Source organism: Thamnophis sirtalis, unplaced genomic scaffold (genome assembly GCF_051295495.1).
Source record: "Thamnophis sirtalis isolate CommonGarterSnake01/CBP01778 unplaced genomic scaffold, rThaSir2_p1.2 scaffold_2, whole genome shotgun sequence".
Lineage (NCBI taxonomy): Eukaryota > Metazoa > Chordata > Lepidosauria > Squamata > Natricidae > Thamnophis > Thamnophis sirtalis.
Genome location: NW_028261382.1, coordinates 129,824,401 through 130,112,758, shown reverse-complemented (window position 1 = coordinate 130,112,758; position 288,358 = coordinate 129,824,401). Strand labels below are relative to the sequence as shown.

The following is a 288,358-nucleotide window of genomic DNA, read 5'->3' as shown; positions in this document are numbered from 1 at the left end:
GACACTACCATGCCTTCTGAATACACTTTCCAGAAATGTATAGATTGCCTTATGCAAGGGAAGATGGGAGGGGTGTATCCTTGCCCTCTTTCCCATCACCCTTGTGCCCCTGTACCCATTCATCTGGCAGAAAGGCCGAAAGGGCAAGTAGGCATTGGCTGCTTTGGAATCGAGATCAAAATTTGTACTATCTTAATGGTGTGGCTGGTGGAGGAAGGATGAGGGAGTAACTTGGATGCTGTTTGAGGGGGGAGGGATCAGCAGTCAACAGCTGAAGTCTCTTTCTTCCTGGATGGAGGGGCCACTTGGGGACCCATCAACATAGGGAAGAGGGGCACAGTTTTTCTTGCGGTCCACAGCTTTCTTGGTTGCCTCTCCCTCCAGCAAACTAGCATGCTGTTCTGAGGGTCAGCAAAGGAAGAGAGGAGTTTGCTTCACTGTGATTCTCCTGAGGGAGATGAGATGCTCAAGCCTATATTACATGTGGAAAGAAGAATGACTCAACTGATCACAGATTGTCTAGTTATGCATGTCTCCACTTGCTTTGCATGCCGAGATTACAGATAATAGTACGAATACTAGAATTAGATCAAATGATCACTCCTTATTTCTGCAATTTAAAAATTATTATGAGGAATTGTTAGAATTACACTTATGTGTAAGGGAAGTAAAGGACTTAAGAAGTCACCTGGCAGGATTTTGTGTTAAAACAGATGGCTAGGAGCTTGGATTAGTATACTGAATAATTAATGGTTCTTTAGAAGGAGATTGAAGAGTGGAATATACCTATTAGGTATATTTATATCTATAAATGCCTGTTTGTTATTGGATGGTTTCCTGAAACCTAAATTCATTTCAGTAGATAGGTGGATTCATGCTTAGAATAACACTTGTCCCTTTATTCTAAGAATGTTATTTCTGGATGAGTTAGAAAGAACTGAAGTAAGCTACAAAGTGGTTTGATCATGAATGCATGCTAATTGAAAAGAAATACAGATAATTAAGCAGTTAAAGGCAGAGAAGGCACCTGGTACAGATGGCTTCACATGCGGCTTACTATAAAAATCTACAATTAGAAATGGTAGAACCTCTTAAGGAATTATTTAATAAGATTCAAACGGAAGGTAAGGTACCCCCATCTTGGAAGACAGCTTTTATATCCCTGGTACCCAAAGAAGACCAAGATATTACCCAACCAAAAAACTATAGACCTATCTCACTACTTATTGTAGATTATAACATTTTTACTAAAATACTAGCAAATAGGTTAATGTTGGTTATTCAACAATTGATTCATAATGATCAAACAGGTTTTATTCAAGGAAGACAAATGAGAAGTAACGTAAGATTAATTGTTAATGCACTAGAATATTTGGGAAAGAATAACCAAATTCCTGCCGCGTTCATATTTCTGGATGCTGAGAAAACCTTTGATCGAGTTAATTGGCAATTCCTGTTGAAAACACTGCAAAAAATGCAAATAGGAGAACGTTTCTTACAATAAATTAAAGCAATATATCAACAGCAAACGGCTCAAATTATAGTTAATGAAAGTTTAGCAGACTCTTTTCAAATTGAAAAAGGTACAAGACAGGGTTGTCCCTTGTCTCCATTACTGTTTATTATAACTTTGGAAATATTGATGAACAAAATACGGGGCTTGGAGGGCCTAAAGGGAATTAAGATTAGGCAGCACGAATATAGAGTGTGTGCTTTTGTGGATGATTTGGTTATAATATTAACCCAACCGCAGGAATCTACTATGATCTTAATGAATATGATTAACCAATATGGTCAAGTGTCAGGATTTAAAATAAATCTAGGGAAAACAAAAATACCAGCTATAAATATGAATACTAAACAAAAGGAAGAACTAGAAGGAATGATAAGATGTGAAATAGTTAAGAAGGTCAAATATTTAGGGGTTCATATTTCAACCTCAAATGGGAAATTATATAAGTATAATTATGAACCACTTTGGCATAGTATACAGACAGAGATTAAAAATGGGACAAGTTACAGTTATCTTTGCTGGGAAGAATAGCAGCAGTGAAAATGAATATTTTACCTAAATTTTTATTTCTTTTCCAAATGCTACCTATACTTTAAAAAGTTGTGAACCTGTTAGAATGGCAGAAGGGTATTAATAAATTTGTATGGGCAGGAAAGAAGCCGAGAGTAAAACTAAAAATAATGCAAGATGTGCGTGAGAAGGGAGGTTTGAAATTACCCAACCTAAAATTATATTATGATGCAGTAGCATTATCTGTAATTAGTGATTGGATTGATTTAACAAATGATAGGATACTTAATATCGAGGGGTATGATCTGGTATATGGCTGGCATGCTTACCTGTTATATAACAAAAAAGTGGACAAGAATTTTAAAAGTCATATCTTAAGGAATGCTTTACTGCGGGTTTGGAAAAAATATCAATATAAATTAAATGATAAGATACCCATGTGGGCAATTCCTAGACATGCAATAGAAAATATGAACATAGCACAAAAACAGGATATAATTACTTACAGACAGCTTCTTACCCTAGAAAGGGGTGTATTACAACTAAAATCCTTAGATGTATTAAAAGAGAAAAAGGTAATTCAAACATGGTTCCAGTATGGACAGCTATAGGCCAGGTGGAAAACAGATAAAAAAATTGGTTTCATGCAAGTCGAGGATAACTTATTTAAACAAATAAGAGATCAAAGTTTAATGCATATAAAGAGAATATACAATGTATTAGTACAGATGGATTCCGAAACAGAATTAGTTAAAGACTGTATGATAAAGTGGGCTCAAAATATTGAAGAACCAATAATGTTGGATACATGGGAAAGAATTTGGGTAAGAAATATAAAATTTACACAAGCCCAAAACTTGAGAGAAAACTTTTATAAGATGTTTTATAGATGGCATTTGGATCCTAAAATGTTGGCTTCTATGTATCCGAATTTACAACCCAAATGTTGGAGATGTGATTCTCTCGACGCTACATATTTTCATATATGGTGGACTTGCAAAAAGGTTAAGGCATTTTGGATAAAAATATGGTGGATTATGCGAAATGTTCTTAAAAAAAGGATAAAGTTTACTCCTCAGTTATTTTTGTTAGGTATAATTACTGATTGTAGAGATTAATTTGATTTTGCACTTAATAACTGCAGCTAGATTGTTGGTGGCGCAATACTGGAAGAAGGAAGACTTGCCTACAATTCAAGAATGGACATTGAAAGTCACAAATTTAGCTGAGATGGCTAAAATATCTGCATATCTTAAGCATCACTCAAACGAGAGATATAAACGAGACTGGAAAAAATGGATTGATTATATACGAAATAATTACGGGACTAAGAAATTCCAGATAGCTTATGATTAAGATCAGGAATGATATAAATTGTTTAAAGCTAGCTTAGCAAGGAGGAGCTAAGTCCAACGTAAAGATGTTATCAATTTTCTATTCTTTTTTCCAATATATTTTAGACTGTTTTTGTTAAAGATTTATACCGTGTATGAGTTCTGGGAAGTCGGGGGAGGGAAGGCTGGGGGGGGCGTTGGGGGGGAGGGTTGGGGGGAAGGGGGGAGGTTTGATGAGAGGTGTTAGATTTTAATGTAATTTGATTCCACATGTATACTGTCTTCTCTTACTTTTTCTTTAAAACTAGGATATGTTAAGTATATTGATATGGAAGCGGAAATACACCAAGGAGAGGAAGAGTGGGAAACAGAAGGGAGAAGAAAGATGGGAAGAGAGGGATAGGAGAGAGGGTAAGGGGGGAAGATGAGGAGGATAAAGAGGAGTGGAATGTAGAGAGAGGAGAAGAAGAAAGGAAGGGGAAGTAGAGTAGGAAAGGATGATGGAGGGAAGATAGGAGGTAGGAGAGAGGTAGAAGAAAGAGGTGTATGGAGAGCAGAGGAGCTAATAATGGGTTTTTATTTTTTGGGGCGTTGATGACAAGAGGAATTGATGTAATTACTATTTAATACTATAGGATACTGGCTATGTATAGTATACATGTGATTGTATGTTATGAAAACGGAAAATAAAAAACTATACAAAAAAAGAAAGAAAAGAAATACAGATTTGGGTACAAAATGAGCAGAACATTATCCCTCATCATCTTGTGCAAAGCTATATTCAGAAAATGAAATATTTCCTGAATATGGGCATTTTAGATTTTAAACCCATTTTTAATTCAATACCTAGAATTGTTCTCGGAAAAAACTTAAAACACATTTATGGTATTGATCTTCCTTACTGCAGAATTTATATTCAAGCGTATGTCTAAAAGTTAGATGTTATTCACTTAAGTTAACTCACTCTGGGATGTGTGCATTAGGGATGTATTTTACCTCCAACTTTGTTTAATATATATGTTATCGCTATATCAATATTTGATATAATCTTGATTTTCACATTGCATATGTATCTGGTATAAGATCCCCATGTTTTATAAAGACAATGCTGCTGTTATATTACATACTGGGCTTAAAAGAGCAATAAAAGCCATATTTCACATAGCAAGCAGAACTATCTGGTAAATAGTTTTCGAAAAAATATTTTTAAAAAAATGCTTTTTGCCAGGAGAAAAGCTGAATAAAGAGGAGACTGGGAATTAATCTGGTCAAAATTTTAAAATATCTTGGAAAGCTTTTCCACTCCAAAGCGACTTGGAGCACACACTGTGACTAAATACAGTAGTATGTGAAGCCTCAAGTTAGTCAACTATTTAATGTGTTTTCTTTACTAATGTGATCGGTTAATATCAGCCGCATCAAAGCTTTTTGAAGCCACATTTTTGGCCTAAATCCTGGGTGGTAAAAAGGTGGGAATTTATGCCAAGAAGGATGGTTGTCCCCAAAACTGGGCTCTTGCTTGGTGTCAAAGCCGATAAGTCACCGGACACAAGGTGTGATATAGAATTGTACTTTTATTTTGGTACCAAGATATAAGGACCCTGGTTTGAAAAGCTAACGAAGGGCAGAGAGTAGAATCTCACAGCAGTTTTTATAGTCAAGGGATGGTCGCGTTCAACCCTTTGCCCTTCCCCTAATAATGCATGCATAACAGATAATATTGATTGGTTATTTGGATTTCACGTCATTTGTTTTTCACCCCAAGTCACGGATATCTTGCAAAGTGTGCCACTTCTATGTGGCTTTTGCGGTTTTTCTTATAAACAGCTATTCTTGTTCCTAATATCCTGGCTAGTGGTTTTAACTAGCTAACTTTTGTCTTGCTGTTAATGTGTAGCCCTCCCTCCTTCCTATTGCAGAGCAGAATAAAAGAACAAACAGTTTTTTCTGAGGCAGTTCCCCCCCCCCCCACAACCGCCCTCCCTCTTTAGTGAGAGACAGGAAAGGAACAAAGTTCTTAATTGTCAAGGCAAAGAAATGAAGACAGAGAAAATGTTTTATCAGCATTCATATTCCTCACTCTTATGTCCATTCCATCTACAGCTGGGTCTTATCACCACATATGACCCCTTCCTCTGATCCCCAGGGCCTCATCTGGACATACATTCCATCATTTGATCCTTCAGGATGAACTGGAGTAGGTGAAAACAAAATTATTGAGAGCCGAGTTTGCTGATCCTAAAAGGACAGCCAATATCCAGCTTAGATAGATTTCTGTTCTGGAGACAGAAATGCCTAAAATTATGGTAAAAAGAAGGCTGAAAGCTGATGGTTTATTATTGACTGAAAATCCAACACTTCCCAAAAGTTTTCTGCCTTTAGGTTTTGCTGATGACTTTGCCTCAAACTGGAAATTGGTGGAAGAACAGAAGCTGACATCATTTGGGCTTTTGGCACAATTTTTATTGACATTAAGATACAATCAGGCTAAGCAAACACTTAAGACAATGAACGATATGGAACATCAGACTGAGGTAAATAGATTGTCCCAGAACAATAGAATTTGGGCTGTTAAGAGTATATTAGATCTAGCAAATTGTTTACATCCTGTCTCTTTTCCCAACCCATGCTGAGAAAAACTTTTTATAACATCATTCCTTCTGCTTTGCTGCAAGACGGGTATGCTAAAATTCCATTAATTGAGCATACCTGCCCAGGGCCTTGAAGGGCAGGAGGCAAAACCAATACCAACAGTGAAGTCAGATAAAAGGGGGTTGAGTTCGAAGCAAGAATGTAACATGAGTAAATGATTCAGACAAACCACTTCCTGGTCTGGTTTACCTTTAAGGGTTGGTGTGTGCTAATAAGATAGAAACAATCACTCTTGTACAGGAAGTCCTTGGTTAAGAATAGTACTTGGGACTGAGAACTCTGCCACTAAGTCACATGGTCATAAATTGTGATGTCACATGGCTGCATCAAATTATGACAACAGTCCTAGTTACAGTTGTGGTTATTAAGTGAATCCCTTGAGGTTAAGCGCAACTTCACATATTGCCATTTGCAACCTCCTGCTGACTTTCCCATTGACTTTACTTGTTGGAAGCCGGCACTGAAGATACAAATGGTGAACATGTGATTTCAGGAAGCTGCAACTGTCCTAATTGCAGGCCACTTGCTATATGCCCAAATTGTGGCCATCTGACCAATAATTGCAACTTCAACTGTATTTTTTTTCTTTTCAGTACTGTTGTAACTTTCAACAACCAATGTTTGTTACCCTATCTGTATTACTAAACTTCTTGTAAGACTAATACATTAATAAGCTACTACTACTATGTAATTGTTACAGGGTTATTCAGACCAATCTTATTTTACCCCTCTTATGCCAATGTGATGGAAGATTGAACACACTCCTTGTGAAGTTCCTCTGAGAAGTTTTGATCCTTCCACTACTGACCCAGTAGCTAAGTTTCGTGTTGCTGCAATGAAAATGCCATAAGGCAATATCTGGTACAGGGATAATTCCAAGTCAATATAAAATAAATGATATACAATAAAAAAAATCTAGAAGATACTATAGTGAAGCTAAGCTTAGCTACTGTATTGTTGTCTCTGGACCATTGAATGAAATTAGAACCATACTATTTTAATATTATACTTGCTTGATAGGTACAATTTCTTTATTTCTTTGAATCAGTTTCAGATATCAAAGATTTGGGAGAAAATAACATAGGATAACCTGACCAAAAATATTTGCAAACTTCATAACTAGGACTGGGTGCTCAGATTTCTCAATTCTCAAGCTGCTTTGAAATCTATCTTGCCTCATAAGATTTTTTTTTATTTCTGTGGCTTTAAATGCATTGTCTCTTTAAATCACATCTATTGGATGAACTGAGCTTTCATGCATATTTATTCAGGAAGGAGTCCTACTGAGTTCTATGAAACTCCTTAGAATTGTGTATTTAGAACTGCAACCAAATTCAACAAATACCATTTAATGGGATCGAAAACTGAGCGCATATTTTCTCAGTAACGTCTAATATTTTGGAATGCAGCTGTGTAAACTTCTTTCTAGATTGGGAAAACAACATGTAATTAGGACATTCAAGTTTAATATTCTGAAGATGCCTTGGTAAAAAATGGGCCAAATAATAGAGGTTAATCAAAAGACACATCAAAGTTTTTATTGCTTTAATCAGGAGGACCACCTACAATGTATGGTTTGTTCCTCTTCCTTGCATTCTTTTTAAGTTAGGTCCACAAATGAATAGGCAATGAATGAATGTTTAATAAAAGGGAAGTAGGAACTTTTCAGATCTCTGGCCACCTATTTGCCCTGCTTGAGTCCAAGTATGAACTGGTAAGTGACTATGCACATGAAACTTCTCATTGTTCCTCTTTTAAGTTTGAATGTCTCTTGAATACATGTTAATGTAACATTCCTTTTCACATTCCTTTAACAAGTCCCTACAGTTTTCCTGGCGAGATTTTGGAAGTGGTTTGCCATTGCCTGTTTCCTAAAGCTGAGGAAGAGTGACTGGCTCAAGGTCATCCAGTTCGCTTTGTGCCTAAGGCAGGACTAGAATTCACTGCCTCCCAATGTCTAGTTTGATGCCTTAACTATACCACCAAAACTGGCTTATCAATATATTTCTTCAATCAGATATAAAAATATACCAACGCACCAAGTTAATATAATAGCAATACTTTAGATGCAGGACATATGTACAGACATACTGTATGACAGTAAGAGGGACAACAATATTTCATAATTCCCATGCAAAGATTAGTGATTTTATCCACTATTACATATTAAGAGACATGGAAGTGTTTATAGATCTTTCTATGTCTTTGCAGAGTTTACATGGTTTCATGTAAGCAAAAAGCAAAATATTTTCTTTTTTTAACAGTTTAAAATACATAGATTAACATATTTGGTTTTACAATATAAAATGTTACCTACTTATAGACAGATACAGACAGACAAACACCCTATATTGGTTAAAAACAAAAAAATATTTCCAAACTAAAAAATCTCATTAAAAAAATGAATAAGCATAGTGGTGCATTGTTTAATCATTTTTTTCAGTCAGTCTGCTGAATAAATTGCACCATTAGGATTACTAAAATAAACCCTGGTAACCCCAATGAATTAGTAAGTATTTTAGGAAAAGAGAAATAGTAATTTTTAAAAAATCTGGTGGGTTTTAAACCATTTATACTCATATCTAAGTTATAATTATAATGAATGTCATGTTGCAGGGCTACTGGTCAAGGTTGTTTTTTTTATTACAGATAGTTCTCGGTTTACATTTATTCATTCAGAGATTGTTCAAAGTTTTGCCAGCTCTAAAACAAAAACAATGAAGTTCTGATTGGTCCCCAAAGTTCTAACTGTCCCAGCATCCCCACAGTCATGTGACTATGATCCAAGCATTTGGATTCTTGGCAGGTGATTATGACATCACAGCAAGCCATGTCACATGATTGCCATTGGCAATCTTCCTAGACAACTTCCTACACGTGAAGTCAATGGGAAGCTGGCAGGGAAGGTTGTATGTTGGCCTTTTAAGTCGCTTCCATCACTTTTTCTCCCAAGGAGTCTCCTGCAAAGTATCTAGCAGCTCTTCTAGGTGCACTCCATGGTGTGTCCCCATCCACAGCAGGGGTGGGTTTCAACCGGTTCGTGGCGGTCCCTGCGAACCGGTTGGTCGGCGAACCCAGAAGTAAGTAACTTCCGGGAACGGCGAACGGCCCGCCCGCCCGCGGTCCTTACCTGGTTTTGACGAGTTCTGCGCTTCCACGCATGCGCAGGATGCATACAGCGCCTGCGTGATCCTCCAGGAGCAGCTGGAGTGTCGCGCAGACGTTAGTATGCATGCGTGCACCACGCGCGTGCACGAGGACGCCGCCGGCCCCGTTCCTACCGAACCGGTTGGAATGGGGCAAGAAACCCACCCCTGATCACAGGTCACTCCTGTCTCCTCTGCTGCCCCTCCAAGGGCTTTACCGCCTCTCTCACAGTTTCTTTAGCCTCCATCAGCCCTCTTGCACTTCCTAGTACTTGTCTGTGGCACACCCTTCTCCTACAGCACCCATGCAAAATCCACCTGGTTCCTTACCTGGGATTTCTGCCTCTTCCCAACCCATGTGCCATGGAGTTAAGTATAAGTATAATCTTTATTGTCATTGTACTTAAATAAAACAAAATTGGTTTTAACCTCACTGGTGCAAAATTATAACAGAAACGAAAAAAGAAAGAAAAAGAAAAAAACTAGCCTGTGCATGGAGTGATTATAGTTGCATTTAAAAGTCTCACAGCCCAAGGATTGAAACTATCTTTAAACCTGTTTGTTCGGCTGGCTATACTTTGATGTCTTCTGCCTGATGGTAAAAGTGCAAAGAGACACTGACCAGGGTGTGAGTATATTCTTTATTCTGCTAAAGCAGCGAGATCTGGCGATGTCATCCAGTGGTGTCAGAGGGCAACCAATGGTTTCTTGTGGCAAATTGATCATTCTCTGTAGTGCCTTCCTATCCGCAGCTGTTAAACCAGCATACCATACTGTAATGCAATATGTGAGGACACTTTCTATGGTGGACCGATAGAAAGAGGTCATCAGCCATTATTCCACCTGATTTTTTCACAGGATTCTAAGGAAATGAAGTCTCTGTTGAGCCTTTCCAATCACCAGAGACGTGTTGTTTTTCCAGGTGAAATCTTGACTAATAAGCACTCCTAAGTTACTGCTGGGATTGCCATTGCTAAGTGATGCAGTCACCTGATATCATCCTTTACAACTGTATTACTTAGCGACAACAATCTCAGTCCCTATTGCTGTCATCATAACTTGAGGACTACCTATAGACACCATGTTACCCATAGACTCAATTGATGATGTATTCCAGCACCTGCAAAGTAGCCAGTCAAGGTACCTTAGAAGAAAGAAATGTGCTGCAGGCAAAATGAACATCACTTTGGGTGACAGAAGTAGGAACATAACATTTTGAATAGCACTTTAGGAGTGGGAAAATGTTCCTGATGGTTGCTCTCATTGTGGTTGAAGGGAATTTAGAGGTGATGCTGCTCGTTCCTGCATTAGCAAAAATGTCCATTGGTCTGTAACTAGATATAGGGCAACCTGATAATGTGGATGCATAAATAAGTGGTCTATCCATTAGGCTTCATAAAAAAAATCAAACAATGGCATGTGGTACAAGTTCACGCAAAAACTAAAGTTGAGAAAGAAATGGATGAATTGGACAGGATGTGGTGGACTGTTCAGGTAGAAATATTATTTCTTGCACTTTATGTAATGGGGTTATTTGAACATCTGCCTTATTGACTATTCTTTCATATTAGTTGAAGAGCAATTACTGCTGTAGTTCTAATGACAAGTTATAAGAGGGTTGTAATGTACTGGCAGGTATAACTCAGCTGCACACCTTGCATCATCAGGTTCCCTTTCTAAATATTGGTCAGTTGCACCACCAGACAGGAACCTTTAATCTGTAATTTAAAAAATGCAGATACATCAAAAAATGAAATCCTTAATCAGCAAATTGAAAACTGATTCACCAGTCAAACATGATGTTAAGCTATTATGTTTAGTATACTTTTGTGAATCTAAAACATAGTTTTCCAATGTCATCACTGACATTAGTCTAGGATAGTAACAACAACAACAAAAAAATAACCACTGCTGGCCATTGTCTTAGTTTCTCTAATTAATCCTGAGTCAAATGCACAAAGTATCATCTGTCCTCCAAAGACAATTGCAAGCCATTGTAATTAAAATCAATTATGAGTTGTTTTTCCAATAGCAGCTGTTTTATCTGAATTGTGTCTCAACTTGTTTGTTTTCAGATATCAGATCAAAGATTCCATAATCTCCATATGATGAAATGATGGAAACCAAAAGTAGAATTTGACTGCATTCTCTCTGATCCACCAAGATCAGTAACAACCACCATTATATAGTATCTGCTAAGCTCAACCTGGATAGAGGGTCCAAAGGACATTGTGGCTAAGAATATCAAAAACTAGTTTATTCTCCCATTGTGAGGCATCAACAAACTGACTAAGAATGTTTTCATCCTACTGCTGGACCTGATGTATATTGGAAAGAATCTAAAAAAACAATGGAATTGGGACACCATCACAAGTTCTAATAACCTGAACAAAGATTTTGTAGTGCTTTACAGCTTTAGTCGAGTTTTTCTATATATATTCATGAAGGTACACATTTCATTATATATTACATTCTATAATATTATATACCAATGGAAGATCCTTCTCTTCTGTATTTGTAGAAATCACAAGATTTATATGGTCCAATTTTACTACCAAAATAGTAGGCCTAAAATAGCTAAATTCATGCCATTAGAATGCAATAGTGATTATAAATTCTGGGATTAATATTATAGAAAGGAAGGCAGAATATTATTTTAAGATATTGCCTAGTAATAATTACTAAGCTATTATTCATTATACCCATATTAATTTATGCTTTAAAAACTTATGCAATTTATGATACTGGTTCTTCTGATTCATACAAACTAGTAACTTCTTGTGTATTCATTTCTTTTATCCCAAAGAAGGAAGAAGGAGGGGAAAAAGAACTTGTAGTTTTGCATAATATGAAGTAACTGTTATTCAATAGGAAATGTGTCTATAGCTGGCTTTTTACATACTTATGAATACATTCAAACCTTATATTGTGAAAATGTCTGCAGTTATAAATGTTACAGGATATTGCGAATATTTTAATAAATAGATTTAGTCATAGATTTCGATGCAAGAATATTAAATCACCATCTGATTCTTATCCACAGATTCTAATATTGATAAAAGCCCAGCAAAATAACTAATTTCATGAAAGAGATTCCCTGAAAGTATGGAAATGCTTCTGGGAATAAGCAAATAAATGTATACGTCTACTCTACTCATGAAACTTTCTCAAGTTTAACTTTCTCGGCTGCACTAAAGTAAATCTCTAAAATTTATTTAGTTCAGAGGCAATATAAATTTATGAAGTTGATAGTGAAATAGCTTCCACTATTATGATTTATCTCACAGTCAGCCGGATGGTCAGACTAGATTTGGAATTTTTCCATCTATTGAGTCCTTCCCAAGTACCAGAGATAGGCTGATATTGTTTCACATTAGAAATAGGATAAATATATTTGATTGACTATAACTAACCAGATTCCTAAACACTGATCAAGATACATGTCATATAGATGGATAATCAACTGTGGATAATTTACTTTTAATTCCTGTTGGACTGATCTGCTGTGCAGAGAAATTGTGGATCTAAAGAGATTGCAGGATTCAATCTGGGCCAGTCACTGGGACCAGAGCAGTGGTGGGTTCCTGATCCCGTTGCAACCGGTATGGTGCACCGGGGCCGGGTGCCCACCACATGAACGTGTGCAGCATGTGCGCACACGTGCAGAGCGCACACATGCATACTTACTGCCTGCAACGCTCCGTGGCGTTCCGTGACAATCCAGTTGCTCAGCGGAGCATCGCTCAGGCGCCATGTGCTCCTTGTGCCTGCGCAGAAGCCCCGAAAACTTCAAATACTGGTAAGGAGTGTGGGCAGGCGGGTGGGCCCTCCAGAGCACCATACAGAACAGTATCTGGTGATCCCGGCAGGCACCGGTGTGCCTGTACCGGGGTGTACCAGTAAAAACCCACCACTGGACCAGAGGTTTAGTCTTCCAAGCTTTTGGAAGACTAAACCTCTGGTCCCGGTGACTTGACCCAGATTGGATCCTGCAAATTATCCTGGGACATATATATTCACCTTCATTCATTAATAATTATTGTTTGTCACTTCCACTAGATATTCTTACATGTATTCACAACCATAGACAATATTCTACTTTGTGAAATGGAAAGGAATTTTATAATACATGTCCGTGGGGTTTTACCATCTGATTTTTCAATGCTTCCTGATGTGCCATCTTTAGGCTAATGTTGTATATCAGTTTTAAAACAAATGGATTAGTTCATCCCCAATATTACTGCTCCTCTGCCATGAGATACTGCAGACATTCCTTTAATAAATGCATGGACATTTGTACTTTTGCAGAACATGATAATAATTTCCCAACTAGAAGAGAGGTTTCAAAAACAAGCAGGTGCATCCTTGAAGGAAGTCAAACAGTCCAGATGGTGATTGTGACTGTGTCCAGTGTTCTATACCTTTTGCAATGGAATGGCCCAATCGCCTTCCTTTTGTATATGAGCTCAATGTTGGCCCACCTAAAAAAGGGAAGGAACGTTGGTCACACATTGTAAACACCATTTAGACTATTAGGATTCACCTTTGTGTTACTGAATGCAAAGGTTACTTATTTTTTATTTTATTTTACGGAATAAGGGAATGTAGAACGTAATGCAAAACAGCAAGTAGATCTATAGAGACTACAATTAGGTAGATCGGAGAGAATCAGTGGAAATTGAATATCTGATAACCACAAACGAAAATATAGTTTTAAGTTGCATCGAGTTGTTGGAAGAAATGTCCTTCTGGGTTCAGCTCAAAGTGGGGAAAAAGACACTGGAAACATGGACATGACCACATGGCTTGAGGTCCTGGGGGGAAAAGGTGATCACATGGTTCAAGGTGTTGGGTGAAGAAGAAAAGAGAGAGAGAAAGGGGACTTGCTGTTTTTTTATACTCTGTTCGGCCCCTCCTCTCTGTTTCCTATTCCTGTGTAAGAAACGTATTCTGATTGGTTGTCAAACTCTCATGGGACCATGCAGGGGCAATTCTCTAGGTTGTATTTTGAGTCGAAATTTGGTTAAGTTCCCAGATGCCATGTGATGAGTTGGGTAAAGGGCTAATACTATCATGCCTTAATCCCATTACCCTGGAGCTGGAGGGGGAACTCTTTGTTATGTAGAATAGATCGTCTCATGCATTTTAATGGCCATTAAGAAAGGTGGCGGCTATTATGAGTGAGTCTGTTTCCTCCCTAAAAACATGTTTCTCCATTTCTGATCCAAGGTAATATAATATTCTGCCTTTTCAATATTTCCCAGGATATTTCATTTTTTCTAGGAGAGGGATAGGTGCCAACTTCCTACAGAATGTAGCTTCCAAATCAATTTATTCTGCTTTTTTCAGACTTACCTTCCAAGTATTTGTATACTTGTGGGATTAACTATTTAAGATTGATTCAGACAAGAATGAAAACCAGTTTAGTGTTATGGTTAAGGTGATGGCCTAGAAACCAGGATATTGTGAATTCTACTCCCACATTCATGAAAAACTGACTAGCCTGTCATTCTGCTTCATCCCAACATAGCCTGTCATTCTCTCTCAACCCAACACAACTCACCTCACAGGATGGTTGTTGTGAGGAAAATAGGAGGAGGAAGGAGTATTGATATATTTGCCACTTTTAATTGCATAAAAAGAAAAAAAGGTGGGAGAAAAATATTTTTTAAAAATAGAATAGTTTTAGAAAATGGGAGAAAAGAGACTAGAAACTGAGATTTGGGATATTTCAATTTAAAAAGAGAAGACTAAGAGGAGTGTGATAGCATTATTCAATGACATCATTTGGAAGGAGAATTGGATGTCACCATCTCAGAAGTACAATAAAATAGGGATTCATTTATACAAAATATAGTAGGTTAAAATAAGGTGGCTATATATACTTATAAACTAGTTATATAAATATATTAGAAACATATGTATACTTCAATAATAATTGCATTAGATAACAATACATATAACTGAAACTATTTACAGCTAACATGATACATGATATATTTTCCCTTTTGTTGTAATTTTTTTATTTTAATTTTTTTTTCTATGTGTTATTTTTTCTTTGAGAATGCATGCATTTTTTAAATCTTTATGGGCTTTCCCCCATTACTTGTCATTTTTTAAAAATGCAATAAAAGAAAAAAATAAAATGTAAAACGTTACAGTAAGGCAAATCGTAGTTGAGCAAGTAAGATAAGTCTCCTAACAAGAACAGTTTAATAATAGAACTAATCCCAACACTGGTGGTGGTATCTCCTTAAACCCATCAATCTGTTCATATGGACTCCTACAAAGGAATCCATAGAGGGAAGACATTCCAGCCAAAATGATTTCATAGTGGGCAGGAACAGCTCCAGATATAAGATGACCACTAATGGACCCTCATAGCCCAGTTACATTTGTTGCTGTTTGATGCAAAGGATTAATGTAGAAACCTACTAAATGAGGAGATAGATGCAGAAGACCTACTAAATGAGGATGTTAGCAGCAATGTAGTACTAGTATCCATATTCTTCTGATGAACACCAGACACTTGTAAGTTTATTCTGAAATGCAATTATGTTTCCTCGTCTGCTTCAGAATATCATAAGGGCTCTATGGACGAGAGAGGTATATGAATGAATGAATGAATGAATGAATGAATGAATGAATGAATGAATGAATGAATGATCTGATCTAATCTTAACTTCTGGAATTCCTCTTCAGATGATAAAGAAATTAGAGTATACGTTCTTATTTCAGTGACAATGAAAGGAGTCACATTTCTAGATACTCAAAGTAAACATATTAGAAAGTTAGACCATAACATTGACAAAAGGACAATTAATCTTAGCCAGTGTCTAGGTTCTTGTGGAAAATGTGAGGAGCAGGATCAGAAACCTGCAGAGATCACAGCGCCAACCAAATTAACATACACACAGAAATGGAAAGTTGGCAAGGAACTGTAGCTTTTATGTTTGGTTTGAAATGATGCAACTCTTCATGTTAAAGAGGAATTAGAGTGCCTGAGTAAAATGTTACTAATCTTTCCAAAAAGCTATGTCATCAACTTTGTAACCAAACTGTAACTAGAGTTTACATTGTCAGAACATTGCTATTAGCTCTTCATTTTAGGTTTTCTTAAAAACTGTAGATCGGGGTGTCAAACTCAAGGCCCATGGGTCGAATCTGGCCCACAGGGTACTTAGATTTGGCCTGCGGGGGCCACCCTGGAAACAGTGAAGGACCGGCCTCCATGCGGCCATCCGGAGCTCTGTTTTCACTGGCAGAGGGTTGCAGAAGGCTGTCTCAGCCAAAAACAGAACTCGGGAGCCTGTTTTCGCTGGGAGCGCTTGGGCCACTACAGCCGCTGAAACAAATGATGTTAAACTGGCCACACCCAACCTGCCCATGCCCAGCCCACCCACCCCCTGGGATCAAACACATTGACGCGGGTCTCAATGAAATTGAGCTTGACACCCTGTTGTAGATGAATGCCACAATATGTGATGACTATATCTTACTTACTGTAGATGCAGAAGGAAAGAAAAATGTATACACCATAATTTAATAAAATTTAATCCTTCTAGTCCAGTTGCTTGTCAAAGAACAGCTGGTATTTTTGTTTATAGGCTTTGTAAAAATATATGCAGAAATGTGTAGAAATATATTGTAGAGGGGGATACCCTTTGCACATATGTGTACCCATTCCTCACATATAATTGCCCAAATCTCTTCTCCTTTTGTTTCTGTTCCCAATGGTCTTAGTTAGGGTTGCTTTGAAAAATGATGTCTTTAGTTCACTAGTTCATCACAAATGCAATCTTACAGAAAAAGTATTGTTTTATCAAAGTAGGACCAATAGGACATTATGGAGATCCACCGGGTTACCTCTTTTGTGAACATAAGCCAAATATTACTGATTTCTAGTTAACAGAATTTACAATGACATCAGATTATTGCACATTATTAATTACATGTTTATCATTGAGTCACTAGGGCAGGGCAGCAAAGATATAAATGTGGGTTTAATTTATTTCTCACGGAGTGTCTCAATAAAAAAATGTATCTACTGATTTCAATCTATTCATATACGCCTCTTATATGAGTCATCTCACTCCTATACTCAACTATAGGTAATCATTGTAACACCTGTGGGGATCCACCAAAGTAATTCTTTTTTTGTACTTTGCATTGTTCTGTATGCTGTGATATTGTATTTTACTGGAAAATATATGCTCTACTGGTTGATGAAACTGATCCCAAAATTATAGGAATAAGCAGAGCATAAAGGTTAGGAGCACAGGACCTGGCTTGAATTTCTGAAGCTTTATAGAACTTCCTGAAAACAGAGAGGTTAAATTTCACTAGCCCTGATTGTGTTTCTTCCCTTTATATCAGAGGTCCTCAAAATATGATCCGCCAAAGCCATTAATCTGGCCCACGTGGCACCACGAGGCTGCCCCGCACACATCGCCCCACCTACCTGCCAGCCCCACCCAACTTATGCCTCCAGAGAGAGGGAGGGAAGGAGGGAAAGAGAGAGAAACACAGACACACACACACACACACACACGTACAAACAGAAGTCCCTCACACCAAGGCAACCACATCCTTTCACTAACCTGCTTCCTATCCCCAGGAGCATAACAAATTAGTTTGTGTGTATTGTTTAATGGACTGCCAATTGGCCAGGCCCACCCAATCTCATGACCACAATCCATGCCCACCCATCCAGTCTGGCCCAACAGTCTGAGGGACCATGAATTGGCCCTGTTTAAAAAGTTTGAGGACCCCTGTTTTATATGTTCAAGACCACCTGATGCTATTCAAAGATGCTGAATACATCCCAGATTTTATTTTAAGAATAAAGAGGACACAAAAAGAAGTGCTGTAGTCTTTTCCAATCCAGAGTTCTTACAGTGTGTTGAAATACCCAGAGTTCAAAGCCCCCATAGCCAATAATCGTCTTTTGGAATTGTGGACACTGCGATATGGTCCTTCATATGTCTCCTGCATTAAGAAGTTTATAAAAATAGGCCACTGTTATACAACACTGAAATATAGCGATATTATTTTCTGGAACAACTAGATGCTACAAAATAATGGGTCTCTTCTTTTCACAAGTCTATAAATAACTATCAGACTCCTTTCTATGTTCCACCCTGTCTAGGGGCTAATCTGGTGTACTGGTAAATATATTAGGCAAGAAGACTTATGAGTAGTACGAACATGGAACATGGAATAATAAGAGTTGGAAGGTACCTTGGAGGTCTTCTAGTCCAATCCCCTGCTCAAGCAGGAGGCCCTATATCATTTCAGATAAAAACTTGTCCAGTCTGTTTTTGAAAACCTTGAGTGATTCAGCACCCATTTCTGAATGCAAGCTATTTAATTGATTAATTGTTCTCACTAAGAAGTTTCTTCTTAGATCTAGGTTGCTTCTCTCCTTGGTTAGTTTCAACCATTGTTTCTTGTCTTGTCTTTTGATGTTTTTGAAAATAGTTGGACCCCCTCATCTTTGTAGGAGCCCCACAAATATTGAAGCACTGCTATCATATCCATCCCCCCATCCTTCTTTTCATTAGACTAGCCAGTGTTTCTCAACCTTGGCAACTTGAAGATGTCCAGACTTCAACTCCCAGAATTCCCCAGCCAGCATTCGCTGGCTGGGGAATTCTGGGAGTTGAAGTCCGGACATCTTCAAGTTGCCAAGGTTGAGAAACACTGGACTAGACATACCCAATTTCTGTAACTGTTTTTCTTTACCTAGGATTCCATTTTGTGAAAAATCAGAAGGTTCCCTCCTTGCTGTTTTTGATAGCCAATAAAAATGTCTTGTATGCTCTAACCTTTAATACTCTAACCTTTAATACACTTGGGCTTGTTTATTTATTTCGATATTATCTTATCTGATAATAAAAAGTATTTGCGTTTTAAACCAAAATACAATTAGAGGATAATAAAAGCAGCCCAATAAACTCAAGATAATAATCAGCAATAAAGTTAGTAGAAGTGTAGTAAATTACAGGACAACAACTGGCAAAGACTTCTAAAAAATATCATATTGGAATTTAGGATGATCTACTGAAGCTAATTGTAGGAAGAATCAGGTGAACTAAGTGCTTGGTTTTTGTTTTTCTAAACACAACACATAAATTATGGAACTACAAGTTCTGCATAACCTAGACTTTGTGAGAAAGTTGTCTGTATAAATATTCTGAATAAATAAATAAATATGTGGTAGTGCTCATCAGTGTACAGTTTTAAAAGGAAACTAGATAAAATCATGGATGAGGAAGCTGTCTATGGTTGGTAGCACTGAAAACTGATGATGTTCAAGAAGATTTTTAAGATCTGGATGCTCTCCTAAGGCTTGGAGTAGGCTGATAATGCTGCCTCTGTTGGACAGCGCTCTCCCTCCCTCTTTCCCTCTCCCTCCCTCCCTCTCTCACTTACTTATGACTTTTTACGGGTATGTTTTCCACATACTTTTGTGGTATTCTTGTTTTTTAAACTGTAAACTGCCGGGAGTTGTTAGGAGTTAGATGGCCTCTAAATTGTTCAAGCAAACAAAATCCAAGGCAGGTCACGTTCCTCTGCTAAGACAACCACCTCCCACAAGTCACGCTCCTCTGGTTAGTATATGACAAAAAATGCAATCCTAATTAATGGTTGTCGGACAACTTAGTTAACAGCTCCACCCATTTTGATCACAGCCTTATACCTGAAGGATGGCAAATACAGATGATATACAGTACTGCCTAGCTATTTTCACTAATTAATCTTTTATAAGCTTAAGATGATAAAAGCTCCACCAAGCCATAGACAATAATTGATCCAGGAGTTACTTCCAAGGTAACTGGGGAATCTGGTCCCTCAGGAGAGCAACCCCCGTCTCCAGAACAAGATCACAGTATTTTCAGTATCTCCATCTTGCATTGACTAAGCCTCTTTCAGAAGCTCATGTCCCATCCTTAACTCTGCTGAAGAACTTCTGAACTACAGGTAGTCCTCAATTTACAATCATTGTTAAGTGGTTACAATGGCACTGAAAAAACGTGATGTATGACCGGTTTTCATGCTAACAACCATTGCAATAGCCCCATGGTCACGTGATCAATCGGCATGTATTTATGAACAGTTTCATTGTCTCGGGGTTGTGTGATCATGATTTGTAACCTTCCCAGTTGACATCTGATAAGAATAGGCAATGGGGGAAGCTGTAATTACATAACAGTCATGTGATTCACTTAAAAATGATGTGACTTGCTTAACAGCGGCAAAAAGTGGTAAAATAGGGCACACTTAGCAACTATCTTGCTTAGGAGCAGAAATTTTGGGTTCATTTGTGGCTGTTAAATCGAAGACTATTTGTACAGGGATTGGTGGTTGAGCCTTTAGTTTTAATACTACACATTTCCATGATAAATGTTAAGTAACATTATTTAAACATAAACAGGACAGGCCCTTGATAAACAATGAATAATTTCTACATTAAAGAAAGCAACCGAGAAATTTGAACACATTTCAAAAATATATTGAGCTGTGGTGGCACAGTGGTTAGAATGCAGTACTGCAGGCTACTTCTGCTGACTGCCTGCTACTTCTGCTGACTGCCCATTGCCAGCAATTTGGCAGTTCATTTCTCACCAGGCTCGAAGCTGACTCAGCCTTCCAGCCTTCTGAGGTAGGTAAAATGAGGAGCCAGATTGTTGGGGGCAAGATGCTGACTCTAAAACGCATAGAGGGCTGTAAAGCACTGTGAAGCGGTATATGTCAAAGTGCTTTATAGAGCTGCAGGGATTTGTTGTCTTTCTGAAAGCAGCACCCACACCGACACCCTCCTATATGTACCAATGCAGGTGGTCTCAGGGCTCTTTTTGTCAGAGTGATGAAAAAAGTATCTTGCGCATGCTGGCCAGCTGAGTTCAGCCTTTTTTAAAAGCCATTTTTCGCCCTTCCCAGGCTCCAGAGGCTTTATAAGAGCCTGGGGAGGGTAAAAACAGCCTCCCCCCGGAGGCCCTCTGGAGGCTTCAGGAGCTTCCCTGAAGCCTCCGGAGTGCAAAAAACCAGCCCTAGGGGCAAACTGGAAATTCAAGAATGAACTTCCGGTTTGTTCATAGGGCCGGTTTAATAGCAATATAGCAATAGCAGTAGACTTATATACCGCTTCATAGGGCTTTCAGCCCTCTCTAAGCGGTTTACAGAGAGTCAGCATATTGCCCCCAACAATCTGGGTCCTCATTTTACCCACCTCGGAAGGATGGAAGGCTGAGTCAACCCTGAGCCGGTGAGATTTGAACCGCTGAACTGCTGATCTAGCAGTAGCCTGCAGTGCTGCATTTAACCACTGCGCCACCTTGGCTCTTTGCCCTCCCCAGGCTCCGGTTTAAGCCCTCCGGAGCCTTCAGGGGCCTTCCAGAGGCTTCCCTCAAAGCTCCAGAGGACGAAAAACACCCCAACGGACAAACTGGAAGTCCTGGTTGCACATAGGGTTGTTTTTCGGGAAGGCCCCTGAAAGCTCTGGAAGGCTTAAACCGGCCCTAGGACCAAACTGGAAGTCCGTTCCTGAACTTCCAGTTTGCCCGTAGGGGCGGTTTTTTTGCACTCTGGAGTCTTCAGGGAAGTTCCTAAAGCCTCTGGAGGGCCTCCGGAGGGATGTGGAAGGCTGTTTTCGCCCTCCCCAGGCTCCTATAAAGCCTCTGGAGCCTGGGGAGGGCAAAAAAAGCATGCTGGGGGTGTGTCGCGCATTGCATTGCAACCCCCCGTGTTCCCCCCTTATGGCACGTGAGCCAAAAAAGGTTCGCCATCGCTGTTCTACGACCTTCACATATGTGTACATTTGAGCAAGAGCAATAGTATAATAGGTGTCATACTAATTCTGCTCTCTCAAAGCACAAGATGTAGGTTTGAAAACAGCTTCCATAAGAAGCTGAAAATATAAATATTTTGACAGAAAATAAGCCATAAAAGTCCGTGTAAATTCAGTGTTTTGTAATAAGTCAGTTTTGGCCACCAAGGGGCCTCCAGAGGTTAGCCAAATAAGTATCAATTCTCTTTTACTATTAGTTTCCCCCCCCCCCTAAAAAAAGCTGGTATTCAAAGAGGCAGACTCATCCATCAACCTAGATAATTTCAGCCAGTCATATCTGAGTCACTTGGAACCTAGTTCTACCTAAACTGGTTATTGTACCTGCTGGTAACAGGTTTTACAGCTTTAACTCATATAGTTTTTGACTTCCTCAGCACCTGGATCTTTAGTAAAAGGGGAATAGGAAAAGCTGGAGGGCTGATAATGGTTACAAATTCGCTCCTAGCTGGTCGTGAGATCCATCCAATATCCAATATAAAGCAGTGTGAACTCCCTTCCTCCATTCTGATATAAAGAATGGATGAATATAAAGCGTTTACAGCGTGAACGTCCTTCCCCCATTCTGAAATTTGTGCTGAAGTAGAAGGCTGGGTAAATAGAGAGTCTCTCGAAGCCTACGGAAACCCATCAACGACTGTAACCGTCGTTTGTCACCTCAGGCTGCGGGGATAATTTTTCAGTTTCCCTAATTTAATTGGCGGCAGTAGATTTCCTGGGGTATCCCAGGTCTGACCCGGGACAGCGTTTCGAGATCAGCCAAGGTCTGGAGACGGCAGGGAGCGGGGGAGAGGCGGGGGCAAAATCTGCGCTAGCAGAAACGCAGCGCTTTTGCCTCCGGGAACCCAGGAGTTGAGGCAAGACAATTGCGCAACCACCCCAGAGTTGAGGAAGCCCAGCCTGGCTTCGCCACTGAGTAAGGGGGCGGAGTTGCACTGGGGATACCCGGCGCCTTTCCGAGCACCAGTGGCGGCGGCGGCGGCGGCGGCGGCGCGAATCTCCCCCAGCGAGCCCTCCGCACTTTTCCCTTCCAAAGCGAACCAACCACTTGGCGAGCCCGCGGCTCACCAGCATCGCCAACCGCAGCTTCCCTCTGGCTAAGCGCAGCGCGAGGGCGAGCGCGCTGACGTCGCTCTTCTCCATTGGCCCTGGCCGGCACCACATGCCCAAGACAGCTATATAAAGGCACCCCGGCCCGCACCCTGCTTCTCCCGGCTCTGCTTGGTGCTTTTTCTATCTGCTTCTTTAGCTCGGATCTTCTCTTTCCCGGCGACGCGACTCTTAGCATCTCCGGCTCGGCGCAATGGCTAACATGGAAGCTTTCTTAGGCAGATGGAGCCTGGTCTCCAGTGAATGTTTTGAGGATTATATGAAGGAATTAGGTAAGAAGGGAAGGGAATTGGGAGTGCTGTCAAAAAAGAATGTAAGGGAATTATGACAAGAATAGAAAAAATAATCCTTCTTCTCACAAAGGAGAATTATAGATCTCGGATTCCTCTTGGGCAAAACATTTAAAAAAGGATGTGGATGGAATGGCTGGAAAATAGGTCAATCAATCAGTCAATCAATCATCATCATCATCATCATCATCATCATGATCATCATCATCAATAATAGCAGCAACATCACATTTTCTTATGTATATGTCCCATTCTTGTATTCTTGTAAATATATTATATTCAAAGATGCAGATTGGCAGTTCCCAGTAAATGTGGATCTCATAAGTGCAATTGACCAAAAAATGTAGGATTGCTGTAATTCACCCTACCCTATGCCCATCACATTTTTTTTTTTAAAAGGGTGGCGTTGTCTGTTTAAAATGGCTGCTTTGGATTAAAATGAAATATTGATTGTAGCTCAAAGTGTCTGATGTATATGTAGTATGCTGGTATCTCCCCCCCCTCTCCCTCCCTCCCTCCCCCCCCCCCCTCTCTCTCTCTCTCTCTCTCTCTCTCTCTCTCTCTCTCTCTCTCTCTCTCGTCTGTTTTGTATGTATGCAATACTTGGCATTCTATTCAGTTGCTATGCAAAATGTGCTTTTCAGCATGCAGCCCTATTTCACTAAAACGCGCATATGGCTTTGTCATCTAGATTAGAGTGATGGATGATGATGATGATGATGATGATGATGATGATGATGATGATGATAAAAAGTTTTATTTTTTTTTCTTTTGAAGCCTATAAAGGTTTGGAAATATGGAATTATGAGCTTTGTGCCTATTTTTTTCAGCTCTTAAAAAATGTTCTCAGTCCAAGGTCTGCAAAGGCATTCTCAAGTAGCTTTTATAACAAGCACACAAACAGACATTGTTTCGATGGAGCTGATGAGGAAACTAAGATTGCCGATGGGCTCCGTATGAAAAGTGTGTAAGAGAGAGAAGGAAAAAAAAAAGACTGAATGAGTTGAGCATGTGGGGCTGGCTTTAAATGAATACAGTTGCTCTTTTCTTGAACTTCCCCCAGGGAAGACAAGTACTTCTTTAGAAAAATAGTTTTCTGTGATATATGCTACACTATGTTCCTTGGCTTTTACCTGAGTATGCTCAGGTCTATATTAACATAATATATGCTTGTAATATTTAGGAATTTCAAATAGTTTGATGCAGCACTGGAAATGTTGCAAGAGGAACAAATTTCCTGTAACTTCATGCCGAGAAAGACAAAAGTCTAGCAATGACAGAGTTTAGTCATCACTTGTAATGACTCCTGTTGAGATAGAAGCTAGAAAGAGAACAGAATTAACACCCTTACAATTATTTTATTTGAATTCCTCCCCCCGCCCCGTCCTTCTGGAACCATTTCACTCATAGAGTTCAGTGATGATTATTTAATACATTTGGTTCCTGTAGCCGAAATATTGCACAGCGAGCTGAGTTCTGAGGCCCATTTAAATTAAAACATACTACATTTTCATTGGTCTATACACCATATATAAAATGTAGTTCCTTAACTAGGAACATCACACTACATGCAATACAAAAAGTCTGTTCCTAACCAACATTCCTGCCTTAAGACTAGAGACAGGAAAATCCAGAACTCACTCAGGAAATATAAGACAATCTGAAAGGTGAAAATTTTGTGATCTCCAAAATCTGTTGAACCCAGACTCCTGGAATGACACAAACATCATGTTTTTGGGAGTCAAAGTAATTACTCTGCATTGATATTTTTTTCTCTGCCTTACCAGAGGTTGCTGTAATAGATTACAGTGAGAAGAAATATACTGACATACTGTAGAATTATTTTGTTCCAATCCTACTGCAGACTTGTGAATATGCTTTTCTCCATACAAGCATTTAAATTCTGAATAGAACTCATTTTAGGTCAGTTCGAGTTTTACTGAGTTTTGCAAGGGTGATGTATAATTAAAATTTAATGAGAAGGGGCAGTAATCTCATTGATTGGAAAACTCCCTCTCATGCTAGATAATTAAAAAAGATAATTAATCTTGTGTGAGAGTGTCTATATAATGACTGTGCTTGGCTGAACCTATTTAAAAGTAAATTCTCTCTCCTTCTGGCAGGCGTGGGTATGGCAATGAGAAAGATGGGAAATATGGCCAAGCCAGATGTTATCATCACCAAGAATGACGATACTTTCACAGTCAAAACTGAAAGCACTTTCAAGACCTCAGAATTCAGCTTCAAGCTAAATGAAAAATTTGATGAAAACACGATAGATGGTCGAAAAACTCAGGTAAATGAGGCTGTAACTCAGGGAACACACCAAATATATGACATGCTAAACTGATTTTTAATTATTTGGCTCAATGACTCCTGAAGTCGAATAATGTTATTACATCCACAAAATACAATTTCTATTGTTTTAACTCAAACATCTCAAAAGTATCAGTCCCAACCTAGATCCTTGAATTACACATTAGTCCTGTTACAGAATCTAGTAGTACTACTATAGATACTTCAAAACTTCCTCTCAGATGTGAATAAAAGAAACAGACCATGAAGTGGGAGGGAGGGAGGGAGAGAGAGAGAGAGAAAGAGAGAAAGAAAGAAAGAAATGCTACAAATAAAAAATGGTCCATATTGTGAGATTTCCAAATAGAAATTGATAAAACCTTGGATCATAAAACACCAAATTAAACCGTAGTTAAAAAGAAAGAAGTGAACATGTGGTGATCCAAAGAGTAGTAGAATACAAGGCAAAGAGTGGGAGAAGATTGCTAAGTATTAAGATCTAAAAACTGGGTAGATTATAATATAAACCAGCTGTGATGGTTCCAGTGATGGTCAGCACACTGAGTGCCATACCAAAAAGTCTTGAATGGCACTTAGAAAATCTGCACATTGTCAAAATTTAATTCTATCAATTACAAAAGGTGTGCTTGGATCTGCACATACACATTACAACAGCCTAGATTCTTGGGAAGAACTTGATCTATGAAGACCAACACCATCTAAAGAAGTAGACTTGTGATTTCAATGTTTGTGTCCATCATCATCATCATCATCATCATCATCATCATCATCATCATCATCATCCAAGAATTTCTGTTATCCCAGATTCTTAGGAAGGACTTGATAGTGTATAAAAATGTCAAATCCAAACTAACATCTGATTGACTGTGACCAACTATAATAATAATAATAGCTGACAACATTAAGCACACTATAGTAAAAACAAAGGTTAGAAGGGAATACATGAAAGTGAAGAAGATCTTAAAATCCAAGTTTAGTGGAGGAAATGTCATCAAGGAAATGAACGCAGCTGGAATAATAGACTGGACTCAAGCAGAACTGAAAGCCCTGAATAGGAAGACCAGAAAAATCATGACAATGAATCATGTTCATCACCCACACAGTGATGTTGATAGCCTTGTCATGGAGAATGGTGGACATGGAATGTTGCAAGTACTTCAGACAGCTGAAGAAGAAGAAGAAGAAAGGGCATTGAAAGAGTATTTGAAGGATGGTAAAGAAGTTGCACTGAAACTAGTGTATCATGAAGGCTTACTGAATACCTCAGATAGCAAACTAGCCTACAAAAAATACCAAATGAAGAATAAAAAAAAGTCCTAGCAAGGCAAAATATCATATGTCCACTACACCTACACACCCACAAAAAACCTCTGCATGCAGTGTACTTCACCAGATGTTTCCAAAAAGCAAAGTCAATGGGGAAGCCAGCAGGAGGTCCAAATGATTATCATGGGCTAATGGGGAGCTGCAGTTGTCATAATTGCAAGCTGGTTGCCAAGTGCCCACCTCACAATCTTGTGACTGCAGGAACACTGTGATGGCTACAGCCACAAGGATCAATCATAAGTTTTCTTATTCAGCAACATAACTTCACGCTTAATATCCACATGTTAAGAGTTGATTGCTTAACAATGGCAACTGAAAGTGCCAGAACACAGCACATCGTGCTTTACAACTACATTGCTAAGTGACACAATTCTCAATTTCAGTTACTATTGTTAACCAAGGACTACCTGCATAATCAAGAATAATATAAGATTTTTAAATTCAGAGTTAAATCAACCATCTAATCTAATATGAGCAGATCACACAGGACAAGTTGAAAACATAGGAGCAAAATAACTCTGCTACAGAATTGCAGTTTTAGTATACATTAAATAAGCAAAACGCTTATATCAAGATCAGAGGAAACAATTTCACATAATTTAAAGCAATTTTCCATTGGTTTATAATTACTATTTTTTTAAAAAATAATTATTGGAGTAGGAAACACAGTATCACTAGAGCCTGCCAACCAGTGGTGGGATTCATTTTTTTTACTATCGGTTTTGTGTATGTGGCTTGGTGGGCGTGGCATGACTTGTTGGGTGTGGCTTGTTGGGTGTGGCAGGGGAAGGATACTGTAAAATCTCCATTCCCTCCCCACTCCAGGGAAAGGTTACTGCAAAATCACCATTTCTTCCCGATTAGCTGGGACTTGGGAGGCAAAGAATAGATGGGGGCGGAGCCAGTCAGAGGTGGTATTTACCGCTTCTCTGAACTACTCAAACTTTCCGCTACTGGTTCTCTAGAACTGGTCAGAACCTGCTGAACACCACTCCTGCTGCCAACCATCACAGAACTTCAGAAACAGCAATCCCAGCAGGATAAAATAGAGGACTATTATGTGACAGTTCCAGATTAGCCGCAAAAAGCACAGATTTACCCATTGTTTTAAACAACAACAAAAAGCCAAACAGATTTTTCTGTTGAAAAAAATGGAAATAAAAGTTCTGCAGTGGGAATTGTAGAACATTGAGAATAGAGATATCATAATGATGAGAGATGACTTTACTATGAGTCAAAGGAACACATTTTGGGGGTGCCGTTAAGATTAGGAATCCATCATGGGGCAATAAGACATGCTCCTATATGAAACCCAAATGAAGTGAGCAAATCCTTCAAATATTCAGTAGTTGGTGTTCTGGGCATTCTTTTAATACTCTACTTTTGGCTCAAAATGTTTTTGGTTGTTTTTCAAGCTACTGGCAAAGATTGTTGCAAGTTTTACAGTTTAAAAAAAACGTACAGCTGCATAGAGCCTCCATAATATGTTTAGTTTTTCCACTGATGTTTTCAAACTGTATTTTTGTTTCCGATTATATAATGATAGCCAAGACTGTTGCTGTTCTCACAGAGAATTTGCAAAGAATGTTTTGTCTTTCTGCCCTTGGCTTCAGGGGGGGGGGGGAGAGACTTGGACAGTCAGTAGGGTGTGGAATTCTTGGATCAAGTTATGCTTAAGAATAAGATTGGATGTAGGTTTGGAGAGAAGCCATAATACTAAAAACCTAACAGAGAACTGGAGATAGCAGATATATTTAAAATGGCATGAGACTATTGTCTCCTTTGTTCTGATGAAAGGAACTTTCCACATAGTTACAAATTTGGCACCTGCTGAAATTTTCTTCAGTGTGTAATCAAATATTGCATGTGGCTAGATGAACCATGTTGTCATTACAATAAGTTGTCGCTCAGGAAAAACACTTTGTATGAGCAGGAAGGGACAATATTTAGGCAAGCCTTTCCCTGGATAATAATCATTCTAAACAAATAGATATAAAATGCATAGTTGGGTAGTCCTTTTATTAGAGCCAAATAACAATGGGCACACTGTCAGTTCTCCGGAATTCTTCATCAGCCAGAATGTTATAAAAAGGAGTGGGTGGAGAAGAAGCAAGAAATCTCAAGTTCTTGAAAGATGTTGCAGTCATGAAGTGCCTGAATAGTTTGCCTCTGATTTTGATTGTGTACCACACTGAAAAAACACAAGCCTACATAGTTTCATTCCCTTCAGTCTCAAGACAAATTGAAAATCAACCCCATGAAGGAAAAAGCACACTACTAAACTACTATCTTCCTTTACAGACCCTCTTTACGTTAGATGACAACAATGTATTGACCCAGGTTCAACAGTGGGATGGCAAAGAAACCACAATAATAAGGAAGATAGAAGATGGAAAACTGATAGTTGTAAGTAGAATTTTCTCTGTTCCTTACGCTAACTTTGTACAATATAAATAAAATGTAACTTACCTCAAATATCATAAATATCCACTTACCTTACCCTGCTTCCAAACAATTTATTTGTAAAAAGAGAATGTATGTATCTTTTTGTTTTCCAGGAATGTGTCTTGAATGGTGTCAAATGTACTCGGGTTTATAAAAAAGTATGAAGAGCTTGATGTCTATGTTGGAGAGTGGCAGATCATTCTCGAAAGAGGACTAGTCCATATTTTTTCTTTTTTTCTTCTTCTTTCTAAACTAGATTTTTTTTAAAAAAACCCATCATGTGCAAGAAACAGTGTTGTATGCAATTTAAAGTCCTTGATATCAATGATTAAATTTTAAAATTTCAAAAAAAATTGTAACATTGTTATTATTTGTGAAATATTCCCTTTGCTCTTTTAAGAAAGTTTCAGAAATTGAAATTAGATAAATAAAATAGTAGGAAAAGTGTTAAAATATATTAAAAAAAGAATGCTGGGCACAGATATAACGTGAATGTATACATTTTTCCCTAAAAGTGGACCTCAATAGCAACATTAATACACTGCACTAAGTAATTAGTTGAATTATAATTCAACAAATCCTGATTAAATAAAGCTATGATTTAGAACAGTTGTGTCAAACTCACAGCCCCCTGGTCATGTGCTGGCCATGCCCACCCCCGGTTTATTGAATGGGACAAAAGTCACGATACATCATGTTTGACACCCCTGATTTAGAATAATGTATGCATCTACTTATTTTATTTAAAAATACAACACCAAAATCCCTTCCCTGAATGCAATTGAGCTGAAAAACAGTTTGAACTGTTTGAAACTGGAAATTCAATCAACCGTCATTGGAACAGCAGTTAAACACACACAAAAAGTCAGAAAAAATGGACAAGTAGCTATGACTGGCATGCTGTAGTGTAGTCTTTCTCCAACCTAGAACGAGTTGCAGAATTGCAGATCTACCATATTGGAATTGCACCAGATCAGAGGATTACTACAACACATCAAACACTGTGCCTCCAGCATTTGCTTTGATCCCAGCTCTAGTAAACACTTGTGTGATGCTCAATGCTGTCTTTCACAGAGCCAATTTATTTATAAATAATGCTGCATTTCAAGAGGAAACACACCAAGACTGGTATTCTATGGAGAATGGAAGGTTTGCAGAGCTTGGGGAAGGTAATCAATTTCCAGTGTGGACAAGTCTTGCCTTACACAACTACACAAGTTGCCCTACAACTACACAAGAAATTGAAATTGAAATCTATGGATCAAATAGCTGAAAGTCTGCTGAGTGAAAGTCAGTAATTTTAGGCTTTCATTCAGTTCTTTTTCACACAACCGTTCCAAGAAGCTGTGGGAAGAAAGCATTTTTTAAAAAAATTATCCAGCTTTGTTCTTGATTCTGATGTAAAAACTTGTAGGATGTTTTCTTGTTCCCAAACGTGCTATAGCTTTAAGTGCTAGAACCTCAGGCAGTTCCCATGAAGAAGTGACTCCAGTAAAGCCACAAATCTTACTTTGATCGTTTAACCATGTTCATGGAATCTTATAATTTCTAAAGCTGCTCAGAACAGATGGCTGAAGCAGATTGCTTAGGTTAAACATACACCAATGGATTCAAACTGTTTTGATTTATTTATTAAAGTCCTATCTTTGGAATACAAAAAATATTCTTGAAACCTGGAGGGATTTAAATGCTCTCCCCAGATGTTTTCTTTGTGATTATTTAAATTTTTCCAGCGCAATAAATATTTTTAACCATTGTTTTAGAACTGAGCACCAGTGATCATATTATCTTCCCCTGTTTTGAAATTAATGGATAATTTGTATATTTCAATGCCTCATTTTCTTTAGCAGAGCAATTTTCAGCACTTGATCTACTGATATGGTTTATAATGGTTTTAGATGAGAAAGGCTTAACTTGAATCTTATTCTATTCATCTTCTACTAAAGTAATTTCACCTGAAGTCAATAGGCTTACTTCTAAATAATTATACCTCCGTTCCATCCAATCCAAACTTATGCAGCTCACAACATTTGCTACATCATATTTAGTAAAGATATCCAGATCTTCAGATTTGACTCCGAAGTGATGCTTAGGAATATGTAATCCTGAACATAGCATTTATCAGCAACTCTTTAACAGCTGCATCTTTCCCTAAATCACATAGATGTCTATGCATATGGCAAACAACCTTTTGGGAAGTGAATCCAAAGTACTGCATTTTATTCATTTTGAACAAAAGGACCATCATATCATTCAGATTGAAATGCCATCTCTTAGCTAATGTAAAAACTATTAAAATCTGGTGGTAGTTAGCGTATAGAATTTCTCTTTATTTCTTAATATTCTTTATCTCAATTTAAAGTGAATTGGGATTGATCTTTTCTGTGATACTCAGAAGTCAGAATTACTCTCCCTCACTTCATCCTCCCAAAAATGTCAGTTCTATTTTTTATTTGACAAAGAAGCAGATTATTTTTCATTTTAGACAGTTTTGAGTACTACCTATTGAATCACCATAAATAGTAGCACGTCATAGAACAATATGTAATTTAAACAATTATAGTTAAAATAGGTCAAAGCAAGCTGTGTTCATTACAGGTAGAAGGTTGGCATTATTTTTCACCAACCAATGACTTTGAATTGAAGATATTGGCTATTTGGCAGTTCCCTTCTTCCAGTGGGTTCCGGATCTCATTGCAACCAGTACGGTGCAACGGGGCCCGGCGTCCACCATATGAATGTGCTCAGCGCGTGCATGCGTACTTACCATCTGTGATGCTCCGCAACATCTCTGCAACGCTCCAGCTGCTTGGCAGTTACTACAGGTAAGGACAGCCGGCGGGTAGGTGGGCCCTCCGGAGCACCGTACCGGAACAGTACCTGGTGCTCCCAGCAGACACTGGTACACCCGTACCGGGGTGTACCGGTTGTAACACACCACTGCCATCTTCTTAAGTAATCCTTGAAGTATTTTTATTCCCCTTTAAAAGAATGTACAATTACCAATTAATGCATTGATCACTACAGTAAAAGTAACATTGCTAATTATGAGAAGAAAGTTTGGTTCTAATAAAATGAATTATTCCATTGTACTGTGAATTTTGTTCTAATGCTTTTCTCTTTATTTTAATCAAGCCTTTGTATGTCTTGGATGTGATTAAATCAGGATATTGAAGGGTGTGTCTGCTTAGTTCCTGCATCTTCAAAAATAGCTCCCAAAAGTGAAATGTATTTTGAATTACAAATTTCCACTGGCCTACTACATAATATGTAACATTTAGAATGCATCCAAATATAGGTTTGTGCTCATATAAACCTAGCCAAGTCTCATCTGTTTGCTTATTTACTTTTTTTTAAAAAATACTTGGGAACAACTATTCTTTGGGCCTTTTGCTACTTGCAGATGACTAAATAGAATATAAAATAATAGAGATGGAAGGGACTTTGGTGGTCTTCAAGTCCGATCCCCTGCTCAAGCAGAATGCCATATAACATTCTGGACAAATGTCTGTCCAGTCTCTTCTTGAAAACCTGTAGTGATGGAGCAGTTACAACTTTTGGAGGCAAGGCATTCCACTGATTAATTGTGCTCACTGTCAGGACATTTCCCCTTAGTTTTAGGTTGGATCTCTCTTTAATGATCTTCCTTGTTGTATTACTTCTAGTCCTGCCTGGATACTTTGCAGAATAAGTCAACTTCTTTGCTGTGACAGCCCTTCAAATACTGGAAAACTTCTATCATATAAACCCCTAATCATTCTCTTCATTAGACTAGACATACCTAGTTTTCTTTATATACATAAAAGCAAAATGCCACTCACACAGCATCATGAAATCTCCAGAACCGTAAAGTCTGCAAATTTGAAATTTGGCATGTATGTTCCTCTTGGCTTCTAGATGCTCATGAAGAAAGGATTTTTCAAAATGACTCTCAGATCATCAGTATTTCTTATTATTAATAATTGATTGCTTAACAACAACAACTGAAAGTGCCAGAACTGCCACACAATGGCACACATGTGACATCATGCTTTACAACTACATTGATTAGTGACACAGTTCTCAATTTCACTTGCTATTGTTAAGCAAGGACTACCTGCATAATCAAGAACAATATATTACATATAATATATGGAGAACCAGTAGCGGAAATTTTGAGTAGTTCGGAGAACTGGTAAATACCACCTCTGACTGGCCCCACCCCCTCTATTCTCTGCCTCCCAAGTCCCAGCTGATTGGGAGGAAATGGGAATTTTACAGTATCCTTTCCCTGCCATGTCCACCAAGCCATGCTTACCAAGCCATGCCACGCCCAGCAACATACACCCACAGAATCAGTAGTAAAAACATTTTTGAATTCCATCACTGTCTAAAACAATACATTCAGATGCATAGAAAGAAGGAATGGGAAGATTTTCTCTCTTCCAGATTGTAACAGTTCATATTTACACACAGACTCAATATTTCTAGCAGATTCCTCATATAAAAGCTAAACTTTCTGGTATGATAGTAGACTAATGTGGCAGAGTAAATGTTTATTCTCAGCTAATGGATTGATCTGCTCATATTACACAAATGACTAATGTCAGAATATAATGTAGTTAAAGTGCAAAAACTTAAAAATTGAGTTAACCACAGTATTTCCTGTAAGATTTATTTATACTGACAAGAATTGCACCTCTTGCACTTCTTAAACAGTTATTTTAGGGTAGCCCTCTCCCTATCACATTCTAGGTAGATTGGACTACAATGCCTATCAATACACACTATGGTACTTCTTTTTTTACCCTCAAATATCTTTAGTCTAAACAGATCTGTAGCCTATAGACAATTATAGTCTGTTCCTTCTGCTTCATTGTAGGAGATCTTTTGAAGAATAGAGACTGATAGAGAGGATGAGGGGAAATAGCTTTGTAATCAACAGACAAAATAATAAATAATGGCATAACAATGAAACTGAAGTCTCAATTGGAGGAAGAAAATAATGTGATTTTGTGAAACATAAGATCAACAAAGCAGAGTTAAACATGTACATATCCTGGTGAATTAATGTTCTGCTGCCTTTGTTTCCTAGCTTGGCATGAGTTCAGAATAGTTATATTCTTCCAAAAGTTTCATTACCAAACTAGTTTAACATCATCAGTGCTAGTAAACAATGGATTTGGTCTCAGTCACCAAAACCACTCCCACCAACTCTGACTGACCAAACCACCAGTATATAAAACGAGAGTAAACCTCACTTTCTATTAGAACTGAAGATGTTATCTTATTTTTTAATGAAATGTCTGCAAGCAAACAACCAAGTTCAGAGAGCACCAAAGATCTCACAGTTCAACCTTAAAATACAAATATTCTGTTCTATAGGTATCAAAATAGTTTTAAAAAATTCATTACCATTAAAAGAGTTGACAGATTTGTTCCATTGATTAAGACAATTAATTTAGACTTGTTTACAAACTACAAAAAAAGAGAAGACTATTATACACAATAATGTCTTTTTCAAATTGTTAATTAAATTCTGGAGACAGATGTCAATGAAGATTCTCAATCATCCACAGCCTGATTGTCCCAAAGGTGCTTTTTCTAAAAGGCAACTGGACTTTCTTGATTTTTTCCTTTTTCACTTCTCATCCAAGAAACATCTTCACTTCTGGAGAAAGATAAAAAAAGATCTCTCTATCCTTTTAAAAATTGTGAATTAGGGAAGGTTGGATTTTTTTAGGATTTTTAAAGGGACAAATCTTTTAGCTTACGCATCCCATGAATTTCTCATCCTGCAGCTCCAATCTGAATTCAAAGCTTCCATCAATATTGTTGTCTTTAAAATAATATATTATGGACTTGTAAAAAGGTTAAAGCATTTTGGATAAAAATATGGTGCATTATGCAAAATGTTCTTTAAAAAAGGATAAAGTTTACCCCTCAGTTATTTTTGTTAGGTATAATTACTGATTGTACAGTTGTAGAGATTAACCTGATTTTGCATTTAATAACCGCAGCAAGACTGTTGGTGGCGCAGTACTGGAAGAAGGAAGATTTGCCTACTATTCAAGAATGGACATTAAAAGTAACAAACCTAGCAGAGATGGCTAAAATATCAGCATATCTCAAGGACCATTCAAATGAGAGATATAAATTGGAATGGAGAAGATGGATTGACTATACTCAAAATAAATATGGGACTAAGAAATTCCAGATAGCTTATGACTGAAGAAACAAGGAATGATATAATCTGTTTAGAGCTAGCCTAGCAAAGAGGAGTTAAAGCTCAAATGAAAGATGATATTAACTTTTTTTAAAAGTTTATTTTAGAATGTTTTTGTTAAAGATTTATACCCTGTATTGGTTCTGAGAAGTCGGGGGGGGGGGGAAGGTTGGGGGGGTTGGGTGGGGAGGGTGGGGGGAGAGAAGTAAATATTTGTAAAAGTTTTTTTTCCAAAATTTTCAATAAAAAAATATATTACGGTAAGTATATTGCAACAGTTTTTAAATGTATTGCAATACATTGTTATATGCAATAATACAAATTCTACAGCAAATTTAAATCCTATTTCATGTTATAAACAAATATAACTGGGTTAACAGCACTAAATAATTATTTGTTTTACCTTATTAAACCAACCATGGTTTATTAAATTAGTCACAGTTGGCTTGATTTACACATTTCATTGACCCATTTACCATTTTCAAACTAGAATGAACTGGTTCACACAACTCACTATATGGCATTCTTAAGAGGGAAAGGCAGAAATAGCTGCCAAGTAGGGCAATGTCCCTCTGATATTTCCTTTTTACTTTCTTTTTTTCTTTATCCTACCATAGGCATTGAGGTACATGCATGTGAGATAGGAACAACAAAACAGAAGAGAAAAATTCAGCCTTATCTCACAAGAGAAGTGCTATCATTCCTTTACTAGCTTTTTCCCCACCAAAAATGTAAACATATCAATCAAAACAAAAAGTTCCACTTGTGGTTGGGGCACCTGTTACAGAAATAGCAGCAAAGCCCACCAAGCCACCCCCACATAACCGGTAGTAAAAAAATTTGAATCCCATCACTGGTGTGGTTGTAACTTCAAACAGTCACTAAAGGAATTATTGTAAGTTGAAGATTACCTGCACTCCTTAAGTAACAGCAGGTGAACTTGCCCAATGCTTTCCAGCTCCAAAGAAATGAATGGAAAGATGAAACGGGCAGTCTATGAAGAGAAATTTCCTTTCTACCATATACAAGAGCAAACAGAAGGCTTGTACCTTTTTGACACATTTCATACAAGTTTCAATGGAACATTTGATACAAAGGCAGCACTGTCTTTTATCATATTAACAGAATGCCTTGCATTTTTTTCAAAGCAATTATAATTCATATGTTCTTAGTGTGAAGAAAAACATCAGCTCTGGAAAGTAGTCCCTTTATCACAGAAGCTGATTAAAAAGTTGATTCAGCTGGAAAGCATATCATACTGCATGAGTATTCTCATTATGGGTGCAAGAAGAGTAATATTAATGTAACTCAGTGCTAACATATTCCAAACCTTCCTATCAAATTTAGAAAAGACTGAACAGCAACTTAATATTCAGAACATTCTTGAGTAATGGATAAACACTCTGAAGAGTAGAAGCAGGTACAGCTTTGTGGCACAGCATGAATTTTGCATGCAGGAGTTCCTTAATTCAGAACAATGAATTTCCTGATAAACATGGATAAATTATTGACAGCCAATGTGGAGACAAAACTAAATGAGATGGACCAAGAATGTGTCTTCATATAGTCACAGTCTCCCCATTATTTCATCAAACTAATTGAAGAACAATTCCCCATCTGCATATAGCTTCCTTGGACCTACAGAGGCAGTTGTCTCAGACAGTAGATGCTGGAGCTGAGGAAAAATGGTGAGATGATGGAGGACATAAGCTTATTTCCTCTGTGTCTAGTCTGCCCTATAGATTCAGGAATTGAGGGAGGTTTAAAGTTTGGTAGAAAAATGCTGGGGAATTCAATTAGCTGTTTAGCTGCAGCAGTCAATTTGGGGTTGTAACGTTGTAAAGAACCTGGGTGTAAACTAGACTTTGTCTACAAATGTGGGAATCTCAGATATTAGCAACTGCAGATTAAACAAACAAACCAAAAAGTGAAGACTTAACTAAGCTTCTGATCAAAATTAGGCAAAAGCGTGGGTAATTATATTTCTAGAACTGGATAAATATCTAGTAGTAGTAGTAGTAGTAGTAGTAGTAGTAGTAGTAGTAGTAGTAGTAGTAAAAAATCCAATTAGTTCATTATTTTATTAAATAAACATTCAATTTGTGCATGGGTTTTTGGGAATTCTTCATGCTCATAATTAGATAATCAATAGGAAATCTCACACCCTCATTTAAATATTTATTCTAGCATTAGCAGACCCCCAAATCCGGTGTCAGTTAAAATTAGACATAATTATTTATACATGTATCCCACCCTGCCTATAATTGAGACATTTTCACAAAAATGCAGACTTTATTTATTAAAACACAGAAGTGTTGACGCAGTTCCTTTGTGAATATTATTGTTATGGAAAAGTCTTCAGACTGCAGTAGGAATAGAATTTACTGGTTGCATTAAAATACTAATAGATGCCTGTTTGATATACTAGCCAAAGAAAGCTGCAAAACCTAATAAATCACTTATCCAAACACTGATTTCCTTCAGTAGTTCCTTTGCAGAATATGAGTCAAAGCTGTTGTTTTTCCTTTTCCTTTTTCCCTTTTCCTGTTTCCTGTTTCCCTTTCCTTTCCTTTCCTTCCCTTCCTGGTTCTCCCCTTCTCTTCCCCTTCCCCTTTTCCCTTCCCTTTCCCCACTGCAGGTTAGGCTAAATTTTGGTGGCCTGCATTTTCAATTGCAAAATAATATCAATATTAACTGAACGGAGGAAAAGAACAGCAGCTGGAATAAAATGGGATTTAATGAAGATATAAAAGACAAGGCACTCCTTTTCCAGATTGGTGAAGATTTTTCCAGGGGGAAAGAGAAGAGAACAAAATAAAACAAAAAACTAAATAGAACAAAGGAGTCTAATCATATATAAGCCTATAGCAGTGCAACACTTTTATTTGGTGGTAATGATGTACCCATTATAGATAGTGGCAAAGAAAGGATCAGAAATTATATGCCCTCTTCATGTCTATCCTGCTGGTCATTGCCTTCTTATGAATACATTTAATCCGAAAAAGCAGAAAAGGTCCAGGTGAGATAAAAGGCAAGACTAATTTCAACCATAATGCCTAATGCCAGAATCAAGTGACCGAGATCCCAAAAACCTAAATATCCCATTAATGAGATAGAATAAAGAATAACAGGGTTGAAAGGGACCTTGGAGGTCTTCTAGTCCAACCCCCTGCTCAAACAGAAGGCCCTATATCATTCCAGACAATTAATTGATGCTGTTGCATTGAAAATCAAAGAAGAGACGAATAAAGAATGCTACATTATTTTGAATAATACTTTAAATAATTCTCTGTTTAGGATGTTGCATCTTGATAGTCTATCATAATCTGGGTTTCAGTCAATAATATTGGGTACTTTTTGGCTTTTCTTTCATAAAACATGAGAGCATTTAGCTGCTATAGCATTTTCTCTGTCAGCTTATCCTTCTGCTGCTGTGCCCTGTCTAACTATTTGCAAATCCCTTTCTCTACATATAGACTTGATAACACCATGTTATCTTACCCTCCTTAACTTTGAAAGCTGCTATAGAACTTTGTATATCTGGAATGCTGAACAGAACTGCAGCTGTGACCTTGCCTAACAATTTCTCCATGGGCCTCTTGGAACTCTAATCTCAGACTGTTCAACATCTACTATAAACCGCCATTTGTCAAAATCTTGTAATCAGGCAGCTGTAGGGAGATAAAATTAAAACAAGAAGCTTGAAAATAGCAAAAGCAAAGTTGTTCCATCAGCAAGGAAAAAACACACTTGCACAAAACAGAAAGATAATAAACACAACAAAAGACAGATATGTGAATGGGAAAGAGATGACCTTGTTTTGCCTTTCTGGCAGAAAGCAACGGGTGGCTGGCAAAACACTTAGCTGCTTATGTCTACTTTTTTTTTAATTCTTAGGAAAATGTAAATGGCTTTTGCTTTTGTTCCAAGAAAGGAAGTCGGGCTAAGTATTTTTTTTTTGTCCTTACACTTGACACGTAACCATCATATTCATAGGGATTTTTTTTCCAATAACGCCCAGTAACTATAGTTTTGGGCTGTGGAAGCATTTAGAGAAAGCAAGGATATTTGTCTTGGATTGGGACCAATGTCATTTCATAGATTTTACCATATTTACACAGGCTTCATTTGAAATAGCTGTTTTCCTGAGTATCCTCATTAAGGCCCAAGGGTAGTTTTCCAGGGGTTGTATAATATCATTTAAACTTATCCTCATGTAAGGATACAGTACATATTATTTTAAGGATAAGATGTTTTGAAATGAGCAATTGGGTAAAAATTCACTACAGTGGTATTGTCAAAATGAATTGTGCATTGGCTTTAAACTATACAGTTTTTCATGTCTTATCCACTGGGCAGCTGAAGTTAAATTAGATACTTCAGTGATGTATTATCTTCTTGCTTCACATGTAGATTGTATTTTATTGTATTGTAAATGAACTGGGATTGGTTGATTAGGCCATCAAGTTGGTGGCAACGTTTAGCCATAACATAATAGATTTTTTTCACTGTCACTATACCAGAGCCCCTCCACCTGGCTACTTGTTGTCCTCTTCTGCTTCTTTCCTAGCATTGCAGAGAGGTTTTTTTAAAAAAGAGAACTGGGTATTTATAGAATGTATCCAAAATACTATCATTTGAGCCTGGTCATTTGTAACTCAAGTGAGAATTTTGGATTGATTTGTTCTACAATCCATTTGTTTGTTTTCTTGGTCATGAAGATGCTTAGTGACCTGATCAAAAATAATCCACAGAGAAGAAAATAGGTATCATCCTTCCCCGAGGGGCTTTGCAAAAGAAAGATGGATCCCCTCCTAGGTGTTCCTCATTTGGGTATCCATGAGGATGGAATTAAAAAAAATCAAGATGTTGAACATGACATGGGATTGAAGTCCCACTCTTTTTTTAGATGTGTCCCATAAAAAAGATCAAGGGTTGGACTGCATGGTTATTCTTGCCATCACAACATACTTGATCCCCCTGGAACTTCCTGTTCTGTATCCACAACCATGTAAAAAGCTCTCTCGCTTGCTCCCTCCCTCTCTTTCTCTCCCCCTCCCTCCCTCTCTCTCTCTCTCTGGCAAAATTCCTGTTTATTTCTGGGGATAGATAGTTCCTGTTTCTAAAAAATATTTATTCCAAAAGAAAGAATGTTATTTTGATTGGTATTGCACAATTCTGAATTTGCTTTTGCTTTTTGTTCAAGCCAGTTAAAGGAAATTAAGAAGGCAGTAAAAAAAAATAGCATTCACTGTTTATTAGAAAATATATCTTTTCAGGCTGCTTTCCACTACTTTATTGGGAAGACATTAAACTTTAATTTCCTCCTTGCCTTATAAAATACCTTGGTGGTGCACGGAAGCTCAAGTTTATTAGAAGATTTGCTCTTGGAAGATTTAGCACATTTGATTAAACAGCAACTAAATGCTTTAAGATAGCTATTCCCATTACTGTCCCGCCAATGCTACTCCCATCTTTCCTGTATTCCCAGCTGAGTGGAAGCTCTTAATTGGTAGGGGTTACTTTTAAAGTAAATTTGATCAGGTCTGGTTCAGATTTCAAAGGAGAATCATCAGGAGATCCCAGACTAAATAAGCAAAGCCTGTAAAAAGCAAAGTAACAAAAGGCTTTCTTTCTTTTTTTTGCTGAAAAAAACAAATTACTTATACATTGCCAAAACAATCATATGACAATCACACGTCCAGGAAATCAACAAAAGGGAAAATGAACTTTTATATTTGCTTCCCCTGTCTTCCTTCAGTGACATTTCCGTACAAAATCTCCCATATGAACAATAGTTGAATAATGAAACCATATGTGAAAATACATTTTCTAGTCTTTAAAGGGCCATGAAATTCATTGTTTCCCTTTTATCATTGCCTGTTTCATGTTCTGACCTAGATCTCCTGCAGTAATGCAAATAATTCATTCAGTTTTCTTACCATTTCCTTTCCAATTTTAATACCAACAATGTCCACAGAGTGGCTTAAAAAGTCAAGATGATAGTTGCATCAGGTTCTATTGTACTAGTATAACTTTCATCTTGTTGACCCCCCCCCCTCTCACACACACACAGCCATACACGCACCTTCATGGAACCCCTTGTTTATTTTTCTTCTTTGTTTTTTCAGAGTCCAACTGCCTCCTTAGCTTGTTCCTGCTCTGATGTCTTATAAAAGTTGCAGCCATTCATCCTCAATTGATTTGACTGAAGATGACTCAGTATAAGATGAATTTATATAACACAAGATAAAAACTGTAAATTAGTAAAATTTGCATGTATGGATTCTCTGCATATATATGACTTTCTAATATGCAAAGCCACCTTTCTTTTCTTGCCATCATACCTCAACAACTGGCTTAGGGGGTGCACACAGGTTGAAATGAAAGAGGGGGAATCTATTGCACTAGCAGACCACACTGAATGTATCTCACGAACACTGATCTCCATTGTCTCATACAGTTGAATTTCACTAGAAACACAAACAAGCACAGGCATGAGATATACTAGCATATCAGGTGTGCAATATGTTCATATTGCAGGCATTGATTATATAATTGTAATTGCAAATTCTTTTTCCTGAATGATCACTGGCAGCACCAAAAAAAAATTAATGCTTCCCTTGGATAATCTTTAAAATTAATTAAATCTAAGCCTCATTAAGAATACACAGGTTGTCAAAGCCCAGATAGAAAGATGATAGGGAGAATATATAAATTCCTCCTGAAGTATAAAATGGAAGAGGAAATTGTGAAAGAACAAATGATAAACTGGGCGCAGAACTTTGGCTATAATATTGAATTAGACAAATGGGAAAATTTTGGGGAATAAATTTAAAAAATGACACTATCAGTTCTATACAAGGAAAGCCAGTACAAAATGTTTTACAGATGGCACCTGGCACCATCAAGGTTAGCTAAAATTTCAACAAATACCTCCCCAAAATGCTGGAAAGGCAAATCAATACACGGAACATATTATCATTTATGGTGGACTTGTCAGGAGGCAAAAAAGAATGGTGAAATCTAAATGGAATACAATAGAAGGGGAAATAATATAAGGTGAGCGGTATTGATTGATGATTGCTAATATAAAAAACGGGAAGTTCCTGTTCACATTGTATTGTATAAATGTGGTGTACGTCTGATTTTTGTGTGTGTGTATTTTACATGTTTGTTAAGAAAAATCTTTTTTTTTTAAAAAGACACAGGTTGATTAAATTCCAAAATGCATTCAAAGAAATTTTGCCTCTCTTGTTGAGATTTTCCTTTCAATGACATGAAATAGCTGAATTTCTAAGGAGAGGTATGTATCACGTATAACAGGCTTTAGCCCTTGTTATTATTTATTCATGAAATTATTTATTCATGAATGCAACAAAAATATTTTTGATGCACTTTCTTCTGCTTTTACACAGTCTGCATTTCTCTTTTATTATTTATTTTATTTAGTTGATTTTTATCCTGCATTTATTTCTTTATAAATAGCTCAAAGCAGCAAACATACATAATATTATTTCTCCCACCTACTTTTCCCACAAGAAGCCTTTGAGATGGGCTGGGCTGAGAGAGAGTAACTGGCCAAAGTCACCCAGCTGGTTTTCATGCCTAACAACTGAAGTCTTTTGGTTTCTAGCCTAGAGTCTTAACCATTATGCCAAACTGACTCTCTCAGCCAGCATGCCAAACTGGTTTTCTTCTGCTTTTCCAGAAGACTGACACATTGAATATCACAAATTCAGTTGCATCTTAACCAGTGGTGGGTTTCTAAAATTTTTGGAACCTCTTCTGTAGGTGTGGCCTGCTTTCCGGGTCCACTGGTGGAACCTCTTCTAACTGGTTCGGTAGATTTGACGAACCGGTTCTACCAAATAGGTGCAAACTGGTAGGAACCCACCCCTGATCTTCATGTTTTAGGAAAACATTTATGTTACCCCCAATACTTGCTCAAGAACAGCTAACACGATGGATATAAGTGAGAAGATAGGTAAGGGGAGAGGGGAGAGAATACAGCATACATCATCATAAAATCACCAAAACAACCTACAATACTGATGTTCGCTATCCTTTCTTTAAGGTTTTTCTTATGTCTTTTATTTCCCTTTCTGCCTCTTTATTCCTCAAAATGTTTTGTGGATTTCTCTTGGATCCACTAGGTGTCAGGATTACTCAACACCAAAATTTGATCAACTGCTACACAATCTATAGGGAACATCTAGACTACACACAACCATCATATTTTCTTGGGGAAAGTGAAGGACAAACCTGAAAGAGACAAATTGGAAAGAGGTTCATAAGGATAAAAAAAAATGTTTATGTTTATAGCTTTGCTTTACAAAGGAAAATTCAACAGCAAATACTAAAAAAAAACACCCTACAAAAGCACATAAAGGTTCCCCTCACACATATGTACTAGTTGTTCCCGACTCTAGGGGGCGATGCTCATCTCAATTTCAAAGCCAAAGAGCCAGCACTGTCCGAAGATGTCTCTGTCGTCATGTGGCGTGACTAAACACTGAAGGTGCACAGAGCGCTGTTACCTTCCCACCAATGGTGGTCCCTATTTTTCTACTTGCATTTTTACATGCTTTCGAACCGCTAGGCTGGCAGAAGCTGGGACAAGTAACAGGAGCTCACTCTGTTACGTGGCGCTAGGAATTCGAACCGCTGAACTGCTGACCTTTCTGATCGACAAGCTCAGCGTCTTAGCCACTGAGCCACCGCGTCCCTTCAAAAGCACATCTAACAATTTAAAAACAATATTGTTATTCATGCTCTCCCTCAATGGTTGAAAGTTTTTTTCTGAAACATTAATTTTACAAATATGATTATGATTTGCCCATTATTTTTATCTGAAGGAAGGAAGCATGGAAAGGAAATTATCATGAATGAGGAGGAAGTTGAACAAGACATCTAAGGTCCCTTCCAACTCTGTTATATTGTTACTGTTATCTCTGCAATTGGCATAGTTCTCTCATGTTCTCTCCCTCTTGTTCTCTCACTCCCTCTCCCTCTCTCCCTCCCTCCCTCTCTCTCTCTCATGTTCTCTCTCTCTTGTTCACTCTTGTTCTCCCCCCTTCATATTAAGTATATTTTAGCGATGTCTTTTTATGTTAGTGAGGTAGAGATTTCCAGAAAACATCACAACCACCTCTCTGTACCCTCTTTAATTGGGACTTACATCTAAAATGATATTTAATATTTTAAAAATTAAAATTTCAACTTTTCTCCATCTAAAGATATCATAGCTAGATATAAGATAGACTACATAGTTATGTCATTTATTTCTTTTTCTTATAGATGGGGGAAATCATTTTACTCTGCTTTAATGATTTCCAACTATCAATAATTTGATAAAATTGTTCTACAGTCATATTTGATTATGAATTTCCAACTGATAAAAATGAATACAGTAACTGCAGATTTCCAGCCTATTTTGCATGTAAATGATAGAGTCGTATCCCTCATTAGCCATATAGTCACCATTCAGAAAATAAGATCAGAGTGTTCCTGGGGACTTGGGAGGGCAGAAATGAGTGAAAAATAGGCCAATATTTGCTCGTTTTGCCCCCCCGCTCCCTGGGAACACTCTATAAGCCTCCTAAAGGCTATGCATGCCCATTTTTATAATACAGTATTTTTCGGAGTATAAGATGCACCAAGATTTTGAAGAAGCAAGTAAAAAAAAAGTTTTTGCACTCTGCAGAACTCCCCAAAACAGCCCATTTTTCACAAAAATGGGTCCGTTTTTTTATAGGGCATGAATAGCCTTTAGGAGGCTTGTAGAGTGCTCCTGGGGAGTGGGGTGGGGCCAAAAATGAGCAAAAAACAGCCAATTTTATGAAAGACTAAACAAACAACTCCGGTGAGAAGAGGCTGTGGGCTGCTTAAAATTTGAAAACGGCTGCAATTGGCCCCAGGCAGGGGTGGGTTCCTGCCAGTTTTAACCTCTTCTATAGAAGAGGTTCCACAAATCTACAGTTTAGTTTAGAACCAGTTCCAGCTACCTTCCCCCATCCGTCTGCACATCATCAAGATGAAGAGCAACAGGAGGAATTCTGGGAGTTGAAGACCACAAGTTTAAAAGCTATCAAGTTTGAACACCCCTGGGATTTTTTTCCCAAAGGGTTAGGGGTGCAAGAGTATTGTAACTTGACAGCTTTAAGACTTGCACACTTCAATGCCAGAGTTCCTGAGCCAACATGACTGGAGGAGGAATTCTGGGAGTTGAAGTCCACAAGTCTTAAAGCTGTCAAGTTTGAACACCCCTGGGTTTTTTTCCCTAAAGGGTTAGGGGTGCAAGGGTCTTGTAACTTGACAGTTTTAAGACTTGTGTGCTTCAAATGCCAGAGTTTCTGAGCCAACATTTTGGTTGCTAAGCAAGAGCGTTGTTAAGTGAGTTTCGCCACATTTTACAAGTTGGCCATGCCCACCTGGTCACATGGCTGGCAAGCCACTCTCACCGGTCACATGGCTGGCAAGCCACTCCCACCCAGTCACATGGCTGGCAAGCCACTCCCACAAAGTAGGCTACACCTACAGAAGAGGTTTTTTAAAAAAATTGAAACCCACCACTGGCCCCGGGCTGGATTTTGGACATGCCTGAACTAGAAACTGGTGAAGAGCTTGGTAGCAAATCTTAATTCAAAAACAACAAAACCCATTCATGATAAGTAGATTCTTTGGAACTAAAAATGTATCTGATCTTTTATGTTCTTTTTGGAGGGGGTGCTAATTGCCTGCTTCTCTTTAACTGTAAATGTACAGTCTTTTTCAAGCTGAGTTCAACCTCTGATAAGTTCTACATCCATAGATTTCTTAGCAGAAATACCCACATGGTTTGCTATTGCCTTCTTCCAGGATGTTTTTGGAATTTTCAGTCTAGCCTACAGCTGTGGTACTCTTTGGACATCTCCCATCCAAGTCCAACCTTACATAGCTTCTAAGTTAAGGTAAAGTTGGTCAGGAAAGAATTTGACTTCCTAACAGATGGCCTTGCAACACTAATTTAGCATCTCCAATGTAGTAGGAACCTCATTGGATTCATTCTCAATTCATTATCAGTAATTTTATCCAAAACATATTCAAATTCATTTAGTCATTTTAGTCATTTAGTCATTTATTTGACATTTATAGGCCGCCCTTTCCCTGAGGGGACTCAGGGCGGCTTACAATTAATGGGAAGGGAGTGTAAGACAAAACACAAGAAAGAAAAAAATGTGAATAAAAAAATAAACCGATAAAACACAACATTCATTCAGCATTCGGGTGGGGCGAGGTTCGGGTCTTATCCCCAGGCCTGACGGGATAGCCAGATCTTGAGGGCTGTGCGGAAGGTCTGGACGGTGGTGCGGGTACGAATCTCCATGGGGAGATCGTTCCAAAGCGTCGGAGCTGCAACTGAGAAGGCTCTCCTCCGCGTAGTCGCCAGTTGGCACTGACTGGCGGATGGAATTCGGAGGAGGCCTACTCTATGCGATCTGATGGGACGAAGGGAGGTAATTGGCAGAAGGCGGTCTCTCAGATAGTCAGATCCACTACCATGGAGGGCTTTATGAATTCATTATATGTTTATGACAATCCTATTCCCTGAGTCCATATCGTAGTGTATATATCACATCTACTTTTCTAGATCTTGAATGTAATCAGTATAGATAGGCAAACATGTAGCTTGCCTGCCTTCCTTCTTTCCTTCCTTCCTTCCTTCCTTCCTTCCTTCCTTCCTTCCTTCCTTCCTTCCTTCCTTCCTTCCTTCCTTTTACCTTTAAAAACAAAAAAAGGGTTGCAACAAACAAAGAAAAAAAACAAGATAAACTTAACTATATAAAATAGTTATACAGCCTTCTGCATCGGCATGTGTAGCCTTTGTAGTTCACCATTCTACATTGCCTTCCTATCGGTCTTAACTTCCTTCCTGATAGCTGACAAATGCACATGTTTTATATGGTAGAAACATATGTTGCACACAGAACAGAGGTGGGTTGCTGATGGTTCACCCCGGTTTGGCCAAACCTGTAGTGGAAGTCAGGCCTGGATTGTAGAACTGGCAGTGACCCAGGCCTGCCCCACCCCTGAACTGGTTCCCTCGCCACCTCTGGGCTGCCATTTTGGATTTTAGTGACTGCATGTGTGCAGTTCACTGTAAATTGTTCTGTGTATGTGCTACTCAAACCAGCAGTAAAACCAGCAGTAACCCACCCTGGACACCCACACTCCCACTCCCACACCCACATCCACATACCTATATGCATGGCTTCTTCCTGACAAAGCATCACACTTAGCGCTTGAGTGAGCTCTAGGATCTTTTCCAAAGAAACAAACCCCATCAGAAACCATTGGTGATACAAGGACAAACGTAATTTTTAAAATCTTTAATATTAAACTTTAATTATCATACTATATTTCTGGATGAGCATGAGGAAATAGGAGTGGAGGGTAGTATTGTGGTGGCCTTCCTTTCCATTACATTTGATGGGGAGTTGATGGGGAGAAAAGTTTAATCTAAGAAGGCCCATGCTTTGTGGGGTGCTGTAGGTTTGACTCTCTCCTTCTCCTGTTTAATCGCTAACAAAGCTGCTGAGTCACCTTGCAACATAGGGCCAGGTATTATCAGAGTGCTGATGATATCCAACTGCATATTTCAACCTCTGGTCACCCAAGCAATATTTTTTCTCAGTGCCTGGAGCCTGTTGGGGTCTGGAGAGGAAGGAACAATCTCAGGCTGAATCCTAGCAGGCTATTTGGTCTGTAGTGCTTCAAAAGAGATGTATATCATAACTGTATTGAAACTAATCCAAACCTATTGGAGAGCTTTCAATTTTCCCAGATCTGAAAACAACTGAATGTAGTAGTCATAAAAGTGATGCTTTAATCCATGTTACTAGGTAGTTTTTGAGCTGTCTTTGAGGTTTCAGGTAAGACAAGGAAAGTTTTATCTCTGTACTTAATCCACAAAGTCTGCAGTAGTAATCCTCTCCAGACAATTCATTTCAGTTAATTTCTTTCACCAAAATTATCAGATTGTTGTTGTTGTTTTTTGAAAAACAAAAGGCACAATTGAGCTGAGACATTGTGGTACCACCCTTTTACTTCTGTGAGCTGGCTGGAGCCATGAAATGATGGGAAGGGATGTTAATAGATTTTTTTAAAACGAATGACTAAAATTCAGTTGGGCAAGTAAAGTAAAATAAATAGAGTAGAATTATAAATAGGCGTTGTTCTGTTTGTTCTTGCCTGCTTGATCAATTGCCTATCAGCTGATAAAAATATCCAGTCTTTTGAGCACATTAAGCAGCACAGTTTCTGGTTCGTTCAAATGAAAATTCAACAATTATAAAGTTCATTTAAGAAATATGAAAGAGGGCTTGTTCTGCCCACTTTCACATGCACTTATGCATGCTTTTTCAAGCAGTGTGGATTTAAATGAATGATGAATGAAAGCCACTAGTATTTCTTTATGAACTGTAATAGAAATTGAATTCCTAAGCAATATGTGCCGCCTTTGAAAATGTAGGTTTGCTATTTGTAAAGTTTCCAAACTTCTACCCACCTAGGTCTCTTAGGCTTTTTCCTGATCTCAGCATTTCTTTTTTGCTTTTTCAGCTTTCAACTACTTTCACAAATTCTTCCTCCTGATGACCTCTCCCTATTAGGCAGAAGTTTATGGATTACTTAACATTCTGCTCCATATTTTCCAAATTCTTGAGCCAGAAAATATTTCAGAGATATGAGGCATTCAGGGCATGGATTCCCCTGAATAATGGCAGAACATTGGAGATTTTTGTAGCTTTTTAAATATTTGGCCCAGGCAGAGGTAAGCAACATGAATTCTTCTTCAAGGTGTTTGAAAGTGAAAGCCTATTAAGCTCATTATTTCCTAATGTAGTTTTTCAGGGTGAGTTTAAATTAATGATTCCCAAACAAATGAATCGGAAAAACTAAAAAAACTGAAAATGGTACAGATGTCAGTAAGGCATGTAGAAATAGTTTAGTAGGAAATTTCTCTGTTTCTGACATGATTTGATCCAATCAAATGCAATGGAATGCTCTACATTTTGAGAGTTATCTGAAGTGATGTCAGCTACATTAGCAACTGAAAATTCCAGAGCGGAGCTAAGATTTTGTATAGGTCCTTTCTTACTAACATAAAACACGTGGTAGATATAAGCTGTTCAGCCATGACATTAACTGTGTCCATGACCTCAATGAATCTCTCAATGGAAGATTTCTATCCATGGAAAATTCTCTATATCCTCCAATCATGTGCAATCAAAGGGGTCTACATAAATAGGTTCCCTATTTTAGGATTTTTAGGAGCGGATAAATTGATACATGATGATGATGATGATGATGATGATGATGATGATGATGATGAAAAAGAAGAAGAAGAAGAAGAAGAAGAAGAAGAAGAAGAAGAAGAAGAAGAAGAAGAAGAAGAAGAAGAAGAAGAAGAAGAAGAAACATCATAAAAGTGCCAGGTTTGAGTGGCACATTCTATTAGGTTTAATTAAAGGAAACAAATGCCATTTAAAGTAAGACAAATCAGCATCGTACTTTTAAATTGTGTGAAAATGGCAGATCTCTACTTCATCCTAAATTATTGCCTTTAGAGCGATGTGTACTTAGAGCATAAGTAAATTAAAGTAAAGATTTTGTAAACCTCATTGACTTTAGAGATAGACTTGAGTATATGCTCCATTGTCATTCAAGCGAGAATAGGCATTGTGCAACTCAGAATAGGCATTGTGCAACTCAGAAAAATTGCTAATATTGAAAGAGTTGTATATGGAAAGTTACACATTGTCCTCCACTATATTAAAATTGCCAGGATTTTAATATGATTCTATTTTATGGCTTAAAGTCCTGAATACTACTGTTCATTAAAAAATAACACAACCAAATGATATATTTTTCTTCTTGGTTTATTATGAATACACCTTTTTAAAGAAAAGATTATTGTCTAAACGTAAAGCATACTAGGTTAACATTATTATTTCTGCAGCTAAATAGAATAATAAAAATATTTTGTTTTATGGAACCAGTAACTAATAATAAAAACTAATAACAGGATATAAGTATATGTAGCTACATCGGTTTTCCAGCTCCAGGGAAGGAGAGAAGTTTGCCATGCTGCTAGTAGAGGAAATCTGCTCACGGCATTACACTCTGGTGTTGTTTTACCAATGCAGTTTTGCCAAATAGGGCATACTATATCCTATACTATCTGGCTCTGAACATACAATTGCAGGCTAGATGATCCTGTCTTACGTGACCAGCCTACAAAGAATAACTTTAGTCTTGGACCTTTTCCCTGCTCAGTAACAAAACTATCCATCTGATAGCTGTTTGAGTCAGCAATAATTATACTGACATGAAATTTGCTTCCTGCAGTACCGATCCTTATCCAGTCTCTGTTCTGAGTCACTGCCAAATGCTGCAGTCCTGGTTTTGTATGTTCAGCATGCACTGGGCAAAGCAATTTGTTGAGTCCTCAATTTGCCTTCCACCCTGTTCAGCAATTCATCAACCATCAGGAGAAAAAAAAATCTACCAGTCACAGGATCATCTGCATATCCAGTGCCAGCTCTAAAGCAGGCTGCTCTACTATTTAGCATGGGGGCATATTTTCATAAGTGTCCACCTTAGGGTCAGCCAGTTAGACCTGGTTAGTACTAAGGCGGAAGGCTGCCTGGAAATTCCAGGGTTAAAACCAAGACTGGGAATTTGAACAAACATTCTGGAGGTGGTATCAAAGATGCTTTTTCAAAAGGCAACTGAATTATTGTTGTTTTTTCTTTGTGGAAGAAGAACAAAATGTTTTACTTCTCACCCAAGAAGCTTGGCTGTGATGGAATGTGCACCTGGAGAAAGGAAGGGAGGGATAGTTTGGGCAACATAAAGCTTTCCCACAAAGAGAACCAGATTAACAATCTGCGCAATCCCAGGCTGGGTGGGGTAGGGAGGAAGAGGTTCAGGGTAGTTCAGTTTAGAATATCTCTGGATATATCCAGTAGGTTAGAAGGTTATAGCTTTAGTTTAGCGAGAATCTGTCCATTAGGCAAAAGCAAATAAAGGATTGGACATGATTGAATTTAGCTGGGTGGTTTTTGGTCCTGGGAATGTCAAACTACTTCTTACTGATGTCTGTCAAGAAAAACTACTCAGACATGTTTGTGCAATCATCAGAAGTTGAGCTTTTGCTTCTGGTTCTTAATTGCTATAAAATATTCATTTCTCATTAGCATTATGATTTTCATATTCATGTTTCCAGTCTAGCTTATAAAATGCATAATAAAAACTTTTGAACGGCAAATAGAGAATGAAGAAAAACGTACAGTGAAAGAGGCCTTACAAATGAAAACGATTAGCAAGAAATGGCCCCACATAGCAGATAGCAGGAATGCTGAGTATTTCCAGGAAAACGCTGCATTATCTGGAGCTGAAAATAAATTGCTGAAAGCTACAAAATACCTAAATGAGCTTGGTGAAGAGCTAAACTGACAAAAGTCAATAGAGGCTTTTGAAGTGACAGCATTAGTTTTTAACATGGTGGGTAGGAGAGATGGACAAATTAATACATGATTTTAATCAGTAAAGTTTAATCAGGGATTTCCAATATCAGGGATTTCCAACATGTACACAGTGTGGGATTCTGTCACATGTTTTTTGAAAACAGGCTTCACAGTAGAAAATATAAATTAGCTGTAACTATTACTGGGTCTAGATTTGCTGCTTCCATATAAGTTCTCTGATTAGGTATGTAAAAGTAAAGCAGGCGTATAGCCTTAGAGTATGGAACCCGAAGGACTGAAAAACTGATAACAATTTAATGATAGCATGTACAATTAGGAGACATAAGGTTTTTTTTATATATTAGAAAAACTTGCTTAAGAGCAGCTGCTATTTCCCACAGTTTTGTCACATATTGGTAGGAACTGGAGACAGAGCAAACTGGAGACAGAGCACACTACACCAATTCCAGTAGTAATTAGTTTCCTATTTTCCTACCATGAATGTTTGTATATCCACAAACTAGGTTTGCTGTATTAGATGGATAATCTTTTATAGGCTAGGAAATTAATTGAAACGTAAGTTAATTGAGGGTTTTTTTCATTTCTAATTTATTCTTGTTCATATTTACACCATTCATATGCCAAGAAACAAAAGGAGAATATTGCCTTGTTACAGAATAGATTACAGTAATTTTACAGTCAAGAGAATTTGGATTCCTGATCCAAGCCAGGGTTTCATAAAACAGATCCCAAACATGCTGCATGGAAAGGATGTAGTTTATTTTTGAGAGCAGGGAATCTGCTTTTGAAGATAGCTACAAATGTAAGGTGACCAGATTTTCAGATTGGTAAAGAGGAACACCTTTGACCGGGGGGGGAGGGGCTTGATTAAAAATTTTATACGGAGCAACAAAAATTTTCATATAATGCAAAAATAGTATTGTATTTTTTTATTTCAACATAACTACAATTTACAAATATAAATTGTAACTGTTGCCAAACATCAAAATTTTGATCACGTGACCATGAGGATGCTGCAATGGTCACTAAGTGTGAAAATGGTCACTAAGTGTGAAAAATGATCATCAGTCACTTTTTTCAATGCCATTGTAACTTTGGTCACTAAGCCCATTATACCACCTTTCTTGCCACAGTTCTTAAGTGAATAACTGCAGCTGATAAGTTAGTAACATAAGTGAATCTGGTTTCCCCATTTGACTTTGTCAAAAGGTGATTATATGACCCCAGGACACTGAAACCATCATAAATACGAATCTGTTGCCAAACATCAAAATTTTGATCGCGTGACCATGAGGATGCTGCAATGGTCGCTAAGTGTGAAAATGGTCGCTAAATGTGAAAAATGGTCATCAGTCACTTTTTTCAATGCCATTGTAACTTTGGTCACTATACCACCTTTCTTGCCACAGTTCTTAAGTGAATAACTGCAGCTGGTATTTTGTATTTTGGATAGAATCTTTTTTTAAATAGTCTAAGACAATTTAAAAAAAGAATCCACACAGAATAAAGCTATTTAAAAAAATCCTATGCACAATAAATAAAATATTATATTAAAATACATTAAAAAAATAAAAGAAAAAAACCCAGCTCACTTACCAGCAGGCACAAGTCAATCCAGAATGATGTAGATGTTAATACAAAGAACTGATCAAATTAAAATGGTGAAATTAGTCAGGGAAATATTTTTCAAAGAAAATTTGCCACCATTTTTTCTTCCACACGAGCCGACCTCCAACCTCCGTGCCCCTCCCCTCCGGAAAATCCAGGAAGTAACACTCACAGCCCCTCTAGCCACGTATTTCCTGGAGCTCTATGGTACTTGGTCAATTTTTCTTATAAAACAAGGTAAAAGGGGCACGGGGGGGGGGTCCGTTTTCTTGCTTTAAAGTTTTAATATCTTCAATGAATGTACTGAGACATAGAGAGGGGTTAGACAGAGTGTCTTTTGTCTTGCCCTGGTTAGGATTTCTTAAGCAAATCCACTGGGCTTTCAACATGAAGCCAGAAAATTGGGACTTTTTAAAAACGGCCCGGGATACGGGACAAATTGTTATAAAGCGTGACCATCCCGCTGAAATCGGGACATCTGGTCACCTTATATAAATGGGGATAAAGACAACAGAGATATTTATAAGAAAGATGGTCCTTGCAGGGGTGTAGGGCAAATGTTTACATACCTTATAATTTGGCAAATGTGTAACTTGGGTGGGGAAAATATTTTAATTAACTTATATTCTGTTTGCAGATCTTCTTCTTTGATGTGTGGGTTAAGCCTGGGCGACTCATTTGTGCAATAGTCCAATGAATTTTGTGTAAAGGATTTTCCTTATTTGTTATTTTCTTTGATTTAATCAGTGTTGGCTTAGCTGTTAATTATTTATCAGAGATGCGATGTAATGATCATTTGTAACAACATATTTACATTTGCTTGCAACATAGATTCTAGTCTGAGCCATTTGCAGATCATGTTAATGGGAAGATTTGAGACAGTGTAGGAACGAAGTTATTTTTATATAAAATACTTTTCACATTGCCATAGTTTGTGATTCCTTTCTTTGCTGCTGGCTATAATTTCTACTTTACTACAGTGCATGTCTACTAAAACTAAACTTTAAATTAACCACTAGTAGCTCTTTATAGTCATGAAAACTGGCTGCAACTAGAAGATAGAAAGGGTAGACACAAGTAGCTATCTCAGTCAAGGTAGCAAGTGTGAACAGATACATCTCTTGAGCATCTACCAGCATCACACCCAAATGTGATCACGATGGACCCTTTACTAAACCATTTACAGTATTTTATTCTCAGGTCCTATTGGTAAATCTTAGGATTCTTAGGGAGAAAATACTAGCTCTTTAAAGACTGCCTATAAGTGATTGAATGGGTTCTACATAACGGTTTTCAGTGAAGGAGTCAGTCAACTTTTAAAATAATGTAAAATAGATTTATTCAGGAAGTCATTCGCTTGGATAATTACTCCAACACAGGAACCTTCCCCCAAACTTTAATGTATTTTGTCATTTGAAGATTTTTTTCTTTTTGTTAAATGAACACAACCTTTAAAGAAAAAGAAAGGAAAACAAAAATATATACAAGGAGTGTCTTCTAACATTATAAAGAACGTTCCAACGTTATAAAGAACGTTATTCCAACGTTATGAAGAACACTTACATTTGACTCATTGCTTAAGATTGTAATAAAATGTCCATACCCCTCCCCCCCCAAAAAAGGGAAAGAAAAAAATCCTTTTAAAATTTTGCCAAAACCATATTTAATTTATCTCCACCTTCTGCAAAAAAAGTTGCAAAGGGCTTCCAATTATAGATGAATTTCTTCAGTGATTTTTCTCTCACAACTCCCTTGTTGTGAGTTATGTCACTTTTATTAATTATTTGTATATTGTGGGTATTGTAAGACCTTTCAAATGCTGAATATGTGAAGACATGCTGCTTTTATCATATACTGTATATACTCAAGTATAAGCCTAGTTTTTCAGCCCACTTTTTGAGCTGAAAAAAGCCGCCTCGGCTTATACTCGAGTCAGTGAAAAATTTGCTCGAAATGGAGGAGAAAAAGGGGCGGGGCCATGCCGCTGGGTGACGCTCGTGAATGGCCCAGCGCCCCTGAGTTTCCCCTCCCTCTGTGTCAGTTTGTCGCGCAGCGTGCACCGCACCATCCCCCCTCCTCAAGTTCTAATGTAATGCAGGGCTATCTTACGATTCCCCTTCCTCCCCCTCCTGCCGCTCTGCAACGATGTCCCACCTCTTCCTTGTTATGGCAAGCAGCCACATAGCGATGTCCCACCTCCTCTGGTACAGTGATCCAATGATAGGAATCACTGTGCCGTGTGTCATAAGAGGCGGGACATCATCATCACAGCGGGACATCAGCATCATGAGGTGAGTGAAGTATTTCATTGAATACACCGGTATTGTGTGATAATAATTTGTTATGCAGAGCAAATTTTTACAATGGCTACTGTATATTTAATGGGCACAGGCAGGCTGTATATGTTATTCAATGGGCAATGGCATTATTGGTATCTATTTTTATTTTTGAAATTTATCGGTAGCTGCTGCATTTCCCACCCTAGGCTTATACTCGAGTCAATAACTTTTCCAGTTTTTTATGGTAAAATTAGGTGCCTCGGCTTATATTCGGGTCGGCCTATACTCGAGTATATACGGTAACAATAAAACATGAGATTGTTCCATTATAATTCCATCCATAGATCCTAACAAAAATATTATGCTCTGAGTTTTATTTATTTATTAACTTTATTGGCTGCCCATCTTATCACATGGTAATTCTGTAGGATATTGTTTATATACAAGTTATTTGCCCTGGCAGTATTGGTGGGATATTTCTGGTGGATCTTTGATTCATTTGTTTTATTGTTTGTCTGAGTTGGTAGTTCCTTAGTTGGGGTATTCTACCACTGATAATGTTACCTAGTTGGGTAATGAAAAGTCTGCAAAAATACAACCAAACTCAGAGAGCACCAAGAACCTCACAATTCACCCTTCTTCATGAAAAACCTACCATAAACAAACCTCTAGCAATACCAAGAAAGGCTGTCATACCTTTTGCATTGTATCTTCCATCCTTTTCAGTTCTCTAAACCTCTTTTTCTTACCCAAACCTGATAAGATGTATTTTATCTTTTCAGTTATGTTTGTGTATGTTTACCTTTATTATTACTTAGGTACATTAAGCTGTCAGTAATTGTATTGTTGTATTGTATTGTTGTTGTTGTACTGTATTGTTTCAAACAGCACCCAGGATCCTTACAACAATTACTGTTAAACCGTCTGTCATTAGATCTTCCAAATGGTTAGTAGGCCACTTTCAAATTGAAGCTTGAATGTTTTTCTGAATGTTGGTTCATTTCCTGTATGATAATTGCTGCGTTTTCCTTGGAAAGGCTATTTTTAACAATGTTTCCTTCAAGTCATTATTCTCCAAATTGATACTGCAACTACTTCACATAGTATTGTAGAGGTAGACTGCTTGGTACCTTGGTATTTTAGAGCATAATGCATCAATTTCCTTAGTGTGGGCTATTTTATCTCAGACTACCGTAATTAAAACTGAAATCCAGGCTGGTTGTGTCCCTGAACTCCTGTATTCATTTGGCAACTGCACTAATAATATTTAATAACTAATAATATTTAATAACATATAGTCCAATTTATGAGTTTCATATTTAAAGGGTATTCTTTTATACTATGAGTAGTTTCTTAAGATTAAAGTAAAGTTGATTAATAATAGCAAAAACGGAAAACCAAAACATTGGTTTACTGATGTCTTACAATTATCCACACCACTGATCTTGCATCCACTGGAAAATATTGCTTACAAGAGACTCTCTCAGTTTCTCCCCCCTTTCTTCTTCTTCCTGTGGTGTATGTGGGAGTCATGGTTGAAAATACCCTAGAATATCTTGGAAGAAGGAGTTGAGAAAAGTCATGCTGACCTTCAGATATGTTAGGAATTCAAATATTCATTTATTATCTCAACTCTCTAAAAACTCTCTCTTGCCTTTATATTCCAGTCAATCATCTCTTTGGTCATGTGAGATCATGATTAATAATATCTGAAGGAGGCCTAAAAAGCTGTGGAAGGGCTTTGCACGGAGTGCAGATAAATCAAGTATTATTAGCAGAACTTTATTTTTGTACAATGGAGTGGGATGCTATTGTACAATAGATATGAAGTTCATTATCATTTTAGCAACCACAATTCCAATCTTCATATTAGTTTTTCCTCCCCTCAAAAGAGTTAATGGTGCCTCAGTGACAGAGATGTCCAGAAAGGACTTGATTATCTTATGAAAAACTGAGCTCTGACAAACTAATCCTTTCTGGGACCTTCACTTTTTTAAAATCAGGATTTACTTGTACTGTTTATTGAATATGTAGTGTTTCATTCAATTTCTAATTTAATTCCTAGCTTTAATGTATTTGTTGTAATCCATTCAAGCTATTCATTTTTTCAGTTGTTACCAGATTCTGGATCCCAGTACGCATTTTCAGACCACATTATTTCTCAATCTTGACTCATTTATGTGTGACCCTTTCCCCAGATGCTTACAAAAATGTGAAAAATATAGAGCTTTGACACTAATTTCCTGCACAACAAATTCAACTTTCACCTTAAAAAACAGAAGCTGGCCATGTTTCTCCGAGTGAGGGTAGGTCAAGAAGTATAAGTGAAAGGTGGGTATGTTCACTATCACTTCTGTATCCTGTCCACTGTAAAAACAAATGGGGAGGGACATGTTGTCAGATTTGGTCCCAAGCCACATATTATACTTTCCAATTCAATGCAGCCTGGATAATATTCAGTTGTGTAGGCTTCAGTGCCTAGAAGTCTTTGTATTGGCCTTGTGTTCAAATGTTCAGGAAGCTGAAGTTCATGCACTTGGAAGATGCCCAGCTTGGAGAAGGCTAAAATAGAAGATCATATTGTCACCACTCAAGAGCACACTTGAAGAAGCCCAGTTGTTACACTTAATTCTATCCTGTTGCTCTTAAATGATGGTGGGCATGGCAGGGGAAGGATACTGTAAAATCTCCATTCCACTCTAGAGGGGAGGTTACTGCAAAATCCCATTTCTTCCCAATTAGCTGGGACTTGGGAGGCAGTGCTTCAGCAACAACTTGAGGGTCACAGAGCTCCCACCCCAATGGTGGGAGAATAGATGGGGGCAGGGCCGGTCAGAGGTGGTATTTATCGGTTCTCCGAACTGCTCACAATTTCCGCTACTGGTTCTCCAGAACTGGTCAGAACCTATTGAATACCACCTCTATCCCACCCCCATTGGGAAGGTTATTAACATTTGTAATGTTGTATTGCTTTATGTAAAATATAGCAGGAAACATTTGGACTGAACTAGTAATTTAAATCATCATTATTAAGACTCAAAAGTGATTTAAGCCATGATTATTTGGAGTGAAATAGTGATTTACATCTTGGCTGTTTTTAAAATAACCCAACGTTTCCTGATAGTTAGAACTAAGGGGAAATTTCCTGATATTTAGAACAATTAACCAGTGGAATTATTCACCTCTGGAAGTTGTAGGTGTGACAACACTGGGGTTTTTGAAGAAGAAATTGAACAACCATTTGTCTGGAAGTATATAGGGTTTCCTGCTTGAACAGGGGGTTGGACTGGAAGATCTCCAAGGACCCTTCCAACTCTGTAATTTTTTTTATTTTTCTGAGAATATTTAAACCATGAAAATATTGTTTACACTGAAAATGTTTTCTTAAGTTTTGATCACCTTTGTGAATTGTCCTTACTTCTGACATATTTTTTAAAATGAAAACGAAAAGACACATATTGTCATCCACATATTGTAAACTGCTGACAAATATATCTGTATTTCTCTTTTTCCCTTTTAAAGAAAATAAAAACTAACTCAAAGTAGTCTGTGTGATATTTGTCCACATATGGAAACAACTTTCAGGGTCAAATTGCTTGGCCCTGAATCAGATTCTTCATCTAACAAATGTGCCTTGGCTATTCTGCTCAAAGTCCCCTGAGCCTTTCATTTCCTTAAATAAATGTTTTATATTGTTACCAGAAAAAAAAACATATGGGAAAGTATGTTGAAAAGTTGATATAATCCAAAGCCTAGAGGAACTTTCTGATACAAGTTATGTTGCACAAAACTTTCAGCACTGATTATTTTCTAATGAGGTTTTGAACTTTAATCCAAATTTTGTTACTATTATTTTCAGGAAGTTATTTTTCCATCTGAAGTACAATGGCCTATTACCCAGTGCAGGGTTTCTTAAGTAGCAAAATGTATCATTTCTTTCTTAATAAACATGGGGATTAATACCATGAATTGTCAAGGATATCAAAACACTGTTATTTAGCCAGTTTGTCAAATGGAAACCCAATTAGAAGGTATCATTTGTGGATCTGAGTGTAATTGTGAAAGTAGACTTAACTCACTGTACACTACAGTCTACACCAGGGGTATCAAACTCAAGGCCCGGGGCCCAGATCCAGCCCGTGGTGTGCTTCTATCTGGCCTGTGGGCATGACCTAGAAACAGCGAAGGGCTGGCCCACAGTGCCACTGCCAGCAAAAATAGAGCTCCTGAGGACCACATGTGGGACCCAGGCTTCATTTTCAGCCACAATGGCCTCCTGCAGCCGTCTGCCAGCAAAAATGGAGCTCCATTTTCACTGACAGAGGGCTGCAGGAGGCTGTCACAGCTGAGAACAGTGCTTGGGGGTGGGGTGAGCAAGCATGGCCCACCTAAGTTCCATTTTCACTGGCAGAGAGCTTCAGGCCATTGCGGCCAAAAATGGAGCTCAGGAGCCTGTTTTCCTTGGCAGAGCGCTCAGGCCATCATAGGCACCCGATATGAATGATGTCAAGCTGGCCATGTCCACCCTGGCCCCTGAGGTCAAACTCAACCCTGATGCACTCTTGGTCTATACACTTTTATTCATATCTATGACTGGCCAGGTTCATTTTTTGTGCTAAGTCCCCACTGTTTGTCTTAACATGCATCATGACATAACAGTCTCTAGGTGTGAAGAGTGTATTAAATTATCAAAATGCCAACAGATTGGTTATGGAGTAATAGAATGTATGAGTGTAGCTGTAATAGCCAATCAACTTCACTGTCTGGAGTATATTACAAATTTATATCTAATAAATTCATGAAAAATTTCACCAGTGCTAAAGTTACAATTGTACCGTGCCACTCAAAAGTAACAAACCATGTGAATAAGCCACCACGTTAGGCTAAGGGCTATCTATTTTGAGTTCAGTATCTCACCATGTCCAGCCAGACACATCCAGGAAGATCACAAGGAGGATATCAGCAAAATGGTCTCTTTCATTGCAGCTGTTTCATTTTACTTCAATATTTACAGGGCTCATAGGTCATTCAAATCTACTGACACTAAATTAATCATGCTTAAAATCTATTGACTCTAAGTTGATCATGATTAAAATATCTCCTACATACTGTTCCTGGAACTGATAATCATGAATATACTGTGAGTATAAGAAGATCACTGTAGATATTTAATGAGAATCTTAATGGGTTAGCCTCTGCTTATGAATGCCTCATAACATTGTCCTCTTTCACAGAAAACTGTCAGAGTATTATAATAAAACCCAGGCCTTATTTTCATATTTTGCTAAGCCAACCTTCTCCATCCTAGTACCTTCTAGATATTCAGATTTACAGGAAATCTTGGCAACACATCAAGGTTCAGAATGACCATGCTAAGCCTCATTAAGCCCTGGTTTTAGCTTGGTATTGTATGTGCACCAAGGCTTTTATACTATGGTTTACCATAAAGTATAAATGAAATTAATTGCAGTTTTTAAATAAATTTGATGTCCATACATGTTATGAGATCTGGAGCTGTGACTTCTCCAGTGTAAGTAACTGAAGAGCAAGTACTATAAAATATTTCCATTCTTGATCTTAGGAACCTGTTAACTGTTAAAATAGGTAATATTGGCTAGACAAACAAACTAACTTGAGGTAACATTTCTATATTTGTTTTCCTTATATTGCTGCCTTCAATATAATCTGATTGTAATACTCCTTATTATTAATCATTATAGTATTCTTATCTTATTTTTAATAGCACTATAAGAGTGCATAATTCCTACTTGGCAGAGTGAAAACAAGACCTGAGTTTTATTATAATACTCTGACACCTGTCTATGAAAGGGGAAAATGGTCCATTCAGGTTATTAACTAAATTGGATGGAGAAAAGAAGTGGTGAATGGACAAGTGGCTGGAGCTGTATCCTATGTGTATATATTCAGTTATGTCTGGTGTGTCTAAATTATATTAAATTGAAGCACAGGATGTAGTCTGATCATTTTTAGAAATATTGGAGCAGTTTCAAGGCCCCTCCACCCACCTGAGTCCCTGCTAAAACAAAGGTTTAGAATTTGATTGCATGCTGCCTATTCATCAATAGGATGTACCATCTACCTCATCTATTTTTTTTCCCTGTGCTATCAGCACAGTTGCACTTTTCCTGTTCTGGAAAAACTCTTAATTCCCATGACACAGTTGCTAATCGTTATTTTTCTATAGAGAAAGTGCCAGGCAGATCTGTTGCAGAGCTGAGCAGCTGCATTTTCTCTCTCTCTCTCTCTCTCTTAATAAAGCATACTATGGAGAGCAGAAGAGCCAATAATTGGTTTCTATCTTTTTTAGGTTTTTTTCCCCGGGAGTTGATGGCAAGATGGACTGATGTAATTATTAATTAATACAATATGATATTGGCTATGTGATAGTATACATGTGATTATGTGTTATGAAAATGGAAAATAAAAAAAGTATTTTTGAGGAATAAAGCATACTAGGCCAGTAATTTAGGTATGAACAAACAAAATGAAGTAAACCTTTTAAAGGCTATGAACAGCAGAACTAAACATCTCCCCACGTATAGGTTGAATTCTGAGAGGAAAAACATCACTTCTAATAAGGTGTAAGAAAACTTTTTATCATCGAACATTATATTCCTTAAAACCTTATTTAATCTGCTCATTTCCAAATGCACTTGGAGGTATCATAAGTTGAAATCTGTGAACTTTATTCTAACACGTCAAGAAGGTACAAGCTAAAGAAGATTACATTGGTTTGAGACAGTGAAATTTTCTAAAAATGTTGTCCATGATCAGAGCTGTCATTATTTTTTTTTTTAACACATCCATGCACCTGCCTCATCCAAACGTATCTGGTACCCACTGACAATGTTGAATGAAGTTGAATGAATTGGTAGGAAAGACCAAGGATCAAAAAGTGTGAAGCCTTTCATTTGGGTAGGGGGTGGGGAGGGCTGACTCCCACTTCCCTTTCTGCTGTGAAGTTGATAATTAGGAAAGTGACAAAAAAATGTGTGATCTACTTTTTGGATTGATATGTGGTAATGACCTTGAGAGTCCTGGTGAAGAGATGCTGCCTAGAGAATTGACTGATAAGAAGGAGCATAGCCCACAGACGCATAATGGGTGAGTCAAGAGGCTCCTGAAGGGATCTTCCCTATCCTATTGGGCTGTAAAGATAAGGGGAGGGAAGAGACTTGCAAGATTCTATTAATGTAGCTTTATAATAAAGCAGAATTATCTTATCTGGCCATGTTTTCTATCTGCTGTGCATAGTCAGGATGACACTTTCAAATGATGTTGAACTAAGCTGAGAACTACTTTAGCCTAATGTGAACCCACACTTCTTGAGGCCTCCTCATAGAAGTCCTTTCACCGGGCCCCCAACTCCCTAAATTTGTCGGCTCAATTAATTTGGCCGAGGCTCAAGATGTACCTCTTAAGGAATTAATAGAAGCTGCAGAGATTGGTGGCCCGGCGAAAGGACTTCCGTGAGGAGGCCTCAAGATTTATGACTTCTAAGGAATGCCTGCTAGAAGAAGAGAGGGTTGCCAGGGAAACTTCGACAACTGGATGATTACCAGAAGATCTGATGAATGGAGAACTCAACCGCCCTCCCGCAGCCCTTCTCTAATGGGCCTCCCAGATCATTTCCTATGGCTAAACGTGGGTGAAATAAAAACCCTCCCCTCTTCAGAGACCCCCTCAGTGGACCCTGGCACCACCCACATTCTCCTTTCCTCGCAGGGAAATTTCTGCCAAGTGGAGTGGAGACGTGGGCTCCTTCCATACAGTAGCTAATGAATCAACCCACATCCTTGCTGCTGGATTAATGCCTAGAGCAGTCACATCAGAACCCCTCCCTCCTATTGGAGTGCAACCAGACCGCCCTCCAATTAGCCAGCAGAAAGAGGCCTGGAACACATGCACCTCCCCACAGCTGCAAAGGGGTGACTCCGAATCCATGAATCAAGCAAACCAAGGGTGGGCATTCATCCCGGGTCATGGATGGGCTCAATGTCAATGGTTGCCTGCCCTCTTCCAGCAGATGGCGCCTTCCCAGATAACTGCTCCTGGACAAACCCAGAGAATGGGACCGCCACCAGGTCCAACATCCCCCAACAAGTTTTTGGGTTCTTGTTGGACAGCTGGGGGTTTTGTCTTAAGTTCACAGCACAGCTTTAGGAGAATACCTTTCATTAAGAGATGAAAGAGATGAAATCTTGCCTTTCATTAAGAGAGAGTGAATATTTTATTATATATTGTCAAGGAAGCCAGATTAGCATACCTGGGCTGTATAACATATAATTTAAAGAAATTATGAATATTCCTGTTTCTGTGTAAAATGACTATAGATTCCCTGGTGCAAGAGTGCATCACTATGGAATAAGAACAACTCATTAACAAAATATTCAGGAAGGCTAGATGAAATCATTTAATTTTACTGAAATTACACGTTATACAATGGTAAGCATTTATTTAGTCTCAAATGTGATCTACTTTCTTAAATTTTTAAATGAATACTTATAGTTTAGTTGCTCTCCAGTAAAAGGCAAAAAGGGAAAAAGTGAACACAAATGGCAATTCCTCGGCCATTCAAGGAAATGATGTGGAGAACTGGTCTCATCTGGTATAAACTTCAAGTTTTGTTACATTTTCTCATAAACTCTTGTACATATGGCACCTTTCATGATGCATTCCTAAAAAGGGGAACATAATTTGAGATATAAGACAAGTCATAATCACATGATTAGCCTCAACACTATTATACAATATATTTATACAGATGTAAGATGAGAATTCATAATTATTTTTAAAAAGATAATAATCAATAATAAAAGCTTGTGTTAAATATTGTAGCTAGCAAGTTTATATCGGTTTCTTTTGATTTTGGTTTCTTTTCCAGCCTTCTTGTACATTGTCTCTTATGGTACTGCTGCCTATCAAAAGTCAATGAACAAAATCCAAAATACTTTTGTTTAATTTTAAGGAACACAAGATTTAATAAAGAACAAGTAAGTCAGCATGTGCCTGGAACTTTCTCTGAATGCTAATGGTCAAGATTCTCCCAGTCACTTTAAATTTGCATATGTATGTATAATTTTAATCTAGAACAAGTGAAGCAGCCTTAAATTTAGCTTTAGGAGATGGTGGAACACAGCCAGATGAACCAATCACATTCTCATCTAGTCTACACTAGGAACAAGGGATGCAGTGGTTCAGTGGCTAAAACGTTGAGCTTGTCGATCAGAAAGGTCAACAGTTTGACGGTTCAAATCCCTAGCACCATGTAATGGAGTGAGCTCCCATTACTTGTCCCAGCTTCTGCCAATCTAGCAGTTCAAAAGCATGTAAAAATGCAAGTAGAAAAATAGGAACTATTTTTGGTGGGAAGGTAACAGTGTTCCGTGTACTTTCGGCATTTATTTATGCCGGCCACATGATCATGGAGATGTCTTCAGACAGCATTGGTTCTTCAGCTTTGAAACAGAGATGAATCTTTGAATCTGAGATGAAACCCCCCCTAGAGTCAGGAACAACTAGCACATATGTGCGAGGGGAACCTTTACCTTACACTAGGAAAGCCAAAAAGCAGGATAGGAACACAATATTCCCCTGGACTACATTTATTAGGAAATAATGGAATTTACTGTTTTTGTAAGTATTATATAGCTATCATAAGTAATGACTACAAATAATATTTCTTTCATTTGCTTTTACAACTATTCAAATTATTGACAATTGCTAAACCATAGCAAATTCTACCTGTCAGCTTCCTTTAATCACATTTAACCCTCTTACCATTCAGCTTCACTGTATTTATATCTGATATTTTGAGAAAAAATTCTTCCTAACCACTCAACATGCATAATTTTATTAAATAATTTTCTTCTTCATTTGCTATTTCTGCCTAATGTAAAAAGCTGAAAATACCATTACTCATTTGGGCCCTTTGAAAGTAGTCTTGATTTTAATCAAATTGGCTCACCCGTATGTTTTCACTGATGAACACCATGACAAAATCAAAATCTGCTTTAAACTGGACAACTATGGAAGGACATATTCAAATCCATCTATTCATGAACTGTTCTCTGAGCAGATAAAGATGCACTTCCTGCTAATCCACATATTTCTATTCTTTAATGTTTAATGTGCATTTTCAACAGGATACCTTTTTTATCTATGCAGCTGTCATCAAAATATATACCTTGCCATTCAAAAGTTCCAAAGATTACGGGAATCGACCTGAAGTTCTCCAGCTAGACAGATGTGGGGGATGTGAGCCCTGAAAAGTCTCACATGAACCCTGTGTTACAAACTGTCTCCGAGATCCATTTTTGGATCAGAAACCCACTGTGGGGGTGGGGTTGTGAAGAAGGGGCAGTTTCTCATCAGATCCAGAGGGAGTGCAACAGGTCCCTCGTAGGTCAGATTTGCATTCTGAATCAGAGCTGGGATAGCAGCATGGCAACCTGACTGCACAAGAGCTGGCTCCAGGCCAAAGCAGCTGAACATGAGTGTGCAGAGGCAAGATGAAAGCCTGGTAAGATCTATTAACCCACAGTTATAAATCAGAATTTAGAAAAAGCAAAGAACCTTGAGAGCATAAATATTATTAATGGACAGATCGGGATTTTTGCGAAAAGAAAGAAGGAGATAAATGTAGTATTGAATCCATTGCCCCAAAGAGAGCCATTTGTTTGAAATAATTTGGACAGAAAGGAGAAAGAAGATAAGTGACAAACCCACTTGAACACAACCCACTTAAACACAAACTCTAAATTTGGTTTTGGAGTTGAAAAGTTTGGGTTTTTAAAGGAGTCTAGGAGCAAGAAGATTTGCTTCATCCGAGTGTCTTTTAACTAACATATCTTAAGCAACTCCAATTAATGAGAACTGAAATGCAACAAGGGAAAAAGATCAAGAAAAAAGCACCATCTCCTTGCAGACAACTGATAACCTAATCTTGCCTGTATGGGAAATTTTAATTAACCAACTGTCATAAATCAGACCTTGGAAAAGCAGGAGGGAAGAGAAACATACTTGAATTTGGCTGTATGCAAGTTTGTTCCAATTAATATATTTTGAGCAATTATAACCAACAAGAAACAAAAGGTACTAAGGAAAAAATAATAACAAAATCAAGAACTAGGTAAATACGAAGTCTTTTTTTCTTTTTTGTCTGCAAAAGATGGTTCCAGCTTCTCTTCCGTTTTCACAGTAGTTGAATTAACTAAATTTAAGGTGGACCTGAATTTCAGAATAAGATTGGTATAACTAACTGTAATTTTAGAACTGGACATTAAAGAAGACCAAGATGGCTCCCATCTCTCTTTCCCACAGCAGCTGAAATAGATAAATTTAAGGTGGACCAGAACTCTGAAATAAGAATTGTATAATTAACTGTAATTTTGGGACTGGACATTATGGAAAGGTGGGAATTTGAAGAACTATGTGAAATTATAAAAAAATATGCATAAATCATTAAAATCAAGCCTAAATAGAATTCTGAATTCAGAGGAGCAGGTATTTAAGGAATAAGGGAAGGAAGTAGAGAGAGAGACAATGAAGGAGTAGAAACGGTGGGGAAAAAATCAGATAAAAACTCCATAGGGCTTGGCAACGGTATAGGGAAAATTGTAAAGGGGGGGATCTGTCCCAAGAAAAGGGAATAAAAAGCAGACAAAAGATGTTTTGGAGATTGACAGTGGCATAAGGAAAATTGAAATAGGAGGGAAGTGTAACCAGGTCTACATCTTGGCCAAAATTAGGCAGTTTTTTTAAAAAAGGTATAATGACTATATGTGTATACCTTGTTGTTTTCTCTTTTTTAAAAAAGGAGGAGGAATAGGTATGTTAAAATTAAATATGTATACTGAAAAGTAATTATAAATACCATCAACATAAAATGGAGCTCACGCAGAAGCTGAAATACACCAAGTAAATGAGATGAAGAGTGTGAAGTAGAGGAGAGAGGTAAGGGAAGAGAGGGATAGGAGAGAGGGCGGGGGGGAAGAGGAAGAGAGAAAAGAGGAGTGGAAAGGCGAGAGAAGAGAAGGAGAGAGGAAGGGGAAGTAGAGAAGAGGTGACAGAGGGAAGAAAGGAGGTAGGGAGAGGGAGGAGAGACGGAGAAGAAAGTGACAAATATGGTGTATGGAGAGCAGAAGAGCCAATAATTGTTTTTGGGAGTTGATGGTAAGGTGTGTGTGTGTGTGTGTGTGTTATATTTATGCTGATAAATAAATAAAGGGAGACTAGTATAGATCTATTTCAAGCTATTTAGCTCTCATCAGCTAGCCATACCCTTACTGGGATTCGAACCTGTGCTGTATTGCATCTTAGGCAGATGTGTTAACCACTAAGCCACAGAGTTTGACTCCTTATCAGCTGTGTAGTGATCTTCCTCCCATATTTGGGCATACCAGGGGTTGTAACCATACATACATACATACATACACACACACACACACACACACACACACACACACACACACACACACACACACACACAAAGATTGTAATAAACAAATTGAACAAATGCACATCCTGTAGTTTTCTTAAGAACTACTTACCACCACCATTCTTCCATCAACTAATTTCCTCTTTATTGTTGAGTCCTTGCCATTCCATTTCTGCACTTGAACCAGTGCTCCTTTTTCTAAGGTTACCACAGTCTGTAGATCCAAACAGTAATTTTAAAAGTTACCATTTTGACATGGATTGGGTACAATAAAAATGTGAAGTACTATTAAACCATTCCCATACTAAAGTCTCTCTCTTTTCTCTCTCTTTCTTTTCTCTCTCTCTCTTTTCTCTCTCTCTCTCTCTCTCTCTCTCTCTCTCTCTCTCTCTCTCTCTCTCTCTCTCTCTCTCTCATCTCTCTCTCTCTCTCTCTCTCTACAGTATCAATCATTGATTTATCTATCATCTACATATCTATCCAGCCATCTACCATCGTCACTATCTTCTAGCATTTAGGAATAATCAGTCGAGAGAGAAAGAGACACATACATATATCCTGCTTGTTACACTGCATAGCAGAACTTAACTGACAATGGTGGCTGAAAAAACTAAGCAGAACTTGGATGATGGGCTATCAAGAGGCAGAAGGGCAAGAGACTCAACCAAGTAGTCAAAATGCACCCTGGAAGAAAGTCAGGACAAACTACTTTTGTAATGTTTATATAATAATAATAATATATATGAGTCCATGAAGTCACCAATCAAGCTGTTCCCTAGATCCATTTTGCTGTTTCTGAATCATGCGTGTATGTTGTTCCATCATAAGCAGTCACTTGCAATCTTGAGCTTTGCTACTGTATATTAAATAGCTACAGCTTTATTAGCAATAAGATGTGAATTATTTTTCTGCTTTGAATCACAAACAAATGACGCTCAATATATATGTTATAGTATGTTTTCCCCTTGATGGTTCCTCTTCCTTTTTTTCTGCTTTAGCTTCCACATGATTTAAGCTCAGTTCAGTTCTCACATGCCTGTTTTGGTTTAGGCCTTGTTTGCTTCGTCACCTTTGGATGATTATTTGTGTTTGTATAATCCATGGGGCCCTTCTTGCCTAACCTGAGGAAAATCCAGAGGTCCACTATTTGGTATGAAATCAATTTTCTCTACTTCTATACTACCCTCTTGCAGTCATCTGGATATAGTAATTCTATTATATCGGTAGTAAATTTGAAGTTAAAAACATTTTCAATTACAAGGCATTTTTCTTCCTTTTCCTTCAAAATACATCTTAAACATATCCAATATATGAGAAATTCCCACATCAGGAGTGATCTCTGAGGAAATATGGTAGACAGTAATCAACTGTTATCTGAATGACTCACTTATTAATTTCTTCTGTGATCGGAAACTCTTAAACTGTTCCTAAGAGTATCAAAAGGCCTCCGATAAAATGTAAAAAAACCCACAAAACTTATTCACCTTGGTTTTTCTGCCATCTGCTGTGGTTTCTTGAAATTCTTGACCCAACCTAAATGTGATCTGTGTATTTTTAAAGGTACTTTCTGTTCTGATTGTGACCTCATCACCCTTCATGCTGATGATGGTTTTAGGTTTTGCCAAGTTACCAAGTTTCCTAGTTGCCAATCCCACTCCTAGGGAACACCAAGAAAACAGTAGTCATTCATTATTCATTTGACAAAAAGTGTATGTAGGGGGTTGTATTATGCAATCATTTACACCAATTATCTCTGACATACTATGTACCTGCACTCATATTTAAATTCATGATTAAATAACAGCATTTGTTTGTGTTCCTAGTAAGACAAATATGCATTGCTGCGAACCACATCATCATAGCCCAATAGAATTTTCATATTCCACAGTGATAGCAGGGTACAATGGCAGGGGACAATGGGAATCGTGCTCCAATATGTCTATAGAGTGCCTGGTTGAGAAAAGCTAAAATAGTAGCATCAAATGAATAATAAAATTAAATAAATAAAAAATGGAAACCAAAGTAGGAAGAACTGCTTTTCTGTGATAACTTCTCTATATGAAGAGTCGGTTTCCAGAAGAAATTTTAGTCCTGAGAGAAAGCACAACCAGGAGTACTAACTGTATCTTTTTTGCACATCAACAGAGTTTTGCAATACTGAAAATATGCTTCTCCTTCTTTACTTTTACTCCCCAGAAAACTAGGGTCCCTTTTGAAACATTTCTCCCACTCTCCCTCCTTCTTTACGGGGCTGGAACATTTCCCACATGCTGGTTGTGCAGTCGGCACCTATCTTGTAAAGTCACTTTCACCTACCATTACATCAACATGCAAGATCTGATTTTAATTATTGAGTCTTCTGCATTAGATGTGTACATCTGTATGTGTATAGTGTGTATGCACCAGGGAGAAACATATTGCATATTACCTCCAAGTGTGATAACCACATTCTTTCTTTGATGTTTGATATCTGATGATGCATTTACAAAGATGAATGATTTCTCGGTATGACCGGTACTTCTTGATGATGTAGAAATAAATCATGTATGGGCTATACAAATCCAGATGACTATCTGATGGCAGCAAAGAGATATAGGAAACTCTAATGCTCAACTGCCATTTATTAGCCATGTAGATATTTACAGTCCAGACTCTATATAATAACCTCATCACACATAATCTCTTATTTTTTCAAAGATGCATTTTCATAGGTTAAAAAAGTAGTCTGAAAGGACATCTTCTTAAGTATATTGATCTTACAACAAACCTATTTAACATTCTCTAGTAAAGCAAATGGTAATTCACATAATTCTTTCTTGTTTCATATTTTACTTAATGTTCAAAAACAATATGACACAGTTTTATTTAAAAATAATATATATGTATATGTATATATAATATAATATTTAACACATAAACAACAAACTTTCATATTTAATCTAACTAAGTTTCCTTAAAATATAGTTCTAGGGACAAAATAAGCAACTAAATTCCAGAGACATCTGACTTGATCAGTTAAAAGCCTTCACCAATGGAGTAATTCTGCAAATAAATAGTTATGCCTACAATTTCTGTGTAACAAATAATTTTATTTACCAGGAAAAACTGGCTGTCAGGAAATTTAGGACTATTTATTTAAATTGATTAGCTACCCAGTTCCAATAGACTCAGATTAAGTTTTTCCTTTTTCCATCATGAATAATGACTTGGAAGTTATGACATCTAATATTATAATAAAAGCTAAATAATACATTCTATGAAGGTTATTACCAAAGAAGAAATTTAAAAATCCTAAATGTTTTCTCATATTTATTTTGAAGAGAATTAAATTAAACATTTCATGAGCTAATTGCAAAACTGATGAGAAATCAACAACGGATAATCTGCAACATTCTTAAAATCAAATTGAGATAAATCTCACCCAATTCTTTCATGTAATCATCAAAATTTTCACTAGAGATGAGTTTCCAGCTTCCCACAAATTTGTTGCACATAGTTTTGCTGGTCGTGTGTCCTTGGGAGAAGGGCAAAGGCAGGAGCAATTCTTAAGAAGAGACAGATGGATTATATAAATGGTAATAACCCAGCCACATCTTTTTAAGAGAGACCATGGGCATGCAGGGCTTAGCACCTCCCAATGCAGAAGGGCAATGTCAGAGGCCAAACAATGGGCCCTTGTGCCATACCATTCATGCTAGTACCAAGACCAGCGGCATTTGCCTGCCACCAACTCCTCCGCAGTAATACAAAGAGGAAGGGTGATGGGCGTGAGCGTGCTACTATTGTGCTGGAGCACAGATGCAACATAGTGCTCTTGGGAAAGAAAGCATTTGATTTTTAGGAAAGTCTTATGACACTGTCTTATGAGAATGAGGAAAAAACTTAATGAAGCCATTTAAGGAAATAGATACAGATGAAATAGTGTTTAGGATAGAAAATGTTGTGTACTATAGGCAAGAAACTGATTCCAAAATTCCTTGCACTATGTTCATCATCAGAATGTCAACATACTAGGAGTCAAGATATTTCAGAATGTTGAAAGTATAGTGTTATATTGTACATACTATTGACACATTCTCTTGGCACCACAATAATCTAAAAGGCTGATAACACAGATCACAGAATGGCCTTAGAGGTATTTCAGTCCAACCCTGTGTATAGTTAGGAATGTAGAGACTACAAGAGATATGTTTCTAACTTCTGTTTCTATTTCAACCAAAGGAAATTCCATTACATTTATGACTGTCTTTCTTGCTACTTTTATCCCAATGTTTAGTAGATTTGTACAAAACCCTAAAGGCACAATGTCTTGCTTCACTGAAGGAATAGCTGAAGTATCCTTTACAAACTTTATGTTTTGTGAAGTAACACGCCCCCCCCCCAAAAAAAAGCAAAGTGAAGTAGTTATGTTATTTTGCTTTAGCTCACTTCTGAGTCTTCCTTCTATGGTTCTAAGAAATGGAAGAGGATTCTGCACAAAAGCTCCTTCCCCTTAGTCCAGGGCTGTCAAACTTGTGGCCCGCGGGCCAGAGGAGTCATGCACTGGCCACTCCCAAGCCTGGTTTAGCAAAGAGGAAAAAAATCCTGATACATCATGTGACGCTGCTATGATGCTGTGAGTTTGATACCTCTGCCTTAGTCAGTCTTTTGACTTAGTCTTCGGGAGGAAGTTGGTTACAGTATTGTTATGTGGAGCACCAGGGATCAGCTTCTTCAAGATACCTTTTCAGTCATTTGAAGGTTTTGTTAAGCATCGCTAAGTATGTTAGAGTTAGAAATTCTTTAGTTAATTTGTTTTTCCTCGATTATCCCAATCACCTATCTCTGCATATATTCTTTTTTTTTTGTCCATTTTATTCATAAGATATAATGTCTAACACAAGGCAGGACCCCAAAAGCAGCCTGACTAATGCAGAATAGCAGCTGTCTATTGCAGTGATTTGGATTTTGGATTAACATAGTTTAAAATGGGAGATTAAGTATGTATGTGTATATAGTTTTGACTTGCATTCAGTTTACTACTAAGATACCAAACTCCCCTATGTAATGCTCCCAAGTCTTTTATCTTTTATAATGACAAAAATGTGAAATTCATGTTTTAGAAGTAAGGTCCGGAATTTACTTCTTATTAAATTTGAAGGCTTTACCTGCTAAAGAAGAAGATACGGCATTCACTTTCCCTGTTTTCCCTGCCCTGGATGGTGGCCCAAGTAGTGCCATATCAACATTAAGATATAACCAAGAAATATATATCTGATTTCCTCCACTGATTTTCTATACACTATATGTTTCTCACCCTTAGCAAGCTGTCTTGGAAATTCTGGGAGTTGAAATATACACCTCTTGAAGTTGTCAAGAGTGAGAAACGTTACCATAGATTCTTCTCCATGGTGGCCTCCAGATATGTTTTATTATTTTATATGTTATTTTTATTATTGAAATAAATTATTATAACTATATTGTTATATAAATAACTCAAGGCAGCGAACATATTCAACACACCTTCCTCCTATTTTCCCCACATCAACAATCCTGTGAGGTGAGTCGAGTGACTGGCCCAAAGTCACCAAGCTGGCTTTCATGGCTAATATGCGACTTGAACTCAGTCTCTTGCTTTCTAGCCTGTATATTAACTACTAGACTAAACTTGTGCATAAAGTGGTTGGAAATGAACCTACCCCATAAAATCTGTTCCCAAATTTCAACTACTTCCTCCATGGTGTTAAACTAATGTCCATTAATTCTTTTGTGATGGCATCATTGCCCTGTTGTTTCTTGGTTCTTATGAAAATCTGCTTTGATTAAATATTGTCAATATGCAAGTGTGGACCTACCACCTGAGAAAGCATAGTATTGAAAAGGATGCCAATGTGGGAACCAGATTCTGCAACAATCCCAGATATCTAGCCTTTCCCCATATCTAAACCAACATATTCACAACAATCTGTGTCATGAAGTATGATTATGATTAGACAGACCTTTAAATGGAACAAACTTTGAGCAAAATAATTAAACCCTAAGTCAAGGTCATCTGGTTTTCTGCGTTTATATGATGCTCTAAATCAGGGGTGTCAAACTGGTGGTCCGCGGGGCAGATGTGTCACACACAGACCACGCCCACACCAGCTCTGACAATGGGAAAAACATTGCAAAACATCACAATGGCAACATGACACAGCAAGTTTGACACCCGTGCTCTAAATGATAATCCTCCCACACTGATGCTGATACAGTACAAAGAACAAAAAAAATAACGGCTGGTAGTTGGAAGGCAGTAGGGTGCAAAAAGAAAGATAAATTCTTTAATAAATGCTGTGATTTCCTAAAAAATCTACCTCTTCTTATACAGAAATATGTATTACTGTTTTTCAGAGTTAATAAATCTTGAAAAGCATATAAAAGAATATATATATTGCTTCCTGTGGTTGGTGAAAGCTGGGTAACTCCTAGTATTTGCACTTATTTGATACGGATAATGTTGGTTGGAGAAGCCGAGTCATTTTGTTGTAATGCTATGTGTTCATTTGAAGCATGACCTCTACCCCAAGTAACAGATAAGATCATTGCTTCACAGGTTGCTTTACAAAGTGTATTTCCTAATAACTTTATTTTATTTTATTTACAAAAATGGAATGTTATTCCCACTTGGACCTCCATTAGGGAGCCTTCTTGCATTTGTCTTGGCTCCTGGTGTGTTCCCTTTCCCCTTCTCCCTTTCTATACTCAAAGTACTTGAAGGGAAAGCCGATTCTTGTAAGTTAAACTTCCAACTTCATATTTTATTTTTGACTGTTTCTGGAATCCCTAAGCATTCTTCGATCAGGGAAAGAAGAGTGAGAAGCTACACAGCCAATGCTGTCTTAGGAAGTGGGCATACCAACTCAAGAGAAAGGTAAACCAGGATGGTGGAGAACTGTGGAATTTAGGAATCAATCTAATGTCCTGATAAATGAATATAGTCATGCTGGCCATGTCTATTAGGGCAAATCACTTTATACCATGTCCACAACATAACTTTCAAATATAATTTGGAGATTTTAGAAGTCCTGATTTAAACATTTTTTAAGATAACCATATGGGTAATTTTTGGAACTATGCTTCAAATAGCAGAACAAGCAACTTCCGGCCTTCTTATTTTTCCAAAAGACATTAATTTTTTTATCAGGAAGAATCATAAAAGTTTATTCTAACGAATTATGGTTCCAAAAAGATGATTCCTGAAACCACCCACTGGGAGCCCTGGACTGTATAGTTATTCAGCATTAATATTTTTTTGAAATTGATTTTTCTATAGGAAGTAAAACAAATACAGCACTAGAGAAACATTGAACATTTCAATGTACGCAGTATAAAAGAAAAGGTGGGGCAGGACAATTACACTTTAGCCTATTTCATTATTTATTAATCGGGTTTTTAAAAAAATATTTCAATAAGTGAGGACAAATGTGAGGCTTAGTTGATCCCATAAACAGAACCTGAAAATCTAGTTTGGACTGATCCTTATTCAGTTTCCACAATTGAGCCAGAAACCTTTTCATTTCAAGGTAAACACTTTATTGAATAACCAAAATGTTTTGAATTAGGTACAAAAGTAATTGGAAGTTGGCCTGTCAAATTCGGCTTCTGAAGAACAGGCTCTGTTCCGTGAATCGAACTTCATATTTTGCTTTGAGATAATTCTAATTTGTACAAGATGGATTTTTCATGCTTTCTCATACACTCGAGTGGAGACAGTTTTGTTCATAACACACTCCTAGAAAGAAAAAAAGTACAGAAATATCACCATTATTTCATAACAGCAAAACAGTTGTTTTCAGTAAGTGGATCAAATGTTCCTTTACCCAAATGAAGTATGAGACTATCAAGGAAGCCAAGACTTGCATTGATGCAACATGATAAGCCAATTTTGGCTTAGTGTATTGCATGACCCCAGGCAATGGTGCTTTATTAAAAAAAAACATATCCAAGGGAATAAGACTCAAATTGCTTAAGTCTGCTTATATGTGCTTATATCCTTGACCACTGAAAAATGCATTAGACAAATTCTCTCCAAAAATGTTGCTTTTTTGGTGTGAAGAGAATTTGACTTAGTTTTCTGTTTAGCAACAGGCTGAATATTATGTTGTTAAATAGTTCTAATTATGCTTGTATGAAAGACTGAGAAATATTCAGAATATTTAAGCAAGTTTTTAAGGTACCTTTGAGTTTCCACAGTTCATAGGTTGTGCAAGTTGACATAATACCTTACTGCCAACATGTTTAAACATTTTGGTTGAAAAGACATTTGCTTAAGGCCCTTCCCTTGATGTTGTCACATAAACGATCAGTTAATCCAATTGTCTTGTTTGCACATGTGCTTGCATGCCAGTTTCATCCTGAAATCTGAATGACCTCTCATTTTCCTGATACTGCTCTTGCCACAGCTCATACAAGGCAGGTTGGCATTATCTTCTCCAATTAGAAGAGTATTTCCAATTACTTTTCAGTGAGAAACTGTCTGCTAGAATGCTTTTTCTTTGCTATAATCAAGACAGCATTTCAATTACTAGGATTTTCTTTTCATTTTCTCTTTTTGAAAGCATGTATGTGGTGCCTATGGAAAAGGTTTTAAATATCAAAAGAGTGGGGTTTCCCTGCATGTCCCACTAGAGATTACAGCAGGGCTACATGATTTCCAATTATTTTCAACCGCCCTTGATATCACTTTTCAATCTGATCCATTGCTCTCTTTTAAAATTATAGATTCTAAGTGTATAAACATGAGAATCACCAGTTGCCCACAGCTAGGGCAATTCATTTCCAATGAACTCATTGCTAGGGGCTGCCACTGAGTCATAATATTTAAAACCCGCTTCATTTTGAAATCATGCTATACTAAAACGGATGTTTGTTGCAAATTTGTTTTAATTTGAGCCAATTTGAATGCATTCTCAGATTGAGAACGAAGAATGGTTGTAGTAGAGTCTAAAATAGTGCTTTCAAAGTGAGATTTGCCTTAAATACTTTAAAAAATAACATAAGATATACGGTTCTATTTTCAAAATAGCTTAGTATTGTCCCTCTGTATTAACTTGCTTATTAACTTCAAGGAATTCTTGACTCACCAACCAAAATAGGACACATCTTTCTTCTATAGGATAGAAGAGAATATCTACTTGTTTTGCTCTTTCCCCTTTGAAAAATGTTCATTCATAAACTTGCAATTTCTGTTGCTGCAAAACATCCCAAATGTTTATAACCAAAAATGAACTTACCACAACCAATTTACCATCCACTATTTTTCTTTTTATTGTTGTCTCTTTGCCATCCCATTTCTGCACCTGATTGAGTGAGCCATTGTCTAGTGTCACAACACTCTGCCAAGAAAAATTATCTGGTCAGTTTTACAACCTAGTGAAGAAAAGGCAGCAAATTTGCCTTTGAAATATGTGAATCAATTTAGGTAAAATAACACAGTTCTCAAACTATACATAATGTGCATTTCAGTAAGACAATAATCAGTAGTCAATGGGGTTTTTAAATAATGAAATTACTAGCATGGTGAAAGTTCTGCTCCTTGTAAGACTATAATAACAGAAACAACATGTATATGTATATGTATATGTATATGTATATGTATATGTATATGTATATGTATATGTATATGTATATGTATATGTATATGTATATGTATATGTATATGTATATGTATATGTATATCACATTACCCCGGGACACTATAACTGTTGCAAGTTTGAGTCAGTTGCCAAGTGTCTGAATTTTGATCATGTGGCCATGGAGATGATGCTACAATGGTTATTAAAAATGGTCATAAGTCACTTTTTTCAGTGCTATTGTAACTTTGACTGGTTGTAAATGAACTGTTGTAAGTCGAGGACTACCTGTACCTTTGTTGGCATCCACCAAGTTTCATGCAGTGTCCAAATTTCACATCTAAAATCATTAATTTAATCTGCAGGAAATGGGCATGCTACTTGGCTGGCTGGGGAATTCTCAGAGTGAAGTTTACACATCTTCAAGTCACCAAGGTTGAGAAACATCACTTCACAATTTACTTTCATCAGTGCTTTAGATCTCCAAGTGGACTGCATATTCTTCTTAATTAACAAGAACATGTGGCTGCAGCCCACTGTTTGACTTGGATGTCAACTGCCCTGAAATCAGCAAAACAGGAACATCTTGTAGGACGAAAGAGCTTAAAGCCCTTGTTTCCCAACTTAAGCTTGCTTGAATTCTTAGCCAACTCATTCAGCTGGTATTCATGTCCCACACGTTCCTTATTTTATAAATGTGGAAGTTCCCAAATAGCCATTTTCCAAGAGGGTCCCCACAACACATTTTCAGGAGTCCAAATGTACTCAACCAAAATGATTTAAGGGAAAGTAGAGAACTCACCTTTACTTTTCTGTCATCTGCTGTGGTCTCATCGAATTCTTCTTTTAATTTGAAGGAAATCTCAGTGTTTTTGAAACTGCTTTCAGTCTTGATGGTAATAACATCTCCATTGCAAGTGATAATTATATTGGGCTTGGCCACTCCAGCTATTTTCCTAGTGGCAAAGCCCACACCTACAAATCCAACCAAAATCATGAATTTCTTGACCTTGAAGACTGAATTGAAAAAAACACACACCCCTACTTATAAAGACTTGATTCAAGCTGGGTTATAACCAAACCCCTAAAGAATGAGAGAGTAAAGAGTTTGAACACAAGAGTTCCTTTCCTACAGTCATTTTTATCCTGATGGGGTTTGCCTTTGATTAGAGCTTCTCTGTATAAAAATTCATCTGGATGTTTTAGGGCATGATGTGCAAACTAGATATTTGTTCGGGGGACCATCTTGAATTGTGTAGTATACTGAATTAGGTAATTCTATTGTTTGCCATAAACTAGGCTGAAAATAATATAGCAACCGTCCAATCCAATCTCTGTTCTCGTATGTTATTTTGTATATGAAATCCAAAGTAGTTTCCATCAATTAGCTTTAATATATGTTTTCATAAATATCTAGACTGATTTCATTTGGTCTAGCTAGCAAATAGCATAAGATGGCTTTTTCTTTAAGGCAATATCACTATAACAATTACTCAAATCCATCAACATTATAAATATTTAAATGAACCAAACTATAAACTGATGAGAGGAATACTAAAAACCCTCTTGACATCCAGGACAGTATTTACCCCAGGCTGTCACAGATTGTGAAAGATAATTTCCAAAAAACCATGGGAAAAGAAAATGCCAGAATCTGGTTGGTCCTATACAGCATTCTATTTTCTACACTGGGCAGTCATACATTAGTGAGAAATATTCAGCTCAGAAGTCAGGCTGTTACCCATCTCTCCAAACTGGCATTCAGGGGAAGCTTTCTTTTGGATTATTAAAATAATATAGACTTGAATTATAAGATAAAGTGATGGCAACTACTGTGATCAAAAATTATACTGTTTCAGCAACAAGAAGTTTAACCAATGCAATTCATGCATAGCATGATAGCAAGTTATGACTTGCAGGAACCCATTAAAGGGCTTCCATGGTGATGGGACAATGTAGATGGGGTTTTTCAGTCTAAGGAGTTAGAACAGCTTTTTCTATCTTTGTCCAGAGCATAACCATTTGTTTTAAGCAAGCACTTTACTCAATGCTTATTTACCAAATATTACCTTCATTTTACACCCATCTCCACTGAATTTTCAAAAGATTTGCGGCAAATATAAGTTCTTGAAATATTATATAAATTAAGTTCCTTACTCTACATAATTTGAGATAATCCAGAACTGCATTATTTCATTTGAAGAAACATTCTTTGTAACAGCTGATCTCTACAAAAATGTAAGTAGAAGATTGCCCCCCAGGTTGCTTAGCAGCAGAGGCACCTGGGAAGCTACCTTACACCTAGGGAGAAAGTGACTTATTTTCACATAGCACTGAACTATGATTCATTTAAATGAAGCCTGCTTACTGAAAAATGCAAAAATATAATCACTAGAGGGGTGTAAAGAAATGCAGATTACCTTTTTATTCCCATATTATCTATTCCAAGTTAAACCGTAGTTCCAGAAGTCTTCCATATCACTTATAGCTAGAAATGCTATTAGCCAGAAAATGAAGTGTAAAGCTTCTGCAAACAATCCAAGTGTTCCAGGATAAAACTATGGGCTTCCTTGAACTTGGTCCAAGAAAAGAGTGTCTAACAGATTTAGAGGTATCTTTATTCCTATATATAGTATTAATATTGGAAGTAGGCTATTTGCATACATTAATTTCACCATAGTTAAATAAGGGGTCAGCATTCTACTTTAAAAGTGTGATGGATAAACAATGCAAAGCTTCAGGCTAATTCTTTGAAGTATCATTAACATAAAGCAGGCATGTCTTGATAAGAACATTGCTACTAGTTCAAAGCCCATAGCTAGCCATTACCAAGCATCTCAAACCTTGTTCACATTTGGCCAGAGGGGAAAAAACCTGTAAGCTTTCATGTAAGGGAGCATCCCATCACAGCTGTTTGGAGTATTTTATTAACATTTGTATCAATGTTCTCAATGTATGTTGAGAAAATATCAGACAATAAACATTTAAGTAAACAAGTAGCAAGAGCCTTTCACACTCCTGAGGTACTTTACCTGGATACAAAAGCTACACAAAATCTAAACAGGATTGTATGTTTTTCTAATATTGAATAAAACAATTCCAGGGTAACATTCTACAGACTATTCATGCTATATTATTAACTGAGTTTGCACATTCAAAAAATAGTTGGGAGTCAGATAAAATGCAAACTAAATGAATTTTACTTAACATGCGGTACAACATTGGATTACTCTGGAATCTAGCATGTTAACGTAATGTAAGCAACAGGTTTTCCTCCACAGTACTATTAATAATAAAGAAAATAAGAGTTATGTTGTCCCAGGTTAAGTTTATAACAAAATAAGTCCACTAGTTACATACCTAATAAAAAAATCTATATAACCACATTCTCCAGCAAAAACAAAGCTTTTTACTAAATTCAACAAATGATTCTTACCCAGCTCCTTCATGTAGTCATCAAACTTTTCACTCGAAATTAATTTCCAAGTTCCCAAAAATGCTTCACACATTGTGAAGGACTAAGTCTTCTAATACACTCTAAACACCTTCCTGCAAACCTCGATGTAGTCACCACTTCTGTGACTAACCTCACTGATGCCTTTAAAAAGAAGCTTTAACCATGTGATTTTCTGCTATTAGCCAATAGTCACACAGGCAATTAATAGCTTTGATTTAACTTTTTTTTTCCTTAGTGGGTCATAGTGCTATTAGGCATTAGGACAAAGCATTACCAGCATATAACTATTATGTTTTGTTCTAGCAGCAGTAGTGATTTCTGCTACTTTTTCTCTCCCCCCCTCCCAGTTATACTGTATTTGGTATGACTAATTCACTGCATAAAATGCACTGACCTCTGCACTGATCTAGCAATTAACTATTTGCTGCAAAATTATAATTACATACAATGAATAGCACAATCCCATGCATGTCTGTTTAGCTGTCAATTCCACTGGGATTTACTTCAAGGGAATTGATTTCCACATAAGGTTTGGAGAACTCTTTGTGTCTTAAAGCTTTCAGAATTCTTTTTTAAGTTTATGTATGCAATGAACATCAAACAAATATGCTTCCTATCACTATTTACCTTGATTGTGGTGATAATAGGATCCTTAGATTTGCTGTAGGTATTTTAATTATCTCTATGTGAATTATAAATTGGTCTAATCCTGAAGAGAACAGATATTCAGTCAACTGTTTGACACAACAAAGAGCATAACATTTTATTCAGAAGAAAGAAAAGTGTGCTGCATTCATTTTAATGAGTGGGATTTTTAATGACTAGAAGAAAGACACTGTGCTTATGTGAGGTTTGAAGCATTTCTTCTGAAACTATCCTAATTTATGTTTTATTTGGTTTTAGCTTATCATGTTGTATAAACAATCAGTTGTGGCTTGTAAGCATGGTTTATGCAGTGTGTTGTGTGAACCCAGCAAATGAAATAATTAGTACAAACTTTTCCAAAAACCATACAATCCAATTAAAATGGATTTCCTCATTGGTTGGGATGTTAATAACATCAAGTTAGGGAAAATTGTATTATTACTGAAATCAAATGTTAAAATAATAATTTTAGAGAATATTTTTCTACTCTTTTAAGCACTGCCTTATATTGCAGAAACAATATACAAATATGTTGATTCCTAACATAAGGAAACAAATCTTTGCAAGCATGTCTTAAATTGTAGGAGCTGTATCACCAAAATTCTCTTTGAGGAAGGATATTTTTGAAAGAAAAAGGAATTATGGTAACCTATTTTCTAAAGCATCAGAAGGCAAGACAAGAAACAATGGATGGAAACTAATCAAGGAGAGAAGCAACGTAGAATTAAGGAGACATTTCTTAACAGTGAGAAGACTTAACCAACTTGAATGGCTTGCCTTCAAGTTGTGGGCACTATCACTGGAGGCTTTTATGAAGAGACTGGATAGCCACTTTCTGAAATGATATAGGGTTTCCTGTTTAAGCAGTGGATTGCACTAGACTGGAAGACTTCCAACATCCTTTCCAACTCTGTAAGAATTCAAACTTAAACTTCCTTAAGAATGCATCTGGGCTACTATTATTGATGGGCCAACTCATGAGAAAGTTGTTTCAGGATTGCATTCACACAGTCTGAGCCTTTGCATTATTAAATAAGTATAAATAAAAGCTATACATGCCTATTTGGAAGTACAGTACATTCTATTTTAAATTTTACAGAAAAAAATACACAAAGCACTAGAAAATAAAATAAATGAAAAACTAAACAGACAAAAGACAAAAAAGGGAGGAAGATTACAAAGTATAGAAACCTGCTGAAGCCACTGAAAAACAGAGTATTTTTTTGATTAGTGGATAAGACTATCTTTTCAAAAATAGAAATCACAGATCTCTTAAATCCAATCCTAAATCTCAGGAATATTACTGTTTTTCAAACTTAATAATAACTCTTCAAAAATAATTACCTTCCAAAGTTTCAGAACATAATTTAACACCAACATTCTAGACTAAAAATTCCTCAACTCTATGTATATTGAAATATTACTCTGAAAATATTTTAGTGATTCACAGGACCAAATCATCAGTCAATAACCCCTCAAAATTTTTATATCACCAACAGATATTAATCCTTTAAATCCTTTAAAATTTGGGGTGTTCAGCACAGTTTAAATGAATCTTAATTTTATATCCACAGAAGCAGCTTTAATATTTCGAAGAACTTCAAGCTTTGATGTGTTCCAGTTCTTTAATTCATGAGCCATAGTACTGACTTTAAAAATATTTTAGTTTTGATATAGTTATGCACATCATAACTGCTGAAAATTTGTTATTTCAAAGGCATAAATATTTTTATTTTTAAAAATTTAAAGCATCCAATGAAGAAAGGGGAACATGCTTGCTTCAGGCGTTACATCCCAAATACAATAAATTGTTGCAACCACCATGGAAATTGTAGAGATGTATTAATCCCTTTCCTGTTATATCGCCAAAAAGACATACTATGGCAGAACCATACATTTTAGCTCAAGCTCACTAAGCTTTCTTAAGATCTCGTGAATATCCCTGGAAATTACAAATATTTGATCATGCATACCTAGGAGGATTTATGTGGATTTCTGGGTATAGGGTTCATGGAATTGGCCTTTTTGCCAATTATGTCCTCATACCCCTTTCTAAAATAAATGTTTCAGTGTCTTTATTATTCTGAAGATAGAGTTTAATTCTGCCTATTTGAGAATTATACATTTTATTGGATTACTAGAAAATGAATATAAATGTTCACTTTTGCATAAAATGTCATAAAACCTAAATGAAATTGGTCCCTTCCAAATGTGATTGGACATCATGTGGAGAATTCCCAGTCAGGCTGACCTTTAGTAAAAATACTATTTTGGGAACAATATTCATGAAATCATATTTATTTTTAGAAAAGAAATGAACTTTGTTCCTAATTTTTTTTCCTTTCTGGCTCCTAGCTTGAACTATTACTTGCTCTTTTTTCCCTACAAGGAAAGAAAGATTTCATTTCTCAGCTTCACTTTAATAGAAACTACTTATCCTATTATTCTTCATTATCAACAGCTGTCATTAAATGTGAGTTTTCTGACAAAAGTCCTGAAAATATTCCAGGGCCATCATATCTAGACTGCAACAATCTGGATGACCACTAAGTGGCAGCAAAGATTAGAAACCCCAAATTTAGTGGTGGTGATCTGGGCTTTTGCAACTCAGCTAAGATAGCTGTAGGTTTATGTTAGGAAGGAACATAACAGACAAAACTCTCTCCATGTTGGAAGATAATGCCCCATAATGCTCCCTAAGACAATGCCAGATTGTAGCCACTCACTTGCACCATGAAGCACACTGCTGCTTTGCAAAAAAACCGAATCACTTTTAGAATTTACTTAAAGATTGTATTGCTACCCATCTTAAAACAGTTCTGGTTACTCACAACTACAATACCCCACCCAAAGGTATAAAACTCATAAAGCTGTAAAACACAACCAAAAATCAATGCATCTGCCATCTACTTGGGATGCACCAACAACTAACACCAGGCACTCTCACTCTACCCTAACATCTAGATAAAATGCCAAGTTTTAAGGGCCTCCTGGAATGCTAAAAGGCTGGGGAGGGGCTACTGGATTGCCTGGGATAGGATGTGCATATGGTAGGAGCAGTCATGGAAAAGGTACACTTTTGAAGTTCCACTAGAAGATGCTAACATTTCAGGGAAAGGACCTGTAGCATGCCTACTCTACCTAATCAGGTAGGATAAGCAGATATACTCAGAGAGTAGAGATTTAGCACACAGGGCATCTCCATTGCACGTCATCTAAATGCAGACATATATTGTAAATGAATAAGGCTGCTTCCTACGTCTGTGGTAATAGGTAGACACATCAATTGATGGAGATGCATCTTGTGCTAATGAAGCTGTTTTGGAACTTTTTTGTTTTCCCAGACATTTTAATTGATGTAATTGTCCTGACCACTGTCTCCCACCCCCCTGCTTTCTTTGTTTATACTGCTATTATATGGTTTTACTGTTTTTATATGATGATTTATCACCACCCTGACAATATCTGGGAGAGCAACATATTCCCATTTTTTGCTGTGCTTGGTGTGATATGGATCTTGAGTTGTAATGTAGACTTTGGGGACAAAGAAGCAAGTACTATAGTGACCAATTTATTGTATGAGAAAACAGACTTCAATGCTTATTAATTTAACTTTTCTGTGAAATCACCGAATCTCTGCTTCTTGGAGTGGGATTTTGCTTGTTGTTTCAAATATTTGTATTTGTACTTGCCACAAACCAAACCTTATCCATATTTGACCAACATGAATTGTAGTTAACTACTGTTAACACCTCAAAATAAGAGAGAGGACGAGGGTTCTTGAAATCTATCTGCTGCATATCCTGTTCATTATTTCCGTAGGAATAATGACTCATGTTTCCATAATATCTCAGATTAAGAATCCTGCAGCATTATACATCTTGAACAAATTTTCAACAGGAATGACCTTGATTTTAGAGAAGCTGGTAAAACAGCAGAAATATATGGCAAGAGTAAATACCACCATTTTGATTTAGGCTTGAAGCATAACACCAACTCAGGTGTTTCCATTTTCCCAGCTACAAGGATTTTATGCTAAAGCAGTTTTGTATCTGACACTGTTTTTAATTAAAAATAATTAGGAGGAAAGGCAACATTGTTGCAGACTTCCTTTGAAGCTCCTAAATGAATGAATCATTTTGCCATGCATTCTTCCAGATTAATGCCCCATGATTGTTGCTGCCTCAGTCATCAGCAATTTGTGGTTCATAATCACTGAACCAGATGAATGATGTCAAGAAGCCTGCAGTGAGAAAATTGGTGATGGAAGGCACCTTCTGCTCTTATGATTTCCAGTGCCCTGCTTTTTAGCAGAAAGGCATAGATCAAAGTATAAATGAAACCTTTTTTTACTTATGCCAAATAATCCAAACATGTTTATTACATATCAGGTATAGATGTACATATTAAGAACAAGGTGAGTGTAGTGATTATGGCATCTGGATAAAAAGCTGGAGATTATGAATTCTAGTCCTGTTTTAGACATAAAGCCAGCTGAGTGACCTTGGGCCAATAATTTTCCCTCAGCCCTAAGGAGACAGTGGCAAACCACTTCTGAAATCTTGCCAAGAAAACTGCAGGCACTACTCTAGTCTAGGCAAGCACCAAGGGTCAAGATTGATTCCAAGACAACTGTGTACACACACAAAACATGTACATAGAATAAAAGCTTGCTGCTTTCACTGTTTTGTTTGTATTTTATTTATTGGATGGTAGTATAATGACAGATTTCCCTTGAATACAATGAACTTTCCTGCTCTTTTTGTTCTGTAAAATGTACTTTTCAGGAGTTAGGAGCTTTGTTAAAGACAAAGCAGGCAGCAGAACCAAAGTTGTTTTAGTTTCTGCATATCCATGTATCTAACCATGTTGCTGAATGATGGATCCCAGAATCCATTTGGTTATTGTAGCTGACTCGTATATTGGGAGTAGTGTTACAAATGTGGAGGACTGCAGTTTCCAGTTGATAGTTATGATTGTTATATTGTTGGAAAAATTTGAATGGTTTTCTCCAAAATAATTACCCGTTTTAAAACTGCATCTTATAATTAATAGAACTGAGCAGAGGTTTGGAAATAACTTAGAAGAATTAATTAAGAGTGTAAATATACCCCTTTCTGCAACTCTTCAAAACAGCTGCATCTTTTCTAAGGAATGGATAGCAGTTTTCTGCAGCTACTAAAGATCCAAGGAAAAAATGCAATTTTGTAGAGTTCCAGAAAAAATGTTGTATTCATGCTTCTGTGTGCTCTGAAGAACCTCTTGGAGACTGAATTTCAAAAACTCTCCAATTCTAAACATCTTACTTCCTGTACTTTATATTACAAAACAATGTTGGACTCTTCTGAATTAATATTATGACTTCATTCCACATCCACATCTCTTTTTATAGGCTTTTGTTTTGAGGTCGGGCTGTGATGGCAAATCTATGGCACGCATGCCAGAGGTGGCACGCAGAGCCCTCTCTGTGGGCACACACATGAAGACTAGCTGGCGACTGTGGGTGTGATTTTTGGACTTTCTGTTTCTTCCCAATCCACATTTTTAAATGATCACTATTTCATGAAGAGTTCTGAAAAACCTGAAATCTGCATACTTTTAAAAATAATTTGATTTTTCTAAAAATAATGCCATAATAATCTGGTTTTTTTTCCCTCTCATGGATCCATGTTGCTGCATTTCTTTATTCAAAATGGTGTGCTCCCAGTTTACCATATGCAGATCTTTTTGGAGTAGCTTGATTTTTGTTTGAGTTTTAAACCTGTTAATTCCCCGAAGAGCTAACAATCATGATGAAGTGTTTCATTTATATATACTCATTACATTTGCTGACATTTTTTTAAAAAAATTGTAACACATTTGGAAATACCAACAATGATATCATGAAAGAAACTCACACATTTCTTTGCTATGTCTTCAGACAAGTTGGTCAGCTTTATAAATTGAACTCTAGCTTCCTTTTTGCATACTGTATTCTGACCTTAGTTCTACTTGTCAAGTATAATCCTGGCTGTTTCGTTCTGTGAAAATACAAAGACACCCCCTGCTGGTCTGGGTGACAAGCATAAACCTCTGATTATACTCCCTAAACTTTCATAACAATTTTGCTAATTGATTACCTGAATCATAGTGACATGCAGGGATAACAATGTGTATTTGCATTTGATTATTTCATACAGCAGATGTCAAGATGTTCTTGTTCTCTATTCAGAAATCTTTCTTTCAGGAGAATATAAGAGTTGCTGGCCAAACTACTGGCCTCTTGAACCAGTACAGTATTCTCTGACCAGATACCATTTGAAGTCACGAGCAGGACTCTGGGCCGCCACCATCTCCCGCCAAAAAGTAACATTTACAGTGCATGGAGCACTTTCACATTTGATGGCCACGTTCTCTAAAAAAATGTCTCTGCTCTCCCTTGAAGGAGCATACCAATTATCTTGGGGCAGGGTGTGAAGAAGGAAGAAAAAAATTAAAAATAAAGTCAAAATACCAACTTGGTGAATAATTGAGGATTTAAAGAAAGAGCTTTTATTGACAGGCATTTAGTTTATTCTTGATCTATGTGATATTGTACATTTTAAAAATATTTTACATTTTTAAAAATGTCATCTTCCTGGAAATCCAAAGTTCTTGTGGCCTCTTTTGGGCGTACAGTACAGTAAAGAACAAAGCAAAAAAGTTAGAGGCTCTAAATTTGATCTCTCTATCCAAAAAGGGGAGCACTGTCAGATTTGCAAGGTAAGTTGGAGAAAAGTATTTTTTGTTTTAGTGCTTCCACCCACTTACCTGCCAATATTCTTATTCTTCCTTCTTTCTGCTCTCTTTTTGCAGGGATGGCAACGCTGCAGTTAAAATCAAGATGGGAGCCACAAGCCCATGATTGAAGCTCTTTCCCTTTACATGCATCAGTATGTGCAAAAAGGGTTAGAGCTTGGATTTCAGCTGCCATCTTGATTTTCTTTTTAACCTTTTCCAGGATACCTTTGTTCTTTTGGCATAGGAGAGTCACATTCCATTTCTGATAAAGAAGCATTATTTAGAAATCAGGGCAAAATGCTTTGCCTGAAATGCAGGGATGGGAACATCCTGCCTTTCTGAATTGCTGCCTGCTATACAACTCTTAAAAGTAAATGAAGGCTCTTGAAATCTCTTGTTTGCGTTAAGTTCTATTCTCTTAGATGACTCAAATTACTGAACAGATAAGAGGCCAATGCAATGCAATATCCTGTTTGTGTTGAACTTACTTCCTGAGTCTTCCAAAGTAATGGAAAGTTCTACTGCTAAAAATAGACATGAGCCTGCTTTATGCATAATATTAAATCATTATAACTTTTAAAACAAATTGGAATAAAACCAAACTGTGGTGTGGTATGAACTTCTGTTTGTCCTGTCATGAGTTATAACAGTACATCTGTGGGTACTGTTTTCATTTCATTTCGCTCTTCAAGGGTTCTTTTAAACAACGTTTTCCAAGGCAGTAAGAAATAATAAACATTTAAATGTGAATCAAAGCAGAACTGTAAAATAAAGCACGATCGTGACAGGAAAATATTTGAAGCCAACATTAAAATAATCATCAGCATTGCCATGAATAGTTTGTGAAAAATTAGTGACTAGAATCTAAATATTTTGTTTGGTTTGGCACAGTTGCCCAGCTATCCTGGATTACTGAGAAAGCTAGGATGAAAAATGACATGTTTTTACTCTGCACTTAGCCAGTTTCACCAGTACCAAAAAGCCCACATAGATAACCAGGATTCTTGCTAGAAATACTGACCAATCAAGGGTTAGGGCTCATAGCCACACCTTGGAATATATTGGGAAAGAAATGGAAAATGAATATGCAGTTATTTATCCATTTTAAACTAAGAAGTCCTATGTTGGCTTTAGTTTCTAACTGATTTCTCCCTGGGACATTCCTTGGAGAAATTCAAATAACATAACTTTACATGAATCCATGATGCAGCTACCATTGTGAAAAATCTATCCAGTGTTCCATTCTTCTTGAACATTCTGTCATGTTAATCCACAGATCTATTCATAGGTTTTTTTTCCTATATCATAATTAAATGATGGTGGAGCAATTCTTGGGAACCTGGAAACTAATCTCGAGTGAAAACTTTGACGACTACATGAAAGAACTGGGTAAGCAAGCACACTGCAGAAAAAAACCCTAAATTTTCAGAGATAACCAGATTTACTTGTTTCTTAGAATTATAGACTGTTTTTTATCCAACAGCAAAAAGTAGCATATATAATGTGCCATACTCCATTTTTCTACGTAAAAATGTGAAGTACAGTAGAAACTCTGGTCACAACCATATTCGTTCCATAACTTTGGTTGCAACCCAATTTGATTGTGACCCGAATCTAACCAAAGTCAATGCAAAATGAATGGGGCCACATGTGGTTCACTGTTGTTTGTAAACAAACAACAGGAAATTTGGTGCTTACAAAAAACCCAGATTTGGTCATGGTCAAAAGCGTTTGTGACTAGAGGTTCTAATATATTTTGGATTGACAAAGAGTAAGAATGAATAACTGATCCAAAGTCAGTGAACTTGCAATTTTGGGTCTTCCCAGTGCCAACTTTTCAATCACTACCTTTTAAAAGTGTGTTGCCTACAAAGGAATATCAGATATTTCTGTTTCCGAACATTGGAACAAATACTATGAGATACAGTAAAATAATGAAGTGTATTTAAACTGCAAAAAATAGGACTAAGAAGCAGCATGATAGCATCCTCTAGCCATTTAAAAAGAGAGTTGACTTGTTCTCTCTTGGTAGGCTAGGAGTTGCTAGGCTTGCACTTACGTAAGGAGGTCTAAAGTATTTCTTCAAAAAATGTTTGAAACTGAACAGAGGTATAGTAATTACTTCTAATACTCCTTAAAATGGCAATTTCCAATCTGGTGCTCCTTGAATAAATTGGATTGCAGTATCCATTATCCTTAATTGAAATGGTCATTGCCTTTTCCAATTCAGTACTTTCCAGGAATATTTTTGATTAGACTTTACAGGTATAGTTAAAAGTTGTAGATCAACATGTGTGACACCTATCAGGCTAAAGAATACTATTTGTCTTGGATATTTTATTTTGGCTTGCATTGGAAGATTACTAATCAAATCTACTAAACAAAATACAATTATCCTAAAATCCAAATCTTGATTGTCTAAATTCCTCCTTCTGCACACTGAAGTAGAACATATTGTGTTTTTTAAAAAGTTTTATTTAACCAAGCCTGCAATCCCATACCAGATTTGGAAAATATGAAGATTTAACCGTTACTAGGATGAAAATAAAGTGGAATTTTATGGTTCACTAAAATATTTTAATGAAAAATTAGAAACTATACTATATCAGTGAGCAATGTGTCATTTATTTTACTTTCAATAAGTTTTAATTCACCTTTTAAATATTGTTTGTATTTATTTTTTACTTTATCTGTTGTTTTTCTAAAAGATATGTATTCTTTCTTAGAAAAAGGGTGGCATATAAACCAAAGAAATGCTAATAAAAATGAAAGTTTTCAAACCTGAGTTATTTCTAAGTAGGCCTTTAAAACATTGGATAATATTTCATATTTTGCATTCTGTAGGAATAAGCTTTGCCCAAAGACAACTGGGTTCTCTAGCCAAACCCAAAATAATCATCACTATGGACAAAGATGTCATCACCATCAGAACAGAAACTATCTTTACAGTTAATGAGATCTCTTTCCAACTGGACCAAGAGTTTGAGGAAAGAACAATAGATAACAGGCTGGCCAAGGTAAATATTTCTAGGTTTTATTCCCATGTTTAAGAAGAAGAGATAGAATAATTTGCTATATAACAGAATCATTATTAGGATGTCAGTCTAGTGGTTTAAGTACCAGACTAGAAAGCAGAAGATTGTGAGTTCAAATTTGGCCTTAGTCATGCAAGCCTGATGGGAGACTTTGGGCCAGTCACTCTCTCTCAACCCAACTCACCTAAGGGGTTGTTATAAAGAAAATAGGAGGAAGAAGGAAATATTTGCTGCCTTGAGTTATTTGTAAAAATGATAAAGGCGGGATTCCAATAAATAAATAAATAAATAAATAAACAAACAAACAAACAAATGTCAGCAAATGAAAAATGGGATGTATGGGGGGGATGAACGAAGGGGTTCATTTAACAAGGTTTTCTTCCCCATAACCTCCTGTGTATTTTTAGAGCATTGTAACAAAGGATAATGACACCCTCATTCACACCCAGAAGTGGAATGGCAACCACACTACTCTCAAAAGAAAAATAGTAGATGGAAATATGGTGTTGGTAAGTTTATTTCAATCTACCTTGCATTTTAATTTATTTAGTTCTATATAAAGTTCCACAAAGATTTGAATTTAGAGGAAACATCATGTACCTCATTGTTCCTATGGCATTCCCAACTTTTAACATAACATTTCAATTGTTCTCATTTTTTGTTATTATCTTAGTATTATTTTGTTAATTATTAAATCCACACTGTATGCCGGGAATTGGGGGATGTTCAGAATACCCTAGCCCTAACAGCTACCAAGGAGATTTTAGGTTTCTTCAGCTATAACCTGCAGACAGTTAAACTCAGTGTGAGCTGTGAATTATGGTTTGTGTGAACTCAATCCTTTAATGCTTTTTACGTATTTTTCACTTTATGAACTAGACTCAACTATTTTTAGAATTAAAAAATGACAATTTTGGGGAAGAGGGATAAAGAACATTTTCTTCAAACCGTAACCTCTAAGTCACTCTTATATTTGAAGTAACCTAATCTATTTAAAAGTTTTCGAGAATAATTTACTAGTTTGGAGTAGGAGAACTACAGGTAGTCCTTGACTTACAACCACAACTGGAAAAGTCTTTACTTTGTTAAGCAAGGCTTTGTTAAGTGAGTTGCACTTGATTTTACAATTATTATTATTTTTTGCTAAGATTGTTAAACAAATCATTGTAATTGTTGAATGAATCATGCGGTTGTTAATTTGGCTTCCTTCATTGTTTTTACTTTTCAGAATCAGGCTGGGAAGGTCACAAATGGCAATCAGGTGACCCCAGATGCTGCAATCCATGCTAATTGCCAAGCGCATGAATTCTGATAATGTGGCCATGGGAATATAGTTACAGTTGTAATTGTAGGACTGGTCATGGTTACCTTTAACCATGGTTAAAGGTTACCTTTAAAGTGCTACATGGCACAGGGCCTGGTTATCTGCCGGACTGTCTTTTCCTAAGGACATCTATCCATCTTACCAGATCGGATAGAATGGGCATGCTCCTATTCCCGTACCTTAAACATTGCCATCTTATGGGATTTAAGAAATATGACTTTTCCGTGGTAGCACATACCCTATGGAACACTTTCCCCCTTGAAGTTCAACAGGCCTCTATCCTCCGAGACTTAGAAAAAGCACTGAAATCCTGGCTTTTCCTTCAAGTTCTTGAGTAGGATAAAGTGCACGAGAAGATTTAGCAAGGGACTATATGTGAAAGCTTAACTTTAGTGCCAGGTTTTTAACATTGATGGGTTTAATTGATATGCATACTATATTGTTTCCATCAATGTTGTTTTAATTGGTGATTGGGAGCCACCCTGAGTTTGATAAAATGGGTGATTATACAAACATTTAAAATAAATAACTACACCCCTAATTTTGTAGTCTAGACCTCTTGGTATTATTGTTGCAAACATTACGGCCACTGCAGTGCATACCTGACTCAGTATCTGCTTCTCGTTTTGTAGGGTCAGCACAATTCCTGTCAGGTTGTTTCAAGTTTTGGATTTTTTTTGGTTTATTGTTTTGCTTTATTGTAGTCTACTCTGGGATTGTGATGGGAAGCAGGTGAAAACTTGATCTAAATGGATGTTAATCATAGTACATTTACTAGGAATTTCTGAGTACATGAAATTCCTACTACCATCTTTTTCTCTTCTTCCAGGAATACATCTTGAATGATGTCATTTGTACCAGGGTCTACAAAAGAGTATAAGATCATCCCCAGGTTATATTTTTCTGCTTCTTATTCTTCAAGTGATGTCAATGTTAACTATGATGCTTGTATGCAAAAAGAAATAAAGAATTTCATACTGAAATAAGATTGAAGAGAAACAAGTCCAACATCTTAATCGCTGTTATTTATCATAGAATTACTACTTTCTTAATGATCATAGTTGCTGAACTGATTTTGATATTCTTCTTACAACTAACCTCTACATTGGGACCCACTATGCAAGTTGAAATCAAACCAATACAGAATAAAGTAAAACTGTTGGTTTTTTTTTAGCTGAAAAGGCAGGCTCTTACCATAAGTTAGAATCACATCAGTCTTTGAAGTTTCATTACATTGCTGATTCAGGTGTGATACTAAAGTAGAAGTAGAATGAAAAGATCACCATGAGAAGCCGTGCATCAATGGTTGCACAAAACCTTTACTGAATAGATCAGACAGAATGTGACACACTCACACCCACATTTTTATTTTTATTTTAAATAAAATTTGACAATTCTTCATTTTGAAATTCAGTTAAGCAATCTGATAAAACTACACAACATAATATGTTGGATTTGAGAATCTGTCTGGGGGTTAGGAATCTTTTGGGACCAAATCACTTTTGTTGTTATACTGTAAAAATATAAACAACCCCTCTCCCATATTTTAATTGCCTCATAATTGATTGCATGATTTTTCCATAATTTTGTGGCACGAAATATATAGAGACTGTTGCGTAAATCCTCTAAGTGGGGGGAAAAAAAAATCAAATTTCAGAAAACTAGGAAAAAAGATTTTGCTTTGTCTACTTTATAATTGCTCTGCTAGTTACAGCCCCCCACATCTCACAATCAATCAGAAGTGGCAGATATTTCAGTTTAGTCTATCATAAATATAAAACATCTTGGCAAAACAGAAGCCATCATTCTCAGTTGAAAAGAATAGTAAACTGAAAAGCAGAAGACATATTTCAGTGTATTATAAATAGGACAATTGTATTAATTCATCAGGAAAGCAAAGAGAAGTATTTGAAATGAGTGAAATGAGTCCCTCTACTGGCTGACTTAAGTAGGAGTAGCTGGTCCAGTTTCATGCATTTGGGGAACCAATTTAATAAATCAAAGAAAACATATTTTTAAAATGAAAATGAGGGCTATCCATTTTTTCATTTTTTTCTTTGTCATTCTTGTCTTTCCATTTTGTAAATCTTTTTTCTTGTATGGTCTGTAAACTAATACTTTTTTTAAAGGCAACAGTGTACAATATATTGTATAATGGTAGTGCTGTTTCCAGCAATTATATTTAGAAGATGGGACAAGAGGAAAGAGTTCCAGAAGTAGTTTAAGAAAACCATTGTAATGATTTTTAAAAAGATTAATAAATTGCTAGAAGCTGGAGCTTGTAAATTTTTGAAAAGAATAGGAAGCAGAAAAAACATTTAAAGAGATAATTTATAACTGAAAAAACTGATCTTTATTTTAAACATGAGCTCACATTTTAAAACAATTTGTACATTTTACAATATAAATCAATTTATTACACTATTCTAAACTCAGATATTTTGCAGAAGTCCAGGTATTCCTATTTGACTTGTTCTTTACCAAATCTTGTTTCCACACAACAATTCACAGAAGTGGATTCCAAGTCACCCAGAGTTAAGCCAGAGATTGATACGCAAGTAAAATCAACAGGAAATGAGAATTAGGCTAAGAACAGTTTATTTCTACACGAGGCTAAACTCAAACAATTTGAAAGGAAATGATCTGGAAAAACAAAACTTATCAGTGAAAATTATATGTATACTTATCAGTGCTTTGGAACAAATCATTCTCCCAATATGCCAGAGCTTGCATAGGTATAGTTAAAGTGAGAAGACTAACATAATAAAGTTTTCAACCCAAAACACAAGAAGATTAAAAAATATGCATGGAAAAACATCAGGAATCTTTTCAGGGCTAGATAACATTGTATGAACTTGTAGGAAAGGCACCCCCAACAATTGAAAACAGTTGTAAACTTTGGCCTATTTGTATTTTTAAAACATTTTTACTTCATTTCAGAGACATTAGGACATCTGGATGGTTGATGTCTGTTCACATTCCGTTGCTAACCCCTGGAATAAAATAGGTTGAAATCTTACATTTATGATTTATCATCAATGTGGGAATATGTCATTAGTATATCCGAATTATTCTGTCATGCAAATCTTTGTGTCAAAGTTATGGTTAGATTTGAGTCCTGCACATCACCAGCATCAATATATGATTCCAACCTTCTAGATGTCATAAAGGTTTGTAAAACTTCTTCACATCTTCAATTATAATTTCCCCCCCACTAATAAATATAGCGCTTATCAAGTAATTTACAGTAAAACACTCAACTGCACTTCAAACATTTAGAGTAATTCCTAAAAGAACCAGCTTTTTAGCCTATTAGAAAATGCAACATCTTGTGGGACCTTAAAAACAAATAAATAGATCACACTTTTGTGGATCAAGGCCCATATTATGTCACTGATACATGCAAGTTTATACAACATATTGAATTACCCATTGCAAGGCAATCTGCTGCACTGAAATACTTATTTACCTAGTATTTCTAAGAGTGAATCCAACTCTGGATTAAATATCTACTTCAAATCATCCAGTTTATGAAAACTGGAAATAAATGATTAAACCACACATATATTCACATACCCAAGTAAAATGCCTAATTCAATAAAAATTCAATATTAAAAAAAAGCCCACTTATTTGATTGTTGCCATTCTAAGAGACCAAAATACACTCACAGTGTTTAATCTGATATAAAATACTGTTGTATTATTCTACCCAAATCTAGGTAATTAAGATTTTTATTTTTAGTTCGGCCATATCTTCTGTTCTGCCACTGTGTTTGCTATATACCCCATACAATACTCAATAATTAGTATTGCAGTTTATGGAAACTCTTATAGAAACGATGAATAAAATAGGCATGTAAGAGGAAAGTTAACAGAAAGCATTCTTTCCCTATAAATAGGAAGCATCAGTGGGGAAGATTTTTCAAACAGTAAATTTTCCCAGCATGTTGTTCCAGAGATATTTAAAACAATACATCCATTACTAAGCAAGGAAATGAAGTTGGTGGAGAAAGAACAACCTGATCATGGCAACTGCAAGGGGAAAGAGGAAAAAAGCATTGGTGCATCTCTTTACCTTTGGTCTGTCTTGCCCTTAAAAGTTTCCCCAATCCCTGTATAACGATCAATACAGTCCCCTACACTACAAAATGAGTCTTCATATTTCTATATTTTGTGTCAACAAATTCTTTTAAAAATTCATTTCCATTTTAAATGAAATTGTCTCTCTTACAACATTTGGCTAGGGATTTTATTCTTTTTCCTTATAATATACAAAGGAAGAAATGGCACATGGAACTATACGGACAATCAAACTTGTTCTGAACTATTAATTATATAAATGAATTACTCCATCCCCTTTTGCACCATATCCCATTTATTTTCTTGACAGAGACAAGAAAGCATGACATTTAAAAATGTGCCACACACACAATAAATAATAAAGAAATGTTAAAAACATTGGAGAGGGGAAGGATTTCAGCAACATATCAAAATGGATTACTGAGCTTATATTTACTCAGGTACAATGGGTGAACATCAAATAAGTTCTTTATGAAATAGAGGCCATATGATAAGCTATTTAATTCACTGCATCATCCCTTTGCCAAGGAATTATCTGGATCTCTTTTGCTATCCGCTCTGCTATTGCTTGACAATTTGCAGCAATGATCCTTCTTGACATCAAATCAAATGGTCCTCCTAAAAAAACAAACACATACGTCTATTGAACACACGTCTATATATCTGACTTATTTTTACTAATTCACTGATAAAGTGACCTAAATCAGCAGAGATGCAAACTGAGTATTTTCTTAAACTATATTTGCCTGTTATTTCCAATTATATTCAAATTCAAAGCAGAATTCATGTCTTTTCCTCCAACAAGAATTCTGGCCCAAAATAACGCAGTGAACTTCCCTGGCTGACAGTTGATTAATTTGGCTCCCCAAATGTTCAATCAGCCTCCCTGATCATAGTCCAATACTTTCTACCACACCACAATGATTCTCTGGACTAGTCCAATAATCACGACAAGAAACAACCTCATATACAGTTTTCAAAATCCTGCAGTACAGAAAAAATGATGACTAAATAAATTTTCAGTCTTGAATGAAATGTTATCGACACCAATTCTCTATAGGCACTGAATCCTAGTGTGAGAACTAGCTTTACAAATTAAAAGTGGGAAAATCTTACGTCAATCACAAAGTAGCCATATTCACATGGCATTTCTAGAAAGATCTTTCTTGTTGTGGAAGCTGTATTACTGTGTGTACAATTTCTTAATTCCCATTTTGTTTGTCACCTAGCAAAGCAGTGGTGGGTCGTTTAGTATTTTCAACTGAGTTACAGTTTGTATATTACAAAGGAAAAACAAAAATCAGGATAATTCTTATTTTATTATTCCGAGCAGGGTACAACACAGTAGACATAACAGCATTGCATCAAACCCTTGTGATGTCGTCATGCAAATGCTGTTCTGATATACCTAGTTCCTGACATTTGACACAAATATGGAAGTTGCAACATTTGCACAATGATGTGTATCCTGAACATTTTGCTATTCTCACCCTCTACAAGGAAATTCTCAGGTTTGAAACCACTCAAGTTTTTTAATAGTCTTAGTCACGAACTGTTAACTGTACAAAACTGGCTTTACTTTGTTGTCAACATATTTTACCTGAGATGTCGAGCAGCACTCCCCCTGCTTCAAGAATGATAATTCCGGCTCCTGCCATGTCCCAGCAGTGAATCCCCATCTCATAATAGGCATCCGCTCCTCCTGTGGCCACCAGGCACATATTAACAGCTGCTGTCCCTACTGCTCTAATCCTAAAACAGGTAACAGAATTATTGCAACCTATTATTTAGGCATTTAAATTAATGATTAATTACTGGACTGCTGAAGCACAGAAGCAAACTCTGAATTTTGGAGAACTGAGTGGAATTTAGTAGAATAAAGTGCATGTACCTAAATCTGGACATAGCCAATATTGGGATATTAGTCTTCATAATAGCACATCATCCTATCTTAATTATTCACTACGTGCCTTTTTCAATCAGCTAGAATGGTGACTTTGCACATTATATATTTTGTATTACTGTGTACATATTCTTTTAATAAAGATAATGCATTAAATAGTAATTTGTCAGAACAATTGGAAATCAGCTATGTACATCATAGAGAGGTAAGAAACAAACTCCTCTGGATGGTGAAAATCAAACATCTCTTTTCATGATTTAGTGGACTTGAGGCCTTGTTTCTAGCTACTATCTCTGAACTGATGGCATTCAACAATTTATTTATGTATAAAATTTATAGGTTGCCTACCCCTACCTCAAGGTAATTCTAGGCGGCTGAAGTAAAAAATTTAAACATCTCCAGGAGAGATAGGTCAAGATTAAATTATTTTTAAACAGATTGCTCCTGTTGAATTGAAGATATCTTCCTTTCAATGCCTTAAAAATGTTTACATTAACATTTTCCCTTTTATATTACCTCCCTTGCCTTCAGCGATCACCTTCTGAGACTTTGCACATTATATATTTTTATGACTGTGTACAGAGATAATGCATTACATGGTAATTTGACAGTGCATTGGGAAATCAGTGACATTTGGCACACAAATCTCCAAATTGGCAAATAAACTCTTGTATTGCCACAAACAGACACACCTCTGCCGAAATGATAAGCCTCTATTCTTTACTCCTAGCCTAAATTTTTTCTTCCCTCCAGCACTGCCACTCATACTTAGTGTTCAAAATCGCATAATTTGTTGGTCATAAAGAGTAAGGTTAGGTTTACAATCAATGTTCTTTTTACTGTACTATATAGAACCTGCTTTCTGCTTATACCATCTGGAACAATGTATTGAATCAGAGGTACCATGTTTTCCCAAAAATAAGACAGGATCTTATTTTCTTTTCACCTCCAATATGGCCTTCCCCTTATTATGGGGGGGGGGTTTATTGTTTTGGGGGTGCAGGAGACAGCAAACATGGTCACCTCATGGCTGCTGTGTTGCGCTGCTGCGACAGTGCAACACAGCTATTTGCCCCTGAGGCCTGCCTGCGTCCTGCCGTCCGCACGCCAGGCTCTACGGGACCCCGCTTGCAAGAGAGTAGCCACCTGGCAACCCTCCACTCCAGTGCCACTCACTGACCCAGTGGTATCTCAAAGGCACCAAGCTGCGCGAGCACCTGTTCCCCCAGTTCCTGCAGCTTAGCGCTAGGTTGGGGGTTGGTGCTCTGCCTGGCCAGAGGGGGGGATTGTCCAAGAGGCTTATTTTGGGGGGGAGGGCGTATATTTTTTGCCCACCCCAAAAATCTGGTATGGCCTCATTTTCAGGACATATCATATTTTCGGGGAAACACAGTACTAATTTGGATCCTTGTGTGGACTGAGAGAATAATGGGGACATTCTCAAAAAAGCACTATGAAGCGGTATATAAGCCTAACTATTGCTCATCTCTTTGGAAATATCGGCATTGTAGTGATGTTTCATTACAATTAAATGCAAATAAATCAAAATAAAAAAGATACTGTACCCATGAATAGGAATGCTAAGGAGCTTTTGCATATTAGAAAGAACTGTTTTAATAACTTCTGGGTCACGGTCGGACCCCAATTCTGATACTAAGAGTGCTTTTGTAATGTCTGCAAAATAAAACAAAATTGCATCCATTAACTTACATTTGATCAGTGCTGTTAAAAAAGTCAAAAGGAACTATTTTAATATAACATATTGTTTAAAGCACATTGTTACTTATTTTGTACTTAATACCTAGAAGGGTGAGGAAAAGCCAGTGTCTACCCCCAGGCTCACTTAATGCTTACTCATACATGTATGACCTGAATATGAAGAAGAAACCAAACTATATTGTATAAACCTTTATTAAAGAATACAAAGTCCCACAAAGTTCTGAGCAATTCTCTAGCCTTGACTATTGAGCCTGAGTACCCTACAGACATTACATGAACAATGAGGTTGTATTTTATTCAGATATATGTACTCTCCAAGTTCATTCTCTTGTTGACTGTTCAAGTCATATATCGTCTGTACTGTTTCCCACAAATTCACCTTCTTTTAATGAAAAAATTAATTCAATGGCAAAGGCATAGGACATCTTGGCAATGCTTCAAAAAATTAAAAAAGGCAGACAAATTATCTGAAATGGCATGGAGGTATCAAGCAGATTGCTTGAATAGCACACCTATTACCAATTAGTACAGAAATATGTGCTAAGAGAACACATACAGAGTAAACTCTATTTCCAAGGGCCTTTGATCAATCTTTTTACACATTTCGCTCTTCATATACTTCTCTGGCTGATTGCCATCAAATGAGCTCATCTCTGTTCTCAAACGATTTGCAATATAAATTACATAAGTACATTTAAGAATGTACAAAGCAATTTCTCAATGCAATATAAGAACAAAAGAAGCCTGTGCGGATTTCTGAAAGACATTATTATATTTTTATCCTGCTCGTTTATAAGCATGTAACTCAAGGTAGTGAACATACCTAATACTCCTTCCGCCTTCTATTTTCCCCACACCCACCACCTTGTGAGGGCTGAGAGAAGAATTGACGCAAAGTCACCCAACTAGATTTTGTGCCTAGGACTGAAGCCTGGGGTGCCATTACACCAAACTAATTATTAGAAGAAAAGGAAGATTTTCGGAAGAAAGCCAACAGTAGAAAGGGCTATGGCGACCTTACAATCTATATATATATACCAAAAACAAATTCCTTGTGTGTCCAATCATACTTACCCAATAAAAATTTAGTTCTAAATGGCTGTGTGTGTGTATGTTCCAGCATAACTCTGGAACGCGTCAAGCGATTTCAACCAAACTTGGTACACAGATGACTTACTCTCTGGAAACAAATACTGTGGGGGTAAGACTCGTGGTGTGTGTTCTGTTAAGATACAGCCTGTTATGCCTTAAAATGGCTTCTATGGCACAGCACAGTAGAGTTGCCATGGTAATGGCTTCATAGTTCTCCACAAAGGGGAGAAAGGGGTAAGGGGGAAAGGTAAGGGGGAAAATACAACATTTGAAATTATGTTTGGTCTGGACATTTGTGAATGTCTAATACAGGATTGGGATAAATAAATACCCGGGCAATGCCGGGTTAACAGCTAGTTTTAGAATAAAAAGAAATTTGAAAAGTGAAAGTCAATGGAAAAGATCAAGATATAGCAAGGCCAGTAAAAAAAAAACCCTCAAAGGAAAGAATGAAAAAAGGTAAAAAAGCGGAAAGAACCTTTCTCAATTACAGGATGATATCAGCAACAAGGGGATGCAGAAGTGGAAACAAGCAAAGTTTTTATTTTTTATTTCATTTATTTATTTGTATCCCATTTTTATTATTTTACAAATAACTCAACCCAACACACCTTTCCACTATTTTCCTCACAACAACCACCTTGTGAAGTGAGTGGGACCGAGAGAGACAGTGACTGCTTTCAAGCCTTAAGTATAAAAAGAAGTTCTTTGGCAAAGGAAATAAGAAGGAAAAAAACTCAAAGAATAACAGGGCAAAGTAATTCCAAACTAATAAAGTGAAGAGCTGTTAAACAGGATACTGTAATCATTGGTGTGAAATAGGCTAACGCAGTCCTCAGCTTCCTCAATCTTATGTAGCATTGTGAAATGAACACACGGAAACCAGACAAAGATTTACCTTGTTGTTTTGACACTTGGAGTTTTTGTCCATTGCAAAAGGCTCCTTTCCCTTTTCGACCAGTATACATCTTGTCTTCTACACAGCTATACACAATTCCAAATTCCATCTGTTATAAGAGAAATGCAACACCTATAGATCTTTAACGGTCCAACTTTACATTATAGGAAGAGGTTGCAATGAAAAGATTTTTTCCTATTAGAAGTTAAAATAAAATGAAAAATCGGTTACCTGTTTCTTTACTACAAAGCCAATCGAAACGGCTACAAAGGGAAACCTTGAAGGTCAAAAAGAGAAATATATTGCCTTTGTAAGATGAAGACAGAAGCAACAACTGTAAATTGGAGAAGTAAAATTTGGATAAAATTATCCTAGACACCCTTAAAGAAAATACTGAAAAACAGGTTCTAACATTTTCATACCAAAAGAGAAACAAAGGTCATCCTCTAAGTAATATGTAGTGATAGCTGAAAAAAGTACCTATGCACAAAATTAGTAGTTCCATCAATAGGATCAATAATCCATGTGGGATTATCTGTCAAAATACTTCCTGCGCCAGCTGCAACGGATTCTTCTCCGATAAAGCTAGAACGAACAACATATAAAGACAGACAACAGATTGTAAATTCATAATTAATATACATGTATCATAAAGCAACACTACATCTTCAAAAGCCGTAAATCATCCAGTAAACTACTTTTTGGTCACTTTAATTTTTTTAACACCATCAGTCTTAATCATTACAAAGTTGAATCATTACAAAGTAATCCTGAACAACCAACTGATCCAATTGGTCCATGTAGTTAATACTTCTGTACTTAGAAGTATATAGTCTAGTGCAGCTTTTCTCATTCTAATATCCTCCAGATATGTTAAAATCACAATAGCAATACTGTTAATTCCTAGTCAATGTAATTGGGAAACAATACAGGCATCCTTGAGTTAAGATAGCAAGTGGGACTAAAATTTTCATTGCTAATCAGCGAACATCCCTGAAGAGGATGCCATTTTGGAACAGTCACAATTCCTTGAGGCTGTTCAGAAAATAGCAGCCGCTTCTGGGATGCATAGACCCAGGGATGCTGAGCCACGGAGTAACCTGCCCTCCTTCCCCAATGTGAGGTATGGAACTCTAGAGATCTTCAAAAGGTAAGTACTTGATGGGTAATGGGTAATGGGAAGCAGACCCAAGGCCCTATAGGAATTCACTGGAAGGAGAAGCAGTCTAAGGCCTATGGGGACTTGATGACGTGGGATTGGGGGAGATAGTTGGGGACATTGGAATATCCCTGAGATTGGTTATCAAAGTGAATTACCATGGGGCAGTGTTCATGTCGTCAAAACAGAGTCTTAAGTAGCTTTTTGGGGGGGTCTTAACTTTGCTAAGTGATCAGTTATAAGTCAAAGACCACCTGTATATCCAGTTTCCTTATTCTTCCCTTGTAACACTTGATTTATAGCCACTCAGTTATTATTGCAGCCACTCTGCAACATTTTCTCTGAATCTTTCATAAATGGAATCTCAAGGTTTTAACAGGGACTCAGATCAATGTAGCACATAGTGAATTATATCTTTCCCTGATTTGGAACCTATTTATTCAATTATTGCTTGTAATGTGGCCTAAATCGCATTTGCCTTTTGCGTAGCCACTTCACATTATTATGAAATTCAATGAGTTAACTGATGATAAGTCCAAGATCTTACTCATGGGTACCTTTGCTGAGACCTGTATTTTAGAGACATTCTCTTTTGCAATTAACATCAGAAAACACGCTGTACCTGTGTGATGGATATTTTTCTTTTATAGAAGATATAATCATATTTTCCACTTTTTGATCAGTGACTGTCACTAGATCCGCTGGAGAACTTTTAATCATGACGGTTATTTCCTCTGTCAATGCCTCCCGGATTACCTGTGTAGAAAAATCTTTATATGATTATTTTGAAAATAATATTTTTAATTATCAGTAAGACTTAAGTTAAAACCTGTCTGTTGGGGCAAGGCATAGAAGCAGCAAGCAAAATTATACTGAAAGATTCCGATTTAATTCTTATTTTACAAGATACAAACATTTGTAATGAATAAAAATGTAGAAAATGGAAGAACCCTTTCAGATTGTGTTCAAGTGCCATGCATAACTAATACATATGCAGGCACCATAGGAAGTACACAATTTTATAAACGAATTGGTTAAATGTTTTTATAAGTTGACCATGATTTAGGGTTTCTAAATTTTATATTTATTTTCATATTTTAAAGTATAAGTGATTTCTTGTTTGCTCTGTAAAATCCTCATTTCTTTGTATTGCTTAGATAATAGATAGAAATGCAAGTCAGGTTCTTGAACACGTACAACTTCTCAGAAAGTTAATATTCTTAAGCAGAGATGGCAGCTTAGAGCAGCACACGAGTGTCCCTCAATTCATTATTTTTGTAGTTCTTACAGCAGTACTGAAATATGTTAATACAGTTATTCATTATTGGTGACTAGCCACAATTTCCAAGCTGTGAAAGCTGAATTTAAAATCAGTACTTGAACACTTAAGCCATTTTTGAGAATGATATTTTAAAATGTTTCTCTGATCCCAATAGAAAGTAAATTATTCATACCTCTCCAGCTTTTCTTGCTAAAACAATTGCATAGTTCATGCATTCTTCCCAAGGATCAGCCATTTTGATCTACCTAGAATATAATATTTTAGTTATTTTTAACTTGTAAAATAGCATACAGTATCGATGCTGAGGGAAAAAAATCATTCTAGAATTTTTGTCTTTAGTCTGATTAACTTCATATTCTGGATTTCCTTTGTTCAGATTGTTCAGAGAGACCTACATGCAAATAAAGATTAACATTGGTGTGGCTGGTATCTTCGTTAGAAATTTCTTTGAAAAGCTTAAGGATTTTGTTTGCTTTTAAGCATTGTTTTGTTCCAGAATGTTGGGATCACAACTAAAAATATACTTGCTTGGAAGTAAACCCTACTGAATATGAAATATTTTTACATTTATGCTTAAAGATACACCAAATACTCTTTAACAGGTAGATGCATAAAAATATCTTTGTCCAGTCTTCCATTTTTTTAATTATGATCCAACACAGGTGATATTTACAATGAACAGATAGTTTAGGTAGATGCAATTAATTGGATTTTTTACAAACAGGATTTGAACCTAATATTTGGGCAGAAATCCACCCAGATTTCTTGATAGTGAGATCGGCAGCATATACATTTAATACATAAATAATGATGGATGATTTATGCCAAAAATGGGGAAAAACCCACCCTCAAATCTAGGGAGAACTCAATGACTAAAATAATCAAGCAGATTAACAACAATGAGAAAATGCAACTTATTGTACAGCTTAATTATTATAAAATGAAACATTGCTCTGAACGGAAGAAAAGCACATTTATCCTACGCACAGAGGGCCAACTAGGAACATAGTGAAGGGATCAAGGGGTTGAGCCCATTGTTGAATTCTCTGTTACTTTCCAAAAAAACCCCAAACAAATCCCACTCAAATTCTTTGTCTGCTAGCGAATACTACCAATTAGATTTTGATTAACTTGTGTTAGCTAATACAACAACTCAATTATATCCAACTATTTTCTTTGTTTTTTTCCTGGCCAAACAATTTGTGAATTCAGTATAGGATGGAAATAGCGTGAACATTTTCTGAAATGGGAAATGTATAAATCATATTTCCAGCATCCTTTGAGACAGCACATACTGAAAGCACAATCCTGCCTCTGTTAAATTCAGAACACAATTCTGACACTGTTAGATTCAATCTGTTTATCTGAAAGCTCCTTATTACTTTATCTTTACAGGCTCTTCCTTATCTTTTGCAGCAGATGAACCTTGTTTTTTAAGGCATCTGCTGCGGTCATAGGGAAGTAGCGATCTGAACCCTGTCCTAGCATTCCACAGACTCCTATGTGCATCAGGCTGGTAAGCTTCTACCCAGTGTTGCTCTAGTACCTGACTACTTCCTCCTTAATTATAATTAGAAAACACCAAATGGCAAAAGAGCATCTCTGAGAAAATGGAGCTTTTTCACCTTAGCTTCATTAGAGCACTTCAAGCAGAGATGATTCCCGCTATCAGGAGGCCTATTCCTCCAGCCAAGTTTGCAGATGGCTTTTCATGACCTTTCTGCCTTTATCCTCCTTTTCTAGCTTCCCCACATCCTAGTGATTCTGAGATATATCTGCCTTTCCTCATCCATCTTGCTGTTCCATGCAGAGGAAAGCCACCAGGAAATGAGGGAATGGCATGGTGCAACAGGATGGGTGTGGCAAGATTGTCAATGAACGTAGGCTTCTTTACTGTTTTATTGGCAACAGTGTAAAATAGCTAGCCATTTCCTTTTCCAGAATTATATTTTCTGCATTTCTCATTTTAGCATAAAGCTCTGGGATCTCCTGGTGGTCTCTCATCCAAGTACTAATCATGTCTGAGCATTTAGGTCTTCTTCCCCTAGGCCAGGGGTCAGCAACCCGCGGCTCTGGAGCCGCAGGTGGCTCTTTCCACCCTCTGCTGTGGCTCCATCGCTCAAAATATGTGTCACAACTGCCAATGTGTGATATCCGCCGGCACGCAATTTATTGAGCCAACCATGGATAAATCCAAGAAAAGAAAATTTTAAGAAAACAGAATGTTTAATTCAACTACATATGCTAGTTCTGTGGCCGCTCAAAAAATAGTCAGGCAAGGGAAGGGTTTTGTGGCTTTCGGTGTTTTCTTTTCTGTGGGAAACTGGTCCAAATGGCTCTTTGAGTGTTTAAGGTTTTCACCCCCTGCCCTGGGCAATCTTTCACATCTCACTGTCCTCATAAGGTTAGCAAGAGGATGGAACTGGAGTAATGATCCTCTTCTTTCAATGCTACTTGATCTCCCCTTGGAGCAAAGGGTTAGGTTGTCTTGGAGAGACAATTATTGGCTGAGGGTCCTTTGTACCCTTGAATGTCATTTACTGTCTGACTGCCTGATCTATCCTAATGTACATTTTCTTCAAAGTATAAGTGACACATCAAACAGTCCATTCTCTGTGCCTATTTCCAAATAAATGTAGCCAGGCCTTTAGGGGACATTTATACAAGAAACGGTGGGGCATCTACACTAAATCAGATTCCAGCATCCAACAAGGACGTTTGTAGCTTTTGAGAATTTAAAAAAAAAAGGGGGGGGTAGGATTGTCACTTCCTGTTTTATTTGGCTGCTGTTTAAACAAGAATACAAACGCAAAAGAGGACTACAAGTATGCTTTTTGAAAGTTCCGGCCTTGCATATTTAAGGGATCTGTCCGGAAAAAACCCCGAAATTTTCCTGCTTCCATTAAACCCAGCGTCGGTTTTTCTATGATCCAAGGCTCGACCTAAACGTACATGACACCGTGATAAGGGAGTTGCCACCGTGTTGGAGCGCAGTCGACTCTGAACCCTACGAGCTGCTATGTCAAACAGGAGAAAAAACAAAGAAATCCTAGAATTAAATCAGATCACGGATTAGAACAGGAAATGTCGCCAGCTCGGGACTTACCGTTAGGAGGTCAGTTTTTTTGCAGTAGCTCCCAGCTATTGGCAAAGCCGGTTCATTAGGCAACCCCCTCAGCGGAACCCACTGCGCAGGCGCTGCAAAGATTTAAGCCGTCCCCTCTGCTCCTGCGCTGCCATTGCAAATTGTCTGATCGTTCCAGTGGAGTGCGAGCCTGAAAGAGCGAGGCCCGGCTCGTGCTTTCATTGGTTGCCTGGTGTTCGGATGTTCGGGAAGGCGCGGCGAAATTCCACGGCGCTTTCCCGGGAAAACGAACCTTTCTTCCTACGCGTATTTAACCGAATAGCTGAACAAAATTCCGGCATGTTTACGTTTCGAATTCGCACGTGCATATCAGCCTGAATCGGGCACACCAAATAGGCGAATAGATCATTTGTACTTTGCTTCCAAATACGAAGTGAGAAATAAAAGCAGTTTTAATACAAAGATCTGTTAAAAAACAAACAATTTGCGCTTTTAATTGGAATGGATCGTTGAGTGTATTAAGGAATGGAGATAAATGAGGGTCAGAAGGAGAGATCGATATTCTCTGATTGTAAAAAATATTTCAATAAGATGTTACAAAAAAAATAGCATTGGGTATTGTCTCACCCTAAAAAAGGAGCTGCTGGGCACACTTGGATGATTTCCTTTATCAGTCTTACATTACTTCAATAAATATAAAACCCAAAGTAGTTAACCTTTCTTACCAATGTATTTCAACAAGAGTTTTTTTGGTTTTTTCAAACTGCCCATGAGCAATTAGTATATTAATGTTTAAAAGATATTTTGAACATGTATATGTCTAACTCTGGATACTGTGATTCATTGGGTTTGAGAAACATGGAAATATTTATATTGTGTATTAGATTAGCCAAATGTACTTTATGGCTAATCTACAATATCACCAAATCAAATTCCAAATCCCCTTTTTCATAAAAAGAGAAAATATATTGGAATATTTTAACATAGTATATAATTTATAAAATACACGTTATAATTTATAAGAAAAAAAATGGCCTCGTTGTTCCAGGATTTGTATGACCACACACAGCTTATAACAAAAATATTTCTGCTTCCATGGCTGATAGAATTGCAAATTGACTGTAATAGTGTCACTTTGTCTAGTAGTGAACATCTGAAAATATTAATTACATTACTTAAAATATTTTTGACAAATAAAATAGAGTTGAAAAAAATTAAACTGTTAATAGTTGATACAATTGTAAGACACAATCATAATGTTCCGTTGACATTTGAACCATTTAATTGATCCCAAATCTAGCTAACATCAAAATTAAATATGTAAATGAACCATAAATACAGAATTGTTTTCAAAATAAATATAAATGTTCCAAAAGAGCATCTATGACTGACTGACTTTACATAATGCATTGTCAGAATCTTAAGTAGATATATTTGAAGAATTTGTGCAATTAAAATTTTCTTTTGGCTGAAACAGTTACTGAATAATGTGGCTTCTATAAATTGCTTTTGTAATTAAAAAAAGTGCCAGTACTATGGAAATTGTATGTGAATCACTCTCCATTAGTTGGATCACAGGAGTAGAATGAGCAATACTTACTGAAGTACTCTTGTTAACCAAAGCTATCAAGTACGGTATTTCTATTCTTGCCAGGAATTTTTTAGTCCCTATCGTTATTTGATAAAAAAAATATTTATTTAAAACATTTATATAGTAGACCAGGGTTGTCAAACTCACGCCACAACAGTGATGTATTGGGACATTTTCCTACTTTGCTAAATTGGACGTGGGCATGGCCAGCGCATGACACATCTGGCCCATGGGCCTGGAGATTGACAGCCTTGTGGTAGACTACTTTTCAGACAACTCTGAGCGGTGCCTAAAATATTTTTTCAGGACTATTTGTAGCAATACATATTATATAAGCAAAATTTTGTGACATAAAGTAGCATAATTTTCCACCACGTTTAATAAACCCAACCCTCTTTTTGGATTTTATTTCAACTTCATGTATTTTAACTGGTTCAGAAAACAGCAAGCAAATAACACAATCACCTGCTGTACTTGAATACTAAGTTTATAATAACTCACATGTAGGAATGCATGCACAGATTAAGCACCACAGGTAGTCTTTTCAATTGATTAGCTGTTAGTCTGAACTCAATTTTCAGAAAATGGAAAGACATGTATGACAAATATATTTGCGCACTTTGGAAAACAACAGCCTCAATACAGATTTCTTTTTAAACTAAATTCCCGTTTCATCTTTGTACCGTAGAGGTAGCGAAACAAAGTTTTCTCATGTTCAATCTGAAACAATAAATTCAAAAGCAGTATCTTCTATAATTACTATAGATAAGAATCTGCATCTGCTAAAAATTCAACGTCATTATCAAGATATTCCAGGATTACATTTCCACCATTATATAGCGGCGATTCTTTAGAGTTTATCCACGATTCTACTGTGTGATCCAAAGGCAGGGCTTCTCCAGATGCTGTGTGGCAAAGTCTTAATTTCTGAAAATTGGGAGGGGAGGAAGTTAATCACTCTTAAATCCAAATATTTGGAATTCCCACAAAATTGCTTCAATTAATTTACCTTGGCTGTGGTTTTGTTGTTGTCATTTTTAAGGCTTGCTAAGCGGGCTGCACAATCTACTGCCTTGCCAATGCTCCATTTGCTGCAAAAGTACATGGGTATACTTTTATTTTTGCTTCCTTTAGGTAAAAATACTTGGAAATAGATTCTGTCTGTCTGTAAGAGAAAGAAAAACAAGATGCAGTGTTAAAATAGTTCCTAGTGGCATATTCCATTTATTTTATTGCTTTAAAAGGAACGTTTGTATTTCTCCACCAGTACATAAATTTCTCACCCCAGAGCTATAATTTTAAGACAAATTCCACCTTCTTCATTTCAGAAAATCTACTACACCTTACATATAAGCAAAAGTGTCCCGTAGAACCCTTGAAACAAGTTTAATTGTGGGATTAGAAAAAAAAATTGTTAAGAGAATAAATACTGCAGTTATTCAGAAATGTATTTGTCTAATCCATAAGCATGATTTACCTGCGGTACAGACTTCTCCCCACATGCGTGCATTTTTAGTTTCATCAGGGCCACTTTTGCAGCTGTTTCGGGGTTCTTGGCTCCTCTGCCTTTTTTCATTGAAGTGGCTTCTTTTTTAGAATCTAAAAATATACAGGCATTCACTGGGTTGAATTACCTATCCCTCTTTTTTTTAATGCTGAGCGCAGCTATCTTGGAAGAAAGTGCTGCCTCTCCCTACTTGTGTGTTTGAGATGCAGTCTCTTCCCTGATCTTCAAATCCTGACAATTGCCAATATTCAACGTGTGACTGAGAAGTGACAGCTTAGGAATTCCGTAGTATGAAAAAAGAAACTTCTATGGTACTGTGTAATTATTTTAATATAAAATACTGTGGAATAGCAGTATTGTTATTGAAAAAAGGCTGTGAATTATACTATCTATTCTTGCAGATTTCAATATATAGCAATGTATTCTGACCTTCCCTCCATACGCCGAGGCACGCTGACACAAGATTACTGCTAGACAATTTATTCACAGTAAATTAACACACCGACAAGACTTTGTCAGCAATCCAGACTTCCAAGATAAAAAATACACACAAGAGCTTCTCCAGCGTTAGCATATTAGTTGAATCCTGCAAACAGCCTCCTCCCAAAGTCTCTCCTTATATACTCTCTTGGAAGGGGCCTAATCACAACCACCTGGATCCAATTATCTCCTTTGTCTCTTTAATTGCTGCCGGCGTTTATTTGCCCACCTCTGCCGGGCATCCAGGACCAATTCCCTCTGAACCTCATCACTGCTCAAAGGCCTGATGTCTTCACCACTGCTCCAGGGCCTGACGTCATGGGCACACTCCCTTTGGCTTTCACAGCTGCTCCATGCCTCAGGCGCCTCCTGGTGACCAACCAGCCTCTCTGGTCCCTGCTCGGAGTCTGAACCCTGTCCAGGGTCCTCCACATTTTCCAGAGCCTACTCATAGGGCCCCTTGCTATCGGAGTCTCTTTGCAGCTCCAACGGCTCCTGCTGGGCCACAACAGCAATGATAGGGAGCATGATATTCATGGAAACTCAAGTTCCCAGAGCTGATCTGTCTTGCTTCATGCCAGGCTCAACAATCCATGTTTCTTTTCATTTTTAAAGTTTTTTAAGTAAGTGGGAAATTGCCATGCTGCAGAACAAATTCCAGTCTCCAATGTCATCCTTATTTATATTGTAAATACTATAGGGGGATTATAACTCTGGGCATACTTGGAAAAAAAGTAAACACTGGAGTATGAAGTGTGGAGTACTGCTTTGCTACAGTATACCATTCAGTTCAAAAGAAAGACTCAAATTCTCATTATAATCAACCGACTGCAGCTTAATCTCAGCAATTCCTTCGAAGCAGGATTTATTCAGCTAAAGGGCATGGATCACTGGATATGTGCTCTATTCTAACATGGAGTTCTGAGCACTCTATTAGAGGAAACAATATTTTATAAAATCCTGTACTTACCTACAATATTTTTAATCAGTTGCCGAGTGACAGTCATACGAGCTTCAGGGATTTCCAGTTTCTCACACTCATGGTCTGACTGATGACGGTGCCTGAAAATAATAGATTGCCAAATATTCACAAGGTACTTTACAGAACAATAGGATAAGATTTGTTTAGATCATTGTCTTTGCTCACCTTAAGCAAAATTGTTTTTCACAGTAAGCACATAAGACGGGTACAAGTTCTCTTCCATCACAATCTTTATACATGCATGGAAATGATTTGTGATAATCCAGTTTCATATGTTTGTTTTTTAGATTTGCCTAAGTAAATTAAAAAAAATACAATTTAAAATCTTATTTAAAAATCAAATTATATATTGAAATTATTAAAGTTCATAGTTTAAACTAAATGTACACTATTTAAACTACCTGGTGGTGACAACCTTGGAGGAAGTAACTAGTTCAAATTTAGATATAATGCCAAACTATAGCAGTTAATCTTTTGTTTATATGTGTCTTCTCTGTCTGTGAACTCCTGGATATATAAGAGCCAATAAGATAATTTGTATACTCTCCTACAAATCTGGAGTACAACTTGACTTAATAGCTCTTTGCAGGGAACTAGACTACATAGCAAAAACAGATCTCTTGCTGGTTATCTTTTGCAAATCCTGATGGCACAGTGGTTAGGATGCAATACTGCAAGCACACTCTGCCACAGCCTGAAGTTCGATCCTGGCAGGGCTAAAGGTTGACTCATCCTTCCATCCGTCCAAGGTCGGTAAAATGAGGATCTAGACTATTGGGGGCAATATGCTGATTCTGTAAACCACTCAGAGGATGCTGTAAAACACTATGGATTTATATATAAGCTTGCTACTGTTACCGCTCTTTACTTGAAGGTTTTGGTTTTACCCTCTTAATTTTTGGAGCAGTTCCCTGACTCTAGCAATTGGTCTCCCTATGGTGCTCTGTCTATCCAAATTGTTCATCAACAGGAAAGTATAATTAATAATAAAAGAAGCCAGCTAATAGTCAACCTCCAACCTATTTGTTCTTCCCTAAAGATTAGCCACAGAGCATCAGAAAAATAGCAATAGCACTTAAACTTATATACCACTTTACAGCCCTAAGCAGTTTACAGAGCTAGCATTTTGCAATTTTGGTCCTCATTTTACCCACCTTGGAAGGATGGAAGGTTGAGTCAATTTTGAGCCAGGTGAAATCTGAACTGCCAAATTTCAGGCAGTCTGCAGTCAGCAGAAGTAGCCTGCAGTACTGCACTCTAACCATTGCACCACTCAATATTTTGAGGCTTAGCTGAAAACTGTTTTCAACTGCTGTAATATAAGAAAATATTTCTTTTCTTTCATTGCAAACAGACTTGTGTTCACAATCAGTCTAATTCACAGTAAGGTCTTAACTTGGTCAGCCCTTCTAAACTATGTAATCTAAAAGAGCTTTTTTTGCAGGCATAAATTTGGCAATAAGACAACCTGGATAAGAAAGTTTTGCTTGCAAAAATATGCCAAACAAATGAAAAGAATATGAATTTCTCTTATTAGGTAAAATGTTCATAAATGTTAACTTGTAGCAAATTAATTAAGAATTATTAGCTTACCTCAGAACAACCATGAGCAGACAGACTTCTGTGTTGAATGCTTAAAAATAGTTTTACAGAAACAAAAACATGCCATCAATATGTGGGATAAAAGTAAACACTGGAGGATTTTATGAAAGAGTGACTTAGTCTTTCTTAAACTTCTCTTGAAATGAAACAGTACCATGTAATATTTAATACTTAAAATTTATTCTCTTTCCTTTCTCATTTCCATATTATTTTCTCTGCCCTTTACAATCCTATCCCAAATCTCTAAAAAGTCTATATTGCTAGACTATACCTTAAGAATTAATATAATTACCAGAAAACTCCTGAGCAGCCATCACAGACGAAAGGGAGGAAATCTAATATAAAAGAAATATTGTAATTATATTCACACTTTGATAGGTATAATCATCATAATGATAGTAAGTTGGTAGATCTATTCTGTATGAACACATTACTGGTCAATTTATATGCTAAATGGAATAAACTTGAGGCCAAACTGCAGAATTAACTAGGTATTCTTAAGCACAGTTTTTAATTTGTTGGCTTTAAAGAGGTTTCAGTCATATATTCTGAGCAGTATACTGGCATTTGTAAATCAGGTTGAAAAAATTTCAGTAATAAAATTGAAAAAAAAAGTCAAAGAATACAGTACAGTGACGTGTACTAGCTTTATAGAAATACAATTTACTAATTTAACTGCAGTGGGTTATGATTTTGTCTTTAGAACTTTCAAATAATAAAAAAATGAAAGGTAATTGGTGTTTCCAACTTGCATGGAGTCATGGTAAGAAAACAATTTCTCTAACTTTTTGTTTCCTAATTTTATCTTTTTAAAGTTACAGGAATATAATTTTTCAATAGCTGTATAGTCTCTGTGTTAAATTCTCAGAGGGTTGTGGTTGTTGTGGGGAGTGTTGTATAACTTTCGTGAAGATGATGTGGGTTATGCATCTAATAAGATACCAAGAGAATTTTCAATAATATAAAAGTGCATATTGAAACAAAATAACACTAAACAAATAGTAACACTAACAAATAATACTAAAGAACAATACGTTATGTTAAATGTAAACTAAGTTTGGAAGATTTTGCAGAAAGGTGTGAATAAAACTCTTCTTTCTTTCTCCAATTTCGTAAAACTTCTGGCCCACAAGTGCTTTGTTCTTGAATGCCTGGGATGATTTTCAACAGATCAGTTATAGTTAGCAATAGGTAGAAAAATGGATTTTTCATATCTCCTAAATTAAGCTAAAGAGGGAAGCAAAATGAAATTTTAATGGTAGACTGGTGAACACATCTCTGCTAAAAAAAAGGCTTCCTTTGGGACTACTAAAGCTAGGCAGATTTCACTTTGTACCTTAATTCTAGATTTTACACACATACCTTTTACACAAAAACATCAGTTCTTTGTTCTTAAGGACAGTTTAAAAGATTAAATATAAAAGACATCGTCATACAACGGATGGTTATTCCTCCTATAAGTTTTTTTCTTTAAAAAAAAAAAGAAGTTTGCTTTTCACTATGCTTTTCATAACCACAAACGCCCTTCAGCTGCATTTAACCAGCAGGCAAGCAGGCAGGCAGATTCATAGAAAGAGCCCTCGGCATTCATTCACCCTCCTCTTTTCGATCGCCCCCTCTTCCTGCACCCTGGTTTTGCACTCGAGGGAAAGTTAGAAGCACCAAGCCAAGTGTGGGACTCGTTTGGCGCTGAAATTCCCACGGTGACAGCCAGCCAATTCAGATGCAATGTTTCGCGATAAAAGTTGCAAGCTCTCGAAATACTTAATGTGGGTCCGACTCGCTCCCCAAGCTGCTCCTCTGCCCATCACTCTTGATTTTAGAGTCCCCTAACCTGAACCTCCCAACAAAACGCTCTTACCGAGCTGTTTACACTCTTCAACCCCGCAATGCTGCCCGATTTCCAATTCCGCCATGTTTCCCAACAGCGCATGTCCGCGGCGCCACCTTCTTCCGGGGATACTTGAGGACTTTATTCCAGCCCTCTTTCCTTTTCCCTTCCCCGTTGCTTGAAACCAAATAGGAGGCGGAATCGTCCCTGGCGTAAACAGAGGGGTGGAGCTTGTGCGGTAACTCATGAATAATCCATGTAGCTATCCCAGCAACAACAGCGAACCTATTTTGTGTTTCCTTCTGGAGATTTTTCGGCTTCCCATTCTAGACTTCCCATTCAGTTTAGGATTTCTTTGAAGTTTCTCGTTCACTTCTGACAAACTATGAAATGAACTTGTGATGCAACAAGAATCAATTGCCTTACGGATTGTGTTTCTATTTTGTGAGCTAAAAAAAATAAAATTTAATAGACATTCAGAATCGCTTAAGAAAAGTGCGTATGTTTTTGTTTTTTTCTGTTAATAAGCAGATAGCTGGCTTGTTAATAGCATATGCCAGACGGGAATCGGGAGAATTTGGGATTGTAGTTAATCACAATTAAATATGAGTCAGCAGCAAAGCCTGGCTGCCTTGACAAAATGTAGTTTGTAAAAGGTGGGAAGAGTTCTGCATATTATGTACTAGTCAACTTTCAGCTCAACACAATATTGCATTCTATATATATGCCATATTTTAAGATTTACAGAAGTTACTGAAATAACTATAAAAGGTGCAAAAGTAGACGATCAGTGGACTAGAAAGTGATATAAAACCATGTAGTCTTCGAAAATAATTTAGAAAAAATATGTTCATTTTTCTTGTTCAGTTCTTTATTTTGCATTAAAGGAAACATGTTGTTGTTTGATGAACTGCATTACGGCCCAACTCCTTAAAGTGGCACTTTAAAGCAGTATAATATCATTAAAATTCATTACTCGGTTTTAATGTCTAGGAGAGGTAATAAATAAAGGTAATAAAATGAAAACTATAGAGCACATTTTTCCAAAGTGTGCATAGAACATCAGAAGCTGTTTTCATTATTGTAAAACATATAATATGGAATAATAGTTTAAACTTATAGCAACATCCCAGTTATTAGGGAGACAAAAATAACTTTGGTAATTGTGAGAGCAGAAAAATACCATTACTGTGAGTTCCCTTTTGTGCATGTATTCAAAAAGAAGCTGGATAGCCATTTGTTAGGGATGATTCAGTTTGAATTCTTAAAATGCTGCAGTTCTTATAAAAGGTTATAAATTTTCTTGCATTTTAAAACACATTAATTCTAAGAGTCTTTCATGGACTTTGCTATGTATTAGACAATGTTAAAGTGTCTTGTAGTTTTTTGCACAAGAGATTCAATATGGCTATCTGCATGGAATCTACAGAATCTACCAGCTTACTGACAACTGGTGAAGAAAGTTATACCCATCATAAATCTTTAACTTTTTAGTTAGTATTTCACTGAAGACTGACGTTGAATGTTTTTAACCTCTTTTATTCCAATGGCAATCAAGTTTTACTGCCTTGGACTTTTACCTCATGTTCAAGGGTTCAAAGTAAAAATGCAACAATAATGGACTTGAAACAGAACTGTAATTTATGTGAATTATAGCAAAAACTTAGATTTAGAATAACTCGTCACTTTGGATGTACACTAATTGGCATACATTAAAATGAACTTTCGTTGCAAACAGCTCTCAAGGGTCACCACCTCCAATATACATTGTAGCAAACTAAGTATTGCTTAACTCTGGAATAACCTGCTTCTGTACCTATACTGAACATACATTACTATTTATCCAAACTTCAGGAACGGGAGTCTGGTTACAGCTCGGGACGGCATGTTCCAGTGGGGGGGGGGGCAAGTCCAGACTTTTCACTTTACAAAGTCACAATTTCTCCTTTTTACTGGACGCGCTGCTTCCTTTCCTTAGTTTCCGCAGTTGCGGCTGCCGCTCGAGAAGCTTGCAGCACCTGTCGCAGGTGCGCGTGGATCACGTGGCTCTGCCGTCGGTCTAGGGAGCCGCGCCAGCTTCCTTCCTTTTAGGCGTTTCTCCGCTTGCGCGACCGGACCAGATTAGGGAATGCGGATAGAGTTGGCCGTCGCTCGTTAGTTCTCGGGGGGGAACAACACAAAACAAAACAAAACAAACCCGAAGAGGGAGAGGTATTCAGGCCGCCTTCCATTAAGACGGTGGCGCTTCGGCGGACCGAAGATGAGCAAAATCCAGAAGTTTTTCAAGGGCGGCGGCGGCGGGTCTGGCTACTCCAAGGGGAAGGGGAAAGGGGGCCCCACCCCGCAGGAAGCTTTGGCGCGGCTGCGGGAGACGGAAGAAATGCTAATCAAGAAGCAGGAATACTTGGAAGCCAGGGTCGCCAAGGAATTGGCCCTGGCTAAGAAATACGGCACCCGAGACAAGCGAGGTGGGTTTTCGCGAGGAAGCAGGCCTTGAATCTGGCAAATCAAGGTGATTAAAAGAGTACCTCGCTGAGACGTATGGGCTTTAGGAAACGAGCCCTCTGAGCGTGAGCGGAGTACAAAACCTCATCGGACAAAAGATCATTCAAACTCTTGGTTTTAGAGAGTTGTCCACGACTTTAAAAAGTATCGTCGTTGTGTTGGTATGGGGAAGGGCAGAAAGTGATTTCGCATTGCAAAATCTTGCCTTAGAGCCGTTTCCTTAACTCCGTGAGAGACTTTAACTTTAGTGTTTGGTTCAGTGGTTTCTTTTTATACACTTTAGAAGTTGGAGGTTGGTCAGTCGTTTTAAATTCTGGTACTTGAATTGCATTGCTTGTACTTAGTTTTAAAATTTGGCTGCAGTTGTTGAAAGATATTTGTGTCACAGTAAGAATTGCCTTTGTTCACCTGACTGAACAAAGTTATAATTTGAGCGCTGGAAATTGGTGTTTTTGTGTCAGTGAGTTCAGATTTGGCTGCTGCTATATTTGAAGCTCACCCTCCCTTTTCACAATCATGTGTGGCTCTACCTAGGATGAAAATGCTTTCTTTCCTATGTATAGTGATTCCTTTCTTGTTTTCACATCTAGTCGGGGATATCAGCCTCAGTGAAATAAATTTAAACACTGAGCTTAAAGGTCTTGTGTGCCCTCTTATTACATTTAAGATATTCCATTGTTGTGTTTAATTCTAAAGGTAATCATAAGATTTTTGCCTTCAGATGGCTTTCAGCAGATGCCACTTTCGAATGCTACCTTGAGGGCTTTATTGTCAGAAATGCTTCCTGTGTTGTTTCCCCATAAATTTATTTCCCAGGAATAGAAACTTACACAAGCAACCTTTCCTCTGAGCAATTTTGAATGCTTCTACCATATATCTTCCCAGATTGCTTTGTATGTGAATTTGATACCTGCTAGAAAGTTTTGATTGTGGATGGTTCAATAAGTTGACAAGCAATTGCAGTAATATAACCTCTCTCTGTTTAATAGTATTCAGAATGAGGTCTTGTTTTTTGAATAAAGCTTTTAAGACTACCTACCAATTACCACATCTGCATTTGTTTGGATCTTGTTTAGGGCATTGCTAATGCTGCCTTTAATGATTCTTATGTAAGAATAGTTGTGCCTTAACAAATCCAACTCACTGAGTAGGACTTATTTCTGAATTGATTGTGTGCCCTTGAGATGTTTTTGACTCCTAGTGTTCACATAGATATATTTCCAACTCATCTGTCCCTAATCTGGCCTTTCAGGTATTCCAACATTCTTTCTAAATAACATTTTTTTCATGATATAAACGAAGTGGAAGTAATGGAACAACTAGGTTTGTAGGATTCAGGTGTGAAATTTTACATGCATGCTTAAAATGTCCCTAGTGTGAAAATTAAGTAATGTAAGAAATTAAGTAATTCATATAAAATTATATAAGTAAATAAATATATCATGACACCTCTCATTTCTGTTTCAAATCACTGGAGTATAACTCCCTCCAAGAAAGGCATCTGTGGGAGTGGGGTATATGGAAAGAGTCAAGGTGGCAGCTGCCATCATAAGATTGAAACTCTGCCTATTTTGTGCATGTGATGAATGTAAAAAATGCATATGTAATATATAGAAAAGGGAGTGAAGCTTCATTTACATATCTGCCATATTACATAGATTTTTTTTACCTCTGTCGCTTTCATCAATCTTCTTTTAAAGTAAAGAGTTGCAAAGCCTAACATTTAAAAAAATTGGAAGATAATGTTGAAATTGGGGAAATAAACAGTGATTTAATGATATGATTAAGGATGATGTTGGACTGTCTCACTCATGGGCTAATGGCAAAGTCATTGGGACAGGAAAGAAAAAAAATCATCAGCGTATATTTGTATTGTGGTTAATGTGCAATCAGGAAAAAACATGAAATAGATATGTTTTGAAATAACTCATTGTCATTTACATCATTCTACTAAAGTAGCCGTGTAAAGGTGCAATATTATGGTTCTCAGGGCAGTATGGGGATGCTGCAACGATCATAAGGGTGAAAAATGGTTATTTCACTGATGTAAGTTCTCACAGTCATTAAACAAATGGTTGTAAGTGTATAGTTTTTAAAAATAGATTTATTTAGCTTCTCATTAAAGTGGAATCAATGCTTTTGTTATATTGAACCAGGGGGTTGGACTAGAAGACCTCCAAGGTCCCTTCCAACTCTGTTATTCTGAAGGTAGTTGTAGTTATAGTTGTAGTTTATTCAATTTGTATGCCGCCCTATTTCCGAAAGACACAGGGCCGCTAACAACCAAGGGGGGAAGGGGATACAAATAGGACAATAAAGACAAACAGATTAAAATACAGCAACAGTCAACATTCAAGTGGGGCTGGAAATTCATCAGCCCCAGGCCTGCCGGAACAACCAGGTCTTAGTGGCTTTGCGGAAAGCCGGAGGGTGGTGAGGGTCCGGATGTCAACGGGGAGATCGTTCCAGAGGGCCGGAGCAACCACAGAGAAGGCCCTCCCCCGGGGAGTTGCCAGTCGACACTGGCTGGCAGATGGAATTCGGAGGAGGCCTAGTCTGTGGGATCTGATAGGTCATAGGGAGGTAATTGGCAGGAGGCGGTAGCTAGCAGAGCATTGTTGCAAGCCATTTTTATAATATACAATTATATAAAATTTAGAACACACTTCCTGAAACTATTTTTATTGGCTAGCAAGAATGGATCTGCAAACACAGAAAAAGAAGCTGTAGAGTTCTAATTTTAGATTACATTTCATCCCAACTGAAAGCAGAAACTATGTGACACTATATTATAAAATGGTAATCAATTTAGTTTTAACAAGCAAGCTTGGTTGGTTTTTAACTATACACTGTCCACAATAATTCAGTCAGGGAGATAGATGGTACCTGCATTGACAAATAAAATAATTATTTGCCCTCTCAGGATAGAGGGAAAATTCTAATTGTGTAGTGGGAAGTCTGAGATATTTCTTGCATGCCTCTTGGTGATTTGTGTCCTAATTCAGAAAGGCCTGATTTTAAAAACTCTTAAGAGGATCTCTTCTGGGATTGGACAGGGCAAGAGAGCAAAGTCTTGGATTCAAGACTTCCCAGTTGCCTTCATTCTTTTGAGTCCTTTTTTTTTGAGCTCTAAAATCCACCTCAACCATGATCACCAAAATCTAAAGGTATGGTTTCCTGCCGTATAAGATGAGAAAACCATAATAAAGCTACAGCAGGAGTTTTTTTTTTTTTTAAAAAGAAAGGTAGGAAAAGTATGCTGAACATTGGCCTTGTCAGCTGTCTGTGTAGCAAAATAATATATTTGTTTATGTGTTTTTCAGTTATCATTTTGTGTTACGTCTATATGCATTATGCTGAAAAACACTAGGTGCACTACATATAAACTTCATTGGGTCACATGACCTTGAGGAAAGAATGGGGAGGGCTTAGAATGATGCAGAGTCACAGCCCAGTTGTGTTTCCATAGAGAATTTTTTTCAGGATTATTTTGTCACAAGCCCAATGGTTGTGTTTTGCTGATTTTCTCTCCACACCAAATTTGGTTCCATTCAGTTCTAAATATATGGTGCAGACAGAGTCCCAACCCCCTTTACATAATTTATTTTCAGCTTTAGTTAGAACAACTTACATGTTCAACTTTAATATAATCAAACATCTACAGCTTCTCCTATCCCAGGTCAATAGGTGGACAGAAATGTCAAATCCAGTCTGAACATCTGGTTGACTATGCAATGAATCATAATAACAATAATGGATAGTCCCATCAACTTTTTCGGGTTGATATTGACCACTTTGGAAAATCGTGCCCTAAAGAATGGATAATATTATAACATCCAAGCTCCTGAAGGGAGAACAAGAAGCAATGGATGAAACTAATCAAGGAGAGAAGCAACCTAGAACTAAGGAGGCATTTCTTGACAGTGAGAACAATTAACCAGATATTGATTACAGCCCCAAGAAAACGTTAATTGTTTGAGAGAGTGCTGCAGTTTGAAGACAAGAGTGTTATTATTACTGGTAGATTATGCTATAATTACAAAGGAAAGTCTGAGTGGGCAAACCTACATCCAAGAAAAACAATATTTACTTGTGTGAGTATGTTTATGTGTATAACTATATTAAAAAGTGACATAGTAAATTGCTTTTGGTAAACTTCAGGAAAATTCTCCAATGGTGATAGCAAGACAGCTGTGAGTGAATGTGTTGCAAACCTCTTGATGTTGATTAGCATCCAAGTGTATGATGACATTGCCATGACTTCATCCTATTTGAAGTTGAGTAACAACAGAGTAGTTTCAAGTTACTACAGAACAAGCCTGGCTGTATGTTCACAAACAGAGATTGCAAAGTAGAAAGCTGGGTAGCAAAATATTTCTAGTTGCCACTTTTCTCCTAATTTTTTCCAGTCAATCTGCAGACTTTAAATATGTGAACAGAGAAAATACTTCATTGAATTCTCATTATAAAAGGCCTGATTGCCCTCTTCATTTATATCATTGTAGTATAAAATCCAATTTCAATCAGTTGGTCCAGAATGCAGCCGCGCGAGCGATATCAGGTGTACCTAGATACACCCATGTTACACCTATCCTCCGCGAACTGCACTGGCTTCCTATTGGTCTCCGAATGCGCTTCAAGGTGCTGGTTATCACCTTTAAAGCCCTACATGGCCTAGGACCCGGATATCTACAAGACCGCCTCCTGCCACATACCTCCCAACGGCCGATAAGATCTCACAGGCTGGGCCTTCTCCGGGTGCCGTCGGCCGGACAATGCCGGCTGACGACCCCTCGGGGGAGGGCCTTCTCTGTAGCTGCTTCAGCCCTGTGGAACGATCTACCCGCAGAGATCCGGACCCTTCCCACACTCTCGGCCTTCCGAAAAGCCACTAAAACCTGGCTGTTCCGGCAGGCCTGGGGCTGTTGACCCCATGAACGAGATCCAGCCCCACCTAGGTTGAGTATATGGTGTGTTGCTTTTAAATCTGTTTGCTCTTTCCCTATATTTTAACTTTTTATTTTTACTCTTCTACTTTGTAAGCCGCCCAGAGTCCTACGGGATTGGGCGGCATATAAATTTATTAAATTACAATTACAATCCAAGATGAAGATACTTAAATAGATTTTTGGGTGCCACGTAAAAGTCTTGTTAACTGCTGACTCTCATTTGCTTATGATGTGGGAGATTCAGCTTTGGATCATTATAACAGTGGTACAAGATTTAGCTTTGATACTCCTACATCTTTTCTATCATTTTTCACCCAAGACAAAAATGGGTAAATATTAACATCTATTATTTTCTACTTTTTGAGAAAGAACGACTTTAGTTAGGAACACAGAACAAGTACCTGAATTGTGGTCATGTGACTGCAGGGATGTGCAACTGTTGTATGTACAAAGACCTGTAATATGTCACTATTCAGTGGTGTCATAAGTTTGACTGGTCACTTAAATTAATGGTTTTAGTTGAGGATTATTTGTATAAGTCTACCTGCTAACTGCTGCTATTTCCTTCAGCTTTCCAACCTTCTATTCAAATGCTTTTGGTATCTAGCAGTTTATTACACTGTTTTGTTTTAGCTTCCACGTTCTTGTTGTTTTTATTGTAGTCAGTTTTCTTATACATTGCCTAGAAATTATAGAAATTGGGTGGTAATATAAATACCTTAAATATGTTTTTTCCAAAATTATTTTTCTAGTTTTAGCAAGTGTTGCATTTTTGAGACGAGAGAAGGTAAAATGAATGTATTGTTGTTATTATTTATGGAGATTCTCAGTCATCACGGTTGTCTCAAAGGTGCTTTTTAAAGAGGCAACTGAACTTTCCTGGGTTTTTTTTTGAAGATGTTTTGCTTCTCATCCAAGAAGTTTCTTCAGCTCTGATTGGATGGGGAATGGAAGGATTTATACTCCTTGCAGACTAGTCATTTGCATTTTTTAGAGTCATTGAGGCTACTTGGAAGTTTATCTGTGTCATCAGGGTCACCTGAGCAAATGGATGTGGAGTCTTCTTGGAACTGCTGAAAGGACTGTGTTGTAGACTGGAGATAAGAGTCCAGTTGTTTTTAGTTTGGTGATAATTGAAAACATAAAAACTTTTGAATTATGGATGAACTATGATTTAAATCATTATCATTTTAGTTTTCCTTTATGTAATTATCTTTAAATCACTAACAATCTTGCAAACTAATTTTATAGCAGCCTGTATAGGTGGCACATATGAGACACTCACAGCACAAGCATTATAAGAATACATAGTTTCATAGGTGAGGACTATAGCCCATCCACCATTTTTAAAATTCAATTACATATACAGTGTTTAAATAATTAAAGAGGTTCTGTGTTATGTCTTATGAAAACATTGGTTGGCAGGAACAAGGCCTTTTTATTTTATAAACTACAAAATTCCAGAATCTCCTTTCAAGATATAGCTTAATTTTCACTTGATACAATTTTTACAGGTAGAATTAAAAACTGTCCATTAATTTTCAATATTCTATTTAGTTAGTTTTAGGAAAGCATGAAATAAATGGAATTTAAACTTGCAAATATTAATGGAAACTGGAGAATTACATGTCTGTTTATGTAAAGGAACTTTTTGTCCTTCCTCTCTGGAAAACCTGTTGCTGTGTTGGCAGTCCTCCCAGAAGAGTTGATAAGTGCGCTATTTCCTAGGGATTGACATAAGGTACGGTAGTTTCTCACTCTGCACTCTGCATAAAATCAGTATGGATTTTATTGTGGGAAAGAATATTTTCACTGTGATCTGGGTGAAGACTATTAAGGTTATTTGCTTTTCTTTTATATTATTATATTTTTTTTAAATCCCATCAATTCAAAATGTATGTTATTTAGAGTATTTGTAGTTAAAGCAGCCTATAGTACTAAACAAATAACAGTAATTAAATATTATGGGGATTTAGGACGTTTTGCCATATTTGCAGAAATTAATGAAATAATGATTTTTTTTAAATCTTTCATGGCATCTGCCTTCTATTATGTCATGAACAAAGCATTGATTATAGTTATAATTGTAGTTTTAATGTACGGAATTATTTGGGCAAAAAACCCCCCATTGATCTCATTTTCTTAACTGGAGAAGTACCTAAAATGTCTATAAATATATGTATCTCTACAGTAAATCCTGTTTTTTCTTGATACTCATTTTTTTAAAGAAAAAGTTTATGTCAGAAAATATATACACACATGCACTACGAAAATCTTTAAATTTTATAATGTAAATCATAATCTTATACACTGTATAATTTTATAAACTTTATAAAAGTTAAAGATTTTCAGAAGGTCACAAATCACTGGTTTAAAACAAAATTATGTAGAATTATGACCTGTGGCATTATGTTTATTTCAGATTAGTCTCTGATTCTCCTTATCTGGCTTTCTACTTTTTCTGACTGTTTGGAGTGGGGAATCTTCTTTTTCCAGTCTCAGAGTTTCTCTGATGTAAGTTTATTTCCAGTACTGACAAATCTAGGGGTTAGGACTTGGTTATGTTGCTAGTCCAATAAACAAGACATGCACATTTACCATATAAATAAAGTAGTGGTATTGTCAAAACTTAGACTAATGTTTCTCCATATCAACAACTTTCAGATGGGAGTTGAAGTCCGCAGCACGTTTGAAAGTTGCTGAAATTGAGAATCATTGCCTTAGTACAGTGTTTTTCAACCTTTTTTGTGCAAAGGCACACTTTTTTCATGAAAAAAATCACGAGGCACACCACCATTAGAAAATGTTAAAATTTTTTAACTCTGTGCCTATATTGACTATATATAAAGTAATTCTCCCACGGCACACCTTACACTATGTCACGGCACACTAGTGTGCCACGGCACAGTGGTTGAAAAACACTGCCTTAGTAGACCATTGCTGTCAGATCATACTTGTGGTGACTCTGAATTCAACAGTTCAGTTTTTGACTTTGCAATGCTAATATGTTCATTAACTGGTATTAAACTTTGGAAACCTTGAGGATAGTATTTATTGCATAAAAGCAAAATAGTTGTATATTCTTATCCATTTATAGTTCAAAACGGAGTGGCAATATGGCACTCCTGTTTCACACAAAATGATACTTGTGGTCCAATTACAATTTCTAAAATTAAATTTACACAAGTCATGGAGCTAATATGTGAGATCAGGGAACGTTGTGTTCCCTAAAAAGAACTACAGTTGTTTTCAAGTTAAAGCAGTCTACCATTTATTTCTAAATATTTTGAAGTCACAAGTTAAGTACTGTAATGCTTTGGGAAAATGTGACATGACCTCAGGACATGTGGTAGTTGTTTACCCGGTCCAATAGGACTAAAAAACTCTTGAAGTTTAGAATTCTCATACTTTGGACCCTAGAAACCTAGGAGTTCCATTGATTCTCCATTATTTTTGAGTGATGGCTATAGTCACATTTCACTCATCTTTCCAGTTTTTAAATGTGAATGGAGGCAATATTTCTGCACACCAGTGTTTGTCATAAGCTGTTGTACTTTTGCAATCTCTCCCTCCCCCCCCCCCCAAATGAGATGCTCAACAGGGGTGGGTTCTGGCCGCCATTACTACCGGATCGGTAGTAAACAAATTTGCATGTGCACACGCATTTTCATTTGCAACAATCTGCACATGTGCACAATCTTAAAAAAACAATAAAAATTATATTTTTAAAATGATTGTTCTGCGCATGTGCAGAACAGAAAATCAAGATGGCGCCGCCGATCATAGAACCGGTAGGGTCACATGTCTGCCGGAGTTACTACCTATTTGGCCGAAACGGACCGAATAGGTAGGAACCCACCTCTGATGCTCAAGGATGCTAGAATTTGGCTTTTTTTGGGGAGGAAGGGTTCTATTGTCACTTTTATAGAATGGAGAAAAAATTCAAAATAACTTTGTAACAAAGAGATATGTTCCATACAGAAATTGTGCATCTAATACATATCCAAGATATTTTCAGCTTTTAGCTAGCTGCTTCTCTATATCTCTGTCTCTGTTACAAACTGCTTCTCTGTTATTTCTTCTTGCTCTCTCTCTATGCCTCCGCATCTATACATGGCCATTATCACAGAACAATCTTTTTTTTGTAATTGGGAGCGGGGCTGTTACTAAATTTGTTATGTTGATTAACAAAATTCCACTCAGCCCCAATAAGGAAATTTATTTATTTATTAAATTTACATACTATCCATCTTGCTATCCAAAATGATCTTGGATTCTTCTTCCCCTCCATTTGTTTCAAAGGTAACCTGATGCCTTGAGTCACTATAGCTAATGGGAAGAGATTATATTGGACCTCTATTCTAAAATATATGGTGGAGACCACATCTCTTAACGTTTACCTTGTACAACCAAATATATTGCTGATTGATTTATAGCAGTAATTTTATTGTTAAATAGTAAAAAGTTAATAATATAATACAATGCCTTTCAGAAGGAAGAACAATTAACCTGCTTTGAATCACCAAATTCTTTTGCTATTGTAGTAAGCTGAGAAAATGGTTTTCAGTTGGGTGGGTGTCCTGATAGATTTTCCAACTCTGTTTATTTAGTTTTACTGAATTTGCTTGCTCATTAAAAGTGGCAATCTGTCTCTGGTTTTTTGTTAAGAATTAAATCAGCCATATCGGTATCTTTTGCATTGGCTTATGAGATACTTTCCCCTGTTCTTACTTCCCCAGCTGCACTGCAGGCACTGAAGAGAAAAAAGAGGTATGAAAAACAGTTGAGCCAAATTGATGGGACTCTTTCCACTATTGAATTCCAGCGGGAGGCTCTTGAAAATTCCTACACAAATACAGAAGTGTTCAAGAATATGGGCTATGCTGCTCAAGCCATGAAAAAAGTACACGAAAATATGTAAGTGGAAAATATTGTCAAACCCCACAGAAAATAACCTTAACTCTTACATTTACACCTATTTGGTGGGTTCCTTTCTTACATAAGAATTGAGATGTTTCATTCTTGTATATGATGCTAAGGTTTATCATCAGGTATAGATAAAGTTGCTAGGATTTTACTGTTATACTTTAATCTAAAATTTAATTCTTTTCTTGGATTTACCTGTCTTGCAGCAGGTTAAGATTAGTATGGCCTGAACCATATAGATCATTGCAAGCTGTTCATATTGTTTCAACTGAAATTTCTGCACAACATTATTAATTGGCATTTCCCCCCTTTTTTACTGCCTTTCTCCAACTTGAATATACCTGAAGTTAAATGGACTTCAAATTCCAAAATTCTTCTGCTACAATGATAATTCTTTACAATTGCGGAAGTTGAAATTTGTTCATCTGGAAGGTATGCACTCTGGAGAAATAGAATCTTCCAGAAATCTTCTGAACATTTGGGTCCTTCTGTAAACCAGTTCAGCCATTCCAAAAATAGCACAGTGACTTTTCATAAATTGATTCTCAAAACTAGAAACAGTTCATGATATTCTGGACATGAAACATAACTGTTTTATGGCTTGATCTTCTCTAGGACACCATGTTTAAGTTCCCAAATAGAGTTCCCCAAATCTCCAATATGCAAACTGCTTGAAAACTGATTGGGATTGCTCCTTTTGTACATATCTGTTTTACTTATATTATTCTATTACTCTATTTACTACTGTTTGTAAGCAGTTGAAGGACTTTTATAGAATTTAAAGCCCTTATGGAATTTGAAACTTGAATACTGGAAGAAATTTTCCTGTAACGTTAACCTTATCACAGGGTAAATTGGTCTTGGATGGGCTCTTAAATGCCCTAATAAGCCGGATAATGGCTTAGAAAGAGTGAGAGTTTATTTATTATGCTTCATTTTATTGAAGTGTTTTATTAAATTAGATAACTTATATCTTTGCTATTTTTCTAGTCTTTTAATATTCCTCTCCCCAAAATTTAAATTTCTATTTTGCTGTTGCTTTTTGTTTTGATGATTGATTTTTATGAAAATCTCAGAATTTTACTGGAATCCACTATGCCATCCTATCCATATGCAAATTGAGTAAAGAATTCCTTCTTTCTTCTATCCTTAGGGACTTGGACAAAATTGATGACATGATGCAAGATATCACTGAGCAACAAGATATTGCCCAAGAAATCACAGAGGCTCTCACAAGAAGAGTTGGTGATGACTTTGATGAGGTATGTTTTGACATCTAAGAAGAAAAAATGGCCCTTAATATTACTGCTAATTTTAAATTTGCTATAATTGTTGTCTAGCTCTTTTCTAAGCGCTTCAACATTTTTCCTTCAACGCAGTCGAATTCTCAGATGACCGAAGAGACATTTGTTCAGAAATAATCTGTACTGTCTTGAATAAAATATTCAAAAGAGAATGCAAATTGCTATGTCAAAACAATGCAAATACATAATCTCTTTTGCTATGACAAAAATCACTAGATTTCTGACATATTGGATGGAATCTACATACCGTATATACTCAAGTATAGGCCGACCCGAATATAAGCCGAGGCACCTAATTTTACCACAAAAAACTGGAAAAGTTATTGACTCGAGTATAAGCCTAGGGTGGGAAATGCAGCAGCTACCGGTAAATTTCAAAAATAAAAATAGATACCAATAATGTTTTTGAATATTTATTTCAAAGAAAAACAGTAAACTAGCGGTGTATTCAATGAAATACTTCACTCACCTCATGATGCTGATGTCCCGCTGTGATGATGATGTCCCGTGCAGCCGCGGGAGCGATGTCCCGCCTCCTATGACACACGGCACAGTGATTCCTATCATTGGATCACTGTACCAGAGGAGGTGGGACATTGCTATGTGGCTGCTTGCCATAACAAGGAGGAGGTGGGACATCGTTGCAGAGCGGCAGGAGGGGGAGGAAGGGGAATCGTAAGACAGCCCTGCATTACATTAGAACGTGAGGAGGGGGGATGGTGCGGTGCGCGCTGCGCGGCAAACTGACACAGAGGGAGGGGAAACTCACAGGGGCACTGGGCCATTCACGAGTGTCACCCAGCGGCATGGCCCCGCCCCTTTTTCTCCTCCATTTCGGGCAAATTTTTCACTGACTCGAGTATAAGCCGAGGTGGCTTTTTTCAGCCCAAAAAGTGGGCTGAAAAACTAGGCTTATACTCAAGTATATACAGTAAGTAGTAGCAATGTGTGGTACATTCCTAATTTTATCCTAGCTAGTCAGTGATGCCTCCTTCTAGTACACTGCATTGTCCTCATCTGGCATTCAGACAAGCTGTGTACCATTGCATGCAAGGAAGGAAGATAACAATCAAGCTACTATGTTTTTGTCTATTTCCATTTTCACCACACTTGCAGACCAGCACTTCTGTTTTAAGGGCCTCATCTCTAGGTTGTATTTCAAGCCAGAAAATATAAGAATTTCCCTATTTTAGCTTATGAAGAAGGTAATGAAAAGTGGACTACAAGATGGACTCCTCTTCTTTGTATCTTGTGATGAATAACTCTTGGCACACTTCAAGAGGTCTTGTTCCATTCTTCTTTCCCCAATTTTCTGTTTTTGCCTTCATTATGAACACATTTAGTAGTAAATATGCTGAGTATACATTGAGCTATTTGGAGTGGAATTCATTAATATAATTTAAATTGAGTAATCTTCTATCACTAACTGAAGCAATTATCAGCATATATCAATAGCTTCTCCTTTTACAAAACCGGAAAGACTGAAGCCATTGAGCCATTTTTGGATAGTAGAATGATCACAAAATAGAGCAACTCTTTTTTTAAACACTTGTAGCCTTTTTTGTAAACCATATTTTGTATTCAACTAGTCAATTACAATAATATAATTTTGATATTTTTGATGTTATTTTATTTTATTCTTATCAACCAATAGCTAATTAAAATATTTGGTTAAGATCTTGTCAGGTGCAAAAAAACAAATACACTCATAAGATAACAGAATGGAAGTTTTATTCATACACAAGAATCTGGTCAATTAATGGTCAGGACTAAATTGGCACTAGATAAGGATCAATGAAATTCAAGGGGGACTGGACTTGGGTATCTTATGGCAATGCAAGGATTATAAACTGATGACATGTTTAATTCTGCCCATCAGTTCTGCCTTTTGTTCTACAGATTTCCAATAAAATTTATTTGTCCTAAAAATATCCATTTATATAGGTCCCTGGCATGCTGAAAACCCAAAATAAAGTTTATTTTATAAAGTTTGTATAGGCAACTGTAATTAGAAGTTCTTTTTTATTGTTTATTAAAATATAACCTGGCAATTTTTAACATTTCAGGATGAACTATTGGCAGAATTAGAAGAACTGGAGCAAGAGGAACTCAATAATAAGATGAAAAACGTTCATTTGCCAAGTGTCCCAGCTAACCCATTGCCTTCTCATCCTGGTAAATTGCTTTCTTATATTAATTAGTCTGTTATGAAAATAGGCTAAATAAATATTGAAGAGAAAAGGAACAATCACAGAAATTTAATATACCTGGATATAATAGTAGCTATCTTGACACATAAGAGTGATACAAGTTCTTGATGTGATTGAGGAGTACTTATGACTGGTTCTCATAGTTGTTGTAGTTGCAGTGCCCCCATGGTCACCTGGTCCCAATTTGGACATCTGACAACCAGCTGACAATTGTGACATCACAGCATTCTGTGTCATGTAATTACCATTTGCAAACTTCACTCCCAGCTTTCAACAAGCAAAGTCAGTAGAGAAGCTGGCAGAAAGTTTGGTGATCACTTGACTACAGAATACTGCTATTGCATGGGATTTGCTCAATAATGGCAACTGGAACTGCTATCATCAGCTGGTACAGTCACATGATGTGCATTCCTTGCTTAGCAATGGCTTTCTCAGTTCCAATTACAGTTGGTAAGTGAGGACTACTAATAGTAATTGGACTTTGGTGAAAGAATACATTGTACACAAAGTGTACATTTGGCGATAGCCGAAGCTGAACTTGGATTTGGTCATCTGGATTCAAGTCTTATGATCTGATGTAAAACTATGCAACCAATTCTTATTGAATACCATGTTTCCCCAAAATAAGCACTTCGCCTTATTTTCGGGGTGGTCTTATTATTTTTGAGAGGCAGAAGGCGATGAGGTGGTCATGACTGCTGCCGGGTTGCAATACTTTTGGGGAGGGCTTATTTTTGGAGGGAGGGCTTATTTTACCGCATATGCTCAAAAACCTGATAGGGCTTATTATACAAGGAGGGCTTATTTTCGGGGAAACAAGGTAGATCTACTGAAGCCATCCCTTTACAAGCGTCTTGTAAACTATGTCTCTTAATTTTTAGCCACAATGCCTGTAATCCAAATATTAAATCTTTCCAGAGATAGCAAAACTGTATCTTTGTTGTTCCAGTATGCTGAACAATTATTATCTTTTGTTACAGCGTCTTCAAAGAAGAGGGTGGAAGATGATGAAGATATGCAGCAACTGGCAGCATGGGCATCTTAACAGCAATTTCTCACTGGCTTCAAGGGAATACTATGGGAATATCATGGAAGGACTTCATGGAATAATGCTTATGTTTTACACAGAGCGTAGCTGTGTGGAATCTTGACCAAAATTGGTCTCTGGTGGAATATGTGTATATATTTTATATAGTCTTGTATATATTATTTTGGGTTTTTTTGTTTTTTTTAAAGCCAGCATTCTCAACTATAATTTTACTCCTTCAGGTATATCTCCAGACATACCATTTTTATGCTAAAGAAATTAGATGACAAGCAAGACTGAATTTTAAATAATGTTATCCTTCTTAGCTGATACTTTTTTAACGCACAGAACACGTTGAGGTTGCAAAACCTATTGGTGCAATAGTGAGTATTATAGTGGTTTGAAAGCGTATTAAAATTGGCTTGGTTTTGGAATCTCATTTTCCAAACAAAATTATTAAAACCCATGGTCCATAGATCTGCACTGAGTTTTTTTGTTTTCTGTGGTTCTTCTATAATGCCAATGGCTTGTTCAGAGTACAAAACAGAAATGATTTTGTACCTTAAAAACTAAGATGATGAAAATGGACCTCTGTTGAAAGAGAGAGGGGATGCATTCCCTATGCCTGTGATGGTGAACCTGTGGCACGCGGAGCCATTTCTTAGGGCATGCGAGGCGTTGCCCTATCAGCTCCGCATGCTGGCCAATTGATTTTGCCCTTCATTTTCGGCTGTTTTTTGCCCTCTGTAGGTTTCCCTGAAGCCTCTGGAGGGAGAAAAACGGCCCTACAGGCAAACCCGAAGTCAGAAAATAAGCAGTTTTCAGCCTCCGGAGGGCTTGTGAGGGGACAGGAGAGGCTGTTTTTGCCCTCCCCAGGCTCCTAGAAAGCCTCTGGAGCCTGGAGAGGGCAAAAAAACAGGTCCACTGTGCCATCGCATGCCAAAAATGGGGAGGGTGGGAGTTCCCATGTGCATGCATGGGGGGGGTGTTGCACGTGCATGGGCGGGAGGAGGGCAGGTGTGCACACGATCCCCCCCCAATACTCCCCTGCTTTTGGCATGCAGTGGCAAAAAGGTTAGCCATCACTGCTCAATGCAAAGAGCAGGACTAAAATAAGTGAATTAAAACTAGAAGAAGTGGGTTCAAGGTAGATGTCAGGAGGACCACAATAACAGACAAGCTGTCATAGAAGTGATGAGGTTTTTTCCCCAGTGAAGTTCTTCAGCGGAGGTGGGTGAACACCTATCAGATCTTGCACTAAATAGGTAACATCTTATGATCTTTCCAGTTCTGTTGTTCTGTGAGAGATCATCAGAGAAGGAAGAGTGTTATAGATCCATTACCAGCTGTGTTTAGATGATTCGTATGCCTTGAAATTGGTTGCTCCAGGAGCAGTTCAAAAAATCGATTGACTTTCAGGTTATAATTCTAAGAAGTCTCAGGGATGAGATTCCACTGGTCATGTGGGAGCTAGAATAATTGATTTTCCTACCCCGCTTTTAATGGATTGGGAATTAGTGATTCTGAACTATGTTATATCATGGTTAGTTGTTTTTTTTTAAAGTTTCCCCTGCCTACATAAGTCATTAGAAAACTTAGAGTCCATCACTTCTATCTTATCCCACAGGCACTTAAAACTAATCTAGAATATTTATATTTTATCAAGAGCCTACTTAATCACTGAATATAAAAGGTGATAGAGGCATGAAATCTAGTGCATCCAGGGAAACTATGATGCACTATGCAGTCTAAAATATACTGGAGATATGATTTGGTTTACTCAAATTTAGTAGCACCAAACTTTTACTGATTTTTCTGTAAGTTAGATTAATTTGATTTTATAAAAGGGAAAAAAGTAGAATGATTTTTTTTTACCAGCAAGTAATAATTGAGTTTATTAGCCTCTTTAAAAATAGGAGATCATTATTCAATAAATCAGATGGATTACATTCAAGTAATGTGTGCTGGATTCATGCATGTTTTCTTGATGGCAGACAAGACAAGTATCTTGTTAAGTAGAAAAACTGTAATACCTTATGATTGTAGTTTTTAAACAAACTTTATTCATTCTATTTCTTCATTTTTTGGTTTGAATAGTATAGTTCTCTAAATATACCGCTTTGGTCGCATTGACCGATGACCTCTGGAGAGCCAGGGACGGAGGCTTCGCCTCCATCCTGGTTCTCCTTGACCTCTTAGCGGCTTTCGATACCATCGACCATGGTATCCTTCTGCGACGACTGCGGGAGGTGGGGGTGGGAGGCACTGTTTTGCAGTGGTTCTCCTCTTACCTCTCGGACAGGTCGCAGTCGGTGTTAGTTGGAGGGCAGAGATCGACCCCTAGGCCCCTAACATATGGGGTGCCGCAGGGTTCGGTCTTGTCCCCCCTACTTTTCAACATCTACATGAAACCGCTGGGCGAGATCATTCGGCGGCACGGGATAAAATACCACCAGTATGCGGACGATACTCAGTTGTATCTGTCCGCCCCGTGCCAACTCAATGAAGCGGTGGACGTGATGAACCAGGGACTTGAAGCTGTTAGGGACTGGATGAGGGCTAACAAACTCGTGCTCAACCCAGATAAGACCGAGTGGCTGTTATGTTTCCCTCCCACCAATCCGGCAAGTATTCCACCTCTCAGGCTGGGGAGTCAAACATTATACCCCTCAGACAGGGTCCGCAACTTGGGAGTCCTCCTGGACCCACAGCTGACTTTTGAACACCATTTGTCAGCTGTGACCAGGGGGGCATTTGCCCAGGTTCACCTGGTGCACCAGTTGCGCCCCTACCTGAACCGGGAGGCTCTCACAACAGTCACTCGTGCCCTTGTGACCTCTAGGCTGGAGTACTGCAATGTGCTCTACATGGGGCTGCCCTTGAAGAGTATTCGGCGACTTCAGCTAGTCCAGAATGCAGCCGCGCGAGCGATTGTGGGTGCACCTCGCTTCACCCACATAACACCTATCCTCCGCGAGCTGCACTGGCTCGTGACCCGTCAAAAGCGCGGACGGCAAAAGCGCGATCGACAAAATCGCGCCTTTGACGTCATCACAGCGCGACGAAAAAGATCGAAAAATTCAAATAAAAATTAATAAAAATTAAATTAAAGCAAGCCGATTCACATAAAGGTAAGGGTTAGGGTTAGGGTTAGGGTTAGGGTTAGGGTAAGGGTTAGGGTTAGCTTTAGAGCGTTAGCGTTAGCGTTAGGGTTAGGATAAGGGTTAGCGTTACGTTTTTCGTTACTTTAACGGTTAGGTTTAGGGTTAGGTTTAGGGTTAGGTTAAGAGTTAGGGTTAGGGTTAGGTTTAGGGTTAGGTTTGGGGGGGTTAGGGGAAGGTTTTAGCTTTATTTTTACATTTTTTCGATCTTTTTCGTCGCGCTGTGATGACGTCACAGCGCGCTTTTGTCGAGCGCGATTTTGTCCTACGCGCTTTTGTGGTGGAACCGCACTGGCTACCTGTCGATCTCCGGGTGCGCTTCAAGGTGCTACTTGTCACCCATAAAGCCCTACATGGTAGTGGATCTGGGTACTTGAGAGACCGCCTACTGCCAATTACCTCCACGCGACCTATTAGATCTCATCGATTAGGCCTCCTCCGAGTTCCATCTGCCGGTCAATGCCGACTGGCAACTACGCGGAGGAGAGCCTTCTCGGTGGTAGCTCCGACCCTATGGAACGATCTCCCCGTGGAGATTCGTACCCTCACCACCCTCCAGACCTTCCGCACAGCCCTCAGAATCTGGCTATCCCGTCAGGCCTGGGGCTAAGACTGTAACCCGCCCGAATGGTATGAATGTTGTGTTTTTTAATTATGTATTGTCTTATATGTTAAAAAGTTTGTCTCCCCTTCCCTCTTGGATTGTGAGCCGCCCTGAGTCCCCCCAGGGAAAAGGGCGGCATATAAATAAACTTCTATCTATCTATCTATCTATTTCAAAACAATAATTTATACGTTTATCTATCTTCTTTAAAAAAATCCGGGAAACCAATTATATGAAGAAGTTTTAAATTTCTCAAAATAATAAAGTTCCAAAATTATTATGTATGTCAACATTTTTTTTCATTCTTGAAATTAGTCTCTGTATATGCAACTTTTTTTCCTAGCCCCTCTCCCTTTTGAATTTTAATGTAAGATGACATTACTGTTATTTTCTTGGAATATAAAAGATTTAAGTATTCTTGTAAGTATTAAATTGTGCAATTTAAAATCTGACATTGTTTTTTTACAAGAAACATATTCCACAAAAGAAATATATATGCAGGACATTTATTATTATGTATCTTTGTGGAAATTCAACATGTACTAGGTCTATAGGGTCTCTGATTTACTGTTCTAATCATAAAACAATAAGTGATACAGAACAATTTTTAACAATGATCATTAAATAACCCTACTGAATGTAGGGTCTAAGGATTATCCAGATATATCACACAGGATGTTTTACATCTTTTTACTTTAGTAGAGGAGATCAGATAGTTTCTTTATTACATCACAATGTTATTCCACCTAAATTTAATTCTTGAAATGGAAAACTTTACAAATTTTTATATTAGAACTTAATTTAGGGACAGGCGCTTTAAAATTCATCATAGCAAGGGCATACTAAACTCCAGATTTGTTCTCAATTGCTATTTAATATTTTGGTGTTTAGTTGAATGGATAGATAAATGTGATTTAAAATTTTCTCCCTAGATTTCCCTAGATTCAGTAACTTACAATCTAGTTACTATTTGAGACACCTTTAAGGCATTATAGTTGTATTATTATTCCATGAAAAAATTAACTGAGAAATGTTGAGAAAAAGAAGAAAAAATATTTTTGAATGCAAAGGTAAAAATGCATCCACATTACATAAAGGGTTTTCAGAGTGTAGGGCAAGAAATTAATTCCCTCTATGCACTTAATACATATATTGATAGTGAGAAGAAAGATCCAATAAACTACTGGCCTTTTGATAAATGCAGTTGAACTAATATTTCTATTATCAAAAATATTGGGATAAAATATTTAATAATTCCAATTTAACCAATAATTAGTGATAGTATTGCATCTATGAAAGGAGGAAAAGTTCGAAAAGTTCTAAACCACATTGACTATCACATACATACACACCGAAACTTCCAGTACAACTGGAGTTTTAAAATATTTTTTTTGAAAAACATTTTCCTAGCCTCTCCTAGTGAGCCCTAAATAGCTGTGATTTTGATAGCTTCTAAAGAATCTGTTGGCTATACAACTTTTTTAATACTGATGCCAAAACAACATGCAGTTTTCAGATAATACGATTCTTGATTATCCATCTGGCACAATCTGATTTTATAAAAAGAGGTGTCTTATAATACTTTGTTACTAATATAATGGATACATACTTCATAAAAATTGAAATCAGTAATGATTTCATAATTGTAAGAGAAAAAAAGCCTTTGATGTTGTTATAAGTTCATTTAAAATTTTAAATCAACAGTTTAGATGGCTTGAATTATAACCAATACACCAACTAAATCAACATAAAACAAAATCAGTAACACTGATATCAATCAATTCCCCAGCTATCGATCTTCCATGGGGCTTTTCTCTCTCAAGACCCTGTAGATAATTTTTAAATAATATTCTGAATGATAAGAAGGTACTACTCTGACTTTATAAGTCAAGATTTCTCCCCCAGATTCTGGAAATTACAGCATGCTTCACAAGCTTCAAGAATTAGATCAATAGAATCTACCTAAGATGAATGGTCCTGAAGATAATGAGAACAACCATACAGGGCTTAATACACTATGTGATAACCAGCACCTTGAATTTTTCCCAGAAGCCAACTTGTAACCAGTGCAACTCCCATAGCATTAAGGTGCCTCTGCTGTAGCACCTATTACTCAGTGGATGGGCAATTTCATTCTATGCCAACTGTAATTTCCAAGTGATCTTCAAGAATAGTTCCATGTAGATTGAATTGGTATTTTAACTAGGAATTGATGAAGGTATGAGTCACTATTGCCATGACTCCTAGTTCAAGAAAATTCACTATTGGTGGAGCAATTGGATGTAGCCAAATATTTATCTTACCATGAAACACATTGTTTTCATAGGTTTTGAAACTAAGAGAATCCCCAGACTGTGGCCAAAATCTTCAGGATTATCTCAGCCAAAGCTGTCTGAACTACTTTGGTACAAGAGGGCCTCTTTTTGTAATAGTAGTTCCTCCTTGCTGAGGTCCTCCTAAATCTGTTTCTTCACATGGGTTCAGATGAAACTTTTGAAAAAAGACTTGGTCAAATACATACTTTTTATTTAAAAAAAATAGTTTGATTAATATATAGTTCCTTAATCTGCTAGTGTTGTTATGACAATGGAAATATTTTCATCAATATGTGTTGTGGAACTCATCATCATTATCTTAAAACTGCTACTGGATATTTATTTTTCTCCTCCCTCCCTCCCCGCCTCTCTAAAAAATGGGCCACAAACAGCAGAGATGCATTTGAACGTGACCCGTCAAAACCGCGCTAGACTAAACCGTGCCCGATTAAACTGCGTCGCTGACGTCATCAACAGGGTGACAACAGCCAGTGCGGAGAAAGAAGGGCGCTTTAAATAGCGCTTTGAAAGCAAGCCGATTCAACTTAAGGTAAGGGTTAGGTTTAGGGCTAGCTTTAGGGTTAGGTTTAGGGTTAGGTTTAGGTTAAGGGTTAGGTTTAGGTTAAGGGTTAGGTTTAGGGTTAGGTTTTGGATTAGGTTTAGGGGGGTTAGGTTTAGGGGTTAATTTTAGGGTTAGGGTTAGGGTTAGGGTTAGGTTAAGGGTTAGGTTTAGGTTAAGGGTTAGGTTTTGGATTAGGTTTAGGGGGGTTAGGTTTAGGGGTTAATTTTAGGTTTAGGGTTTACAGCGTGCTTCTGTCTCCGTGCTGTTATCGCCCTGTTGATGACGTCAGCAACGCAGTTTAGTCGGGCCCAGTTTAGTCGAGCGCGGTTTTGTGGTGGAACCGCATTTGAAAATTCTTCCCTTTTCTACAGCTCCTGATGATACCTCTGTTAAGAAATAATGGTAGTAATCGACAACTGCAATCTTTTTCAATATGTTGCTCTTCAAATGACTCAGACTACAACTGTCATTACTCCAAGCCAGCAGTCATTGGAAACAAACTGATCTAGTGATTGATGCAAGAAACTGGGAGATTGTGAGTTCTAATCCCACTTTAGGCAAGAAGGCTGCTTTCTCAGCACAAACCACCTTACAATATTTAAGCATGCATAGCCATCCTTTAAAATGATGCAGCAACAATACTACCTAGCCTTACTCTTCTCCTGCTTCTGGAAATTATTTTTTTGTATGCAGTTTACAGACAGCTTATGTATGCAGTTTGTCCATTATATCTGAAGTATGCTAAATTGCTCTGTTAAATTGAGAATTTGCTAATGCCACCATAATCAAAGGACTTACTCTAAGTATGAATAAACTTGGATCTAATTTTAGACCTTATTGTATATAGGACTGGAAGGGATCTTGGAGGACCTCTAGCCCAACCCCCTGCTCAGGCAGGAAATCCTATACTATTTATACTATTTGAGACAAATACTTGTCCAATTTCTTCTTGTTGGAGTACCCACAACTCCAGGAGACAAGCTGTTCTACTGATTAATTACTCTGAATGTCAGGAAATTCCTTATTTCTTCTGATGAGTTTTTACCCATTGCTTTTGTCCTACTCTCAGGTGTTATGGAAAAGAAGTCAAAACCTACTTCCCTATGACAGCACTTCAAATGTTGGAAAACTGATATTAGGTCTCCCTCAGGCCTTCTCTTCATTAGGCTAAATATATTCGTTTCCTTGGCCATTCATTATATGATGTAATCTCCACACACCTTATCATCTTTGTTGCTCTTCTCTGCACTCATTCTAGGATCTCGGATTTTTTTTTTATATCATGATCGGAACCGGACACAATATTCCAAATGTGGCCTCACTAGTGCAGTATAGAGCAGAACTATCATGTCCTGTGATCTTATCCTCTGTTGATGCAGCCTAGGATTATGTTGGCTTTTTTGGCAGCTGTAGAACACTCTTGACTCATACTTAAGTGGTGGTCCACCAGGACATCTAAAGCCCTCTCTCAGACACTACTGTTGAGCCAAGTACTGCCTATTCTAAACTTGTACATCTGGTTTTTCTTGCCTATGTGAAGGCTCTTACTTTTCACACTGTTGAGCTGCATCTTTCTGAATTCTGAAGCTATCTTCCAAAGCAGTAGCAATTCGTCCCAGCTTTGTGTCATCCATACATTTTATGAGAAGTCATCTGTCAGAAATGGAAACTCATTTATTATTACATCAAATCATTGTGAGCTGTTCTCAATACAATCCTCACTTGACTTACTTTAAGTCAATACAACTGATAATTAGAACTGCAGAAAAAAATAATTGCTATCAATCTGCCTTTTATTGAGGACCTGTATACTGCATGAGTCAAAAAGAAGGCTGTGCAAATACCTTCAGACTCCTCACTTGGACATAAATTGTTTCAACTTCTACCCTCAAAACGACGCTATAGGGCGCCACACACCAAAACAACTAGACACAAGGAGTTTTTTCCCCCAAATGCCATCACTGCTTAACAACTAATTCCCACAACACTGCCAAATAATTTACCAAGTCCGTATTACTCTTATTTTTCTTTTCCTTCCTAGTATCTATCTCTTCCCACTTATGAATATAAACATGTTGCTTGTATCTTTCAATTTATATTGTTTTTGTTTCCTAGTATGATTTGATAGCTTATTAGTAACTTGACTATCACTGTGTTGTATCTTTTTATTCTTGATGAATGTATTTTATTCTTATCTAGAGAGCATGCACCAAAGACAAATGCCTTGTGTATCCAAACACGCCTGGCCAATAAAGAATTCTATTCTACTCTATTCTATTCATTTTCAAACTCTCATGGTAATTATTTTCTATTAAGCATTTTTAGATATTTCCTTAGCACTTTATAATGACAATTCTTTTATTGCTTTGAGTGAAGGAAGAAGCCCTCAGTAGCATTCCTAGAATTCCAATGAAACTGAATCAGCTAGTCTCTGTTATTTATTCAAACAATCTTTTAAAATGCAAGCCAAAACAACACTCAAGCTATTTTGCGGTCTCTAGATGGAGCTGTGGATTCAGTAATATTCTGTAACTTGTTTGACAAAATCTACTAAAATACCTATTTCATGCTATGTTTCTCCTATGAGGAAATCCACAGCCCTGGAAGTCTTTGAGGATATGTAAATAGTATTTACTGTTTTGCCAGGGTCATTGCTTTGTGAAATCTATTTGAATCGGCTGTATAAAAACTGTTGTAGTGATAAATCTCCACTCCACCTACTTTGTGGCCTTTAATGCAGCTGTTGAATTTCAGCAGCATGGGGAAAAAAAGAAGTAAAAATAAAAACTTGTTTTCATTTCATAGAATCTGTTCAGATGAATAAAGGGACCATTTCCTGAACTTCTTTGTATTCTTTGTTAAAATGTAAAAGCGCAGAAATTTTTACAAGCAATTTACCAGGCGAGTGACATTACTTTGGAAACAATGTACAGAGAAAAAGTTGGACTTTTAAAAATGACACCCATCTTCTTCTCCAAGGAGATTGGAAGTGCATGCAAAGCATTCTTCACACTTCAGGCCTATTTATCTCACAAGCGTTTTTCTGAGCTAGTTTAGGATTACTGGCTCAAAGTCATGGAAAGTTTCATGGCTGAGAAGATTTGAATCCCCCATTCCCCCAATTCTTTTTATAATCTAGTCTTTCTATGCTGGGAATGATAGAAATTGTAGTATAATGGATGTAGGATCAAGATGTATTGGTATGTCATCAACACTTCTGGAAGGCCTCAGAATAAGGAAAGCTGCTTTAACCACTGGAAATACCTTTCAGTTGATATTCAAAATAAAAAAGTATTATTTCTATTAGGAAAAATTCTTACTCCATCTATTGTATCATCTTCGCTCTGCCAACTATGTCACAGAATAGTAGCTCACCAATACCACAGGTAAGAATTGGCACAGGCAGCACTGAATTCTGTGTTTGCACAAGGAAACATCTTTGGAGGCAAGAGAGAACAATATAACTAATGACTCAAGTAATAAAATCGAATTTTCACAATGGTCTCCAGTGCCAGAGACAAAGTGCTTTGCGTTGTTTATGTAAGAACCACCGTTGTTTTTTTTGGACAAAAAATGTTTTTAGTTATATCGCTGCTCAATTTTAGGTCATCCTTTTATTTTTATATTTCTTAAGAATGACTTAATTTACTTTTTGCAGAAAGGCAATGCAAAAACATTAATTATCAAGAAATATAAACCAGAAATATCTATTTCATTGTTAAAAAGCTAGATTGGTGCAGAATTGTGAAACGGAACAGAAATGTTTTAAGAGTTTATTATTTTTCTAATGTCTCAAACAGCATAAATCTAAGTTAAAAAGAATTCCTGATTATACTTGAACAACTCAAATAGGGATTGACTATTTTTAACAGACTGTCAGCAAAATGTCAATTAAAGAGAGGGACTTGCTGCAACATAAGTAATTGAGTACATCTCTGCCAATGTTATATAGATATATTCTAGTAGTTACAATAGCTGCTGGATTATAAACATTCTGCCACACACAGAAACATAGTATTAATTTTAATATTAAACTTCTTAGGGGATTTACTTAAATATTTTTACCACATTTATCTATAGTTTAAAGGGCCAGAGGTATCATATTACTAGGGACAAGTAGCCTTAAGCTCCATTATGCTTAAGCACATATTAACTCTCTGTCAAGTCAATGGGACTTCAAGTATTTTTCAAACCAATTTTATCTCATTGTTAATTGCATTTTCTGAATCCACACTGTAACCACTAAGTTTTAACAAAACCACTAATAAACACTGAAAGGACCAAAGCAATTTGCTGTGTAGAAATTTGTACTTGCTACAAATTTGGCGAGGATGCTAGTATACCAAATTTAAGCATCTGTCTGGTTGGGCAGTCCAAGAATTGAAAGAGTTGTCATAGCCACTATTACTTCCCTTGGATCAGTAGTTCTTCTTACTCCTTAAGGTTTCTTTTGTTCCTTTGTGAAATGGCCAGTGTTCAAGCACACTTCTTTAAACTTGCATACTGAAATTTTTATGCCTTCCTGATGAAGAGACTTGAGCACATTAAGTGAGAACATAAGCTACCTCTCAGAGCTTCATTCTCACTTTTACATCTCACACTGCACCATTTAAATTACCATGTTTTTCAGACTATAAGATGCTCAAGTATAAGATACATCCAGCTTTTGAGGAGAAAAACAAGAAAAAAATCTGCCACGTATTGTCACCTCTTCATGCCCCATTTTCAGCTTCCATGTGTCCTATTTTCAGCCTCTTCCAGGTGGCGAGGATTGCCGTGCCTATTCCCTCTGCCTGGAACAACCCGAAAATGAGATGCGAGGAGGCCAAAAAGGGGGCACATGGAGGCAGTGATAGATGGCAGCGGTGATGGGTGGCAATGGTTCTAATAGGCGGCGGCGATCCCTGCAGCCTGGAACAGCTGATAGGTGGTATTCCGGGAGGCAGATCCAACCGCCAATGAGCTGCCTGTGCTAAATCAGGCTGTGCTGAAGCTGATCACATTGCTTGCTATAAGGAGGAAAATTGCTGGGAGGCAGAGGTCGAAGGGTGGCAGCGATTTGGCAGTATTCACTGTATAAGATGCACAGACATTTCTACCCACTTTTTTTTTGGGGGGGGAAGTGCATCTTATACTCTGAAAAATAAGGTAATCAAGTTTCTTCCTCAGAGCCACTGAAAGACTCCTTTCTGAAACAAATCTATTTTTTGAGCATGAAAAATAATATTTAATAATAAGATGTGCCTTGCTAAAAATACTATCAGTGAGTTACCTCAGTGATTACAAGTTTTGCACCATAGAAGGACAGTTTTGGCAAGTGTTAAGGCCAAAGGAGTCTTTGAAGTCTGGAAAAATTCTAACGGAAGATTTTCTTTAATTAATCATTTTTCCAGTTTGACTAGTATTCAGATTTAGCAGTCTCCTGGCAATCTCTCCTCTGTTATTGTATCAAAATATTAAATTTGATAAGAGACCCTGTCAGAACAGTCTCATTCTGTTTCAGAATTCAATTCTTTTTATTTCTGAAATTCCAGAGTGTTTTCTGGCATTTTAACATGGACAAAGCTCTTGCTTCTCTCTCCTTCACCTTCCTCTGAGTTACCTTCAATAAACAACTTCCACAAGGAGGCAAAATATGCAATTCCAACGGGATTTTCAGATGTCAGTAGTGGACTGAACTCGCTCTCACAGCTTCATCTGAAAGAATGATACCAATTTTTGAAGACTTATTGGAAAGATTTTTGAGAAACCATACATGATGTGTTTTAAAATCTAGAAACGTGCTAAAGAAATGCTTTCTGCTAGGAGTGCAATGTATTGTACAGCTATGCTAATTTGCACAAAATAGCCATCCCAAATAAAGAGATTTACAAAACATAGAATGTAGAATCATAGGGCTAAAAGGAACTTCAGAGAGTTCTTCTAGTCCAATCCCCTGCTCAAGGCAGAGACCTTATACATCCTGGGTCAAATAGTTGTCCAGTCTATTTTTGAAAACCTCCAGTGATGGAGCACCTACAACTCTGGGCAGCAAGCTGTTCCACTAATTGTTCTTGCTGTCAGAAAATTTTTCCTTCTAAGCTGGATCTCTCTTTAACAAGTTCCACCTATTCATTTTTGTCCCACCCTCTGGTGCTTTGAAAAATAAGTCAATCCACTCTTCTTTGTGACTGTATTTGAAGTACCGGAAGACAGTTGATCATTCTCTTCCTTGATGCTTCTCTTCAATAGGTTTAGACTTACCTGCCTTCCTCAACCATTCATCATACAATTTGGCTTCTGGATCCTTTATAATCTTTATTGCTCATCTCTGCTTACGTTCTAGGCTCTGCATAAGTCTGCATCGTGATATCAATGTATGTATCAACACTTGTGGTTATTGTATTATATAGAAATTCATTCATATAGCCCATTGTTTTCCATAGGAATATATTTCAAGTGAGTATGAGCGAATTTGCAACACCAAAATAGCAATTCTTAATGAATCAAGACCAGTTGTTAACTTGAATTATATTTCCACAGTTTGGTAGCGGAATATGTTTGATTTCAAATCTTGTCCATTGAAGCTTGTCATATTGCAAACTGTTGGGAGATCAAGTCCCTCCCCACAGAGCAAACCTCCAATTTGCTGATCTCCAAATTACTGTCACTGCAACAATTTACAATCCACTGGGTAGCTGGCGGCAACTGAGGTAGGGCGCCAGATCCTCCAATGAGAAAACAAAGCAGAGGAAAAACTGTGCACAAATTATCATTTGCAGAGGAGACAGGTTGAATTTTATTTGGGAAAAAGAAACTACACATTTAAGAAACTGATATGCTCTTGTGAGATTTTGTTCTCCCAATGTAAAATGCTTTTTGTTTGAACAGAACAGAGCTCACAGATGCACGCACTGCTAATGATATGTCATTTAATATCTGTCTGTTAATGCTTTGTCCATAGGCATTATTAAAAAAAAGAGGGAGGGAAAAAAAAACTTCCATTACAGAAAAAAGAAGATATTCTTTTGAATTTGGAATGTTACAGCACATAGGAAGTGGAGCATTGAAATGTTGCAAATCCTTTTTCCTGCTGGGCAATCAAGCTGAAAAAAATAATTGGCGGCAGTGAAAGCATTTTTTCTAAACTTAATTGCTTTGCAAGGGTCACAGGATAAAGAGGAAGGTTATCTTTCCTTACATACTTATGCTTTGAAATTCGTCCCTACTCCCCATTGCAAATTAAGCTTTAACAAATATTTTCTGTTGGCACATTCTTACCTGTCCTAGTTTAAACACCATATAGAAGGTATTTTTGGAAATTAGAGCCCTGGGCTTTTGCTTCCTATCCCAACTGTAACCTTCCCAAGTTATTGACACCCAGGGATCTCTAGGAAACAGATTTGGGACAAGGGGATATGCAGGGGGGGTGGGGAGCGTGCATGCATATGCAGCTAGGTGGGCACGCGTGCGTTCTGTCAGCCCTCTGGCTGCCATTCAGGTGGGAGCCCGTCTATCGCCACATCCACTCGGCCATGCTTACATGCCCACCAACCCTGCTGCGTTGATGTTAACTCTCTGATGTCAGCAGAGCCTGTAGCTGCATGTGGCTCTGCATGGCTTCTCTCACTACTCTACAGATGTGCCTCCTGGACAACAGCTGCACTTCAGAGCCTACTCTGACATAATTCTTCTACTCGGTGCATCTGCCTACTCAGAAGTAACTCTTCTACTGGGATGTAACTGCCTACTGTGATGTAACTTCTGCTTGGATGCAGCTGACCAGGAAGGAGGCTATGATGACACTAAGTGTCATCATGATGATTGGTGCTGGTGGTTGGGTGCCATCTGGGTGGAACTGGGTGGGATATATATATATATTCTATTTGTATGAAAAAAAGGTGATATAGCGACTGGAAAAGGGAGTGCTGGGTATCAATATGGAATATGTATGTATGTATGTATGTATATGTGTGTGTGTGTGTATATATACACACACACACACACACACACACACATATACACACAGACACAGACACACACACACATATATATATGTATGTATATATATATTCCATATTGATATCCAGCACTCCCTTTTCCAGTCGCTATATCACCTTTTTTTCATACAAATAGAACTTTCTGGCAACTAATGATATCATTTTAGAGTTTTAAACAATGTCTGCCAGCAAATAAACGTTAGCTTTTAAAAATATTCAGTCACAAAACATTAAAAAAGCAACTCACTAGCAATCTGGTAAACCTGGATCCTGGGTAACATAAGCAAGTTTTGTAAAAGTGATTGATGGAAGCTTGGGAATGTATTTTTGATACATTTAGATGCTGTAATCTTATAAACTCAATTGCAGATTTCTAATGAAGACAGTTATGCTACTTTGTTGAGTTTTACAAGAGACAAAAACCTGAAAAGTTCTTTAAAACATGCTTAAAACATACAGAGCTTCGATTCTTGAAAAGAGGAAAGCAGTAACAATAAAAAATCAGAATGCTGTATTATTAGCAGATAGACTAAAGAACAAATGATATTTTAACTGTCATAATGCACATACATTTACAATTTATCAATTCCATTAAACTAATTTCAGATTCAATCATTAAAAATAGATTTTAAGCAACTGTTCATAACATCCAATGAAGAAAACTAGTTTTTTTAATTATTCTTCAATCATTCAAATAGTGTGTATATAGATAATAATTGCAGTGTAATGTAGTGATGATTACCGTATTTTCACCCATATAACCCGCCCACGCAAATAACCCGCACACGCATATAACCCGCGGGTTTTCCGGATCGTGTAAAATATTTCCCGTATACCCCACCCACGCATATAACCCGCCCACGCATATAACCCGCGACGAGTAAAAGAGAAGGGAAACAGCTGAGATCGGGGTGGGGGAAGAAACGGAGAAAGAAGCCTGCGCACGCTGGGGAAGAGGAAAGGAACGGAGGAGAAGGAAACAGCTGAGATCGGGGTGGGGGAAGAAACGGAGAAAGAAGCCTGCGCACGCTGGGGAAGAAGAAAGGAACGGAGGAGAAGGAAACAGCTGAGATCGGGGTGGGGGAAGAAACGGAGAAAGAAGCCTGCGCACGCTGGGAAGAGGAAAGGAACGGAGGAGAAGGAAACAGCTGAGATCGGGGTGGGGGAAGAAACGGAGAAAGAAGCCTGCGCACGCTGGGGAAGAGGAAAGGAACGGAGGAGAAGGAAACAGCTGAGATCGGGGTGGGGGAAGAAACGGAGAAAGAAGCCTGCGCACGCTGGGGAAGAAGAAAGGAACGGAGGAGAAGGAAACAGCTGAGATCGGGGTGGGGGAAGAAACGGAGAAAGAAGCCTGCGCACGCTGGGGAAGAGGAAAGGAACGGAGGAGAAGGAAACAGCTGAGATCGGGGTGGGGGAAGAAACGGAGAAAGAAGCCTGCGCACGCTGGGGAAGAGGAAAGGAACGGAGGAGAAGGAAACAGCTGAGATGGGGTGGGGGAAGAAACGGAGAAAGAAGCCTGCGCACGCTGGGGAAGAGGAAAGGAACGGAGGAGAAGGAAACAGCTGAGATCGGGGTGGGGGAAGAAACGGAGAAAGAAGCCTGCGCACGCTGGGGAAGAGGAAAGGAACGGAGGAGAAGGAAACAGCTGAGATCGGGGTGGGGGAAGAAACGGAGAAAGAAGCCTGCGCACGCTGGGGAAGAGGAAAGGAACGGAGGAGAAGGAAACAGCTGAGATCGGGGTGGGGGAAGAAACGGAGAAAGAAGCCTGCGCACGCTGGGGAAGAGGAAAGGAACGGAGGAGAAGGAAACAGCTGAGATCGGGGTGGGGGAAGAAACGGAGAAAGAAGCCTGCGCACGCTGGGGAAGAGGAAAGGAACGGAGGAGAAGGAAACAGCTGAGATCGGGGTGGGGGAAGAAACGGAGAAAGAAGCCTGCGCACGCTGGGGAAGAGGAAAGGAACGGAGGAGAAGGAAACAGCTGAGATCGGGGTGGGGGAAGAAACGGAGAAAGAAGCCTGCGCACGCTGGGGAAGAGGAAAGGAACGGAGGAGAAGGAAACAGCTGAGATCGGGGTGGGGGAAGAAACGGAGAAAGAAGCCTGCGCACGCTGGGGAAGAGGAAAGGAACGGAGGAGAAGGAAACAGCTGAGATCGGGGTGGGGGAAGAAACGGAGAAAGAAGCCTGCGCACGCTGGGGAAGAGGAAAGGAACGGAGGAGAAGGAAACAGCTGAGATCGGGGTGGGGGAAGAAACGGAGAAAGAAGCCTGCGCACGCTGGGGAAGAGGAAAGGAACGGAGGAGAAGGAAACAGCTGAGATCGGGGTGGGGGAAGAAACGGAGAAAGAAGCCTGCGCACGCTGGGGAAGAAGAAAGGAACGGAGGAGAAGGAAACAGCTGAGATCGGGGTGGGGGAAGAAACGGAGAAAGAAGCCTGCGCACGCTGGGGAAGAGGAAAGGAACGGAGGAGAAGGAAACAGCTGAGATCGGGGTGGGGGAAGAAACGGAGAAAGAAGCCTGCGCACGCTGGGGAAGAGGAAAGGAACGGAGGAGAAGGAAACAGCTGAGATGGGGTGGGGGAAGAAACGGAGAAAGAAGCCTGCGCACGCTGGGGAAGAGGAAAGGAACGGAGGAGAAGGAAACAGCTGAGATCGGGGTGGGGGAAGAAACGGAGAAAGAAGCCTGCGCACGCTGGGGAAGAGGAAAGGAACGGAGGAGAAGGAAACAGCTGAGATCGGGGTGGGGGAAGAAACGGAGAAAGAAGCCTGCGCACGCTGGGGAAGAGGAAAGGAACGGAGGAGAAGGAAACAGCTGAGATCGGGGTGGGGGAAGAAACGGAGAAAGAAGCCTGCGCAAGCTGGGGAAGAGGAAAGGAACGGAGGAGAAGGAAACAGCTGAGAACAAACGGCAGGAAGGGAGAATCTGGCTCCTTTATCGTAGGGAGAAGAAAAACCAACCAACCCCCCAACTTCTCCCTTCGTTTTCATTCCTGGCCCTTTCCAATTGTCAAGCTTTTTGCCTCTTTCCCCTTCCCCAGCACGCGCGCACACACACACACAAAACACAGAGGCGGGGACGCGGGTCGAGTGCCTCAAGATATCCCCACCTAGCAGCCTTTTCAGGGGAGGGAGTGGGGGGGATCGGGACTTCTACGTATCTCTAATTAGGCTGGCTTTGAAGACCTATTCAGCCCGTCTGAAAGGCTCTGAAGATAACCGGGGTAGGCTTTTAAGGCACCTCCACCCTCTTCAACTCCTCCCCCCCTCCCTCATACACACATAAAGTGTCCCGCTTTGCCTTCCTTCCCCCCCCCCCCGCCCCCAAACGTGTCTGCTGCTTCAGCTTCACATGCCTCAACTCTGTTCCAGCTGCATAATTTTGGTTTAGGACCCAGGGCTTTTTCTTCTTCTTCTTCTTTTTTTTTTTAAGGAGAGGTGATATGTGTGTGCGTGTGTGTCTCCTTTATCGTAGGAAACGTTTCTGAGGTTTATGGAGCTTAAAGGTTCAAGTGCTTTTTGCCTCATTCTTCCTACTTCCCACGGAGAAGTAGGAAGAATGACTTGACTTCCACAGGACTTCTTCTCGTTCAAACACACACAAACACACAAGCACGCGCGCACACACACACACAAAACACAGAGGCGGGGACGCGGGCCGAGTGCCTCAAGATATCCCCACCTAGCAGCCTTTTCAGGGGAGGGAGTGGGGGGGATCGGGACTTCTACGTATCTCTAATTAGGCTGGCTTTGAAGACCTATTCAGCCCGTCTGAAAGGCTCTGAAGATTAACCGCGGAGGCGCGGTTCGGATCAAAGGGGCATCGCCTGCGGGCGGAACTGCACAGCCCGAACAGTCAGCTGAAGAGGTGATCAGAAGGAAGGAGAGTCCAACCGTGCCAATCTCCCCCCCCAAAAAGACCCCAAAAGACAATTGCTCACCCTTCTCCATACCAACCGGAGCCCAACGCCTCACCCTCTTCTTCACCTCTCGACCACCCCTCTCTCGCCCCGCAGGAAGGAAATATCCCTTGAAAAGTCATTTCCGTCTGGATTCCCGTTTTTTCCTCCTTTCTTCCGCTCGCCTCTCCACATTATAACCAATTGGCAAACGGACCCCCCCCATTATAACCAATTGGCAAACATTACGTTAGCTCTATTCCATCGACCTCCCAATTAAAACCAATCAGCAAACATTACATTAGCCATTTCCGTCTGGATTTCCGTTCTTTCCTCCTTTCTTCCGCTCGCCTCTCCACATTATAACCAATTGGCAAACGGACCCCCCCCATTATAACCAATTGGCAAACATTACGTTAGCTCTATTCCATCGACCTCCCAATTAAAACCAATTGGCAAACATTACATTAGCCATCGGACCTCCCCATTATAACCAATCCTCAAACATTACCTACATTGGCGCCATTTCATTATATTACCTCAAGCTACCTCAAGTACCGGTAACCATGCCTAAGCGAAAGTCCTACACCGCCGAATTCAAACTTAAAGTAGTAACACGTGCTGAAGCAACCAGCAACAGATCTGCTGCCCGAGAATTTGAAGTTGACGAAAAGTCAATAAGAGAATGGAGAAAAGATAAGCCTGCCTTGGAGAAAATGAATCCTAGGAAACGTGCCAGACGAGGTCCTGGAGCAAAATGGCCGGATTTAGAGGTAGAGCTTAAGAACTGGGTTTTAGACAGGCGGGCGAATAACCAAGGAGTTTCTACATTGGCCATCCAAATGAAAGCTAGGCTTATTGCCGTTGAACGAAAAATATCCAATTTCAAATGTGGCTTAACCTGGGTGGGCAAATTTATGAAACGGAACAATTTATCCGTGCGTATGCGCACAACAGTTGGACAACGTTTACCAAATGATTGGGAGCAACTAGTCGCTAACTTTAGAGATTTTACCATTGGGAACATTAGAGAACGTGGAATTTTGCATTCTGAGATAATTAATATGGATGAAGTTCCGATGGCCTTCGACATTCCTGCCACGAGGTCAGTCGCTGAAAAAGGAATTAAAACGGTGGCAATATCGACTACTGGTCATGAGCGGACCTGCTTTACTGTAGTTCTGGCATGTACAGCAAGCGGAATAAAACTTAAACCAATGGTTATATTTAAACGAATCACGATGCCCCGTGAAAAATTTCCACCTGGTGTCTTCGTACATTGCAACAAAAATGGTTGGATGGACAATGAAGTCATGCTGTTATGGATAGAGAAATGTTTCCGAACCCGACCAGGCGGATTTTTCTCGAAGAAATCTTTGGTAATATTTGACAGCATGGCTGCACATAAGTGCGAAAACGTTAAAAAGAAACTGAACAGCCTTGGGGCCCATCTTTCTGTTATCCCTGGTGGTTTAACTTCCAAACTTCAGCCACTTGATATTGCAGTAAATCATCCATTTAAAACTTATGTTCGCGCTGAATGGGATGAATGGATGCAGTCTGGGACTCATACTTTTACACCGTCTGGTCGTTTGCGTCGTGCAACCCATGGAGAAGCCTGCAATTGGGTGCTTAATGCATGGAAAAAAATCTCTCCTGATACTATCCTGAATGGATTTAAAAAGGCGGGCATCATTGCTGATGAAAAAGAAGGTGCTTCAGACCTAAGCGACAACTCAGACGCAGACGAAGATGACGATCTGCGACAAGAAGCTGTCACCTCAGAACACCTAGAGGCCCTTTTAGCGGCATTTAATGATGATTCGGGCGACGATGCCTTTGAGGGTTTTTCTTCATCGAGTGAAGAAGAGGACAATTAAAGTATTTTAATCAATTTATAGTAATAGGACAAATATGTTTTAAAGTTTAATTTGGGTTGTATAGGGCTCTTTTATATTGATGTGAAAATATGGTAACTTTGTTTTAATAAATAAAAAATTCAAATAACGCAACAGGTTAGTTTATTCAAGTTTTAATGGGTAGTTGGGATTTGTGGGCTGTACGCAGCCAACCAAAATTATGCAGCTGGAACAGAGTTGAGGCATGTGAAGCTGAAGCAGCAGACACGTTTGGGGGGGGGGGAGAGAGAAGGAAGGCAAAGCGGGACACTTTATGTGTGTATGAGGGAGGGGGGGAGGAGTTGAAGAGGGTGGAGGTGCCTTAAAAGCCTACCCCGGTTATCTTCAGAGCCTTTCAGACGGGCTGAATAGGTCTTCAAAGCCAGCCTAATTAGAGATACGTAGAAGTCCCGATCCCCCCCACTCCCTCCCCTGAAAAGGCTGCTAGGTGGGGATATCTTGAGGCACTCGACCCGCGTCCCCGCCTCTGTGTTTTGTGTGTGTGTGTGCGCGCGTGCTTGTGTGTTTGTGTGTGTTTGAACGAGAAGAAGTCCTGTGGAAGTCAAGTCATTCTTCCTACTTCTCCGTGGGAAGTAGGAAGAATGAGGCAAAAAGCACTTGAACCTTTAAGCTCCATAAACCTCAGAAACGTTTCCTACGATAAAGGAGACACACACACACACACATATCACCTCTCCTTAAAAAAAAAAAAGAAGAAGAAGCAGCCCTGGGTCCTAAACCAAAATTATGCAGCTGGAACAGAATTGAGGCATGTGAAGCTGAAGCAGCAGACACGTTTGGGGGCGGGGGGGGGGAGAGAAGGAAGGCAAAGCGGGACACTTTATGTGTGTATGAGGGAGGGGGGGAGGAGTTGAAGAGGGTGGAGGTGCCTTAAAAGCCTACCCCGTTAAGGAGTTTTACTTCTCCGTGGGAAGTAGGAAGAATGAGGCAAAAAGCTTGACAATTGGAAAGGGCAAGGAATGAAAACGAAGGGAGAAGTTGGGGGGTTGGTTGGTTTTTCTTCTCCCTACGATAAAGGAGCCGGATTCTCCCTTCCTGCCATTTGTTCTTTGCCTGCAAGGATCGTGGGAGAAATGGGGGATTTTACGGGGAGAAGGACTCTGGTTCATCTCAATGGGCAGAAAGTAAGAGGGAGGGACCCTTCCTCCCTCCCTTCCATCTACCTTATTTTATTTTATTGAACTCCGTGGGAGGAAAAGCTCTCCTAGCCCCGCTCTGAAGTGAAGGAGTGCGGTATATTCTTCCACGCTACGGCAGCCCTGAAGGGCCGGGAGATATTTGGGCAGCTCTCGTTTCAGTTCTACGGGCGAGGAGATGGGAGAATCGGGAAGATATTCCCCTTCCTCCAACTCCCCCCCCCCCCCCGCTTGAGCAGGCTCACGAGAGGGAGAAATCCGTTTCTGGCTTCTTTTTTTGCTCCCTTCTGGCAGGCGAGAGAGCATCTACCGTTCCTCACGGGAGGCACTTCGAGCCCCGCCGTATCTGAGAGGCTCTTAGTCGCCGAGCGGAGAAAGCACCAGATCCCCCCCCCTTCACGAGAGGGAGAAAATATCCGTTTCTGGCTTCTTTTTTCGCTCCCTCCCTCCAGTTTTTCGCAAGTTGTCCCAAGAGAGGACGAGCTGCCGCTTCCTCGCTCTGAAGGGAGGGAAGGAAGGACGCGGGATTGGGTTGGCCCTGTTAACTGGAGAGAGAAAGGGCCGCTCCTCCTGCCGCACGTGTCGTGTCCCAATCTCCTTTTGGGGGGGGGGGGCAAAGCAGGGCAGTTTCTCGCCGTTCTGCGAAGCTGGGAAAGGATGCGGGAGTTTCCTTCTTCTTCCTGCCCCCCTCCGTCTCCCCGCTGCCACCTTTCAGTCTCCCCAGCCTCGTCCGGGAGAAGCGGCTTGGTGGCGTCTTCCTTTCGTACCCCAGTGCGCCTCCCTCGCCACCGCAAGTCGCCTTTTGCCCCCCCCCCAAATAAATGCTTCAGGCAGCCAGCGGCTTCACGAGAGGGAGAAATCCGTTGTTATTTTTTTGCTCCCTTCTGGCGAAGAGCCTCTCAGATACGGCGGTGCCTCCCGTGAGGAACGGTAGATGCTCTCTCGCCTGCCAGAAGGGAGCAAAAAAATAACAACGGATTTCTCCCTCTCGTGAAGGGGGGAGGAATCTGGTGCTTTCTCTGCTCCTTTGTTATTTTTTTTGCTCCCTTCTGGCAGGCGAGAGGCTCTTAGTCGCCGAGCGGAGAAAGCACCAGATTCCTCCCCCCTTCACGAGAGGGAGAAATCCGTTGTTATTTTTTTGCTCCCTTCTGGCAGGCGAGAGAGCATCTACCGTTCCTCACGGGAGGCACCGCCGTATCTGAGAGGCTCTTCGCCAGAAGGGAGCAAAAAAATAACAACGGATTTCTCCCTCTCGTGAAGCCGCTGGCTGCCTGAAGCCGAAGAGCCTTTGCGAAGGGGAGGCTTCTTCTTCAGACGCTACTGCTACCCTCGCCGGGGTCGTTCGCCTCGCTCAGCTTTCGAACTGCACGGATTTCTGGGGTTGGCGGATGACGACGAAATAAACCGGCAAAAAAAAGGGGGGGCACCGGCTGGTCTTATCTAACCGAGAAGCCAAGCCAGCCCAAGCGGCGCACCTGCTTATTTAGTATTATTATTTGGGTGGGGGGGGGGGAAAAGGCGACTTGCGGTGGCGAGGGAGGCGCACCGGGGTACGAAAGGAAGACGCCACCAAGCCGCTTCTCCCGGACGAGGCTGGGGAGACTGAAAGGTGGCAGCGGGGAGACGGAGGGGGGCAGGAAGAAGAAGGAAACTCCCGCATCCTTTCCCAGCTTCGCAGAACGGCGAGAAACTGCCCTGCTTTGCCCCCCCCAAAAGGAGATTCCCTGGTTGCGTGGCGTTTGTGGCAGCCGAGAGCGCGGAGGACGCCGCTCCTCCTGCCGCACGTGTCGTGTGTGTGTGTGTGTGTCGTCTCCCAGATAAAATGCACCACTTGGGTTGGCCCTGTTAACTGGAGAGAGAAAGGGACGATGTTTTTTTTTGTAAACCAAAATGCTTCAGCAGTGAAGCCCTTTCACAGAGCAAAGCAGAAGAAGGGAGGGGTGTGTGTGTGTGTGTGAAAATGGAGCCACGGCCGCGCCGCCGCCTGCTCCCCTTCCCTTCCTGCCAGACTTCCAAGCCCAGAGAAGGCGAGGGGCTGCAGAATCCGGGCTTCCTCCCACCTCCTGCTTCTTCCTGGTCGCTTCGCCCATAGCCAGGGGTGGGGTTTTCACGAAGGCGTCCCGAAACCCAAGCAGGAAAAGGGAGAAAAGGAGCCCGAGCCGGAAAGCACCAGATCCTCCCCACTTCACGAGAGGGAGAAAATATCCGTTTCTCGCTTCTTTTTTCGCTCCCTCCCTCCCTTCCGTGCCTGCCACAGTTGTTCGCAAGTTCACGCATCGTTTAATGTCGGCGGAAGGCTGTCCCAAGAGAGGACGAGCTGTGGCTTAGGTGAAACGGTTAAACTTCTGGTACCTCTACGCGAGCCCATCTCCTGCCCGGAGTTTGTTCACGCTTCCCTTCTCTTTATAGGAAGAGTACGGTACATTGAAGGGAGGGAAGGAAGGAAGGACGCGGGAGAATCGGGATCGTTTGTAGGTGAAGCGTCGGATGCGGCTTTAACGAGGCGGGGGTCCCTTTTGCTCCGAGCGTTCCCCTCCGAGGAAGGGAAGGGGAGGCGGCAAAATAAATAAAGGCAAAACATGCCCTCAATTTACAGCAAGCCCGTGCAGCCCAGCAGCTTTAAGTTTGCCCACAAAGGATTCTTTTTATGTTTCAAAAACATTTTAACCTTTCTCTCCTCTCCCACACCGACGACTAAGAGCCTCTCAGATACGGTGGGGCTCGAAGTGCCTCCCATGAGGAACGGTAGACGCTCTCTCCTCCCCAGCCCCCCAGCTGCACACTTTCCCAGAGTCCCGGGCCCTTGAGGGCGGGGGTGGGGTGAACCAAAGAGGAAAAAGTGTGGGGGGGTTGAGGAAGCACCGGGGGCTCCGAGGGCGGAAAAAGGGGTTTCCCCGGAGCTTTCAACGGCCTTTAGAGAACTAACCTCGCCAGCCAGTACGGTAGGTCGTTTGGAGCTCTCAAGGCCGCCTCACACGGCCACTGCTTGCCCTTTTTCTGTCAGCGTCTCACCCCCCCCCAAAAGGAGATTCCCTCGTTGCGTGGCGTCTCCCAGATAAAATGCACCACTTGGGTTGGCCCTGTTAACTGGAGAGAGAAAGGGACGGTGTTTTTTTTTAAAAAACCAAAATGCTTCGGCAGTGAAGCCCTTTCACAGAGCAAAGCAGAAGAAGGGAGGGGTGTGTGTGTGTGTGTGTGAAAACGGAGCCACAGCCGCGCCGCCGCCTCCTCCCCTTCCCTTCCTGCTTCCAAGCCCAGAGAAGGCGAGGGGCTGCAGAATCTGGGCTTCCTCTCACCTCCTGCTTCTTCCTGGTCACTTCGCCCATAGCCAGGGGTGGGGTTTTCACGAAGGCGTCCCGAAACCCAAGCAGGAAAAGGGAGAAAAGGAGCCCGAGCCGCCGAGCCAGCCCACTGCCGCGAGGAAAGTGGTGGTCCCAAGCTCTCCCTTTACCGGTAGTTAATCTGTGTAAAATATTTTGCGTATACCCCGCCCACTTTTATACCCCGCAGGGGGGCGCTGTGCATGTAAAAAACGCATATAACCCGCGGGTTATATGGGTGAAAATACGGTACATAGTATAGTACTGCTTTACACTCTCAAATTGCTCTGTCAACTGTTTGCACAAACATTCAAGAAGGCAAAAATTACACATTGTGCTTAAATTACCTGCATGTCCGCTACACTATGATAGGATGGAAGGTCACAGAAACAAATGTGCTGCATGTGTTGATTTTAAGAATTTTGGGACATTATAAAGTTCTAAAACCTTTTAATGACTACAAACATAGGCCTCCTTTCTTCTAAGTGAGTAGTCATTAACATGGATTAGAATCTCATATAACCCTATCTTTAGTTTTGCAGCAATATTAAAAGCATGTTAACAAAGCTGGCCCATAAAAAGCATAACCTGTATGGACAATATGTCGCTAAAGCTTTATAAAGTACATTTAAAGTACTATAGCTTTATGCTGCAAATTACATACAGTTACACAGCTAAAGTTTTTGATGCAGTTCAGAACAGGGAAAAAGAGGTCCTGTTTTCTGTCTACATTGTAGAAACAAATGGGTGCATACAAAACAGTGTAGAATAGGGCTATGCATACAGTATGTTTTTGAATTAAACTCATAGTGCAATTACCGTGAAGTGCAATCTATATAAAAAGCTCTGTATTTTAAAATATTGATATATAAAATAGATCTCTCCAGTGCGATACTATTCTGATCTTAAATGTCTCCTGTCTTTGGATAATTATTTGGGGAATCAAATAAAGGATATTTTTAATGTTTGGCTACTTAGAGAAAGCATACTTGATTTTCTCATTTTAACGGCTAAGATTTCTTTACTATGTAAGAGAAACTTTAAGTTCCTCTAAATTCTGAAATTAAATGCCTCTGGCATCCCTGTCCCAGTTCACCTGAAATTGCAATTCCAAAATAATTTCCTACTCTGCTCAATTATACTCCATTTCCTTTTCATACTTGCTGCACCTAGCTTCTATATTCTCTTCTACATAAGAAATAGCATTTTTCCCCTGCATGTCTTTTTCCCCAGCTGAAAATAATAATATTAGATGTAAGCTAATAGTAGAAAGAGGTGGTGAAAGTGGGTAGTTTGAAGGAGAAGCGAGGAAAGGAAAAAGCAAAATTAAGAGGAGGGTACCGCATACCCTGTTAATTTCGCCGGCTGTCTGTTTACCTTAAGTTATAACATGGGAATAGAGATTTATGTAAGATCTTCAGTGATACAAGGAAGATATATTAAATTGGTTAAACTAATTATGACTATTATTGATATATTGGTTTATTGGCTGCGTAATGGAGTGAGCTCCCGTTACTTGTCCCAGCTTCTGCCAACCTAGCACATCATGTAAATCTGACATTTACTCTGTTCTTCAAATAGTCCCATCTTGGGAGGCAATAACACTGTGTATAGTGAAAGCTACAACACTGTTTCATATCTATGATTTTGAATCTTTCCTGTGTGGAGATGCCTGAAACAAACTTTTCAATAATTAGTTTGTGGACCCTAAAAGACCAGCCCTATAAAATTATCATATAAACTCTTATACAAAATATACCTTTAAAAAAAATCTTCAAATCTGAAAATTGTATATTACAACTATTGGATGTAATGGGATTTCAGAATTTAGACATTGTGTATTTGCTTTTGTGTATGTAGGGAAGCCTGAATAAATATCAATTAAAGTTTTCATACAGTATATGGAAATATCACATCCAAATGTTTATCTGGATATGAGCAAAATATCTGGTGAATCAGATATTTTGCTGTTAGGCCTGTTTTAGGATTTTGGAAGGAATTTGCTAAAAAAAAAAACCATCACAGGAATTATTTAAAAATATATCAACATGCCAAGTAATACGTATAATATAGGACTAGATCCAGCCATGCCTTTTTCATAGAGGATCTATGTCCAGTGGAAGTTCATAAATGAAGGGAAAATAACTATTCGTTATATCTCTTTGATTCCTGAAGAATGATTTAAATACTGAGAGACTTTATGGACAAATTTGGAGATGGCAGTAGAAGTTTTAGGAATAAGCAGTAATTGAGAAATCTGTATGATACTCAAAGTATACCTCATGTTTTCATACAAAGAATATATTTGAAACTTTGATGGGTGCTTGTGTCACTGAAGTCAACTTTAATATGAGAAAACCTTGACCTTTACTTTGGCTTTTGAACATTTTCCCACAAAAGACGGCAAAAGATCTTATGTCCAAATCTTTATTTCCTTCAGACAGCTTTGTACAATTCTACAGAGTGCTTTTCCTCAGACCCCAAAATTACAAAGTGAACATTGAAAAGTCTAAGCACATGGAGACTTGTGTGCTAACAACATTAAGACAAACAAAGAGTAAATGGCATAAAGAAGAACAAAGCTTGCTTTCTTTTCATGGGAAGAGGAGACAAAGGCACTTTGAGCAAACAGCCGCTCAGCAAAATGTTTCTGAAGATTCCATAAAGCTGACCCACACTACAGCAAACATGTGTAACAAGCATAATAGAAAGAGACATGATTGTGCAGATCACTTCACCTTTCCTTAATCAAAAGGTATGCATGGGTGTGTGTGTATGTGTCTCTGTGTATGCCAAAAATCTTGACACAAGGTGTCTGTTTACAATAAAGTGCATTGTTGGGCATAACACAATTTGTATGTAAGCACAGAATCCCTGGTATCTTCATACAAACTGCAACTAGATTTCATTAACGGTGCAGAAGTATGGCTTTAACAAATGGCCATTATCATTCATATATATATATATATATATTGAATATGTATTAAAAAGCACACTTATGCATAAGTAACAAAGTAGGAGGTAGTGGTTTTTTAATATATATATATAAGGCAGTCATTGATTATGTAGCAAAATTATCATAAAATTTAAAGAAAAAACAAATACAATGTTAAATCAGTTTTTACATTATTTTCAAGTGTATATGACTATCTACAGTATAACTAGGCTATTATTCTCCCTCTCCCATTATAAAAAACCTCCCAAACTGATTCCTATTTCTGAAATATTATTTTGGTACTATAAGCTTTTCTAGTTTATTGCATTAAAGCATACATATTTAAATTTATCACTTTAAAAACATGAGAGATCATATACTGTTTCTGAAGCCTGATGGCATAATTATATTTCCAGAGCATAAAACTGTATCCTATATAAATCTGTAAAATCAGATACCAAAAGCTGCCCATACAAAATAGTCACATATTAGTAGTAAACAGGTGTGACAAGCCAAATGATAATTGCCATTTAACCTTTATCTACTGCTAAATTATACACATTACTTAGGAGTCTAGGCATAACATAAACTTAACCAACATTTTTTATATATTAATATAGTTTTCCACATATCTATATATCTTAGATATCAAATGAATTAAAGCAGCAGCATTGATTATTCTTCTTGTGTCAAAAATGTATTGTGAGTGATTTATGTAAACATTCCTATCAGCTTCGGTTCTACTGTTTTTGTTCAACAACTTCCAGATAGATCTTCTTAAAAAATAAAATAAAATAAAATAAAGCAAAACAAGTCATGCTTACATCTCTATATCAGCAGCATATGCCACTTCAGCTACTTCAATTTCTGGCACAAAGTTTTCTACCAGTGACTCATTCCAAGGGGTTTTCCAATCCTCTTTTTCAGACCTGCAGATTCAGATCAATATATTTATCATAAAAATGTGAGCCAGCAAGCTCTTTCTATCACTCAATCCTAATATCTGCTGTATTTTAAAACTACAAGTTTGGGGGACACTGTCTATCTGCAAATTGCTGGGCTCATATTTTATATAATACTCATATCCTATGAGTTATAATGCTGTGCAATCTCTTCAGCAAACAGCCAATTGGAGAGCTAGTGGCATCAATTAATTGACTTTTAATTTCAATTTCATCCAATGACTTTTTGAATGGCAGAAAAGCACTGGAAAACCCAAGTACATGTGGGTACTATATAGAAACTTTGAAGACAAGTAATATAAAATTTACTATGTTGGATTATAATAAAGGCACAATCCTATGTAAAGTATCTCCAGCAAAATGCCTGAAATGTCTGCAGTGCGTTACCCCCAAAGGACTGTTCTAAGCTTGCAGATGATTTGCATTTCAGAGCTTAACTTTAAATAAAATTGCTCAATGATCATTTACCGGGTGTCTTCTTCCAAGGTTCTTTGATCTGCCTCTGTTGCGGATGACTCCACTTCTCCACTGCATTCACTTCCCTCTCCTGACAACTTACAAGACTTTGTTTCCACTAAATTTAAATCCCTGCAACAAAATCAAGGCAGGTCTTTTATTTTAGTTGGAAATTATTATAAAAATGTCTCTGGGGAAAAGCTTCCTTCGTTGGGGAAAATTATGCACATGTATTTAAAAGAGTCATTGCATTCAGTGGAGTTTGCTCCTAGAAATTGGGGATAAAACTGCAGTCTTAGAAGACTTTTCTAGGAATAATTACATTTCATTATTTTAAAGCGCAGCTTTCTACTGATAGAACAAAGCAGTAATTTTCATTATTATTACAATCATTAATATTACACACTGAATGTATGCTGAAAAATGTTCACCGAAGATAAAGTCATCTCTGATATCATTTATTTTGTGTTTGGGATTGTAAAATTGAATATTTCTGAAATTAAATATAAATGGAATATTTAATTCTGAAAAAGACTTTTGCCAGAAAAGCATTCCCCAAGGGACTGCAAGCTCTGTGGCAATTTTCTCATTCTTCTTTTCAAAAAGAAGTTAAGACATGATACGGGTTGTATCACAAAGTCTCACATATGTTCTTGGTGGAGAGATAGAACTTAAAACTTCCTATTTGATTACAATCTCTTCAAGTATTTCCTGCCTTTCGGGCCCCGTGGGCAACCGGCCAACATTAAGATGGCTCTGTTACTATTAATATCCCTTTGTAGATTCTTGTTTAGCTGTATTTTATAGTTTTTAATGCTTTTAATAATTATAATTGTTATTTGTGAACAATGTTTTTAAACTTCGTTGTAGGCCTCCCAGAGTTATTTCTGTTGTGAGTTGGGCAGTTATAGAAATTTGAAAAATAAATCCATACAAGGAAGCATTCAGAAATCCTAAAATATTAGCTTCATATCACTAGCTATGATAGTGAGATTTTGTGGTGAGCAGCTTTGTTTCGGTCTTACCCAAGTCTTTTCTCCATTTCATTTATGTACAATTCTTTTTCATTTAACAACTTTTTCAGAGCTTCCACCTCTTTTTGTTTTTCATTAAGCTCCTTTTGAAGCCGGTAGTTTGTTTCCTCCAAAGTTTCACAAAAAGCCTAGAAGGAAATTTAAATGTTTGAAAGTAAGTTGGGTTTTCTTTTGTAAAAAGCAACACACATACATTGACTTAGTCTTCTTCTACAAACAATTATGAATTATTTTTATATGTACACAAATATCATTTGGATTTGGTTTTCTTTCATTGAAAAGATTATTATGATATAGTAATAATATGATCAAGCTATCATTCCCTAATTATTGGACAAATCTGTAATGAAAATATAACACCTTCAAGGTTTTCTTTTGGCCTCTGATCACGTATTGCTGAATTATGAATTTCAAGCTTCCATTGTAGCAGTAAGATATAAACTTGTAGCACTGACTACCAAGATTTATTCTTACTAATATGTTAGTGATTTTAATAGAATGTCACTTAAATCTGATGAAGTAAATTATTTATGCTGTGTACACTAAGGTTAATTTCATCAAAAAGGGGTGACAAGATAGTTTTGATAAAAATCAAAACTGAGATGAGCTATGCATTACTTACAGTAAGTAAATAAGCCTAGATGATATATATGTGTATATGTATGTGTACACACTATTCAGAGTTTGAAAGACTAATCATGCTATCCTGTTTTATTTTTGGACTTTAACCACAATAAAAAAAACCAAGCAATTAAGGAGGATACTCAAATATCTCTGACATGAATGCTAAGCCCTCTGGTAGCCTCAGCAGATCATAGCACCTAAATGATCTTATCTGCATTCAGGTGCTAATTAGGGCTCTGATTAGTCCTTGGATGAAAAATCATCAGAGTGTATGAATCAGGAAGTTAGAGCTGGACATTAAAGATGCACAAGATTAAAGATGACAAAGGCAAATCATGTTTTTGAAAAAAAAAACGGCATAGATGTGTCTTTATGAAATTAGACTTGAGAATGCCTTTTCCTTTTTTTTACAGCCACCATTTTGTGAAGTAAATTATATACTTAAATTATATGCTTTGGTTAAGATAACCAAATAATTTTTGTTAGATACCCATTTATCATCCATATGTGACAAATATTGTATGGCAGTTCTACATTTTCATTGTATGTAAATACAGATCTGAAGTGCAGAATTCTTCCTTTACAGCAAAATATTATGTGTACAGAACTGTTTAGTGTAGAGAATGATGACGCACTGTAGCATGAACAAATCTGTGGAATCTCTGTATAGTTATTTATTATGTTTCCCAAATTCTTTTCCCCACCCTCCAGTGGTGGGTTCCAGGGGGTACGGCCCGGTATGGCTGTACCGATAGGAGCAGTTTGGCACACCTGCCCGCCCGCGCTCCATAGCTGTTTATAACGTGCCTGGCCGGTGCTTGCGTGACCTCCATCGATCAGCTGGGTGTCGCAGGGCAGTGACATGCACATGCTTGTGCCGCGCACATGCCCGACTAGGACGCTCGGCCCTGTGCACAGCGTACTGGCTGCGCCGAGGTCCGGAACCCACCACTGCCACCCCCCCTGTTCTTTTGACTTTCACTCTTTTACTAGATCCATCTCTTTGCATTTTGGTTCCCAGCTCTGTTCAAATACAGTTCATAGATTATTCATTCGATCTATTTTGCTACATGATGACCATGTTTAATCTATAGATAGAGAAAGAACAAAAAGTTGCTGCTATTCACATAAAGGCATTAAGTGATAAAGCATAGGTCACTGTGCAATTAAAATCTTCTCTTCCCTCAGTAAAAACAAATTCCTCTATTGCACTTACCCTGCTCTCTTCAAGGCTATCAAAGGGCCCCGGAGGTTCATCCAAACAAAGAAACTCTCTTACTGCAAGGCTTTGAAAAGAATGGGAAATAAAAGCAATTGTCAATTAAAATACAGGACAATCTGAAATGCATATTGGGAATATGCTAAATGTTGTACAGTAATGCTTTCCCAAATAGGAATTAGCTGAATTATTAAAATTTATAAAGACAGATGCAAACATAATTAGAGACCTGAAAAGGTTTGAATGTAATTTTCTCTCTAGTAAGCATACATGTTATTAAAAAGAGTAAAATATTTTGAAAAGGTGGTTCAAGATAAAAATAAAATAAATAGTTCAGTTGCACATCATTTTCTTTGAATACGGCAAGTCATGTAGAATTGAAATTTAAAATAATCAACATCATTTAAGGTACCGGTATGCTATAAATGGCCCACTTGTTATACCACACTTTTTCTTCCTGCCTTTTTGTTCAATTTATGCATTACATTTATACAAAAAAGTTCCATGTAAGTATCAGCAGTTATAGATAAGTATGTCCTCATTTTTTCTCAACACATTGCTACCTAACCCAATTTGTAGAATTATTTATTTTACGAAGTCTATCCTAAGATTCCAATTAAAGCTCTAAATAGCTGTAGCTACTGCATAAATACTATCAAATGGAAAAAAAACCTCACATTATAAGATAATTATAATTTCAGTATATCTATTATAGAAGATATTCAGTGTGTGTGTGTGTGTGTGTGTGTGTTAAAAAACCTCAGGGACAAGATCCGGCTAGAAAACCAAGGAGTCTATGAAATACCATGCAAAATCTGCCCAGCCACATACAATGGACAAACTAATAGGAGAATAAATGCACGCATCCCAGAACACAAGAACGCAATCAGAAAAGAAGAAAAAACTTCCTCCCTTTTCCAGCACCTTAAAGCAACAGGACATGAAATTGATTTTGAAGGAACCAAATTACTCTCCAAAACTGAACACTTCAACAAGAGAATAATTATGGAAGTTACCGAAATAGAGAAACACCCCACAACATGAATAAGCATGATGATACCTCCCACCTACCAGACATCTGGAAACTAGCTCTAGTCAATAAATGAGTCCAAGACACAAGAACCAACACAGGACCCAGAACAACACAGGACACCATCACCAATCACCCTCACCAAACATCAATTCCATCAACCAATCAAGATGTGACAACATAGCCAACCAATCCGTTTAAAGCAACAAAGCCAACATTTCACATCCACCCACCTATATTTATAGAAGAACGGCATCACACTTTGCTCGCACAAGCACGAAGCGAAACGCACTAGCCTGAAGATGATGAGTGTGACCTCATAAAAACATCACCAAGATACTGTCAATCTTACATGGGAAAAGACCCGAATACGCCAAGATCTGCATATATATATATACACTATATTGCCAAAAGTATTCGCTCACAACTGCTTCTGATTATGTGGATGGGGTGAGCGAATACTTTTGGCAATATAGTGTGTGTGTGTGTGTGTGTGTGTGTGTGTGTGTGTGTGTGTGTGTGTGTGTATGTATGTGTATATATATATATATAAGATTTCTTTTACAACCCCCGGTATGCCCAAATATGGGAGGAAGATCACTACTTCCATTCTCTGTCCTTCGGCTCGTCACAAGAGACCATCCAGGCAGAAACCCAATATTTTTACTGTTACCTTTTTGTTACATTTTGTTGTATTTGTGCTGATAAATAAATGAAAGAAAGAAATCTAATAGATACCTTTCACCCTTACATACCTTACATACACACACACAAACACACACACACGCTGGTCTTTTCCCGTGTAAGATTGAGATTGTCTTGGCAACGTTTCAGCGAGGTCTCACTCGCCATCTTCAGGCTGGGTTCCATGTATAAGTTCCATGTACAAAACTCACTCCACTTCATAGAAACAATAAAGAAACAAAACCTACAACCCAGCGACCTACTTGTGAGTTTCGATGTCATATCCCTCTTCACCCAAGTGCCTATAAAAGAAGCCTTGACAGCTACCCAGAACAAACACAACCCCCCTAAACACATCCTGGACCTGACTAACCACTGCCTAACCAACACATACTTCATTCATAAAGGACAAAGATACAAACAGATAGAAGGAGCACCCATGGGATCACCCCTCTCACCCGTCATCACAAACTTATACATGGAACATTTTGAAACTAACACCTTAGATAAATCTGAACCCAAACCCAAACTCTGGCTTAGATATGTTGATGACACTTTCGTGATTTGGCCAAACGGGAAAGAAAAACTGGACAATTCCTCACACATCTTAACAGCCCACACCCCAAAATACAATTCACCATGGAAATAGAAGCAAACAACCAACTTCCCTTTCTGGATGTCCTGATCTACAAAAAACCCAATGGCTTCCTAGGACACACCATCTACCAGACAAAAACACACACCAACCCCTACTTAAACGCACAATCCCATCACCACCATGCACAGATCAACTCTGTAGCCAAGACCCTCATCTCCAGAACCAAACGCCTAGCTGACAAAGACCACCTGAAAACTGAATTACACACTCTCACAAAAGTATTAATCTCCAACGGATTCCAAAGAAAAACAATTACCAACCTAATCCAAAGGGAGATTCCTCCCAAAAACCAAGATACAGAACAGGACAACGGCATCGCCCTCCTCCCTTATATCAAAGGCACCACAGATAAAATTCTCCACAAACACAATATCAAGACAGCCTTCAACACTGACCAAAAAATAGCCAACACACACACATACACACAAATGAAAATTGTTTTTTAAAAATCAAAATTGATTTTAAAAAATATACTACAGGTTAATTGTATGTGAAAAGTTCTAACAAAGTAAAACCCTGAATATTGACTATTGTCAGCACAAAATTCCTACCATAAAGTTACAAAAGTCTTTTATTTTTTTCATCTGATATGTTTGGAAAAGGTCATCTTTTGTAAATATTATTATGTTACAGTGGATATTTTTATTGCTAGCTGAACTGCTGTTTTGAAAAGAAGTGTGATGGGGCTGCAAAAGGCCATCTTAGAACTACTTCATCTTTTAATGAAGTACTGCTGCTTCTTATTGTCCAATTTGTCCTGGACTTTATTTGTTCTGTAATACATTCAGAAAGAACTGTCAAGTTAGAAGGACAATTCCAAAAATACGTAATTATAAAACTGAATATTTTGTAACCAATATCAAAGCATGATAATAAAGTGTACATTTCTATGTGCTTATCTAAGCATGTCAGTTGCCTTTACAATGACAGGTAACTTCAATAGGGTTGCAGCTTATAGCCTGTATAACAGTAGTCATCCTATGTATATAAGAAGCAAAACTTTTATCAAGGAAAAAATGCAGCTTAAATGTGCAATAACTCTCTCACAACCACATTTGAAAATAAGCCTCAGATGGCAATATGCTTCTAGGTGCTAAATATAGGGGGGAGGGGGGGAATCCACACAGAACTTTTATCTTCATTCCTTAATACAGAGAACCAACTAGCTCTTATTTGAAACAAGATGTAATGTAGCAAGCTACTTTAAACATATTGTGTGTAATCTAACCATATAGTGGAATGAGGTAGCCAACAAATTGGCTAAAATCTGGTTGATTTTGGGTTTTTGTTAGCAGGATTTCAGGGAAGAGAATTTTAGTTTTAGATTTTAGGGCACCTGATAGCTGTTACAAAATACTGTATTGAGATTACAATTTAATAGCAATCACACTTAGGACTTATATACAGCTCTCTATGGGTAGTTTACAATACCAGCACATTGCTGATCACAATCTGGGTCCCCATTTTATTGACCTGAGAAGGATAGAAGGCTGAGTCAATCTTGTTATTTTTTTAACAAAAAAAACCAAGATAGTAACAACATTTATCAGTTATTACTTATGTGTCTTCTACAAAAAGTTGTAATAATAGCAGTAAAAAAACATTTATGCTTGTATTCATATCTTGCTCACTAATTATGCTGAAAATGGAAAAAAACACTGAACCCCATTTTTAGATTTTCCTGCAGCATCGAGCAATTAATATTGATGGACTGAGGAAAGGAAGGAGAAGAAAGAAAACAACCACATAGCTTCGGTTTTAAATATTCACACATGGGCAAAACTCACTAATAAAATCTTACCTATCATTATCATCCACAAAAGTTTCACATATAGCACTATAGAATCAGTACAGTATGTTTCACTATATTTCATACATACCAGAAAAAATATAAAGAGAAACATGCACTCATGATTCAGAATTAAGAAGTGTCTTTTACAATTGGAAACCAAATAGCTAATCAACAATGCCTTCACGCATTGTTATTGCTTACAAGTGAGATCTGAACTTTTAATTATTGTTCTTCTTAATAATTTTCTTTTAAATTTTTTTTAAATTTTTTTCAAAACAAACACAACACAAAGAATCCTCCTTTTTTACATACTGTAGTTCAGTTGGTTACAAAATACTTTCGTGCGTCTCTTCCACAGTCATCAATCATAATTCATATTAATTCAAGTATTTTAACTCAGGTATTTATACATATTACCATCATCATACCTCCATTTTCATTTGTCTACAATTGTTTAAACGTCCTTCATCATAAAATATATCAAGATTTAAAACATAAACATATACTGGCATTTCATCTACTATTTCTAAAATCCTCCAATAACACTGAATCCTGATGGCCTATTCTAGCTAAACATCCATAATATCTAGTAACAAAATTGTTTAATCCTCCTTACCAAATCACTGTTTACAATTTACATCCAGTTTCCTTATTTTGTATACATACGTACGTACGTACATACATACATACACATACATACATATATATATTCCTTTGTATCATTATCCCTCCTTTATTTGACTGTATCCTGTATAATAACATTTTCCCCTCTAATAATCAAAATTTAACTAAATTTAACTTAGTTCTTTTTATTAGCCTTTATATATAACCAAAAAGATTTCTAATCTTCCCTTCATGGGTACCATTCAAATATTCATATCCAATTATTACTTATCATAACAATATGTATGTATATATTATTATCATTATCAATTATTTATTTGACTATATTTGACTCTATATTTATTTGACTATAAAGGCTTGCATGAATTCTATCCATGAACATAGCATTTAAAAAGTAAGATAACCCACTGTCCAAAACCATTCAAAGCTTAATTCCGCCGCTTATTTCTTCTGTTCTCAAATTTAAATTAACTTTAAGTTTTTTATAGGCAGTCTCTTTTAAAATGACAAAAATTCCTCACCATCTGGAAACACTTTCTCTTTCCGTATTCTTCCATTTTGAAGCTGCCCTGACTTCATCAGCCTAATGGCTGGATTTTTTGTCGCCGGCTTGAAGAACTTCTCTTGGATCCATCAGAGACTTTGCGATGTCCCTGAGATCAGCAAGATATATTCTTCCTGTTCACCGTCTCTGCGGGACGGTTTAGGTCCAATTGGACCACCCAGCGGCAAAAGTATCGGCTGAAGTCTCGGAGCATCGAGACTGCACGTCTGTATCGTCACAACATTGGCTCCCCCTCCCCTTAATAATTTTCTTAATAATACTTCAGGTATTATTAAAAGAAAAATAATATTTAATATCCACAAAAGCAACAAAATCCACAGATTTAAGTCATAGTGTGCCTGTCTGGTATTGTTTTGTTTTAGCACATTATGAAAACCCAGCCACTGTGTCATATTCAACAAACCATGGTTAAGTAAAAATAAAGCTAAAAATAAAGTCTTTTTACAAAAGTGTTCTGAAAAAAGTTTGTGCAACTGCAATATTAAAGGTTGAAACATCTGGAATAGACAACAAATATGCTCTAAGATTATCTAAAGTTAAACCAAATGCTTATGTAGCAGAGCTGATGGTTGTCTACCAAGTGGTATCTATTTTTGTCACTACTGTTCTGTCTCTCATTCAGTCATTCACACATTCCCTGCTTCTGTATTGAAATATTCAACAAGAGTACATAAGGTACAACTTTTCTCAACCAACTCTCAATCCTTATATTCATTCTACTCTGGCAAGACATTACAATCACTATTTTGAACCTCTACTATTAAAAAAGAATAAAACCTCTGAAATTGAACCTTGCAGTCTCAGGATTATTTAAAATGTAAAACATTGCCAAATTCTTCTAGTCTTATTCAATATTTTGTTTACAGAATAAAATTATTTACACCCTCTGGAAAAGTAACAGTGCTATTTAAATGAGGAAAAGAAGAGCTGCAACATCTGCTAAGATGAGAATAGTGTTAAAAAAAATACATACCAGTTGGCAATGTCTTTGTGAGCTACTAAATTCTGTAGAAATGCTTGGAGTCCTAGCTGTCTATCTTCTAAGAAGTCAGGATTGTAATTATCCTTGAACCAACGCTTTGGGGGCAATGCCAGTCGAAAACCAGGAAACATATCTTTCAGCTGAAAACATATATCAGAAGGTTATTGTATACAGAATCATAATTTCTGTAGATAAGAGGGAATAGTAACATTATACTATCAGAGTTATAAAAAGTCAGTGGTTAATGCGTCAGGCTAGAAATCAGGAACGTTTGAGTTCTAGTCCTGCCTTAGGCATGAAAGCCAGCTGGGTGACTTTGGGCTGGTCATTCTCAGCTCAGCCCACCTCACAAAATTGTTATGGAGAAGCAAGGAGCATTAAATATTTTAGATGCCTCACGTTACTTATTAAAATAATAAAAGTGGTATAAATAAGTAAGTAAAGTAAGTAAGGTAAGTATATAAATAGGTAAGGTAAGGTAGGGTAAAGTAGGATGGGTAGAAGGCAGGCAGGCAGGGTAAAAACTGGGAGACTGTGAATTCCAGTCTAGTCTTAGGCATGAAGCAACTAGGTGACTGTGGGCTAGTCCCTCTCTCAGTCTTAGAAAAAGAAGAATGGCAAATCACTTTCAAAGATTTTGCCAAAAAAAAACTATAGGGAGGGTTTTTAAAAAAAAAATGCAGGCAGTCATCAAAAAACAAGAGTGAAGAAGCATTCATGCATGATATGTCCACACTCACACAAAAAGAGTTACAGCAGTTTAGCAATGATGCTAACTTTCACTTTGTATTTCAGATTTGTATTAACATTAGATTAGCAACATTTCCCAAAGTTGCACTTTCCAAATTAGACAACTTTTCATGCTCTACTTTATTATACTCAGTGATTCATCTTATGAATACTGTATGTATATTCAAGGAAGTTACCTATCTTTAGATATGTAAAATAGAAGCTAACCATATCATATCTAAGGTGCAAAAATTTTCCTTTTTACCCATCTATAGTAGTAGTTTCCACATATTTAAAGCCTACCTGTGGTACACCTATTAAATGTATATATAACTCTATTATAAATCAGTCACTTTCTCTCAGAACCTTTTCACATCCTTTGATAATTGTATGTGAAATAGAAACAGCATTTAATTTTCATTCATTCAGTTCAACAGTAAACATGTCAGGCAAATGATTTAGGACTCATATCTACATTTATTTTCTTTGAAGGCTGCAAGCTTCAATTTCATTTAACTCATTACACAGGATTGCTATAGCTCATTTCCACAAATACCGTATTTTCACGACCAAAAGCCGCACCGGATTAAAAGCCGCAGTATCAATTAACGTTAATTTTTTAAACTTTTTCCACATATAAAGCGCACCGGGTTATAAGCCGCGCTCAGAGACCCGGCTCCCCTTGGTTCCTCATCGAATCACGTGCGCAGGTTGCAACTTGGAACTCCGTCTGCCCGAGTTGGGGCATTTTCTGGCTTGGGACGCTCCGGCGGCTTCTTCGGGAGGCAGCCCGCCGGCTTCGGCGAAGGCTGGGACGGAGAGCGCGGCGACCGTGGAGCATGTGTAAAGTACTTTCGCCCCCACGCCGGCCCCCCTCACCGCGCGCCGGCCTTCGGGGATGAAGGGGCAGGACTTCCCGGGCGGAAGGCATGCCTGGCTCTGCGGCTCCAGCCCCAGCACCTTTCGGCCGAGCCTCTCCCGCCAGGCGGCCGCCTTCCTCCGCTGAGCGGCCCCGCGCAGCCTCGCCACCCCGGGAGATCGCCAGCGCGGGGGCCTGGGGCGCCGCGGCCAGGGAAGCCAAACCGGGCGGCGGCGGGCAGGGCGCCCAGGTTGCGGTCCCCGAGGCGGGCGGGTGGGCGCACGTGGCAGGCGTCGGCTAGCGGGACGTTTCTGGCGCGGGAGGCTTCGGGCTCCGCTGCTCTCCCGGCTCTTGCCCGGCCGGCGTGGTGTGCTGGGAAGACCGGCGCCGCACCGGCCACCCGCGCGCCCTTGACCGGCAGCGCAGAGCCGGCTGGGGCGCGGAGCGGAGTTAGGCAGGGCGACTGCCGGGGCGGATGGGGTGCTCGGCGCCGGCAAATCCTGAAGGGCTGAGCCGGTCAGCCGTCCCTTCTGCCGTCCCTTCTTGCGGCGGCGGGGGTGACGGAACAGCTCAGTCTATAGGGGCTGGGAACTGGGTGGCTCTCTGCTCGCCCCCCGGTCTCCGACTGAGAAAGTAGCGAGGTTGAAGGGAGAGACCCGAGGGACGTGTGCATGCTTGCGAGCTTCAAGTTTGAGCGTTGGGAGGGAGAGATTTTCTATCTTTTTCCACACATAAAGCGCACCGGGTTATAAGCCGCACTGCTGGTTTTTGATAAAATTTTAGGATTTTCAGTGCGGCTTATGGTCGTGAAAATACGGTACATTCAGTGTCAGTGCAATGTGCTTGGGAGTTTGCATCACTTAAACATAACCTAAACATGATCATTCAGCAATGAAAATGTAAGCACTGTTGACAATTATCAAAAATATTATCTGTAGTTTCTGGAATACCAATTGTTAACTTTTGTGTAACTGGAAACATTTGAAAAGAGTACTGGACATATACTAAATACTATCTTTGGAAAAACTCTAACTGCAAAATGCTATATTTTTAACAGGTACTGTGAATCTTTGCTTTAATTTTGAACAACAGCTTACTGTTAGATACAATAGCTGAAAGCACCTATACACAGTGTTGGATTCACATGTTCTGGTCTCTCATCCAATCAGATTGTATAGAATATATCTTTACAAATTAGCTTTTAAATCAAATATATATTGTCTTTATGGCAAATAATAGATGTATTTTCATGCAATATTTTATGCTGATTTTCATATGTGTTCATTTTTATTTTTAACTTTTCAAAGTAATTTATGAAACATAGGAATAATATTAAATTTGTAATAGTAATTACTGATTGGCCTATTTAAATGCATGTACCTTGTCATTAAGCCTGGAGAAGTCTGTATACCTTCTGAAAACTACCCAGTTTTCTTCTGGATTTTTCTTCACAAGTATTTTGTAAACCTATTAAAACAAAAAAGACAAAGCCCTATTCAAATAGTTTCAGGAAACAGCATGTGTAGCAGACTTCTCATATTTCACTGTAGTTATTGAATAGTTCACATAACTTATTCTTTGTTTACAGAACCAACCAACCATTAACAGATGAGGCAAAGTTTACAGAACTTTAAAAAAGAACTTTTTTCATACAAGTTCAGGATAGATATAGTTTCTACTAGCCAAGATGAACTAATTAATGGTTTCAGCCAGTACTTTTAAAAACTGATTTCATAAGCACATCAGATTGCTGCAAATTATATACATGTACAATTTATTTAAATTATATTTAATCTGAAGAATATTTAACTATAGTCCTTGTTTCCTGGGATATATTATTATACCTTATCCATGCCTCAATTCTGAAAGGTATTGTGTTGAATGAGACAAGATTGGAGAGTGTTTGTCATTTCAGCAACTTGCATTACATGTTTTTTTTTTCAACATGTAGCTTTTATTGATTATATTTGTGAATAAAGATGGCAAGAAAAAAGCAAAGTTCTTCCTATTCAAAAATGCATTCAGTGAGGCTGATATCAAGGGAAATAAGGTTGCAAATTATCACGAATCTATGTATCAGATACTATCTCCATTACAAAAGTAGCTTAACATTAGACTGTAAAAATTATGGTAATATCAGGGGTGAAATTCAGCAGGTTCTGGAGAACCGGTAGTGGAAATTTTGAGTTGTTCGGAGAACCAGAAAATACCACCTCTGGTTGGCCCCAGAGTGGGGTGGGAATGGAGATTTTGCAATATCTTTCCCCTGCCACATTCACTAAGCCACTCCCACAGAACCGGTGGTAATAAAATTTTAATTTCGCCACTCGATAACATTATTTTATGTAAATCTAGACATGCTTAAAATTACCCATGTAGGTAAAACTGAACAGGATTAAAATATACAAATCTAAAGCATGTATGATAATCAAGAACTGTGCTGAAACCAGTTAATTTTACACAAGTTTAGCAGTTTCACATAGCATTTAAGAGATACTAGAAAATAAGAACTGGTTTCCTATACACCAGTTCTTTATTTTTATTTATAGAATTTATATAGCAGCCTATTTGCCCATGGTGACTCAACGCAGCTTACAGAATATAAAACCACATTTAAAACAATAAAACTAATGAAAAGAATCAAATAATTTAATATAGTATAATATAATAAAATCACCCCCACCCCCAGCAGATCTCACAAGCCATTTAATGGATTCCATCCATATTATTACAACTTACAAATATTACAACTTACAGTGAATTTTGCTCTCTCCTCCATTACTTCATAACCAAGTATTGTAGGAGTAGCAGGTCGATCTTCCCAGTTCTCCAAGATATTTTGATCAGTTGTTTCCAATGGTTGAATATAATATTCCATAGAAGTGTTTAAACCTAACATTTTAGTCCTAACAAGTGGACTATTGCAAGGACATGAAGTAGTACCAATCTCATCAGGAATACTCATTTTTTTAAAGTTGCTTTTAGACGACTCTTCTATCTGTCCCTTTGAAGAATCTGAACATGTTGAAATACTCCCAAGAGATGATCTTCTTTGGTTTCTATTTATGGTAAAATTAGTAGAACTTCCTATAGGAATTGGAACAGGAACATATGGAGTAGTCATCCTTCATCAGAAAGTTTAAGAAAGTTTATATATGTCCAAATTGTTGAGCTTAAATGATTCTCTCGTTTTAATTTTTTTCACAGGTATCTGGAAGGGTAAAGAAAGTTAAAAAGTAATTCAATTGTCCTTTCAAGAAAAAATTCAAATTAAATGACAAAAAAGTATGGAACATTATATATAAAATATATGATTAAATAATAATTCTACAAATCAAGAGTACAATTTAAGGTTATTAAATATCATAAAGTATTTTCATGGTGAAGTATAAAAACTAGAAACCTCAAAGCAAACCTCAAACCAAACCTAAAGAGAAGCAAACAGGGATATTAAAATGTATACCTGTATACATCTTTCCAAATATATTCCCATGCCATATTAAAAAGTAACAACAGAAGAGTTATTTCAATCAGCTGATGAGTACAGAAATTTGCCATTTTTTAAAAAAATTAACTAACTGAAATGGAATGCCATGTCCTAAAACTCATTTCACTATCCAGTACAAAAGAAAGTTCTGATTTTGAAAATATCAATATAGTATAATTTAATATCATCTAATTATGTCGTTATGCTTATAACAATATTTTTAAAAGAACAAAAACATCAGCACTGGTTTTCTCTATCATGATTGTCATCCCAGAAACATATATGGGCTGGATATACAATATTTAAAACTGGATCACTCCACACCTCCACCTAACACTAGAAATGCTCATAATACTCCCATTGTTTAATTACAGGCAAAAGTACATAATAATACTTGACCTAAGCTGAGAACCATACTGACATAAAACCATTGAAAGTAATTTCATTTAAAAAAACAATACTTTGAACCATGTCATTTCAGTCTTTTTTGTAACCTCCCTTCTCATATTGTAATGCAGACCTTACAGTTTCTTTTACAGCACGAGATCTCTATTAATTTTCCCTTTTCTTCCAACTTCTTCTTCCTCTTTCTTCTGCACCCTCACTCTTTGTGTGAAAAGTAATTTGTGCTAACTTAGCCATTTTAATTGCTATCATATTTCTGCCTCCTTCAAGAGAGCCAAGTAGAACTCTGGGAATGCAGACATGAACGTGGCATGAATGTATTGTTCTCAGCTGTGTTTGGATATACCTAACAATAAGAGTATACATTTTTTGACAGCTTTCCAATTTAGAGTAGAACATTAGGCTATCCAGGAAAATTATAGTTTAAGAAAGAAATTGCTCTCTGAAACTTGCACCTAAATACAACCATGTATTTAGCAATCTTTCAAAGATAAAATGCATTGAGAGAGGTGACTTATGATTGGCTTTCATATTTATGTCTGCTGTAGGTCATGTGATCAAAATTCAGGCATGTATTTATGTTGGTTGCAATATTTTGGAGTCACGTGATCACCATTTATTATCTTTCCATCCAGCTTTGACTAATGTGGAAAGGTGGACTCACTTAACCGCATGGTTCATTTAGCACCTGCCATAATTTCCTTCACAGCCATGGCAAAAAGGTCATGGTTGCAGATCCCTAAACAACTGCCTTGCTTAGCAACAGAAATTTTGGTTCCAAATGCAGTTGTAAATGAGGATTACCTATACAGCTTTCCAAAGTATTCACCAGGAACATAGAAAACGAGAACTGCATTGTGAAGAAGCCTTAAAGTTGATTATGCATTGTTCCAGCACTGTACTGAATGTTTCAGATGGAGCTATTGATAGAACTTAGTGAATTCCGGCATGCTTCTACGATAGATCACTCCTAAGACCAATGCTGAGCAAAGAGAATTAGAGGATGCAGAGCTGGTCATTTTATCCCCCCAAAAAACCAAACCACCTCTAAATTCCAGCGTAGCAATCAGAAAGACAACGCCCACAAAATATGCTGAGGTTAGACTTTTTAAAACCATGACTGAGTAAAATAATAATTGTGGTCAATTTCATAAATAAAATTTGTTCACTAGAAAACCAAAAGTATAGTTGTGCCTGTCTGGCCCAAAATCAAGAATGACACATGATATATTGTATGTGATGATGGGGTGTTCCCCCCCCCTTTTTTTTCTCTCTCTCCTTTTCCCTCTGGTTTTTTTTTTCCTATTGTTATGTGATGTTGTCTATGTAATAAAAAATAAAATTATTATATATATATATAAAAAAGAATGACACATGGTAATTTTATTCAAGCTGAGTTCTTTATTGTTTCATACCTAGAGGCAAAATCTTACCAGACTGAGTACTCTGGTATCTGCATCTACCATATTCTCTTAAGATATACTGGAGGGGGGCTGTTTTCACCTTTTTATCACACATAATATCTGAACTCAGCTGCCTTTTACTCCTCTGGAATGCACCCCTCCTTCCTGAAAATCCATCTCTTTACTACCATCACCTTATCCAATATTACACTAGAAGTACAACAGCTGTTACTACTTGTATACCATCAATATACTTTCATCCCAACTCACCTCACAGGTTATTTTTGTGGGGAAAACAGGAAGGAAGAACATTACCGGTATGTATGCCTCCTTGACTTATACAAAATGAAGGCGAGAGAGAAATGTAATAATCAATAAGTAACTGGATGCATAGAATCAAACTGTCTTGTGGAATTGATTTCAAACTACTAGACACTTGAAAGGTTCTCAAGGATGAAGTAGGTTTCAAGGGTTGAAGCTACTAGATAAGCAGCAGAAACTTCTATAGGAAAGTTATAAATCAAACTTTAGCAAAGGTTGAATTATGTGTATAAAGCACCTTATCTTCAGTTGGGTTAAAGATTTTAAAAAAAATATTGTAAAGGAAAAAAAAACTCACTTTGGCCACTTTAAGATGCATTTTAAAATCTTGGACCTAGAAAAACTAAGCAATGAATTTTGCTCACAACTTCTAGAATCAGTGCAGTGTGAATTTCTAAACTTTTGAATTAGTGGACTTATTTGGAATCTAATAAATACAGTATATCTATTCACTTCGTTACTGCTTTGTTTTCTTTGTCACTCCAAATATAAGGCTCTTGCGTGGCTGACATTAGGCACTCAAATAAAATGAGTGCCAATGGAAGGATGTCACTGTGGGTGTGACTCGTTACAAAACACCAGGTATGAGAAAGCAAACTTGTGACTCTATCCAGCTTCTTAGAGTGTGCTCTACTACCCTAGCTTGCAATCCTTTTTCACTGATTTGGTGGATAGTCTTCTAAATAAACAAGTGTAGTTTTTGAAGATTATACATGAAAGACCAGAATCTTTTTTATAATAAACATTCTATTTTACTCTGGAGCATGTCTATTTTGGTCTCTTCTTTTTTAACTGAAAGAATCAGCAATAACAAAAACAAAACTAAGAGGATCAGACCACTAAGAGGCCTTGGTGGCTGCAAAACAGTATTTTTGAGGGTACAGTGTTAGCAATTGCAGTAATACAAGAACTTCTCAAATTACCTATGAGTTTCCAACCCAGTGTTTTCAAACCTTAGCAACTTGAAGAATCTGGCTGGGTAATTCTGGGAGTTGAAGTCCATGCATCTTCAAGTGGCAAAGGTTGAAAAATGTGATTCCTAGACAATACATGGTAGAAGATCCATTATAAACCCACCCCCACCCCCCAATGCTAAGGCAATTATGGGTACCTGTCATCTTAAAGTTAAAGAAAAAGCAAAATAATAAACCATGGAAAAGAAATGCAGTACCTGTATTTAGTATTTAAGGCAAATATTCCAGATTTGTGGATATTTCCAGATTCATATTAAATGCATGTAAAATGTTTGTTTGAAAGCAAATTTTCAAAATGAAACATAATTTACCAAACCGACATTAAAAGATGTAACAATATCAATTGTAAGAGAAAGATGAGAAAAAGGTATGTATTGATTATAAGAAAAGAAACTAACTGTGAAATGTACCTAAGGAGCTAGGAGAGTCTCATAAATTATCTGAATCAGGCAAACTGCTTCATAATTTTGAGTATATATTCAAATATCAAAAGGATTAAGCTGACAAATGAACATTTCAATCTGCAAATTCAGAAAATATGACATACCAAAGGAAAGAACACTTGTCAAAATAATTGTTTATAAATAGAATTAAAATCTAGAAGCCTAGAAGTTATTTCATGATTTTTAAAATAAATTTAAGATTATTTATTCCTTCCCTCTTCAAATTAAATAAACATCAATTCAAATGGAACAGCCAGTGATGTCAAAAGAAAGAAAAGATAGACAGTCTTACCAAAAAATATCTTGCACAACTTCGCAAAACTTTTTTTAAAAAAAGACTATGCATGTTTTAGTATAAATCCAGGCTGGACAACAAGGTCCCAAAATACTGTGGGAGATCAAATTACATCAACAGATGCAATTTATGGGCAACTGGGAATTGGGCAAGGATGCCATGAAAAGTGAAAGCACCACACATGACATTAAGAGTGGCAAACATAGTATGCCCATTTCCTCAGATACATCCAATTTTATATATTTTATGCCGAAAAATATAAATATATAAAACATAAAGATATATATGCAATATCTATCTATCTATCTATCTATCTATCTATCTATCTATCTATCTATCTATCATCTATCTATCTATCTATCTATCTATCTATCTATCTATCTATCTATCTATCTATCTATCTATCTATCATCTACCTACCTACCTCCCATTTATAACGAGACGGAAAAGATCTCTTACACGTTGAAATTGTGTTTTACTTTTGATTTTCACTTCAAGTCTTCTTGAATACCTTTTCCACCCTGGATTAGCTCATCACATGATGCTCGGTCTAAACCACGAAAGTTTATGCCGCAGCACAGCTCTTAGTCGTAAAGGTGCCCGGACAATCTTTCCATACTTGAGTAAGTTAAGCAATTGTTTCTCTCTTGGGAGAGGATTCCGTAGAAAGCAAGCAGCAAGCGAAAGCAGACGAGCGCGAGGGACCGGGGCAAAATCCCGCACAATCCCTGGGGGGGAAAGGCACGCACACCCTCCCGCCGCAGTGCGAGGTCCTCTTCTCCGTCCGAACGCTGGCGCACCCTTACCTTGCGGGGCAGCAGCTGGGCGCTTGCTTGGCTCTCCTGCCTGCTTCGTCTCGCCTTTCGCGGGCAAGTGCCAGAAGCAGCTCGCCTCCCACCCCGTGGAGAAGCGAGGAGGAAGGGGCCGCGCAAAAACCTGTTGCGAGGGGCGGGAGGTTGCTTGGACACGCCGCAATCCCCTACCGCCCGAGCGGCTACTGGTTTAGTCAGGCCGTCGCGACTACATCTCCCGAGATGCATCACGGCTCCATCCGAGAACGCTGCCTCTTTGGAACTACATAACCCAAGAGGCATCGCGGGCAAAGAAAGCCGTGAGTCGGCGTATTCGCGTTAAAGCCTGACATCTTAAAGTCACACCTCCTACTTTTTCCTTCGGGTAGAGCCGGCTGCTGCTGGGATTTGCAGTTCTTGTGGGCGGAGCAAATTTGCGCGAAAGGTATTAAAAGGTAAGGTTGGGTTCAGGTTGAATCCGATTCTTGCGTCTTATGTCCCCGCCCTCTACTGGGAAATCTTTACCTAGGGAAAGCAAATTAAACAGACACCGACACAGGAACACAAAATGTGGGCTGGAGAGTTAGGATGGGAGAAAAAAAAAAGAGACTCTTTGCCTAACAAAAAGGAGGAAGAAAATAAAGATCTTAAGGCACAATAGAACAGAGATGTCTCTAATCTGAAATATGATTTTGTTTTTAAAGTTGTATTTCAAATCAATTCTTCCAATCATTCAGGCCATGGTGGCTCGGTGGTTAGAGTGCAGTACTGCAGGCTACTTTTGCTTACTGCCGTCTGCCTGCAATTTGAGGGATCGAATCTCACCAGGGTCAAGTTTGCCTCAGCCATCTTTCTGAGGTCCTAAAACGAAAACCCAGATTGTTGGGGGCAATATGCTGACTCTGTAAACTGCTTAGAGAGGGCAGTAAAAGCACCGTGAAACTGTATATAAGTCTAAGTGCTATTGCTATTTTGGGATATGTAGTATGTCACACAAATATATGTCAAAATTTGATTCCAATCTGCAGTACAATCTAAATAGCAGTACAAGACTTACAACCATTCATTTAGTGAGTGTTCAAACTTACAAAGACACTGAAAAAAGTAACATAACCACTTTTCACACTTAATGACCATTGCAGCATCCCAATAGTCCTGTGAACAAAATTTGGATGCTTGGCAACTGGTTCATATTTATGACGGTTGTGTTGTCCTGGGATCATACAATTCACCTTTTGACAAACAAAGTCAATGGAGAACCCAGATTCAATTTACAACTGTGTTACTAATTTAACCAACTGCAAAGATTCACTTAAAGGCCATGGCAAAAAGGATGTAAAATGGGGCAAAACGTGCTTATCAACTGTCTTTACTTAGCAAAGGCCATTTTGAGCTCAATTGTGGTCATAAGTTGAGGACTACCTTTATGAAATCATTTCATAGGATGTTGACTTCTTGATAAGCCAAGGCAGCAGCATATTTTATAGCAATAGTCTTTGCTTCTGATTCAAAGAAAGGGGGAAACAAACATATTAACCTGCTTTTGAAGAACGGGTCTTATTGATTTTTGTTGCAGACTTTTCATTACCCAACTAGGTAGCATCAACAGTGTTAGATAACTGATGATGTTACCTAGTTGGATAATTAAATAAATTAAATGCTCTGAAGGCACCAACAACTTCAAATTTATATTTCTAGGGAAAGTAGGCAGGCTTTTCTGTGTGGTGACTCTGCTCTAGTGCAGTGTTTTCCAATCATTTAGATGTATGACCTTTCTCCATACATCTCCAGAGAGCATGCTTAATTTTGGCAGTATATTTTGTTGCAGGTTGCCAATAAATGATCAGGATAGTAATGATAGAAGCATCCTAGTCTAAAAGAAAGCATATAATTCTTTTTCTAGATACTTGGGTGTCAGTTCAAGGCAGCTGTACTGTCAAACTTTTTAGCTGTCTATTTTTTTTTAATGAAAACAATCTTCATTAAAAAATACAACATGTGTATTTCAGCTACTTTACTCATAAGTAGTTGCATTGAGAACTGTTTTGCTAGAGCTGTTAATAAACAGTAAGCAGAGAAAGAGAATGGAAGATTAAGTACAATAGTCTTTTTCCAGAAAACAAAATGAAGCCCTCTGGTGGCCACATAATATATTTTACAACTATTATGAACATTAAGCAAATAATCAGTTCAAATTTGCAAAGTTCTATCCACAAACAAGTAATGCTTTTCAAGTGTCTACAACTCTACATCTATTAGATTGATGGCTTCTCTTACATATTTTCCTTTTTAATAGGTTTTCTGTGGTGGAGAAAATGTAAAGGAAGTGGGGAACATAGGAGCTTATGCAGGGAATAAATTGTGGACGTACTGTACCTCTTCCATGAAATTTAATGAACGAGGCAGAATCACTGTATTATGTATACATTGTTTGGAAACACAGATATTTAGGAATAAGATCCATAATATTCAGTACAACATAATCATCCTAATCAAAATGCCAATGACATTCAGAATGACATCCCATGAAAAATTTGATTTAAAATTTACATCCTTTAAAAATATGCAAGGTATAAAGGCAGTTGATTGAGTGTAGGTAGAGATATTTTTCTTCTGGCCTCACCACTACTCATAAGAAACGGGTCTTTACAGAAGTTGCATTCAGAAAAGTAGACATTTGATGAATTAAGATGTTTTCACTAGTTGTGACATTATGTTGTGATAACTTCCTGTAGAAGTTTCCCAAAATGGCAAACAGTAGACCTATGTATAGCATAAATACTAGGCCTCTACATCTTTTAAAAAATGCTGCATAAAGTACTGTATTAGATAAAACACATCTGTCTGAAGAATTAAAGCAGATGTGTACCTTGAAAAACTCATGTTTCTGTTTCAGAGGCTGTCTTCATCGATACATGTATGATCATGCACATGGAGAAAGCCAGGACACTCTTTGAAGCAACCATGTGAAGCTTGCAGAGGACATGGCCCTTTTAATACTTTGAAGAAAGATGTTCTGTTTACTGCAACCTGCTTTCGAAAGAACTTGAATGCACAGTTATAATGATTACTTTTTAATTATACAATCCTACCATTGTGCTAAACAAGCCATGTGCAGTAGGTATACTGTAGATGTTGGAAGGAAATGACAAAATAGCAAGCTTGAGAGATGGCCTATTTTGCATAACCCACATTGTCTTGCTTCAATACAATCATGGAGAGTTCACTGTATATGTTCATGGTCAAGAAACTTTTAAAGACATGACTATTTTCCCAAATTCTGGGGCAGGGTGAAAGTTGAATCCCTGATAGTCAGCTTCCTCTCTCCCAGCTTTTCGATTATATGTGGATTGGGGGGGGGGAGCTTTCATGATCTCATTTTTTTCTTTTTCTTTTTAAAAATTAAATTGAAATTAAATTTGGATTTGGGGGGGCTTTCATGAAATTTGTTTTTACATTTTAAAACATTTTAATTTTAATTTGCCCAGAGTTGTTGGAAAATGGGAAGTCTATATATTACATAGATAAATAAGTAATCTCTCATCGTCATTGTGCAAACGATATTCAACTATTAGTCCAGTAGCTTTTGAATATGAACAGCAAGCATCATTTTGTTCATGTCAGGCAGTAAAATATCTTGGGAGAATTCTACACATATTTAGCAAATACAGGTGATCATTACCCTACAACATAGGAATACTGAATAAGGAGGTCCACAGGAACAATCATATTAAATTATAAAGAAAGCAGACATTTAAAGTATCAAAAATAGTATAAACAGCATGACTAGATTAAGAGAATTAAAACTTGAACAGGAATGCAATTCTTTTGGATGTCAGTTTTGTTTGAAAACTGTTTAAAACTGGTATTTGAGCTCTTTGGTTTATTTCCAGAGTTCATACAGCAGTATTTTTATTAGGTAAGTCTGGATTGAATGAATATGTTGCATATTCAAATGCAGATGAGAAAGTCTCTGTATTCATTTTATCTCCAGAAATACTCTATTTAAATTCATTGCTGCATGCTACAAATGTCTTTTACAAAAAGTGATAGATGTATGAACTTTTTCTTTGGTGTTTAAATAAACCTGTATGTTAAAGATGCTGGTGTCTATCCAACTGTATTAAAAGCAAATAGTTATCTGACAAATATACAAAGAGGCCTTTATAGAAGACGTTAGGGGGAGAGATAAGAGGATTGTCTGCAGTACATGATTGTAGCGATCCTGTAGAGAATTCAGGCTGAGTGGCAGATAAGATTGGACAGCATGAAGCAAAGAAGAAATAAAATTGTATGAATCTTATATATTATAAGAATCTATAGGCAATTTTCATATTCTACATTTAACTTCCCTTTGGTATATGTCTTTTCAAGCCTCCGATCCATTTCCTCTTTTTTCTTCTCCCAAAGCCAAAAATGAATGAATGAATGAATGAATGAATGAATGAATGAATGAATGAATATATATATTCTGGTCTTAATGTATTTGGGTCTTTTCCCGTCTAAGCTTGAGATTGGCAACATTTCGATGAGGTCTCACTTGCCATCTTCAGGCTGGTGTTTTCGGCTTAAAGCGTGGTCGGAGCTGCCGTCTTTCTATAAATCTTGGTGGGTGGGTGTGGAGTGCTGGCTTTGTTTCAGTAAGTGGCTTGATTGGCTGTGTGGTTGTATCATGATTGGTAGATTGGTGCTGATTGGCTTTTATTTTGGATTTGGTGGGTTTTTTCCAGGTAAGTGGTAGGGTCTGTGTTTAGAGGTTTTTAAGCATGGTCTTCAAGTAGGTTGGATAGTTTGGCTTGGTAGTCAGAGGTGTTCATCACCACTGTGGCGTTACCTTTGTCTGCTGGGAGAATGATTATGTTGTTGTCTTTCCTCAGGTTGTTGAGTGCTTTTTGTTCTTCTTGCTGTAAGTTGCTTCGGGGTGGATTACTGGAGCAAAGGACATTGGTGACTGCAAGTCTGATTTTATTGGCTTCATCTGGGTTGATTTTGGTGAGTGTAGCTTCCCCCACCTACCTGGAAAAAACCACCAAATCCAAAATAAAAGCCTCTCCCATCAGTGAAGAGATACAGCAAAGAATCATTCCCAGAGAGAAATCTTCCAGATGCCCCAAAGTCTATGGCCTCCCCAAGATACACAAAGAAGGAACACCACTCAGATCCATAGTCAGCTCCATAGGCTCACCTCTACAGAATCTTGCCAAATTCTTCACCAAACAACTCCAACCGTTTGCAGAATCTATCCCTCTTCACCCAAGTGCCTATCAAAAAAGCCTTGACAGCTATCCAGAACAAACACAAACCCTCTAAACACATCCTGGACCTGACCAACCACTTCCTAACCAACACATACTTCATCCATAATAGACAAAGATACAAACAGATAGAAAGAGCACCCATGGGATCACCCCTCTCACCTGTCATCGCAAACTTATACATGGAACATTTTGAAACTAACACCTTAGATAAATCTGAACCCAAACCCAAACTCTGGCTTAGATATGTTGATGACACTTTCGTGATTTGGCCACACAGTAAAGAAAAACTGGACAACTTCCTCACGCATCTCAACAGCCTACACTCCAAAATACAATTCACCATGGAAATAGAAGCAAACAACCAACTTCCCTTTCTGGATGTCCTAATCTACAAAAACCCCAATGGCTCTCTAGGACATACCATCTACCGGAAAGAAAAACACACACCAACCGCTACTTAAACGCACAATCCCATCACCACTGTGCACAGATCAACCCTGTAGCCAAGACCCTCATCTCCAGAACCAAATGCCTAGCTGACAAAGACCACCTGAAAATTGAATTACACACTCTCACAAACGTATTAATCTCCAACGGATTCCAAAGAAAAACAATTACCAACCGAATCCAAAGGGAGATTCCCCCCAAGAACTGAGACACCGAACAGGACAACAGCATCGCCCTCCTCCCTTGCATTAAAGGCACCACAAATAAAATCAAAATTCTCCACAAACACAAAATCAAGACAGCCTTCAACACTGACCAAAAAATAGCCAACATCTTAAGAAACCCTAAAGACAAAATCTAGGTAGAAAAACCATGGAGTCTACGAAATATCATGCAAAATCTGCCCTGCAACATACATAGGATAAACAAAAAGGAGAATAAATGCACGCATCACAGAACACAAGAACACAGTAAGAAAAAAAGAAAAAACTTCCTCCCTTTTCCAGCACCTTAAAGCTACAGGACATGAAATTAATTTTGAAGGAACCAGGTTAATCTCCAAAACTGAACATTTCAACAAGAGAATAATTATGGAAGCTATCAAAATAGAGAAACACCCCCACAACATGAATAAATGTGACAATCTGCAGACCCAGGCGCTTGGCTGCTCCCGCGATGCAAATTCCCTCCCCCCGCCGAGGCCGACTGCTGCCCTGCTGAGCTGCTTTGCAAAAGGATGCCCAGCTGAACCTCACCAGGTATAAACCTCACCGCACGTCACTGGAGAGTAGAGTAGATCCATCCTATAGAAGCTTAAATAAAAACAAAAGGTTAGGGTTTCATATTGGAAAATTACTAGTATCTTTATCTATTTCCTGAATACTTAATTCACATGTCAACTGGGATGGCTCTGGCTGCAAAGATGCTTCTATCTGTTCTAGGAACCTAACTCAATGCAATGGCCTAGTGAAAGAAGTTTAAGAAGAAATGTAGGCTAATTTATTTTTCAGTAGAACATTTTTCTATTTAAAATAAAGTGCCTTAGCCACAGTATGCATGTATTCTTGTTTCCATTCTTTATTCTCAGTACTGTTTTGTATGCTGTTTGAGTAATTTGAAAGGAGTGATGAGCAATCACTGATAACTTATTTCTTCAGAAGTTTTTAGTAATTTCAGACATGGATTTTTTTTATTATTTTTCCAGCTTATAACTTTTAGCATCATTTTAAAGGCAGAATTCATTTCTTTGATGTATAATAATTTGTTGCAGAAGGGAGAATTTTCATTTTGCTGTATCGAGACTAAATTAGATTTGATGAGCTCCATGTCAAAAAGAAATGGCAAGGAATTATATATGCTTTTTCTTTTGAACATGTATCTTGCATTGAAGCTACAGTGCTACTCTTTGAACTGTAATTCTGGATTTATTAGACTGACAACATTTCAATGAAGGATAGTAACTATATAGAGGTTGGAGCATGCAGTGTTATTATAAAATTTGTCTTTTTATAGAATCCAACTTTGATTGTCTGTTCTGTTGTCTGCATAGTCATTCATCTATACTTATTCTATATTTTCAGACATAAAAATGCATATCCATGAAAATATTCATACTGTGCTACTCTCAAAAAGATGTTGAGCTTCATATTTCTAAAATTCCAATATTGCTATTGTTTTAGGATCAAAACTGGCTTTTGTTTACTCTACTTGGATGACAACAAATAAAGAGAAGGAAAAAATGATTAAGAAATTATTTTTTTAACTTTCCTATATATTACCAGATTAATGCTATTAATGTTATACATGAAATAAGAATATGTATCCTTCAGAAAAACAAGTTTCATTTATTTCCTTCAGAATGGACTATTTAGCAGAATCCATTAGCAACCAACATATGACTGTCAATTGCAAATTGTACTAATACTACTGAAAGTACTCTATAGTTTTATTCAAAGGACAACCATTAATTCATTACAAAGTATGCCAATTATTTATTGTGAATATAGAACTATTTATTCTTATTTTAGGAAAGATTGCCTATCTGTGGCCCTCTAGCTGATCTTGAACTTTGCACATATCTCATAATTGATGAGGAGCTTGGGTTGCTGATAGTTAGAGTTCAATAACAGATTACTGACAAATTACCATTTTGGCTAAAGAGTCTACTTGTCCTGTTACTTATGATGGAATGTCTGACAGTCCATGAGGACACAGAGGGACAACAAAATAGTTAATGGTGGAAAGAATGGAATGGGACAACTTGCCCTGAGCAACTCACCATGGCCAACTTATTGTGGCCAATTTGCCTTGGCCAACTCTCCAGGGGACAATTTGCCACAGGGCAATTCAACAATTTAATTTAGTTATTTCAAATAATTTAAAAATATATTTAAATTTTTGTCAGTCACATTTCATTTTGCATCCTTTCTTTAATGTTTGTATTCCACCATTTCTTTGCTATTAGTGTAAATCTTGTCCCATGACGAGTTTTCCTGAGGTGAGTTGTCACATGGTGAATTGGCTGTGGCAAATTGGCCATGGTGAATTGTCATAAACCTGGAAAGAGTGCCATTTCAGAAGAGATTCTTGAGTCCAGAAGAGAGGGAAAAATTAGAAAGAGAATAGCTTCACCCAAATTTTAGTAGGTATACATTCTACGGGAGAATGACTTTAGTATTCTGGTATATTATCAATAAATCCAAGCAGTTCTTATTTCTTGAGTTTGCCAGTCTTGAAGAACTTGATACTATCCTATAAGGCCAAAGATGGTTCCTCCAAATATTAATATGGTAACGTTACTTTCACATATTATTACAGTATGTAACTGTAACCTATTAGGGTGGATATATATCATCAGAGCTGGTTACAAGGATTCATTATGACTATGCTACAAGTGGATATAAAAGCTATTTCCATTGCCTTGTGAACAGATTATGCGTTATGTTCTGACTAATTACAAAATGTCATTCATTTTACCTACTGCTGAGTTAGGAAGCCGTGGCATTTGGGTGCTTTCAATGCCAATTGAGAGGGCAATTCAAGAATAAGCATTGTTGATTTTGGGACACTTCTGCTTAATGGTTTGTGGCCACTTTTTCCATGGAAGTTCCTGAGCATCTGCACTTTGTAAAAGGTAATGAAAAGGTTTTGATTATATTCTTTACTGGCAGATGAACTTGCTGCTGAAGATTAGTAAACAAATTACTTTGTACTATTAAGACTCCTTATGTGGATGCCAGATGTTCACTTGACGGGTAGGGCAGCTATTAAATAAAAGGTAACTAACCATAAACAATTGATTTTTTTTTTGTATGGAAGTTTACTATGCATGAGAAGTGGGTTTACTTATTGAGTACGCTGTGGAAATCTAACCAGGTTAAAAAAAATGTATGTTGGGTCGAACTGGTACAACTGAGGAAAGATTAAAGAAGAAGGCATGAAACCTCATGTAACCATGTGTACTTGGAAGTGAACCCCCTCCATGTTTTTAAATTATTCATTAACTGGAATATGCATGCTAAAGCACATGTCCCCATAATATCTATTTGTGGCCTTAGACATTAAGCTGATACTGCAATTTGCTGCAATCTTCTGCAATCTACACAGAAGAAAGTTGATAGCTTTATCACTGGTCTCTGATAATTTGGAGGAAAGGTTGTGTGTACCGAGGAAAATAGCCTATGAACCATTCTTTCCATAGCCATAGAATTATTTTGCATTGAGTTCTTGACAAGTAATATATATTTCTAAATATTTTACTATGCATAGACTTTGGCTTGAGCTTCCAAACAATGAAAAGGCTGCTGCTGGCTTTTACACAAAAATGCGGTTGTATTTTTTAAAAAATGATCTGTCAATCAGCTTCTGTTTCTGGCTGTCGGATAAAAAAACAAACAAAAATCTGACACTCAGCATACATATTTCTTTCTTTAAATAAAGAGATAAAAATAGAATGCCATCAACAAAAATATACGATCTATCCATTGTTCAGACTATTTGCAATGAATTTTGCTCAAATTGCTACAGGGAAAAAGAAAATCCCATTCTGTGTTTCCTTAGGAAGAATCTACTTTATTCCAAGTCAGATAGCATTCCAACTGAATCAGTATAATTGTTTACAATGGATTAAAACATTTTGTTAAGCCATGTTTTGCTTAACTGTTTCCTTCAATAAACCACAACTGGCTTTGTTTACATACCTCAGTAAACTGTGAACCACACTTTAAAATTTACAGTCTGATAAGCTAAATGAACCATGATGTGTGAAACATGCCTGTCATTCAGAATTTCCTCAAGGTTTTAGAGATAGATTTTTCTGGTCTAACCTGAAGGTAATTGTCTTTGAATGTGGAGACTTTTCCACAGAACTAACAGATCATATGGGGTTTATATGGGACTATATCAGAGGTGGTATTCAGCTGTTCTCTCTGTTTTGGGCGAAATGGTAGCGGTGGCTGTGGGAGGCTCAGCCGACCTGCCCCGACATAATGTGCCAGCACTGTGCATGGAACTGGATAATATCTAGTCTTATGAAAAGAAGGACTAGGCGTGACATGATAGCAGTGTTCCAATGTCTCAGGGGCTGCCATAAAGAAGAGGGAGTAAAGCTATTCTCCAAAGCACCTGAGGGCAGGACAAAAAGCAATGGGTGGAAACTAATCAAGGAGACAAGCAACTTAGAACTAAGTAAAAATTTCCTGACAGAACAATTAACCAGTGGAACAACTTAGCTCCACAGGTGGTGAATGCTCCAACACTGTAACTTTTAAAAAAGAGATTGGATAACCATTTGTCTGAAGTGGTGTCCGGTATCCTGCCTAAGCAGTGGGTTGGACTAGATGACCTTCAAGGTCCATTCCAAGTATTCTATTCTATTCTATTCTATTCTATTCTATTCTTCTAGTATAGAGAAGCCCAATTAAAATTTTTATCATTAATGCCATCTGGGATTTTTAATCACTGTCAGAAGCTAAAGTTTTTTGGATAACATTTTTAAAAAAAAATCTAAACTCTGCAAATCTATTGTGGGATAGTGCCAAGCAGGTAATCAAATAATATATTCTTGATGAATCACAAATTAAAGTTAAGTTTGTTTTAAGTATTTTACCCTGCTTTATAACCCTACAAGTAGTGTAGCTTGCAGAAATCAGTTGTAAGACTGTCTCTGCTATCAGGCTTGTAATCTAAAGGATATGATCTACAAAAAGTTTCAGAATAAATTTATGTTGAGGGCTGCAAGGTTGCTTTCAGACAAGGCTTTTATTGCAAAATTCTTATGCCTTATTAATGGAATTTTACATAAAACTATGGAGGATGTAACCATGCATTGGGAGTTATGCATCTTTTATGTTTGTTTTCAGTCTACTTACAGTGGAGTTCTGAAATTTTGAACAAGTGACCTATTTTTATTTAAAAAGTAAAAAAAACGAGAATCTGAGACAATCTCAGCAACTGCCTTCATCATCTTACATCTTTAAATGAGGAGAGCTTGGGAACAATGAGCCTTTCAGTTCTTGAACAATATAATGAAATATTAATATTCTTGTCTTCCTGTGAATCTGACCATAATAATGGAGTAAATATGAAATTAGACTAATCATATAGGCAAGCTTTGGAACCGTATTATGAATATGATGAGAAAAAGTTGGTATAATCCATGTTTAGTTCAAACTAACCTACTTTCTGTTTAATCGTTCTTAGCACACACCTAGCTGTTTCAGTCAACTTAGAGACATAAATGGCTACAGGCATTTTGAAACAACAGTTTTCTTGTTGAAAAAAAAGAATGCAATTCGTGAACTTTACTGGTTCCTAATACTACTGTTACCCTAGAGATCCTTCTGTGTTTTTTGAGAAATCATGGAGAGCAGGCTTAGTGCCAGAGAGGATTGGAGAAGGACAAATGTAATTTTTCAAAAGGAAAAGAGAAAAAGAAAACTTGGATTACTGCATAACATTGGAAGAAATTATACAGATGATTTATAAGCATTAATAAAAAAAGGCTGTGCTTAGAAGATAGAAGCATCATTTTATTAAAATTACATGATGCAAAAATAGATTTTTTTTGTTGAAAAAAAAGACACGACCAATTTAGATTACCATGATAATGTGCTGCACATTTGATAACATTTGATTTTAATGTTAGAAAGTGCTGACTATAGTGTATTTCAGGAGTGTCAAACTCTAGACCCACAGGCCGTTTCCAGCCCATGGGACGCCATGGAGCTGCCCTGCAAACAAGAAGGACCAGCTGCAGTACCTTAGCCAGCGACAATGGAACTCATGAGTGCTGTTTTTGCTGGCAGAGGGTTGCAGGAGGCCATCACAGATGAAAATGGAGCCCGTTTTTGCTGGCAGAGCACTAAGGCCACCACAGGTTCCCCCAACATGAGTGACATTGATCTAGCCATGCCCACCCCAGTCCCCCGAGGTCAGACACAACCCTGATGTGGCCTCAATGAAATTGAGTTTGACACCCCTGGTGTATTTGATTTTTCATGAAGACTTAGATAAGTTGACAAAATGTGGGGTAGATTGTGCTAGTATTAAATAGATACAGGTTTAATTGAATTGTTGTACTCATTGAGTATACATCACTGATTCTGTTCTAGCTGGAGAAAAATATTTCTTGATGTCTGCAGTGAGACCTTATAGGTTCTGTGATTTTCAACGTATTTGAAAATGACTTAGATGACAGATAGGAGGAAAACTATAATAATGAGCTGAATTGAGTAAGATAAAATGCAATAGTGCAAATATATTTGGTTAGGTAAAAAATAAATATATGAAAGGGATGTGGGAGAAACGACTCTTTTAAATAGTAGTTCATACAAAAACCAAACAGAAAAACCCCTCAACTAGGTTTCTTGGGTTCACTCATGAGTCAACAGAGCAATGCAGCTGTGTATTGTATTCCAGTCTCCAAGTGGGAGCATCTGATTTGATTTCACATTATACTACTCAGACTTGTTGTTTGAAAGGTGTGTCTAGTATACAAAAAAACCCCTATGCTTTTCATATGAATGGAAGATAAAAATGCTGTAAGTCATTGAGAATTTTTTTAGGTTGGATGTCAGTAACTGGATGGATTATAGTAACCACAAGTTTTGCTTCACCTTTTTGCTATTTATTCAATATTAATATTTAACATCAATGCATATAAATGGCCAATAAAAAGAAATACCCAAAGAAACAAAAATACCCACTTTATATAGATTTTCTGCATTGTTTTGTAAGAAGGATTAGACCTACTTTTCTGGTAATATTTTTATTGTCAGACATTGAGTCAGCCTGCTCCTGCAGTGCATTGCTCTTTATAGACACTTGAAGAGGAAAAATGTTACACAATACAATATAGCTAGTTTCTCACCACAGTGGTGCTATTGCTTTGTAGACTAGCACTTATACCATGCAGTAAATAGTCATTGATTCTTGCCTGAGTCTTTAAAGCATAGTTCTTTTAGGAATAAATACAGGGGAGCATCCACATTTTCTGTCTTTTTTAAAATGGATTTACTTCAGAAAGCTTTCTAACAATGAGCCAGGGGGTAAGTTCTCTAAGAGATACTTGATTATATCTTTTGATCTATCATTTCGGCTAATGGATGGCTTTGGCTTTTCTAGTCAAAAGCACTTCCTGAGCTCAGTTTAATTCAGTTCTTTCTATTCAAACTCCCTTTTAGCTCAAAATTAATGATGCTGCCAGGCATGGGCTCTATGATCTAGATCCATAAATTCTCCTTCTTGGTATCCTTTGCCAGGCAACCTGGTTTAAAATTGGCAGAGGCTTCCCAGACTCACAATGCAGCAGGACTAAAAAAGGATCTTTATTGCATATTTGGATAAAACAATTTGAAATACTGTAATTGATTGCCATTTGTCAATGTGAGATTGCAGTCCCCTCATATTCCCATTGCAGTTTAAAACTGGGATTTTTTTTCAAACCATTCCACGGTTTAATAGCAATTTTTCTTTCCCCTTTTCCCTTTTTCATTGTTACCAGTAAAAGACAAAAATCCACATGACCACCAACCAGAGGAAAGTGATTATACAGTGGAGAAAGGAAACCTAAACTTATTCTGGTGATCAATATAAACTAAATGCGACAAAAGAAAAGAAGAAGAATTAACAGAGGTAAAAAGAATCATATAATAACTTCATATATTCATAGAAATAAATTGTGTAACCATCTCTTGACTCTGTGAACTGAAGTCTGTAACTAGGGAGATCTGACATTCCTCCTTTTGCGAAATAGAGTAATTTCACCAGAGTAATTTCACCAGAGACAAATAGATTCAAAATTTATTTTTCTAAAAACCCAGAGAGAAAGGGAGAGAGAGGAAGACAGAGAGACAATGTAAAATCCCTTTTCAGCTTTCAGTACTGATGTACAAAACATTCAGTGGTAAAGGCAATACTGTAAAATCATAAATTGCATGTATGTATGTATGTATGTATGTATGTATGTATGTATGCATGCATGCATGCATGCATGCATGCTCTGGGCAGACACAATAACAATATGATGTTGGTCCAATCCTAATTTAAAATTTTTCTGTTACATGAGTTACAAAGCACACAGTTTACAGAGCAATGTAGAGCATCAGTACCACAAATAAGAAAGAGTAACAAAAATATCACTTCAAAGTTTGAAGGCTAATGCAGTACTTAGTTTTCTTTTCTTTTCCCTTCTCCTCTAGAGAAAAGGCTGGCCTTGAACCAAATTTCCTCTTTGATTGTTAGCTGGAAATTCCATTTTAAAAAGCTTTTGGATGGAGATCATAGCTTTCTATTTCTGCTCCCCAATCCCTCCTTTGGAACACACCTTTTTGTTCCTTTTCGCCATGTGGTTTGATGTCTGCTTTCACGAGAACAAAAACTCTTCCACCTGATAGGAGACGGCTGGAATGGGAATTTCTTTTGCTACATGCTCAAGGAAGCAGCTCTCTCAAGAAGACTCTTCTAACATTTATTTCAAATGTCTGAGCTGGCAGTTTGTCATCTGGCATGAGGACCTGCCTGGCAGACTGTCAGAGTAGAATTTTGTTGCCTGCCAATTCAGTACCCCATAAAATAAGAATTCATCACTAAGGTATTAAAAGAACCAAAAAGGAGGTACAAAACAGACTCCCTCGCCCCTTTGTAGATTAAGACTCCTTTCCCTTTGTAGTTTTAGGTGGATGGTTTAGGTCACAAGAAGTTCCTCTTTCTTGCCCAGATCAATTCTGAGATTCTCATATGTTTTGATTCAATCCTATCTTTAGGGAAAGTCTAGCAACAACACGTTTTTAGATTTCCTGAGAGAGTGAAGGGTATTTGGTTTATTGTTACTGTATTTTTATTGTGAGAGTGATGACTGTTTGTGGACTCTTGTGATATTTGTTTTTCCCCCTACAAACTAAAATAACTAAACTTTTTATGCAGAAGAACTGGGGAGGAAGATAAGAGTATTTGTTTGTCTATTTCAGGTGGCAAACATTTTGGACTGCCCAGTGATTTTACTTAGTCCGGTCTAGCTAATTTTTCAGTCTGATGGGTTGCAGTTGCATTGGCCAAAAGTCATGGTGTTGTAATGGTAAATGAGAAATCATATATGCAATTTGATTTATCTTAGTCTCAAAGAAAAACAAATTAACTCGTAGTATCTTCAATTCCTGCTTGGTGATGATATCTATTTTTTCTATTTGTATAAGACAGGCTTTTGGCAAATCAATTTATGGGTTTCTATAATCTTAATTTGATTTCTGCCTGGCAATTGTTACCATACATTTGGAATTTACAATATATAGTATGGATCTTCTAAGCTTTCCAAGTCTATATGTGCCTCTTACAGGTCCCCCCCTCAAAGAAACTACAGTTATTTTGTTCAGATATAGTTGGATTGTGTTACTTGGAGGGAGGGACCTTTATCCCTTATGTCTTTGCAATCCTCGACTTACAACCACAATCGAGCCCAAATTTTCCATTACTAAACAAGATAGTTAGGTGAGTTTTACCCCATTTAATGGGCCTTCTTTCCACAGTTGTTAGGTGAATCACTGCAATTAATTTAGCAACATGGTTACGTGAATCTGGCTTCCCCTTTTACTTTGGTTGCAAGAAAGTCAGAAAAGGCGATCACATGATTCTGGGACCCTGCAGCCATCATAGACATGCTAGTTGCCAAGTATTCAAAATTTTGCTCATGTGATGATGCGGAGACTCATACGTGTCGAAAAATGTCTTAGGTTTTTTTCAGTGCCATTGTAACTTCAAAAGGTTCACTAAACCAATTACCTCCCTGCGACCAATAAGATCACACAGATTGGGCCTCCTCCGTATTCCATCGGCCAGCCAGTGTCGGCTGGCAACTACAAGGAGGAGGGCCTTCTCAGTAGTTGCCCCGACCCTTTGGAACGAGCTCCCCGTGGAGATTCGTACCCTCACCACCGTCCAGGCCTTCCGCACAGCCTTGAAGAACTGGCTAGCCCGTCAGGCCTGGGGATGAAGATAGTTGCCCCTCCCGAATGATGAATGCATGTTGGTTATTGCTTTTATTATATGTGTCTTTGTTATTGTCTGCATTTCCCCTTCCCTGATTTATGTGAGCCGCCCTGAGTCCCCTCAGGGAAAAGGGCGGCCTACAAATGTCAATAAATCACTATATTAAAATCACTATATTAAACATGAGCATTAGAAATCATGATTACTTGACCATGGAGTAGCTGCAGTAGCCACAACGTTGTGAATAAAACGTTGTAGATATTTCAGTTTCATAGGAGGGCCCTGGATTTTTCAAGTGTTGTTTAACTTTTCAGATTTTAGGTATCTTGACTCAAAAACGTGCAAAATGCATGTTATGTAATTTGAGGGTTCAAACAGACAAAATATAAACACAATGAGAGTTTTAATAGTAGTATATAAATAGATTTTCAATGTGCATGTGAATCTTTAAGTCAATTGCCCCTATTTATATGTGGGCAAATTCCTAAGAATAACCATTTAATTAAGATTTTTTTTCTTTAAAAAAAGTGACAATCCCTTGCCTCTGAACAATTTTGAATACAGTCTTTTTCTTAAGAAATGTAGATCTTGTGAGAAGATTACATAAATTCCAACCTGCTTGTTACACTTGGGCATGCTCAGAATAACACTTCCAGGTAAGAGGTAAATTTTGAGATGTCAAAATGCAACAGCTTGTCCAGGTAAAGACAAAATCCTGGAGGTAGATAGAAGTGGAGATCAGCCCAATGAAGAGAAATGATGTGATTGGAGAAAGTCCTTAGAATTCTTCATTCATTGTTACAAAGGATGTGTTCTGAGTGACAAAAATGCACTATTAGCAAGCTTGAGTATAGAAAACAACGGCCAGGAACTTCCAGCTGTCCTTTCCTGTAGTCTTTGAATTTTCATAGGTGCAGTCAGCAAACGTTGGTTGTTCAGTTTCTTGACATGTTAACTGTAGACATAAGCACTAACATATGTTTATAAGATTAAAATCTTAGTTTTTTTCCTTTAAAAAACAGAAAACATAAAAGGCACCACGGTCACTCATATATATGAAATAGTGCCGCCTATATCCCAAAGGTGCTTTTTCAAGAGACAACTAGAATTTCTTGTTTTCTTTGAAGACGTTTTGCTTCTCATCCAAGATCACCATCCAGTCAGAGGTGAAGAAGTTTCTTGGATGAGAAGTGAAACGTCTTCAAAGAAAAACAAGAAACTGTAGTTGTTTCTTGAAAAAGCACCTTTCGGACAACCATGACCTGGATGATGAGAATCTCCATAAACAATGTCACCTATATCTGAGCACAACCCATAAGCCCATGTATTGCAGACATTTTTTCCATTCAAAAACCTTAAAAAGAAATGAATTATGGGGTACTTGGATGGTAACATTGTTATCTTCAGCTTTGCAGAGGCTTAAAACTCCCATTTTGCTGTTTAAAACCCTACAACGCTGCAAAATGAGAATAGTTTCTCCCACTTTGGGCAATTGGATGAGGACAAATTACAGCCTCCACCATAAAAGCCAAGAGCCAAGGTGGCGCAGTGGTTAAATGCAGCACTGCAGGCTACTGCTAGATCAGCAGGTCAGCAGTTCAAATCTCACCGGCTCAGGGTTGACTCAGCCTTCCATCCTTCCGAGGTGGGTAAAATGAGGACCCAGATTGTTGGGGGCAATATGCTGACTCTCTGTAAACCGCTTAGAGAGGCCTGAAAGGCCTATGAAGCGGTATATAAGTCTACTGCTATTGCTATAAAAGATTATATACACATTATAATATTTTTACTTAGGGTAGGAAAAACATTGAAACATTGTTTATTTTGTCTCATTAAAACAAAAATTATTTAAGCTTGCTATAGATAGTACTCAGGTCCATTTCATGCATACCAAACAGAAAAATTATTATGTATGGGCAATTTCTCCATAATTTACAGATAGTACTTCATTCTCTATCTTGGGAATTGTGTATGCAATAATTAAGAACACTTAAGTACATTTGCTTTACTGTAAAGTTCTTTGTTTTATGCCTTATAGGCAAGAAGAAATTGCATTTCATAGTTTATATTCTGTTATGTTTGTAAAAATGTCTAAGCTGCAATGCATTCTCTATTATTATTAAATGCTGAAATATTTAGCTGCATGCAGAGTTGGCACTGAATAGCTAATCAAATTTCTGATTCTAGGGGAACATTTTTCCATGTTATATAAAGGATTCTGTTCCATTTCTAGTGGTCTAGTGGCAATTACCAATATGCCATTTTATGGCTAGCATTTAGAAAGCAACTGGTGACTTAAAATAAGATATGTGCTTTGTCCCCAAATTATAGTAGAATCCATGGCAGAGGCATATTTTAAGCAACTCTATGTAGATATAGTATGTAAACAAACATGGAGCAATAGTTTTTTTAAAAAAAACATTTTAAAGTAGAATAAATAATTGCTGATATAATTTCTCTTATAACCATGTAGCTAAACCGTCATGAAGAAAGGGGCAATAGAGAGTAAAAATGACACAATACAAGGTTAATGGACTCTGTCTTATCCATTGAGCCACTTTTCCTGAAAATAAGGATTTAACTCTGAATGCAGAGACAGCTGCACCTGAACAATAATGCAAGTTATCACATCACAAGTTGTTTGAGAGACCAGCTGTTTTACTAGAAAAATTGTCCATCCGTTTTACTAGAAAAAATTACTGGAGAATTAAATTTCTTCGGGACAAATTTGCAGACATTGCCTCTATTTATACATTGGATGGAGAATTTTGATGCACTATTTCAGACTGTAATGTTAACAATCCAGCTGACATGAACATCTTAATGCTGGGTTGCTATCATTGCAGTCTGAAATAATGCATCAAAATTCTTAATCCAATGCCAATCAGAGGCAATGCCTGCAAATTTCTCCAGAGGAAAAGATAAATTATCCAGCAATTTTTGAAGAGTAGCATTTCCTCTTAACACCCAGACCACACCCAAATACTATTGGGGAAAATATCTTTTTGATCTTTTATCTAGGATTTATCCGGAGCATGAAAAGCCAGAGAGGTTGAAAGCTACTGGAGTAGTGATCACAGGATGAGAGATAAGACAATCACATTCATAAACTTGTCACTTTGCAGTTTATCCCCAGATAAACATTTCTCCAGAGACTCTTGTCCTTTAAAATAATTTCCAAAGTGAATTCTCTTTCATCAGAACTTGTAGGAAAAATATATCTATCTGGCAGAATTAAAAATGAATGTTTAGACAGAATTTTTAACATTAAGTATATCCACTCTCCCTACAGGACTGGTTTATAATTGCCTGGGATGTACTTGATAAAGTATTTATGTACTCAACCACATAAGTGGACGGACAAACAAACTTTTCCATTATATAATGGTCAAGGGAGAGATGTGCAAATTAGATTCTTGGAAAGGAAGGCAGCAGAAAAAAGAAGAGGAGGAAGCAAAAGATTCTTAGGCAAAACAGAGTCAAATGTCTTAATGTTTTTATTTACTGAAGCACAAAAGATGATCAAGCATACTCCTACATTTTATTTGCTGGCTCATCCATAAAAAGAGATGGAAAATAAAGAAAATAAAGATTAAATATATAATGTCTTAGGTACTAAATTGTGTATGACTCCAACTTGCTTCCATTGTTCCAAATACAATTATTAAAATTATTATTATTTTTAATGAATTTATATAATGCAAAAAGGGATGCAGTGGCTCAGTGGTTAAGATGCTAAGCTTGTCAATCAGAAAGTCAGCAGTTTAGTGGTTTGAATCCCTAGCGTTGTGTAATGGAGTGACTTTCCATTACTTGTTCCAGTAGAAAATGCATGTAGAAAAATAGGGACCACTTTGGTGGGAAGATAACAATGTTCCATGCACATTTGGTGCTTAGTCATGCCGGCCATATGATCACAGAGATATCTTGGGACAATGCTGGCTCCTCAGTTTAGAAACGGAAATGAGCACCGCCCCTAGCACACATGTGCGGGAGAACCTTTACCTTTATATAATGCAAAATGCAAATGAATAAAATAAAGCAGGAGAGAGAAAAGAAATTATTTCTGGAAAGTTTCTCTTGAAATTATGATTTTTTTTTGCTAATTGTGTATCCGATTAATTTATTGTACAGATGGTATAGTATTAGTTTTAACCAAATTTGATTGAAGAAAAGAATTCATAGGTTTATTTCCTCTCCTATGAATTCCTGAATGGTAGAGGAAAATTAAATTAGTATGGACTCAAACTGGGCGTTTACTACAAATTGGGAAATTCTGTATGCCAAGAAATGTGTGCTGTCATGATGCATATTCAATATGAAGTATAAGACTGCTTTTTGCTAGCATAATAACAGCATAATATTTACAGTATGTATGTCTTAAGTGTACATGATATATAAATGACTGATTAACTATCCTTTACACAGTAATATTCAAAGGTGATGCATAATCAGTTAATTTGAATAGCATATAAGTACTAGTAAAGAATGAGTATCACTTTAGGGTCTTTTCTCTCAATTGAAACTGGATGCTGCTAGTATATTTTTATGAAACAATTGTATTCTGTCTCAAGGAGACCTTATTATATTAGGATGGGGGCGAAATTTCTCTCATCTACTCGGATTTTCTATACGAAGTACTCATCTCAAATGATCTATGTCCCAGAGCTCACTGTAACAGCATTGCTAAAAAGGCATTAAGAGTTGCTAACCTAATTTTGTGATGCTTCTTCTCCGGCAACATAGTACTGCTAACTAGGGCATACAAAACCTTTGCCAGACCAATTCTCAAATACAGCTCGTCTGTCTGGAATCCACACTATATATCAAACATTAATACAATCAAGTGGGTCCTGAGGTATTTCACAAGAAAAGTACTCCACTCCTCTGCTCACAATAGAATCCCTTATGCCACAACAGGCTTGAAATTTTGGGCTTGGACAATCTGGAACTGCGCCGCCTGTGGTGGGACCTAAGCATAGTACACAAAATTGTCTGCTACAATGTCCTACTTGTCAACGACTACTTCAGCTTCAATCTCAATAATACACGGGCAAACAATAGATACAAACTCAAGGTAAACTACTCCAAATTCAAATGGAGAAAATATGACTTTAGCAATAGAGTGATCAACGCCTGGAATGCTCTACCCGACTCCATTGTTATATCCTCAAACCTCACAGCTTCAATCTTAAACTGTCTACTATGGATCGCACCTCATTCCTAAGAGGTCCGTAAAGGGGATGTGCATAAGTGCACCAGCGTGCCTACTCTCCCTGTCCTACTGTCCCCATTTATTTGTATTCATTTCCTTTGTTCATGTCCATATTCATACTTATACCTGCTATCTTGTACATGTTTGACAAACTAACAAATAAATAAATAATCCCTAACCCATTTCTCTTTTTTCTGGTATTCTTGCCTCTTCATCTCCCCCAATTTTTCCTTCTCCCAATCATGCTGTATTGATTCTTTTGTGGTACTAAAAGCTGCAGTAAGCTATATATACTCAAAAATTGAACTTCCCTTTGTCAGTCAAGCTGTTTTCATGTTATATCCCGCAAGACTAAGCTACGGCATCAGCAACTGTGAAGTGTACCGCCATTGGGTATTTAAAGCAAAACAGAGCAATTACAGTGTGTGTATATTCAAATTAAAAAATGACACTGTGCATAGAGCCTGATATTGATTTTTCAGATTTTTTGCCTTGCTCCTGTATTACTTCTTGCAGTGGAGTGGAAAGGTGATTTTTTTTGGATGGAAGCTTCTCCTTTCCTGCTTCTGAATAATTGCTTCACATTTACATCCAGAGGGAATTGGCTGCAGGCAGAATGACAACCCGAAATGTGCTTATAGATTTCAATTTCTTTATCATTGTGCTTAAGTGTTAAATCTAGGATTTTCTGCAGGCCAGTTGAATGCTAACAGGTTCCAGATGATGGAAACAGATTTGCCATTTATGTTAGGCAGAGAATCAGGATGATGGTAGGGATTTGCAAGTGACAAAGGCGAACAGAAGGTTTGAACAAAGAATTGCACCATTAAAGTAGCAATGCCATGGCAGACTTGGTAAATATACTTGATGAAAATAAGTCAGCCAAGGAAAATACTGTTAATAGAGCATGCCTGCTCTTTTGTTTTTATTAGAGGACCTGCCTGTTTTTCTTCAAGAATAGAAACCAATAGAATATATATCTTTGAAAGATGAAAGACCAATAATTATTTGCTATTCTTTCATCATAGCAATCTGAGTGAACCCTAGATGCAACCAAATAGAATTTCTCAATCTTAGCAAATTTAAGACATGTACACTTCAACTCCAAGGATTCTCTTGGCTGGAGAATTCTGGGAGTTGATGTCCACACATCTTTTTTTTTTTTAATTATTATAAAATATTTTATTCAATTTTCACATTCCATTTGCAATCATTTATATACAGGGTATTTACTATAAGAAAAGAAAAAAAAAAGAAAAAAGGGAATAAAACGAACAAGTAAAAAGGAAACACAACTCATCATTCACAACCCCACCTAACCCTTGCATCCTCCATACACCCCATCTACCCCCTCCAACTTTCCTTTCTCCCTCTAACACTCCCCTCCTACTTCCCTTTCCCCTCAAACCTTCCTTCTCCCCTTACTCCCCAGACACCCTCCTTACATTCCCCTTACTCCTTACATTCCCCTTACTCCTTACATTCCCCTTACTCCTTCCTTACTCCTCCCTCTTCCTTCCCTCTACCTCCCTCCTTGGTGTATGCCTTTATTCGAGTGTTGTTTGATCTGATAAAAGTAAAATGAACCAAGGAAAATAATAATAATAATAATAATAATAATAATAATAAAGGACCACCGTATATAAATACATTCTTGTTCTTATTAAGACTATGTTAACACCCCCCCACCCCACCCCCCACAATCCCCATCCCTAATCCTCCCGACTTCCCAGGGCCCACACCTGGCACTACCTTCTATCTAAAATATCTTGTATACATATGGATTAAAAAAATAAAAGTAATATATCAAAAAAAAAAAAAAAAAGAAAAGCAGAGAAAGGAAAAAAAAGGAAAAAAAGAAAAGAGAAAAAAGAAAAAAAGAAACCACTCTTTGTGTTGATCTCAGCCCCCCATCTTTATTTATGCTTAAATAGTATAAATCATTCTATCTATATTTTATTCTCATCTCTTACTTCTTTGCTATTTACCCCGACCTTCTGTAGGCTCTCCCGTTCCCTTCCTAAACCTCATGATCCCTTCCAATAAGATTTAAGCAGCGTGGTTCATGCCATATATTCAAATATAACTTTACAGACAAGTAATCAAACTTTCCCTTCTAGTAAAATTTAAACAGCGTAAATGATCTTTCTTTACCCCTTTTTCAAACAGTAATTCAAAATAATCTAACCAGATTTCCCCTTCTTAGTAAAGTTAAGCAGCGTAGATCAGATATTACTTTACACAGGAATCAATTTCTATCTTAAGATAATTCCAACCGACTTCCCCTTCTAATAGGATTTAAATAACTTAGTTCATTCCACATGTATTTTACCCTCATCCCCCACTTGTCTGATATTTACCACTATCAAATTTATACTACCATTTGTTTAAAATATAACTCAGAGCGATTTGTAGCATGAATCATTCCACATATTCCAATAATACTTTCAGCAAGAGTCAGTTAACCTTCTATTTTAAGGTAGTCGCTTCTAACAAAGTTTAAACAACATAAATCATTCCGCATTCTTTTTACAGTTATCTTAAAATAATCCCAAGCGGCTTCCTGTTCTAATAAGCTTTAAACAACGTAAATTTTGCCCTCTTCCCTTGCTTGTCTGATATTTACCACAAATAACGTAGTTCATTCCACATGCATTTTACCCTCATCTCTTGCTTGTCTAATATTTACCACTATCAAATTTATACTAACGTTTATTTGAAAAGTAACTCAGAACTATTACAACCAACTTTCCCTTCAAATAAAAGTTAAATAGCATGGATCATATTCAAATAATACTTCCAGCAAGAGTCAGTTAACCTTCTATTTTAAAATAGTCCCATCTAACAAAGTTTAAACAACATAGATCATTCCGCATTCTTTTAACCACTATCAAATTTATGCTAACGTTACTTTAGAATCTAGCTCAAAGTAGTTTCACCCAGCTTCCCCTTCTGATAAAAATTAGTCCACTTTTTCTACCGGAGAGAGGTCTCAAACCCCCATTCAGTCCTCAACTTTAGGAAGTCTTTTGAAGTATCTAAATTCTCGATCTGCGTTCTTCTGCTTCTCCGAGGGAGGAGGGGCTACCCCCTCCATCTTGCAGCCGCATGGCCAGCCGTTTGCTTTTTCCTTCCGCTTGTCTCTCCTCTCTTCCAAGCGCGTCAGGAAGTCCCGCCTTCAGAATCCTAGAATAGAAATCTTGAGCCTCCAAAACAGAGTTAAGACGAAATCTTTGATTCTCAAATGTAACCGTGATGCCGGCAGGGGCCTCCCATCTGTATCGAATCTGTTGACTCCTAAGCTCTTTAGTTAAAAAAGTGTAGTCCCTTCTTGCTTTCAACATCTGGAAAGGTATATCTTTGAAGACAATCACGTCTTGGTCATCAACTCGGAGACTGTTATTATGAAACTTTTGCACAATCGCGTTTCTAGATTCTTTTGTAGAGAAATGTATAATTATGTCCCTCGGGAGCTGTCGCTGTTCCGCTATCAATGAGTTCTGGCGATAGATTTTCCGAATCTGCCAATCAAAGTTAAGTCCCGGGCTTCCCAGCGCATGGCTGAAGGCTTCAGCAAAGGTCTGTTTCAAATTCTCTTGCTCCTTTTCACGGAATCCTCTGACTCTTATTGAAAATGCCTTCCTATCAAAATTTAGCATCATAAGCTGTTCTTCGTTATTTCTAATTTTTTCTTGTAAAATTTGAATATTGGTAGTCAAGTTAAAATTAGCCTTCTCCAGACTTTCCAATTTGTTCTCTATTTCAGCAGAGTAATCTGACAGGGCAGACACGGCTGCAAACGTATTCGCCTTCATTTGATTAACTTTAGATTTTAGATCATCATAAAGTTGCAATACAAATTCCTTAACTTCTTGCTTAAAGGCATTAAAGATTTTAAAGAGATATTCCTGTGTTAAAACTTCTCCAGTAGAGGGCGTAGGAGACAAAGGCTGTGTTTCCAAAAAAGATTCTTTAAATTCTTTAGACACATTTGTAGCAAGACGCTTCTTTGATCTGGGTGCCATAATAAATAAACAAGTAAGCAGCGCTTCACTCCCCTCTATTTCCAAAGAAAAAGAGTTTATTTTGTTAAGGAGCGGTCTGCAGGAAGATAAACCCGGCTAAGTACATCCAGTAATCATCCACGGAGAGAAATCGCCATTTTGAAGTCTATTTAAACAAAGAAGTCTTTAAGACGAATGGTGCTGGTATTTAAGATAGTAATAAAAGCATAAATCTCACAGGGGTGGTACCCTCCCGTATCAAATCTAGCTTGAAAAAACTTTGTTTTGTCCTGGGGGGGGCTAGCCTGTCTGGGGCTGCCAAAAAAAAAAAAGGCAGCTGAGAAGAACTGGCCGGAGATAAAAGCTCCGCTTCGGCTGGATCTAATCTCTTCCACAGCCAAAAAAAGAAAAAGGCTGTGGCTTACGAATAGACCCTAGTCTACAGAGCTATCCTCCCTGCCCCTTTCTTAGCCAAAAAGGGGTGCTATCTATGATCTTATTTAGATATACAGACCAGATCTCTGAGGAGCTCGGTGGAGCCCTCCTCGGCAACAGGCCACGCCCCCAGGAAGCCCCAACCAAATAGAATTTCTGCAGTCAGTAAGAACCAATTTGTAAATATATATATACCCTCTCCATGGTCAATCTTAGATTCACTGGGTGCATCCATGACTTGATGCTAGTTTTGTTCTTTCATTTCTCACTCTTTTGTTAAACTTCTTCATTACTTTTGTTTGTTTGTTTGTGTTTTTGGAAAGGAACAATGCAACAACAATAATTTATACAGAAGAGTATTTGTATACTCCTGTATGCAAATTTGTATACGATTGTACTTTTGGTCCTCTGTTAAGAACAGTGGTGGGATTCAAATTTTTTTACTACCGATTCTGTAGGTGTGGCTTGGTGGGCGTGGCAGGGAAAGGATCCTGTAAGATCTCCATTTACATCCCACTCCAGGGATGGTTACTACAAAATCCCCATTTCCTCCTGATCAGCTGGGACTCCAGAAACAGAAAATAGATTGGGGTGGGGCCAGTCAGAGGTGATATTTACCGGTTCTCCAAACTACTCAAAATTTCCACTACCAGTTCTCCAGAACTGGTCAGAACCTGCTGAATACCACCTCTGGTTAAGAAGTATAATTGGGCTTAATGTGCTTGCTTTCATTGAATACTTTCCTGGTAGTTTGTTGAAGCTGAAGATCCCCTCAATTTGTCCATATCAGGGCTCAGTAAATTAATCCTTTCCTTTGTTTATGTTCCTTGGTTCTACCCAGCAAGTCTACTATTAGTTTGCATGCACATTAAGGTTAACCACATGAGTGAAATACTGGAATTGCCCAGTATACTAAGTTTGGATAATTAATCTTGGTCCATTTCTTTTTGTGTAACCTATTAATGCAAACCCAGCCCTTTTAGTGATTTCAACAACTTTATCAGGCATTTAAAAAAATGAAGTGTGTGAAGCGTGTTGCATAAGCAAAACACTTCTTAAAGTCGAGATAACTGCATTCTCTTAAAAAGTCCATGTGGCTGCTTTGAGGGCTTTTCTAAGTTGCTAGCATGTGCAGGCACAGACAACTTTCCACAGGTTTAGGACTGTTCTCCTTGTATCCTTCGCTGCTCCTTGTTCACCCCCAGGGTTCTGCCCCCAGGCATCCCTACCATTTCGCCTCCGCTGAAAGGACCCTAGCTGTTTGCCCTGGGCAATGGGGCCCAGCCTATTTAGTCCCAGAACCTTCCTCATGGGCCATTCGGGGAAATACTGCCTAGCCCAGCCTTTTGGGCTCAGGAGACAGTTGGCTGCCAGCCAATCGGAGGAAGGGAAGGGAGAAAGAGAGAGAGAGAGGGAAGGAGAAAGTGTTCCATGTCGAGTTTCCTCTCTGGGGTTTGTTTCTCCTCCCAGTCGCCTCGTTCAAGCTAGAAAACCATTTGCACCCCCCCCCCCACCTGAAATGTGACAGGACAACACAAGGGCCACAGGAAAATTAATCCAAAGGCTTTTCAAGCAAGTGGGGTGGGGGGTCCAAAGGCTTTTCCAGCAGGGGGGGGATGCAACCTCCACACCCCAACCTGGTTGTGTTTAACTTTCCTGTGGCCCTTGTGTTGTTCTGTCACATTTCAAGTGGGGGGAGGATGCAAACGGCTTCCGCTTTCCACTGGATCTGTACATGCATGTGCAAGTAGATATAATCTGCAAAACCTTCAGATACCTTCTAGAGGATACAGCTGCCTCAGAGCTTCAAGAAGGGGACTCACTCATCCCAACATGCTTCACCAAGCAAGTTTGCATACGTTATACAATCACGCTCAGATTTTTATGAATCGCATAGCCCCAAAGAGTTGTGAATATAACAAGCAAATTGACTGGGGGATAGCAGTGAATAGAAGATGTCCTAGTGCACGGACTATTAATAGTGAGCAAACAAGCTATTATTCCTATCAGAGCTCTGACTGTTCTTTTTCATGGGGGTTTGAAGTGTGTCTAAAGGGTACATTCTTTTTAAATGACTTCAGTGAGATCATATATTTTATTGCTCTTTCCTGGAAGCGGTTCTTCTGTCATGAGAGTGATGGCTGAATTGTTAGTGGTCTTGACAGATTCCCAGAGTTTCTGAGATAAAAGCATGATAGTAAGTTACATATTGATCAATTTATTTTGTCTCCTACTTTTCCACCTTGTTATGCTATAAAATATTTTTTGGGTGTTTAGAATCGAATTAGCTGGAAGGGACCTTGGAGATCTTCTAGTCCAGCTCCCTGTTCAAGCTGAAGAACCTATACCATTTTAGATAAGTGACTCTCTAGACCAGTGTTTCTCAACCTTGGCAACTTTAAGTCCTGTGGACTTCAACTTCCAGAACCCCCCAGCCAGCTGTGCTGGCTGGGGAATTCTGGGAGTTGAAGTCCACAGGACTTAAAGTTGCCAAGGTTGAGAAACACTGCTCTAGACCTATGATGGTGAACCTATGGCACGCATGCCAGAGGTGGCACACAGAGCCCTCCAGCTCAGCCAGCTGTTTGATGGGTTTCCGAGGTGCGCATGCACACTGGCCAACTGGTCGTTGGGTTTCCAAGGTGCATATGCACGCCGGCCAGCTGGTCATCAGGTTTCCGGCACTATGGCGCATACACACCTTCTAGTTTGGCACTCTGTGCCTAAAAGGTTCACCATCACCGGTCTAGACTCTTCTTAAAAACATCCAGTGATGGAGCACCCTTGATTTCTGGAAGCATGCTGCTCCACTGGAGCACTGGAATTCTCCTTAATTCCATGTTGCTTCTCTCTTCAATTAGTTTCCAACCATTGCTTCTTGTCCTTCCCTCTGGTGTGTTGGAGAATTTGATCCCCTCTTCTCTGTGGTAGCCCCTCAAATACTGGAATACTGCTATTATGTCACCCCTAATTCTTTTCTTTAGACTAGCCAAACCCAAATCCTGCACCTGTTTTAGTTTTAGTCTCCAGGTCTTTGATCATCTTAGTTGCTCTTTGAACTTTTTCCAAAGTCTCAACATCTTTTTTGTAGTATGGTGACCAAAACTGGTTGCAGTATTTCAGATGTGGTCTTATAAAGTGGTACTTGTACTTTACATGATCTTGATTTTATGCCTCTGTTTATACAATCCAGGATTGTGTTAGCTTTTTTGGCTGCTGCTGTTGCTGCTGCACACTGCTGGTTCATATTCAAGTAATCATCCACTAGGATTCCAAGGTTACTGTTTCTGAGCCACGTCTCACCTAATCTGTATTTATACCTTTGATTTTTCCTTTCTAAATGTAAAACTTTGCTTTTCTCTACATTAAAATTCATTCTGTTGGATAGGATCCATTGTTCAAGTTTGTCAAGATCTTTTTGGATCTTGAGCTTGTGAGGTGTTGGTGATTCCTCCCAGTTTAGTGTCATCTGCAAATTTGATGAATTCCCCTTCTATTCCCTCATCTAAGTCATTTATGAAGATATTGAAGAGTACTGGGCCTAAGATGAAGCCTTGTGGTACCCCACTACTTATTTCTTTCCATGTGGATGTAGTACCATTAAGGACTACTCATTGAGTACAGTTTGTCAGCCAGCTACAAATCCATCTGGTGTGATGTTGTCTATTCCACATTTTTCTAGCTTACCAAGAACTGGTTATGGTCTACTTTGTCAAATGCCTTACTGAATTCTAAGTATATCATGTCCATAGCATTTCGCTGGTCTACTAATTTAGTGACTTTATCAAAGAATGAAACAAGATTGGTTTGGCATGATTTGTTTTTAATAAATCCGTGCTGGATACTAGTTATAACTTTATTTGCTTCTAGTTGTTTGTAGATTTGTTTTTTTTATTATCTTTTCCAGAATCCTCCCAAGTATTGATGTTAGACTGATTGGTCTGTAATTTCCTGGTCTGTTTTTTTCCCTTTCTTGAAGATGGGAACCACATCAGCCCTTTTCCAATCCTCAGTACTTCCCCGGTACTTGAGGGTTATAGATGTATATAGTGTATACATAATATAATCATTCTTATAGGTTCAAAGTTGGTATCTAAGTATTTTATCATTCTTTTATTATAATTTCATCTGAATCATACCAGTCATGACTGATTCAAGGACTTGTTAATAAATCATGTTAATAAACAGAAATATAATTTTAATCAACTCTTATTCCCCAAGGCAAACAGAATAATTGAGCAGCTCCTTATACATTTACAATTCTACGATGTGCTGTTAAAATCACAGTGTTATTGTTATTGTTCTTTTATGGTTCCTATTTTCCACATGTCATTTTAATTTGGATACATACAGATTCTTAATTACATTTAATATTGTTTCTTGAACAGGAACCAAGTAATATTAATTAGGCATCCTTTGCTTGTTCCAAGGAGGAAAATGTGGGATAAGATTTCTCTTATTCTTCTTCTGTGGTTCCTATACAATTTTGTGATGGTTGTTGCAAATGGTAATGATGATGTTCCCAGGATCTGGTTTTGGATATTATTGGCAGTTGATATTATTAGAAATGCAGATCTAGAAGCACTAACTTTTATAGTGCTTCTTCTTCTATTTTACTGATCTCTAGAGAAGTAGCAGTACCACCATCAAGCAATTATTATTTTTCCTCTTTTCATCTATGATATACTGTTTCCTGAATGGTAGGCAAATAGTTCTGTGGAAAATTATCTGACAACTTTTAGGTTTTCTGAATTTTCATATATCTTTTGATCACCATCAGAATTTCATGTAGGTCATAATGATGTATAAAGGGAATTTGAGTGCACAAATAATGCTGGGATATGTTTCTTATTTCAAACATCATCCCACATCCACAGCATGGATAACTATGAGAAAGTAATTGCTTCTCTAATTCAATCAATTCAATTAATGGACTAATGATATGAATACACAATTAAATAATCAAGGCTGATTTGAATCAGCCTTGTCATTTATACATTTCACAACCTTTGACTTTCCTCATCAGTGAAATTCTTCAGGCAGATTCTAGAGGCACATTATGCTCAACAGAAATTCCTGGTGACTTCCACTAAAATGTGACTTGATACCTGTCAGTTCAGTTCAAGAAGTCACAAGAACTTCAGAAACATATTTGTATATTTGCATGCCTCAAATCTGTGTTCATGATTTAATCATTAAACAAATATTAGGAAAAATATCAACAAGTCAGAAGCCATTACTTGCTAATAACATTGATGTTCCTCTCATGATGATTTGGCAAAAACCACTAGATTACCCTTCTAGTAGAATGTATTATTTTCAGGTGAATCAAAAGTGGTAGTTGTCTCGCTACATAGATTTAAGAGCAAATTTCCATGATAGAAAGAAATAAGGCTAATAATTGATCAGTCAGTTACCAAAATCAAGAAAAATATATGTTAAAACTATACCTCCCATCCAAAATACAGCCCTCTGCATTTAGAAACTGAAGGGAAGATATACCAATATTTGAACAATGAATTCATTATAAATTGAGTTCACATTAGATATACATCATTTGGTGAAATTCTTTTGTAATGACTTCATAACTTTTCTACAACAAACATAAGAACTTTTGTGTGCTTGGAAATTTACTATTAACGTTTTTACCTTGTCCTGTGAGGGAAGACTAATAATGTCAGTTGTTATGTCTGGTGGAGACCACAATATATTTTGCAGTAAAAATCTGATACCACCTGACAAGCATTGAGACAATAATGTCATGGTTTGTGATTATTCTGCTGTGTCAGGATCTGGACAATTTGCTATCAGTGGAGGAAACATGAATTCTTCTTTGTATCATGAAATTCTGCAGGAGAATAGCAGACTGTCTGTCAGTTGCAGTATGGGTAAGCCAAGGAGTAAGATAAGAGTACTAAACATGCAGTATATGCAGTACTAACAAAGAAGAGATCCAGCAGGAATGAATGAAAATGTGATGTGCCTGCTTTTCGAGGGGAGAAACTATTATTCTTGAAATATATTTATCAGGATTTATATGCATATTTACAATCCCCCTTTTATGTACATTTCTTTTCTTTTTTCTAATTTTGCTTTGTTTTTGTATTTTCTCTCCCCCTCCCCTAATTTTGGAGTTTGTATTTTAATATTGTAAATAAATTAAAAAGTATTGAAAAAAAGAGAATTTGAAAGTTTGGAATACAATGTCAAAAGCCAATTGCAACTTCATAGAAATATTGTGGCAGCTCCTGAAACAAATAGTTTATGCTAGAAAATTTATAGGTGTTACTGGGCTGAAGTAGTTCAGCATTGAAGGGATGGGCTCAAATTCCTATACATTGATGAGAGAATAATCACCAATTATAGGAAACATTTACTTTTAACTGAAATTGTGGCCCACATCTGGCTCAATAGAGCAATCAAATCGTTTTGAAGATGCAACAGTTTTATTAGCATGCATGCTGTAGCAATGCAGCACAGATTGGGCTCCAGCAAAGCATTGGCAATTTGTTGAGCAACCCTGAGCAAAGTGGTAGCTTATATTATCTTGGCCAAAAGAAAGATAAAAACAAAGGTAGAGAATGTAAATTACAGCACATCATTGGAATATTTTTGATTAAACCCATCCATATGACTTTATCAGTTGTGGCTCACCAGCGGCCAGCAGAGATGGCAGAAAATTCGGACAATGAGTTGGGGAAGAACATGGGCCAGTCCTTGAGTCTGGGAAAGCACTGATGAGGGCTCTGTGTCGGAGGCAGAGAGGGGGTCAATATTGCAACACAGCAGCAACCATGAGATGACCACTCTCGCTGCCTCCTGCACCTCAAAAATAATAAGTCCTCCCAAAAAATAAGGCCAAGCACTTACTTTGGGGGGGGGTCAAAAGAAAATAAGACCCTGTCTTATTTTCGGGGAAACATGGTAGCTTACTTATTAGTTATTAATACATTTACTATTAAAGATGTTATGACCAATTACTGCATCTAAAGGTATGACTACTTTTTCCACACAGTCACAAGCTAAATGACAGTAATAATTATATAGCATAATATAAAATGTATTTGATCCTCTTTGAGTCCCCTAAAGTCCATATGGTGTTGGTAACTTTCAGTGGCAAAGCTATGTTATTTAGAAAATCTATAAGAGATATAATAATTTACACAAATCTATAGGTTTTCCCCTTCAACAATACCTTATAATATTTCTAGGGTTTTCCATGTTTTCCTTTTTTCCAGTCATTAAGAAAGAAAGTTTAAAAATGGACATTTTTTTTTAAAGCACCAGATTCTGGCATCTGTAAGAAAGCCTTTATGTTATCTCCATTATATAGAGCAGACCAAGAAATAAACTCCATGGAAGTCTAAAACTCATCTGAGGTATCTCAACTAAGGTGGACTATACTAACCGAATCTTGTAAAACAGATTATGCTTTACTTCCTTTCCCTCTTATACTGATGTGATTTAGAGGGCTATTTGTCTAAGATGTAGCTTTGTAAATGGAACTCTCCTATCTTGTCAAGGACATCTTCCTTTCCCTCTATACTTTGACTAAGATAATAGTGTTCTCAGTCATCTAGATTACCTTTTGGTAACTGGATATTTTATGACTTGCCATATCCACTAGGGCGGCCATTTCGCAGACAGGTAAAATGTCTCTTGTCATCTATTTTTAGAGCGCCCCTTTTACATGCTCACAGATTGCAATATGCTTCCTAGCTGCAGAGTAATAAAGCCATTCTGTCCCCCCACCCCATAATATATACTCCAAGATGGGAAAGGGGGGGGGTGGAAATCAGGAAACTTTAACTTTATCAGTCCAGTGAAATTTTGATTTTATTGTGGTAAAGAAGAAATTTTCTGAGCTTGGATTTCGGTTTCTATGTTAAGAATGTTTCCTTTGTCTTCAGAATGCTAGACCATAAGGTACTTGTGCCTTTAAGAAAAGTAAATATTTGACAAGAGCTGTATTCTTTATCTAAGCAGAATACATGTATAGATTTAGATATTGGAGGCAATAAATCAACTGTTTGTTTTTCGGTTCAGTATAACATTTTTCTATTACTGTAAGCCCTGGTCAACATAAGACTATAGTCTATAAGGATTTAGAATAATACAAATGTAGCCAATTGTATTTATAATTTATTTTAATATTTTTAAAAATCAGATTAATTGGTGCTTCTCTTCTACAAGAAGAAAATATCATGTAAAGCAAAATCAAGCATTTGTAATGCCGGCTGATTTGCATATATCTGTGCTTGGGATATATTAAAATTTATGTTATTCTCCTCTTGGAGCAGGATGTAAATCTTAATTCTGGCAGCTTCCATGTATTTAAATATCTGGAACTCTTGCAGATATACTCCTTATGATTATTTAGCTTATCAACTGCACTGTTGAAAGAAATGGGAGGGAGAATATTGTGCTTATTCCAGGAAAGCTGGGGAGATCAGTACAAAATAACAGAATAACAAAGCTGGAAGGGACCTTGGATGTCTTCTAGTCCAACCCCCTGGTCAAGCAGGAAATCCTATATCATTGCAGAGAAATGGTTGCTCCAATTTCTTCTTCAAAAATCTCCAATGTTGGAGCACCCACAACTTCTAGAGGAAAGTCTTTCCACTGTATTATATTTTTTTATTATATATATATATATATATGTGTGTGTGCGTGTGTGCGCGTGTATGTGTATGTGTATATGTATATGTATATGTATATGTATATGTATATGTATATGTATATGTATATATGTGAAATACCACTCATGCATCATCACAAAATCCCCAGAACTGTAAAGCCTACAATCTTCACATTTGCCACATATGTTCATCTTGGCTTCTAGGTGCTCACTAAGAAAGGATTTTTTGAAATGACCATCAGAGCATTAGTATTTCTTATATAATATTAACATGCTCTCATGCTAAGGAGTTAGACATTCTACTCCTCCTCCTCACCAGAAAAGACCTCCATTCCACCTGCCAGTTGCCGTTGGAACAGAGCTTCATAGAGAAGCATGGGTATCCAACTAGTATAACATAACATAGCATAACATAACATATACATAACATAACATAACGTAACATAACATAACATAACATACAGTATACTTGTATTAAATATATTAATATTAAATAAGTTAGGATTAATTAATAAATCAAAATAATAATTAATGAAAATCTCTTAGTAATTATACAATGTGTGTAATAAGTGTTCACAGATGGCTTTATAGAACAGTAAACTGAAAACAATATTGTCAAGAGGGCTTTGAAAAAGTAGTAATCACAGCTATGAGAAGAAAGAGATATATTTTCCATCTTTCCCTCTCCCATTCTATTTTTCTACTGTACATTTCAGTATTTTGAATGCCGTTGTGAATACATCTTTTATGGCCATGAGTCAGTTAAATCTTATTTCTGTTACAATGACATTTCAAATTGCCTGTTTCTTTTGAATATTTGGACCAAAAATGGAAGAGAAACTCAAAAGTGGCTTCCATAAAATTGTTTTGGATATTGCTACACTTTGCTACACAATGGCTTTCTGTTTGTAGTCATTTTGTCTTTTTTAAAAGACCTTCAAGATGATTTTAAATCAAGGAGAACCTTTTGATATCTTTAATTTGAAGTTTTGATTTTTTTTTAGCATTCATGAGGGAAAATTCCTTGAGGAATTTTAAATTTAAAGTTTTTTGTTTGTTTCTGTTAACAGAAGCTTTTTTTTAAAAAAAATGACACACTAGAGAAAATATTAAGTAATTAATTTGTAAAGGTGTCCCAGGGATAATGTGTACATTCATTTTTATTACTTTATGAATAAATTTTCTTTAGGAAAACTTACTGGCTCATCAGTTGAATCTTTTTTGTTCTGCTTTACAAAGCAATTGGCCTGACTTTTTAATAGAAAATCAATATGTGTTGTATATTCCCTCAGTTGGGAACAGACTGCACTTCAATGGAACACCAAAAGTACCAGAATCAATATTTGGTATCTTTAACTAAAAGGCTGTCAGAAAAGGTTGGAACAGATAGCCGCCTTAACTATCAAAGCAGTCAGTCCCAGTTCAGATTACTGATCTGAGACAAATGGGAACTTACACATCCCCATTCCATGTTCTGTAAGGTCAGCCTTCCACAAATGGCTGCATATTTCAGGCACGGAAACACCAACGCATATGCCTTTGATTATTGCCATAAGGCTTCAAACACATTCTCTCTGTATATATTGAACAGATAAGGAGAAATGGGTTATGTCCACTAATCATTCCTTTATGCCTCAGTGTTTCCAGATGAGGAGGGAGAGGATATCACAGGCAATATACCTAATAACCATTCAAATTGTGCAGAACTTTGAAGGAAAACTTGCTTTGATGAAGGTTTGAGCAAAATATCCCTTTGAAAGACTTTCATCAATCATTTACAATACTGTAAGGTGACTAATTTCCACAATTTCAGCATTTGCTAATAACACTTGTTGATTCTAAAAGAGGAAGTGATTTTTGTGGATGGATTTCCAATATAAAATCTTGTATCTCCATCTATCTTTTTTTCCCCCAATTTCATAGCTGTAGAAGAAATATCAGTTCATCCCTGGGTCATTATAACCAATATCATAAGGGCTTTTTTTTTTCTAGGCTTCCCTTTTCCCCAAATCATACTGTCTTTCTATTTTACAATGGTTCTTTTCCAGCTATTTACAGACATGAATTTTGGATTATTTGTTCATTATTTACAGTACTGTAAAAGGATTTTCCTCTACCAAAATATATCCCTCCTTTTTTTCTGAGATGCCAGAACTGAACCTTAGACCTTATACATGCAAAATATATATTCTCTGATTGCATTGTGAATACAGTATAGTGGCATTAATCATGGTAATGTTTTGATAATTCAGTGCTCGGTATAATATTTATTTTGGGATATCTTTTTCCACTCTGATGCCCTCCAAGCTTGAGAAATGCTTTCTTAGAATACAACATCACTTTGTTATGCACTATAGGTGAATTTATGTTGCAAATGATCCTTTGGGTGGCACTATTCAGTAAGAAGATAACAGGGCTGACTGCATTGAAGCTGAAAAAGTTTGTTGGTTTGTTCAGTAAATAGATTGTAAGGCTCTCTTTAAAACTTCCTAGAATGTCCTCTGTTTCTTTCCAATGCTGGTCAAAAATATGAACAATTTTCCCTGCATTTTTTTATATTGAGTATCTCATATAATTTTATTAATTTTTATTAGTAAGCTTTGCTTTTTTCATCAGCCTTTCTTTGATGTATATGCTTTAGTGTAGCTTTAGTATGTAAGTGCATGAATGGCTTTGTGTGTGTGTGTGTGTATCATTTTTTAAGGCACCCTTATTAAGATTAAGAAACATGCTTTTCTGTCATAAAGACTTTTTTTTTTTTTTTAAAGGAGACAGTTGCCTGCACAGAGATGATGGTGGGACATCTAAGCCATTTTTAAATTAAGACCTTCAGCTTGTAAGACAAGCAAAACAGGTGAAAACCTGAGGAACTTGGTTATCTAATTCAAATATTGGGTCTGGGTTTTCTAGAATTATTCAGATTTTAAAAAATCAAAACTGAGATGAATGACCTGCTTAATTGAAGGAAGGCAAGAGTGTTACTTGACTTTAACCAAAATGGTTTATAGTGGTACCCTGGTACTCAACAGCTTTGAAACTTATCGAATTTGGTATTCAGTGCATTTTGATGCGAAAATTTAATTTGGGTACTCATTGCTTGGTACAAGCTAGAACTTGTTGGTGTTGACTGCCTTGTGATTCACTACATTATTCCTTACAGGAAAAAATGTTTGGTACTCATAGTTTTTGCTACACATTGTTCTCTCTGATGATGACTATCAAGGTGCCATTGAACTGTAAAATAATTTTATTTTTTTACAACAATAATAAGGTACAATTAAATATACAAACAAATATCTATAATAACAAATAAAAATTCTGTAAGGTTGAAATTATTTGGGATATCTGATAAAACTGCTGGTAAAGTACCACAAACATATTTATCTTGTATTTGTATTTATTAGTTTGTCAAACATGTACAAGCAGGTATAGATATAAACATGGGTATGAATGAAAGAAATGAATACAAATAAATGGGGACAGTAGGACAGGGATGGTAGGGACCCTGGCACACTTATGCACGCCCCTTTACAGACCTCTTAGGAATGGGGTGGCGTCCATGGTAGACAGTTTAAAGTTGAAGCTGTGGGAGTTAGAGGATGTAACAACGGAGTCTGGTAGAACTTTCCAGGCATTGACCACTCTGTTGCTGAAGTCATATTTTCTGTAATAGAGTTTGTTTAATTGATGAGAGCATTCATTATTAAAAGTCTTCTAAATTTCAGGGAGGATAACATCACACAGTGGATGCCATAACAGGGAATGACTTTCTGTGCTGTTTTTTTCAGCTGTGGCACAATAAGACTTTTTTTGTACAACAACGACATACTTGTTTTGAGGAAGATAGATGCTTGAATAACCTGACCAGAACAGTTTATGGCCTTTTAAACTCCCAGTAGTACATGGGCATGTATTGTTATCTAAATGTACGCTTCAAAACATTCAGTGTTACAAGGTGTTCCATTGAGCAATCTAGCTGTTACGTTAGGCATTTTGCTGCAGTTACTAAACAGTCAGTAACTATACAAAGAAGAATGGCTGAGAACGTTAAAACATTAGAGTATTGAAACATTAGAATATTGGATCTTTTTCACCTTGTAGTATTTTGCTTTTTTATGCCCACTTAAGACACATTGGAGAAGAAATTTCATAGGAGCCCGAGTAAAAAATCTATTTTGAAAAAAATGTCGAAAACATATCTTCTCTGTGTCTATCTACACATAAATAGTATGTAAATTATTCAAGTAATTAGTCAAACCTTTAAATGGGAATATTGTGCTTGTAATTCAACTTCATATGCTTTGCATATATAACATTTACATATTAAAAATTAAATGTGTATAAAATAATGCTTTGTCATCCACACAAACTTGCCGAATACATTGGACTTTTTTTTTGGTTTACAAATATTTAGAGTGATTTTTTGAGAACCATGTCTTTCTAAACAGGCTATTTTTGAAAACATTTTGACATAAGTCTTAGTTTTTCTGCATCGCTTGTGCTGTCCATGATTCTGTTTCTTTCATCTAATCACCTTCTTTTTTTCCTGTCTAGTTGCTTTAGTGATGCAAAATTATAAATGAAATCCTCAAATCTAAACAGAAACCAAGTTTGCTAATAGTAAAAAAAAATTCATTGAAATGTACCTTTGCAAAGGTGGCCATCACTTTTTGCGTCTGTTTGTATATTGTGTGTAGAAACTGGCGTATTTTGTAATTCTGAGGTTCAAATTTTAATAAGATCAAAAGTGAGCTTGAGAACTGTAAGGCAAAACATGAACTCAGTTAAACAGTTCCAGATGGTTGTTGCAAGACAGACTTTTTTTTCATAGGGTAATGCATACATTCAGTTTCAAGAAAATTATATGTTCTATGCCACATTCCATTTTTGTTGCTATTTGAGGAAATAAAATCCTGTTCCGTTATCCTGATGACATTCATTAATGAAATGCTAAAATATTTAGTCATCCACTTGCTCATCATTCTTCATCTTGATCTTAGATCCTGTTATTTCTAACCTAATTATATTCTGTTCATGTCTGGTTTGGTTGGCAATTTCTCCAATGAAACAAGTTAGAGCATCTGGAGCTTTTGATCTTCTTTCTCTTCTCTGGTGCATCCGGGATGGGTGGGAAGCTTGCCTTACATTTTAATTATACTATTGTATGTGGGTGCCTATGCACTGCGCATAACTAAGTGGTTGCAGAACATAACTGGGTCAAGGAATGGCCGTAATGTATATTTAAATAGGGATTAAGAAACAAAATATTGAAAGATGGTTTTACATTTAGAGACTACAACCTGTGTATACAGAATATCAGGGAGCTTTGCAAGTAGAATACAAATGAAATCAAAGACTAAAGGGGCTTTCAGCATTGCAGTGACCACACCTGCTAAACTAACTATCCACTGTTATGCTATTAAGATCAGCCACCAGCCATGGTGGATAGTATAGAAGGTCTATCATAGTGTACTATAGTGCATTTCCTCCTTAGAATTTTATGAATAGCCTCATTTTAGATTCAAACATGCACTTGTTGCCTTTTTTTAATTGAACAGTTCATATTATTTTGCCTGTTGAGAAATACTTTCAGTCTCTAGCCTCTTGGGTTCAATTAAAATTGTTGGTAATATGTAACATTTATGAATATAGTACTGCATTGTTGCAGGCTTCCACAGGAGGAGGATGGTCTTCAGTGATAGTTGAGTAATTTAGTGACTAAAAAAAACAAAAAAATAAAAGTGGAAAATAATGAATATAATAGGTATGATATGCAATTTGACAAATTCACACATTTCTCTAGTTCTTTCTCCGAACCTTACATGTTTCCCACAAATTAAATATTTTTCAATACATTTGAAATATATAAAGCAAAAGAAGGCTGCTGTGCTTCCCTCCTACTAATTGGCCAAGTGTTCCACCTCTCAGGCTGGGGGGTCAAACAGTACGCCCCTCAGACAGGGTCCGCAACTTGGGAGTCCTCCTGGACCCACAGCTGACTTTTGAACACCATTTGTCAACTGTGACCAGGGGGGCATTTGCCCAGGTTCGCCTGGTGCACCAGTTGCGTCCCTACCTGAACCGGGAGGCTCTCACAACAGTCACTCGTGCCCTTGTGACCTCTAGACTGGATTACTGCAACGTGCTCTACATGGGGCTGCCCTTGAAGAGTATTCGGCGACTTCAGCTTGTCCAGAATGCAGCCGCGCGAGCGATCGTGGGTGCGCCTCGGTTCACCCACGTAACACCTATCCTCCGCGAGCTGCACTGGCTGCCTGTTGATCTCCGGGTACGCTTCAAGGTGCTAGTCGTCACCTACAAAGCCCTTCATGGTATTGGATCTGGGTACTTGAGAGACCGCCTACTGCCAATTACCTCCACTAGACCAATTAGATCCCACAGACTAGGCCTCCTCCGAATTCCATCAGCCGGCCAGTGTCGACTGGCGACTACCCGGAGGAGGGCCTTCTCTGTGGCTGCTCCGACCCTCTGGAACGAACTCCCCGTGGAGATTCGTACCCTCACCACCCTCCAGGCCTTCCGCATAGCCCTTAAAACCTGGCTGTTCCGACAGGCCTGGGGCTAAAGACTCGCTGCCCCACTTCGAATGGTATGATTGTTGTGCTTTTAACTATGTATGGTTTTTATGTTTTTGTAACTCTGTTTGTATTTCCCCTGCCTTTTTGAGTTGTGAGCCGCCCTGAGTCCCTTTAGGGAAAAGGGCGGCATACAAATAAATTAAACAAACAAACAAACAAGTGTATCATTGAAATAGAACTAGATTTGACTTTTCTATAATTCTTATTTCACTTTACTTGCAATTACCTTTTATACCTTCTAAACCTGTATTGTTCTTTTGACCTTTCCTGGTCCTCCTTGCTTCTTTGAACATCTGTAAAAAAAATTCCCTCTGCATTATGCTTCTCTTTCAAGCCGTATTAAAAAAAACAAAAAATAAAAACAGAGGCTAGTGATTAGTAGCTTAATAGAGCATCCCTTTTCATTGTTCTTCATTAAGCAATGTATTTGCCTTGTGTGTCTCAAAATGCTTTAACAATGTCCTTCCAAGAGCAGGAAGTCTCCCACTTGTGTTTCTACCATGATTAGTTTTCCTGACAAATGTAATAAATGGAGGTTCAGAAAGGGGTTTCTCTATTTCAAATTCCCATTTTATTTTTCTCATCACTGGTAGCCCTTGAGAATGCACTGAATTTGATTTCAGGGATTGATCTTACTTTTTAAAAATAATTGACTTTGCCAAAAATGTTATGGGAACAGATTCCTGCCATTGTTAACCAACAACAGCAAGTATTTAATTAATCAGAAAGTACTCAATGTTGCTTTCACTACATTATTGGTTAGAATAAAAAATATTAAGATTTTAATTTCATTCTTTTTTAGAGTGTATCCATACTGGACAATTCCTCTGTAATTTTTTTTTTAATCCTAGGACATATCAGTCTGTAAGTAATGCTATATCCTTTGCCAATTTGACTTTCAATGTTTTGTGGGCGAGAAATATATAATAGATTTATTTAAGTGACAAACTCCAAAAATAACAATACATTGAAGTTATGACTTCCCTTCTCTAGAAAACACTACTGAAAGAAAGCATGTCCTGTTTTAATTACAGTTTATGCACACGTTTAAAACCTACCTTTGTATTTGAGACCTCATGACTCTGTAGCCAAACTAATTATAGACACCTTTATATTCTTTATTCTTCTGTTATATGTTGAAAGATTTACATTGTTGTATTGCAATAAGAATCTACTTTTACTTTGTCTAAAAATGCATTGTATGATTCAAAATCCATCAATATTTTAAACATACAAACAAAAGACTACCATGAACCTTAAGTCGTGATGGTTCATCTGGAGGGTTTTTCATTGTCCACTCTAGTCAATGTGCCCTTTTATATTATCCCACCTAAATTAGGAGTTATAAAATAATTAAAAATTATTTCATACTCTGCATGGTCGCTCTTCCTTAAAGATTTACATCCCCCCCCTTTAGCTAGCCCTTCATCTTCCAAATTTCTTTGATTTTAGTTTATATTCCTTTTTTGATTTTGTTACTTGTAGTTGTTAACATGATTTATGGAGCACAAAATGAAAAAGTGGAAAAATCAGTATGTAACATTTAGACTTGGCACTTAGACTTATATAATACTTCATGGTGCTTTACAGTCTTCTCTAAGCTGTTTAGAGAGTCAGCATATTCATGAAATATGTTGTAGCCATTGTTTCCAAGAAGAAAAGAGGACCAATTTTTCCAATGTATAGGTTAGGAAGTGCCCTTAAATAACATGCATAAATCAAATTCATTACTGTCCATGCAACTAATAGATTTTTTTAGTTTTGTTTTTAATACTCCTGCAGATCTCCAATAACATGGTTGACCCTCCAGTTCATATAGCTGTGATTATCATCTGGATAACTTGAAGCAATAAAACAGCTTCTTTGAACTCAAAATGCAAACTTAGCTCTCTTTATGCCACTGTTCCAAGTAATGTCCCCATAGAAAAGAGAACTCTGAGGCAGGTGAATTCCTCAAAGTACAATTTATTGGAAACATTATATTGGCACAACTGGTTGGTGGCCTGGTTACTTCACTCCTCCTCTGGCCAGCCACCTGTGAGAATGTCCTTGGTTCCCACAGGAAATCTTTATTGTTTTGGCTATGAAACCTCCGTCTAAGTATTTCCCTCTTCCCTTTGTTGTGTGGCAACCCTGAAGCCTCCAAGATGGCCTCAGCCAGGTTCACTTTAGGGTTGACACTCTACTTATGGTGACGTCTAGGGCTTATATATACCACCTGGTTGCCTGTTGCCAGAATGGGGCAGCAACCATTTTTTGAGAATAGAAATGGACACTTACTACCCTCTTGTCACAAATTTGACTTCCAGATCTATTTTTCTTCTGCAGTTTTGAAGCAATCTTTTCTTCTAATGTCACCTCAAATGCATTTTTCTTTGGGCTCAAGTTCCTTATTTCCTATAAACAATAGTTTGTCCATGTGTTAGAAATTAAGCAGTTTTCATCATGTCTTCTGACTGCCTGTTGGTGTTCATGGATGCACTCTGAAAATCTTCTGCCTGCTTGTCCTTCCCTAGGTTTTTGGGAAGAACTTGATGCATAGGAAGGCCAACACCAGGTAAAGAATTTATAGGTGTGACTTCAAATTGTTGTGAACAGATAATGATTGGCATTGACAAAATCACCATCTGTCAGTTGCAAAAGGCAACTTTACCCAGAGCAGCTTACATCCTGCAACAATACCACTAAAGCAACATCTGCCTATCCAAGATCCTTGGGAATTACTCAATAAGTGGATAAAAAAAACAGATACAGTCTAAACACCTGGCTGACTATGTGACCAATCATAATAATTACATTGGATCCAAAACTGTTTACATGGGGTTTGCATTACTATGCATTCATTTTTAAAATAAAAGAAGTCCTCCTTTACTGACTGCCTTGTTTAGTGATTGTTTTGTTTGCAGCTATAATGATGGTGAAAAAGACCTGTAAAGCAAAGGAAAGCTGAATAGGATCCTCAGCACAGTCACAGTTTCATTTAACAACCATTTAATGACCAAGATGCTAGTCCCAGTTATGTTCACTAAATAAGGATTATCTGTAAACTGTTTTTTTGGTATCCATGTATGCAAAAGACTGATAGCTGTAGGAGATGACCAAGCTGAGCCCAAGGGAAGGGTCAAACACATCAATGGCCAATGTAATTGTTTCAGGGTTCATTTTATTTACACCAAATATAATTCATTTAAGAAATTGGACAGCACATCCTGTATTAGTTTCAAATTCTTTCTTTAAAGATATCCATGGTGGAATGTAACATGCTGAAAGCAACGGTGGCAATGGGATGCTTTTGTGGCCCTTTGGGATAACCAAGAAATAAGTGTGTGTGTGTGTGTGTGTGTGTGTGTGTGTCAGATTAGAATTTTTAATACAGGTATGTTGTACATGCATACATTTGGACCAACTTTGCAGAAATCTCCTCTTTTTAAAGTTTTATTTGGCATCATTCAATAGAGCAAAGTCTGAAAATGAAGCTGCATGCTACTGTAGGAGTCCAACAGTTTAGCAAATAAAAAGAGAACTTAGTGTTCCAGGGAGATGAATTTAAACTGCATGGAGATGATGAAAGGCTGTACAGATTTTCCTTTGGAGTGTCACAAAGGCATTTAGGGAGTGTGCTATGAACTGTGAGCAGCAACAATATTTGTCAAGTAACAGCTGAATAAAATAGTGGGGGAAAAATAATTCCAACTTCAGTGAAAACTTCAGGTTGGCACAAACATTTTCTGGCACATATTGTGATTGCGATTAGCTTTCAGAGAATTGCACTGAATGAGAAAGTGAATTGAAACCCAGCATAAAATAACATTACATCTTTAGAGGTTACAAGCGGAATTCCTAGTTTCCCAAGGAGGACTATTAAATCTTCTAATGTAATCTGAAATCTGAGTTTCCTCTCTGCAGGCATGGAAGCCTTCATTGCTGCAATAATAAGAAGCTCTGCATCTACTGGCCATCCATTGTCTGTCTGTCTGTCTGTCTGTCTCTCTCTCTCTCTTCTATGCCACTCCCATCATTCCAATTCTAAACAAGTTACCTCAGATAGGATAAATACAGTTATTTCCAAAATATTGTGTTCCCCTGAGACATCTGTGAATAATATAAATCCAACTTGTCATAAGAATCAATAAAATGCATCCATATCCTGGATGTGTCTTTTCTCATTCCAGCATCCCTAACACTTTAAAAAACAACAAATAAACAAACCCAAATTTTTAGCAACATGGTAAAAATCAAAAGCGACAGCACAGATCTTATTTTTGTTGGCAGAAAATTCAGTTGAAGGAAGTTCCTGTATGAAAAGTTTGCTTCTCATGAAACTTGTGAAGTTTCATCAAGCATTCTCTGCAGGGATGACTTGTATAGATAGATTATATCCATACCATACATTTAGAGTTATGTTGCATAATTAATTTTAAGTAAACTTTCTTGCATGTAAGATTCCTTTTTATAAGAATTTTTAATGCAGATTTCCAGAAATTTGTTTTTCAGTTAGGTAACCTAATTAATTGTAAATGTTTATGTAATTTTTAAAAAATAACAGTTTTTTAAAGAACCTTTCTCAAGATATGCTAATTTATGTGAACTCTTCTAGCAAAGAATGGCAGTTAGCAGCATACTCTCTTCTCCGTTGCCATTTATGATGTAGGAGAATCCACTTTAGCAAATCACAACATTTCAAGCTAAAAGAAAGCTATGGTGGATATTTTCCCTACAATAATTCACAACAGCCATGATACCATAATCCACACTCAAATATGGAGCAGAGATTATAGTAATCACCCATCTTGTTTCTTTCCATAATAGTAGTCCAAGTTTGTGTACATAATAACTACACATATGTTGATATTGGATCCAAAAATTGACTTGGTGGCTTTCTCGTACATGTTCTTTGCAGTTCTTTAAAATATTTCAGTTAAGAACTGTATTTATGAATAAACAGTTACTGGATGACTTCACATTGATGCAAGCTAAAAATTGTAGCAAAGACGCAAATCCAATTATAGTGACATAATTTGTGTTCCTTTGCCTTATTTCTGTTTACTAAACTCAACTGTGAATACTTGATTATTTTTTAGCTGCTGACATTGTTATATCTTTGAAATGCCAAGAAAAATGACTAATTTTTGGACTTTAAATTAATGCACTTCAGATAGTAATTTTATATAATTATGTCTCTGTGTGCCAATTACTGATTTTAAGTGATCTGGTTAACCATCACTATATATGTTCTTTGATGCTGTCATATCCTATTAAACTATTAATATGGAAACACCTGGAAATATTTTGTAGCTTTTTTGTTGTGCAATGTGGCATCTGATATTTCACAATGAATACAATTTTTTCTTTTTAGTTCTTAAATTCTCTTCTCTGGTTACCATTCTGTTTCATGTGAAAAGTACATTATCACTAATGAATAAACTCTTCTCCACTTGACAAAAAAATCAAAACCCCAACAATGATAACTCTTTCTCTCCTCCATCCCCTTCTCTCTGTCTTATTCATTGTCTCAATTCATTGTCTGAATGTCTAGTTTATTGTCTAGTCTAGTTCTACATTTCTTCCTCCTTTCTGCTGTTGTACAGATGAGGCCACAATCTCTCTATCCTTTGTTCAGGCAATTGCTTAAACCAAAAGGGCTACTTATCTTCCATTTTTTTGGTTGACAAAAATGTAATCTGTCTGAAATAATGGAAACATTATAATTATGAGTAAGAAGATGGAAATATATCAATCTATACATTCATGTCTATAATTTTGAATAGCAAATATAAAAATCTGATATCAAGTTGGCAAATTCTTAGAAGAGGGGAAAGCATGGGAAATATTAATGGCATTAGACTTTCTGTACTTTAGATGATTTAGCTACCATTCAAAATTATGATGGTACTGAACACAGAATTTTTCTTAAGTTTTAAAAGATTTTTATTAAACAGAAAAAATTAAATGTCTACATAAACAGTAACTCTTGGTACAATTAATTTTAAGAAATAATAATCATAATAGTAACAATAATATTCATAACATTAATAATGATAACGTAATAAAATAGTATTTGCTTATCCGTTTTAGTGAACCTTTCTTATGTAGTTAATCATTCTCTTATGCTTTTAAATTTCTAACTTCTGTTTTTGCCGGTTAGCCATTGATAAAACAAATCCCCAAAAGTATTCCGTTTGTTCCTTCTCCTTAATTTTAAGTGTTAATCTATCCATTTCTGCACATTCTAATATTTTTTTATTATATTGTCTTCTGTCAGGATCTCTTCATTTTTCCACTGTTGTGCAAATACAATTCTAGCTGCTGTTAACATATGTAAAATTAAATGTATTCCCTTTACTGTATTTTACTGTTAAGATACCCAGCAAAAATATTTCTAGCTTTAGATCTATGTGCATTTTTTCTAAACATGTATGCATTTTTGTCCAATATTTTTTTGCCTTTGGACATGTCCACCACATATGATAATATGAACCCAGTGTCAACACAGGTGATTTAAGATGGGTCCTTATAGTGGTATCTTTCTGAGTAGTATCCATGGTCACAGGATAGCAATTTGAGCACTTGGCAGGCAGTTTGCAATTATGATGTCACAGCATCCCCCAGTCAAGGATTCACTTTTTGTGACCATCATAGCAATAGCAGTAGACTTATATACCGCTTCATAGGCCTTTCAGGCCTCTCTAAGCGGTTTACAGAGAGTCAGCATATTGCCCCCAACAATCTGGGTCCTCATTTTACCCACCTCGGAAGGATGGAAGGCTGAGTCAACCCTGAGCCGGTGAGATTTGAACCGCTGACCTGCTGATCTAGCAGTAGCCTGCAGTGCTGCATTTAACCACTGCGCCACCTTGGCTCTTATCATTTCCAGCTTCCAATAAGCAAAGACAATTTATAAGTGCCATTGTAAATTGACACAGTCACGTGACTGCATCGTTTAGCAATGGAATATTCAGCCCAAATTACTATCATTAAAAAGGATTAGCTGCACTTATTTCAGGATGGTACAGCATGACTCTTAATATGATGCTCACAATTCTTATGCAATGGAATTATACTCTTTTCTCTAGAACTTTCAAGAAAAAAATGGTTTCAAACATTGTTCTGGGCAATTCATAAGAAATGGAGTCACTACATGAGTCCCAACTGTTACTGTATACCATTGCAGTGCTTCAGCAAACCTGAAAAGGGAAACATTATTCTTGCTGAAACATTACACACGGTCTGAGGGTAGGTCTAATGAGACTGATAGTTCTAAAAGCCTTTCTGGGAAAGGATGTGATCCCTAAACACAACATGATCCCCATGAATTCAGTGACCATTTTGATCAAGAGCATTTTCATGGGATATTTGAATCTTAGAGAGTAGACCAACCAGAAAGAGTGGGGCTGGTAGGATGTTTTGCTGTAATGTGTACTTTGCCTTGATGGAATGAGTTTAATTGCTTTATAATAAGAGATAAAGCTGCTGCCTTGTTTTTCCAATTAGTCGTGTCTGTCTCTCCATTCAGAAAATGCTCCTGGCAAGGTAAATAGGACCAGCAGTGAGCATTACTGAAAGCTGCAGCTGGCTGACAGTTGTAATTTTATGAAAACAATTTTTTCGCCCTTCAGTGTTTCTGGGAGGTGGAATAGAGAAGAGGATATGAGCTTTGGTAGTAGCTGCCTGCAGCTTCCTTCAACTTCCCCTTTTAATTAAAAAGCTTAATTGGGAGTAATAAAAACTTCCAATTAAGCTTTTTAAATAAAAACTAAAAGCTTAAAATGGCTGTGTAAGAGATAGTTGCAGTTGAAATCCATAACTGGCAATTTCATTAGTAATAAGTGGTGCTTTACCAAGTGAAATGTTGTAGTTTATATTTCTTGACTGCCCACAATCAGAAAAGGGGATAATAAATCATCTAAGTAGGAGAGAGTGAGTCCGTCTTAGAAAGCAAGACAATATTTTTCTCCTTTTTTAAATAACTTGGTTCCTTTAAATTCATATCCTTATGATTTGTCATAGAATGGGATGATAAATTGCGAAGACTCACTAGGCAACAAATTTCAGCCTGATATAATTGGAATTTGATCACAAGTACTTAGATATATTGTAGAGATTGCACAGACATATTGATTCCTTCCTGTTTACAGTATCCTGCTTAAACATTTGGAAGTTGAACCATTTTAAAATTTCAGCAACAACTGCTTCCTTTTTCCTCCATTTTATCCATACTAGCCTGCCAGGCTGGAAGTTTTCTCAATATCAGTCCTATAGTAGAAGAAAAATAATAGTATGCACTATGAAGTATTACACTCTCTGATAATTGCCTGATATGTTGTTTGGGAAGCAAACCCATGGATGCCAGTTGGCTCCTATCCAGAGAAGTTTTTCTCCTTAGAATTATTTTAAAAAAAGCAAAGTGGGTGGGGGAAGTTTGTTTCTTTATTGGATGACCCCTTCTAGCAAAAGGTTGGGAACATACATATTGGATAGGCCCTCTGGAAGGTACTTGACTCCCCTAATTTTTTTATCGTTTTGATTCCCTACTGCAGTGCTGATGTTATTTTTATGAGTGAATGCCAACAGTTTTATGCAGCAGCATCTTGTTATGCGCAAAATGGAGTTATTGATTCGTTTATATCACTAGCTTCACACACAATGCGCTACATTGCATAAATTAGAAATTCTCCTGGTATTAGTTTGAAGCAACCTAATGTGATCTGCACTTTAATAATCTCTTATTTGGATTGTGGCAACACTATCTACATATAGCAACCCTTTAAGATATTCTAGAATTGGACAGAATGCAGCTAAATCGAATCTCATAGCACTGCTTCTGAAAATTGTAGCTCTATGATGAATGTCTGGGAACTGATGGCTCAATTTAAGGCGTTTTCATCAGTCTATAAAACCAGACCTAAAGCTTAGGCGAATGTAGTTTGAGTGCTTTGAAAGCGGTAACTATTCCCCTAAAGAAAAGGTTTTCACTAGAAAAGTGTCAGCTCTGAGACAGACATAATATGCTTCATACTTTTTTATTTAGCATATTATGTGAACTTGGCCATCTGCAAAACTGTGGTTAAACAAATTAAGATTTAGCATGATATATGAACCCATTCTCTTTTTGCAAGATTTGAATAAAGTTAGTATTTATTTGTAGCCTTAATAAGTTTGGAGCATACATATTATTTCCATGCATATTTATTGCAAGGAAGAAAGATTGCAGTGTTGGTAGGTGAAATACTTTATAAAGAATTCTAGAATTCCTTGCAAAAAGTTTGAGAGACACCATTTTGTGACAGCCATAGAGCTGCCTCAATTTATGCATGTTAGCTGTCTCCTGGATTATAATGATACACTGTGACTTTTGCATTTGATTTTCTTTAGCTGTAACTGAGGAAGTCATGATTATTTTTGAAAGGTTGTGCTTCCTGGCATCATCTGCTCATGAAGTCAGCTTTGCAGATATTCATCAACTGAAATTCAATTGCCATTGTCCTTTGATGGTACTACTGCCTTTATTTTCTGCTCTAGCTGTTTCTGACAGAAGAAGTTAGATCACTAGCTTCTTAAAAAAAAGAATATTTAAAGCAAGGTAGTCATAAGTAGTCATTGGTTACTAAGTTTACATTTTGAATATAAAAGGAACATTCACATTTTATTTATTTATCGAATTTAAGTGCCGTCTCCATCTTATAAGAAGTGATTCTTGGTAGTGTACAAAAAAAAAGTATAAAAACAAAAAACATCTCAAAGAGTCATTTTTTTAAAAAAAGCACATAGAAGATTGATCAGTAATAGAGTTTCATCGGTCCTCAGAGGGCCTCCAGACTTGGTGACAAAGCCAGGTCTTTCAATTCATTTTTGGTTCATTTGGACAGGAAATTGTGTAAAGAGAGTGCCAGATATATACTGTGTTTCTCCAAAAATAAGACAGGATCTTATTTTCTTTTGAACCCTGAAATAAGTGCTTGGACTTATTTTTGGGGAAGTCTTATTATTTTTGAGGTGCAGGAGGAGGTGAGCATGGTCACCTCATGGCTTGCTGTGTTGCAATATTTTCAGGGAGGGTTTATTTTTGGGGAGGGCTTATTTTAGTGCATGCGCTCAAAAGCCCGATTGGGCTTATTATCCGGGGAGGACTTATTTCCAGGGACACAGGGTATATATCATATAGTGATGCAAAGCAGTTTGACCAGTCTTTAATATCATTTCAGATATTACAGTATTAAAATTCTAGCTTAAAGCATCCCCAGATATTGAGTTGAAAATTGTTCAGTCTAAGGTTCAGTGGTGTGGTGGATATGCTTCACCAAATTTTATTTTCTCTGAGATAGTAAAAGCAAAGCTTCCCTTTCATTGCATCAGCTTTTGATTCATCTTTGAACCCTAATTCTGTACAGGGATTTCATTTCTGCAGTGCTGATATCTTAAATTACAAGAAAGGAAGAAACAGCCATTTTAAGACATGGCTTTTTCAGCATGCTGTCTTCCTTCTTATGAAGCTTATCCATAATAAAATAAATTTAACAACTGAGGGAGACCTTTAAACTGTTTTTTTTAAAGTATCAAGGTCTTACTGAACAGTATTATCTTCTAGTTCAAATCCCCTTCAAGTCACAGACAAAGAATAATAGCTATATTTAGCCATCATGAGAAGTCTAGAGCATTTGCTTCGGGTTAATGAAAAGATTTTCCTGCTATCTGAGTTTAAGCTTCATTTCTCAGTCAGTCATTCCTGACAAGACCAAAATAAGGTACTAATAGCAATCTATGTAAAAAAGAGTTCTTTTCCCCATTGGATGCTCACTTAAAAAGTGTTTGAGATAAAGTTAACAGGCCCGTGAATAAATTTAGAATTCTTCACTGATTATCAGAAAGGCAGTATATACTATAGGTCCCTTTTCTTTCGAAATAAATTAGCCTAAGCAAATCCCTTTTACTTTACAGCTTATGAAAATGTCTGCTTCCCCTCTGCCCTCCCCCCAAAAAACCTGATTGTTATGTTTTAAAGGTGCATATTTTCAAGAATTGTTGGAAAAGGTTGTTAATTAAAAACTCACAATATTGCAATAAGGTGTTACTTAAATACAGTGCAAGACCTTATTGTTTGCGGTTATTACTCATTTAAAAATTAGCTTCTAATATTTAGATAAATATATAATGTTTAATAATATCCTTACTGTATATTGTGAGATTTATTCGGTCTGCTACAAGGTAGCGGTAGTATAAGCTATAGCTCTCCTATCTGTTGCCAAGGATCATATGTGATCCCCAGGGATTTTTGTATTGTTTACAGCTCTCTTCTCAATTGTCAGTAATTTTCAGTGTGCAAAATAAAATTAAACTTAATTGCTGTAAGAAAGGATAAGGAGAAAAAGTGATGAACATAAGTAGTTAATGGAATGCAATCTAAGAAAGAAATTCTGAATAACATTCTGCTTTGACCCTCCTCATTTTCCCCTTGTCTTGCTCTTACGCGGTTCTCAATGTAAAAAAAAAGTCTTTGGACAATGGCATTTTTGTTACCATAAAAAGCTCTGATGAGCCTGAAACCCATTCCTCTATTTAACCATGTTGTAGGGCGTTGTATAAACCAGTCCTTTAGAAAACTATGGGTAATGTATAGATTAGGATGCAAAATAGAAGCCTCTGCATTGTCAACCACCGGTTTTAAATTAATTATGCCATAAATATATTTATAGTATCCTTTTCTGTAATGACCACAGTCTAGCAGGAAAGAGATTGATTAGAGAACCACTTTCCTTTTCTTGCCAAATATTTTCTATAACATTTTACAATTGATTATGCAAACATTCAATAGACAAATATAGGAAGAAAGGAAGTTTGAGAATAAGATACTACTTCAGAAGAAGGGCAGTTTTTTTAAATCCTAGTATCCTTTTTGTTATCATTGTTGGGGGCAATATGTTGACTCTGTAAGCCGCTTAGAGAGGGCTGCAAAGCACTGTGAAGTGGTATATAAGTCTAATTGCTATTGCTATTTCTCTTGCCTATGACTTCTCCTCTTGGAGACTAAAAAAAACAACAATAATTATTAGTTAGGATACAGAAAATTAGAAAGAAGAGACAGGGAAAAAATACTCCTTAAGTGAATCTTGCACCAGCACATTTTATTAGGCATAACAACAAAACTCCTCTGATACTGCAGAAGCTAGCCCATTTATGATGGAAATGTTTTCATAAACCATGAAAATTAATACTTAACATTATAAAAGGGACACAAGTTGAGAACACACTTCTAACTCTTTATTTGGGAATCCACTAGCTACTGATAGACAAGTTCTTTATGTTTATGTTGACTCAAGGTTGACTCAGCCTTCCATCCTTCTGAGGTGGGTAAAATGAGGACCCAGATTTGTTGGGGGCAACATGCTGACTCTGTAAACTGCTTAGAGCGGGCTGTAAAGCACCGTGAAGCGGTATATAAGTGCTATTGCTATTGCTATTACATACCATGGATGCAAGAATTCCATTAACTACAACTACCCCTTCACTTACTGCACAACTGAACTTGAATACTTTCCCTTCCTTTACAAAACTCACCTGAATGCCCCTACTTAGGATTTGGAAACTTTGATCCAACTATATCAAGCCACTTCTTGGCAGTGATGAAAGTGGGATTAATGGGCTTCATGAACTCTTGTATTCAAAGCTGGCTTCTGTAAAAAGAAACAATGTTTTTGGTACTCACAATTGACAATTCATATGAAGACGGGTGGGGAAAGCAATTGATACTATATAGGTCTGTGCAATTGGTATGCCAGATCCTGTTATCAAGAATATTATAGTGTGTGTAAAACCCAAACTGGACAATATTTTGACATATATTCACCACAGTTTGAGCTGATAGAAGCAAACAAATGATAATATGCAGTTTTACCTAGCTTGGGAAGGGGGCAACTAATTTTTCCTAATTCATATCTTTTTTTACAGTTAATTTTGTATGCACGTTTTAAAATTACAGACACTATTACAAAAAAATTAAAGGTGTAAAAACAACCCCCTATATCTGTGTTCTAGTTCATGGAAGTATGAATTAGGTTAATTAATATTAAATGTAAATGAAACACATTTCATTTACCCATGCAGCGGGTCACATGCTCGACCTCGTATTCCTCTCGGAGCAGTGGATGTGTGATCTTGGTCTGAGGGGTAATGAGATCATACCCCTGTCGTGGTCAGACCACTGCCTACTGAGGCTTGACTTCCGGAGGCCAAACCCCCACCGTAGGGAGGAGGAACCGACCAGGTGGTTCCGCCCCAGGCGACTTATGGACCCGTTGAGGTTCCAGACGGAGCTTGGGGTCATTCCTGATACTCTTGCCCACAGTTCGGCGGAGACTCTGGCTGCCGCCTGGTATTCGGCGGCGTCGGAGTCTCTTGACCGGATTGCGCCACTACGGCCCCTCCGGGTCAGTGGATCCCGGAGGCCTCCTTGGTTTACCGAGGAGCTCCGGGAGAAGAAACGCCGGAGGAGATGCCTAGAGCACCTGTGGAGGTCCGATAAGTCCGAGGCGAACCGAGCACTTTTAACTACCTGCACCAAGGACTATGTCCGAGCACTAAGAACTGCTAAAAGATCATACATCTCTGCCTTGGTTGCGTCCGCCGAGTCACGCCCAGCCGCCCTGTTTAGGATAACCCGCTCCCTCCTCAATAGGAGGGATGCGGGAGACCCCTTGCAGGGTAGGGCTGAGGACTATGCTCAATTCTTGGCGGACAAAGTAGCTCGGTTTCGATCGGACTTGGACTCCACCGCAGTAGATCCAGCCGAGACACAGGAGGACCACTTGCCACACCATCTCTGGGTTGAGTTCCAGGATGTTGCCTCTGGGGATGTGGACAAGGCCATTCGAGCTGTAAGTGCCTCCACTTGTATTCTGGACCCGTGTCCCTCCTGGCTGGTTGCCAACAGCAGGGAGGTGACACATGGCTGGATCCAGGCGGTCGTGACCGCCTCCCTTCGGGAGGGGCACTTCCCCGCCGTACTTAAAACGGCGGTGGTGAGACCCCTCCTGAAGAAACCATCCTTGGATCCAGCCATTTTAAACAACTTTCGTCCTGTCTCCAACCTCCCCTTTATCGGGAAGGTTGTTGAGAAGGTGGTGGCCTTCCAGCTTCAACGGGCCTTGGAGGAAGCTAGTTATCTTGACCCCTTCCAGTCCGGCTTCAGACCTGGTTACAGCACAGAAACCGCTTTGGTCGCATTGACCGATGATCTCTGGAGGGCCAGAGATGGAGGCTATGCGTCCATCCTGGTTCTCCTTGACCTCTCAGCGGCTTTCGATACCATCGACCATGGTATCCTTCTGCGACGACTGCGGGAGGTGGGAGTGGGAGGCACTGTTTTACGGTGGTTCTCCTCCTACCTCTCGGACAGGTCGCAGTCGGTGTTGGTCGGGGGGCAGAGATCGTCCCTGAGGCCCCTAACATGTGGGGTGCCGCAGGGTTCGGTCTTATCCCCCCTACTATTTAACATATACATGAAACCGCTGGGCGAGATCATTCGGAGGCACGGGATAAAATACCACCAATATGCGGATGATACGCAACTGTATCTGTCCGCCCCGTGCCAACTCAATGAAGCGGTGGACGTGATGAACCAGGGTCTAGAGGCCGTTAAGAACTGGATGAGCGCTAACAAACTGGTACTCAGCCCGGACAAGACCGAGTGGCTGTTGTGCTTCCCTCCCAATAATTTGGCTAATATACCAACGCTTAGGCTGGGGGGGTCAAATTTTATACCCCTCAGATAGGGTCCGCAACTTAGGAGTCCTCCTGGACCCACAGCTGACTTTTGACCACCAGCTGTCAGCTGTGACCAGGGGGGCATTTGCCCAGGTTCGCCTGGTCCGCCAGTTGCGGCCCTACCTAGACCGGGAGGCTCTCACAACAGTCACTCGAGCCCTTGTGATCTCTAGGCTGGAATACTGCAATGGGCTCTACATGGGGTTGCCCTTGAAGTGCATCCGGCGGCTACAGCTAGTCCAGAATGCAGCCGCGCGAGTGATAGTGGGCGCACCGCGGTTCGCCCACGTTACACCCGTCCTCCGCGAGCTGCACTGGCTACCTGTTGGTCTCCGGGTGCGTTTCAGGGTACTGATGACCATCTTTAAAGCACTCCATGGTAGTGGATCTGGGTACTTGAGAGACCGCCTTCTGCCGATCACCTCCCTAAATCGACCAATTAGATCGCACAGACTGGGCCTCCTCCGAATCCCATCTGCCAGTCAATGCCGACTGGCGACCACACGGAGGAGAGCCTTTTCTGTTGCAGCTCCGACCCTGTGGAACGATCTCCCCGTTGAGATCCGTACCCTCACCACGATCCAGACCTTCCGCGCAGCCCTCAAGATCTGGCTCTCCCAGCAGGCCTGGGGATAGGTTCCCAATTTACCCGCCCGAGTGTTTGATTGCTGAACGAAAGTTGTGTTTTTACTATTTTTTCTTTGTTCACATTCTGTTTTGTTTTGACACTGCACCCCCCTCCCTTGTGGTTGTAAGCCGCCCTGAGTCCCCTCAGGGAAAAGGGCGGCCTATAAATCCCAATAAACTCTATAAACTCTATAAACTCTATTTCTCATGGTTCCTGTCTTTACTATTTGTACTCTTCGTAAGAAAAATATTTCTTGGTTAGGTACATTAGGTATATAAGGAATCATGGGTGGATTCTTAGTAATTTGTTTGACGATCTAATATCTGTGTTGATACACTCTGGGCACAATTATTGCTATGCTACAGGGATCCATCTACATATTTCATTTGGAGACACTAAGTTATATAGAATCCCAATCTTTGCTGATTATTTTCAGATGAACTACAAGATGCTGATGATTGCTTGAAAGCTATAAATGTTCAGTTCTACATTACCTTGAGGAATGTTAATTTTTATATTATGTGATTTATTAAAATAATCAAAACAGGCTTGCCTACATTTTCATTCCCTGATCTTTGGAATGCATTGTTTTCAGAAACAAAGACATTAATTACACTGCTGGCATTTTTTATTTCAGGTTATCAGTCTCTCTCTCTCTCTGGCTACATTGGGGAGTTTTATTCCATAGCAGACCTCTTCTTCCTTCTGTAGGTCATCAGATACCTTACAGAGCCAATGCATCATAGAATCTACAACAATCTATTAATCATTACAGTTTCTTCTTCTCAGAAGTCTTTCTTTTAGCCTCCAGTACTCACTTTTTCTGCTGCAACCATCTTTCCTATGAGATTGTTATGAAAAACGGAACTATTTTTCCTTTCCTCAGGTTCTGCTATAAGATAAAAAGAAGAACATGTTTGGCTGTGTGTATACATGGAAGGATGCTAGAGAGCCAATGGGATTTTCAGTTGCGTGTAAATTCCAAACTGCCTTGAGATCTTTGACAGGTAATGATCAATAAATATTTAAATAAATTAATCCATTAATTTTTAAAGTCCGGTTCTTGTCCAAAGATGAACATATTCTCTTTATTCTTCCACAACATCACCAGTAACCAGTCTTGCCAATGACAAAATTACATTTTAGCCACATTTTATAGAAATGTATAATTTTAACTTCAAATAAGATTGAGTTTTGCCCCCACCAACTAGAATTCATATTCAAAGAATTAATGTTCTTTCTGTTTAACCAGAAGATGGGGTCAGAAGTATCTAAGACATAGTGGGCATATAGTTATAGCGACAAGAGATCTAGCTTAGCACAACTGCATCTATCATTTTACATTTCCCATGAGACAATGCAGTAGGTATTAGAGCAGGCCTGGTATAAACAATCTGCCTCTTTGTGATTTGACTGAGGATGCCAAGCTTTAGCAGACGGTCTAATTCAACATATATTTTAGCCCTACAGATTAAGAAACACAACCATGTTCCCTTCCATTTGATTAAGTTCTGACATCTTTTGTGAACACTATAGATTTTCTTGCATAGAAAGCTTTGTGTATGATTCCTTCAGAACAAGAGGTAAAAATATCTCCATTAAACTTGAGAAGCAAATATTCTATCCATTGCCTGTGGGATACTCTTCCTGAAATGTATCAGCCACCTTTTTGTTTCATTTCTATTCTGTTTGTACTTGCTGACAGGGAAAAAGGCATTATGCTATTTTAAATAGCCTTTCCACCAGCTGAAGTGAATTACATGCCTTCAGAGCAAATGTGGATTCATTGGTGCTGTTGTACTCAGTCTTAATACAGCCACAACTTTTCAGCACTCAGTACTGATGAATGAATTGTAGCGTATTTTGATAAATACACTGCCTGGAGGGCAATGTCATTGGTGCAGATACTCACCCCCTAGTTATCTTGTAATATTTGTTCACTGAACTGGCCTTAGACATTTTGCAGCCTCGGGCAAAGGGCAAACTAGTGTCTCTCTTAAATTCCACCTACAGCTGCCCAGCTCTGCAGATGACTGCTGCTTCAACACTGAGAAAATACTATATTCAAGGCACAATACTAAACAAGTTTTAAACCCATGTCCAAAATAGCCAAGCAGAGGCAGGATACTGTTCAGCACACTCAGCTTTCCTCTCCATGAAAAGTTGCTTGCTTGGGTCATGGGGGGATGGAGGAAGGGTGGGATGGGGGACCCAAATTTAATTTTTGAAATTGATTACATGCCATCAAGCTGTTGTCAAATCTTAGAGACTACGTAGATAGATTTTCTTTTTGATGAACTGTGCATAATCTTTCAGATATTTCAATGGTGCACTCATTGCAGTGTAACTAAGTTTATCCAACTTGTTGCAGGTTGTTCTCTTCTCTTTCCTTCCATGTTTCCCAGTATTAGCATCTTCTCTACAGAGATAGTATTCACATCCTGTATCTGAAGTAGGATAATTCAAGCCTGGCCATTTGTGCCTTAAATGAAAAAAACTTAGGTTTGATCTATTGGTTTGTTTTCTTGGTTGTCCATGGTGTTATCACAAATCTTCTTCAACACCAAAGTTCAAAAGTATCAATGCTCTTGAAGTCTTCCTTTCAAAGGACAATTTCACTTCCATAGGGTGTCATCAGGCTTGTATGATTCTGATCTATAGAGGTATAGATACATCATGTCTTAAAGTTTCCAAGGCCTTCATGGCTGCTCTATCAAGTGTTAGTCTGTGGCATATGTTTTGACTGCTTCTTCTTTTACTCTTAATTTAGAAACCATCCATCACTTTAGTATCTTCATTTTCAGTTCTAAGGCAGGTTGTTCTACCTATTCTTATTACAGGTGGTTTTGGGATTACAATCAGTCATTCAGTGACTGAATAGCAATAGCAATAGCAATAGCAATAGCAATAGCAGTTAGACTTATATACCGCTTCATAGGGCTTTCAGCCCCCTCTAAGCGGTTTACAGAGCCAGCATATTGCCCCCAACAATCCGGGTCCTCATTTTACACACCTCAGAAGGATGGAAGGCTGAGTCAACCCTGAGCCGGTGAGATTTGAACAGCCGAACTGCTGAACTGCAGTCAGCTGAAGTAGCCTGCAGTGCTGCATTTAACCACTGCGCCACCTCGGCTCTGAATACATGGACTTATGACTGGATCCTTGATGTTCTGGATATTGCAGTGTCCCTGCAGTCATGTGAGCCTGTATTTATACCTGGCTGCACCATCTCTGTCACATTTTCCTGCTTTGAACAAACTGCATTGCTTCAACTTCCCCCACCTATTTTTCTTCCCATCACCTCTGTACTTTTGGCTGTCCTGCATTCTGCCACATAACTTTAGTGCAACTCCCTCGCTGCCAACTTCTTCTTTCCATTGCTATTCCAGACACTGAGTGAACGTGTAGCCCTGGAATCCATGCAGTAAGCACAGCATAGTGGTGGAGTCTTCCTCCAATCTCTGCTGTCTTTTTTTTTTTTTGCTTACCACTGCCATTTCTCCCTGTCCTGCCCTGTTGTTATGCAAAGATCATGGATTTTACATGATGGTGACTTGCAATTTTCTTCTGGCTTCCACCAAGAAAAGTCAGTGGGGAAGCAAGAAAGAAGTTGTAAATCCTAGACACAAGCACTACCTTAGGCAGCTTGCAAGCAGGTTAGTGGTACCATGAGCGCTGTAGAGTGCAGCTGGTGTATTTCTGTGTGTTATAACCAGGAGTAAGTGCAACTGAATAGGGCATGTGGGTGTTGCAGTACTGCACAAGAAATGGACCCGGAAGAAACTTCCGGAATGGCTGCCCCGGCCCTGTCCTGTCGCTCCTCGCTCACCCCCGCCTGTCTGGAAGCTGCTCCATCGCTCTCTCCCCCCGCCAGTCCGCACTATCCTAGCCCAATTCGGTGTCAAGTCCCATACCTGGGAGTGGAGGTGGTGAACGAAGAAGCATGGAGAAGTCCAGCGGCAAAATCCACCAGACAGCAGAGGCAAGCTCAGGAGTTTTGTCCTGGATTCCCCTCTGTCTTGCCTCCACCGATCTCCCAAAGTTCTTTCCCCAGCATGTGATAGCTTTCTACTGGATTCCCCTCTGTCCTGCCTTCTCAGATCTCTCTAATTTCTGCCCTTAATCCTCCAGTTGTCTATTTTTGAAAGGTTTCCCCCTCTCTTCCCCCCCCCCTTTCATAGGAGTTCCAAATTTTTTTGCCACATGGCTTGGGGGTGGTGGTCATGGACTTAGTGTGCATGAGTGATGTCAAGTTGGCCATACCTGCTCGGTCACATGACTGCCAAGCTACGCCCACAAAATAGGCCACACCCACAGAATAGGTTCTAAAAATTTTTGAAACCCACCACTGGACACTGTGATGGCTGCAGCTCCAAGGACTACTTGTGTATTTCCCTTGTTTAGCAACTGTTGTAACTTTGAGCACTCATTGAATGAATGTTTGTAACCCAAGGACTTACCCATAGAAGGAAATTAAAGACATTGTTTTTCATTCTACATACAACCACTTCCCGCTTTGACCATAGCCACTTTCCAGTTGGCCTGTCTTTATGCAAACCTCTGTGCATTCTACAGGATTGGGGAATGCCAAGACTCAATTTTGGAAATTAAAAGCAAGACCAAAGTATAGGATGTATAACATCATATCATTGTTTTTGCTTGATTGAAATTCTGAGGCGAAAACCAGAATTCAGAAATATTGTAATAACAACGTTTCAGTGTTGTCTGAAAAAAGCTACTAAGGAGCGTTTTTGAGAAAATAAGATTCTGAATATGAAAGACATATGTTTGCTGTAGGAGTAATGGAAATAATATAAGAATGCTAACAGCATGTAATGGCTCATTAGCAAAACTATATTCTGTTCTTTCGAAAAAGAGACCAATTCACGTTTTGATGTATCATTTGAATAGAATACGGATTCACCCGTGAAATAATAGTCTTCATGATAATGCATATGTGTTGGATCTTTTTCTTTTTCTCTTTCTTTATCTGAGTTTTAATGTAGATATATAGATATAGATACATACACATATACATATATTGTAAGATGATACTGGATATTTATTCATTCAAAAATATGTGTTTATTGCCACCAGTGAAAACCTGTTACCTGCCACAATTAGGAAGAATATGTTCATTTTGTATTTTTAACTTTTATTTTCAAAAAATGAACAGATTGCTTGCATTATTTTTTTTAAAGAGTCCTATTTTATACATTTTTGTAGTGTGCTGTTAATGAATTTGTGCTTGTTTGTACCCAAAAAATAAAAAAAGCAAAACACTGTTAGTGCTTCTTTAATGAGCCATTGAATACAAATGGAAGTTCAAGGAAGAACCACAAATGGGCTGTTAATTGAGAAAAGTGGAATAGCGAGAACATATGTTATACAAGACAACTTAAGAAATTTAGACAATAGCCTTCTCAGGTTGTGAGCATTTGTGTCCTTTGGCTGAAATATATTTCTTTAACATAGTTGTATTAAACCAAATAACACACTTTATGTATCAAAAATGTAGTCTTTGTTTTACAGAAAATGTCAAACTTATTATTTATGATCTTTCAATTCCATTTTTTCCTAAAAAATTATGTAATAGAAAACAGTCTTAGTAGCTCTGATGAAGAGTGGTAAAAAAGGCAAGAATGTTCAATACTTTCTCCTCCTGCATAATTCTAATAAAACGCCCTCTTTTCTAGAAATAGTTTCTTTAGAAGTGGAACAATTTTGAGATGATTTATAATGGAGAAATGGTAAAAAGGAAATATATGCAGTGTTCCTGATGGTACTATGCATCCATTCTTAGTTATTGCCTTTTGAGACTGCCTTTGATGACCATATATTAAGAATGCTGAAGAAAAGAACCAGAACTGCATCACCTAAAATAGAAAAGAAAGATACATTTTTGAAGTTTGTATTATTACTTTGAAAAAATAGACCAGCCATTATTCTTTTTTCTTAAAAGTTGCTAGATGTAGGGTATGGAATAGTGAGAGCAGATAAGTCAAGTTCTGAATGAATTGTACATAGATGTTGTGAGCCTGTTATGTAATTTTGAGATCCCATGGACTTATCATGGCTCTTTTTGGAAGAGCAACTATGGCTTGGAGAGTTTTCGCACAGATGTATTTTGTGTGTGAACTGTGACCTTTCTTAGACTGGAAAATCCTGTTCATAGTCTTTCATGCTTTAGTGACCTGTCACTTGGATTACGTTAGCATGTACTATATTATGTTACTATATACAAGTACTTAATTTGGAAACTCTATAAGTGACAAAGCCAAGGGTCAGATGTAATATCCGCAGAGATCTAAAAAGTCCAATATCTAGAGAGAAACTCACCCAGTCTTTAAAGCAAATATCCATCCCTCAAAAATGTAAAGCTTCATCCTTTGTACACTTCTACAGTGAGAAGGATAATCTCAAGTATGCAACAACCATTGACTAATCTTGCTGCTCTCCATCAGAGGAAACTTCTGTGCAAAGAGTTCTGCTAAATCATCTGGTGACTGGTCTGGAGCTGGGCCTATTACCAGGATCACAAGGTGGCTTCTGCAAAGATCACAAGACTACTAACATGACCTTTGCTATGGGCCAAATTCAGAAGATGTTCCAGGAGCAAAACTGTGAACACTATATACAAAATTTGGTGACCTCATGGAGACTTTGGTACTGTCAGTCAACAGGACCTGGGAGATTGCGTTAAAGTTCAGCTGCCTGGCCAAATTCATTCAGATGGTATGCCAGTTTTATGATGGTTAAAGTGCTGGATGGTAGTGAATCCTCGAAGACAGGAGACCCCAAGCCCTGGGCCACAGACCAGTTCTAAGCTGTGGACTGTTAGGAATCGCCTTCACAACTGGATCAGGGGGCAAGCTTTCCATCTGTCACTTCTTGTCCTGTCCTCTGGTGCTTTGGAGAATAAGTTACCCCCTCTTGTCTACCACAATCCTTCAAATATTGGAAGAGTGCTATCATGTTACCTCTAGTCCTTCTCTGTGTTAAAACAACTTCAGGTTTAACTTGTTCAGTTTTCTTCAGAAAGCAGCTTCACTGAGTTCAGTGGGGCAGACTCCAAATAGGTATATTTATGTGTCTTAAAATGACATCTTCCCCCAGAAACAAAAGTTATTATTTGGCATGGCACACTGTCATCATTCTATCTAGCTAACCTAGCACTTGAGACTGAGTTTATTAACAGTGGTGTACAAGAAAGGGCAATATTAGCCACATTTCACACCTTTGAGAGAAGAAAAAAATAGGATTCTAAAATTATATTCTCTTTCAGCACACTCTGATGAGATTTCAAGGGGGTAATTTCTGGCCCATGAAGCTTGCTAACTTTCTCAGTTTTTTGCAGCATTGTCATTTGGCCTGATTTCAAACATCCATCACAATCGTATCTGACACCTTTGATGAGAATTAAATTGGAACGGTTAAATTTCAGCTTTAAGGTGAGAACATGGTGACAGGCCAAGAAACAGCTCTCAATGATAGAACAAGATGCTGTATTTCTGAATGCCACTTTTCCCAGTGCTGCCTTCTCAACAGGATTTTAAATCCCTGGGGAATGCAGTGGCTGGTGAACACAGGAGGTATGAAAATGCATGGGAAAACAGGAACTTTCAATCTACTTTCCTAAGGCATATCTTACTTATCTCTCCATAAAATAGTTAATATCTTGGGACAGAAAAGCATACCATGCTAAACTAGGCAGCTACAAGGTCAAATGATCTGTAATAGTGCAAGAGATATTTGCCCTTGAAAATATTATACTGGATATGGTACAGTGGTGGGATTCAAATAATTTAACAACTGGTTCTCTGCCCTAATGATTTCTTCCAACAACCAGTTCACCAAACTGCTCAGAAGGTTAAAAACTGGTTCTGCCGAAGTGGTGCGAACTGGCTGAATCCCACCACTGATATGGTAGCAAAGAACAGGTTTTTGGCATGTAGTTTTCCACTTGGATCTGATCTTTAAAGTACAATATACAGTATGCATACAATGGATCAGTCTTAATGGATGAAAACTCCACAAAAATATCAGAATAAACTCTGCATTTTGAATAAGCTCTCAAGGATATATAGAATTATGAAACAGCTTGAAAGTTTTTTTAAAAAGAGTGTTTTTTCTTTATTTATTCTATTGCTACTCCCAGCACTTGAAGGAGTCTTACTGTCAGAAGCACATGCCTGCACCTCTGTAACTAATACAGTCTTTGTGCATTTTGAAACTGTTTTTAAAGGGAAGTTATCTGAAGAAGGCAATGCAAAAGAATAATAGGACAGATGGTTGGGAATGATCAAAGTCCAGATGTGCCTAACTTAAAAAAAAATCTTAAGGAAAAAGGAAGCAGCACTGGGTGAGGCAGCTGAAGTGACTGCTGATTCTCCCCCCCCCCCCCCCAAACTGCCTTAATGCAGTGCTGCTTTGGGATGATGCAGTGAGGTTATAATTAAATTGTTTTTGATAAAAATATTTATTTATTTTTATCCCACTTTCAGTATTTTTAAATTAATTTTTAACGAATAATAACTTGAGCCAGTGAACACACATGATGTTCCTTCCTTTTCCCCACAAGAAAAATTCTATGAGGTGGTTTGGACTGAAAGAGAGTGACAGGCCCAAGGCCACCCAGCTAAATTTCATGCCTAAAACAGAACTAGAAGTCACAACCTCCTGTTTTTGAGCCTGGTACCTTAACCAGTGGTGGGATCCTGACAGTTTAACAACTGGTTCGGTGATTGCGTACTTGGCGCGTGCGCAGTTTTAAGAAAACTTACCTTCTGCGTTACTGCTGGGAAGTAACACAGCTGAGGAGTGGCAGTCCGCTCTGCCACGCAAATCAGCTGAGAAGATATAGTCAGTAAAGTGCAGGGGCAGGCGGGCAGACCTACCTGATCATTGGAGTGAACTGGTTCGCTCCCAGCTGTTCATCAGATCTACCGGTTCGCCAGAACCGGTCCAAATCATAGCATCAGACCAAATATAAAGTGGCATTGTTGTCAGCTGTACTATAGGTTTCCAGGATTCTGGTCTAAACATCTCAGTCTCTTGCGCCATGACAAAAAGTTAAAGCTATTTTAGTGTAATGGAATTATTTTTTATTTTTCTTAAAGTAGGTTTTTTAAAAAACTTAAATCTGTGGTGGGTACATATTTTTCTGCCCTATATCCGTAAGTTCCATTTCCTCAAGTCCCATTTCTTTAAACTCCCATGTCTCATGCTCATCTATGTAACAAATGATTGGGTACAAACAACAAAGCCTGTAATAATTACAATTTACAGTGCACAGTTGTCACAAGTCTTGCATAATGTTCCACAGCACAGATTTCTTTGTTTTAAAAATCTATAATAGTTTAAGTTAAGTTAAGTTACTGCTTGATTCTTTACTTCTGGTATGGCTGCAATTCAATTTTAAATCTTCTTTACATTTATATCTACTGTGAGTCCACCGAGTCAGCAGTTTTTTGTAATCATGCTGTAAAATCCTGAATTAATATCAGACACTGGATGCAGAAGAGGTTTCTAAGGCTGATCTGGTAAATGCAATTAACTAAGAATCACTTCTCCGGGTTCATGCTGAAAGTTTATTTTGTGGCCATTCCTATATCATTTGTCATTTGTTTCAGAAGTATACCTGGTGAGAATCAAATGAATCACTGAAAAGTGTCTTTATTAATACATGGAACTAAGGTGTGTTTAAACCTGGCATTGCTCCTTGATACTTAAGATATTCAATCAATCCAGTTCATTTCTTTTAAGGAAATATGTATTTAATTATTTATTAATTAAATTTATATGCTACCCATGTCACTGTCAAACATCTATAGGCAGCTTACAACAACATAAAAACAGTATAAGATATTAAAACATTATAGCAGTTAGACTTATATACCGCTTCATAGGGCTTTCAGCCCTCTCTAAGTGGTTTACAGAGTCAGCATATTGCCCCCAACAACAATCCGGGTCCTCATTTTACCCACCTCGGAAGGATGGAAGGCTGAGTCAACCCTGAGCCGGTGAGATTTGAACAGCTGAACTGCAGAACTGCAGTCAGCTGAAGTAGCCTGCAGTGCTGCATTTAACCACTGCGCCACTCAGCTCTTTTCAAACATTGAACTATATATTGAATATGAGAATATATATCCCAAGATGAATACTTTTAAGCACGCACATATACAGAAAAAGAGAAGAAAAACATATGTAGGTAGATGTTTATTTGAATAAAGACAAAGATGGGACACTTAATTCTTTTTATCAGTCATTTCTCTGCCCCAAACATACTTCAAATGTCCTTTTCTCAGTAGTCAACATGAGGTCTGTCTAGAATAAACAGAAACAGGGAAGAAAAATGTTTTCTATATCTTTCTGTCTACTGATTCTCACATGGAAAATCACATTAAATGCTACTGGAAAAAAAGAAAAGAAATAAGAGAAGATACTGTTGCAAGCTGTCTAGAATCACTGGATGTGTGGCACACAAATATGGTTTGTTTATAAGTAATTGCAATTGAACATACATGTAAAGTTAGCTTCTGACTCAATTGCTAATATTTCAAGAGCTCATTTGCTTTGCTTGAGGACTAAGTATTAATGATTTCTGTCTTTGTGGAGCAGAACTTCCTAAGCCTTATTATTTTTCAGAAGTGTTTGCTGGCTTAAATGTATTTGCTGAGTGACACTTTCAAGAAAAAGTGCCAGTTTTGCTTAGGTGTGCATTACGTGAGATCTCAGATGGCTTAAGCATCTTTGCATTGGCTTATTTCAAGCACAAACAGAAAGAATTTTTGCAAGTCTAATGCCACTCCAAAATCAGAGGGCAATATTTATAAAGCGGTATGAAGGCAATCTTCATGACGCTGATTTGAAATGTGGGATTTGAATCAGGTTCCGGCAAACCGATTCAGAGACTTGATATACGTATGTATGCCTGCACTATTATTTATTTGCTTTGCAACTGTAAACATGATCTTGGGTGATTTGCACATTCCCATGTGAACAGAAATGAGACATGGGTCCTTGAAACCACACCAAAGTACTCTAATTCTAAATTGAATATTACATTCCCAAGGAATTCTAGCAAAGCTATTGAAGACTCAGTGTTTCCATACAGTAGTAGTGGGAAAGAATATTTGATGACAAGTGTCTCCAGTACCTTTTTTTAGTGGTCTAACAATCTTTCTGACCCACTCAAGTAAAAAAACCCCTCTAAAACCTAAATAAAAATTAAATACAGGTAGTCCTCGACTTACAATCATAATAGAGACAGACTGCCCATTATAGCTGTAAATCCTGATGATTGTAAAATCATGCTACTGATCTGATTTTGAGGTGGTTGCCAAGCAAACCTATTGCTTGTTATAGAATGTTTTTGCCAAAAACCCAAAGTAGACACCAGTTCTAGGCAAAAATATCATAAATTGAAGTTATGCGACTGAAAGTCACCGCAAACAGTTGTAAATGTAGGTTGTTTGCCAAGCGCCCCATATGTGGTCATGTGACTAAGGGAGCAACAGTCTGAACTTTGAAACCAATTGTAAGTAGGTTTTTGGAGGCCCATCATAACTTTGACCGGTGCTAAGGTTTAAGTTCAGAACTTCCTAGACGAATCTGTTTGCCTTCCAGTAACTGAATATTTAAAAATGGCCATGCCACCCATGATGGCAATTAATGAATAAGTAAATTTTCCTTGATACTTGTGTTCTGCCTGCTATTGGAAAATTCCACTTTTCTCAGAATTCCAAAAGTGCTTTTAATTCTAATAGGTTGCCTTGTGCTGTACAACGAGGGATTCATAAAAGTAGCCATATAAGCATTGTAAAAATTATATGTGATATTATATTTTCATAATTTCTTAGCATACATTGGTTATCAGCATGCTTTTTGTCTTATTTTTTTATTTAATCAGCATGAGAATTAAAATTAATAAGATTTCACTAACATTCCATCTTCAATAGAATAAGTAAGATATAATGTTCCGCTCAGATAATAAAAAGTAAAAGCCTTATTTTGAGCAAGTCCAAATGACCTGATTCTAAACTTAAGTCACAAATACATAAGAAACCTAATACGCTCTATGATATCTCTTGCTTTCAGGGATCTTCTTCTAAGCAACTTATTAATAAGTCCATTTTTTCTTGCAAAAAAATTAGGTCTACTAATATTTCCACGATTATTTCCACTAGAGGTTTTCTTGCTCTTACTATTATCAGGATATTGCTATTATCAGGATACAGCATGCACTTTGGTAAGCTGACTGATTTGTGCTTTCTAGTTAAACTTAAAATGAATATTGAAATATAATTTGCATAATTACCTAAGTAATACTTGCATTTCAGAGAAACATTTATCATCTACATTGCCAAATGTACACATTGCACACATTAGATAGACTCTTGAGATTTTTCCATGTACTCTTTTCCCTGTTTGGCATTTTAGCTGTTATAGTTTATTTTGTTTCTTTCAACAGTGCTGTTAATCACAGTTTCTCATTTTCTTTCACAACTGGGATTTGATAGGGATTTTCTTTCACCTTGAAAATTTGTACATAGCCAAGGCTTCCTATGTTATATTCTCATATACTCGACATAATTTGCTGTTGGAAAGTGCATTGTTTTTGGCAAGGATTACTTTAAAATTTTATTTTTCTCTTGGTGCTGAAAGTTCATAAACAAAAATGCTTGCTAAATTATTATTTCTTCTACCACAAGGCTTCATGATTCAATTCCAAACACACCTCTGTTAATTCAATACGCAGTGGACCAGGAAATAGTAAATGGAAATGCTGTTAATTTTTATCTCTGAAATTTATTTCCTGTAATCCATTTTGAAATGTTATTTATATTTTTATAGTACACAATTTATAATCATGCTAGAATATTTTCAACATCCCTCACTGAGACTGCCTAGGTAATGCATAACACACAAAATGTGATAGCAGAACCATGTGGAATAATTAAATTTGGAAGAAATCAATGTTTATCTAAGAGAAATATTATCCATTGTTTAAGCTTTCTTGGGTGGAAAAGGAGGATAGACATTTCCATAGAAATAAAATACTGTAGTTAATTTGGTTTCTCGATCCATTCTAATAAAGAAATAGTAGCATCAATGTGTAACTAATTTGTTTTGCCAAGACTAATATATTGCTTGTGAAAAATCTGAATTCACTCATTCATTTGCAATAAATTCATTATTTTGGTTGCAACTGCACTAGTTGATATAATGGTTATATATAAACCATTGTGCAAGTCACTGAACATTCATTCATTGCTATGACCATTCTACCGGGTGATTAGCTAGTTTCTTGCAGATCTGTGACGAGCCCCAGACCTAAGAACAGATCTGGAGATTTACTCTTTAATATACCTAGCATTGAGAAAGGTGGCTTCTTTCAGCATACTCTGAAGTGTCTCCTGACTGCAACCTATTTGGGATAAGCTTTAGTATTCAAAAGGAGAGTTTCTCTTTGTGTTGTGAATAAGAGACAAATTACAATTATAGGGCATTTTTACTCATCATCAATTCATTAAACCTGAATGACTGCCCACTTGCTATGTGACTTTGACCTTGAGTTGATATACTGTTGGCTTCATATCTGTTGTTCCATTGTCTCCAGGCTTGTTTTCAGTTCAATTATTTATCAAATGGTGCATACTACTTTCTCTCACTCATTCCCAAAGGGATGTAAGAGGACATTGTGGTATGATATGTTCCTTCTATTAGCACTTCTTGTTTTCATCCCACTTCAGGTACAGCAAACACTTTCTGGTTTTTTTCCCTGACATCTTGCTCGATTATATGATGAATGTGCAACATCAGATTCCCCTGTGTTTCCTTATTTGCAAAGTAAAATCAATAGCACATTTATGGAGAGATTTGTGTCTTGCAAGAAAGAGGACTCACCCTCTCCATAGCTCTTCATTCACCTAGGCACTAGTGAATATAACTGTAGAGGACTCATGCTGCTCCTAAATTTTGGAATAATAAAAAAAATGTCTTGGGACAGATATACAATTCTGAGACTGTAAAACTTCTCCACCTATATTTTGAGAGAGATATACCAGTAGTTATAATGCAGAACATCTGAGCAAAGAATTAACAGTATTGTTTGGTGATTGATAACATATATTATCATTCAGATAGCTTACGGTTCAACATAGAACAATTGTCTATGGCTGTTTACATCTTAAGGAAACTACATGCTCTTGAGGGAAGAACATGTGGGAGAAGAATGACACCTTCTAATAAGGAAATATGGTGCTACTATAACTCCATAGACTTGTCCATGAATGGAGAGAAGGTGATTAGGAAAGTCATAACACATAGTACCTTGCCCTCTTTGCTAATAAAGAATGGCCTCAATACATTATGCTGGCACTTCTCTCAATAGCTGGATTTTTGTTTTCTTCTGTCTCCATGGCTATGCATCTTAATGATAAATCTTGACAATATCCCTAATAGATTATGAATGGTTTGGAAGAATTGGTCTTTAAAGCTGCATCACCGCCATTGACTGATAACACACCCCTATTTATGATCCATCTGATCAATGTCATGCATTTTATAACAGGAAAAACGTTATACTCTGCTGCAAAGCATGACTTATTGCTCAGGATGCTTCACTGATGTGAAACTGGGCTATAGCAGAATAACCATGCTGCATAATTTTCATTCTTTCACCATCTGTCAAGTAGGGATTCTAGCCTTTTTGCATGTTTTATTCCAATTATAACAGTGGGAAATATTTAGGTGCCCTCACTTTTGCTTGTTAATGTGGTATATAAGTTGTAGCTAAAGCTTTTGGCAAAGAAAATATGAGTTGGGTTTAAAAACCCTGCCACAAGATGATGGAAAATGCAGTTAAGAAGGTAAGTGCCTCTTAAGGTAAGTAATTTGCCTCACAATAGGCAAATTAAAATATGATGGTTGCTAGAAGTGTCTACTTTTGCTAAATATCTATGAGAACAGAGGCTACGTTCGTTGTCTTCCATTACCCTTTGCAACTAAGGAAAATTGTAACTATCTTTCCTGTAATACTTGAATTAGAGTTAGTGACTTTGGGGTCCCTTTGGGGTGAACAGGAGTAATTTTTGTCACTGAATACATTTGAACTAGCTTGCAATCTAAATGAGGCACTGGGAACAAGCATTACCCAATCTTGAATAGGCTATTATGTTGCATTTAAAAGATAGAAATTTTTAGTTTTGTTTTGACTTCACCTTATTTCTTTATATATTTTTTCCTTTTAGTGGAGAGGGTTTGGGAGAATCCGGAACCATTTTGGGGCTCTTGGGTACAAGAGGTCATACCAGTGGTGGGTTCCGGATCCCATTGCAACCGGTATGCTGCAACGGGGCCGGGCATCCACCAAATGCACGTGCACAGCGTGCCCATGCATACTTGCTTCCCCGCGATGCTCCAGCTGCTCGGCAGAGTGTTGTGCAGGCGCCATATGCTCCATGCACGTGCGCGTAAGCCCCAGCTCAAATACAGGTAAGGAGGGCGTGCGGGTGGACCCTCTGCAGCATTGTACTGGAAGGGTACCTGGTGCTCCCAACAGGCACTGGTACACCCGTACTGGGGCATATTGATTGTATCCAACCACTGGGCCATACACATGTTATTAGAGTTTTCTTTGTAAACAATTGTAAACAATTTTCTTTGTAAACAATGATAAGATAATATAGTAAAAAATAGTGCTAACGTGGAGGGTTGATATCTTAGCATTCATTAGGATCAATTCCAGATCACCATCCATAGCACCCTTAACCTGGTAGGTAAACTGACAATCTACACCAGGTGTGTCAAACTCATGGCACACAGGCCAGATGAGTCACGTGCTAGCCACCCCCAATTCAGAAAAGGGTAAAAAAGTCCCGATACGTGATGTGACGATGATGTGACATCGTGAGTTTGACACCCCTGCCTAGAAAGTTGCTGATGTAGGGAGGTGATGATTAACACAAATCAAAAATCTGAAGTTTAAAGGCGGAGTTTCACTAAAAGAGGGAACCTTATCTGGATAATCCTGGGAGGAGACAATGCAGCTACATGATTCGCAGGATGAGATATTGATAAAGAGGAAACAGTACCTCAAATTGAGTAGATAAGAGAGGTGAAAAAAGGAGGGTGGGTAGATTGAGTGAGTAATGCTATGTCGTAGCACCCTGCAAAGGAAGGAGAATAGACTGTGTGACTCTGTCTAACTTGGGGGATGCATCAGAGACAGAGCAAAAAGACTTTCCCAGGACAGGATGTGGTGCTTTGTGTTTTCTGTGCAATTTTTACTGCCCTTTCTAGCATTCAGAAGAGATTGCAAGAAGATAGACAAATTGTGTTCCCTTGTTTTTAGTAGGCTTCTTGATGTGAGCATAGGGGAACAGGCTTGCTGGCATAGTGTTAATAGATCTGGCCAAAACAGTGTTGAGTTTGTCCTCACTCCCCTAATCTTTGTACAAACATACTTCATTTCTTTTTAATGTGTCCTCGTGATGTTGCCTTCATATAATTCCCAGCCCATATCTGATGCAGCTTAAGGTTCTCCTTCGCTGTCCTTGATTTTAAATTACTGTTTTTCCTCACTGTTTTTAGCCAGTGAGCATTTGGTTATTGGATCTGCCCAGCTGTTGTTGACTGTTTGGTACTGTGTTAGGCACACATCCTCTCATCTCAGCATTGCCTTCCAGTTTTATGTGAACAAGTAATTTCTGCTATTCTGCCAGTTTGGTGATATGCTGACCCATTTTACAATAATAACAGAACAATATTCTTCCTTCTGTAAAAAGGTAAAGGTTCCCCTTGCACATGCGTACTAGTCGACCCTGATTCTAGGGAACAGTGCTCATCTCTGTTTCAAAGCTGAAGAGCCAGCACTATCTGAAGACATCTCTGTGGTCATGTGGTCAACATGACTAAACACCAAAGGTGCACGAAACACTGTTACCATCCCACCAAAGGTGGTTCCTATTTTTCTACTTGCGTTTTTTACACGCTTTCGAACTACTCGGTTGGCAGAAGCTGGGACAAGTAACAGGAATTCACTCCATTACGTGACGCTAGAGATTTGAACCGCTGAACTGCTGACCTTTCTGATTGACAAGCTCAGCATTTCAGCCACTGAGCGACCGCATCCCTTTCTTCCAACTATATTGGACCCTAATTTTGTATCAAACTGCTGCTCCTTGGCAAACTAATCAGAGTGATCCTTCTTTTAGTTGCTAGCTCAGCTGAATAAGCTTTGCAGATACAAAAGCAAGTGTATTTGGGGGTGTGTGTGGGGGGGAAGAAATGTGCCCTACATTTGAAATATCGTTGACTTGTTGGTCAGTTTCCTCCTAGACATGGCTTTATATTTTCGATGCAAACTACATAAATTCAGCCTGTACAGTATTTTCCCCAATGACTTTGCTTCCTTCTTATTTCCTTTCTTCATATAACCTACTATACAACTAAGAAAAATTAAAGCCTCTGAGTGTGGATGTTTGCATGAATCAGCAGAGCTTGCACTGAGTCGATGATACCTTGTCTACTCATGGGAGCTGATATTCACAGCTTTATAGTGCTTTTTCCCCTTTTCCTTCTCCTTCTCCCTGATCTCTGGCAGATTAGAGAGCAATAGATAAATGGCCCAATGAATAGATTTGAAAACATTATATTGTGCTTGCATAGCAATTTATGTAACTCACAGTGCAAGAAAGAGCAAACATGAATGCTATCTATTAAAGGCATAAGGCAGGAGTAATCCCAGTACATTGAGAATGTTGCCATTTCAGCTAGTATTAGCAGAAGCTCTTTAACCTTTTGCTTCCCCTTTAAAGCAGCAAATTTCTTCACGCTGTACTGAGTCTCCATTTGACCCAGAAAGGAATTGCCCAATGGAAGTGATCAGGAAAGAAGCTCCTTATCTCAAGCATTCCACTTACTGTAGATATCTTAGTGTTTCAGTTGAGTAGCTTTGCACAAATAAAACACTGATGAGAATTCAGTTTCTTGATGATTTAAAATTACATTATAGCAATAGAAGTGGGTCTGAAGACAATCTAGAAGCAAGTACCGTGCCCTGCAGAATAATAAGAAAGTTTGGATAATATTTTCTTTCTAGTTCCATTTCTTTCATATTCCCTAATTGTAATGCATTTGGACTTTTGGACCAGGTGTTTTCACATGGAGCTTTCTGGTGCTGCGTAAAGTATGTACATCTCTACAAGCGTAGTCACTGTTGTGGTTCAAAGGGGAAAAAAACAACATTATCTAATGTAATGACGAAGTGGGTCAGCTAATGACAACATTGTATTGTTCTTTCTTGCCAGGAGCTGGACAAACACCTCTTCTGTTTCCTATTGGACAAGCAATAAAATCAGAATATTTTATTGATACATGAATACATATTGTGCCATTGTACAGAGGACTAAACAGTGTATTGATAAGAGAGCGCAAACACCTCAAACAAAGTGTCACCTTATGTAGGAATAATGCAGTTTCCACCTTTTTGGGACATGTAAGAATCTTTTTATCTCTTCACCCTGCATTGTCTGATGGATTGAAAAATAATTCAGGTCTGTAAGGGCTGCAGGAACATTTCCAGTGACACAATTGAAATTCTCAATCCACTTGGAGGGGAGGAGGAGATTGAGGATGCAAATTTAAAATAAACCGTTTTACTGCTTTTTCCATCCCTCAAATCATGATACCATTGAAAAAATTCAATTATGTGCTGTTAAATGTTGGTAGTACATCTAGACCATTTGGAAACTTCATTAATGAGGCTGATGATAAAATGAATGCTGTAGACTATAGGTTTACTCTGCTGTAGGATAAAGACAAGAAACTTTGTTTGGGTTAATACCCCATGTTAAATCATCATAGAGTTTATTTTGGGTTTGGTGGAATGCATGAAGTGAGCCATTATACATTATAAAAATAGCTTATCAAGATATATGATTGACCTGATAATGGCTTGTTCAACAACGGCTTAAGGAAAAAAGAGCCTTTAAAACAAACAATAAAAGGGCTTTGAATTTTACATTCTGTTCAGTGACTGCTAAAGGGCACACAAAGCTAAAAAACCCAAACAAACCATTTTTATGTGACATTGGAAGGGGGAAGTTTTTGACCTTTGTGCTATTCTCTCTATTCAAGAGACAGAGATTTACCACTCCATATTTGTCTTAACCAGAACATGTTTTTCCACAGTTAACTGAGTTTACATGATTACATTGTGGCTATCAGACATATAGTCTGGTGTCATGCAGAAATACAAACCCACTTTCTCACTGGAATTTTACTGGAATATTTCCTTTCTTGTTTGCACAATTGCTAAAGGTAAGCTCTGCTGTCTAGGATCTTTATCTATTACTAACTCATCAGTTGCTATCAAACAATCATGCATGGCCTAAGACTAGTTGAAAGACAAAACAAGTCCAAAACATTACAATGTCTTATGTTGCCAGTCAAAGGAAGAAGTTCATAAGTTCTCTGACCAAACGGGTTTTTGGCAATAATGACATGCGCTGTACTCCTATTTAAATGATAATATCCATATTATGTCCCTATGTGTTCTGTCATAGAAGCCTAGAAGCAAGCAAGAAAAATAAAGGCGGCTAGAGGAAAGGCACAGCTGATGATCTTGGCATCAAGGGCAAATTAAATGGAAAGCTTCACTTTGTAGTTTCCATATTTAAAACACTTGCATAAGAAAGTGATAGGCTGCAGTGAAAACCTAATGGGAGCCGGAAGGAAAGCAAACTGCTCTATTTATCCCGTTCTAATCATTACAAGGCTTAGCAAAACTAGCTGCCATCCAAATGGATGCCTAGTAGCTTGTCAAAAGGATGGAGAATTTGAAGTAGTGCAGCATTATCCTATCTGTATTGAAATGTGGTTAGTTTTATCATGTCAAGTTCTTTGACATTCTGCTTTGTGTCTGTGTGCTGCCTGTCACTCAGGAAACCACCACATCAGGCAGGATCTTCATGACTCAGTGCATCAAAATGAGCGAACGTGAAAAAGATACAGACTACATTGACAGACCAAAAAAAGCCTCTTCGAATGGACTGGATTTCATTACAGCACAGCCCTGTTTAAATGCAGATTGCGACAGGGGATATATTTCTTTGTTGCAACCTCGTCTGGAGAACCTGTTCTTTGCATGTACTATTGAATGGGGAGGGGCAATATTAGGACCATCTTCATATAGCAATATCACTTAGACGTATATGCCATTTCACAGTGCTTAACAGCACTCTCTAAGCTGTTTACAGCATGAGCCTATTGCCCCCAACAATCTGGAACTTAGTCTGCTTGTAGGGATTCTAGGGTGACCCCACTTTTGACTCCACCCTAGCATCTGCTATTCCTTCTGCTATATTCCATCCCACTTGGTCTGGCAAGAGGACCATGCTGCAGATGCCATCAGATAAGGAGGCTCATCTGGTGGAACCCAGCAGGAGGGCTTTTCTTGCCATCTTGTGGAACATAATTCTGCCTGAGATTAGGTTAGCCTAGATCTTGCTGGCCTTTCAGAAGGCCCTGAAAAACTGCATTCTAGCCCCTATGCCACTGCAGCATGTCTTCTGCAAGGAGCAGCCACTGATTTGGTCATAAAATGACCATGTCCAATCACGGCCTTCCTTGGGTCAAACTGGGAATTTCAAATCTGATCTGGAATGATTGTTGTCTTATGTTATAAATACTAATTTTATAATGGAACTTTGTCTTTTCTTTTGCTGGTATATTCATAATTGCTGTATTCACAAGAGTATGCATAGTCACGTTGCAGATATATTTGAGATGCCTCTCAGGCACTGTATTTTACAACTGAGTGAATGCAAAGTGAGTGGAGCTGTTGTATCTTATCACAGGGTAGATATTACTTCAGACACAGGATGCTTGCGGGATCCTTTTTTTTTAGTACAAGACTATTGGTGCAATATTTCATGTTACGTCTCCTGCCATACGTTTAATATGTTATAATACATTATTTAATTTTTCTGCATACAGAAAATACAAACTGGGATTTGTTCCTTACATAACATTCATTTCAAGCTAAGTCCTTAAATCTCCAAATTGTCCAATTTTTTTTGTTTCACATCGTGAAAATCCTTGTATCTTCTGATTTGTGAATACTTGAATGTCTTCTGAATAATGTCTTCTTGATCATCCTATTCAAATTTTCCAAGTTAAAAAAAAAAGAATTTTGAATGTTGGATGAACTGCAGTAGCATTCACCTTCCTCTGATTCTACATGTTCTGGCAAGTGTGAACAGATGCATCTGTGGGCAAATGTAGTTTTGGAATATTTATTACTTGAAAATAATAAACAGAATGTTGCAATCATATTAAAATGTGCTATTCAAAAGGATTGTGGGTTACTGAAAGGTTGTGGTAACTTATGGCACCTTGATACTAGTTGCAAATCAAGTTGAAGAACTATAATTGTATCTGCAGTTTTTACTGTTTGCTGAAAGTTGAAAAAGAATTTCTTTTTGTTGGATTCTTGGAAAGAACCAGGCGGGAGGCGTCTTAGGTAACCGTAAGTAAAACACGTTTATTACAGGCAATTGCAAACAACAGAAGTAGAAGATCCCCGGGGCAACGGAGACGCCGAATTGGAGGCGGCGATAACAGAAAGCCCCGCGGTAGGTGACGATGGTCTGGGCAGCCGCTGCATCGTCATCCACCGGGAGCTGCTGGTAGGCCTGCGCCATATCCAGTTTGGTGAAAATGTAGCTCTGCCCCAAGGAGTGGAGCAGGTGCTGCACGACAGGGACTGGATAGGGGTTTGTCTGGAGGCCAAGGTTGATCGTCGACTTATAGTCGGCGCAGATCCTGATGGACCTGTCGGCCTTCACGGGGATCACTATGGGGGTCTCCCAGGGTGAATGGTCGCCTGTTGCCAAGCTGTCATTCGTAAGTCCGAGGACTTACTCAGGACTCAACACTTTTCTTACATATGTATTCATCATGGAATTTTCTGCCTGCTTGTTTCATTCCACAATCAAAAAGTAACTGCCATAAAAGTTTTCGTAACCAGTTAACATATAGTATATGCTTTATGGATAGAAAATGGAAAATATTTTGGTAGCAGACCACATCTGGAACAGCAAAGAAAAATCCTGTTCTGGAATATCTACCCCTAAAAAAATGACCCATTGCCTTCAATGTAGCTGAATTGCCACATTCCTGAAGAAATGCCAGAATATCAAGAATATTCCATTACTGGTCACATCATACTTTGTAGGTAATGTCTCAAAGATGGTAGTACATATTCATTCCTAGATAGGAAGCTAAGCAAGGTTAGCGGAGATTTGTATTAGGGCACGAAATTGTCTAGGAAAGTCAGATGTATAATGTACCCTGGAAATGAAAAAAAATCATCATGAGAAAAGGCAAATCACTTCCATATCACACTAAGACAACTTCATGAATTTGTTCATATAAGTCACCAAGAATCAAGGTACTCTTTAAATGGTGTTAGTAACTAACTAAACCTGGGCCATGTAGAGTAGAGTGGAGTTCAGCTACAGTGTTTTACTTAATGTTCATTAAAGATTTTGAGAAAAAAGTAACTAGATCTGGTACCACTACTATTTCCAAGCATGCTTTTGGCCAGGTCCTATGTTGATACCCCACAAATATTTGGAATGCATGTATAGGAAACTTTCAGTTTGCCTGGAATGCAAAGTCACATTAGCACACTTCTTTAAACAACTTGTATTCCTTTTTTATTAGAATAGTGAGGGCCCTTCTATTATTTCCCAAAATCAATTAGGTTGATGGGAATTTGGAATTTTCAATATGGAAAGTAATGATAATTATTTTGATGGCCATCTAAAAGTAAAAGAATAATAGTGAATTGTATGAATTTTGAACCAGTGGCCTCTTACTTCAAGTAGGAGACAAAATGTAGCAATAAACTATTATTATTTAGTATTGTTTATATAAATCAGAACCTGTGTAAAAAAAATAAGGAGGTAATAAATCAACTTCAGTGTTGAAAGTTCTGTATATACTCATATATATACACACACACACATGTATATAGCCTCCTTTTATGTTTATAAATTGTTTAGACTACCTGATTCTATGAATATTGTTTATTCTCAATTTAATTAATTTAATGGAAGGTATGATTTAATGAAAGCATAGATTTGCAATTTATGAGTAAAATGTGCTCAATGTTTTCAGGAAATAGGAACATTTCAGGTGCTCTTGTGTTCTGAAAGCAAAAATAACTGCATGCTATTTACAATAATTAAGAATTTGTTTTCCCTCCCAGTTAGTATCCTTTCTTCTAAAATTTAAGCATATTATGTAATTGCGTTATAATTGAGCACAATTCACTAAATAGAATTAAGGATAAAGCTGGTAATCAGGGATCCTTCTCCCATCAGAGAAAAGTTACTTGAGGTGCATTTTTTAATTAGTTTACTGATATGCACTCAAGAACAAGTGAAACCAAATTAAAATGATATTTCCCTTTCATCACTTGGCAGGAGAACATTTGGAATTTATTTGCATCATGTAACAATAGTGATCATTACCATGATCATAGGGCAACTCTTGGAAAATTGAATGTTTATAAAGAGATAAAAGAGAAGCGGATGAAAGAGAATGAAATAAATGTGACCCAATTTCAAGGTCAGCTTTGAAGCAAGCTCAGACCTATTGATTTTTGTTGTTGTTGTTGTTTATATACAGTGGATATAATTGAACTGTCAACAGCTACCATATGAGCTTGTTAAATTGGTTGCACTATTTTTAATTTGCAGACAAGGAGCACAAATGTAAAATCAAATGACATGCAGTAAGCACTGGAAATTATCAAAGTAGAACCAAGAGTATGTAGAAGTACTGGCACAGGCAATCCTGCTTTTTTTTTTTCTAAAAACATACGGTTGTTATGACACGACTGATTAATAGCATACTTATGTAGTACTTTCTGAAATTATCAACTGGAGGGGGGGGCATATATTTATCCGTTCTTAACCTTTTAGTGCCATGGATAAAAGACTGTCAGGTGCTACTAATAGAACCCTTTCTATTAAAGGTTAATAAAAATAAAATTGGTTTTTTTTTCCTATCCAAATTCACAGAACCCTGCTGAAACCTATTCAAGGACCACTGAGAAATCTGTGGAGGCCAAGTCTAAGGGCTGCAGGAAGGACTCTGCTCTGTGAGTTAAGAGAATTATGATTATAACATATTAACCTTGCCAAAGTAAATGAGTGACATAAGTGTCTTTAGACTAATGGCTATCTCAGTTTATTTTATCAAACTACCATGACTTAACACTAACAAAATGAGTTTTTGGGAAGTGCAACCTTGATAGAAACAGTCCGAGGTCCACATGCACCATGAAAGAAGGTTGACTGTTTCCTAAGCTACCTTTACCCAGTACATTATAAAGAGGCTGTGACACTAATGTTTTCCAAAAATCACTTAAGCAGGACAATTTGAGCATGTTATGAAATGATGCAGTTCACATGTAGGCCATCCTCGATTTCCAACCACAATTAATCCCAAAATTTCCATTGCTAAGCAAGGCAGTTGTTAAGTGAGTTTTGCCCCATTTTATGACTTTTTGTCACAGTTGTTAAGTGAATCATGCAGTTAGGTTTCACCCATTGACTTTGTTTGTTGAAAGCTGGCTGGGAAAGTTACAAATGGGGATCACATGAGCCAAGAACAATGCAACTACGATAAATACATGCCAGTTGTCAAGCATCCAAATTTTGATCACATGACCACGGGGATTCTGCAACGGTCATGTAAAAATCAGTCATAATTCTCCTCTGTCCTGCCTCCTCCAGTGTCTCAAAGTTCTTTCCCCAGCATGTGATAGCTTTCTACTGGATTCCCCTCTGACCTGCCTTCTCCGATCTCCCTAATTTCAGCCCTTAATCCTCCAGTTGTCTATTTTTGAAAGGTTTTTCCCTCTCTTCCCCCCCCCCACCTTCTTAGGAGTCCAATTTTTTTTTGCCACGTGGCTTGGGGGTGGGGGTGGTCATGTGATTAAGTGTGCATGAGTGATGTCGAGGTGTCCATACCTGCCCAGTCACATGACTGCCAAGTCACACCCACAAAATAGGCCACACCGACACAATAGGTTCTAAAAAAAATTAAAACCCACCACTGTTGCTGACTGATTGTTACTGTTGGCTGCTTTCTGAGTACTATTGATTTTCAAATATGCTGCTGATTACCCATTGTGAGTGATTGGAGCATTGTTTACTGCTGACCTAGCTGAGGCAATTTCAAGGGACATATAAGGAAGCCAGTTTTGAGTAAATATGAAAATGTAAGAATACTTTCAATTTGACCTTGATCCTTGATACCCAGCTTATGATTGCTTCATTTCTTGGTATTCTCCTATCTAGGTATGATTTTTCCTTAGCTTACATAAACTTCACAAGAATGTGATTTGTTTAAGAAAGAAATTTAAAATCTTAATACGTAACAATTGAGAAAACATAACATTAAAAGTATGCAATCTAAATTATTGCAAACAATTCAGACTGACAATCCTATGTGCAAAGATCTTACTTTCAACATTCTAGTCTATATATTCTTTTAACATTATAGTCAAGTACTCTAATTCCTTACAACAGGGGTGTCAAACTGGCAGCCTGCAGACCGGATGTGTCATGTGCAGGCCATGCCCACCCCAGCTCTATGAATGAGAAAAACGTTGCAAAATGTCACGTAAACAGCAATGTGACCCATCGAGTTTCAGATCTGTTTCTTAGAACGATAAATTCCAGACAATACGATAATAATAACTGGCATGTCAAGATTTTAAGCTCTGCAATAACAGTGCAAATACCAGAAATGCAAATATTAAGTTTCCATCTCTTTATTATACACACACACACACACACACACACACACACACACACAACTTTCCATACTCTGTCCTTCGGCTCGTCACAAGAGACCATCCAGACAGAAACCCAATATTTTTACTGTTGCCTTTTTGTTACATTTGTTGTATTTGTGCTGATAAATAGGTTCTAATCCCAGTAAGGGTATGGCTAGCTGATGAGAGCTAAATAGCTTGAAAGAGATCTATACTAGTCTCCCTTTATTTATTTATCAGCACAAATACAACACACATATATATATTAATTAATTTGGCTCATCTTACATGGGGTGATAAGAGTTCATAATGATTATTCGCAACAGAAACATGCCAACATTTGCACATTTAGAGTTTATCTTCAGTGGTAGCTTTGCCCTTATAGGTTAAAGCAACTGGTTCTTAGGGATTGCAGAACACCAAAACCCAATCAGCTGTGGATACTTTTCAAAACCTAGACAGTAAATCCTCCAAGAATAAGAGTTCAAGATCTTGAGCATTTGAAAAAAAATATTGCAGAATTCATGGCCAAGAGCTGCCAGTCCATTGATCCTTTCACAGTGTTGATTCTGCTATCTGTTCAGTAAGAAACAGCCAGTGATATATTTTAATATTTTCTAGTATCCTCCTGGTGTAATGTTCTTAGCTTATCATGACAAGACTGGGGGGAATCTAGAGGGATTATGAATTATGATTATGAATTCCAGTAATGGCAGATTTTGACTCAATTAGTGTGATTGTTGTGAAAACAATGAGTAAGGAGAATAGATTGGGTTGAGTATATTGTACAAACATGGCCTAAGAAGAGTAATCAATTACCACATCTGGACAATTTAAGTTTCAGCCTACAATGTATTCCAATCACCTTGAAAGATGATGACACACACTTGAGTTTCTCCACCGGATACTCTTCAGCCTAGAAAAGAAGGATGTTTTAATGAATTTCATTGAATGCCCATATTTATTGCTACCTACGAGGTGCTACCTACCGCTACGAGGTGGCGCAGTGGTTAGGGTGCAGTACTGCAGGCCACTTCAGCTGACTCTTATCTGCAGTTCAGCTGTTCTAATCTCACCGGCTCAAGGTTGACTCAGCCTTCCATCTTTCCGAGGTGGGTAAAATGAGGACCCAGACTGTGGGGGTGATATGCTGACTCTGTAAACCGCTTAGAGAGGGCTGAAAGCCCTATGAAGCGGTATATAAGTCTAACTGCTATTGCTATTGCTATTGCTACCTATTAATGTAGCTCTGTTTATTATTGAAGCTTTAAAAGATGATAATACCACCATCTCATTTAAACACACAATCTTCCCTTGTTCAAAGATTTTATTTCCCTTATTCTTTGAAGTGATAAAAGTTGACTTTACTTGGCTTGGATTCCTTATTCCATATTTCTGATGCAGATTTTGCTGATTTCATGATTTCAGTGAGATTTATTCTCAAATCTTCATCAGAAATACAGAATAAGGAATCCAAACCAAGATAAGCCAACTTTTATTACTTATTTTCAATGACATATTCCCCCAAGGTAAAGGTAAAGGTAAAGGTAAAGGTTCCCATCGCACATATGTCCTAGTGGTTCACAACTCTAGGGGGCAGTACTCATCTCTGTTTCAAAGACAGTGCTGTCTGAAGACATCTCTGTGGTCATGTGGCCAGCATGACTAAACGCTATTACCTTCCCACCAAAGATGGTTCCTATTTTTCTACTTGCATTTTTACATATTTTTGAACTGCTAGGTTGGCAGAAGCTGGGATAAGTAACAGGAGCTCACTCTGTTATGTGGCACTAGGGATTCGAACCACCAAACTGCTGACCTTTCCAATCGACATGCTCAGCATCTTAGTCACTTTTGGAATAACATTTTAAGGTATATAAATAGATTTATGGATAATTTTTCTAGGGTTAAAGATGTTACTAATGTGTTAAAATATTACCTGTAATTTTGGAATTCGATTGGAACTGTGAAAAGGCACCCACATGAAGAAAATTATTTTGAGAAGTAGTAATATTCCTCATACTAAAGACTAGATTCCAAAAATCTGTAGCTTACATTTTTTTAAAAATGTATTTGTACTAATAAAAAATGACTTAACATATTCTTAGCTAATGCACCAAATTTAACATATTTCATAATGTTAATCGTTTATTTTTAAAATAGATTTAGAAATCTGTTTGACATTTAGTTAATGTGATGTATATTGATAATTTCACCCTTATCTATTTTAGTTTGTTTAGTTTGTTTTTGCAGGTTTCCATGTATTTTTTTCCTGGTTTTTTTAAAAATATATATCTACACAATTTTTTTCCATTTCTTTCTGTAAAACATGTTAAGGAATGCATTTTTTTTTACAATAAATGTAATTTATGAATATAAATTGTTTACTCAAAGATAGATCCAAGTTTGAAAACAAGATCAACTAGATATGGACTGATATCTTTTTTCCTATACTTTTTCCCTACAACAACAACAAATCCATAAGACAGGTTGGTCTGAGAGGGAATTTATTTAATTATTTATTCTTTACATTTACAGTATGTCTGTTCCCCACCCTGGCAGTTCAATAGGTATGCTACAATATCTTCACTCTAAAAACCTAAAACAAAATAAGCCCAGAAATCCGAAGAACTGATGCATGACCCATGGTTACTGAATAAACTTTTCTGAGTCTTCCCACTTAAAGACCAACATTTTAACTAATATATTCCACTGGCCTTTCACTAACTTTACTGCTATCATTAAAAGTTCTAGTATGCTGTATAATTTAGAAGATATATAGTGAATAATTAACCATACTGACCCTACCCTAATTAGTGCATACCTCTGATTAGTAGACCTCAGTGCTTCAAATTAAATACAGAGATTCCACAAAAAATCTGAAATCTGCCAAACTCTGGCTTAAATGTTAAAAATATAAATATGTCAGGATGGAATTTTAAGTGATGGAAATCATCATTGATGAAGCATGTCAAGCTCTTTGAAAGAAGACAAGAAATTTTAGGTGTTAGATCTGAAGATTGGCTTGCTAAAAACCAACTGATATCAGCAGGAAGCATTCTGTGTACTTCAATAAATGGCACAGATGGTCTTTAGGCCTTGTGGAGGCAAAATGCCTATGGAGCTTTGATGACAGCTCCAGCCTCACTTTGAAGGGTGATACAAATGCTACAGGGGGGGAAATCCGATTGAAGAAGATTTTTAAAGATTGAAGTTAGAATTAATTCTACTATCCACAGACTATAGGAATGAAGAAACTTTTCCACTTCTCCATTCAATTCCAGCTAAGTCTAATAGACTATAGGAGGCTGTTCCAAACTTGAAGTATTTTCAAAAGCACTCTTTTAACTAAACATCCATGGATGGATTTTCTGTAATAATAACGTGAGCACCTTCAGATACAGTGCAGAAAGATACAGCAGTTGGCCTTAGGAATCTCTTCTGATCTTATTTTTCTATGTTTCTGTAAGAATAAATTCTGCTTAGGTGTTGAATAAAACAAATTACTGGATATTTTGACTAGGACACAAAATACCTGATCTCTGGAATTGAAGCAATTCTCTTTGGGACTTGCTGTTGTTTGGTCCTTTCAGTATTACACATAATCTAGATAAATGCTTAAATGCCCTTAAAATAAGAGATTTTTAATCCCAACAATCACAATGGTACAGTTCAATGTTTTTCAGTTCAATTGTTCTAATTTATATCAACCACTTTTGGAGTATAGGAACTATACAAGACGAACTGTATACCACAAACACAGTCGATGGTCTTAGGCAAATCAGTCATCTTCAGTTCACTCTCTTTTGCATAAATATTAACTTCATAGGATTGTTTTAGGGATTGTAAATGCATAATATGAAATCAGGGTGTCTGTGGACTCACAACTCCTGTTTTATACACCAATTGCAGTTATGAACGGGGAGGTCTTTGCTCAGCTTTTCTAGTGTGTCAGTTGCACCTTCTCCTAGATTGGGAGTCCTTCAGACCCTCACTCATGCCTTAGTCACCTTGTAGCTTGACTAGTACAACAGATTATACACAGAAGACTACCTACAACTTCAACTGGTCCAGAATGCAGCAACCTGGCAATGTTGGGCATGCCTCAGTGTTCTGGCCCCCCTCCGTCTGGTAATGAACCCAGACACGGGCTTAACTGTTTGCCACTCTTTATTCACAGCAAATTATAATCCTGTTGGCTGAAAGCCCAGACACGACTCACTGGCAAGACGTTGGCAGCAACCCAGACTCCAACAGACACAGGAACAAAAGGCAGACCAGAAAAGGAGTTCTCCAGATTACTATGAACGATTGTGTCCTGCAAAAGGACTCCTCCCAAAGTCTCTTCTTATATACTCTCTTGGGAGGGGCCAAGCCACAACCACCTGGGCTTGATTATCTCTTATGGGTCTGTCTCTGTAATTGCTGCCTCCGTTTCTCTGCCCTACATTACCTGGCATCAGGGACAAACTCCCTTTGATCTTCTCCACTGCTCCATGCCTCATACGCCTCCTGGTGGCCAACCAGCCTCTCTGGTCCCTGATCTGAGTCTGAACCCTGCCCAGGGTCTTCCACATCTTCCATAGCAGACTCATAGGGTTCCTCGCTATCTGAATCCATCGGCAGCTCCAACGGCTCCTGCTGGGCCACAACACCTCAGTATGCATTTAATACCTGTGCTTTATGATGTGCCCTGGTTTCTTTCTAGTTTGCTTCCAGATGTAGTTCAAAATGATTACTCACAAAGCACGAGGGCTAGTTATTTAAGGAACCACTTGCATTCCATAGCATCTGCCTGGACAATTTGATTTGGCAAGGCTAGTGCATTTTGGTTTTCTTTAATTAAATATTGCCATCCGTTGAGACTTTAGAAGCCTACCCTCTCTGACATTGTGTCTGTCTTTGGAATGAATGAGATCAGGATGTCCCCTCTTCTGCTGCTATTTTGGAGAACCTTGAAGACTTGGCTCTTAGCCCAGTCCTTTGGTAAGGTTGATTGAAGCCCACTTCTGGGTAAAGTGGGTTTGCTTTGGCTGTTGTTTGGTTTTGTGCCATCTTTTGTTCTTTGTTTTTATCATTGTTTTGTTTTCATTTGTGTCTTTATCTATGAACTGCCCAGAGTTGCTGGGAATTGGACCAGCATAAAAATAAAGTTTTTGAGTAATTTGAATTACTTTATAATTAAATGCTTTGATTAAGGCATGTGTGTATCATTTATAATGAACTGTGATCCAGCTTTGCTACTGGATTGTCTTCTTCAGGCTAATTTAAATATATGCTGACATTGCTTTAAGAGTTGTATTAAAGGAGATATTTTTTGAAGCACTGCCACTATTTTGCAGAAGTCTGGAAAAAAAAAAAGCCAGCTGTGTTAATGAATAGCAGAGAAGTGCTTGCCTGTGAGTGGTCCAAAGCACTTATTCCAAATCATTTTCAAAGCATGCATGCACAGCCCTATTATTTATAATTCATGTATGTGATTATACTTTCAATGGTAACATAAAGTCACATGACAACTCCAAGAAGCTTATGAAAAAACAATTTCTGCAAAGATCCCCACACTGCTATGAATTAACAAAGATTTTTTGCTGTGAAAAGAAGAAAAGTGAACCAGTTAATTTATAGTCAGAATGTTTAATAAAAAAAAAACGGACATAAAACTAGCAGAAAAGAATCTGTCTTGGAAAGTGGGCTTTTAAATAAAACAGATTTGTACTATCCTTACATCCATAACTATCATCAACTTAATTAAGGGTTATATAATAGTAAAAAAAGTATCAAAAACTACTGACTTGGAAATCAGGTCTTTATTTAAGATAATTGTCCAGTTTTAAGAAATTATTTAATAGTTTTAGCAGGTTTTCCAGATCTTTCTGATGCCTAGAAAGGGAGCCAGTATTCAAGTTTGGGTCTGATCAAAAGAGAATAAAATAGAACAATTAGTTCCTGTTTGAAAACTAGATGGCTATTGATGCACCCTAAAATTATATTTTGCCATTACTTTGCTGACTCATACTCAGTTTGCAATCAACTATTACAAGAACTTTTTTTGTAATTACCACTACCCATAAAATCCATACCTGGATTTTATTTAGTCAAAGGCTTCACAGAATTTTTTTCAATTTCTAGGTACATGTAGGAAGAATTGGAAAATTGGAGGTTCACCATGGATCTGATGCTGATTTAACCATGACTACATTATTATTATTATGCAATTGTATCACAGCGGCCAGTTGTTTCACCGGATTTGGCATTGGTTACTAGTCGGGCCCCACCCAGGGGCCTAGGACGTCGTAACGTATTTTCGTAATATGCGTGCAGATCCAAGCAGTGCGGCTTTTTGCATTTGACTGATGGTGATTTTGTCAATTTTTAACTGTTTTAAATGTAATTCCAGTGCTTTTGGAATAGCACCCAGTGTGCCAATTACCACTGGAATTACCACTGCTGGTTTGTGCCATAGTCGTTGAATTTCAATTTTTAAGTCCTGGTATCTTGCGATTTTTTCATGTTCCTTCTCGGCGACCCTGCTATCACCTGGTATTGCGATGTCTATGATTGTAACCTTGTTGTTCTCAACCAGTGTGATGTCTGGTGCATTATGCGCCAGTATTTTGTCCATTTGTATACGGAAATCCCACAAGATCTTGACCATCTGATTTTCGGTGACTTTTTCAGGCTGATGTTCCCACCAGTTTGTTGCTGTTTTAATATTATAATTTTTGCACAAATTCCAATGGATCATTAGTGCTACTGAATTGTGCCGCAATTTATAATCAGTCTGCATGATTTTTTTACAGCAGCTGAGTATGTGATCAACAGTTTCTTCATCATCATCATCATCATCATCATCATCATCATCATCATCATCGTCATCATCATCATCATACTTTATTCATTAAACATGAAACTCAGTCAACTGAACATTAAAAAATGCATTACAAATACCAGTGACGGGTTCTAATGGTTGATGCGGTTTGCTGCCAGTGTCCTAGGGATCAACCAAGTACCTTCTTAAAATATAAGATGTTCCAAGTAGTGCAGTTTTTTGCAGTTCCACTGGTGTTATTACAGGAAGCTGCAATTCGTTGATAGATCTTGTAAAATTCTTGGACATGGTGCCAAGTGCTTTGAGGACAATGGGTATCACTGTTGCATGCTTCATCCATAGCTGTGTAGTTTCGATGGCCAGGTCACGATATTTCATTATTTTTTCTAGTTCTTTTTCTTTGACTCTGGCATCTCCAGGAACATTTGATGATGATGATGATGATGATTATAACATGTACAATATAGCAGGAATAAGTATGAACATGGACACTAACAAAAGAAATGGCTACCAATAAATGGGGACAGGGATGGTAGCACACTGGTGCACTTATGCACATCCCCTTTACAGACCTCTTAGGAATGGGGTTAGGTCCATGGTAAACAGTTTAAGGTAGAAGCTGTGAGCGTTTGAGGATGTAACAATAGAGTCAGGTAGAACATTCCCGATGTTGACCACTCTGTTGCTAAGGTCGTATTTTCTGCAATAAATTTTGGAGTGGCTTAGCTTGAGTTTGTATCGATTGTTTCCCCATGTATTTTTGAGGTTGAAGCTGAAATAGTCGTTGACAGGTAAGATGGTGTAGCAGACAATTTTGTGTACTATGCTTAGGTCTGACTGCAGACGGCATAGTTCCAGATTGTCCAAGCCCAAAATTTCGAGCCTGGTGGCATAAGGGACTCTATTGAGAGCAGAGAAGTGGAGTATTCTTCTCATGAAATACCTCTGGACCCGCTCGATGGTATTAATGATCATTGATAAATGATCATTAATATGATCAATGCTTACCATTCATAAACATTGTTATTATGCAGTGCTCAGTACTCTTAATTAATTGAACAGCATTCTCTCCAGCTAACCAATGGGGAGGCATGGTATCTGGTTTTTACACAACATTACCATGTTTGCTGACAGTTATTATTTTTGCAGAGAGAACCACTCCCATCACTCAGTTAAAAAATAGATGGTGAAATCAAGGTTAATCACCATAGTATCCAGGAGAAGGGAGCCAGGGGATGAGATGAGTTTGGAGTTCTTGTCATTGGAAAGCTGCCTAGTTCACAGCTCCTGCATTATGCTGCAGAGCTGTTCTTATAGCTCATGAGTCACAGCTGAGCTGGAAATCAATTGGTTCAGCTGCAGTAGAGCTCAAAAGGCCAGTAACATCATGGAAACAGAGAAGATGTAGTGTCAATCCTGGACCAATGCAAATGCTATTCTCAGTAATCTTACAAGATTCAGAAATATTCATGACGTCAGGAGTGGGTAAATTGAATCACTGGCTTATTATGTACCATAATGTGATTTTTTTAAACAGAGAATCCCCTAATAGGGTGATACTGTCCCTTTTTAATGTATTTTTCTATGTAATTGCTATACTTTGATTGTTAAATATCATTTAAATGATTGCTTAATATTTTTTATATATTTATGAATTTGTAAGGCTGCCCAGTTCATGATTTACTGTCAGTAGGATAAAAATTAAAATAGTCAAAAATCAACAAAAATAATGTAACATCTGGAGCATGTAGAAAGCTGAAGTGGGATGGACAACATTCACTGTCCCAACAGAATGGACTGAATTATCATCCTGACCCAATGCCTGGGAGAAAAGCCAGGTCTTCAAAAAGTTGATAGGGTTGAAGGCCAGTCAAAACGGAGAATTTTGTTCCAAAGAGTCAAGAAGAATGTGGGGACCACCAGGATGGGGAAACATAGAGTTTGAGTCATAAATGCATGAATTTGGAGGACTCCAAATTGTGTCCAGTCCTGATCCAGAACCAAATATATATTTTTCATATATGATTTTACCCCCCTCCCCAATCCCATAATCTTGCTAAAGTTAAAGCAAAATCTTTAGGCATTAGAAAAGCACTGATTCATATTTGATCAGGGGAAGACTTGCATAATGGAATATCATCAACATACTGATGGTACTTAATTCTGTGCCAATGGATGGACTTACCCAGCAGCTTCATATAGATTTTTTAAAAGTTGAGAGAGAGTGGAAATGTGGCCCATTCTGCATAGCTGCGATCTAATACCTCCATATTAACCCATATTAAAGCTTTCCTAGGAGAATGACCACAAGTGTAACCCCATTTCCACTTCCTGGGCTAGACAGAAAGGCATCATAGTTTATGACAAAGATGACAATGGCTGTTGAGAGATCAAGGAAGACTCACCACATCCAAGCCCATCAGAAGTCATCAAATAGTAAACTAATGCTGTTTCAGTGCTGAAATTGGATTGAAAGGGTTTTGATAAACTGTTTTCTACTTGGGCTATTTGAAGCTGTAAACAAGCCCCTTTCTTAATAATTTTGTCTAAAAATAATGGCCATCAGACAAAACTGTTCAATTCTGCTGGATCCAGATTTCTTGAGGAAAACCAGACCATGCTTTCAGACCTGGTGGAATGATCCTCTATCTCAAGAATACCTCCTCTATCATATGGACTCAACAGTATGCCATTTCCTGAAGGCCATGATTACTCTGAAAGGATAGGAATCAAAAATAGCTGGGCTTACAGCCCTAAGCACTCTTTCCACTTCCTGATAATAAATAAGCTCAAAATCATTCCAGAAAACAAAGCTAAACCATGCTTCAGTACCTCCATTGGGCTTGTTCAGTTCAGAATAAATCAAAAATTGTTTGCAAGTAACTTGCAAGATGCCTAGAATAGTCTTCAGTGGCCTTATGGGTACTACCCTACTCTCTTCTTAATTAGTAGCAATTGATTCACCTTAAATGAAACCATTGTCTAACAATATGTGAATGCATATTTCACCAAGCAAATTATCAAACTCTTAACCATGCTTTAGTTTAGCAAACCATTAGATTTGCTATTCATTTTCTACCAATAGAAGGGGCTCTAGATCCACTAAGACCTACTTGTATGGTTGTTAAAAGTCCACTAACTTAATGGCACACTCTACCATATGCTAATGTGGTACAGTTGGTACAATTATCCTCACTATTTAATTCCTTTTCTCTTCTGTTACCTTCTGTCTCAAAATTTTGTGGTATTTCCTTGAAGATATCAGAGACCTATAGCCAAGACCAGATCTGCTAGTTCTGAACAATGATATATTTTGCAGCTTCTCTTTTTTATTTCTAATGTGGTTCTAGTTTCTATCATATTATAAATCCTTCAATGAAAGCCAATTTTGACTACGATTAGCCAGTAACCCTAGTAATTTGTATGCCTATAATATAAAATAAACATTGCCAGAAAGTATGGATAAGACAAAATGTAAAACTATGAATGTATTGTTTATAAGTTGACTGTAACTAGTTGTAACTTATTTGCAACAAGCATAGCAGTGAATTTAGTTCCTCATGAATGGCAACCACAATTCAATTTAATTTGATAAGGAAGTGATATATATGTGCCAAATTAAAAAGAACATTGTTGCTGTTGATTTTAAAGCTCTGAAAATGGGCTTTCTATTCTTTAAAGGCAAAGTTAATTGCTTTTAGATTAACTATCACTTGTGCTTTCTTCTCTGATTATATCTCTCTCCTTTATATAGTTTCATGTTGTAAATGCATGATAATTTACTGTGATTGTATCTGTAGTTCATGTTTTTAGTTGTAATCGTATGGTAATTTCTGACTGTACATTTATCTGATAATGAAGTGTGATACCTGCTTTTTCCTGAATTTTTTTGCATTAATAATTTAACAGAGCTCACACCCTGTTTGAAAGAAGATTGTTCTAAAGCCTTTGGTTTGCATTAGTAGAAATCAGAATATAAGATTAACCAATTTGATATCCTCTAGATTTTTGAGACTACAATTCCATAATTTCTTGTAATTGGTCAAGTCAAACAGAATTGCCCCAATGAATAGAGAGAATGGAGTGCATTTGGCTTTTATTTTTATATTTCTTCAAATGCTGGGATAATCATCTCCAGTTTAACATTCCAGTTAGAATGCAGTGGATTGTTAATCTCCTGATCCCATAACAAGTTGTGCATTAGATAGAAAGATGAATAAGGGAAAAGTTTTGAGGTTATTTGAATGCCACAACAATGTTTTTTTTTGGGGGGGAAAACCTTTAGTTAAAATAAATAAAAAAATTGAAATCAATAAAGAAATAGCTATGTTAACTCCCACAGAAATGGATATTTGAGAACAAAAGCTATATTTTAGTGCAAATTGTTGTTACAATGTTGAATAATGCATTATTCCACACATGGAATATTTTAAAAACTACAGAAATAAAAGGATATAGCTTATGAATGGAGGTATTGCAAACCTGATTCAGAGTTATCAAAAGAATAATACAAAAATTATTTTTTCTAGGTTTCTTGTTTTTGTTTGAACAAAAGAAAATATGCTCCATACTTTTTTGTTGTTGTTTTGATATAATATTATAAGGCTTTGTAAACATCCACTTTAACATATTACTTATTCAAAGAATATTAGAAATGTCAGGGACAAATTATGGATATAGCTTGTTTTCCTTTCTTTTTATAAATTTCAACTATCTATTGTTGGTGGGGACACAGAGGGGTTTCATTTGAATGTGCTTAGACTGTGTTGCTTGTAATCTTTATGAAAATACCAGCACAATAAAATGCTTCAGTGATTTTAAATGAGTTGAGAAAATACAATATATTTTGAAATATACAAAAGGACTTTCAGTTTAATAAAACATGGAGAGTACAATAAGAAGAATTCAAACTGTTAACAAATTCCTTGTAACTTGTTTTATTCTGTAATCAAATTGTGGAAGGTAATTTTGGTAATCTTGACTTTATATTAAGTAGAATCAATGTTTAACAAACCTGTATTTGGGCACAAGGAGTCATGAGGGCACAAATATATTAAAGTAACAATAAAGCTTTCAAGTGTTTATTGTAAAAATGTAATGATTCAAATATTATTTAATATTATGATGTTTAACAAATATTTCTGCTGAGGGTTTTAAAGCAGTGAAAATGCATGAGAGAGCTAGTTTGGTATATTTGGTGCATCAGGCTACAAACTGGGAATCCTTGAGTTCCCATCTAGAGCACGAAGCCAATTGGGTGACCTTGCGTCAGCCACTGTCTTTCAGCCCTAGGAAGGAGGAAATGCCAAACCACTTACGCATATATATTTATACATATAACAGTGGCTGGGTTTACACATTACTAAAGCAGAGGGTTATGGGGAAGGGCAGGGGTTTGACTATTTGAATTGAGCTATTATAAAATTTCACCTGATTCACTCATCCCATGATGCAGGATACCTGTTTTCTGAATTTTGGCATGGGGTGCTATGTACATTGTCATGATTTATAAACCATGATTTATGATTTAATGCATTGTTTTCAATAAATCAAAGCTTACCAAGCCTCGGATTAGTGTGATGACATATGAATTCTCTAAATGTGTTTTGTAAGCAAATAAGTCAGAACTGGACTATGTTTGAAGAGTTTAGCATCACCATTAAAGATCCTTTTTTTGTCTATTTTGTGGATGTTAAAGGTGAGCAAATCCATCCTATTTAAAACAGCTGAAATATTGCCATTTTGGTGTTGCGATCCCAAGATGCCTACCCATGCCAATCCTGGGTTAAGAAAGATGTATATATTCGGCTAATCATAGCTTTTTCAATAAATCATGGCGAGATTAGCTTGATGCATGCAGAGCTGGAACTGCTGAGTCTGTAAAGTTTGAATCTGGTGAGACAGGAATATTTGATCCTCCACCCAGAAAAAGCTCTTTGAAAAGATGACACAGACAGCAGAACCTTCAAGCCTGGGAAATAAGTCACCACTCAACTACAGACTTGAAGAGTTGGGAGGAAGAGCCCAACAATGTAAACCTGGGGATTACTATCATAGATGACAGGAAATCAGAATGCAGTTAGAGTGAGAATGCTTTCACATATATATGATTTCCTAATGCTCTGCAATAAATCTATTTAATATAAATCTTCTTGAGAATGCAGAACAGGATAAGAACTTAATTGCAATATAAAACCAACATTAGTCAATTTTTTGGATTCTTGCCATATATGGTTTCTACAAAGCTTTGCCTAGAAGAATTTTAAAGCATAAAAGTCATGTTTCATGACTGGTAAATGTATGGGTGAACAAAAAAGTCAAGCATTGAATGTCCTGGTTGGTTGTGACTGACAGAAGGATTACCCAGAGATTTTTGGATGGCCTGGAGGGGGGTGAAGCATAATTTCTTTCCCTTTATTTGTAGGTAGCCTGCTCAGGCAACCCTCACTGGCAAATAAATGTTATATTGATATTCTGAAAAAAAAATGCTGCATCATTTTGTTCTCTAATATACCCATTGCTTTTGTTTAAATCAACACTAGCTAATTTATTAACTAATTTTACAATGTTCTATAAAACAGCTCTTATGTATATATAGTTTCATAGCAAAAATATTAGGAATAAAGCAAAGGTGGTTGTTAGGATTTGTAAATATAAAAAAATAACCATTTTAATCTATTTAATAAACCAAATTTTATTAGAGGACAGCAAAATAATTTGCAAATCCATATCATACAGACTGAGAATTATTCAGAATAATTGTAGCTTCTTAGTAGCAAATATACCCTGTTTTCCCCAAAATAAGACCTACCTGGATAACAAGGCCAATTGGGCTTTTGAGCACATGTGAGCCCTCCCCCCAAAACAAAATTGCAACACAGCAGCCACAAGGTGACCATGCTCGCCACCTCCTGCACCTCAAAAATAATAAGACTTCCCCGAAAATAAGGCCAACCACTTATTTAGGGGGGGGGGTCAAAATAAAATGAGACCCTGTCTTATTTTTGGGAAAATGCAGTAATACTGACCGTATTTATTTATTTTTAATTACAGGGAAAGCTTGTGCAAGTGTTTATTCATTACAAATATTTTCTGATAGATATTTTTAAATAATTTGCATGAAATATATGTGATAGCATATATTTTAATCATTGTATTATGTTTGTCATGCATCTCATCCTTATTTTTTATTTTTTCCCCCTTCCTTTCAGTTCAAAGGAATGTAATGTTTCCTTGTTTCCTTTCTGGTATTAAAGCTTGTTTCTTTAGTTTAAGTGCCAGTGTAATTTAACTTGCAGAATGCCTCAGAATATCAATAAGTAAATGACGTAGCCACTTGTTTATACCAGACAGAGAGGACAGCATTTGAAAGCTGATGGCCTCTTAAAAGAAAATCTGCCAGACATATTTAAGGTTGTGAAATATTTTGACTCACATCTTCCCATCATAACCCAAAGATGTATTCATGCCCACATACCCATCTCTACCATTTACCTACCTAATAGAGGAAAGGGCAACAAACTGATCAAGACTCTGTTAGGAGATGAAGAGATGAGGTTTATTTTATTTTGTATTCAGATCAAACCTTAAACTGCCAAAATGAGACCACATTTTTGGCTATTGTTGGCCAGAAAGAAATCACTTTCAGTGCATTCTACTGGTAGTAATTGATAGACTTAAAAATAGGCTGGCCTCTATCTCCACATTCACACAACATGTTGTTATTTGGCACCAATCCCCACTTGAGCAGATTGGCCTTACACTTACACACTGCCACCCTCAACCTATTCAATGTCCTCCAAGTAACATGGGATAGATCAGTTCCCTCAGCCATGTTCTCTTCTGGAATTATTCCTTGTTCCATTAATTCTTGCCGCCATCTTCTATTTCAGTCAATTTGCTCAACTCACATTTGGGCGTATCTTGGGCAAAGGCAAGTTTCTTGCTGGCTAATCTTTCTCATACTAGATCAAACCAAGAAACTAGGAGGTGAGGTGCCAAGGGAAGAAAAAACGAAGTGTCATTAAGCCTACTTCAGTACCTCCTCATCTGCTGCATCAGCCATCCTCTTGCTCACATCACAAGGGCTGAGAGGATTTGAGGAGGCCCTCTTGTGACAGCAGTGATGGCAGGGAAGAAGCCATCAGACACGCTTCCTTTTCTCCTGACCATTTCCAGTCATGGTAGTTTGGAGGCGGAGCCTTACATGTGAACTCTCTTGTCAGACATTGTCAGGGATGCTGAGCCGCGGGGATACTGAGCCAGGATGGCACAGTGGTTAGAATGTAGTACAGTACAGCAGGGTATTTCTGCTGACTGCCAGCTGCTTGCAATTGCCAGTTCAAATCTCACCAGACTCAAGGTTGATTCAACCTTCCATCCTTCTGAAGTCAGTAAAATGAGGACCCAGATTGTTGGGGGCAATATGCTGACTCTATAAATAGCTTAGAGAGGGCTGTAAAGTACTGTGAAGCTGTATATAAGTCTAAGTGCTATTGCTATTGTTACTACCTAAGCAATTGGCCCTCGAGCTGTTTCACAGGAGAAGATAGTGCCAGATACAGGTGGGCATAGGCCACCCTTCTGATACTTTCTCAAACAGTTGGCTTGCAGGACAGGTAACTCTTACCAGAAGTTGAATCTTCTCTTGCCTAGGCATTTTGAAATTAGCACAAATATTGCAGGTTTTCTATTATACAGTTGAAAAAGAACAGAGAGTATGCTTAGCATAACCAGGTCAGGATAAAAAAGATACTAGCATCTGTAGTGGTGGGTGGGTTAAGCCTTGCACTGCTGTACTGCTAAAGGGTGCAGACTATATTAAGTTAGCTAGTATATGACATCTGAATAGAGTATAAAGAATTATTGATTACATGTTGGATGCTTAGAATTTCACTTTAATCTTAAGAGTTTCTCTTCTACATAAGCCTAAAGATAGAACAATAGTGAGAATTGCTTTAGATTTCTGCTTATTTGTATTTATGGCTAGGGTTTAAATTATTTAATTTTCATCGTTTTCTTACCTGAAATCTTTCCTTTGATAGGTATGCAATTGATTTATTTTTGAAAAAAAAATTATTATATATGCCAAAGGTGTAAGGTAATGTCTAAATAAAACAAATAAAGTGGATACAAAAATTAAAAGCTCACTGATAGATTGTTTCACATTCAACAAATCCATAAACCAATTGCATACTTACATGTTTCCAATATGGATCTTTCTTTTCAAATCATAGAAATGTTAAGCATCAAAGTTTTGGGAATATGAAAAAACAAATAGACTGAAGTCTTTTATTTAAAAAGAATTATATATGGGCTAGCAAGATGAATATTTCCATTTAAAGTTGACCTATTCCAGCTAATGTTATATGTGTGAAGAATGACATATCTGGGGAATTACATTTTCTTATACATTTTACTTTCTCTTGGTTCAAGTAGAAAAAAAAATATTGTTCTATAAACTTCAGCCTGAGAAAGTAAAGGTCTGTCTGCCAGGGAAATAAAAGGCTTTTGGATACAGCAAGTAGAAGCTTCTGTTGATGATTCCGTTCTAGTTGAAACTTCCTGCTATGGAAGTCTCCATAGTAGCACTGATCTTTTCTACTAGTAGTAGTCAGAGAAGAACTGCTTCTCCCAATTCTAATGCTTAAGATTTAGGTATGTTGGGCTTTAGGGTTTAGTGACTATGGTCTAAAGCAGGGATATCAAACTCAAGAGCTGCAGGCTGAATCTGGCCTGCAGGATGCTTTGATCTGGCCCGTGGGGCCACCCTGGAAACAGTGAAGGACCAGCCTGTGGTGTCTCTGCCAGCGAAAATGGAGCTTGGGAGAGCTGCACATGAGCCTCACTGGCAGAGGGTTGCAAATGATTCAGCCAAAAACGGAGCTCGGGAGGCTGCTTTCACTGGCAGAACATTCAGGCCACCAAAGGTGCCCTCCAACACGAGTGACATTGAGCTGGCCATGCCCATCCTGGCTACAGCCACCTCAGCCCCCCAACATCGAACACAACTCCGATGTGGCCCTCAATGAAATTGAATTTGACACCCCTGATCTAGAGAATAAATTTCCTGAGATTTTGCTGCAACTGTGGCTGGCATCTTCAGAGGTGAAAAGATCCATGAACAGTAACCTTCAGAGGCAAAATGGTCTGAAAATGTCAGCCATAGTTGTCAGTGAGGCATTAAGAAATGTGTTCTGTAGATCACAATACACTAAACCCTGAGCCCAGCACCGTCCAACCAGCTATGAAAGCCTATCTCAATATATTTAAGCATTAGTTTCATTATTATTTAACTGTCTTGTGATTTGTTCCCTAATGGTTTTCTGGATTTTGCAGTCCACACATGGTCGACCTAGCTATAGGGAGAAAAGTGTGACATAAATCATATAAATACATAAGAAAAATGGTTGAATGAGGTCACAAGTCTGGAATGATTTCTTGAGCTAGAGTTATAAATCAGTTTATAAATAGGTTTTGTCATCTGTTGTTGACTTAATACAATTTAGATGTCAGCATTCCTTTGTAAAGAATGATAAATTTAGAAACATCAGCTAGCAAAAATAAAAAAATTATGCTCAATGATAGATAATGCATTTTCTCTAATTGGCTTAATGTTTATGAATTCTATTCAATAATATGTAAGGAGCTGATTAAAAATCCAACCTTTTTATACCCCTCACATAGGGTCCGCAACTTAGGAGTCCTCCTGGATCCACAGCTGACTTTTGACCACCAGTTGTCGGCTGTGACCAGGGGGCATTTGCCCAGGTTCGCCTGGTCCGTCAGTTGCGGCCCTACCTAAACCGGGAGGCTCTCGCAACAGTCACTCGAGCCCTTGTGATCTCTAGGCTGGAATACTGCAATGGGCTCTACATGGGGTTGCCCTTGAAGTGCATCCAGTGACTGCAGTTAGTCCAGAATGCAGCCGCGCGAGTGATAGTGGGCGCACCGCGGTTCACCCACGTTACACCCATCCTCCGCGAGCTGCACTGGCTACCTGTCGATCTCTGGGTGCGCTTCAGGGTATTGATGACCACCTTTAAAGCACTCCATGGTAGTGGATCTGGGTACTTGAGAGACCGCCTTCTGCCGATCACCTCCCTCCGACCGATTAGATCGCACAGACTGGGCCTCCTCCAAACTCCATCTGCCAGTCAATGTCGACTGGCGACTACACGGAGGAGAGCCTTTTCTGTTGCAGCTCTGACCCTATGGAACGACCTCCCCGTCGAGATCCGTACCCTCACCACCATCCAGACCTTCCGCACAGCCCTCAAGACCTGGCTCTCCCATCAGGCCTGGGGATAGGTTCCCAATTTACCCGCCCGAGTGTTGACTGTTGAATGCAAGTTGTGTTTTATTATTTTCTTTCTTTTGTTCACATATTGTTTGTCTTTGATATTGCACCCCCTTCCCTGTGATTGTAAGCCGCCCTGAGTCCCCTCAGGGAAAAGGGCGGCCTATAAATCTTAATAAAATGTCTAAAAAAAAAATGTCTAAAAATGTCTTTATCCATTTTCTGTTATTTTTTTTTGTAATAGGAAGCATGAAGGAAAATATCCTTTTATAAACTTTATAACTACAATGGACCATATTAATGTACAATATGCAAATTGGAGAAAACAAGTAAAGCTATAATATTCAACATTTTTGTGCATTTTTAAAATCCAGAATTGACTTTAGACATTGGTTGAAATTTTGGGTGGTGAAATGAAACACATTTGGAAGGTGCCCAAGTGGCATCAGCTGCAGAACATTGTAATAAATTCATTTATCTATATTTAATATGCTTGTTAACAATGCTCGATCCCACTTGCTTCCCAAGATTAATTGTGCTATAAATACCATGCCAGCCCATATATTTAGACAGCAAATTTAGAATTAGCCAGTTTCAGTGAAATCCTATCTGAGGCAAAACAATCCAATATTTTAGTGAACCAAGTAACGGATCAGCATTTACAACCAAATCTTCAATTAAAGGCAAAGAAAGCAAATATTTTAAAGCCTTCTTCAAATGACATTAGATGGACCAATTGGGAAAGCCACAAAGTACTGTGTCTAATCTGTCAAGTACTAAATGGTTTTGGTCCAGGGCTCTTGAAGGATTGCATGCTCCAATATGAACTTGCTCATGTTCTAAGATGAAATGCCATTGAAAGATCCTTGATAGTGCAAGATTCTCATTCAAGTAAAACCCTTTGGATTTTATACCTGCCCTTGAAAATGCTTTCTAGATGCATAGAATGCAGGGTCATTATGCAAGCAATGGTGTAGAAGAGTTACTTGCATGGCTTAGATACAGGGCTGTCATAAGTGAAAATGGCTACAGTGGAAAGATAAAGTTTATTATTTTCTTTTGTATGTTTCCAATAGTCTTAGAAATAATCTAGATAATAGTCTGGACTGAAACATAACAAAATGTCCCTTCTGTAGTTAAGTAAATCTTAACTGGTTTTGGTGTCTTCTGAGCATTATGAGTTCTTGACAGAAAGAACAAGGCATGTGAAATAAGTACCAGTAGATATTAAGAACACCAAGGATTGTTACAGAGAAAAAATGAATATACATTTCTAAACTAATATATTTTTATGAAAGTTAATTTATCAGATAATTATTTTGAAAGCTGGCAGTTGTTTAGGATGAAAGAGAGTAGGAGTTTGGCTAATATTTATAGAAGAACTTAGTAGTAGAGTTCAAGAGCTTGCATCTCTTTCTCCCCCCTTAAGAACAGTAATTATTTTTCCCCATTTCTTATACCTAGACAGAGTTTCTCTCTGTGCTATTTTATACCATGGCATACAAATAAATAAAACAAGACATGATTATTTTGAGTTTTCTCACACTTTTCTTTTTCTTAGGACAGAATAACAGCTATAGCACTTAGACTTATATAGCACTGCATAATGTTTTACAGCATTCTCTAAACAGTTACAGTGTTGGCATATTTTCCCCAACAATCTGAATCTTCATTTTATTCAACTCAGAAATACGGAAAGCTGAGTCAACCTTGAGCTGGTCATGATCAAACGTCTGACTGTGGACAGAGTTAGCATGCATTTCAACCACTGCACCATCATGCACCACCAAAAAGTCTCTGCCCCCACCCAAAATAAAGAGCTTCTGCCTTGTATAATTAACTATCAACAGTAAAGAAACAAGCAGTCAAGAAATATGCTGCAGACTAGTTCTTGAAATATATTCAAATGCTATGATGTGTCTATGCATGCAAATATTAGAATTGTGCCATCTATGGTATTCCCTGTGACACTCCATGGAAGCAAAAGTTGGACTTTGAAAAATCAGGAGAGAAAGAGTATTGATGCTTTTGAACTGTGATGTTGGACTTCAATAAACAAACAAATATATATGTTAACTCATAAAGTTGCCATGGTGAGGAAAGGGGGGAGGATGCATTCCATTCATATTTTCGACTAGAGTCAGATCTCAGATTAATTAGGGCATCTTTTGGAAACCTGACCCTATCTTAAAAAGTAAACTGAGATTTCCATTTAAGGCACAAATGATCAGGCTCAAATTATCCTATTCCAGACATATTATGTAAAGACCTAATTTTCTGGAGAAGGCCCTAATGGTGGGGGGAAATACTAAGAAAGAGAAGAGAAGTTCAGCAGCAAGGTGGATGGATTCAGTTGTAGTGGCTATGAGTGTACCATTGGAAGTTCTGAAAGACCAAGTTAGAGATCAATTGTCATGGAGAAAATTTATCTATTAGGGTTCTGAAAGCTGACAATGTCTTGATGGAACATACTCAATAAATCAATCATTCAATAAATCAATCAATTAATCAATCAATCACTATTTCAGACATGGAAGACTTTGGTACTCTAGTACTTGTCTTGATTACTTTCCAGGGACTAAAAAGTCAAAATACAATGCCACAGTCAAGCTGATGATTAACACTGCAGAAATACCAAGATATATTTAGATTTTTCTTTTGCTCAAGAGTACCTCATTAATTGGGATGGACATCTGAAATAATCTAAATAAAAGCAACTACTGGTATGTGCAGAAGAGTTCCTTCCATTGAAAGGAACAAAGATGCTTTTATGTGCCAGGGATACCTGGACATGAGCAATTTAATAGACTCAAATATTTAATTGCTTCATTTCTGTCAACTAGAAATGTTGATTATAGTTTTTGGCAATTCCAAAATGAATTGTAATGACATGGCATTATCATATAATATATAAATACAAGAAATATTGTAAAGACCTGTAATAGATTATATTTTATTATATTATCTGCTTTACATTTTACATTTTGGCAATATTCTAAGAATCTTATTCATAGTGTAAACTGGGAACTACAAGTGATCTGACTTAAGTACATTTTTTGAAATGATCCTTTGATACAATAATTTAGTATAGTCTGCCATCATGTTCTAATTATGATAATGATGTAACAGATTCTTTTCTTCCCAACCTGAGTATATAACTGAGCAGTACTTTAAGTTGTTTGTGTTTTATGTTGTTGGCTCACTTCTAAGATGGTTTTAAGATATTTTTTCTGTATTTGTTTGTGTGTTACATTCCTTCCTATCAGTATAGGACATAGACTCCTTAAAAGTTGATGCAGTTGAACCAGTAGAATGTCAACCTCAGGAGATGCCAAGCCAGGAATCATCTCTGGGCACCATCAGAACAGCTGGATCATTCAGATAATTAGATAATTAGGTATGACCACCAAGCGCTTGGACAACAGAACAAAAATGCTCAATGAGACTCCTTGCTAAACAAGGGAGTAACTATCTTCATTTAAGATAGTTAGCTGCAACTTGATTTGAAATTTAATCCTGACCTATGTTTCTCTGTTGGGATCAATAGCTTAATCTCCCGCCCTGGTGCATTGTTTCTGTGAATTCTGCTTATAATATATAATCAATTGTATCAACTGGGCACAGACTACATTGTCTTCTAAGGAGTGATCTAGTTCTCTCTGTACTTTGCTAATTTTCAATCTGTATTCTTCTCTCCAGGATGAGGTCTTTCTGAACTTGAGAGGAGTTGCTTGTGAATGTACACCTATAATATGCTATGTTTACATTTAAATTATGGGATAAGTATTGCCTTGTGTAACTTCTATCCTAGTTAAAAAAAAATACTTACTCTACATTTTTCATTCTTTCCTTGGTCTTTGGTATATACCAATAGTTCCAAATCAGTGCTAGAGTGGTTTCAAAGCCTTCTGAGAAAACAAAGTACAAAATAGCAAGAAGATTATCCTCTATATCTTCCATTAAATCAATAGCTATTCATGTCAGACCAGAACTAATGCAAGCATAGTACTTGTGATTTTTTAAAGAGGATCCAAAGACCCTGAGAGTATTACAAATTGCCACATATTGCGGGAATATGTAATTTTTCTATCTTTGTGGGAAAAATAGCCACTCCAGGCTAAAAATAAGAGGGTACATAACCGTATGTCCTGATGAAGAGGAATTAGCATTTGCTGATATACCATGATCTCAATCTGAATGTCTAATTAACCCCTCCAAGTGGGCATTGAGATGCTCTGGCTCTTTGTAATTACAGAATTATAGGCATCAGAAAGAAAATCCTCTTGGGTCGTCAAGTTCATTTCCTACCAGGGGTAATTTCTTAGTTTTCTTATTATCAGAATATTCCATTTCTCTCTTGAAAGTAAACAGACTTCTTGCTATAGCAAGGAATAATTCTGTTCCCCAATCTTTGCCACTACCTCAATGGACAGTTTGAAAGAAGGTGAATCAGCCAAAGAATGGGAGCATTTGGAAGTAACAGCAGATCAATAGGAAGAAATAGCCACGTAATACTGGCTCGGCTTTGTTGCATGATATCTGCTTCCCCCATCTGGTCTTATTTTGTTATGTATTGTGATCTGCCAATCTCCTGGGTTTGATCTGGAAAGAACAAAGCAAATGCAGTTCTTTCAACCCACTATACCCTTTATTAATAGACAATATTATCAGGGATTGGATATGAAATGTGGAGATAATAACTGGAAGATGAAGAGAAAAGAAGGCAGAAAAATAATTAAGATACATAGCTAGAGCATCTGGGAACCTAAAGTGAGGCCCATTATTTTATCATTTTGTGGCAATCCCCCATGGTCTGAATAAACATTGAAAGTTTTGTAAGAAGCTATTACATTATATTAAAAATTCATTTCAATGCTTCTACTAACTCCCTTTTTTATGACCCTGTAATCCCTTAATTCAGAACAGAGTTGAGGTGACTGAATGGAGCAGAGCATTTTCTGGACGGATGCCCTTCCTGACGTCTACACGGAGCTCACTGCAGATTTTTTTCTTTGTGCCTTAAGAGAGAGAAACATCTGCCACTATCTAGGATTGAACTCTCAAACTTCCAAGTAGGAGGTGAGCATCTTCACTACTAGGCCACCATATCATTAATTCCAATGCTTCTGTTCTGGGTATAAATTTGCATGCAATTTAATAGAGTTAACATTCTTTAAAGACCAGATTTTCTTTTTGGTTTTCATTCATAATTTGATTGAGAAAGCCCATTTTTAAATCTTTTCAACCACCCAAACAACTGTTGTAGTTCAGACAATAACTAAACTGAACTTTTGCAAATCTTTTAGTGGCTTCTACTTGGTATGGTGATTTTAAAAAGCAGCAACATTATTTTCTGATTTATTTAATGGTTAGTGGGACTTCTTTTCATAGACTCAATTATTATTAGTGTTCCTCATTTCCAAATGAATGCCTTCAGTTTAGAATTTAGTCAGAGAAAAATCTAAAGGTTTTTTAGTTTTAGTTTTTTTGGGTGGGATTGCTAATGTGTTTTAGATTACATTCCTGAGTTGCAGAATGTAAACAGAAGGTGCAGTCCACCATCTGCTTCATAACTTCAAAATGTTTATATATATAATAGTCTTGTAATCATAACAAGATCTTCTATGGCTCTTTTCTAATTGACTGTCCATTAATCCCAGCAATAAAAGTTCTGGTGAAGGTTTGGTCGAACTTAATCTCCTTTAAAAAGTTGCATGTTGCAAGTGCAAGCAAAATATCTCACACCTGGTTCCCAATCACTTCAGTCTTGAGAAAAATCACAAGACTTTCCTCCGATAGTTTCCCTCCCAATGAATAGTTATCCAGGGCACAGATGGGCAATTTCTTGGTTTCTCCTTTATCCAGAAAGACTTCATTAGCCAGAAATCACTGTTGGTCACATTTTATATTGTAGAGACATCACTGCTCCTTTGGAGATGTCTAGTGCTCCATAGAACCTCACTTGGAAGCTCTCTCTTTGTATTTTTCCATTCCGTTATAAACTATACATTGATCATTTAGGCTAATTTCATCAAGGACTTTATTAGTACTTTCCTTCTTCCAAACCTAATTTACTGCAATAGTTTTCTGTCCCTGATTTCTCTGTCCCTTTCTTGATTTAATCTAGATTAGTGCTGCCTGTGGCACCTAGAACCCTCTCTGTGGGCATGTGTGCCACTGTCAGCTGCTCTTTTGGTTTCTGGGGCGTGTATGTGTGCTGACCATTTGGT

At 37.7% G+C, this 288,358-nt stretch overlaps 8 protein-coding genes across 15 annotated transcripts; 3 read left to right on the top strand and 5 right to left on the bottom strand.

Moving 5' to 3' along the window:
* Positions 1-23,031: 23,031 nt before the first annotated feature.
* On the top strand, positions 23,032-29,842 carry LOC106544172 (fatty acid-binding protein 5). Its single transcript, XM_014060360.2, has 4 exons — positions 23,032-23,384; positions 25,526-25,698; positions 29,346-29,450; positions 29,603-29,842. The coding sequence occupies exons 1-4, from the start codon at positions 23,306-23,308 to the stop codon at positions 29,651-29,653; spliced, it is 408 nt and encodes a 135-aa protein (XP_013915835.2). The 5' UTR covers positions 23,032-23,305; the 3' UTR covers positions 29,654-29,842.
* Positions 29,843-64,523: 34,681 nt separating this feature from the next.
* LOC106547722 (myelin P2 protein) lies at positions 64,524-89,034 on the bottom strand. Of its 2 annotated transcripts, none has more exons than XM_087706913.1 (4): positions 88,388-89,034; positions 70,058-70,230; positions 68,686-68,787; positions 64,524-64,812 (listed from the first exon to the last, which is right to left on the bottom strand). In XM_087706913.1, exons 1-4 carry the CDS (start codon positions 88,428-88,430, stop codon positions 64,762-64,764), a joined length of 369 nt encoding a protein of 122 aa, XP_087563039.1. In that variant the 5' UTR covers positions 88,431-89,034; the 3' UTR covers positions 64,524-64,761. The 2 variants fall into 2 exon arrangements, with proteins under 2 accessions (XP_087563039.1, XP_013920436.1); XM_014064961.2 differs by lacking the exon at positions 88,388-89,034 and adding an exon at positions 71,995-72,261.
* LOC106547730 (fatty acid-binding protein, adipocyte) lies at positions 76,105-89,336 on the bottom strand. Of its 2 annotated transcripts, none has more exons than XM_014064974.2 (4): positions 89,058-89,336; positions 78,969-79,141; positions 77,828-77,929; positions 76,105-76,326 (listed from the first exon to the last, which is right to left on the bottom strand). In XM_014064974.2, exons 1-4 carry the CDS (start codon positions 89,302-89,304, stop codon positions 76,276-76,278), a joined length of 573 nt encoding a protein of 190 aa, XP_013920449.2. In that variant the 5' UTR covers positions 89,305-89,336; the 3' UTR covers positions 76,105-76,275. The 2 variants fall into 2 exon arrangements, with proteins under 2 accessions (XP_013920449.2, XP_013920450.2); XM_014064975.2 differs by lacking the exon at positions 89,058-89,336 and adding an exon at positions 81,603-81,759.
* Positions 89,337-89,490: 154 nt separating this feature from the next.
* LOC106547723 (myelin P2 protein-like) lies at positions 89,491-94,370 on the top strand. Its single transcript, XM_014064962.2, has 4 exons — positions 89,491-90,416; positions 91,872-92,044; positions 92,470-92,571; positions 94,216-94,370. Exons 1-4 carry the CDS (start codon positions 90,341-90,343, stop codon positions 94,264-94,266), a joined length of 402 nt encoding a protein of 133 aa, XP_013920437.2. The 5' UTR covers positions 89,491-90,340; the 3' UTR covers positions 94,267-94,370.
* Positions 94,371-96,595: 2,225 nt separating this feature from the next.
* On the bottom strand, positions 96,596-109,427 carry IMPA1 (inositol monophosphatase 1). 2 transcript variants are annotated; one of them, XM_014064963.2, is made up of 9 exons: positions 108,626-109,427; positions 105,692-105,764; positions 104,860-104,993; positions 103,559-103,663; positions 103,310-103,355; positions 103,079-103,187; positions 100,935-101,043; positions 99,067-99,218; positions 96,596-98,084 (listed from the first exon to the last, which is right to left on the bottom strand). In XM_014064963.2, the coding sequence occupies exons 2-9, from the start codon at positions 105,752-105,754 to the stop codon at positions 97,966-97,968; spliced, it is 837 nt and encodes a 278-aa protein (XP_013920438.2). In that variant the 5' UTR covers positions 105,755-105,764; positions 108,626-109,427; the 3' UTR covers positions 96,596-97,965. The 2 variants fall into 2 exon arrangements, with proteins under 2 accessions (XP_013920438.2, XP_013920439.2); XM_014064964.2 differs by having other exon boundaries at positions 105,692-105,760.
* A 1,237-nt stretch (positions 109,428-110,664) lies between these two features.
* ZFAND1 (zinc finger AN1-type containing 1) lies at positions 110,665-116,757 on the bottom strand. Of its 2 annotated transcripts, XM_014064965.2 has the most exons (8): positions 116,628-116,757; positions 115,059-115,101; positions 114,758-114,797; positions 113,330-113,457; positions 113,153-113,244; positions 111,673-111,794; positions 111,205-111,360; positions 110,665-111,122 (listed from the first exon to the last, which is right to left on the bottom strand). In XM_014064965.2, exons 1-8 carry the CDS (start codon positions 116,680-116,682, stop codon positions 110,955-110,957), a joined length of 804 nt encoding a protein of 267 aa, XP_013920440.1. In that variant the 5' UTR covers positions 116,683-116,757; the 3' UTR covers positions 110,665-110,954. The 2 variants fall into 2 exon arrangements, with proteins under 2 accessions (XP_013920440.1, XP_013920441.1); XM_014064966.2 differs by lacking the exons at positions 114,758-114,797; positions 116,628-116,757 and having other exon boundaries at positions 115,059-115,081.
* Positions 116,758-118,517: 1,760 nt separating this feature from the next.
* On the top strand, positions 118,518-134,689 carry CHMP4C (charged multivesicular body protein 4C). Its single transcript, XM_014064976.2, has 5 exons — positions 118,518-119,065; positions 128,791-128,968; positions 130,131-130,239; positions 132,348-132,456; positions 133,472-134,689. The coding sequence occupies exons 1-5, from the start codon at positions 118,858-118,860 to the stop codon at positions 133,534-133,536; spliced, it is 669 nt and encodes a 222-aa protein (XP_013920451.2). The 5' UTR covers positions 118,518-118,857; the 3' UTR covers positions 133,537-134,689.
* Positions 134,690-145,298: 10,609 nt separating this feature from the next.
* Positions 145,299-181,909, bottom strand: SNX16 (sorting nexin 16). Of its 4 annotated transcripts, none has more exons than XM_014064971.2 (9): positions 181,692-181,909; positions 176,313-176,768; positions 174,938-175,024; positions 171,961-172,109; positions 165,632-165,701; positions 163,783-163,919; positions 162,770-162,889; positions 162,164-162,268; positions 145,299-145,857 (listed from the first exon to the last, which is right to left on the bottom strand). In XM_014064971.2, exons 2-9 carry the CDS (start codon positions 176,679-176,681, stop codon positions 145,854-145,856), a joined length of 1,041 nt encoding a protein of 346 aa, XP_013920446.1. In that variant the 5' UTR covers positions 176,682-176,768; positions 181,692-181,909; the 3' UTR covers positions 145,299-145,853. The 4 variants fall into 4 exon arrangements, with proteins under 4 accessions (XP_013920446.1, XP_013920445.1, XP_013920444.1 ...); XM_014064970.2 differs by lacking the exons at positions 145,299-145,857; positions 181,692-181,909 and adding exons at positions 146,604-147,245; positions 181,345-181,654; XM_014064969.2 differs by lacking the exon at positions 145,299-145,857 and adding an exon at positions 146,606-147,245.
* Positions 181,910-288,358: the final 106,449 nt, after the last annotated feature.

Coding starts and splice junctions, on each gene's coding strand:
- LOC106544172 (XM_014060360.2), top strand. CDS start 23,306: ATGGCTAACATGGAAGCTTTCTTAGGCAGATGGAGCCTGGTCTCCAGT. Junction 23,385..25,525: donor GGATTATATGAAGGAATTAG/GTAAGAAGGGAA, acceptor TCCTTCTGGCAG/GCGTGGGTATGGCAATGAGA. Junction 25,699..29,345: donor TAGATGGTCGAAAAACTCAG/GTAAATGAGGCT, acceptor CTTCCTTTACAG/ACCCTCTTTACGTTAGATGA.
- LOC106547722 (XM_014064961.2), bottom strand. CDS start 72,067: ATGTGCAACAAATTTGTGGGAAGCTGGAAACTCATCTCTAGTGAAAAT. Junction 70,231..71,994: donor TGATTACATGAAAGAATTGG/GTGAGATTTATC, acceptor GGTGTTCCCTAG/GAGTGGGATTGGCAACTAGG. Junction 68,788..70,057: donor CAGATGGCAGAAAAACCAAG/GTGAATAAGTTT, acceptor TTGGATCTACAG/ACTGTGGTAACCTTAGAAAA.
- LOC106547730 (XM_014064974.2), bottom strand. CDS start 89,304: ATGCTTCTTTATCAGAAATGGAATGTGACTCTCCTATGCCAAAAGAAC. Junction 79,142..89,057: donor AAGAATAAGAATATTGGCAG/GTAAGTGGGTGG, acceptor TTGGATTTGTAG/GTGTGGGCTTTGCCACTAGG. Junction 77,930..78,968: donor CAGATGACAGAAAAGTAAAG/GTGAGTTCTCTA, acceptor TTTTCTTGGCAG/AGTGTTGTGACACTAGACAA.
- LOC106547723 (XM_014064962.2), top strand. CDS start 90,341: ATGATGGTGGAGCAATTCTTGGGAACCTGGAAACTAATCTCGAGTGAA. Junction 92,045..92,469: donor TAGATAACAGGCTGGCCAAG/GTAAATATTTCT, acceptor GTGTATTTTTAG/AGCATTGTAACAAAGGATAA. Junction 92,572..94,215: donor TAGATGGAAATATGGTGTTG/GTAAGTTTATTT, acceptor CTCTTCTTCCAG/GAATACATCTTGAATGATGT.
- IMPA1 (XM_014064963.2), bottom strand. CDS start 105,754: ATGGCTGATCCTTGGGAAGAATGCATGAACTATGCAATTGTTTTAGCA. Junction 103,664..104,859: donor GAAAAATATCCATCACACAG/GTACAGCGTGTT, acceptor TGTTCGTTCTAG/CTTTATCGGAGAAGAATCCG. Junction 99,219..100,934: donor CTTAGCATTCCTATTCATGG/GTACAGTATCTT, acceptor TACCTGTTTTAG/GATTAGAGCAGTAGGGACAG.
- ZFAND1 (XM_014064965.2), bottom strand. CDS start 116,682: ATGGCGGAATTGGAAATCGGGCAGCATTGCGGGGTTGAAGAGTGTAAA. Junction 113,245..113,329: donor GAAAAACAATTTTGCTTAAG/GTGAGCAAAGAC, acceptor TATTATTTTCAG/GCACCGTCATCAGTCAGACC. Junction 111,795..113,152: donor ACTGATTAAAAATATTGTAG/GTAAGTACAGGA, acceptor GTATATTTTTAG/ATTCTAAAAAAGAAGCCACT.
- CHMP4C (XM_014064976.2), top strand. CDS start 118,858: ATGAGCAAAATCCAGAAGTTTTTCAAGGGCGGCGGCGGCGGGTCTGGC. Junction 119,066..128,790: donor CGGCACCCGAGACAAGCGAG/GTGGGTTTTCGC, acceptor TTACTTCCCCAG/CTGCACTGCAGGCACTGAAG. Junction 132,457..133,471: donor CCCATTGCCTTCTCATCCTG/GTAAATTGCTTT, acceptor CTTTTGTTACAG/CGTCTTCAAAGAAGAGGGTG.
- SNX16 (XM_014064969.2), bottom strand. CDS start 176,681: ATGACTACTCCATATGTTCCTGTTCCAATTCCTATAGGAAGTTCTACT. Junction 165,702..171,960: donor CACAAAGACATTGCCAACTG/GTATGTATTTTT, acceptor TTCTTTTCAAAG/CCTTGCAGTAAGAGAGTTTC. Junction 163,920..165,631: donor ATAGCCTTGAAGAGAGCAGG/GTAAGTGCAATA, acceptor ATTTCCTTCTAG/GCTTTTTGTGAAACTTTGGA.